This window comes from Stenella coeruleoalba (assembly GCF_951394435.1).
Source record: "Stenella coeruleoalba genome assembly, chromosome: 13".
In the NCBI taxonomy this organism is placed as follows: Eukaryota; Metazoa; Chordata; class Mammalia; order Artiodactyla; family Delphinidae; genus Stenella; species Stenella coeruleoalba.
The window spans coordinates 2,472,506-2,758,763 of record NC_137159.1 but is presented as its reverse complement, the minus strand read 5'-3'; the positions used below and the strand labels follow the sequence as shown (position 1 = coordinate 2,758,763).

The 286,258-nt window shown below is 49.3% G+C and overlaps 2 protein-coding genes across 6 annotated transcripts; both read left to right on the top strand.

Moving 5' to 3' along the window:
- The first annotated feature begins 52,493 nt into the window (after positions 1–52,493).
- NCK2 (NCK adaptor protein 2) lies at positions 52,494–184,246 on the top strand. 5 transcript variants are annotated; one of them, XM_079941029.1, is made up of 5 exons: positions 52,494–52,973; positions 115,447–115,747; positions 145,746–145,987; positions 164,793–165,502; positions 183,005–184,246. In XM_079941029.1, exons 3-5 carry the CDS (start codon positions 145,762–145,764, stop codon positions 183,197–183,199), a joined length of 1,131 nt encoding a protein of 376 aa, XP_079797155.1. In that variant the 5' UTR covers positions 52,494–52,973; positions 115,447–115,747; positions 145,746–145,761; the 3' UTR covers positions 183,200–184,246. The 5 variants fall into 5 exon arrangements, with proteins under 5 accessions (XP_079797155.1, XP_079797154.1, XP_079797157.1 ...); XM_079941028.1 differs by having other exon boundaries at positions 52,495–52,973; positions 115,447–115,628; XM_079941031.1 differs by lacking the exon at positions 52,494–52,973 and adding an exon at positions 53,774–53,943 and having other exon boundaries at positions 115,447–115,628.
- Positions 184,247–269,946: 85,700 nt separating this feature from the next.
- ECRG4 (ECRG4 augurin precursor) lies at positions 269,947–277,668 on the top strand. The gene is made up of 4 exons (XM_079940469.1): positions 269,947–271,004; positions 272,870–272,917; positions 274,911–275,068; positions 277,146–277,668. Exons 1-4 carry the CDS (start codon positions 270,815–270,817, stop codon positions 277,302–277,304), a joined length of 555 nt encoding a protein of 184 aa, XP_079796595.1. The 5' UTR covers positions 269,947–270,814; the 3' UTR covers positions 277,305–277,668.
- Positions 277,669–286,258: the final 8,590 nt, after the last annotated feature.

Here is a 286,258-nt window from a genome sequence, read left to right as displayed (position 1 = left end):
GAGGGGTCTTTCTCAGCCTTTGCTCCCACAGCCCACCCTGGACCGACCCTAATACGAGAGTAAGAGCTCATCTTTCACGTGTGATCGAACATATTAGCTCATTAGCCCTCAAGAGAGCCTGTGTCCGTTATCCTAACTTCGAGATAAGGAAATGGAGACACAGAGAGGCTGGGCGACACGTCCACGTCCAAAGGGGCAGGAGCAGGCCTGGCTCCAGAGCCCCTGCTGTCGGGCTGGACCCTGTCCTTCCAGGTGGGCCACCGGGAGCAGGTCACCAGGGCTGGCCGTGGCAGCAGAGAAGAGAGAAATGCCCGTGGCCGCCGACGTCTCTCCTCCCTCTTGGCGCTTAGCGGTAAGGCAGCCCCTTGTCAGGGGCCTGTGATGAATTCGAGTGTATACAGCTTTCCTCGATGTTTATCCCCGTATTTACATGCCTTTTTTCACGCATGCCAGAGGGGAACCAGGAGGGTAGTCAGCTGGGAAGCAGGAGTGGAGAGGGGGTGGGCAGCTTATGAAAAAGTAAAGAAATCACTATCTTTATTTAAGCACCTGCCTGCACTGGGCACTTTATCCAGCAAATTACAGAGGCTTTGTCAATCACCAGCCAGGAGAGGCCCTCAGCCTTCCCAGCCCCGTTGCCCCCTACTGTGAACCTTCACAGGCAGGGAGGCCGGAGCCCCCAGGAGAGGCCCTCAGCCTTCCTGGCCTCGTTCCCCCTACTGTGAACCTTCACAGGCAGGGAGGCCGGAGCCCCCAGGAGAGGCCCTCAGCCTTCCTGGCCTCGTTCCCCGCTACTGTGAACCTTCACAGGCAGGGAGGCCGGAGCCCCCAGGAGAAGCAGTGACAGCAGGGGGGCCGGGGAGTGCAGGCCCACGGAGTGAGGGCTCCAGCACTTAGCCCTCAGCCTGCAAATATGCCCCAGAATCACCCCTCCGTGTGGGGTTTCATAATCAGCCTGCCCTGCTCCCCGGAAGGACCGGGGAGGTGGGGTGTATCTATATGTGGTATCTCTCTATCTATCATCTATTTCTATCCAGCTAGTTAGCTATCTAATCTAGTTAGCATAATGTAATCAATCATCTATCATCATCTCTATCATGTATCTATCATCTATCTACCATCTACCTCCCCATCTTCTATCTATCATCTATCTGCAGTGGGGACACAGATTTGTCCTAATTTGTTACAACCTATTCTACCTCAAAGAGTCTAAAACTAAATCCTATTAATCATTTTTTCTAAAGGGTTCATGCAGCCCTTCAGCCCCGGCCCCTTCTTAGTATTCTGGGTCACACGTTTTCCACCTCCTCAGGCCTCAGGGTCCTTCCATTCCCCACCTGCCTCCTCAAGGCCAGTGGTCTGTCCACTGTGCGTGGCCCGGGCACTGCTGAGGCCTCTCTCGTCTCCTAAGCTCCTCTCACATGGCCTGTACTCGCCCTGCACTCAGTCGGCTGCCCGGCCCGTCTTGGTTACACACCTTGACCCCTATGTCCGGGCCACTTTCTATCCACCTAATCACCCAGGACCAGCGTCCCTGGGAAGAGGCTTTTCTTGGTGATACCAGCCGATGCCACCTCCCCTCCTTAGGATTTGTCTCCGGGGCACACCATTCGCTCCGTGTTAAATGTCCCGTTGTCTCTGCCCAGCTCTGCACACTAGCTGATTATATGCACACTTACATCCAGGCGGATGGAGAGTTTGCCATATTGGTCCACGGTGATTGCATGTGTGTGTAAGTCTTACTTAACCCACTGATTTGTGAGTTCCTCTAGGGCTATACTTTCTAACAGCTGGCACAAATGTGAGAAATCATCATCATAAAATCATACAATAGCTGGATAGAAAAACTGTGGTCCATTCAGATAATGGAGTATTATTCAGCACTAAAAAGAAATGAGTTATCAAGCCATGGAAAGACATGGAGAACCTTACATGCATGTTACTAAGTGAAAGAGGCCAATCTGAAAAGGTTACAGACCACGCGATTCCAAGTAAGTGACATTCTGGAAAAGGCGAAACTACGGAGACAGTGGAAGGCTCGTTGGTGGCCCGCGGCAGGGGAGGGGGAGGGATGAGTACGCACAGCACAGGGGATTTTTAGGGCAGTGAAACTGCTCTGTTTGATATAATACCGGTGGATATATGTCATTGGACATTTATGAAAACACGTAGAATGTACCGAGTGAATCCTTGTGGAGACTGTGGACTTGGGTGACGATGTATCCATGCAGTCATAGTAACAAATGTGCCATCGGGGGGGGAGGTGGGGGGCAGGGGAGACTGCACGTGTGGATTATATGGGAAATTGCTGTACCTTCCTCTCAATTTGCTGTGAACCTAAAAGTACTCTAAAAACTAAAGTCTGTTCAGAAACTTATTTAATAGCTAACATGCATTGAGGACTGTTCTATGTCCTCACACAGAGCACTCTGCATATATTGTCTCATTTAATCACAGCAATGACTCTGCAAGCTGGATACCATTATCGGTCCTATTTTACAAATATGGACACTGGGCTCAGAGAGGTTTAGAAACTTGTTCAAGGTCACACAGTAAGTACTGGCTCCATAGGCTAGGAAAAGTAGCCTTCTTTTCAAAAAAAGCCATTTGGGCCAGGGTTGAGACGGTAGGAGATTCTGGGAGGCTTTGCCATTGCTCTGCGTGGGACACGTGGCCGACTGCGCTGTCTCTGTGGGACGCAGATGAGGTTCATTACAGAAAACAGAGAGTGTCTGCCCCTTGCCATCCGTAAACAGTGAGTCAGTGGCTGGAGTGGGAGGAAGTGAGATCACCAGGCACCTCTCCGTACACAAGAGTGTCTCCTTCGCCTGGGAGGAAGATTCTGCAGGGGCAGGGGGCGAGGATGTCTCCTCCCCGCAGACCTAAGCTGCATTTTCTCGTGCCGTCTGTCCGCCTCTCCCTGGTGGTTTAGGGTAAACAGCTTCGTAGGCGGTTCAGCCAACTCCTGATTATCTCTGAGAGGCGTGTTCTCCTGCACATTTTGGCCCTTGGATGTTCTCAAGTTGTTCTGGAAAGTTCTTGCCATTTTTTTAGCTAACAGAACGTGCTCAGTAACGTTTAGCATCCTGTTGACTCTCCAGCTTCCACTGACTGCAGGCTCGTGGTCGGAGGGAGGCCGGACAGAGGACGATGTGCCCGCGGTGCGGAGGGGGGTTCAGACGCCCCAGGTCGGGTCGGCCCTCACAGGCCCCGATGCGAGAGCTTCTCGCTCCTCAGGAGGTACCAGCCCGGCGACTGTCGAGCCCCCAGTGGAGAAAGGGCTGAGACTAGAGCCCAGAGCTCCCACCTCCTGTCTGAGCTCCTCCCCAAGTACCCTCCACACCTGTGCCGCCGCCTCGCTCTCTCCCAGGTGGGCTCACACTCTCAGCTGTGGCTACACCTGGGCACCTGCCCCGAAGCTCAGCTCGGGCTGGACGGGGGGGGGGGGCGGAGCGGGCCGCGTGCATCGCAGGCAAAGGAAACCAAGCAGCAGCGGCCAGAGGACGCCGTCCAGAGTGTTTGCTCCCGGCCGTGCTCCCTTCACAGACCCGCGGAAAGGGGGCGCTTTATCCTACTTAGGGGAGAAATAAACCTCCTGCCGAGTGTCAGCACAAAAATACCTCACACGTCTTAAAGTGGCATCCGCGTGATCGAAAATCACTTCTTCGTCTGAGAATTAAAGCAACAGGAGGGAGCTGGGACCAAGGCTGCAGGCTGAGCCGTCTGCAGCCCCAGAGCCACAGAAGGGCTGGTGGACACGGCTCTCTGAAGGGAAGTGTCCACGGATGTCGCCTGGGTGGGCCGGCTGTTCGGGACCCTAGTTCCCAGGACGGTTTGGACTTAGAAGAAGCTGGAGGAACTTTCTCTGCTCAAGGAGCCTGACGCTCCTTAGAAGAGGCTGGAAGAGGCCGCCCGCCCCGCGAGGACTGTCCCAGCATCACAAGGTGGGCCCCCGCTAGCCCCGCTCGGTTTGGATCCCCATGGCAGAAACACAAATCCCTGACAGGCCCCTCTACCCATGACCCTGTTCTTTTGTCACCATCTGACAGCTGCCATGGCCACCACCTTCCATCACCATGGATGGACCCCTGGGGTCTCCCGCCTCCTGCTGGACCAGTGGTGCCTTCTCTCTTTTGCTGCCAGGTTTCAACGTTTTGGAGATGCGTGTCCTAGAACTAAATATTGTCGGAGCCTCGGGGCCCATCAGACAAGGCACCACAAGTTCATGCTTCAGATTTACTCAGAGTTGCCTTCAAACACTATTTTAATGTAAAAGGGTCGGGGGAGGGGGTGGCGGGAGATTCCCAATGACATTCCGAGAGCGACTTGAAGATTTACTACTGGAATCATGGCATGTAGAACTCGTGTTCTACAAATGGGTCTCGGTTTTATATAGTGTGTGTACAGGGTGTACGTGTGTGTTATATAGTTTATATAATGTGTGTACGTGTGCGTTATATAGTTCACATAGTGTATAGATGTGTGTGTTATTCAGTTTGTATAGCGTGTGTACGTGTGTTATACAGTTGATATAGTGTGTGTGTATATATAATGTGTGTACGTGTGTGTACAGGGTGTACGTGTGTGTTATATAGTTTATATAATGTGTGTACGTGTGCGTTATATAGTTCACATAGTGTAGAGATGTGTGTGTTATTCAGTTTGTATAGTGTGTGTACCTGTGTTATACAGTTGATATAGTGTGTGAATGTGTATATATAGTGTGTGTACACGGGTGTAATGTGTACATGTGTGTTATAGTTGATATAGTGTGTGTATGGTTTGCAGGGTGTGTGTATGTGTATGCATGTATATGGTGTGTTATATACAGTTTACATAGTGTGTGTACGTGTGTTAGAGAGTTTATACAGTGTGTGGATGTGTGCGTTGTACAATTGAAACAGTGTATCAGCTTATATACTGTGTGTGTGTGTGTGTGTGTGTGTGTGTGTGTATGGGCGGCTGGGCAGCGGGTACGTCTGTAAGGCACCTGAGATTGGGCCGTAGCCCCTGGGACATGGGTTTCTGTGGCTGAGAGCAGGTCTCCTGCTGGAACCCGAGACGGCGTCTAGCAGAAGGATGCCGCGGCCCGAGGCCTGGAGAGATGAAGTATCGAGTGGATATGCTCTGGGGCAGGCGGCCGCAGGGAAGCAGACGTGCTTTCTGAGGAAGGAGGAGACCAGACCCTGACGAGATGACCTCCAGGAGACGGTCTACAGGGGGCACAATGAGTGCTCTGAAAAGCCGAAAAGGGCAAAGATGCCCTGAGTGAGCAACCGCTTCCCACTCCTGCCAAACAACGGGAAAAGCCTGAACCTGACTTTTTATTAAGGCGAGTTTTCAGTGGTATTCTCATCATCCCAAAATAAAACGTTATCAGAAACAAGACTCCACCGTTAAATTGCAAGACTACACCTGCAGCGATGGAAAGTCACGTGGTGGCTGAGAGGGTATTTTGTTTACGACTGTTTACTTTTTTTTTTTTTTTTTGGTAACGTCTATTTGTAGAGATTCCTCTTGATTTCCAAATGGAAGGTCTACAAATGCCAAATCTGTTCTTGGTGACTAATGTCAGAAACATCTGGCCACTGAAACTCACCTCCTGGTTGGGGAGTGACGAGACCAGCCTCGAGGAAGACTTCAGTAAAACCCAGCTTTTTCACACAAATCCAATTGGCCTATGAGACAGTCACGTGACATCATGACCAGAGGCTGCAAACTAGATTTTTAAGAGGTATCCTTCTGCACACACCTTAATATTTACAGAAAGTCTTTGTGATTATATGATCAAAGAAGAGAGTTCCTTTGCTTCCATTATGGCTTTGGGAATTTTGACCTAAAAATTTCCATTGCGGTTCCCTGGTGGCCTAGTGGTTAGGATTCCAGGCTCTCACTGCTGTGGCCTGGGGTCAATCCCTGGTCGGGGAACTGAGATAAAAAAAAAAAAATTTCCACTGCCCTTTATCACGGTTCTATGTTGGGGTAAAAAAGTCTCATCTTAGTCTGACTTCAATCTTCTCTGACTTAAAAAAACTTAGCCTTTGTTCTAAAGTTGTACTGTATTTGATAAATGTTTCCTATAGCATATCTCGTTTATTTTCTGAAAATTCTAGTCTGTGCTTTAAAATATCAATTAAATAGGAGGGGTTTTGTGTAAGCATATAATTACATATTTGGAAATATGTATAACTCTTAAAAGTAACCAATATAATTATTTTCATAAATTTCCTGCCACATTTTTCTTAAAGGGCACTTTAAAAAGGAGTGTCATGTTTTAATTCAATAAGGAAATAACCGTAGAATGCATTTTAATAAAATAAATCTCTGATATCCATAATAATGTATTTTTTAAAAGCAACTTCTCAAATCTCCTTTACATGAATTTTATGCTAGTAAAATGTCATAATGACATAGATAGTCTACTCTTTTTTCTTTCTCATTTAAAAAATATTTTTATGTTAACATTATCATTAAAACCCCCAGAAAGCAAAAATCATATAATTACAGAAAAGTATTGCCACACAAAGAATGACTAACATTTTTAAGGACAAAAATAATTGAATGTCCCTGTGGATTATATGAAAATTGTTTTCGCAACGGACTAAATGTTTCTGTCCCCCTAAAATTCATATGCTGAAACCAAATCCCCAAAGTGATAGTGTTCGGAGGTGGGGCCTTCGGGAGGGGATTATGTCATGAGGGTGGAGCCTCATGAAGGGGATTAGTGCCCCCATAAGGGACCCCAGGGAGCTCCCCTGCCCCTTCTGCCATGTGAGGACACAGAGAGAAGTGCTGACTATGAACTAGGAAGTGGGCTCTCACCAGACACTGAATCTGCTGGCACCTTGACCTTGAACTTCCATCCTCCAGCACCTTGAGAAAGAAACGTCTGCTGTTCATAAGCCACACAGTTGATCGTGTTTTGTTTGACAGCCCGAGTGGACCAAGACAGTACTCGAATTTCACATTTTCCCATAATATCGAGCAAATAGAAGTGGATGGTTGGTGAGCACCAGTGTATGTGTTACATTCTCTGGAATCACTTGTTTGAAAGACCTTTGCCTTTTCTAGAAAGGTTGGAGGGTGGTCTTGTATAGGATGGCCTCTGCCGGCCTCATCCCCAATCTCTCCTTCCCCAGACACGGATGTGGAAGTTTTCTCCAATGAGTTGATGGAGGTGCTACCCGTGTGTGTAAGGGGAATACAACAACTTTTTCTGCCTTCTTTGGGTTAATTGAATACTTTTTTTATCTTCAATTTAAATTCCTCTGTTGGCTTTTTAATTATATCACTTTCTATAATCTTTCTAGTAGTTTCCCTAGAGAACACAATACCCATCCTTAGTTTAGCACAGTCTGCATAGAGGCAATGTTGTGCCACTTGTCATAAATTGTGAGAAATTTTGAACAATGTAATTCCACTTGCCCCCTTCCTTTGTGCTATTGTGGTCACATTTTCTGCATAAACCTCAATGCTGTGCTATAGTTTTGTAGTAAGCCGTTTGTTCTCTATTTTAAAAATCGAGGGAAAATAGTCTTTTTTTAAAAAAAATTGCCAACATATTTACTATTTCCAGGGTTCTCCACTCTTTCCTATAGATCTGAGTTCCATGTGGTATCCTATCTCATTAGCCTGAAGGAATTTTTTTGGCATTTCTTACAGTACAAGTCTACTGGCAACAAATTCTCTCAGCTTTTGTTTATCTGGAGATGTTTTTTTATTTCATTCTATTTTGTAAAAGAGTTTTTTGCTAGATGTAGAATGTTGAGTTTGGAGTTACCTTTTTTTTTTTCTCTTGGCACTTAAAAGATGCTGTTGCATTGTTGTGGTCTTTACTGTTTCTGATGAAAAGCCATCTACATGTAATAATAGAATCCCCTTAATTAGCCGCTTCCAAGATTTTCTCTTGATCTTTAGTTTTCAGCAGTTTGACTATAATGTGTCTAAATGTGGTTTTTTGAGTGTGTTTATCTTGCTTAGGTTTCCGTGACATTGTTGGAACTCTAAACTGATGTTTTTTTAATCAAATTCGAGATATATTCAGCCATTATTTCTTCGAGCATTTTTTTTCCTGCTGCATTTTCTCTCTCCTCTCCTTTGAAGGTCCCAATTCCTCTCATGTCAGGTTGCTTGATTATGTTCCAAAAGTTACCAAGACTCTGTTCATTTCTTCCCATCTTTTATCTTTCTCTTGTTTAGATTGGGTAATTATTATTTATCTGGCAAAAATCTGCTGCTAAGAGCATTCATTGAATTTTTTCATTTTAGATATTTTAGTTTTCAGTTCTAGAATTTTTGTTTTGTCTTTTTTTTTTGAATTTTATTTTTTATACAGCAAGCTCTTATTAGTTATCCATTTTATACATATTAGTGTGTATATGTCAATCCCAGTCTCCCAATTCATCCCACCACCACCATCCCCCCGCCACTTTCCCCCCTTGGTGTCTATACGTTTGTTCTCTACCTCTGTGTCTCTATTTCTGACCTGCAAACTGGTTCATCTGTATCATTTTTCTAGGTTCCACATATATGTGTTAATATATGATATTTGTTTTTCTCTTTCTGATTTACTTCACTCTGTATGACAGTCTCTAGATCCATCCATATCTCTACAAATGACCCAATTTCATTCCTTTTTATGGCTGAGCAGAATTCCATTGTATATACTACATACCACATCTTCTTTATCCATTCATCTGTCAATGGGCATTTAGGTTGCTTCCATGACCTGGCTATTGTAAATAGTGCTGCAAGGAACATTGGGGTGAGTGTGTCTTTTTGAATTATGGTTTTCTCTGGGTGTATGCCCAGTAGTGGGATTGCTGGGTCATATGGTAATTCTATTTTTAATTTTTTAAGAAAACTCCACACTGTTCTCCATAGTGGCTGTATCAATTTACATTCCCACCACCATTGCAAGAGGATTCCCTTTTCTCCACACCCTCTCCAGCATTTATTGTTTGTAGATTTTTTGATGATGGCCATTCTGACTGGTGTGAGGTGGTACCTCATTGTAGTTTTGATTTGTATGTCTCTGATGATTAGTGATGTTGAGCATCCTTTCATGTGTTTGTTGGCAATCTGTATATCTTCTTTGGAGAAATGTCTATTTAGGTCTTCTGCCCACTTTTGGATTGGGTTGTTTGTTTCTTTAACATTGAGCTGCATGAGCTGTTTATATATTTTGGAGATTAATTCTCTGGCTGTTCATTCATTTGCAAATATTTTCTCCCATTCTGAGGGTGGTCTTTTTGTCTTGTTTGTACTTTCTGTTGCTTTGCAAAAGCTTTTAAGTTTCATTAGATCCCATTTGCTTATTTTTGTTTTTATTTCCATTACTCTAGGAGGTGGATCAAAAAAGATCTTGCTGTGATTTATGTCAAAGAGTGTTCTTCCTATGTTTTCCTCTAAGAGTTTTATAGTGTCCAGTCTTACATTTAGGTTTCTAATCCATTTTGAGGTTATTTTTATGTATGGTGTTAGGAAGTGTTCTAATTTCATTCTTTTACATGTAGCTGTCCAGTTTTCCCAGCACCACTTATTGAAGAGACTGTCTTTTCTCCATTGTATATCTTTGCCTCCTTTGTCATAGATTAGTTGACCATAGGTGTGTGGGTTTATCTCTGGGCTTTCTATCCTGTTCCATTGATCTATATTTCTGTTTTTGTGCCACTACCATATTGTCCTGATTACTGTAGCTTTGCAGTATAGTCTGAAGTCAGGGAGTCTGATTCCTCCAGCTCCATTTTTTTCCCTCAAGACTGTTTTGGCTGTTTGGGGTCTTTTTTGTCTCCATACAAATTTTAAGATTTTTTATTCTAGTTTCATAAAAAATGCCATTGGTAATTTGATAGGGATTGCATTGAATCTGTAGATTGCTTTGGGTAGTATAGTCATTTTCACAATATTGATTCTTCCAATCCAAGAACATGGTAGATCTCTCCATCTGTTGGTATCATCTTTAATTTCTTTCATCAGTGTCTTATAGTTTTCTGCATACAGGTCTTTTGTCTCCCTAGGTAGGTTTATTGCTAGGTATTTTATTCTTTTTGGTGCAATGGTAAATCGGAATGTTTCCTTAATTTTTCTTTCAGACTTTTCATCATTAGTGTATAGGAATGCAAGAGATTTCTGTGCATTAATTTTGTATCCTGCAACTTTACCAAATTCATTGATTAGCTCTAGTAGTTTTCTGGTGGCATCTTTAGGATTCTCTATGTATAGTATCACGTCATCTGCAAACAGTGACAGTTTTACTTCTTCTTTTCCAGTTTGCATTCTTTTTATTTCTTTTTCTTCTCTGATTGCCGTGGCTAGGACTTCCAAAACTATTTTGAATAATAGTGGTGACAGTGGACATCCTTGTCTTGTTCCTGATCTTAGAGGAAATGCTTTCAATTTTTCACCATGAGAATGATGTTTGCTGTGGGTTTGTCGTATATGGCCTTTATTATGTTGAGGTAGGTTCCCTCTATGCCCACTTTCTGGAGAGTTTTTATCATAAATTGGTGTTAAATTTTGTCAAAAGCTTTTTCTGCATCTATTGAGATGATCATATGGTTTTATTCTTCAATTTGTTAATATGGTGTATCACATTAATTGATTTGCATATATTGAAGAATCCTTGCATCCCTGAGATAAATCCCACTTGATCATGGTGTATGATCCTTTTAATGTGCTGTTGGATTCTGTTTGCTAGTATTTTGTTGAGGATATTTGCGTCTATATTCATCAGTGATATTGGTCTGTCATTTTCTTTTTTTGTAGTATCTTTGTCTGGTTTTGGTATCAGGGTGATGGTGGCCTCATAGAACGAGTTTGGTGGTGTTCCTTCCTCTGCAATTTTTTGGAAGAGTTTGAGAAGGATGGGTGTTAGCTCTTCTCTAAATGTTTGATAGAATTCACCTGTGAAGCCATCTGGTCCTGGACTTTTGTTTGTTGGAAGATTTTTAATCACAGTTTCAGTTTCATTACTTGTGATTGGTCTGTTCATATTTTCTATTTCTTCCTGGTTCAGCCTTGGAAGGTTATACCTTTCTAAGGGTTTGCCCATTTCTTCCAGGTTGTCCATTTTATTGGCATAGAGTTGCTTGCAGTAGTCTCTTAGGATGCTTTGTATTTCTGCAGTGTCTCTTGTAACTTCTTTTTCATTTCTAATTTTATTGATTTGAGTCCTCTCCCTCTTTTTCTTGATGAGTCTGGCTAACGGTTTATCAATTTTGTTCATCTTCTTAAAGAGTCAGCTTTTAGTTTTATTGATCTTTGCTATTGTTTTCTTTGTTTCTATTTCATTTATTTCTGCTCTGATCTTTATGATTTCTTTCCTTCTACTAACTTTGGGTTTTGTTTGTTCTTCTTTCTCTAGTTCCTTTAGGTGTAATGTTAGATTGTTTATTTGAGATTTTTCTTGTTTCTTGAGGTCGGCTTGTATTGCTGTAAACTTCCCTCTTAGAACTACTTTTGCTGCATCCCACAGGTTTTGGATCATCCTGTTTTCATTGTCATTTTTCTCTAGGTATTTTTTGATTTCCTCTTTGATTTCTTCAGTGATCTCTTGGTTATTTAGTAATGTATTGTTTAGCCTCCATGTGTTTGTGCTTTTTTACCTTTTGTCCCCTGTAATTGATTTCTAATCTCATAGCGTTGTGGTCAGAAAAGACACTTGATATGATTTCACTTGATATGATTTCAATTTTCTGAAATTTACTGAGGCTTGATTTGTGACCCAAGATGTGATCTATCCTGGAGAATGTTCCATGTGCACTTGAGAAGAAAGTGTAGTCTGCTGTTTTTGGATGGAGGGTCCTATAAATATCAATTAAATCTATCTGGTCTATTGTGTCATTTAAAGCTTGTGTTTCCTTATTAATTTTCTGTTTGGATGATCTGTCCATTGGTGTAAGTCAGGTGTTAAAGTCCCCCACTATTATTGTGTTACTGGTGATTTCCTCTTTTATAGCTGTTAGCAGTTGCCTTATGTCTTGAGGTGCTCCTATGTTGGGTGCATATATATTTATAATTGTTATATCTTCTTCTTGGATTGATCCCTTGATCATTATGTAGTGTCCTTCCTTGTCTCTGGTAACATTCTTTATTTTAAAGTCTATTTTATCTGATATGAGTATTGCTACTCCAGGTTTCTTTTGATTTCCATTTGCATGGAATATCTTTTTCCATCCCCTCACTTTCAGTCTGTATGTGTCCCTAGGTCTAAAGTGGGTCTCTTGTAGACAGCATACATGTGGGTCTTGTTTTTGTATCCATTCAGCAAGCCTGTGTATTTTAGTTGGAGCATTTAATCCATTCACGTTTAAGGTAATTATCAATATGTATCTTCCTATTACCATTTTCTTAATTGTTTTGGGTTTGTTTTTGTAGGTCCTTTTCTTCTCTTGTGTTTCCCACTTAGAGAAGTTCCTTTAGCATTTGTTGTAGAGCTGGTTTGGTGGTGCTGAATCCTCTTAGCTTTTGCTTGTCTGTAAAGCTTTTGATTTCTCCATGGAATCTGAATGAGATCCTTGCTGGGTAGAGTAATCTTGGTTGTATGTTCTTCCCTTGAATCACTTTAAATATATCATGCCACTCCCTTCTGGCTTGTAGAGTTTTTGCTGAGAAATCAGCTGTTAACCTTATGGGAGTTCCCTTGTATGTTATTTGTCGTTTTTCCCTTGTTGCTTTCAATAATTTTTCTTTGTCTTTAGTTTTTGCCAGTTTGATTACTATGTGTCTCGGCATGGTTCTCCTTCGGTTTATGCTGTGTGGGATTCTCTGCACTTCCTGGACTTGGGTGGCTATTTCCTTTCCCATGTTAGGGAAGTTTTCGACTATAATCGCTTCAAATATTTTCTCAGGTCCTTTCTCACTCTCTTCTCCTCCTGGGACCCCTACAATGCAAATGTTGTTGCATTTAATGTTGTCCCAGAGGTCTCTTAGGCTGTCTTCATTTCTTTTCATTCTTTTTTCTTTATTCTGTTCTGCAGCAGTGAATTCCACCATTCTGTCTTCCAGGTCACTTATCCGTTCTTCTGCCTCAGTTATTCTGCTATTGATTCCTTCTAGTGTAGTTTTCATTTCAGTTATTGTATTGTTCATCTCTGTTTATTGGCTCTTTAATTCTTTTAGGTGTTTGTTCTTTAATTCTTCTAGGTCTTTGTTAAACATTTCTTGCTTCTTCTCGATCTTTGTCTCCATTCTTTTTCCGAGGTCCTGAATCATCTTCACTATCATTATTCTGAATTCTTTTTCTGGAAGGTTGCCTATCTTCATTTCACTGAGTTGCTTTTCTGGGCTTTTATCTTGTTCCTTCATCTGGTACATAGCCCTCTGCCTTTTCATCTTGTCTGTCTTTCTGTGAATGTGGTATTCATTCTACAGGCTGCAGGATTGTAGTTCTTCTTGCTTCTGCTGTCTGCCCTTTGGTGGATGAGGCTACCTAAGAGGCTTGTGCAAGATTCCTGATGGGAGAGACTGGTGATGGGTAGAGCGGGGTGTTGCTCTGGTGGGCGGAGCTCAATGAAACTTTAATCCGCTTGCCTGCTGATGGGTGGGGCTGGGTTCCCTCCCTGTTGGTGGTTTGGCCTGAGGCGATCCAACACTGGAGCCTACCCGGCCTCTTTTGTGGTGCTGATGACGGACTCTGGGAGGGCTCACACTAAGGAGTACTTCCCAATACTTCTGCTGCCAGTGTCCTTGTCCTCATGGTGAGCCACAGCCACCCCCCGCCTCTGCAGGAGACCCTCCAACACTAGCAGGTAGGTGTGGTTCAGTCTCCTATGGGGTCACTGCTCCTCCCCCTGGGTCCCGATGTGCACACTATTTTGTGTGTGCCCTCCAAGAGCAGAGTCTCTGTTTCCCCCAGTCCTGTCAAAGTCCTGCAATCAAATCCCACTAGCCTTCAAAGTCTGATTCTCTAGGAATTCCTCCTCCCGTTGCTGGACCCCCAGGTTGGGAAGCCTGACATGGGGCTCAGAACCTTCACTCCCGTGGGTGGACTTCTGTGGTATAAGTGTTCTCCATTTTGTGAGTCACCCACTCAGCGGTTATGGGATTTGATTTTATTGTGATTGTGCCCCTCCTACCATCTCATTGTGGCTTCTCCTTTGTCTTTGGATGTGGGGTATCTTTTCTGGTGAGTTCCAGTGTCTTCTTCTCCATGATTGTTCAACAGTTAGTTGTGATTCTGGTGCTGTCACAAGAGGGAGTGAGAGCACATCCTTCTACTCCACGATCTTGAACCAATCTCCTGTTTTGTCTTTTTTAATTCACATTTTTCTACTGAGATTCTCCATCATTCACTCATTAAGACCATCTTCTCCTTTGAGTTCCCGGAACATCTTTAGATGAACAGTTTTAAAGTTCAACTCCAGTGTCTGAGCCATCTCAGTTTCTCTTTCTGTTGACTACTTTTGTTCTTGATTATGGTTCACATCTTTCTATTTCTTCATATGTTGAGTAATAAAGAAACTTTTTGCACTAAACCTTTGTGGAGGATACGTTGTAGTGATTCCGTATGCTCTTGCTCTAAAGAGTGTTGGTTTTGTTCTAACAGGAAATAAATTAATGGCTGACCTCCTTGCATTGTTAAGACTTGGTTTTGTGCTCTATTGGGGGAAATCTATTCTGGTTTTTCCTTTGTACTAGGGTGAATCCTCCAGCCCTGAGACACAGAACTTACTCCTAAGGCATGGCCTTCCTGGTGTTTCAATGGAAAGACACCTGAAACTAACACAACATTGTAAATCAGCTATATTTCCATTAAAAATTTTTTTTTTTATAAAAGAAGCATTTGGAGTCAAATGGTTCTCATTCCTGCCAGAGAAGAGAGGCGTTTTTAAACCATTTAAAACCATTTATTCTAGAATAGGAATAAACGGTAATAGTCTGTTCAGTCCTAGGATTTTCCCCTCGCTGCTCTGAGGCATTTTCAAAAACACATTTCCATTTAACTTTAGCTCCCTCTTGAATATTCAACTAATCATGTTCTAAATGCCAGGAAGAGAAGTATAAATCAGTCTTGCTTCTCATCACTGACATCAATAAATTTAGAACCCAGCTAACCGTTTCTATCCTGCCCACTTTTCCTTTCAGAGGCTGTAAGGAGACAGTGAACTCCAGGTACTGCCCAAGGGGGCTCCTGGGAGCATCCTGGGGACGTTACAACCCCCTGATGATCTGCCTTTGTTTTATAGGGTAGCGTCCAGCATGCTGACCTGGGCCTTCAGCGTGAGGTGCTGACCCCGCAGTGCAGCCCCAGTGCCACTGCAGTGAATCAGTGCTTTGTGGGCACAGATGCCAACGTTCCCCTTTCTTTTTATGAAGAATGCTGTCTTTCAGGGATTGTACCTACATGCTGTAGTCAGGGGAATCTTCCACCCATCTCCAATAATTGAAGGATAAATATGCAGCAGTGTTGCAGCACTGTTGCTTCTTTTGTTTGTTATAAACCAAAATACAGCGGGCTAGTTTTCCAGCCGGTGGAAAAATGCCTGTGTCTTAATAGAAGTAGGCTTCGGTTTCATACGAAGGAAATTTGAGTGAGGACAGGGCGCCTTCTCTGTAGATGCTCTTTCCACGGTGCTGTGATCACTCTATCAGGCATGACCCCGGGGGCTCTGAACACAGGATCCTGCAGTTTCTTGAATCAGAAATTGGGAAAACGGACTGGGGCTTCTGTACGCTGACACCGGAAGCGGTTCCTGAGCCCGACGTGCCCTCTGGGCGGTTTTAGGGGGCATGTGGCTGCCATGGATGGGCAGGTCCTCAGCACCCCAGGGGCCAGCCTGGCCTCATGGCTTCGCCACTCTGCACCCTCAGATGCACAACTGGTCCAGCTGTGCAGACTTCACCTTGAACAGAAAATTCAAACAACTCTTGAGCACTTTCCTTTGTAAAGGTTCTCCACTAACTACCCTGCAAACTTGATTTGTAGGCAATTGGCCATACGCCATTCATTTTTGCAAATCTTGCTTTATCACTATTGAAGAGGAAAGCATCTAACTAAAACATGGCCTTTCACATTTGAACATTAGAGTCCTTGATCTCGGAGAATGGAACCCTAGACGTCATTTGTGCCACACTGTCTTCTTGGGGTTTTTCCGGAGCAGATTCAGAGAAGGAGTCTAGGACAAGTAGTTTACCCGCAAGATGGTCCCAGGGCAATGAAGGGAGGCAGCAGAGGGCAGAGCTGTGGGCTGAACCTGTGTCCCCCAAGGTCACCTGTGGAAGCCCTGACCCCCTGTGTGATGGTGTGAGAAGGTGTGACCTGTGGGAGGTAGTCGGGGCACCAGGGTGGACCCCTCATGCACGGGACTAGTGCCCTAGAAGAAGCATCGCAAGATGACCTCTCTCCAACATGCAGCAAGAAGGCATCCACACGGGAGCCTCGAAGAAGTTTCTCCCCAGGACGAGCCGCACTGGCTGGCGCCTTGATCTTGGACGTTCAGCCTCCAGAGCTGTGGGAGATAAACGCCTGTCCTTTAAGCCCCAAGTCTTTTTTGTCACAAGAGCCGGAGCTGATGGAGACAGTAGGTTGTTTTTAAGCAAGCCACCAATGAGGGCAACTCGTTGACTACCTGATGACTCCATCCATCTGGGGACCCTGAGCTGCATCCTGGAACTCCAGCCTCACCTGGGCGAGAGGGAGCTGGGGTATTTGTCCACTGATTCGGTCAGTGGGTGAAAGCACGGGGTGCTGCGTGCTCCTTCTCTGGCTCTCCCAGTTTCTGGGGCTCTGAGCTCGGAGAGGGTCCTCAGGCTGAGAGACACGGGTGGTGAGGTTGGCATTCAAGGCCCCCCACTGCGGGACCTGAGGGGAGGGGTCTGCCCCTCCCTCTCGTCGGGGGCGGGCGAGAGGGACAAGAGAGCTGGGCGGCTCAGGGACAAGAAGGCCATCAGTGCAGGTGGGGGCTGGTGACAAGACTGAGAGCCCTGGAAAGTGAGGTTGAGTGGGGTCATGCAGGGCGCAGAGGGGACGCGGGCTCTGACCTCTGAGTGAGGAGAAGGCCGCTCTGAGCCCAGCAGGGACGCGCTCAGACACATGGTATAAAGGCACCACCTGCGCTGAGGCTTCGGGCGGGAGCGTAGAAGCGAGGAGGCTGCTTAGACAGCTGTGGAAATAAGTCCCCCGCAAACGAGGACAGGGTTTGCACCCGAGCATGGCTGGAAAGGCCATTAAGAGTGACCTATTGTGGTTATATTTTGAACACACCAGGAAAGGCATCACAGGACACACAATATCCTCCCAGGCAAACAAGCATTGTTGTCGCCGGTGGGGAGGGGCAGGGCGGGCCTGGAGCGTATTACACCTGACCTTTAGGAGACGTGGCGTCCAGCCCAGGTCAGCTCTTACCAAGGTTTTGCGGTTACAAGACGTGGGTCAAATCAGTGCCTTCCGCTGAACTTCAGTTTTCTCATCTGCAGGAGCGAGCGGTCACTTGTGCTTCAGAAACCACGCTGCTCTGTCTCCTTAGCAGCGTCACCCGTAAGGTGAAACACAGCTTCTGCGTCCGTCACTGCCACTGGGGTCACCTCCGGGGGCCGAGCACCCCGTCCCCCAGCCCTTCTTCATGTTTCCTGGTTCTTCCACGGGCATCCCAGCCTCAGTGTGACACAGGTACAGTTAAAATTAAATTCATACGGCTAGGTTGAGAGCAAAACATCAGGTAGTCATACGAAGCCCACCTTTAGCCTTTAAAGACCCCCCCACTTTGGGGAAGTTGAACAACTGGAGAAGAGATGCAGGGTCTCTGATTCCAGAGCTGACATGGTAGACGAGGCAGTGTTTGTGGTGGATGCGATGAGAAACACACCAGCAGAGGAAAGGAAACAGGGAGGGAGCTCTCCTAGGGAGGGGAGGGGGACAGATGCGTCACCAGTAGTGAAGGCTCAAGGTGGGGGGGAAGTGAATAAAGAAATCCAGGCCACGATGCGAGGTGCCTTGGTGCCCACGTGAATAACAAACTAGACCAGTTAAAGCGGGGAGTGGGGCTGAGGGGAGAAGGGCTGGGTTCGGGCTCAGGGCTCTTAGGGGCATACGGGGTGCTCTGGGACCTGGAAAGAACGATGAGAGAGGCCATCAAGGGTGCCGTCCACGAGCACTCGCGGTGCACCAGGCTGGGCGCTCATCACCCGCCATCTGGTTCACCTCCCGCCAGCCCTGCAGGGGGCGCTGCAGGCCCACGACCCCCCACCGAAAACGCCCTGGAGAGACGTTTCAGAATTCAGAGTTTTTCTGATTGCAGAACAGAAACAGGGTGCCTATATCATATATCACCCAAGCCCCCCCCCCCGCAGAATCCAACACGCAGCACGTACGGTCACCGGCATGAACACAGAGCGTACAGAGCCTCACGCTGACTCAGGCCAGATTTTGCCTGAAAACTCTCAGTTTTCGAACTCTCTGGATTTCAAAATCATAGATGAGGGATTAAAGGAGCCCATTTTACAAATTATATAATAGAGGGACAGGAAGGGGATATAAAGAGCGCGGGTCACAGTCTCAGGAAGAATTGGAGGGGGAGGAAACCAGACTCTCAGACCCCAAGCTATGCTTTCAAACAAAACAAAGCAAAACTCAGAAAGAAAGCAGCTAAATTAACACTTACAAAGGACTCCCTAAATGTCTACGAAACATACCATGTATCAACTTTGCTAATTATTAAACTCAATATACATGGACATGTTAATGCACTTGAAAACAGTGTGTAGATTTTTCTTTCATTTTGCAAAAATCCTCCAGCATTTTCCACGGTTGCTGAGTCACTTGAAGATAAGTAATTTCAAAAGTAGAATGATAAAAATTCTTTTAATTTTCAGAGCCAAAAATTACATTTAATAGGGCAGTGGATGCATTTTAATATTTAAAAAATTTTTATTAGGGTATAATTGACATTTAACAATATATTAGTTTCAAGTGTACAACGTAATGGTGCGATATTTGTGTATTTGCAGAATGATCACCACAAGAAGTCTAGTCGCCACACACAGTTACAGGTTTTTTCCTTGTGATGAGAGTCTTTAAGATCTATTCTCTTAGTAACTTTCAAGTATACAATACAGAATTGTCGATTATAGTCACCATGCTGTACATTACATCCTCAGGAATTGTTTTATTCATATTTTTATATATATTAGGAATTCCAAAAACAGTTGTACCTAAAATCTATAAAGGTCTTAAAACTTCTTTTGGAAGAAATGGGGTAGGAAGACATTACCTTTTATTATAAGCTCATTATTCTATTTTATTTTGAAAGCATGTACTATATTGAGGTTTTTTTTTTTTTTTTTTTTGCAGTACGCAGGCCTCCCACTGCCGTGGCCTCTCTCGCTGCGGAGCACAGGCTCCGGACGCGCAGGCTCAGCGGCCATGGCTCACGGGCCCAGCCACTCCGCGGCACGTGGGATCCTCCTGGACCGGGGCACGAACCCGCGTCCCCTGCATCGGCAGGTGGACTCTCAACCACTGCGCCCCCAGGGAAGCCCGAGGGGTTTTTTTAAATGAAAAAAACTGTAACCTTCATATATATTCCATGATGACTCAAAGATACAACTGTGTAGTTGGTATAAATATTTTATGATATATTTTGATAAAATATGCCTTAACTGCCTTATTGAATAATTCACTTTGAATCTGAACGAAGTCACATGGCAGTTGATCTGTTTTTGTCTGCAGAGAAAGGATTTCTGGATTTTTTCTCCAGAGACATCCTGGGATTCGCAGTCACTTTACATCACTGGCTGCTCAGGCCGGAGCCCACAGGGCCACCTTCTGGACCACGTCCTGCCCTGAGGAGAGGGCAGCAATCTGCCGCCGGAGGCCCTGCCTCTGCCTGTGGCCACGCAGCTCCGAGGACCAGCTCCCCTGGGCCGAGATGCCACGTGCACTTGAAACCAGGCTCATCTCTGGAGGCTTGGAGTTGCAGGATTGCCCACAGCATCTTCTTTCCTTGCTGGCCAAAACAGAACATCAAACGCTGCCGCGGCGTGAGTAGGAGAAGGAGAAAGAGAAACTAATACCTACCCACTCATCAGGTCACCCTCTAAATAAGCTCACGACCTCCTGGCATTTTTCTTGTCCTTCCAGATCCTGGGAGAGCACGTCTGTGGGTGCTGTGTTTCCATCACTAGAGTTCCTACAAGCCGTCTCCCTAAAAGTGCTGCAGGCCCTGCCCCAGGTGAGAAAGAGTTACTTGCAATTATTTCATGTTGTTATTATACAATCAACCATCCTTTAAAACCATCCTTTAAAATCAACCATGACATCTTTTAATGACTCGACGTAGCCTTGGTCTTAGCTGTTCACTTGAAATAACGAAAAGAGGCCACTTTGCTGGACTTGAAAAGCCTTCACACTCCCTTCACGCCATTAACGCACGTCACCCGGCTGGGTGAGTCCTGGGTTGTGGCGTGTGCGGGTTCATGATGTGTTTTTCCCTTCCAGGCTGATGAGACATCACTCCTGCCGGAGGGGTGTTTGTCTTCACATGACCAGGACAAGAGACGGGGCCAGAGAGGATCTAACTTCCATGGAATTTTTTTCTAACCAGACACTGCGATTTGGTGGGGCGGGCCATTTTTATTCTTATTTCAAATTCTCTGAGCCATGGATTTCTCACAATTTAAGAATCTTCTTAGGGACGTCCCTGGAGGTCCAGTGGTTAAGACTTCGCCTTCCAATGCAGGGGGTGCAGGTTCGATCCCTGGTCGGGGAGCTAAGATCCCACATGCCTCACAGCCAAAAAACCAAAACATCAGGCAGAAGCAATATTGTAACAAATTCAATAAAGACGTTAAAAATGGTCCACAGCAAAAAAAAGAAAAAAAAATCAGAAAAGAAAAAAAACAATCTGCTTAGTATTTTAACAGCCGTTTTAGGAGAAACTTTTGAATTTTCTAGCCTCTAGTTTGGATACTGAAATTCTAATCTCAAGAGCTGTGTACCTCTTTACCATGTTCAATTGCCTCTCACCTTTTGGCTTCTGATCCTGGAAAACAGAAGATGTAAGTTTGTGGGTCAGCATATCAGCTCCTGGGATGACACTCGTTTTCCCAGGAAAGATTCCTGAGAGAAAGAAGATGAAATGGTCTTTATCTTTTTGACAATCCCACCTGGTATGTGGGGTTTTTTTTAACCTTCAAAGAGAACATCCAGACTTGAGGATTCTGAGGGTTTTTTTTTTTTTTTTTTGCGGTTCGCGGGCCTTTCACTGTTGCGGCCTCTCCTGTTGCGGAGCACAGGCTCTGGACGCGCAGGCTCAGCGGCCATGGCTCACGGGCCCAGCCGCTCCGCGGCATGTGGGATCTTCCCGGACCGGGGCACGAACCCGCGTCCTCTGCATCGGCAGGCGGACTCTCAACCACTGCGCCACCAGGGAAACCCGGATTCTGAGTTTTGACCTTCACGGTTTTAGATCCGATCTGCCCGACACAGAATTGGGACTTTTCCATTGTCCATGGAACTGCCAACGCATGGAAGGTAATCTTTTTCACTTATCTCGGCTAAAAACCACCAATTAAAAAGTTGCTTCTAATATAAAAAGCAACTCAAAACTACACAATAGGTTTTGTTAGAAAACATTTAAATTTTTTTTAAGTTTTAGAGTTTGTTTATGAAAACCGGTCATGTGTCTCAATTTTTTATTTTACGAAATAAAAGTAAGGGAAAGATTTCTGAGTATGTGAAGAACTCTATTAATTTTTTCTGGGCAATTAGTTCAGAGAGAAGAATTGGTGTTTGCTGGATGAACAGATATAAAATCATAGAGCATTAGGGATAGAAGGAATGCCAGAATCGTTTAGATCAAGTCCTCTTGGGTAGAGGGAGGGAAGCCCAGTGAGGCGCAGCGGGTCACGCCCCCGCCATCCCACGGCCCCTCCCCTGTGGACCCAGCCAGCCAGCCACGCTCCGATCCATCTTGGAATCCAGCCCAGGAGGATCACACTTGTGAAGGCCTCACTCTGCTGCCTCTGGCTCAATTTGCTTGCAAACTAAGCTTTCCGCAGATCAAAGACCCCTCCCCCCTGGGGCCCCGCCCCTCCAAACCACGTGGATTCTGCTGGAGCGATTGTGCTTTTAGTGTTGCCCCCAGGGCAGGTGGCACCCAGTGGGACTTGCGCCCAGCTCTTCTGAGGCCCAATCAATGTTCTTTCCGAACCACCTTCTGCTGGGAAAAAAGTAGTGTCCAGACACGACAGCCTGGGATGAGCGGGACTTTTTACTGAAGAGCCGCTCTGGGGTCCCCAGCCCGGAAGCTGCGCGGAGAACTCAGTGTCTGTTGCGGCGGCCCTTCGGACGCGCCTCCTTCCACCCCGTGGTCTGGTGCTTTGCAAACCGGAAACATTTCTTTTTTCTAGAAGTCAGAAATATCCTTTTGAACCAAACAGTTCCAAATGCTCCACGATTCTTGACATGGCCCTGAAATGACTGGCCCTCTGCCTTTCCAGTTCGTTTTTGCTTCTGTTCTGGGGGTCTTCGTTGAGTGCGGGTGTTTCTGACGCCCTGCTGACAGCCCACTGCCCTGGGAGGGAGACCGCGGTCCCCCAGACGTCTGGAGTGCGGTGCTGGCCCTGTCTCTTCCCGAGGGGGCCTGGTTCGTCCTGATGCTCACGTTTTATGCAGAGCCGTCTTTATAACGAGTATTTGCTGCCGTCTCTTGCCGCTCTGAGAGGAGCAGGCTTTCTCTCCCAGGGCATCTATATGAGGCATCCTCCCATCTCAGCCCTAAGAAGTGGTGATTTGGCAAGGATCCAACTGATTTGATTAATATAGACAGGCTACCTGAAAAATTTAGACTGCAAAGTGGATTTTTTTAGACACTGAGCCACTCCACCTTGCCAGTCGTGTGCGTTAATCAAATTAGATGGAAAAATGCCAAGACTCCATTTGCTGTCGTCCTGCGGAGTTACAGCCCAGGCAACGGACGAGATCCTGGGTTGCCTGAGGTCTGTGACAAGGGTTGGACAAAGAACTTGGCTTCTCCATCCATCCTTTAAATTCAGGCATTGTTTTCTTTTCCCCAGAGGTTTTCAAACTGTGTCTCTGTTGTGAAATCCTTTATATGCGTAAAATTTTAGGGAGAAGCCCAAGAGGTAAACGGAAGACCTGGTTGGCCACACGCAAAACACCGTCCCCCCCAGCGTTGAAGTGCATGTGGAAATACACAAAAAAGTTATCCTCGACCAAATTCAGCTATGCAATTTGTGTGGGTCAGGGAAAAGAAGAAAGAAAATAGACGGCGCACTCAGATTAGGATAATTCGAGGAGGTTTGCTTAAAAAAGTGTGGCCCAGTGCAGGGAACCTAAGTGCGGGAACTCAGGCCAGGAGCGGAGAAGCTGCGGCCGTCCTGAGACCCAGAGGGAGACGGGCAGGGAGAGGGCATCGGAGCCTGGAGGCAGGGAGCGGGCCATACAGAGCAGGCTCCACGTCCAGCTCTTCACTCCGCTGGCAGGGCCTCCACAGCCTCTCAGAACTGAACGATTCCAAAGGCTTCCTAACAGGCTTTTGCACTGTGGAGCTAACTGTCCTGAAACCTGGTGGGAGGTCAAGGCTGGGAAGCTCCCACGATGCTCTAGTCTAGCTCACTTGTGGTTCTTGAGCCCTGCTAGATCATCCGTGCCTGCGATGATAAAGCCAATGTTTTTATCCCCTTTCCTCCCCCTGGAAACCCATCTCCGCTCCATGGAACTTTGGGAGTTTGCTAGGTCTTCTAATGATGCAGGAAAGTCTACTTCTCAGAAACGTCCGCTGTTTGCTTTTAGTTGGAGGAGTGCAGAGAAAGCCAATTCTCTCCTTCATACAAGAGCCATTCGTTCCTACATTCTAATACCCAGCTACCCAGTGTCCACCTACCTGGATGCCTTCCACCTGCCCAACTGCTGGCGAGCCCTGCTTGCCTCCTGCCAACCGGGCCAGCTGATCGCTTGGCACACAGAGAGCCCTCAACAGATATTCACCGATGAGTGAATACATCCTGCGTGTGATTTCTCCTCTGTGATACTCTCCCGTTTCAATTATTTAAGGGAAGTGATGTGTGACTGCGGCCTGAGGCTCCTGCTGGTTTAGTAACTGCCAAGGCTCCTTATCCTGAGTGTTATTCTAACTCCAGTGAATGTTTTTTTTAAATTTTCAAATCAAATAGTAGAATCTTATAAAGATTAAGGATGTGTTAGTCTTCTAGGGCTGCCATAACCCACTACCACAGACTGAGTGGCTTAAACAACAGAAATCTATTCTTTCACAGGCCTGGAGGCTGGAAGGCCAAGATCAAGGTTCAGCGGGGCTGGTGTCTCCTGAGGCCTCTCTCCTTGGCTTGTAGACGGCCACCTTCTCCCTGTGTCCTCATGTGTCCTTTTCCCTCTATGCATGCCTGTCTGCGTCCAAGGCGCCTCTTCTTATAAGGACTCCACTCATTTTGCCTTAGGACCCACCCTAAAGGCCTCATCTTAACTTGATCACCTCTTGAAAGACCTTCTCTCCCAATACAGTCACATCCTGAGGTACTTGGGGTTAGGACCTCAACATGTGAATTTTGGGAGCCCACAATTCTGCCCATGACAGAAGGTCACCCAATTCAACCTTCATTCTGGTCGCTTTGCAGAAACGACTTCCAAAACATCAGTCATACGTGTCCCTGCCAGGCACCTGCTGGGGTCCCTGTGAGGATGGACAGCTCACGTTTCACAAGCCAGAATATTCCTTTTTTTTTTTTTTAATGTTTATTGGAGTAGAGTTGATTTACAATGTTGTGTTAGTTTCAGGTGTACAGCAACGTGAGTCTGTGGTACATACATACATACCCACTCTTTTTTAGCTTCTTTTCCCATAGAGGTCATTACAGAGTACTGAGCGGAGTTCCCTGTGCTGGACAGTAGCTCCTTGTGAGTTACCTGTTTTATACATAGTAGTGCGTATGTGTCAGTTTGAGTGCTCGAGTTTCTGCACACATTGGACCTCAGTGGTCATCCCTGAACATTCTCCTTTGTCCTCCTGCTTTAGAAACGGCCAGGGGGAGGGGACCATTCCTTCTGCCACGGGGGAGCTGCACTTACAGACAGACTCAGCTTCACCGCTGACCCACAGCAAAGGAGGTACCTCGACTGGGCCCCAGCTGAGAGCGCTCGGTTCAGAACCACGGGAGAGTGACAGCCTCAGAGGTCCTTTTCCCACGCGAATGTGGAACCGGCTCCCTTGGCCAGGATTTTCCCAGGGCGGCTGCAGCTGGAAAGCCCTCCCCCCTCCCTCTCACACCTCTTCACGGAAGTATCCGTTCCTGAGTCCCACGCAGGAGCTCAGAATCTACATGCTCCTGTGTGTCCCAGCATTTCCATAGTTCCTTAGTGTTGACACGGGATGAAGCCATCCCATAAATGTGGGTTAATAACAGACAGGCCTTTGTTCTTCAGAAGGGAGTCTTGCAGCAAGAGAAAGTCGTGCAGGCAGGCCAAGGTCAGGGCAGCTGCCGCGGGTCACCCACTGCTCTTGGCGACGTCTCCGGCCCCGGGAGGCCCTCTGACCCGCAGGGCAGCGTGCAGGCCGGAAATCGCCGGCTTCCTTCCGGCCTCGATCAAGCTACATGTCCATATTTCCCACTCACATTCATGTTTAATAGCACGGAGCCAAAACATTTAAAGGCATGCTTCTAATCACGACTCCAAGTTCAGGCAAATCTTCCACGGATGCCTTTCACGCTGTGCGATTACACTCCATCTGCCACCTCCCTCCCCGCCACCCCCCCTAAGCCCTGTTGGGCTCTGCCTTTGGGAGGCCAGCCCAGGGGCTTCTGGTTGGGTTTGGACAGTGGGGAGAAGCTGCAGGAAACTGCAAGACGGGAAGAGAGGGGTTGCATTCCCCCCAGGCGCCCCCGTCCTGCTCAGGGCCATGCCAGGACGCCAGCCTCCTCCTCCAGGAAGCCTCCTCCTTCCCCACGTCTAGGCGTGATGGGCTGCTGCCTGTGCCACCGTCTGGATGCCCTCGTGTCTCTCCTTGAGGCCCCTCCCCCTGCCCACAGCCTCTTGACCCGGCTGACTTGGATTCCATTTCCTGCCAGGACCGTCACGATACAAACCCTCTGGAGAAGATCCCAAAGGAAAGAGAAGAATCTAGTTCTCATCTCCTCTGACCGTCCCAACTCATACCCTGAATGTCAGTGAAACTCTTCTACCTGGGGCACCAAAAATCAGAGGACTTTAACCCAACTGCGCATCAGAATTACTCAAAAAAAATTTTTTTTCTTTTTTTTAAAGCATCAGTATCTGGGCTCCACCCTCAGAGAGTCTGGCTCCTTTGACCTGGGGGACAGGGGGGGTCCACCCAGCCCTATGCAGGCGGATCAGACCGTAAACATCAGGCTGGGTGGGGCAGCACCGGGCCCAGGCATCGCCTGTTTAAAGCTTTCCAGGTGATGTTGACACGCGGGCAGGCCGAGAGCCGCCATCCTGAACACGGCTCTTCCTGCCATGATGCTTAGCAGGTGCTTTCCCTTCTCTATGGAACAGGCCCACCTGCCCCCTTCTCATCACAGAATCATCATGGAACCCCCCCTTGGGAGCCCATCTCGCGTGGGCTTTTCCATGAAGCCATTTCTCTCCTCCATCCCAAGAAGGACTTGGTCATTCGAACACTCATGGCATTTATCCCCCCTTGTGTCACTCCTCTTCCCAGGCCTCATGTGACAGCAGCTGGCAGTGGCCTCGTCTCACGATGACCGTGTGTGTTTGGAAAGGACCTCACGGATATCTCCCCCAACTTCCTGCTCAGTGAGGGAGCAAGGCTCAGGCAGTACTGGGTCTGGGGTCTCTGGGGTCATGGCTTGGTGTCCTGTTAGCACTTTTCCAAATTAAAAAGGCTGGAATTGATTCCAGTTCAAATTCTAAGGCTCCTCCCCTTACACCTCCCTAGCCGTGTTAACTCCACATTGCTTTAAAATGTTTTGTAGAAAATCAATTCTATAATCACGTTTTAGAACAGAAGTGTTTTGTTTAGATGTTACATCTGAGTATTAATTAATTGTTACAATCCACAGTTACAAACACTGTGTTCAAAACAATCCAATACTTTCAATAAAAACCCTGATTCACTTGGATTTCAGTCTCAAATGCTACTATATGAAATGCACTTAAAAAAAATAATAAACTGCTTACTTGCTTCTGGGAGATGAAGTCATGTGGCGGTTTCCCAGGCTGGGCTCAGGCTGTGGTCTTCGTTGAACAGTGAACGAGCAGTCCCAGCATCCTTTCTCACCTTCCGCTCCTCCTCAAGTGCTTCAGTACCCTTTAGCCTTGCTCTGAAGTCTTGTGTGCCGGCCCCCGATACTGTAATTACACTTAACTGATAACTGTGGGTGTGAGTGATGGCCACCTGCTCCTTTCAAATGTTCCCCACTCCTTGCTCGTCTGTACGTCAGTATTTCTGCTTCCACGATTTTAGGGTGCCAGTGGTTGGAAGATGCACGATTATCCTCTATTCCACTAAGGACAAAAAATCTGAGACAAATAAACAGGCGAGCTGTCCATTGTAAGATGCCGTTGACCTGCCACATGTGCCAATGTCAGAGGTGTTAACGTATGAAAAGATGTGTGCCCTGGAATCTCTGAGATACGGGCTCCAGGCCATCCTTGCTTCCTTTCTGAGAGCTGCACGTTGACCCCATTTCTGCCCCCCGGGATTGTCCAGAGTGGACTCTGGATTCCAAATCCGTGATCCTTCACTGAGGCCACGTCACCTTCTTCCTCCTTTTATGTAACTATCATCTCTCATTAGGTTACTTTGCACCCAAAGAGGCATTTCCATCCCTTAAGAGGGGAGTTTTCAAATTGGCACAAGGAGCTTATATTTTGTGTAGTTATGACAGAGTCAAGGATCTGGAAGACAGGATCTTCCGAAGGGTCAAGTTCAGTGGTGTCTTCCCTCAGCTCGTCTGGGAGCCTTTTCTGAAACACTCGGTTACTTCCATGGCAGTAGCTGAAGTTATTTCCTGTCACAGAAAAGTTCATTACATTATCCCGTTTTGAAATGGGATCGTTTCTCAGTGGAAAAAGAGTAATAAGTGTTACGTACATTCTCGTGTTGCTCACAAGCTGAAATCACTTTTTAGGTTCAATTGCTTTCGTCTAAACTTTTCTTTACTGTGCAGAATAAAATAGAAAATCTATTATTTTCAATGCCTGCAAAATTTTTCTTAGATTTCTCACCAGTTCTAGAATACTCAGAGACATTAAAAAATAATACTGAGGGGCTTCCCTGGTGGCGCAGTGGTTAAGAATCCGCCTGCCAATGCAGGGGACACGGGTTCGAGGCCCGGTCCGGGAAGATCCCACATGCCGCGGAGCAACTACGCCTGTGCGCCACAAGTACTGAGCCTGCGCTCTAGAGCCCGCGAGCCACAACTACTGAAGCCCGCGCGCCTAGAGCCTGTGCTCCGCAACAAGAGAAGCCACTGCAACGAGAAGCTCGCGCGCCACAATGAAGAGTAGCCCCCCCTCGCTGCAGCTAGAGAAAGTCGGCACGCAGCAACAAAAACCCAGTGCAGCCAAAAATAAATAAATTAATTTATAAAATAATAATAATACTGAGGACGTAGGAATGTGTTTTCTGTGATTTGACATGAAGGGCTGTCCCTTGTGAGGATAGAACCAGATGTCTGTTCTCAGCAACGTCAGGCATTCGATGCTGGAGGAGGCCACAGCGCTGAGACCATCACGTGGCAGACAATTTAGATTCCCCTTTCCTAACTGAGGTCATGTTCTCTTTTGATGTTTAAAATAAACTGTTTCATTTGGTCTCTATGATCCTAATTTCTGGTAGATGAAACGTTTGAGAACTTGAAAATCGGGTCCTTTTTTTCCCCCTTGTAGAATGAACCAGAGACAGTGCATACAGGGGTGAGAGGCAGAGGCCTGGCCTCCAACCCGGGCTCTTCAGTTTCTAGCTGGGTGCCTCTGAGCAGGTTGCCACCAGAGCCTCAATCATAATAACAATCTCAGAGGGTTGCTGTGCCCATCAAAAGAGCTGGGTAATTAGGAACAGCCAGCATTGTTTTATTTTATGTTTATCTTATTTTATTTTGCTATCAACATTTTAAATGCACCTCCTGGGCTTCCCTGGTGGTGCAGTGGTTAAGAATCTGCCTGCCAATGCAGGGGACACGGGTTTGAGCCCTGGTCTGTGAAGATCCCACAAGCTGCGGAGCAACTAAGCCTGTGCGCCACAACTACTGAGCCTGCGCTCTAGAGCCCGCGAGCCACAACTACTGAGCCTGTGTGCTACAACTACTGAAGCCCATGAACCTAGAGCCTGTGCTCCACAACGAAGAGTAGCCCGCGCTTGCCACGACTAGAGAAAGCCCACGTGCAGCAACAAAGACCAAATGCAGCCAAAAATAAATAAATTTGTAATGAATAAATAAATGCACATACTCTTCAACCCAGTAATTCCATTTGCGTTTATATTATAGGAATTTACATTACAGATATACTGACACAATTGCACCAATATGTGTATGTATACACACCTACTAATATGGAAATATTCATGTACTTGTGTATGTAAAAAAGAAAAAAACACCAGAAAGAAAAGTAAAAGGCCAACTGTAATGTGCTGCAAAGAACGAATATTCTTAATACATGAGAGGCCCTCAAACTTCATCAAGAAAAGAACACCATATTATAAAAGTGGGCAAAGAAGTAAGTATTCAATTAGTGAAAGAAGAAAGTTAAGTAACTGCTAAACATGTGAGTATATGTCAACATTCACCGGAAATAAAACACACACTATAAAATAAAATAAGTATATCCTATGTGTCCATTATAAAATTGGCAAACTTTTTAGAGATAGTAATAGTTATCATCAGAATCTGAAAGTGAGTTTCCCATGCCCTGTTGACAGGGGTGTAAAAGGTACACACTTTCTGGAGCATATTTTAACAACATGGATCAAACATCCGAACCTTTTCATCCCCTCTGACAGAAGAGTTCCTCTTCTAGAAGTTTATCCTGAGGAAATAAATATATTTGTACTCAGAGATTCGCCTACCTTGGAACAGTGTTGATAGTAGGCGAGGGAAAAGACATGATTTAAATTTGCAACAATAAGAAATTGCTTCAATAAATTATAGAGAAATACTCTTCAGTCACTTAAAATCATGCGACAGAAAGTATTCGTTGACCAGAAATTCGTTCCTTGCCCTTCTCTCCATCCTAACTCCGATTCTTCTCTGAGATCTGGGTTCAACCCCCAAACGTCCAGAAACAAGATCCAGAAAGTCTGGGAAAGCCTCCTCCCCGCAGTGTCACACACTTGCTGCGTCCCGTAAGTCTTCTCCGAAGCACGTTTCATAATCCTCATTAAAGAATTATTTCATTCGTTGGCTTTTGGTCTGTGGGTCCCACTGGAACGTAAGTTCCAGAAAGACAGGCAGAGAAGCTGGGTCTGGTTCGTGCCCCTCAGGCAGCCCGGTGCTAGAACCGTGTAGGCAGGAGGAGATAAACTTTAACGTGATTCATTCGGGGGAGAAAAAAATATCTTGCTATGTGTGTAGGAAGATAACACTTCAGAATATTAATATTTGGGGTGTCTTTCTTAAATACGCACATTTCTCCAAGTGTCATTTAGAGGTATTCAGATTGCCAAGAGGAAAGTTAGAATTGAAGATGGCTGTAGCAGGAATGGAAAGAGAAACAGCCAGTGTGATTTCTTGATCTCTAAAATAGGCTCTGGAAGCTGGCATCAGAAGCAATGGTTTTGAAAGCCCGCGCTTTTGATTTGCAAGTATTGGCTTTTGTTTGAGAAAAGATTCTTGAGACTCAAAAGGGAAGGCCCAGGAACATTAAGGCCTTGAGTTTGCCTCAATAAACTGGATGGAAAAAAGGAGGGCCCGGATAAGGGTCACCCGCAGAGGCATGGGGGCTGGAGGAAGCCAGCCCGTGTAGCCGCGTGGAGGAAAGGCCAGGCCACACTGGGAGGCGGCCGGAGCTTCCGGTCACCTGCATTGGGGCCCCTGTGGGCGATGAGCCCACACATCACGACATCTATGTCGAGGGACCCTGAGAACTGACATTTCTTTGAGGTCTGCTAGGTGTGACTGTGTCAAGTCTTAGTTTTCTAATATATAAAATGTAGTAAAAATGCCTAACTTCTGAGGCCAATGTGAAGAGTCAATCTGTGATAGTATTTGACAAAATAGATGGTTGATACAATGAATGTTATGATAGCCTGTATCCGTTTGACATTTAGTTTTTATTAGTTTTGTATTCTACATGTAGCTTTCTGATTCAGTGGATTTGCTTTGCAATGATGTTTGAGCACAAGCTCCCTGAGAGCTAGAATCTTTTTCCTCTCAACAATCACTAGGTCTTAAGGGCCTTTAAACTGAATAAACTAAGGCAATTGACCTTTAGACGTTTCTCTTGTAGGAAAACACTAAAAGACCTCAAGTATGGTAGTTTCAAATCCTTACTCTTGTTATTTTTCTTATTGCATTGACTGGGACTTAGAAAAAGTGTTAGTAAACATTCTTGATTCTTCCTGATTTTAAAGGAATATTTATATCAGAGATTATAAAGGGAAACAGAAAATCAGTGGTTTGTTTTTTCATCAGTGGGAATAAAAACGCAAACGATCTGATGGCAAGTTTTACTTTGTCTACTCAGTACCTGTGGGATCTGATTTAGATTTTTAAAACTTTTCTGAGCCTTCGTTTACTCAGCTGTAAAATAAGGGTAACACCAATACAGGGTGTTGTGAGGAACACAAGAGAAAAGCCCAGGAACGGCACCGGGCACCTACATACTCATAACGGTTCCCCCTCCTGTGGCGTGTCCCACCTCTGCAATTCTCTAAGGGCTTAAGGCCATCCTTGAAGGAGCTATGGAGTTAGGCGTCTCCATGTGCTTTCACTTGTGCCTAGATTTGTATGTTAGAAATGGCACTCATGAGAGGAGGAGAGCCTCGCCGACAGGGCTGTGCCCAAGGGGAAGTGTGGCTGAGAGATACGGGAGGGGTTCTGAGGTTCCCCTGTCCCTCTGCCCTAAAGCTCCTTCTGCCTTTCAAAGGAGCACAGGACAAAGCTGCGGGTGGACCCTTCGTCCATTGCTTTTGCAAAATGAATTTGTCAGTAAAAGTCATTTTCTAGAATGTCCAGAGGCTCCCCCAGAGATTCAATTACAGGGAATAGAATCGGCTGGTGGATGTGAGAAAAGTGTAGCCGGGGGAAATAAATGATTTAATCCCCACTGCCTTGCAATGGTTTTCTTCTCTTTCAGTGAACTGGAGGAAATGCTGGGCCCTTATTTGACATAAGGCTTTGTTATAAGCCTATTGGTTTCATCAGAACTTTACTGTTTCCTCGTGTGAGTTATTTCCTTCTGCTCTTTGCTGGTGGGATGGATTTAAAGTGGGTCTAGGGAGCCTCCAGACACCACGTGGATTAACCCTCATGTTGGAGGAGTAACTTAGAAGCCAGAGGACCCAGATTTTATTCATTCTCCACATTTATCTAGTGACAGCCCTGGCCCTGAGCTGAGCTCATGGAGTTTTGTTGCTGTTGTTTAATTTTTTTTTATTGTGATAAATACACATAATGTGAAATTTACCATTTTAACCATTTTTGAGTGTACGGTTTAGTGTCGATAAGCACATTCACTTTTTTTTTTTTTTCTGCACCGCACAGCACGTGGGATCTTAGTTCCCCGACCAGGGATCGAACCTGCACCCCCTGAATTGGGAGTACGGAGTCTTAACCACTGGACCGCCAGGGAAGTCCCAGCACATTCACGTTGGTGTTGTGTAGCCATCCCCACCTTCCATCTCCAGAACTTGCTCATTTTCCCAACCTGAAACTCTGTCCATTAAACACTCACTCCCCGCCTCCTTCGCAGCCCCTGGCCCCCACCATCTACTTTCTGTCTCTATGAACTGGACTTCTCTAAGTACCTAGTATAAGGAGAATCATAGAGCATTTGTCTTTTTGTGATTGGCCTCAGTCACTGAGCACAGGTTCATCCGTGTTGCACTGTGTGACAGAATGTCCTTCCTTTTTAAGGCAAAGAACATTTTGTTTATCCATTCACCTGTTGTGGGACGGTGGCTTTTGTGAATAATGTTGCTATGAACGTGTCACCTGAGTTTTCAGTGAAGATAGGTAAGAATTTGAATAATATTTTTTAAAAATCTCATTTGAGTGATTAGTGTTTAACCAAATGGGACACGGAGCGACTGAGGTCACAGGGCCACTGGGAGGGGCTTAGTCACCTTCCTGAGCCTCTGTTCTTGGTCACGGTAGTTGAATCATCACTGGCCTGGTCCCCATTCTCTCCTGGGAATTATCATGGGCGGGAATTGTCTGGGGGAGACTTCATCCAAGGTCTGCTCACCAGGCTCACGTGTAGCTTTGTGCAACCCCAGCAAATACCAGAGTCAACTGGACACACTGTAGAGATGTGGTTACACTTGCCAGCCACGAGCTACTAAGAACTGCAGGCCAAACTTTTAACAGGTGACATTTTGATGCAAAATTCTCCATGTGTCTATGCTGTGATCCTGGGACACGTACCAGTCAGTTTGGATAGATAGTCTCTCTCTCTCTCTCTCTCTCTCTCTCTCTCTCTCTCTCGACAAAATCAGTAGAGAGCTGTAGCTGCCCATGTAGTCAGATGAAATAGGAACCAAAACAAAAAGGCATATTAATACAAATAAGAGGCCAAAATGTCCCAGAAACAGATTCGTGTTTGTTGGGTGTGGGTTAAGGCTTAGGAGTGAGCATGTTGGAAGGCTCTGTTACCCGCAGTCAAGGCTTATGTGGAGACAAAGGTCTGGGGTGGAGCAAGCCTCTGAGCGGATGTCTGCGGGCCCCTGCAGCCTGTGAGTCCTCACAGCCACTCTGCAGGGAGCTTTACTGTCCATGTCCTGCAGGTAAGGACGCTGGACCTCCTGGAGGTTAAGGGATTTCTCCAGGTTCACGCAGCTGGTAATTGGCAGTGCTGGGACTCTGTTTAATCCCAGACCATTTCCTTTCCCATCCTTAATCCAGCTCCACGGGACGTACAGAAATTAGGAAAGATTCATAGTCCGTGTTACGTACAATAGTGGTTCTCAAAGTTTGGTCCGCGGACCAGCAGCTTCACATCAGTATCACCTGGAAATGTTAGAGATGTTGGTCCCCAGGCCCACCCTCGAGGTTTGACTCCAGTGCTCCGAGGGTGGGCTGGACAGTCTGTGCTTTATGAAGCATCCCACCCCCCCCCCCCGGGATTCCCCTGTTCCTCACGTGTGGGAGCGCTGAGTGATGAGACCCCGTCGGGGGAGCTGTGGAAGGTTGGTCCTTTCACGCCATTCAGGTAAGAGAGGCGGTGGGACGGGAAACGGCTAGGAATGGGGACGGGTAGTGAAATTCAAATGCAGCCCAGACAGTACTGTGATCCCAACTTAAGATCACGCTGTGAGGTTCACACATGGGACTGTGTTAACTCTGACCTAAATTTTAATTTAGCCAATTACCCTCCTCCTCCTTCCACAGCTCAGCTGTCACTTCCTGCAATGACTGACCTCAGGTGTCTGGCATGTATTGAATAGACAGTACCTCCTGTCTCTGAGGAATGTCGATTTCATCATCAACAAACACCTCCCCCAACCCCCAACCCCTGCCCTCCACCTTTTCCTGTGCTCACACACAGTAGAATTTTTGGACAAAGATTTTCGTTCTCTCGATGCGTGGAGCCTGAGGCGGATTCCTAGCAAAGGACAGGACAGACGCTCAGGAATCTGCCATCCAGTCATCGGATTTGCGCAGTTTCCTGAGGGTCTCTTGGGGACCAGGAACAATGAGATGCAGGTTTCAAATGTTTGAACAAAAGTCAAAGGCAATTTTCAGTCAGTCAGTTGTCAACGGAAGTAAACTAGATGAATACAGGGACTTGACATTGCAAAGCCCTGAAGATCTGATGGTGGTCCTTCCAGGACGGCACAGAGATGGCACGACCTCCCGCGTGAAGTAACCCACTGTGACATCCTGACATCCCCCCGTCCCGTGGAAGGACTCAGTGAGTGAGTGGCAGGGGCGGGACGTGAACTGGAGAGATGGCTGGCAGAGAGTGTCAGGGTGGAAATTTGTAGGAGGGTGTTTTCTGGCCTCCATCCCTTGGGCGGGGGGCTTCCGGGGGGTGAGATGAGAGGAAGCTGGCAGACAGTGACAGCCCTGCTGAAATCCAGCTTCCAGGAATGCTTTGTTTCATTCCACATCACATGTTTGCCAATGTCATCGTAGCCTTGTAACCACACAGGAAAGGTGAAAATAGCTGTGCTGGAGTCACAGTGAACGGGGGTCTCTGAACCAGATCAACAAGACTGACTCAGCAGGAGCTGCCTGTGCGCTTAGGATGCAGGAGCCCTTGATAAGGATGTTCACGCCCTGCGCGGACCAGTTAAACCTGCAGAGCCGCGGAGGCTGGGGTGGGGCTTGGTGGGGGAGGTTAGAACCTGGTGGCTGTCAGCACCTGCCTCTTCTGTTACTGACCAGACCTGGGGGGGCGTGGCTTCCCGCTCCTGAGGCTTGTATCTCCTCTGAAAGGCGGCTTTGTAAATACAGGTCAAAAGCCTGCAGCCCTGGCTGGTGCTTTAAAACTGTCAGCCTCAGCTATTGTTATATAAGTACGCAGCCTGATTATCTGAGAACCAGGGTCAGTGTTAAGGCATCTCAGATATCCGCAAAATCGTTAGCAGCCATCTCAGCGTGTGGATTTATTAGATCAATAACACTTCGGATGTTATAATATCCCAGCAAAAAGAAGGGAAATTAACATCTACTGAGCACACAGCCCTGCAGGCACGTGTGTGTCCCAAACTTTCACAGTCCTTACACACACACTGAACCTTATGACACAGTTTTATTGTCCTTGGTTATAAATAAAGAAACAGAGATGTTGAGAGGTAGGTCTGGGTTCACAGAGGCAAGAAATTGAGCCGGGATGCCTGCCCTCCCTGCCTCACGCTGGACTCCTCGAAGTTCTGTCCATTTCCTTCTCACGCTCACCTTGCCCCAGACCCTGCCCTGCCAGCCACCTGAGCTCAGGGCTGCTCTTTTCACCACGTGCCCAGAACCCAGCGCGGCCGTGCCCTCCGGAGCTCGGCTGGGAGCCTAGTTTCCTGTCTCAGACGGAGTTCTTGTCTGGGAGAAAAGGCACGGCTGTCATTTTGGATTAATTTGTGAACTGGCTCATTTCAAAAGTCATAAGAAATTAAATCACAAGCATGGAAGTAAAGGTAGAGAGACAATCACAGCTGGACTTGTATGACAAAGCATCACTAGCAGTTGCGTGTAAACGGAAAAGCCAACATCCGTGGGATACTTTTATAGTCAATGTTTCCACAGTTCATTCTGAAAAAAAAATAATGGACTTTCAAAATTTTTGAGTTTTTCCAACAGTATGACTACAGAATTCTCAAAAATGCAGAGAAAATGATCAGAAGCTCCTATCATTTGGGGATATTTGTCTTCTTAGGACTTAAGTACTTCTGTCAACAAACATGAGAAGAGGGAGGAGGGACTCTGCATTAGGGGCAGCGTGATCAAAAGTACAAGGTGTGGGACTTCCCTGGTGGCGCAGTGGTTACGAATCCGCCTGCCAATGCAGGGGACACGGGTTCGAGCCCTGGTCCGGGAAGATCCCACATGCCGCAGAGCAGCTAAGTCCGTGCACCACAACTACAGAGCCTGCACTCTAGAGCCCGTGAGCCACAACTACTGAGCCTGCGTGCCACGACTACTGAAGCCCGCGCACCCTAGAGCCCGTGCTCCGCAGCAAGAGCAGCCAATGAGAAGCCCGCGCGCCACAACGAAGAGTGGCCCCCGCTCGCCGCAGCTAGAGAAAGCCTGCGTGCAGCAACAAAGACCCAACGCAGCCAAAAATAAAATAAATACATTAAAAGAAAATAAACTTAAACAAAAAGGTATAAGGTGTGAGGCTGTGTAGAGGGGACACAGGGCGATGGGTGTTGATGAGCTGCAGAAGGTTTGATGGCAGAAACTGGGCCAGGAGGTTAGCTCGGGGCTCATGGCCAAGGGGCACCGTCCACTCTGCCAGCCCACTTAATGCATCAGGGTCACAGACCCAGTGCCCAAGGCCTGCAGACTTTACAGGGCCTTTGAGGACTGAGAGAAAATGATTAGCCCTACACTAGGGGTAGACTCTGCAGTGGAAGTGGGTAACATGACACCCTGCTAACCAGGCAATGGGAACTCCACCCAAGCCTTCAGCAGGTCAATGTCAGAATTACTGTACCTGAAACGCAGTCTGATGTCTCTTCATGCTGCAGACCCCCCATCCCCGGCTACTCAACAGCAGCACCTGGAGGCCTGGAGCCCTCACAAACCCCCGCGTCCACCGCGCTAGCGGCAATGACATCCCCCTGGTTCCTGCAGCCAGAAGGCTTGGAATCCTCCCTGGTTTTCTCTTCCACTCGCATGTCTCACCAGGAAACTCTGTAGCTCTGGCTCCAAATGATATTTGGAATCTGATCAACTCTCACCCTCTCATCTTTCCCCCATGCCTGGAAGTGTCCCTGTCGCCCCCTCATTCTATCCTCAGCCCAGGGGAGGAACTCTTCCTCCACAACCACCAGAGCTGCCCTTCCCTGCTCAGCGCTGCTGTGCCGATCCACCTCCCTCGGGGTCGGAGCTACAATCCTCACAGGGGCTCCATCTCTCACACGCTCCCCTCCCCCCCGCCGCTGAGAGCCTCCCACCTGGGAGCTCTGGCTGCACTCCTCCCTCTGCCTGACGGGCTGCTGCCCTACATACCCACGGGCTAACTCCCCTCCTTTCCTGCATATCCCTTCTGACTGGGTTCCTATGCTGAGTGCTCTGTTTAATTCTGCACCCCTTCCCCCCTCACAGCCACCCGCACTCAGCGCTCCAGTCTCTCCCCGGCACTAACCACCTTCTAACACACGGAGTAGTTTATTGACCTACGTTTACGGTGTGTCTCCCCGGCCAGAGCGCAAGCTCTGGGCGATCAGAGCCCTTTGTTGGGTTGACCGGAGCATCCTTGCTTCTGCAATTCTTCCTGGCCAGAGACTAGCCCTCAACAAATATTTGTTGAATAAACGGTGGATGAATTAACTTGGCAGAAGCGCGGAAGATTTCTTGGAGGAGGACAAGGCGTGTGCCGGTAGAAATATCCACCTGAAATTCAGAATTCTGCTGAAACGACAGATCCGGGCTGAAGATACAGAGTCTGACGGTGTAGGCCTAGAAGGCGAAACAGCAAAATGAATGTGTATAAGTTGTGAATCTTCCTTTTCCCGTTTAAAGAAGCACATCAGTCTTTGTGGCGTTGGCTGCAGCTTTCATAGTAGTACCTTAAAGGACTGTGCGATTCCAGTGGGGGGTTACACAATAACCGTGTCATATTTGGGGGCATCTTGAGTCTAATTTTTGGCTGTTACGAATGACTGCTATGAATATCTTTATGTTTATAGCCTTTGCTGCATTTTGAATCATTTCATTAGAAGAGATTGTCAAAGGCTAACAGAAAACCAATTTGACGGTTCTCCATAAGGGCTGCACCCGTTTCACCATCTCAACACTGTTGGAACGTCCACGATTCACCCTGTTACTGGCGACGCTGCCAATTAATATATGGAAATGTTGGCTTGTTTTCAATATGTATTTCGTTTTCTGTATGGTTTTTATTTGCATCCTTTCCTTGATTATTTACTTGAAGCGCACTTTTTGTTTTATCAATTTGTATTAATCATTTGCCAATCTGAGAGGTTAAAAGTGCTATTTTAATTGGCTTTGTCGTATCAGGAGTAAAGTGGACATTCTTTCTCGTGTTCAGGAGCGATCATATTTCCTCTCCCATGAACTTCTTCTATCTTTTGTCTTTGGCCTCCATTTTTAATATTCAGTTAGTCATTCAATTTTTCATTCAGTAATTATTTAGGAAGATATATGGTGGCCAAGGTTGTTGAGGGCGCAGAACAGATGAGGATAGGAGGCTCTGCTCCACAAGGCCACCCAGGGACCCAGGCTCCTTCCTTGTGTTCACACTCCAGGCTGTTGTCCTCTCCACATGGCCACTCTGTTTGCCATCAGCAAGGCTGAGTTCTGGTCTGAGGGCAGGAGAGAGAATAAAGAGCTTGCAGTTCTCTTTGTAAAGGCACCTGGAAGGTGCACGGTTCACCCACCTGCCAGGGAGATGGGAGCACAGCTGGGCATCACCTGAGCTGTTCTGCTATAGCTCAGAGGTTTTATTTAAGAGACAGGGGAGAATGGACCTAGAGGAAAGAAAAGTGGGCTGGGTGTGTCCAAAGCACTGGCAAAGTTTAAAAGTCAAAACTAATGCATGTTTGAAGAGCTGCTTGGAGAAGAATTCTAATACCTCTGATGCTTCACCTTGAGAATGCGATGAGGATCTGCTGGGGAGGGAAGGAACCGCCAACTGGCTCTCATCATCCCTCTTGGGTTTCGGGTAATAAACATTTATAAATTTGGACTAAAAACACATTCGCCTCTTTAGTTAATGTACAAGCCTTAAAATAGCTGCTGGCCTAACGCCTGCGCCCCTCACCCTCACCCTGCACTCTGCACTGGCAGGTGGAGCAGCTGAACCCTCAGGGAATCCAGTTGCTCTGGCCACTGCGATCGCCAGCGCTCCTGCAGAATCCCAGCACCCCGGCAGTCAGGTTCAGACAAGCTGGTAAACACTGCAATTTTTTTTTTTTTTTGGCCGTGCCTCACAGCATGAGGGATCTTAGTTCCCTGACCAGGGATCGAACCCACGCTCCCTGCGGCGGAAGCGTGGAGTCTTCACCACTGGGCTGCCAGGGAAGTCCTCAAGACTGCAATTGTAACGTAACTTTGAGCAAAAACCGATCTGCACTTGGACTGTCTGGAAGCATATATGCTGTGAGGTTTACTGCGAACTGACGAAAGCCAGAACTTTCCTTGCCCATTTTGACGTCACCTTCCGTGGGTGTTCCAGGGAGCGATATTCCACTTCATCCCCAAATTGACACTATCACCTCCTCTTGTCTACTCTGCATTTCAGGATATAAATTAACTCATCATACAGGTTTTTCCATGTACATCCACGTTTCCCACACCTATATCCAGCGCTTTCTTTTTTTTTTTTTTTAATTTTTAATTTTTAATTTTTAATTTTTTTTTCAGCGCTTTCTTTAATCGCATCATGCAGATGTTATTTTTATTAGCAGTGGCAGCTGACAGGTAACCAAGCTTCACCCAGGTGGCTCTCAATGCGGCTACTGCTGACGGGGGAGCAGGGGCTGGGCCACACAGAGATCTTGGCACATCAGCTGCTGCTTTCCGTAGGTGCTGAAGCAAGCACAGTGCTGAAACCTGGGCGCACACCAATTAGCAAGCCCCGGAAACCGCCAGTCAGAGCAGCGAAGACGGCTGCAGCGGACCTGCTGTATGTCAACCCCGATTAGGGGCAGGAATTATTTTAACCTTAAAAAGTCACTTTGTATACAGTGAGGCATGGTAACAGTCTGACAGGTAGGGACAAGGTCTGATTACAGAGCAGGAGAGGCCCTCTGGTGTGATGTGCCCTGCCGTTTGCAAGGGGCAGAGTCGGGCTTGCCATCTCCAGCTCTGGGGGGGGGTCCCCACTGAAAGGCTCTCAGTGTCTGTGATGAGGGCAGAGGCTGTCCACCACCATTCCTTCTGCTCTGACTCGGATGGCTACAAAATGCTGGCATGATATGGACAGGGAAGCCTTTGCTTCCTTCCCATTCCTGAAGAGTGATGCCAGCCACACAGACGACCTATGGTGTGATGTGGGCTCGCTCAGGCTCCATCCGCACTTAGGAGCTGGGCTTGCTGGGAGGGTGGGGACCGCGGATTCTGCATCACACCCTGTGGTGGGCAGTCTCTGATGGACTTCTCTGATCTGTACTTCCTGGTGTTAAAGCCCTTGTGTAATTCCCTCCCCTTGAGTGGGCACTGGACCTAGTTTCTTGCTCCTAATAAAGAGATTATGGAAAAACCGATCGGATGTCAAGTTCAAGATTAGGTTACAAAAAGCCTGCAGCCTCTGACTTGGGCACCGGCTCATGGGAGGCCCTTCTCCTGTTCATGCTGAGGGGAGTCAGCTGCCGTGTTATGAGCTGACCGAAGAGAGGTCCATGTGGGAAGGCATGGAAGGAGGCCTCCAGCCAATAGCAGTGAGGAACTTGGGCTCTCAACCCAACAGCCTGTGTGACTGAATCCCGCCAACAGCCACGCGGGTCAACCTGGAAACTCGGAGGCAGAGCCTCATCCCCAGAAGAGCCTTCGGATGAGACCACAGCCCTGGACAACAGCATGACAGTAACCTCACGGGAGACCTTGACTCAGACGTGCCCAGGAAACTGCGCCAGGTTCTGACCCACAGAAACTGTGAGATCACGTGTGCATATGGCTCTAAGTGTTACGTTTTGGGGTAATCTGTTACACAATAAGAGAGAGCTAATACGTAGCCTGGGACACAACACCCTGACCAGAGATCCAGAACATTTCAATTGTGTGATATGAGGTTTCCCCAGAATCTTTCATCCTACAGATATTTTCATAGGGCAGCATGAAACAGTAAACTAGTGTCCCAGTTAATAATTCTAACTCTTTACTCCACTAAAAGCTTTGTATTAGAGTTAACAAACTACCCCCAAATGACCTGCTTTCCTTTGTTATTGTTATTCATAAATTATTCCATCCACCCCTCAGCGGAAGTATAGATGATCAGAGAACTAGAGCACAAGCAGCTTGAGGGAAGAGAAACACGGACTTACAAACTGAATAATCAGCAAAGTCAGCAGGTCTGATTTAGAGAGTGACTAACAAATGCAACTAGATCACATTGGAGAAGGCAAAGCTGGGACAGAACGGCAAGAATGTGCATGTGTGTGTGTATCTTCTGGTTATATGTCCATTTGGGTCATATTTCAGTCTTCTGGTTCAATAATTTTGGAAAATTGGGAAGTTTAAGTTCAAATTAGAGGAACAGATTCTTCAGAAATAAAAAAACAAAAACAACTTAAAAATCAATTTGTCTAGGGATTTTCAAAATATCTTCCCCCCAGAAGTTTCTTACAAAAGTAAAATCTTAGGTAGAACTGTAACATGTAAAACAAAGAAGATGGTATTTTGTTAGCATATATTTATTTACATATTCAAATCTATAACATTGACTCATAAAATAAATCACTGAGAACTATAGTATGAATACAGAGTTTAAGAATCAGGACTTACGGGTCTCAGATGCAGTCTTATGCCCCCTTCAGTGTAGCTGAACGGAGTCAAAACAATTATAATTCACAAAGACAGGTAGCTCCGAATTGTAAAAGTTTTATAAACAGCTTTTTAGCAGCCTAGGATACACATCAACTAAGCTAATTCAGAAGCTTGACAGAGAAAGTGTAAGGCAATTTTTATCTAGCAATATCAAAGAAGCGCTGTTAGCTCTTAATCATTAGTCGTTAAATTTGGTGATGGTTGATCAAATACCTCAGCCCGTGTTCATTATCACTGGGAAGGAAATACTTTTTCCATGTAATCTTGAACAATATGCAACTATATTAATTTTTTAAAAATCAGATACAGTGGTGCAGAATTCTTTGTCAGATAGTAATTTGAAGTTTCTAAATGTCTAATCTACTTTGTTTTTCTTCCTGAGTCCAAACTTTAGTTCTCAGTTTCAATCCTGACACTGTAACTGTAATTTAAGACATGCCAACGTAGGGGCCCGACGTTGCCAGGTGGAAAACCTAAATATACATTTCACCAAGGAAGACATACAGATGGCCAAGAGGCACATGAAAAGATGCTCAACAGCACTAATTATTAGAGAAATGCAAATCAAAACTACAATGAGGTATCACCCATGCTGGTCAGAATGTCCGTTATCAAAAAATCTACAAACAATAAATGCTGGAGAGGGTGTGGAGAAAAGGGAACCCTCTTGCACCGTTGGTGGGAATGTAAATTGATACAGCCACTGTGGAGAACAGTACGGAGCTTCCTTAAAAAACTGAAAATAGAACTACCATACAACCCAGCAATCTCACTACTGGGCATATACCCTGAGAAAACCATAATTGAAAAAGAGACATGCACCACAATGTTCATTGCAGCTCTATTTACAATAGCCAGGACATGGAAGCAACCTAAGTGTCCACTGACAGATGAATGGAGAAAGAAGATGTGCCACATATATATGATGGAATATTATTCAACCATAAAAGGAAACGAAATTGAGTTATTTGTAGTGAGGTGGATGGACCTAGAGTCTGTCATACAGAGTGAAGTAAGTCAGAAAGAGAAAAACAAATACCGTATGCTAACACATATATATGGAATCTAAAAAAAAAAAAGGTACTGATGAACATAGTTGCAGGGCAGGATTAAAGAGGTAGACATAGAGAATGGACTTGAGGACACAGGGAGGAGAGGGCAAAGCTGGGGCGAAGTGAGAGTAGCATCAACATATATACACTACCAAATGTCAAATAGCTAGTGGGAAGCAGCCGCATCGCACAGGGACATCAGCTCGGTGCTTTGTGACCACCTAGAGGGGTGGGATAGGGAGGGTGGGAGGGAGACGCAAGAGGGAGGGGATATGGGGATACATGTATGCATATGGCTGATTCACTTTGGTGTGCAACAGAAACTAACACGGTATTGTGAAGCAATTATACTCCAATAAAGATCTATTAAAAAAAGAAAAGTTAGTTTGCATAGCCTCATGAACGCCGCCAGAAGACACGAGATGCTTGGGTCAGAGACAAAGGGCTGAGTGTTCCCAGACAGCAAGTAGCATGAGCTTCGCGTCTGCCTTGGTTCCCCCAGCCTCCAGCCGCAAGGGGGTGCCACAGAGCGGCCCAGTAGGTGCTGTGCATGTGGTGGGTTTACATCAGTGCTGAAAAACCTGGAGCTCAGGGCACTTGAGCTTCTTATAATGGGCAGCAAGCAATCACATTTGCTCAGCTGGACAGTAAAGAAACCTGTCCCGTCCCATTGGAAGATACTCCCTGTATTTCCCAAGGCTCTTTGCTGTGCAACATCTTTGAAAGGCTGGTCTGGAATAAAGATTGTTCGTGCCTCTGTTGGCAGGATGAGAACAAACATGAAAGACCTATAATCACTTCCTCATACCCAATAGCACGTTCTTCCCCTTGCCCCGAAATGTTGCAATTTAATTCGAAGGACTCCATGGGAGCCGTTCATTTTCAGCTTTTACTGTTGTCTGGAGCTCTGGAGAATCTTTAAAATCCTTCAGGGGAATTCCACACTTTGAAAATCACTTCTCCGGTTGAGACCCTTATTCTACCGTATGGAAACCGAGGCATGAAGAAGTTAAGTGGCTTATCTGGGTCCCAACTATTTAAGTGCCCATCCAGGTAATGGAATTATAAATCCAAGCAGTACTAGAGCACCGCCAAATACCCTTTTCTTTAATCTAGAAATAGGTCTTTCCAAAGGTATCAGGCCGAAGAACTTCCCAGGGCATCTTAATCTGGAGTTCCCCGTAAGCAATCTCTGAGACTAGGGCTACAGCACGAGGTTATTTGTGAAGGGAGCCCAGGAAACATCGCTGGGGGGAGCAGGAGAAGGAAGGAGGGTGACATAAGGTTTTTTACGAAGCAAGTTACTCCTGCAGACACCTGGACGGTCATCGCACGGGGAACTCTGCTAGCCAGTGGGGCGCGCACCCCAGCAATCCCATCCGAGGGAGGAGGGAGCTGGCATGTTTGCCAAGCAGTCCTCAACAGTCACTGGCTGGGAGGACTCTGGGAGGTGTTCCTGCCCTCACACCTCTGCCCTGCGCTTGAAGGGAACAGACACGGAGCCAGAGAGAGCCTGCAGCACTGTGTCCCTGGCGGCGGAAGCCGGGCCCACGGGCAGGGAGAACGTGGGTTCCAGGGACGTGGCTGGACACCAGCTGTGTCCGCTACACTGGGTGCAGCCGACCTTCAAGGACGGATACAAACCCGAGTGCACCTTCTCTAGTCTAATTCTCCAGCTCTGCATTTGGGCGAGCTCTTCAAACCTGACAGGGATACTTGTAGATGGTGATTCAAAGAAGGGATTGAAGAAGATAGAAAGCACTGATCCAGGTGAGGAGGGAAGGCCTACCTGAAGAGAATTAAAAATATAGGGAGCAGAAGAGAGCAAGAGACAGGAAGCAGAGGACGAGGATGGCTAGAGCAAAGGATCGTGGGCCTGGCAATCCAGGAGGAAACTATTCAGGGGATGAGGGGCTCTGGACAGGAAGCAGATTACAGACTCTGTCCTTAGACCCTGTCCACGGAGGTCCGGCTGAGTCAGAAATGTCTCTCTGTTACAGATTAGAACAGTGACTCCAAAATTTTGAACAGGAGGATCCCTTTTTACATAAACACATGTTCTTTCAGATATCTTCTTGTGTTAGTGATAGTAGTTTAAATATCCTTCGATTAGACGGCCACAGGACTAAAAGCTACAGTGAATTCGGTAATATCACAAAACGAATTTGTGTTTTATTCCTCACCATGGCATCTGCATGGACTTGAAAAATAGCAGTTAATGCACATACGTGCACGAGGTGAGGTTTGCTCAGACCGCAGGTGGGGAGAGCACACTGGTCAGGGACCCACCGCAGTGACTCTCAGCTGAAGGTAGGCCTTGGTCTCAAAGGGGATCATGTCAGGAGGACCCTGAAAGGTCTCCCATGGGACTGCTTTAGACGTGTGTTCCTGTGCCCAGAAAACACATCACATGACACCTTCCTGGGATGGAACTCCCCTGGGAAATCTGTCTCCTGAGTCTCCTCTCACCCATCAGGGTAGCTGCGCGTCCAACCTGCCTTTGTGCAGAACGATGGTAAATGGAAAGTAACTAGTGCAGAAAAGGCAAAATCCTGTGAATCCAGAGGCTCATCTTTTAAGGAGAACCACCCACCCCAACTTTTATGCTTGGATTATGCAATCCAAGCCTGCCAGGAAACTGCTTGTGACGGTCAGTGCGTTCTCTGATGTCAAGAACCCCCGCTTTGTCAAACCAGGTGTGTGTGTGTGTGTCCTTTATAACAGCTTTATTCAAGGTCTAAGGCAAGTTGGTATATGGCTGTTTTAATTTGGGGTCACATCCTCAGATAATGATTTGAGTGCAAGTGATTTATTTGGTAGGTGTTCTAGACTAAATTGCACGCCCCCTCAATTTATATGTTGACATCCTAAGCCCCAATGTGCCTATATTTGGAGATAGGGTCTTTAAAGTAATAATTAGGGTTAAATGAGGTTGTGAGAGTGGAGTCCTAATCCTACATGACTGGTGTTCTTAATAGAAGAGGAAGACACAACAGGGACGCACACAGAGAAAAGACCGGGTGAGGACACAGCGGAAAAGTGGTTATCCGCAAGCCAAGGACAGAAGACTTGGATGTAAGACCTGAAACCATAAAACTCCTAGAAGAAAACATAGGCCATAAGCTCCTTGACATAGGTCTTGAAGACTTTTTTTTTTCTTTTTTTTTTTTTGCGGTACGCGGGCCTCTCACTGTTGTGGCCTCTCCCGTTGCAGAGCACAGGCTCCGGACGCGCAGGCTCAGCGGCCATGGCTCACGGGCCCAGCCGCTCCGCGGCATGTGGGATCTTCCCGGACCGGGGCACGAACCCGCGCCCCCTGCATCGGCAGGCGGACTCTCAACCACTGCGCCACGAGGGAAGCCCGGTTTTGAAGGTTTTCAAGCCTCATCTCTAGAATGGGGATCACGGGGCTTCCCTCGGGGGGCTGTGAGGCTCAGACAAAGCGCTTGGCAAGCGGTAAGAGCACCGTGAACGAGTAACTATAGCATTAATAATAACTTACAATATAAATAGCCGAACATATATTGCATTTAAAAAACACTATGTCCAAAGAGTTTAATTTAATCCCACAGCATCCCTTCAAAAAACCATTATTAACTCCCAGCTTGGTATGAGGTACTCTGGAGAATTCAAAGAAATCACTCCTGCTTTCAGTCAGCTTGTGGTCTTTCAGCATCACTTAGATGTAAATGACTAAATCGAGGTCTCCCAGCAGAAGTGTGGGGAGTGAGAGGGATTCCAAGGAGGGAGAGGGTTTACTGACTAATGAGCGGAAGACACTGTTTGGAAGGGAGGGTGTCCCAGACCACCAGGTGTAAACCGCTCAGGATTATTCCTCACACACAGCCAGTTTCCAGTTTAAAATTTCCCACCAAATCCACTGACTAGAGAGAGCTGTTCCGAGAAGCACACCGCAAACAGCGAAGGGAAAAAGGTATCAGATCACGGTGTTTCTAGAACGTACTTTTGCATTAACTTGTGCTTTAGCGAAGAGCGTGATTAATGAAAGCAACATTCTATCCACCAGTCCTCTACTTGAGAATTGCTTTATATTCTAGAAATCTTCCCTTTTAAAATATGCCTGTAAGACATTGAATAACTAGACTTTTACATAACGGGAACCTTCACTAATTGTACGTCTTCCTGCTCAGTACTCCACTTTCAGGGAAAAAACAAGTAGTAAATTCAGAAAAACAAATATGCTTTATTAACGTTTTATTTATTTATTTATTAAAAAAATTGTTTTTTGGCTGCGTTGTGTCTTCGTTGCTGTGCGTGGGCTTTCTCTAGCTGTGGTGAGTGGGGGCTACTCTTCACTCTGGTGCGCCGGCTTCTCATTGCGGTGGCTTCTCTTGTTGCGGAGCACAGGCTCTAGGCGCGCGGGCTTCAGTAGTTGTGGCACGCGGGCTCAGTAGTTGTGGCTCACGGGCTCTAGAGCGCAGGCTCAGTAGTTGTGGTACGTGGGCTTAGCTGCTCTGCGGCATGTGGGATCTTCCCGGACCAGGGCTCGAACCCATTTCCCCGGCATTGGCAGGTGGATTCTCAACCACTGCGCCACCAGGGAAGTCCTATTAACTTTTTAAAAAGCAATTTTAGCGCATGGCCTTGACTTGGTGCACACTCCACCCAATCTTATACACACTTAGCACCATAAAATGAGGATCTGTGTTCAGAATGGTGACTCTGAGGCATTATGGGTACCCCAACATCAAAAAGGTTCATTTCACTTACTATACTACATTTTTTAAGGTGAGATAGCAATTTGCAATATATATTTTTAAGATTTCAACTTATGTTCCAGCTAAAGGGGCTTTCTGGTTAATCCTTACCCCAAATGAAAATTTAATTTAGCAGAATAGCCCATTCCTGAGGCAGCCTGATTACCTGAGGGTTTATTGTATCTCACAGAAATGTTTCATACGTGATGTTCACCTAAAGGCAGATTTCAAAATGGAAACGTGAGTAAGATCCTCTTAGCTTTTCTAAAGTTATGGAGCTCCTCTTAAGACTTTTCCTATCTAAAATTAACTCCAATTCCATCCTGCTGCTAATAATCAAAAACAATTTAAAGTTTGATCATGTTTCTATTTCAGAGCAAGCAGGCTTCAAGTTTTAAAGTTCTGACATGTGTATCTATAACCACAGGAAGTATTCTTTGACAAAACACATACTAAAGATTGTATAGCATGCTAACTTTCCTCCCATTTTCCTTTTATGCTAAATAGCACTTGACTTTATGGTGTTACCTCATCTGTTTTTCTTTAAACAATTAGGTAACGCATAGCTGTTTCCTGAAATCCAGATCGTTATTCAGAGCTAGAAGCAGGAGAATTGTATTGATCAGACGTGGGCAGTATGTTACTTTTTTTGGTTTGTATGAACTTTACTCTTTGTATGTGTGGCTTTAAAACAGCAAAATCCTGTCAGTCCCTGAAAGATGGATGAAGAGGTAATGGGGAGGTACTTTGGAGTTTTGGTAAGAAATTATCCTGCCATCTTTCTCTCCCTTCTCCCTGTAGACAGAATGTGGATAAGATGAAACGCTGAAATCTGCAAGTCCACCAGCATTTGTTTTGAAATTCTTAGAGCGAGTTCATAAAGGCCTCCTTGCTAACAGTCCTCTGTTCTCTTTGGCAAACTCATAAAGGTTTGGCGTTTCCGTCCATCATTAAAGATGTATTAAGTGTCTGCTGTGTCCCGGGGACACAGGAAAAGGCGCTGGAGTCACAGAGGAAAATCAGACATGGTCCTGCCCTCAGGCTGTTTACATCCGAGCTGAGAGGATGACACAAAGAGCAATAAAGCTCATTACGTCAGTGGAATGCGTACAGCACTAATGACTAGTTTTCTAGCAAAAAGTCACTTGAGGGCAGGAACCGTGCTCATTTCTGGCTCCCTGTAGAGCGCTCTCTGTGTAGTACCTCAGCAATAAAGATTCATTCAATGGAACTGAACTTACAAAAACAGAACCGTTTATCTCTCACAAACCAATTTACCCAACTTTTCTATTTCTGATATGGGCACCATCTTCTTTGCCGCTACCCATATCCAAACCTGTAGGTGACACTGGAGGCCCGTTCTCCTCCGCCCCCACATCCAGGAATGCCCATTCCTTTTGGGCTTTTCCCCTCAACTTGTCCTAGACTGGTTCACTCCACCCCAGTTTGAGTTATTACCATTCTAAGTGTCGCAAACTTTTTTTTTTAATTTTTATTTTATATTGGAGTATAGTTGATTTACAGCGTTGTGTTAGTTTCAGGTGTACAGCAAAGTGATACAGTCATACAAATACCTATATCCATTCCTTTTCAGATTCTTTTCCCATATAGGTCATTACAGAATAGTGAGTAGAGTGTCCTGTGCTCTACAGTAGGTCCTTGTCGGTTATCTATTTTATATATAGTGGTGTGTATATGTTAATCCCAATCTCCCAGTTTATCCCTCCTCCGTCTAGTCACTCCACCCCAGTTTGAGTTATTACCTTTCTAAGTGTTGCAGACTTCTTTTTTTAAATTTATTTTTACATTTTTATCTTTTATTTTTGTAAGTGTCGCAAACGTCTGACCGCTCTTTTTTTCTTACCTTTCGGCGTTCTTTGGTACAGGCACCAAATGAGTCATCCCGCCACCATGATGATGTCCACACTTAATTCCTGTATCTCCTGGTCTTATCTCCTCAGGATCCTCTGCAGGCATCCTTTGCTCCTTCTAAATGGAGTATCTTCTGTCCTCCTGGAGTCCTCCCACTTTCCCTCTCTCTGTCCTCAGGGTTCTAAGCTCCCTCCCCATCTGTTTCCAGCTTTCAAAATCCTAGTGTTTGCATCATTTGGGGGTTTTGGTTGCAAGAAGGGAGAGTACCTCTGGCTATCTTAAGCAGAACAGGGACTTACTGAAGGATATCAGGTAGTTCGCAGAGGGCGGGGCTGGAGGAGCTGGGAGAGGGGGGAGACCAGGAGGGTTCATGGCCTTTGTAGGGAAGTTCTGGGATCCTTCCGGCAAAAGCAAATGTCATCTCTTCCTCCCTGGCCTTTGGTACCCTCTCCAGTTTCAGTCCTGAGTGGGAGGGGTTTATTGGCCCATTCCAGGCCATTTGTTCTCACGGGGTGTCTGGGAGTAGAAAGGCTGAGGAGGCCACTCTGCTTCCTGCCAAGGCCAAGGCTGGAGAGAAGGAAGGAAGAAGTCGAATTGCAATGACTTTCTCCCAGGAGCTGAGATGCCTGGTGGCCTCTTGGCTAAGCCTGAGGTCACTGGAGGAGGAGCTCCCTCGGGAAGGAGATAAGTTTCCTTCTGAACCTGGTGATGTTGAAAAGCTGAGGAGCTGCCCAGAGGGGCTGCAGATGAGCAGGAAGCTGTCTAAGCCTGCCGATCTGGGAGTTAATCACTAAACGTCAGGCTGGAAACGTACAAAACATGACCAACTCTCTTTAAAAAAAAGGCACGTATCAGAAGAAAAACAAAGGGCCAAAGTGTGCTTTGGGAATATGACTTTTAGAGTTTGGGAGGACAGCATGCCCGACAAGGACAGACGTGGGCAGGTCAGAAAGGTAGCTGTGTTACATAATCGAACAGACAACCGCATTTCAGGAAATAGCACAAATGCCACGTGCTTCGGAAAACTGCATGGGATAAAGACCGAGAAAGAGACATTGGGTTTTAGATAATGTCCTTGGTGACTTTACAAAGAATCAGAGAAGGGGCTTCCCTGGTGGCGCAGCGGTTGAGAGTCCGCCTGCCGATGCAGGGGACGCAGGTTCGTGCCCCGGTCCGGGAAGATCCCACATGCGGCGGAGTGGCTGGGCCCCTGAGCCACGGCCGCTGAGCCTGCGCGTCCGGAGCCTGTGCTCCGCAACGGGAGAGGCCACAGCAGTGAGAGGCCCGCGTACCACAAAAAAAAAAAAAAAAAAAAAAAAAGAATCAGAGAAGGATGAGGACTTCAACTCCTGATTCAGCGAAGGTTACAAAGCAGACAAGCAGTAAAAAATTGGGTCAATGTTGTTATACCCATTTTGAGTAAACTAATTTAAAATTGGGCCAGACCACTTACTATAATTCTGCTTTCCTTATTAGGAAGACAAGGTTTTCACAAAACAATAGACTGAGGAAGCTTCTTTCTCAACACCATGGAGCAGATGGCTGTCCAACTCCCTGACTTTGGACCCATCCTGGCTCAGTGCACTGTATCCCCTCCAGCCACTGACCACTGACTGCTTCCTACTGCCAGGAAGCGTGCCGGGGACTTACAGGGGAGCGAGGTAAATATTATCTCCCCATTTGATAGATTTTAGATAGGTTCAGAAACACTTGTTCCGGAGTTGAAGAAGCAGAGAGTCAACCACTCAACTGCGACTTCAAAGTTATACGGGCTCCAAGGACCCTCCTTGGGTACTTCTGTTGGGGAACAAGGAAGGGGATGAGCCGTTCGTTCAGTGACAACGCCTTGTCACCTTGGGTAAACTATTATTGCTTTAATATAATGAGAAACCAGGAGCCTAAGAAGGAATCTCATTAACATGGATCGGGGCTATTCCACCAGGAAATCAGAATTATTTGAATACTAGGATTTCCTTTTGGGAAGCCATATGGGGAGGGGATTGATGACAGACATCTGGATACCTGTGCCTGTTTAAGGAACCTTGCGTCTTTCCCCCTCCTCTGGGGTTACAGGTAAGCATGTGGCCAGGTGACGGGAGGGTCCCACTACCAGTGACAACTCCTTCTGGGGCCCACATTCCTACAGCTCCTTCCAGGATTCTGCCCGGTGGGCGGGCTCGAGCTGGACACGAGGGAACTCAGGCACACACTTTGGGTTTCCTCCCCTGCTTTTAAGAAGTGCTTCCGACGATAATAGAGAGTCAAAAAGTGTCTGGTTGGGAAAGTAAATAGATACAAGGCAAATAAATAAAAATGCCCAGAAGCAGTTACAGAGAGGAAGTGACATTTTTCTGTAAGTCACTTTTCTGATGGACCGCAGGCCTGCCTCGCCGAGGGTGCCAGGCGAAGGCTTCCGGGAGGGGGGCGGTGGCCGAGCCCCAGGGCGTCCCGATAAGAAAATCAAACAAAAAGACGATGGAAAGACCACCCGCCGGTCCTTCGATACCGAAGTTGCTGCCTCGCTCGCCTCTCCCGTCCTCCTATTCGCTCCGCCAGCGCGCAGGGTCGGAGCGGGGCCTCCCCTCCCCTCCCCTCCGCGCCCCGCTCGGCTCCGCGCAGGGTCCCCCGGGCCGGGCTGCGTCCCCGGCCGAGCCGCGAGCCGCGAACCCCGCGCCGGTCCCAGCGCCGCCCGAGCCCGGCCGCCGTGCGCGCCCAGGTGGGTCCCGGGCGGCGGACGCGCGGGCCTGGGCGGCCCCGGCGGCGTCACGGGGCGGAGCGGAGGAGGCGGAGGAGGAAGGGCGCGCGGCGGGCGCTGCCGGCAGGGGCGGGGGCGCCGCGGCGGGAGCGGAGGCCGGAGCAGAGCGGGCCGGCGGGCGCGGGGCTCGGCGGCGGGGGTCGGCCGGGCCCGCGGGGTCCGCCCGGGCCTGAGCGTCCGCCGAGCGGCGGGAGGAGCGAGGGGCGCAGACAAAGAGCGGCGCCTGGGCGGGCGCAGCGCGGCCGCCGCCCGGGACCCGCGCCGCTGCCCCGGCCTCGGCGGGCGGCGCGCGAGGTAAGCGGGGCCGGGGCGGGGACCGGGACCGGGGCCGGGGCCGGGGCCGGGGCCGGGGCCGGGGCGGGGGCCGCCAACTTGGGCCGCTCTCGGAGTTGCGGCGCCGCGGGGCTGGCGGGGCGGGGCGCGCCGGGGCCGGGGGCCGGGTGCCCTCGCGGCCTGGCCCCGCGGCCGCCGGCATCTCCGGCTCGTCCCCTCCCTGGGCCGGGCGGGCTGGGCGGGCCTGCGCGGCGGTCCCGGGACTGGGCCCGCGCGGGGGCGCGGCGCGGGGGCCGGGCGCGCCCCCGGGGAGGACCGCGCGGATCGCAGGCTCCGCTCAGGACGCGGGAGGCGAGCGCGGCCCCCGGAACTTCTGTGGGTCGCGACTGTTTGCGAACCCTTGCGGAGCTGCTGTCACTTGGCGTACGGGAGGCTCTCCGGGCCGGGGCGCTTTGTGCCGGGGCCGGGCTCCGCATCTTGCCCGAGATCACCGGCCCCGGAAACAAAGTTTCTCACGATCGCGCTGCCCTGGGCTTATTCTGGGCGATCGAACCACCCAGAGGTTCTGGAAGAATTCGGTGTGTGACTTGAGGGCGTAGACGGTAACTCCCCTGGTGAGCGCAGTCGGCGTGGAGTGTGCGGGGGGTGTGATCGCAAAACGCTTTCGTTTGTGGACCGTGGAGATCGCCCTGGAAGGGCTGCGCGGGTGCCCGGGGGTTCCGGACTCACTGGCGTCTCTACAGCGCTGGGGACAAAGCAGGAGCGGGCGCGGGTCGGCCTCTGGCACCCAGGACAGGTCAGGTCGGCAGTGTCCCCCGTATTTGGCTTTGTTTATTTTGCCAACAGGTTTAAGGCTGAACCTGGCAAGTTTGCGTCTGCACAACGGGATGAGCAGGCCGCAGCGCTGGGCCCGCGCAGGCCCACCCCTTCCTTTGACCCCAAAGAAACCGCACCCCGAGAGGCCACCGGGTGTGGCTTGCGGGACCCACAGGTAGGGGGGTCTTTACCTGGTCCCGACCCAGTGTGGCTTTCTCCTGGGCTTCGCCAAAGGGATTTTGGTAGGAATGAGAGTTATTCAGGGTGTGTTTCATCCCACTGCATTTGATATCGTAAGCAACAGGACTTAAAACGACTGAAAATGAAATTAATCTGGGCTGAAATTAACTTATCAAAGCAGACCTAAACTTTTCTTCTGAACACTCCCTTAATTCACTTACCCAGGGGCCCTAGATGAACGGGTAAATGAATGACAGGATTCAGGCATGGGTGGTGGGGTCGTATAAAGAGGGTAGCAGCCAGTGAACACGAGCAGGTCGAGTGGGCCTAACCAGGAGACTCAGCTGTCGGTGTAGGCTTTTAGGTGTTTGGAACAGGGGTTTCCCCAGATGTGGGTGTTAACCGTGTTTCTGAATTAGTGACCAGGAGGGAAAATCCTACTGTGATGTTTCTCTCCTCCAGGTTGGTTAGATGTAGTTTGGAAGAAAGTGGCCGGATCTTAGTGGTCCTCTGGCTGCAGCTAGTTGAGGCTGAAATTGGGAACTTAAAGCAGCTGTGAGCTGGTAGTAACCTAGAGGCCTCACCTGGGCCCCGAGCGTCTCAGCTGCTACCTAAGTACTCAGCAGGATTGATTCTGGGCCACGGGATGACATTGCCATCTGGAGGATAGGCTGACCCGTCCCCTTCGCTCCGCATTTAAGGTGGGGCCCGATGAAGGGGATCGCAACTAGCTGTGCTCATTTGTCAGGCTTTGAGGTTTTCTTTATTACGTGCCCTGTACTTCAGTTCTCTTCATCCCTCATCTCTTTGAAGCTGCCACATTTCCCAGCCTCTGTTAAAATATTTGCACTGGGCGATTATTGAGGTTTTCCAACAAACAGATCACATGTACACAGTATTTGAGACGTGCTGTCATCCACTGTAAACATACTTGAAGTCTTCCTTGTGTGTATACAAACTGGATAACCTTTTAAAATACCCTGAAGTCGTCTCCATTGCCCAGAATGACCTGGAGCTTTCTCCTCGGTCACTTCATTAGCATTGGCTGGATGAGGCTGTGTTACACATGTTTCTCCGGGATATGCATGCTTCTCACTGCCCAGAATGGCCTCCCGTGAACCAGGGGAGAGGGCCGGTGAGTTGCTTCTCCTATATGAAAAATCAAGCAGAAGATTGCTCGCTAGAACTGCAGGGTAGGGTGGTGGACCATGTTTGGAAATCTAGTAAGCTGACTTTCTTCACAGATGAACTGGAAACTCCCCACGACTCAAATCCGAGGCTTGCAAGATGAGTTTTCCCATCCAGATGAGTTGCAAATGGCCCTTCCAAAATGTTTCTCTTTCCTAAAATGAGTGATGGAAACCCTTTGTGGCCTGTTTTCAAAGGCTAAAAATGACATCGTGCTGATACTGTTAAATGCTTGAGTTAAGACAGTTTAGTAGGAGGTCAGGAGAGCCATTTAACGGTTTCAAAGTATGGAGCTAAAGTAAAGATAGTTTCTTGTTTCTTTAGGCCATTTTAGTAACACAGTTTTAAAAATGAGACTGTTTTTTTCTTTTCCTGCGTTTCACTTTGAATGGATCCCAAAGTGTGTCAATTTCTGAAGGTATAATTAACATTAACCAGTTATAACTCCCTCCCCCAACGCACACACATGCATTTGCCACAGTTGGCCCCGTGGCTTGTGTTCATTCCTTGTACACACGGATGCCCAGAAAATACTGATTGAACACGTGAATATCGAGTTCTGAGCCTGTCAGTCATTAAGGCTCTAGGTTCATAAGGTTTTGCTTCCAGAACGTCCAGGTCCAGACAATGGGAGGATTTGGTCTGGTGGCCTCTCTATTTGGTAAATTCTCTGTCAAACGAGTCATTTATAGTCCTGAAGCTAAAATTAATTTAAAAAAAAAAAAAAAAGCAAGATGGAAAGCAAACCAGCTACATCACCCCCTGGTGGGATGCCTAAATATTTTACTTTTCAATAGGTTGTCTGTCCAGGTTAACCTGAACTGGAAACTCTGGACAGAGCATTTGTTATCCCGGCCTGGTAAGCTAGCCATGTAGTGTCCTCTTACCTCTTTTTATACCATTTTTTAATGTTTTTAAGAAAAGAAGCTTCAAGTGCACTCAGAATCGAAATACTGCAATTTCCCCTTTTGAGAGTTTTGGAAAGTGGGATCGTTTTGCTGGTTGGTAGTTAAAGGAAGATCTGAAACGCCCAAGTCAGATAAAAATAACAGGTACTAGTGTTCAGATGGAAGATTATGGCTTACCAATTAGCTTTCCCATCCACCACCATACTTAGTATCGAAATAACATGGTGACGTGGGCTCTGGCCCTGATGTCTGTGTGAGGACCCCGGAGCCCAGAGACAGTGGCGGGGTGACAGAGCCCCCTGGCTGCTCAGCAGGAGGAGACGACCCCCAGAGGTGCTGGGCGTGGTAGTCCCTGGGAGGCTGCGGGTCTGCCGCAGGTCCTGATGGGCGGAGCGTGTGGGCCCCTGCCCGGCTGCAGGTGGGAGCAGGGCGGGCAGGTGAGTTCACTCTGGAGGTGACCTCCTGTCCTGATTTTGGTGTCTGAGCCCGTTGGCCTGGACATTCTCTGCGAGTTGAAGGGCGCTTGTCCCCATTCAGTGTGTGCACGCCTGCTCAGGCTGCCCTCACAGATCCCACAGGCTGAGCGTGAAAAAGAAGCTTATTTCTCGCCCTTCTGGAGGCTGTAAAGTGAGGATCCAGGTGCTGGCAGACTCAGTTCTCGGTGAGCCTCTCTTCCTGCTGTGTCCTCACACGCCCTGCATGTGGGGCGTTCTGGCGTCTGTTCCTCTTCCTAGGAGGACACCAGTCCTGTTGGGTTAGGGCCCCACCCCTCTGACCTCATTGAACTTTAGTTGCTGCCAGGGCTGTTTCTGCAGATGCAGGCACGTCGGGGGTGAGGGCTTCAGCATGTGAATTCGGGGGGCAGTTCAGTTCATAACAGTGCGTCACTCTGTTCAAAACCAGGCTGATGATTTTAGGGCTTCCTGTGGCTTCTGTCACCCCGATCTGGAATCTAGTGCTTGAGGACATCTGTGGCGGGGAGGGGAGGGGCTGGCAGCTCAGCGTTCATCACGCAGCCTCCACACGCGGGGAAGGCGGCCGCTGGGATCCAGATGCTTCAGGCTTTGAGGAGAACCATTAGGAGAGAGAACTAGCCCTGACCGATTCCGTTTGTGGACGCTTCCCCTCAGCCGGTGTTGGCTCAGCTGCAGCAGGGTTTTTGGATCAGGATCATGGTCAAATACAAGATGTACGGAAAGTGCTGGATTTGGTATGGAAACGAGAGCGTTTCCTGGCCACGGATGGAACCTGGGGCCAGGAGCATCGCTGGGGCTGCTGCTAAGACTGTGGATCTGCTGGGAGCCAGCGTCCCCTTGGCGGGTGCGGGAGGGTTCGGTGACGTCCACGCTGATCGCTGCCTGTGTTGCTGGCCTGGGCCGGTGGGAGCTGTTCTAGGTGATCCCCTGTGTGACCGCAGCTCTCCAGCTGCAAACCTGTTCACTCCTGACTCAGTCGGTCATTCCAGTGAATCATCCGACCTCCCTCCGGTCATTTCCACTGAAAACTCTGAACATCACAGCTGTTGGCACCGCCTCCTGACCTGCCTGCCTTCTCGTTAATGTCCCCAGCATTGACTCACTGCGTCATCCTGGACTCTCCCTTGCCTCCCAAATCCCAATCTTATTAATTTTACCTCCAAAAGATCTCTTACACTTGAGCCCTGCGGTGCTTCCCCTCTCACTTGCACTGGCGGAACACCTCTTTCACCACGCCTACCACCCTGCTCATTGCGCCCGGGTACCCGAGCCTGGCCGTGGTCCCATCGCTGGCTCCCCACTGCCCTCGGGTCAGCGTCCCCCGTCCTCAATGTGGCTACTGTGGGCCTGCGCCACGGGCTCCTCACTGCTTTCTCAGCCTCTAAATATGCTTCCCCGCCCCCAGTACACACTGGATGGCAGCCTGCTAGTTGTGATAACGTTTATTGTGAGTTTATTTTTAAAGACTTCTGTACTTTGGGGCCGATTCAGTGTTACCCTTGTAATAACAGCATCACGGCGCAAGTGCCCCGGAACTATACCTGACCCTTAAGGAAGGAGGAGAGGCTGGCGCCGAAAACGCTGCCTGTGTCTGTTTTCATGTGGGGTGTTTCCTGAAAACGCCCCTTGAAGATTGTCAAGAGCCGTGCTGTCCCATTGAAATATAACGCGAGCCACAGGGGGGCTTTTAACTGTCTAGTAGCCACGTTAAAGATGTAAAAGGAAACAAGTGAGACTAATTTTCACAGTCTGTTCTTTTACCTGGTAGAGCCAAAGTATCTTTATTTCCACGTGTTCAACATAAAACGTTATTAATGTGATGATTCACATTCTTCTATTTGTGTGAAGTCTTTGAAAGCCGGCACGTGTTCTCCGTTCATGGCGTACCTCTCCCCTCGCAACATTGGGGTGTTCAGCGGCCCCACGAGGCTGGTGGCTGCGTGCTGGAGGGCACAGGTCTGTACACTTTAATGATGCAAGCTTCATTTAGCCTGTGTTTTCCTGAGTTGAGATAGCTGAAAAGACATAGAGGAAGCAGCCTGGGATCATAATAATGGTAATTATTATTCTGTAGTGGGAAAGGTGTAATCTGTAGTTCTAAGGAATACTGTGGTATTTCAGGTACTCAAGCAGTTTTAGAGTGCTCAAACCAGATGTGGTTACCTATAATCAGGATACTTGTATATTTTACAAATGTTTTAAAATGTGTGTAGAATTCTAGAGGTTACGTTACCAATGCAAAATAACTTTTTGGGAATGTTAGTGTTCAGTGTATTTCCGATATATTTAAGTACTTAATTTCTAAGTATAGAACCTAAAAGTCATATTTCTTTAGTGATCACGGGCTTCTTCCCTAACGCACACACACCACACATTGTAGTGACTGTGCTGACCACGTTACACAAAATACTAGCCCATTGAATGCCTTCAAAAATTGAGTGTGGGGCTTTCCTGGTGGCGCAGTGGTTGGGAGTCCGCCTGCCGGTGCGGGGGACGCGGGTTCGTGCCCCGGTCTGGGTGGATCCCACGTGCCGCAGAGCAACTAAGCCCATGCGCCACAACTACTGAGCCTGTGCTCTGGAGCCCACGTGCCACAACTACTGAAGCCCACGCACCTAGAGCCCGTGTCCCGCAACAAGAGAAGCCACCGCAATGAGAAGCCTGCACACAGCAACGAAGACCCGACACAGCCAAAAATAATAAATAAAAATAAATAAATTTATATAAAAAAAAGCCTGAGTGTGATTTCTTGCTGTGTTTCTCTTTATAGTCGAGGATATGGAGACATAGCAGGTCAGGCTGCTGAAGGTTCCAGAGCTGGTCAGTGGCAGATCTGGAATTCACACTGAGACTTCTGAGGCTCTGCTCTTAGCCACTAAGCTAGGCCACCATCTCTTCATTAAGGTGTATCTGAAAATGCGTAAACAGAGCTGTAAACTTTTATGTGGTGTAAGATTGGAGGAACATAATGGAAAACCATTGATAGGGAGCAGAGCTTGGAGGTCGTTCATTCTGGGAACCTCTTACCAGCCAAGTTATGCTGGAGCCCCTGGACTTTGGAAGGACATCGTGAATAAGCACCGGCTGCTCCAGTGGTCCTGGCGGGTGTGCCGCGGAGAGTCACAGAGGCGCACCCGTGAGCGTCCCCGGCCTTGCGGCTCGTGCCCGCCAGCCCTCCTTTCTGAGTACCGCGGGCCAGGGGACCCCCAGACAGGCATACTCTCCAGCCCAGAGCAGGGCCTCAGCAACCCCTGGAGGGTTCCTTCAAACTCACATGGCTGGACACACACCAGAGTGTGTCTGCAGGGGGGCCTGAGAATTTGCTTTTCTGATGAATTCTCAGGTGATTTGGAATTTTGCAAGGCTGCTGATCTAACTTTGTGGGAACTTCGACATCGGCTGCCGTCCTAAGCGAGGCTCGTAGTGCCGGACCATCCTGAACTCGCCCTTCCGTTGTTGGAGGGCCCTGGAAGCACTGGGTAGCCTCCCCTCAGGGCAGATGGAACTGACGTACAATCGAGAGTGTGGTGCTGTGGGGGGGACTTCTGTGTGTTTCCAGGTCGGGAAGGCGGTCTCCGATGGGCTGTCACGCGGGCAGGCTCTCTGAATTCACAGGCTTAGATTTGCAGTCCAGCTGCTTCTCTCCATGCAGCCTGTCCCAGGGGGAGCAGCAAAGATTTATTTACTTAAACAAGCTTAATAATTCTCCCAGCCGCGGTGAGGGCGGCCAGCTCAGGAGGAATCTTAGAAGAGGGAGAGATGGGCGTGAGACGCGTAGAGAAGGCGCCAGCGGCTGTCTCATTGGATGAAGCCCATCAGTGTCGGCATCGATCTTCCTTGAAGGATGTGCCTCAGTTTCGTATCCTGTGAGTTTTGGCTGAGCGTTTAAGGATGTCTGCAAGTCAACAGATATTTTAATTACGTCACTTGCAAGCCTGGCTACAGAAGAGCGGTTCTGTCTCTCTTTCCCCCTTTCCAGCTGTGTTCGTTTTAAGGGCAGTACCTTTAAAAGCTTGTGTCCCTGTTTTCAAGTCCGTGTGTGTTGGGGGCAGGGGTGGTGGGGAGATGTCGAGATTGGGGATAAACAGCTCTCTTGTTGCTCTGAGTGATGGGAACCAGCCTGGGGACATGGACGTAAAAACTGCAAGCTGCTGGAGTATTTTTAAGAGACCACGAAATAACGAAGGATTCAGGGAGTTACTTTAGAATCAGTTTCAGGACATTTGATATAGGTGAATAGTGAATTTTCACCAAACTGCTTTCGTTCTTTCTTTTTTTTGCGGTACACGGGCCTCTCACTGCTGTGGCCTCTCCCGTTGCGGAGCACAGGCTCCGGACGCGCAGGCTCTGGACGCGCAGGCTCAGCGGCCATGGCTCACGGGCCCAGCCGCTCCGCGGCATGTGGGATCTTCCCAGACCGGGGCACGAACCCGTGTCCACTGCATCGGAAGGTGGACTCTCAACCACTGCGCCACCAGGGAAGCCCTGCTTTCTTTTTTAAGGAACATACTTGGAGCAGAATCTGGCAAGACGGCTATAAAAACAGATTTTTCCTTTCTTTTGGTTCTTCCCTGTATTTCACATTCGTGTGTGATTCCCCGACCCTGGCCATGCAGCTTAAGTCATCTGCCTTCCTTACCTGCACTCGGGTGGTTTTCCTTTATGTGTTCACTTACTGCCTTCTTCGGACTGGCCTGGCTTGTGTGTACAAGCTCCCCTCCCTTTATTAAGACGTCTGTGCTGCGTCATTTCCCTTCTTAGGGTCTCCGTCGTAGGTCTCTTTCATATGGTTCAGGAGATAAGACCCGGTGGTGACGATAAAGAAACTGTCCTCTTAAAACTGGGGGAAGGACAACAGACCCTCTGCTGTTGTCATTTTCACTTTGAAGGGTGCCTGGGTGGAACTGAGGCTCCGTCGAGGGTCGTAGATGACGGCTCCGCTGCTTGAACTTGACTGTGCCTTGTGCCAGGCGAGCTCAGCCCCGGGAGGGAAGGCTGCCCTGCTTTCTGGAAGAAGGAGATCCTCTTTTCCTTAATGTCTCAGGTCGGAGAGGGTTGTTACAGTCAAAGGCAGAAAATGTTTTCAACATACTGCATACCTGAAAATTCCCATTCGTTTTTGAATTTTCCTAGCTGGTAGATTTGGGTTAAGAAATAAAAGCAATTCACTTTGGCAAATACAAGAGGACACCTTTTCAGGTGTTAATATTAAAAAAAGAAACTTGATGGGACTTCCCTGGCAGTCCAGTGGTTAAGACTCTGCGCTCCCAATGCAGGGGGCATGGGTTCAATCCCTGGTTGGGGAACTAAGAACCCGCATGCCGCAGAGCGCGGCCAAAATAAGTAAGTAAACAAATACTTAAAAAAAAAAAAAAAAAAGGAACTTGAGACGTGACCTTCTACTCTTGTATGTAAATTAGTGGTTCTCGACCAGGGGTGGTTCTGCCCCTCTGGACAATTGGTGGTGTCTGAGGACATTTTCCAGTTGTCAGGACTGGAGAGTGGTCCTGGTATCCAGTGGGCAAAGACAAGGGATGCTACCCAGCTTCACACAATGCGGCAGACTGTCCCCACATCAGAGGCTTAACTGGCCTGAAAAGTCAGTGTTTCAGCAGCCTTGTTACGAGCGACTGCTCATGTACTTTGCTTAAACCTTTCAATTAATGGCCCATGTATTCCTTCACACAGTTGCCCTCTTGGAGATCATTTTTTCCCTGCAGTTTTTTTTTTTTAAATAAATTATTTTATTTATTTATTTTTGGCTGTGTTGGGTCTTTGTTGCTGCACATGGGCTTTCTCTAGTTGCAGTGGCTTCTCTCATTGCGGAGCACGGGCTCTAGGCGCGGGGGCCCCAGCAGTTGTGGCGTGCGGGCTCAGCAGCTGTGGCTCGCAGGCTCAGTAGTTGTGGCACACGGGCCCAGCTGCTCCGCGGCATGTGGGATCTTCCCGGACCGGGGCCCGAACCCGTGTCCCCGGCACTGGCAGATGGACTCCTAACCACTGCGCCACCAGGGAAGCCCTCCCTGCAGTTTTATAAACATCAAAAATAATACCTATTTAGAAAGCTAAACAGTATTTATACACCTCTACAGTTAAGTGTATAAAGGAGAAAGTTTAATATAACTGAGTTAACCGTGGTTTATCTATAATATTGTTGGTGGTAAAGTATGGCATGCATTGTTTTTTAAATTTTCTACTTCTCCCTCTTTGGACCAGATAAATATGAAATGCTGATTTTGTAGGAAGCATTATGAAATCTGGCTGAACCGTGGTGACAGCACATTCCCTTTAGAATGTCCACAAACAGGGAAGTGATGGGGTCCCTTATCAGTTGCTTTTAATAGGTAGTTGATTTCCAGAGTTTGGTTTAATCAAAGACCTCTGTTTACTTAGCTCAGAATCCTTACAATTGGTGATTGTTTATAGGAAAAAAACCCCTGTTTTTGTTGTTACTAGTTTTTAAGATCCTAGGTTCAGCCTGCTAATCTTTGAGCTGGTCACATCTGTCAGCTTTTGAATGTTTTATTTCCTTTTTTTTATATAGTTCTAAAATAAACTCTTCAGGGGAGAGAGAACCAAAATATCACAAATTAGACCTTATCCAGGGAGGAGGAAAGGGAAGATGATAATTGGGTTGTTCGTCTCTCTCAGCGTCTGGCTCAGTGGCAGAGCTGCCTGTGCGGTGGCCTGGATCGTCATGTTCTCTCTGCCCTTCTTTTTCTTGATCAAGTCAGAGAAGCCTAGAAATCGAGAGGGCTGCCAATTAGAAGCTTCCTCGGCTTGATCTAGATCTGTTTTCTGTAAATCATTTCCTGTTGTATTGCTCTCCCCTTTGACTTGGTCACTTCTTGTATCTGCTCTCTTCCTGTTCTGTTGCTAGGATAAACACAGAATGAGCACGCTGGAAATTTTTGAACTTTTCTCGGTGGAGATGGTTACAAGTACAGGCAGTCTTTTTCTTTCCTTAACCTCCCATCCTCGTGTGCACTGAGAAGGACCTAGGAAAGATTAATAGTCACTCTCTGGACAGACTTGGAGACTCTGCAGTTGTGTGCTGCATAACATTGTGTGTGTCTAATTGTTCTGTGTGTGTCACTGTATCATTTGATCCTGACTCATCGGTGGAGGAGCAAGTACTGTGACTTGGCCACTGTGGAGAGAAGGAACGTGAGGGTCACAGGGACGGGGGCTGGCCGCAGGGGTCCTGCTGTCAGGTCATGCCCCGGATCTGGAGCTGTGGACACAGGGCTTCCTTAGGGCTTTGTCTTTACGGTATTGAAATCCCCTCCTCCCTCAAAATAAAACGTTTGCCGGCATGCAGTAACTTCCTGACTTTTCATTATGATAGGGGCTGGCTTAAAACAGCCTCATCCTGAACTTCAATAATAGCTTGTCTAAATGTGAACTCGGAGACGTCTGGTTTCCTGTGAGCAGTGAGGGTGCGCGTGTCCACCTGCTGCTAGTTTGGCCCAAGCTGCCCGGCTCGCGTCTAACACCTCTCTATCTCCGTCTCATCTTCTGCGAAGCAGGGGCTTAACGCTGATGTTTTCAAAGACCTTTTGTGGCTCTGCTTCCCTGTTTAGAAATTGCAGCTGTGCAGTTCCTTATTCGAGGAGGGTCTTCAAAACAGAGTGGGCTGAACCGGCCTGCGCGTGGTAAACTGAGGCTGCTGGTCCCTTTTTGTGAACCTGGCTGGAGGACCGAAGGGCACGTGTGCGGGGACAAAGCACAGGCTGCCTTCTCCATCCCGATCTGACCCACAGATCAGACTGCCGGACTAGTTTGCTGTCCCTGAGTTGTCACCCAGTGAATACTTTTGAGTGCCGGCTGCAGCAGAAGCACCGTGCTAGGAGCTATGGACATACGAAGGTGGACCGCACAGAGCCCTGCCCTCAGGGAGCTTGTGAGCCAGCAGAGTGATTTTGCAGGTTCACGGTCGACTCTCGCCTCAGTGTACAGAATGAGTGCCCGTGCTTCTCTGTGGGGTCCTGTGGGTGGTGCAGGAGAGACCCATGGAAAGTCCTCAAGGCCAGGGAGAATTCGTTTCAGATATTCTTGGGAGAGTCAGGTAGCCCTGAGACCGTGGAGTGTCCGCTGAGCAGGGATGGTCCCGGTTGCCGCTGGTAAAGCTCTGTGGCCGCATTGCAGCTGGGGCTGGTACCCTGTCCTCCCCCGACACCAGCCTCCCTTCCCGGGACGGTGCTGTCTTCCAGGGCCTGCGTGAGGCCATGCTGTCAGTTTGCTTAGGATGAACATGTGGTTTTGGGGTCAACTACTCCGTAATTTTCAGATTATGTAAACTCTGTTTACATGTGATTTATCTGCCTACGACTTTTAGCTCTTAAAAAGAAAAAGGACAAAACTACTTATTGCTGCTTTTAATGGAATGCCGGTGTCAGGAAGCCCACTGATACTTCTAATTCTTTTTTTTTCCTAATTGATGACGGTGTAAGTGCATTATGCCGTTACATTTTAATCTAGAAAAGATTTATTTAGTCAGATGACTGCTTCGCCTGGATCGGTGATGAATATTGTAAATCCGTCCTGTTCAGGCATTTTGCAGATTTGTTTTTTATCCTGATTGTCGAGTTCGAGTGTTTCCTTTGAAATGTGAACTATTTGTTCGCTCCATTATAGATGTTAGTTTTTGTATTTTTTCAAATGCAGTGTTTCAGGTCGTTGACCTCGGCTTCATCTAGTTCCCAAATCATTGTGCCCTTTTAACAGCAAGTCGGTGGACCAGTTTCTGTGTTTCTGTTTAGCATCCGGAAATAATTTAATCCTGGCATTCAAAACAATGCAAATCATAATTAGTGATTTGTCCTCTGTTTCACACTGAACTGGTTCACAGTTCCTCCTTTAACTTTTGATGACATGGGTTAGTGTAAAATAGTCTTTGTGATGCATTGGAATTAATTTGTGATTCACTTAGTGTTTAAGTGAAGCTTCATTTGAGAATAACGAGAATTTAATTTGAACTATGAGTTTTGTGTTGGCCGTTTTAGAGATCGATTGGAATACACTGATTCCTGGCTCTCAGGGACCTTAACAGGAGAAAGTTTAATGCCTGCTCAATAAGTCTTTTTGGGTCTTGTTCAAGGAAGCGAGGTTTTTGTTGTCGTTTACAGACTTGTGTAGAGTATGATTTTATGTGTGTAAGTACAGGTCACGTGTTCTCTGAAGAACAGCAAAAGTTGTACAGTTTCAACCAAGTAAATAACCTTATACTGTCGTGTTGAGCTAATCAATAAATGTGTTTATCTCCTTTTGCCGAGTAGACTTTTTACTAATTTTTCCGAAGTGCGCTTTGTAATTGTCGAAAGGCCTTCATGTTATGCTCTGCATATATGGATTTATGTGTAGGATGTATAGCACATATATATTTTAAAATAAGCCTTTAATTTTAGAGAAGTCTTAGATTTATAGAAAAATCCCAAAGAGAGTACAGAGAGTTGCCATCCCCAGCATCCGGTTTCCACTGTTGTGAACATCGTCCGTTACTGTGGTGCCCTGGCCACAGCTCATGAAGCAAGACTGGTACTTTATTAACTAAAGTCCATACTTTTTTGGATCTTCTTACTTTTCCCCTAATGGTCTTTTCTGCCCCAGGATCCCGTGCTGGAAACCGCATTCCATTTGCTCATGGTGTCTCCTGAGGCTCCTCTTGGTGTGACAGTTCCTAGACTTTCCTCCTTCTGACGATATTTTCAGTGTCGAGGAGGACCAGTCAGGTGTTTTGTGGAATGTTCCTCTGTTGGGATCTGTCTTGTGTTTTTCTCGTGATTAGGCTGGATTACAGGTTTGGGGGAGAAGACCACAGAGGGTGAGCACCGTTTTCATCACATCCCGTCCAGGGTGCATGATATCAACGTGGCGTGTCCCCACTAACCTTGACTTTCTGGCCGAGGCCGGCTCTGCCAGGCTGTCCACTGCGGGCCCACTGGGAGTGACCCAGGGCTCCTCTGTTTGCGCTGCAGTCTTGGAAGGAAGCCCATTGCCCTCAGAGGTCTGATGGAGGGAAATGGAGTCACAGCCGTGAACCCTGCCCTGCAAAGGTCAGTCTGGGCCAGAGGAGGGCGGTCCTCAGTGCCAGGCTTGTCTGAAATGGTTCTGTCATGTGTGTGTGTGAGTGAGAGCAGGTGAGTGTGTGCACGTGTGACGATGGCAGTGTCCATGGGCTTTGTCCAATTTGGGCAAATAAAAACCAGCAGCAGATCTTCCCGGTTTCGGCACAGGCCCGATGCTTCACGCTCTGAGATGGCCATCCTGTGCTCAGGCAGACCCGGCGAAGGGGGGCGGAGGCCTGAGATGGTTCCTGCAGGAGAGGAAGTGCTCAGTGGTGACGGAGGTCCTGCTGCGGCCCCAGCCCAGGGAAGGTGCACTGCATCTGTGGACACAGCCGCTCTGGCGGCCCTTACCAGCTGCCCAGGTGCCCTGACGCGGCTCCAGGTGTGCGTGCTAGCAGACTGGGGCTGCGGGGCGTGGGCTCAGCAGCTGGCCTGGGGAGGGGACGGCGTGGGGCTTTCCTCCAGTGGCTGATGAGGCGGAAGAGTGGTTGGCCTTTCTCTGGGGTGCAGAGAGGGTCAGGTTTAATAGGGCCGGTAGCCTCTATTCGCTTTCCTGTTTGTACCTCCCCTGCGCCCTGCCACGGACGGTATGCTTTGAGGGTGGAGGTGGAAGGCGCCCTGTGGGGATACTCCTTACCGTTCCGCCCTCCCCAGAGCTACGTACATTAGAGAGAATCAGTTATGTTCATTCGTGTTCATAGAACTTGTATTAGTGCATTTTGTTTATTAAAATTGACTGCATATAAACATCTGCAGTGGCTTTTTTGAACATTATTTTCTTTAAATCCATGTCTCCGTGTTAAAGTATAATTTATGATTTCTATTTTGACCTGTAGTTTCTGATAACTGTTAAAAAAAATCTTTCACTGAATTTTTTTTGTTTTGACTGGGGTTGTTGATGTGAGTTTTGGCGTCTATGTGTAGAAGAATCATGACATGAAAATGAGAACTCCCACTTTGCTGGGAAACGTTTAAGGACAGCATTTTTGGAATTGGCTGGGCTTGGGTTTTCTTTATAGCAAGTCTGCTGGAAGCAGCGTTCCATATGTAGAAGCAGGGCTGAACAAGGTGGTCTGTTCAGCTTCCTTCCAGCTTCAAGTTGGAAGAGGACTTGCTGGAGGAAACGGTAGTGAGTAGGCGGCAGAGCGTCAAACCAGGGGAGTGGGAAGGAGCGGGGGACTGGTCCAGCCTCGGGCTCCCGGGTCGGGCTCTCTCCTCACATCCGCACGCGTTCCTGGTACAACAGCACAGGAGCCTCTGCTCTGACGGGTCCTCCCTGGGGCCCCACCCGAGTCTGGAATCTAGGGATTTGTTGAATCGGCCCCGGTTCATGGCATCATGGGAAGTTCTGAGTGGTTCCCCAAAGGCGGTTCTTATTCCGGGGGCCCTGTGGGGAGAGGGTGGACTTCAGGGGGTCCGTGGCCGTGGGGTGAAGAACTTACATTTGTATCTTCGCTAGCTAATGAATTAGTGTTTCCTTCCATTGTGGAAGTAGGGAGCACAGCCCGTGACGTTCACGGCCGTCAGGGAAACGAGCGGGGCTTTTGCGTCACCACGTCGTGGTGGTTGCGGTGGTTGGGATTTGGGCTGCTCTCATCTTGCTTTGAAATTACGGGGGTTATTAGACCTGCCGTACCCTCTTGGTTAGCGTATTCATACCTGAAGAAGCACGTGTGCGTCTCAAATTCTTTTTCTAAGTCATACTTTAGTGCCTGTCTTCTCATACAATCGCATAAAATGAAAACCATTAAAAAGCATCCTGAGTGGGAGGCCCTGGGCCTCCCCTTCCGACGGGGGGAGGGCGTGCATGGCACAGGGCGGGGGCCTGGCAGGTCCGGTGCAGTCTTGTCTGATGACGGAGCTGCTGGGACCCAGGCCTCGGGCCAGAGCTGGTCCACATGGGCATCGTGGAAAGTAATTTAATTCTGTTGCCTCACAGAAGTCTCTCCAGTCATGCGGTGATGACGGAACATCCCCCAGGCGCATAACATAAAATCCTTTGTCTGTAAGAAAAACCTAAGAATAATTGTACTTAAATCAGATAGAAGGCCTAGTCATTGTTTTTGTAAATTTAATTATTTCAGTCGTCATAGTGGGAAAATACATATCCGTTTATTATCTGAAAAAAATGAATGTAAATAGTGTTCTGGGATTTGTGATGAGTTAATAGTCTAGTGATTGGGTTGGGTTGTGGATTCGGGACTTAGGGGTTTAGAGTAACTTCCAGCGTCAGGAAACTGTCAGGGGCTTTTAAAAATCTCTCGCATTAAAGAGTTTGACTTTTTGGTTCTCGGGTGTTAATGGCAGAAGGGTCCCTGGAGTTTCTGACCCCGTATTAAACAGAAATACGTTATAAAATAAGAAGTGGCTTGGAAGAAGAGTTGGTGCACGGAGCTGTGACTGCCAGCTGCGGGGCTGTGGAGGACGCTTCCTCAAGGACGAACACGTCAGTAATGACCGCGGGCCCTTACCAAACGTTCCGTCTGCCCTCCCCTAATATTGCTCTTGACTGTGCCCCCGCAGGCTGCCTCCGCCCCGCGTAAATAGGGAATTTATCCGAGTGCGGTCCTGGCGGCCTTTCTGGAGTGTTTTCACGTGGGTGTGTTGTATTTGCACACGTGTGCGGTGACCCTTGGTGGCGGCTGGCTGGGCGTCTTCACCAGGCAGGTGGGGGGGCGCAGCAGACACCCGCATCCCTAAGGCACCCGCATCCCTAGTGCACCCGCATCCCTAGTGCACCCGCACCCCCGCTGTGCCTGCCTCTCTCCCAGCTGCCCTTTCCTAGGGGCAGAATGGTCCCCGTCACTTGCTCTGGTCTCCGCAGGTACGTTTGCAGCACTGCAGGTGCGAATATGAATGTGCAGGCTGAACACGCGCCTCCCCGTGTGAGGCTTTTTGAGGCATCTTTTGTGGCACTGCTCTTTTTGTCTTCTTTCGGTGGAGTTTCTTTTAATGATAAAGGCAACCTACTAACTCTTAAAGACAGTATTTAAAAAGGAAAATGCTTCCTGTCACCTTAACATCCTAAAAGAGAGACTTTTCACGTTTGTCATCAGTCCTTGAAATTATGTGTGACCATTTGTACAGTTTCATACTCTTCTTAATATGAGCATTTTCCCACCTTATTAGTAATTTGGTGATGTTTTCTTGTTGCCCAATATCCCGTAGAGGGACAGCGCCCTCAGTAGTGTAAGCTGCTTCCCGCTGACTCGGTCATTTAAATTCCTGCTCCAGTAGATGAGGTGCCTGTGTGCTCCTTTATATTTCTTTTCTTCTACTGAGCTGTTCCTTGACATAAGTTCCTCGGCGAGGGGTTGCAGAGTTAAGTGGTATGGATGTCTTTATGGTTCTTGATATGTGTTTCCAAACCCCCCCCTTCTAAAGGGGCCGCGCCAATTCTCGGTCAGGTACAAGCATCAGTTTCCCCCAGGGTGTGAGGGCCCCTCTGGACAGGCACCTGGAGTCGACGGGTTCCAGAAGGCCTCACCTCGGAGTGACCGTGAAACAGGGCCAGAGCTCTCTGCTGTCAGAACTCCCTCCCGGTCACCCGAAGGCCGAGCTTGGAGCTTACTTCCAGGCTGGTGGCAGTTCTTTTTTTTTGCGGTACGCGGGCCTCTCACCGTTGTGGCCTGTCCCGTCGCAGAGCACAGACTCCGGACGCGCAGGCTCAGCGGCCATGGCTCACGGGCCCAGCTGCTCCGCGGCATGTGGGATCTTCCCGGACCGGGGCACGAACCCGTGTTCCCTGCCTCGGCAGGCAGACTCCCAACCACTGCGCCACCAGGGAAGCCCTGGTGGCTGTTCTTGAAAGGACTCTGTGACAGCATCTGGAGTCCCCAGCATGTCTTGTCCCTTTTGTTAGTAACAGGTCATTCTTTGGAGCCTTGTTTGGGGGCGTAAAGGGGGTGATGGAATAGGATTAGCTTGGTTTTGGTCACTGGCCAAGTGAGACAGAGGTAACGGGACCACTCTTGTTTAAACAGTAATCTGATCTCAAAGGACCATTTCAGAGAAAGCGTTGCAAGCCGTTTCCAGTACGTTTGCATGCCTAGAAGAGGTACGTGGGAAGAGTCTCTAGCCGGGTGTGAGCTGTCTGTTGTCCGGTAACAGGTGACGTGCCCAGGTGAGCCGTGCAAGCTCCAGAGGTGACACAGCCGCATGGTTTGGAGCCGCCGTGCGTGGTTCCCAGCGGAAGGTGACTGATGGCATCCGGGCCTGACGGTCCTCACTGCCCCGCAGCCGGCTGTGCTCCCTACCAGGCAGGACTCCCTGAAATGACAGCCCTGCTTTCTGTGTCGGGTTTCCGTGACCAACCCTAGTCGGCTCAAGGCAGAGTAGAGATCACTTTCTCGTGTACCCTTTAAAAAAATTTTCAAAGAAAGTGAAGGAATGAAGGGGGGGAGGGGAGCACGATGCGGGCAGAGATGGGCAGGGGCCCGGCCGTTCCAGCTGCGGGGTGCTGGGGGCCACAGGGAGGGGGCAGACTCCACGGCTTTCTGTCTCCCTCGCCTCCTGGTTTCGATGCTCTTTTGCGCTTGTGCTGCGTCCCCTGGGGTTTATCCACCAGGCCCCCTTCAGGGTGGTCCGTGCAGAGAAGCCAGGAGTCAGGGTCCCCAGGTGCACAGCCTGGCTGCCTCGCTCGGTCCCCACACCTCCTTTCCTCCGCCTTCCCTCCGCCTGGAGGGCGGGTGGGTTTTTCCCCCAAACCATTTCCATCTGTAGTGAGTCTTAGATTCATGAGCCAATATTTTTAAAAGTGTTCAAATTAGTTTGATAATTGACCGGAGCCTTCCTGCTGCATTTTCCTGCTGTGCTGCGAGTGTCGGTCAGAGTTGGGAGTGGAGAGAAGGCTGGCGTGGGGACCTCGTCCAAGAGGACCTCGAGCACGGTGGTGCTCACCCCCCCAGGTGCGTGGCATCTGTGCAGGAAGCCCCCCAGGTCACGACACACGTGGGCCCTGGTGTTCCCCTCCCTCTGCAGAGGCAGGACCTACGCTGACCAGGAGGCCTCCTTATTCCTCCATCTGTTCCCTGGGTGAACATTTTAATTTCATTTTTGTCACGTGCGTCGTCCACGTTGAAGCGAGTCATTTGCTGTGAACTTACTGCCTCTAGGAACGATACCTAAATGGCCTGCTGTGATGTCCAGTAAAAGTAACAGTAAGTGACCTTGCAGGCTTTCACTTCCCCGGGTCAGCCTTGTTTCAACAGTACCCTATTCTGTGAAAGGTATCCTTTATAAGTGTTGTATTTTGGCGTACCGATGTTAGATAGAATCACGTATTTAGGAACGTCTATTTCTGTTCATGGTGTTGTTAAAAAATAAAATCCAACTGAGTAAGTGTTAGAGATCTTACTGGCTTTGTTCAGCGCTCATGAATCGGCCAGTGTCCCATCTGCAGATGGAGAGGAGCCTCGAGGAGCTGGACGGATGAAGGACTTTCATCCTCAGAAGGGAGCAGGGACAAGGACGTGATGCTGGACAGAGTGGGTGGGTTATTACAGGGTCACTTTCCTGTAGGGGACGGGTGGCAGGAGTCTACCAGGCAGCTGACCAGTGCTGGTCAGGCGGTTCCTGACCCACTGGGTTAAGATTCTGTTTCTGGGAGAGCGGAAACTGTAATGAGGTCTCCATTTGGTGACGTAGGGTTACAACAGGTGACTCCACTTGGGGGCCATGGTCTTGCTTTTAGCAGCATAGAGCAGGGGGTGGCATACTCTGGCCTGGGGGCCAGACCCGCTCCCAGCCTGGTCTTGTGAGTAGTCTTATTAGAACGTGGCCTGTGTTTGTCTTCCCGGTACGGGGGCGGAGCTGAGTCATTGCAGCAGAAACTGGCTCGCAAAGCCTGAGATATTTATCTGGCCCTTTTCCAGGAGAAGTCCGCCCACCCTGGTGTGCAGGGTCACACGGGGGTGAAGTCGGAGGTCCTCGCTCTGTCACTTTGCTGGCGGGAGCTCGGCGCCTTTCTGTGCTAAGAGGCTGGGATGCTCGTCACTAAGGGGGCGTTAGGGTGAATCCAGCCCACGGACCCTGCACACCATACACCCTGAGTGCGTATCAGCTCTTTCTTCCCGTTGGTGTCACGCACACCCTCCCATCCTGGTAGCCGCTTGCTTTCTACACGTAAAAATCTGAGGTGCAAAGAGGGTTTCAGTCCCTGAATTTTCAGAAATGAAGGCATTTAAAACAGCGCTGCTCGCTAGAACTGTAATATAAGCCACAAATGTGAGCTAAATAGGGAACTTTAAATTTCCTCGTAATCTCATTAAGAAAGCAGGAAGAGAGATGAAATTAATTTCAGTAATGTGTGTATACAGCCCAATATCATTCCAACTTAGAAAAAAATGACCAGTGGGATATGTGATTTTTATTTTTATTTATTTTTTTAGTCCATTTTTTATTTATTTAATTTATTTATTTTTGGCTGCGTTGGGTCTTCGTTGCCGTGGACGGACTTTCTCTGGTTGCGGCGAGCGGGGGCTACTCTTTCATTGCGGTGCATGGGCTTCTCGTTGCAGTGGCTTCTCTTGCTGCGGAGCACGGGCTCTAGATGCGCGGGCTTCAGTAGTTGTGGCGCGTGGGCTCAGTAGTTGTGGCTCGTAGGCTCTAGAGCAGAGGCTCAGTAGTTGTGGCGCATGGGCTTAGCTGCTCCGTGGCATGTGGGATCTTCCTGGACCAGGGCTCGAACCCGTGTCCCCTGCACTGGCAGGTGGATTCTTAGCCACTGCGCCACCAGGGAAGTCCGGGATATGTGATTTTTAAACGTTTGTGCTTTTTTCTTCCATGCCCGTCTCTAGACCCGGTGTGTCCTTAGAGCGGGACACAGCCAGGCCGGCTGCATCTTGGGCGCTCAGTAGCCGTGGGACCAGAGACTTGTGAATCCAGGTCTTGGATCCTCTGACACCAGCTGTGTCTCCTGTACTTCCGTTGCATCCTGACCCCAGCTACTGAGAGTTGGTGCAGAACCCACAGGTGAAGAGCTCAGTCCCACAAGACCACCCCTTCAGATGCCAGGCATAAGTCCTGAGGCTCCTGTGCTTCTGACCCACTGGCCATGAACTGGGGGTTCCCGTGACTGCCCCCCGCCCCCTTTGGGTTTGATGATTTGCTGTAATGACTCAGAATCGGGAAAGCCCTTTACCATCAATGGCTTATTACAAAGGATACAGCTCGGGGACAGCCGGAGGGAGGAGAGGCATAGGGCCGGGGGGCCGGGGGGTGCAGAGTCTGAGTACCGTCTCCTCCCAGCACATCGGGGGGTTTAGCAGCCCGCAGGCTCCCTGCATCTTGTTCCTCCAGTCCCCTCCTCGCCCTGGTGGGGTTGACAGCTCTCACTCTCTGACCTTAAGGCTGGTCCTTCCTGGCCCCATCCCGAAGCCACGAGGGGAGGCCAGCTCTGGGCCACTTCATTAGCCTCAGCTTCGGCGTGGGGTAAGGGGCTGGTTACTAATAACCAGGGACGTTCCTGTCGCTCCGGACATTCCCAGGCCTTAGGAGCTCTGTACCGGGAACTGGAGAGCAGAACCACGCATATTTGAGCCGCATCGGGACGCCTGGCTGCACCCCCACCCTTCCTCCTCCCCAGCGGGCTGTGCCCCCTTGGAGAACATTCCTCCTCTGTGAAACAGCTGATGCGGTCTTGTTTCACATTCTTCTCTACCCTCTGGACTAATCACGGCTCTCCCTGTGCTGCTAACGCCCCCAGTTCCCGGTTCTCAGGAAAAATATAGTAACATTTCTAGGGAAGCTCAGAGATACAGACTGCGTAAGTGTGGCACAAAAATTGCGACTCTGCTTCTAATAACTTCAAGAAGAAAAATGAAACTGTGGAAGATAGGCATCTGTGGCTGCAGGTCTTCTGAGAAATGGGCTGTGTGGAGAAGCCGTCCTGCCGCCTGCTGCAGGTGGAACCGCAGGGTCAATTAGATCTGGGTCCTGGCAGCTCCTGCTGCTGGGAGCTGGCTGTCAGGCTCCCCCCCGGCGTGGACCGTGTGCACTGAGGATAGCCAGTAAGACTGGTTTAGGAGGAAAGCCAGGGAAAAACTGGGATTTTTATTCCTCACGTAGGCTTTGGTCTCCCTTCCTTGTGTGATGTTTCTGCATTCTTTTTTTTTTTTTAATTTTAGTTATTTTCTTTATTTTTGGCTGCGTTGGGTCTTCGTTGCTGCGCGCGGGCTTTTTCTAGTTGCCCCGAGCAGGGGCTGCTCTTCGTTGCGGTGCGCGGGCTTTTCATTGCAGTGGCTTCTCTTGTTGCGGAGCACGGGCTCTAGGCACACGGACTTCATCAGTTGTGGCATGCGGGCTCAGTAGTTGTGGATCGTGGGCTCTACAGCAAAGGCTCAGTAGTTGTGGCACATGGTCTCAGTAGTTGTGGCACGCAGGCTCTAGAGCTCAGGCTCATTAGTTGTGGCGCACGGGCTTAGTTGCTCCGCGGCATGTGGGATCGTCTTGGACCAGGGTTCGAACCCGTGTTCCCTGCATTGACAGGCAGATTCCCAACCACTGCGCCACCAGGGAAGCCCATCTGCATTCTTAGTGTTGACTTCTTGGCTTTTCTTTGCAGTTTGAAATCCAGGATTCTGGAAACAGTTCAGATCTTGGCCAACCAGGAGGACTCTGTCTCAGGCCTGTTGTCTCGCCTCTCGAGGCCTCAGTGGCCTTCACTGGAAAATGGGTTGTCGTGAAGACAAAAATGAGGAAAAATGAGTGAAAGCAGAGAGTCCGGGGGCTGTGGGAGTGGGGCATGGTTGCCAAAGAAATTTCTAAGAATCACAATTTTAAAAAATGCAAAAATGTAATCAGAATTTTAGACATGGCCTACGTGAAATTCTTCAAACCTTAAGGGCATGATTAAAGTTTCTGTTACTGTGACTTGAGTTAGAAGCAGACTTAGTGCTAAGCTCTGTCTAATGTTGAAGATCTTTAAAGGGTGGTGTTTGTACCTGGCTTTTATTCTTCTAAGAGTTATAGCTGCATCAGCTATAACTATAGTTATAGCTATAGTGATAAAATACAGTGTTTTTCTACAGCTAAGAAGTGCTGAAACTTACTGTAAAATGCATGTGTGTGATCAAAATGATCCCATTTAAAATAATTTTATTATTTTAAAATTATAAATAATACATTTATTTTAAAATTAGAAAATTAATAATAATTTTATGATTTTAAACCTATCATTTCCGAAGAGTGTGCTCCAGAAACATGGGCCTCTGATCTGTAAAATAAGGGCGTCCCACTTTAGAGTCTGAACCATGTGTTAAGTCTCACTGGGCTGCCTGCCTGTATGGCCGCTGAAACTCAGTGGTCTGAGTTAATTTTTGTTGTTTGACTTTCAGACACCTTGATTGTAACAGGTCAAGAAAAGTATGCTTGAAAAAGTATTTTTAGCCTTTTTATTCTTTCAGATATTCAAGAAAGTCATTTTAGGGAAGTAAGCTCTAGTGCGTTAGACAGATTTTTCGATCGCTTATGATTTCAGTTTTCCATGTTGACAGTCCTGCCGTTAACATCACTGTTTCTGTCCTCTTTCATAGTTTTCATTCTGACTGTATAGTGAGAAGCATGAAACTAAGTTCCGGTTTGGACAGTTATTTTAAGAGTATTTTCTTTCTCATCACATGGCTTAGGTGATGTATTTTAAATGTTATTTTCTTGTGACTAAAGGATAATTTTTTAAAAGCTAATGTTTCTTAAGTAGAGGCTGTCTTAGCTCGAGCTGCTGTAACAAAATACCACGGACCGGGGGGCTTAAACAGCAGACCTTTATTTCTCACCGTTCTGGAGGCTAGAAGCCTCAGGTCAAGGGAACAGCTGATTCAGTTTCTGCCGGGACCTACTTGCTGGCTTGTAGACGCTGCCTCCTTGCTGAGCCCTCACGGGGTGGAGAGAGGGCTCTGGCCTTTTCCGCTAAGAACATTTGTCCCGTCGGAGCCTCACGCTCTTGACCTCATCTGGACCTGTAATCACCTCCAAATACCATCGCCCTGGGGATTAGGCCTTCAGTGTATGAACCTGGGGGAGACACAGACGTTCAGTCATAACAGAAGCTACTGAGACGCGCTGTGACTTCGTGAACCTTTCTAGAAAAAGCACATGCCTTGCCGTCGCTCCTACCTGACTTTCTTCCGTCTGAAGTGGAAAACGCTTGTGGTGTCCGGGGCTCCCTTCCGTAACAAGCCGGCCCATCGCTCAGCTCTGTGCTTCTCCTGCAGCTGCTCCCAGGGCTTTGGCTGACTCGCTCCCTCCCAGGGCGGTAGGAGGGCCCGATTTTCCGTTCCCTCCCTGTCACCGTCTAGAAGTTTGCTGCTGCGGAAGCGTCCAGGACTTCAGCTTGAAGCCTCGGGGAGCTGGAGCAGGTGCGCTGTCCCCTGTCTGCGGCCGTGCCCCGGGGCCCTTCCCAGCCGCCTCTCGGAGCCTCTCGGGGATGCTTGACCTTTCTGGCCCCAAGCTGGAGAACCACGAGTTAGACTGTTGATTTTAACTTTCTCAAGGCCCAGCTCATACACTCCGCTTGCTTTCTTAGTCCCCAGAGAGAACCTTCCAGGTAGAACCGTGTCCCATCCACCTGCCCATGGCTAGTGAGGGTGATGCCTGGAGAAAGGAAAGTGCGTCCTGGTCCCTACTGCGAGTGTGGGGCGCGTCCTGTTCTCACTTGTATCCATCGTGCGGACGGCCCGTCCCACCTCAGACTCTCCGGAAGGGGCTGCTCTCCGGGCCTGGACCCCCTGCCCCCATGCAGGGCAGCCTTGCGTTTGGACGCCTGGCCGCACCGGGCCTGGATGTGTCACTGCGGGCTCAGCTCGGGGCCCTCCCTGCAGAGGGCGCGGCAGGAAACGGCACACCTTTGGGGGCTCTGAGTTTTGCTTCCTGAGCGCCTTCTGGAATTGGCTTCTCGGCCAGGGAGGGCATCTCGGAGGGCAGCCGCGTCTCCCGTGCCCTGCTTGTGACCCTCCGCGATGTGTGTATGTAGCCTGCAGAGCAGGGGGCTCTAGGCTCAGTGGAAAGGCTCCTGTGTCGTCTGCGCCCCTCACGCCTACCCCCCCAGTCCTGTGAGAGCGCGCGCACTATAGTGACTGGCTCGGTTCCTGCAGGCGGACGTCATGAAGTGCTGCAGACTGGGTGCTTATAGACACGGACGTTTATTTCTCTCAGTCCCGGGGGCTGCACGTGCGAGATCCAGGGTGGCGGTCAGTGAGGGCCTCGCCCTGTGTCCTTACTTGGTGGCAGGGGCCGGCAGCTCTGTGAGGTCCCATTCAGGGGACTTCGCCCTCACGACCTGATCCCCTCCCAAAGGCCCCACCTCCAGGCCCATGACTTCGGGGTTAAGATTTCAGCGTGTGAACTTGGGGGGGATACAGACACTCAGACCATAGCAGCGACCCCTCGGCCCATCATAGCGCGTTGCTTAAATGCCGTAGCTTCTCGATCTGTGGTCATCTTTTCCTTGAAAGGTTTCAAGCTTCAGTCTCCTGTCCAACAAGTATTTGAGTGTCTGCTCTGAATGCTGTGGGAGGCCCTGGCGTCCCTACAGGGGAGGGGGTGGCCCTGCTCCCCCAGCCTGCGACCCCAGCGGCTTCTCAGAGAGCGTGCGGCGGTGTGGACTCCTTTGGGTACTTTGAGGATCATTTGCTTACCTGATTTAGTTTGTTTTTTTAAAAAAACAAACCCTATTTGTATCATAGGAAAATGCCAGAGCCCCCAGGTGAACCACACGTCTAGGAATCCTAACAGGTGTCTCCGTGAAGGAGGTTTTAGGTACAGGGTCCTCTGCACAGCAGCCCTTCCTCTGCCCTGTGTGATGATGGTCTGATCGACGCTCAGTGTTTTCTATATGAGCAAAAATAAAGCTGACGCATTGGTCGGAATCTGGTGGCCTGTGTGGGGAGGGTAGAGGGGTGCCTTTGGTGCCGAGCCCCTGGAGTGGTGTATCCGGGCCCCAGAGCCCCTTCAATTGTCTGTTAGGGCAGCGGTCCACGGCTGGTCTGGTCAGCTGTGGCCAGAGGACTCACAGACCCCACCATGGGGGACACTGGCAGGGGTGGGTGGGTCTCAAGTCGTGTAGGGCCCCATCACAGAAATCTGTGTCCACAGGCAGATCCAGGTTTAACTCACGTTTATTTAGCAACTTGTATGCGGTATCTGTGGGACTCCCATTGAGTAATACCTAGTATATCATCGATAAAGCAACTTTTTCTTTGAGTTATGTGTTCATCTAATGAAATACAGGTACAAACTTTTATATGACATGTAATTGAAAAAAGACTTTCTAAAATGGGTACCAGGTTGAATCGTTTAGAAATTCAGCGATGTCCCATCGTCTGAATACCCTGATTTTGACTTAACTGTATTTCGTGAAAAACAATAAGTGATGTTCACGGGCGAGGGTGGTGTTTACGTGCCCGTTCCGCGCTAAGTAATGTGCGCTGTGTGTGGTGCAGGGGTACCTAGTTGATGAGAATTTGCTTGTTTTGATGTGGATTTTAAATTCTTGACGGTTTTGAAATATAGAGAGTGGTAACCCCAGCGAGCATGTCACACGGCCCCAGCGGTCAGCAGCTGGGGACCATTCTTGTCCCATCTTCGCCCCTCCCTCCACCCCCTGCCATGCTCCCACCGCTTTATTGTAAAGCAGATTCCAGGTATATATCATTTCTTGATATTATTTTTAACCAGAATGTAATTTTTAAATTTCACTTCAAATTGGTTTGTTTGAAATTAATTGTGTTTCCTCTCATTTGTTTATTTTTCTCACATGTCATGATAGCCCTTTGATATGCCCTTTATTGTCTCCTTTGGGCTTTAAACATTATTGATGAGTTTGCGGCTTAATTTAAATAGCTTCTGCTGTAGACAGAGGAGCTGTCTGTCTCAGGCTGCCTTTCAAGTGAAGAATCATCAGCTAATGATACCCTGTTGACAATTAGGTTTTTTCCCTTCTGACCGCCGTGCCCGGTGGCAGAAGTGAGTGCCCCACTTCCCTGTGTGTAAGCTTCCCAAGGGCTGCACTGATTCACTGGGATTCTTCTGATGTGAACTTTTTTCCTGTATGCACTAGTCATGTTCCTGATCTCCTCGTCTGTGAACAAGATGGACTAGCTGGTTGTTAAAGTTCCCTTTTGGTTTTGCGGTTGCAAAAAAAAAAAAAAAAACAAAACCAGTATGAGGCATGATTGCTGACCCCCGTTGCTCAGGGAGTTCATGACTCCCACCCAGGACAGGGCTTGAGGAAGTGAACGCGTGGCGTTTTGCTGTGGCGCAGCAGGCGGATGTCCCTAACTGCAGGCCACCGCCGGGAGAGGTGGGTGCGAAGAGGCCACGTGTGGCCCTCGGCCGTCCCCAGGAGTCCTGGCTGGGTCTGCGCTGCTGTCCTGTGTCACCGGCAGCTCTCGCTTCCCTTTCCTGTCCTGGGTGGGGTGGGAGGCCCCCAACTTTTGTCCCACTTATAGTGGTCACATCCTGGATTTCCTGTAACACACTCGGTTCCTATCGTTTTCCCTTATTTTCATAAAGCATTCCAAATGTCTTGAAATGTCAACGTCATCTGGAAGCAGCCAAAGAAAGTTTGGGGGCGGGGGCGGGACCCTCTGTCACCAGGCGTGTGACAGGTAGGCCATCTGGGGGCGGGTGCAGGGCCGCCCAGCTGTGGACGCCAGCTGCTCCCGGTGCCTCCCCTCCCCGCCCAAGGGGGGCTGTGTGCGAGCGTGCTGCTTGTCCCCTGGCCCAGAGAAGGATCTTTGACGTTTGGAACATGACTAGGGAAAGGAACTTGAGAATTTCCTCCTAGGTTTGGTTGCTGAGTGGCTGTTGAGGGCTGGCTGCCTCCATTCCTCCTGTGGCCTCCTTCCTTCAGGCTCCCTCCTGAGGCCTCCTCCTGTGGCCTCTTCCTGCAGGGTCTCTCCTGCGGCCTCCTCCTGAGGCCTCCTCCTGAGGCCTCCTCCTGTGGCCTCCCCCATGGCCTCCTCCTGTGGCCTCCCCCTGCGGCATCCCCCTGTGGCCTCCCCCTGTGGCCTCCCTCCTGTGGCCTCCTCCTGCGGCCTCCTTCCTTCAGGCTCCCTCCTGCGGCCTCCTCCTTCAGGCTCCCTCCTGCGGCCTCCCTCCTGCGGCCTCCCTCCTGTGGCCTCTTCCTGCAGGCTCTCTCCTGCGGCCTCCTCCTGAGGCCTCCTCCTGTGGCCTCCCCCTGTGGCCTCCTCCTGTGGCCTCCCCCTGTGGCCTCCCCCTGCGGCCTCCCCCTGTGGCCTCCCCCTGCGGCCTCCCCCTGTGGCCTCCCGCTGCGGCCTTCCCCTGCAGGCTGCCTGCCCAGCTGGTTCTAGTGCTGCTGTCCTGAAGGGCGATGTGGGCTCTGCCCAGGCTCCAGGGATCGTTAGCCATCAGACCTCAGCTGACAGGTGAGGAGCGACACAGCCCTCTGTGGTCTCCTTCTGTTTCGACTCGACTTGGAGTCACCACTGCCTCCGTTTCCAGGTGACTTCTGCTTTACCTGGGCCGCGGGTTCTTCCTTGCGGCCTCTCTCTTAGGAAATGGGAAGCTGTCAGGAATTTCGGCCAGGCCGGATCGGACAGGGGGTGCGTATGAAGTGTGAGAAGGGCTGCAGCAGCCACGGGAGAAGGTGAGTCGCCCAAAGACGGGAACTAAGAAGCTGCCGCTGTCCTCGGTCTGGGGAGCAGATACAGGACCCCTGCACTGCGCCCCGAGCAGGAAGTGGAGCTGTGGGCTCACGCAGGCCCCCAGCCCCGGGAAGCAGCTGGAGCCTCCCGGCAGGGACCGCAAGTCTCTGCCCTTCCGCCTGCCTTTTGATGTCGCACCAGGGCCGCCCTCTGGCTGGCTCGGGCCTGGGAAACAGAGCTTTCCAGTTTTCCTCCCCGGCGGCATGAGCGCGGTGCTGATGCCCGTACCAGCAGGCCACAGGTGGTGCGGGGGCGCTCGAGATGTGGGCGGAGCGAGTGGCCCAGTGCGCTGGCCCGTGGTGGGCAAGGGTGGTGGCTGCCGTGCGTATTCCCCGAGGGGTCACAGGTGGGCCAGCAAGGGCGGGGGGGGTCCGCTCGTCCCACAGACCTGCTCACCCGCTGGGTCTGACACGCGAACCAGAGCAGGGTTGGCACGGCCGGCCTGGGCTAACGGAGGTGGCCGGCGCTGCTGGACTTGGAGAACAGGTCCTGGGCCAACGGAGGTGACCGGCGCTGCTGGACTTGGAGAACAGGTCCTGGGCTAACGGAGGTGACCGGCGCTGCTGGACTTGGAGAACAGGTCCTGGGCGCCTGCGTGTGCGTTTCTCATCCGGGTGCTGAGTGTGAGGCCTCGGGGGCCTGCGGTTCCCCTGGCATGTCACGTGGTGGGTGGAGGGACAGGCCTCTCTTTGAAGCCCTGGTGCAGACGGTTCACCAGCGCCAAGCAGGAAACAGCCCCAGGCATCTAGAGGATGCTGCGCCCTCCTGGCTCTCACCGAAGAGAAGTTGTCGGGGTGGCGGCTCAGGAGGGTCGAGCCAGGGCACAGGGCTTTCCTTGTCCATCCGCCTAGCTTCCCTCTGACCGTGGGAGGCTGTCTCGTTTCAGGCTAGACTTTGCGTGGCTCCCAGCTTCTGTCACCACATGTGCCTCTGTCTTCTCCAGTGGGCCTGGGGAGGTGACACGCCCTCTCCAGCTCCCTGAGCAAGAGAGGAAGTTGTCACTAGGGCAGGTGTCTTGTCAAGGGATGTTGGCGGCGCTGGGTGGGGCATGTAGGGGGCCTGGGAAGCCCCTCCCTCTGTCCCCCTTCCAGTGTGCATGGTGGGAGGTGGCCTCCGCCGGCCGCGAGGGGAGGGTTGTGTGTCTGTCAGTGGCTCTGCTCTGAAGCCCACCTCCTGGGTGGGGTGCTCAGCCAGTCAGGGAACCATCCCCCGTGGGGTAGAGGGTGTGTCCTGCAGGACAGCCGCCCTCATAATAACCACGCGCTGGGCGTAGGGAAAAGGGCCCCAGGGCAGCCTCCCGTGGGGTTTGCTTGCCCAGCTGGCCTCCCCGTGCACTGCTCCTGGACGGGAGGAAAGGATGCCCCTGTCACCGTGCTGGTTGTGCACATAAATTGGGATAAAGATTATTTTAGAGCTTTACGAATGCTCTAACAATATATAGTTTTCTAAATGCAGAAATCTGGTTTTAAAAGACTTAAATTGAGAAATTACTGAGAGTAATTTTATGAACAATGATTAGTGTTTATCAGAATCACTGCGAAGGCCAGCATTCAGGGCTTTTCATCTCTTCGCATTAATTTAATTAAGCGGCTGCTTTAGGTCAATTGTCATCTAGTCATTATAGTGTCTTTTGCGTATCAGAGTGTGTCAGTGTCCCCCTCTACCGCCGGCCAGGGGGAGGGTGCAGCATCGCAGCTAACCTTGGTTTCCGGGGCCCGACTTTGGCCCCCAAGTCCGGACGCCGTGGAGGACCAGCTGGTGCGCCGTGTGCTGTGACTCGGCTTGCGGTGCAGAAGGGAGGGGGGAGCTTCCCCCCACTCTGGGGTGGGGGGAGGGGGTGCACAGGAGAAGGAAGGGGGACGGAACTCTGATTTTATTCCACGAATCAGCTTTGGCGTTGGACTTCTTGGTGAGTCCATGGTGTATAGCCCACCCCTGTGTACACACACACATCCCGGGCAGGATGTTTATTTTGGGGAGCTCCTGAATCTGTACGATGGGCTTAATTTTCTTAGCTGTAGAGAAGGAGGAACTGACGTGAGAAGAGCAGTTTGGGGGACCAGCGCCCACGGGAACCGGGTGTGATCAGACTCCCTTCTCCTTCCTGCTTACGTAACATCGCATACGCTTTACCTCTGAGAGTTCGCTGGCGTTTACACGTTTGCTGTCCCTCGATTGTCTAATTCAGCTCTCCTCTGATTTTCATAAGCCACTCCTGCTTCTGTTTGTTTACTGTTGCCTCTTCCTATGATATGGCGGTTTTTTGTTTGTTTGTTTGTTTTTTGCGGTACACGGGCCTCTCACTGTTGTGGCCTCTCCCGTTGCGGAGCACAGGCTCCGGGCGCGCAGGCTCAGCGGCCATGGCTCACGGGCCCAGCTGCTCCGCGGCATGTGGGATCTTCCCGGACCGGGGCACGAACCCGCGTCCCCTGCATCGGCAGGCGGACTCTCAACCACTGCGCCACCAGGGAAGCCCCGATATGACGTTATTTTAACCAAGTATATTTTGGATGCGTGAGAAACTAGACATATGTTTTTTAATTGAAAAAAATTTTCTAATTGCGTGATTAATCAAGAGTAATGAGTTTTATTGTAGAATATTTGAAAGGATTTAAACGTGATATTTTCAGTATTAAAACCTTTGCTTCTCAGCATCTGGGATAAGTTGGGGCCTGATAGTCATAAACACGTAGATGTCCATCACCAGGTTTTCATACTCTGGCTTCATATGTGTGAATTTACCTAAAGGACACACACGCGCACGCGCGCACACACACACACACACACACACACACACACACACGTATTTTTATTTGGTCTCTGGGTTAAAATTCTTATGTCCACCTGCACATTCTGCTTCTCCCTCGTGCCCTACAACCTGTCCAGATGGAATGGAGTAAGGTGATCGTAGTTTTGTCTACACCAGGACCCCTTTGCGAGTGGAAAGTGCTGCTGAGCCTGCAGCCACAGGGCTAGGGTAGCGTGTGGTCCCCGGAGCCGTGAGAACCCGGCCCCTCCCTTCTCACTGCCCACGCGGGACCTTTGTCTCTCGCTGGCTGTGGGCCTGTGTGTTCTGCTCCAGATTTTTCTCCCTCGCATCAGCCTCTTTATCGCATTCGACTTTGTAATACATACGCCTCACTGTTTCACTTCTCTCCTACGAGCCTCTGGGTCCCCACGTCCTGCTAAGGATCCGTGGAAATCATTTGGCCGGAGCTGTCCGTGGAGAAGCAGCAGCTGCGGGGGTTCGGGGTTCGGGTGGCAGTTATGCCTCTTTCCAGCACTGGCGGCACCGAGCACGTGTCCCCAGAACTGACCTCAGATCACGTGGGCTGACGCAGCGTCCCTGACGTTCCCGATCGTGAGGCTGGCCGTTTTTGGTGGGTGACGGGGCAGTGATTGCTGCCTGCTGCGACGTGCCCGTGGGTGAGATGCACGCCGCCCCTTTATTTCAGGTCGTTACCAGCACCACTTGCAGCTGATCTGTGGCGGGGCAGCTGTCCCGCCAGCGTACGGGCAGTGAGCTGCTCTGGGGCCAGGCCCTTTCCTGGGCACCTCGGACCGATGGACGGGAGCTGCCTTGCCGGAGCTTGTCGACCAATGAGGGTTAGGGGCGGGCAGAGCTCTGAGAGTCGGCTGTCCCCCTCCTGGGATCTGCTCTGCTTTCCCCTGCCGCGGGCCGGGAAGGAGCGAGCCTGGCTCTGGGCTGCCGCTGGACTTGCACCAAAGCGGCGGCAGTGAGCCTTCGCGTTGGGCTCTCTTTGAACTACGTAAGGATCTGGAAGGGACACGCAGTGGCAGTGAGAGTGTGCTGAGTGCTGTTTAGAAGTGTCCAGGGCCCTCCGTAAGCTGCCTGAGCCTGGCTGGCCCCCAGCCCCACTCCCCGGGGAGCCTGCACTTTGTCACTCACCGGAGGCAGCTCCCCTAACTCCCTTCTCGCGGGCGGGTTTGTTCGGAACGGCCGAGGCTGTGCCGAATCCAGGAGGACGGACGGCATCCCCCACAGCATCTGCAGCTCCTCGGGAGCCCCTGCCCCAGGTACGCTGTGCTCAGAAACGCCGATGGTCATGTCAGGGGTCAACCGCCCGGGCACGGTGGTAGATCTTTCGAAACTGAGAGCCTGGGCTTGTGCTTTACGGGAACATCTTATTACAATTTGATGAGCAGGCATGTGCAGGTACTTTTCTATCTACCGAGGATGGTGGAGGGCAGATGGTAAAATAAGATACGCATCGTCCTGGGACATCCCCCTCCCCACGGGGGTCTCTTCCGCCTCAGGTGGGTGGAGATTGCTCGGGTGGGAAGGGGCAGAACACAGGGTCCCGTGTGATGCTGGTGGCTGATGACAGTTCAGGACCGATGGTGGGCACGGAGTTGGCCTCAACCCCTGATCACTTCTGAAGAGCGCTTGGCAACTTGTGAACTGTTCCGCGTGTTACGTGCCTTATGTCTGGTGTGTATGAGATGATGTAGGTTAGTAATTGCTGGTGCTGATAACATTACTGATTTGTCAGTGTTGATATTTGATTTTCAATACGTATCCCCTGGAGGTGACTTTCTTGACCCTCCCCTATTAAAGCTTTTATTTTGTGTAAATGATTAAGTCACTTCTTTTGGTATTTCTTCAGAGCATTATAAATTTCAAAGAGCATTGTTTTGTGGTCAGTGAGTTGAGTGATTATCGCAGTGTATTTCTTTCCCCAGAGATGTGAGAGCACGTGTCTGATCCCAGGTGTTTTTAATTTCTTTGATCCAGCTCTAAAAGAGAATCCTTCGTGTTTTGTGTATGGCTTTACAGCCGTTTTTAAAAGCCCCCCAGTTATTAAAGTCGAAGAGGAAGTCATTTGCTTCTTTATCAGGTCTGGCTCCTTGGTGCTACATAGATTTCGCTGAACTGTAGGGCGTCGGCTGTCGAGGCTGGAGCCTTTCCGAAGAACGGCCACCGTCTGGCCTTGGGGGCCTCCCCGAGTTCCCAGAAACTCACTGTATCGGTTTCCTAGGGCTGTGGCAACAAACTGGGTGTCTTAAGACAACAGAAACCTGTTGTCTCACAGTTCTGGAGGCTGCAAGTCGGAAGTCAGGGCGCTGACACTCCCTCTGTAACCTGCACGGGAGTCGGTCCCTCCCGGCCCCTTCCAGCTTCAGGTTCCCAGGTCGTGGGCGCCCATCCTTGCCTCCCGAATCCCTCACGTGGCAGCCCCTGTGTGTCTGCGTCTTCTTACCAGGACACCAGTTGCATAGGGCCAGGCGCCCTTTGCTGTGCTCCGGCTGTGATGGGTGCAGTTGGGAGGGGAAAAAAGAACGTCCGTCCAACCTTCCTCCATGGCCATCTCGGCCCGACCCCGGCTCAGCTGTTGGGTGCTGGCCTGTCCCTCGAATGGGCTTGTACAGTTGCCGTGTCACAGGTAAATTCAGAGACGTCACTGCTCTGAGCACGGCAGGTGGAAGACCAGCCTCGTATCTGTTAGAAGAGGACACGCTTAGCAATTCGCAACCCTAGCGCCAAGTTGCTGTGGATAAATCACTTTTCTGTAAATAAAAATACTGCAGCACGGAACAGCTGACATGGGTCCTGGAGCGGCGGGAAGCAGGCCCTGCCACTCCCTCCCTCAGCCGCTGTGACCCCTGCAGGTCCCCCGTCGGGCACTGGGGGGCCGTGGAGGGACGCATGCATGTTTGCAGGTGCTCCCGGCACAGGTCGGCCCACAGGGCAGGCGCCTGGCCTCTCGGGGCTCCTCCGAGGCTCAGCCCTGGCAGCAGGCAGTGTATGAGGGTTCCTGGGTTTGCCTGGGCTCAGCCAGTCCGGCCCCTCCCTGGGAGGCATCAGGGCACCCCTTTAGCTCTTGAGGCGGAAATGCATGGGTGTGGCTGCCATCTCAGCTGGACCCTCCCATCGCGGTGGATGCAGCCTCGCTGGCCTCGCTGTGCTCTGTGTTTCCTTCTCCTCCCCCTTTCCCCTGACAGCCCCGCCGGCAGCGAGCCCTGAAATGGTAGGTGCTCTTCTTGTTCTTGGAGGTATGGGCTCAGCTGCTGTGAGATATTTGTCGACAAGGTTGACACCAGGGATGAGGGAAGAGGGCAAGTCACCCAAAGATATTTTGAAAGAAGAACCCAATAAGCTAATGAGGAAGTAAATAGGTGGGCTGAGGGAGGAGAAAAAAAGTCTTAAACGACTTAGAGCCTAGCGCAGAAGATGGGAAGGATGGAGGCCCGGTTAGCGGTCTCTGCATTAATTTGTTCCCGATTAGATGTTACTGAGATGTGAACTGGTCTACAGCTGGATAGGAGTTGCCTCCGATAGAATTTTCGGTCAAAGGCAGAGCTAGTGAGTGATTCCGGGCGCCCATGTGCTGGGACTCTGCATGGAGCTCACGTGTAACATGCTTTCTCTTTAGGGTAGAATAGCTTGATGCAGACGTGACTCCGAGCCGGCCCATCTTGCTGGCCGTCAGCTTTGCACCTGAATTGGCGTGTGCTCACCTGTGGTAGTTCCCGCAGTGGGCGGGTTCCTAGGGAGGCAGCCCTCACTTAGAAGAAGGGTGTAGTTTTTCCACTTTGCTGCCTTGGGGATTGTAAACCAGGTTGGCATGAGGAAACCCAATGAACATTCCAAGGAGTAGTCCTGTATAAATATGTCCAGGTTACGTTCTTCTCTGGTAAGAGATTAAAAATAGAAAACTTCAGCTCTTCGAGAGTGAAAACAGCAAGGCAGCCCGTTCCCTGAGTGTGTGGTGGGGATTCACGCAGAGGCCCCGGGGACGGGTGACAAGGACTTTCCTTCCGCAAAGTAGGAGTCATTTCTGTTCTTTCTTTATGTTATTGCTTGGGACAGTCAGAAATCTGAATGAGTTTGGGATTTGCAGGACAAAATGAAATGCCCTTCAGGGTCACCGTGTAATTGTCTGGGCCCGCTTCCGCTAAGGGGCAGGTCCCTTCTGTCGGATGCCGCCTCCATGCCGCAGTCCAGTGTATGGCGTTTGGCAGTGATGTCATCCGTTTTTATTCAGGAAAGTGTTTACTACGTTATTTTGAACAGAAATTTGCCATCTTTCTTCCCACTCCAGTGGTGTGCCCAGGGAGAAGCATTGCCACCTGCTGGTTGAGCTGGGGGGTGGGGGAAGGGGGAGGAGGGGTTGGGGTTAATTCTGTCCCGTAGCAAGGTGTTGAAAACAGCCTGTTCAGGCCCGTAAGTGTTGGTGCTGCTTTAACGGAGGCGAAGGGACACGTTAAATCCAAGAAACACTTGGTGTTTCTACTGTGAACCGGACACTGTGCTGAGAGCGCAGAGGAATATATGTCGTTCTCCCCGCGTCCCAGTGGGGAAGGGTCCAGGGCTGTGCAGTGTGAAGAGGTTTGTGGGTGTTTACAACATAGGTGAGCATAATAATAATAATAATAATCACTCCCATTTCAATTGAGCACATCTGTGGGTCAGGCTGTAATACACACTTGCTTTTTTAATTTATTTTTTATTGAAGTAGATCTACAGTGCTGTGTTCATTTCTGCTGTACAGCAAAGTGATTCACTTATACACATGTATTCTTTTTTCATATCCTTTTCCATTATGATTTATCCCAGGAAATTGAAGAGAGTTCCCTGTGCTCTACAGAGGACCTTGTTGTTTATCCGTCCTGTATGTGATAGTTTGCACCTACTAACCACAAGCTCCCACTCCATCCCTCCACACCCCTCCTCCCCCTTGGCAGCCACGAGTCTGTTCTCTATGTCTGTGAGTCTGTTTCTGTAACTTTCCATTGAAAGGTTCTCGCTTCACCTCGTGGAAACCGTAGCGCCATCACAATTGGGAACAAAGGCATGAAAGGCTTGGCCTGGGGAGGGCACGTCTGCTCCCTGCTCCGGGCCTGAGGTCCAGCCACCGGTCCGTGCCCCGAGGAGCCAGCAGGGGAGTGACCTCAGGCCACTAGCGTTTCTGACATTTCCCATTTCAGCGCTCCTAGGATACACACAAGTCGTTCGTCCTGTGATGCTGGTTGCGTGGAGATGTGGGTGAAGTTAGGAAACCGTGGGTGCACTTGGGCAGCTGGAGCCCGAGGTGGCCGTAGTGTTTATAGACAGATGGGAAAAGAACTGGGACCGTCCTTTTCCCCCTCCACTGAGGGGCCTGGTGGGAAGGTTCCTTCCCTTGAGATGTCCTAGGAGAGAGTAGTCGAGGTATGGTCATGGGGGTGTAATTCCTATTATCCAAAAAGATAAAAGGGACTCAATCAAAAGACAGCTGGTGGAAAGCCGGACTGTGGTTATTCTCACACTCTGCATGGACCCAGTGGGTTTTTCTGCCCTGGGCATACGGGAAATGCCAGATTTACAACAGCTCCGGGGGCCTGGAAGCCGCCTGAGCTCCTCTGACTGGCTGGTGTCATTCCAGTGTCCCCAGCCTGGAACCCTCCCCTCCCCTGCCCCGAGGTGCCGTTTGCCTTGGGGCTTGGCGGGAGGTCGGGGCAGGGGGCTTACTTCCCGGGACCTGCTGTGCCTGTCTGTTCTCGCTGGCGTGCTCCTGCGAACCCCTGCTCGTAGCTGCTGGTGGTGAGCTAGGTCCGTTCCCGAAAGATACCCGAGGGAGAGGCCAACGATCCAACCCAGACCGCCTTCCTCGGCACTGAGCATCTTTCACCTCTTTTTTCTTCGCGTCTTTTCATCTACGTACGTGTGGCTGTCGCATTTCTCCTTTACCTCCTGCCTCACCAGCCTTATTCTCATGTCCCTTCCGCCGTCCGTTTCTCTACCAGTTAATTCATCCACTCATCCGGCCTTTGATGGGTCCACTCTCCTGTGGAGGGCAGCGTGACTAGAGTGCTGGACGGACACAGTCACCGCCACCTGAGCGCGAGCTGGGTGCAGGGCCTGGTGCCCGGCACCCCCCTCGTCCCGGCCGCCCCAGCGCCCCTGGGCTGGCCCCGGAAGGCCTGTGACTGGGGGCCTGGCCTCCCCACCTTGGGGTTGGCCTTTGCCTCCCCTCGGCGCTGTGCCCGCCCCTCTCTGGGCACAAGATGCCTGGGGGTTCCCTCCACTCAGGGCCGTGAAAGTTAACCCTGTAAAGGACCTGGCACCTGCCGGCCCCCGGCAGCCCCATGGGTGCTGTCTGTCTCCCCAGATTAACTGTTCTTCTTAACAGGGATAGACGTTCTGCAACTACTGTTGCTTTTGTCCTCATCTCTTGCCAGATATTGGGCTGGCCAAAAAGTTCGTTCAGTTAGCGAATACATTGTTCGATAAAATTCTCGCTGAAAATGAAAAATGTGTCTTTTGGTCACTCCAAACCAAACAAACTTTTTGGCCAGCCCAATCATAGGAATACCGTATCTTTAGACATTTACGTATGTATGTAGCTGTACCACCTGTCACAGTTTGTGTAGGGCATGTAAGACTCTTCTGTTTCCGATTGTAGAACTGACCGACCTTCCCCCAGCGTCCCTTCTCCTAGGGCTTCCTGGTGTTTGTTTTCTTCCAGTGTTCTATATCCATGAAAGGCATATTTCCCCCCCTTGTCTTCTTCTTTCCTTTTCTTCATTCTAGAAGCGCTTAAGTCAGTTACAAACCATTGCCATTCAGTTCCCTGTGCCTTAAGACAAAAGCCGTCTGTACTGATTCTGTGTGTTTTTGACACGGGAGGACTAGAGAGGACCACAGAGCTCTCGTTTACTGGTTTCAGTTCTTAAAAATGTATCGGAGTTGCATTTCATCTTCCCAGAATTCTAAATGGCTAGGGACAAATTCCTATTGAAACTGTACGATGACCGTGGTCTCTTTAATGCACATTCTCCGCCAGTCTCCCCTCCCCCAGGCCTCCAGTCTCCAGTGCTTGGGCCAGTCCAGGGCCTGAACTTGTCCTCCTTCCTCAGCTGATTGACCGGGACCCTCCCGTGGGGTGATGACCAGGCCGAGGGTGAACTTGAACCCGGGTGTTTAGTAACTTCTTTCAAGGAGAAAAAAATTAACCGACTTCTTTTGATCCACATAAGAGAGTTCTTTCCCAGTGAAGAAGTTTCTCTGAGTCTTTCTGATGAAGTTGATTCTCTTGCCAGGTACCATCCTAATAATATTGCCAATATAAAGGTCTGAAAAACACCCAGTAAAACATTATTGCCCGTCACGGTCTCTTGTGAGGATCCGGCCCTGTGTTTCCTGGTTCTCAAACTTGAACTTGTTCCAGATGAACCAGATGGCTTTTTAAGACACAGAATGCTACCCCCACCCCACCCGTGCCCAGTTCCTGCCTCAGGAGTCTGGAGTGGGCCCCAGTAATTTGCATTTCTAAGAAGCTCCCAGGCGATGCTGCCGCTGGCCCGCTGGTCCGGGCGCAGGTGGAGCCGCGAGGTAAGGAAGAACAGCCCGGGTGTTGGTAGCTTAGCTGACCTTGTACACGTGGATGTCGGCTCTGCCTTCTCCCTGCTTTGATGGGGGGTGTCTGCCTTGGAGTCTAACATCCTGGTGTCCTCAGGCATGCACTGAACGCAAAAGAACAGAAGTGGGCCATCTTCAAACACCTCAGTGTTCGTTGCTTTTGCCGTGTGAAATGTTATCCCCTGCTTGTGTGATGGGAGGGATTAAGAGTTGATTTGTGAGCTAAATACGCGGTACCCCATGTCTCCTTCCTCGGAGCCCCCAGGAGGGCCTGCACGCGTCTTACATGTGAAAGTAGCCATTAGGAAGCGGCGCTTTTGATGCGATTATGATTGCAGACTCTCGTCTCCTCCCTTCCTGCAGCCTGTGTAATCGCTTATCTCCTATTTTTAGTGGCTCTCGCACAGTTGACTCAAGGTGGTAATCAATGCTGGGCTCTGCCTCTCAGGCGCCTTGGCTGGCAGGGGGTGAGGCTCTGGGCCTGGCGCGGGTGACGTGGCCCGCTGGAAAGTGGATCCCTGGGCAGGGGGCCTGGGAGCCCCCGTGAACCTCCACCGGCCCCTCCTCGCGAGCCACCCCCCCCATCCCAGGGGAGCCCGGTAGAGACTCCGGTTCCCGGCGAGGCTGCATGGAGTGTCTCACCACCCATGGGAGGGTCTTGCTGCCCCCAGCCTGTCCTCACTTTCAGGTGAACAGCTGGGCGCCGGGTGGGCTGAAGGTGCCCCTGTTCTCTGAGCACCTGGGGGAGGGAGTCCCCTGTCCAGGTGGGCCTCTCACCGCCAGCTGGTGTGCACGGTCAGGACGTGGGTGGAGTGTTCGCCTCTTCAGCTCTGGCCTCTGAGTTGTGGCCCAGGAGGGGTCTGGCTGGCTAGTCCACTCCCGTGTGGCCGGCGAGGAGAGCTGTCGCCCCCAGGGGTTCATAAAGAATCAGCCAGAACCCGACGACCCCCCTTTGACATCAGCACACAAACCCCGAGGACAGTTGTCTTGTCATTGGAACTTGACAGGAGTTGGAGGACACTGCGGGGGTGCTGCCCTTCCAGCTCAGGATGCTTTGGGGCTCTGGAAATACCCTGGACTAGCGTAACCGAAGGCGCCTGATACTGTGAGCCACCCCGAAACCCTGTGGCCTGGGGCTCACCCGTCCTGCACCTGCCTTTTCTCCTTTGTTAAATGAAGTGCTTAGAGCAGAAGAGCTTTACTCCTTCCCTTTAGGGTTTAATTTCTAGTAATTTGTAAGAGAATGTGGATTTCACCTGGAGGAGCCTGGGTAGGGATGTCAATTACAGCCGCACTGTAAGGACTTGGTCATGTTTCCTCTGCCCCCCTTTAACCTCCTGTGCTCTCATCTCTGCCTCTTCACCCCAGAAGACTAGTGAGCTGTGCGGATTTCAGGATGACTGTCCTTTGGGGCCGGCAGGGGCCGAGGGTGTGTGGGGTGCGTGTTCAGGGAATGCACGTTCTCCCTCTCACCGTCCTCACCAGCCGGCGCTTCCAGCCGTGATTCGATTCACCGTCCCTGGGATGTCCTTACTCCTGTATGTTTATGTGTGTAGTTTATGTTTATACAGCATTCCGATGTGTTCCTTTGTTTTATGTGGTCACCTTTTCTGGAGGAAGGAGCATTTCTAATTGGCTCGCTTTATACTAGAACTGGTCACCGTGACCTCTGTAAGGAAGGACGTGATGCAGGTTTTCATTTCTATTATTTTATAATTCAGACGTATCAGGGCCTCACACCCTTCCTGTCGCCCATGAGCCGGGAGGAGTGTGCAGAGTCTGATCGGTGTGAAAGAGACACAGCTGCTGTTAGTCACTGTGTTTTCGTAGGACACTACATTTTTTTTTTTTTTTTTTTGGCTGCATTGGGTCTTCGTTGCTGCACGCGGGCTTTCTCTAGTTGCGGCCAGTGGAGGCTACTCTTGGTTGCCGTGCGCGGGCTTCTCATTGCGGTGGCTTCTCTTATTGCGGAACACGGGCTCTAGGTGCGTGGGCTTCAGTAGTTGTGGCACGCGGGCTCAGTAGTTGTGTCACGCAGGCTTTGTTGCTCCGCGGCCTGTGGGATCTCCCTGGACCAGAGCTCGAACCCGTGTCCCCTGCATTGGCAGGTGGATTCTTAACCACTGCGCCACCAGGGAAGCCCAACACTACATGTTTTAATATCTGTTGCATATGCAGCCTTTGCATAGGTGAGACTATCGAATGAACGGATTTCATTTTGGGCGGGTGGCAGGGGGGAGTTCAACCTGCTCAAAACCTTTTCAAATTTTTTTTTGGAAGTATGTTCAGAAGCAACAGGAACGGCCTTAGTGTCTGAGCAGTTGATTGTAAACCGCAGGCTCGTGTGGTGTGCACGAGGCTCTGTAGCGATTCCTCTGTGGCCTCCCCCACCTCCTCTACCCGGTCAGGCCTTGCTAACTGGAGAGACAGGAGGTGCCCGTCGTGGCCTCGCGGGTAACAGCTCTCTGCCCTGGAGCTGCTTCGCTGGCCTTCGTGTGTAGAAAGCAGTCTGGAGCCTAGAGTTTTCTAAAGGCCCTTCAAGCTCTCATATCTTCTGATGCAGTCCTGTTGTAAGATGGGACTTCTTAGTTCACAGCGTAGTTTTCATAAGGTGGAATCAAAGAATGACTCATGCATATGTCAGCTTCAGGACTTACCACTTAATGGCCAGTCTTGTTTATCTAAACTGCCACCCTCTCCAACAATTTATTTTTAAAGCAAATCCCAGATATCCTTTCATCTGAAAATATCATAGGAAATATTCCAGTAACAAAAATTCCTTATTCATTTTTGTTAATTACTAAACTGAACCGAATAGGCAGGCAGTGTTCAAATTTCTCAGCTCTCTCAAACATTTTATTGAAAAATTGCTTGTTCAAAGCAAGATCCAAACAAGGTCCATACACTGCAGTGGAATCATGTTTTCCCTGCTGTGGATTGACGGGGTGCAGGAACCGGGTCTTTTGTCCCCAGTTTGGGTTTCCCAGTGCTGCGATTTGCTAACTAGACCCCCGTTAAGCATTCGTCTGTGTCCTCGTGTGTCCTGTAAACCGCTGGCCAGATGGAAAGGTGATTCTGGTCTGGTTTTCTGGCAAGATGACTCCAGGGTACCATGCATGCTTCTGTCAGGGTGAAGCCGAATCCGACCTCTGGATCCTGACACCGAATTAAATCTCGGAGACGGTTTTGAGTGAAGTAGAAAAGAAGAGCTTTATTGCTTTGCCAGGCAAAGGGGGCCACAGCGGGCTAATGCCCTCAAGACTGTGTGTCCCAACCCGGAGGGGGTAATGAGGAGTTTCATAGTAATGGTTCAAAGAGGGCGTGGTCAGCTCGTGGACACTCTTCTGATTGGCTGGTGGTGAGGTCATCGGGAGTCGGCATCATCAACCTTCTGGTTCCAACCGGTCTGGGGTCTCCGTGCTTGTGAGCAGCAGACAGTGAACTTCTCTCACCTGGAGGGGGTTTCAGTACCTGCAAAACAGCTCAAAGATATTGTCGTGTGCATCCCTTGAGGGGAACCAGGACCCTGCCCCAAGGCTGCGCTATTGTTTCTCTCGACTGTTTGTTTCTCCCTGGTCTCTGCATCCCCTCCCTTCCCTATTTACCAACTGCTTGAATCTGCCCATTGGAACTCAGGGAAGGTTCTGGAGGCTGAATGAAGCCTATTTCCTGTAATCAAGAAGTGGGGAAGGCAGAAAGGTTTCTGTGCCCAGGAGCCCCACAGGGTCCTGCTTGGTATCGGGGACACGGGAGGCGTGGAGGTTGTGGCCATGGTCGGTGATTTCATCAATATAGAGGGATGCTGGCCCTCGGACCCGGCTGCCCTTCCACACGTACCAGCCCAGCGAGGAGAGCGAGCAGCTGTGTCCAAGGCCCAGTTATGCTGGGAGATCAGTGCTTTACTTGGCAGTTTTCAGAAGAAATAGTGCTGCTTCCCCCGCATCCTCATAAGCCACTAGTGAGACTTTTGTCTGGTTTTAGAGAAATCAGGAGCTGGTGATTTCCGGCGTTTCTCGAGTGTTTCCGTCGCTTGCAGCTGAATCCTTGCTGCTGTGGGGAGGCCCAGCTGCGTCCAGTGCCGGCTGCCTGGGGGTGGTTGGTGGGGCTTCAGGCTTCTTAGGCCAGTGTCTGCCCCAGACCGGGCTCCCTTCAGTAGGAGATGGAATTCGGGGACCACAGTTTGGGATTCAGGGACGCTCAGTGCTCCCTGGTTGGCCATTGTGTTTGGGGCTTTTCAGTGGACAAAGGTGGTATTGTTTTGATCTATTTTTTTTAACATAATCTATTGTAAATTTACACGATTTTTAATTCAAAATTAGAATTACAAGGTATTTTACTTCTTTGATTTTATATTTGTATCTCTTTTCTCTTAGGCCGAAAATTTTTGTCCCTAAGAACATGAACGTAATCACTTATTCGCTTGATTATCCTACTTTATTTATACACAAACCATAGAAAGGTTTAGGATACCTCCACCAATACTTTTGCCAACACCGTGAGTACTGAAAACAGCTGAAGATGTTTTGTCCTCACCATTTATCCCACTAGGAAAATGTAGTCAAATGATTGAGCTTCAAAGTCTTTCAGAGTATTTTCCCTCTGTGTTAATGCCACCACCTCAATATATAATTTGGTTAATTTGTTTCCATTCTGCTTTTGAGTTTTAGGACTTAAAAAATTAATATTGGTTTATAATTATGTAAACTGTTTACATGGTCCAGAGCCAAAAGAGTGTCCTCAGAGAGGTTCGCTTTGTGTTTCTCTCTTCTCTCCTTCCATCGCTATTTTTAAACGGATGAATTTTCTCTTCCCCCTTGTATTTATTGCTTTCTAATGCAAGCACATACATGTCTTCATAAGTTAGATTTTTTTTTTTTTTGCGGTACGCGGGCCTCTCACTGCTGTGGCCTCTCCCGCTGCGGAGCACAGGCTCTGGACGCGCAGGCTCAGCGGCCATGGCTCACGGGCCCAGCCGCTCCGCGGCACGTGGGATCCTCCCGGACCGGGGCACGAACCCGGGTCCCCTGCATCGGCAGGTGGACTCTCAACCACTGTGCCACCAGGGAAGCCCTAGATATTTGTTTTTAATACTTGATGTTTTCTTAAATAAACAATAGCACAGGCTATACACTTACCCCAAACTAGAGTTTGAAGGGTTGCCTTCTAATGATGGGGCAAGTTGTATCTTAATCGTGACATTGAGTTAAACCGTGTGTGCCTACTTACTCGGTTATTTTGGAAGGGATAATTAAGGCGACTGCCGCCTAAATATTCTAATCCTATTCCAAAATAGTTAGAAAATGCGTGAATATTTCTGTCTTATTTTTGCTGTTTTAAAAAAAACCCAAACCTGGCCTGTTTAATTTACATGTATTCTAGTTCAGCGGTTCTCAGCCCGGTGATTTCATCCCCAGGGGACAGGTGGCATCGCCTCAGATGTCTGGGGATGTTTTCGATCATCACAGCTCGAGGGAGGGTTGGGGAGCCGCTCAGCTTCTGCAGCGCGTGGGGCAGCCCTCCAGCCAAGAAGCATCAGGCCCCGTGTCCGTGTCCGTGCGTCTGGCCAGAAACCCTGCCTGGTTCCAAGGGGCCTTGAGAGCTTGGGTTGCCTCCTTCCCTCCCTCCTTCCCTCCCTCCCTGCCTCCCTCCCTCTCTTCTTTTTCCTCCCTTTTCTCCCTTCTTTTCCAGTAAAACTAGCTTTTTACCTCTAAGGCTTTAGGAAAACGTAAACCATTTACAATGAAAAGACAGGAGAACATCAATGACTTGTGCTTTGCCGGCTTGTGTGGAGGGAGAGCCCAGCACCAGAAAGCACCATTTCCTTCACTCTGGCGTAAAAACCCTGTGTGTGACCGAGTATTTTGGAGGAAGCAGATCCTGCTTTATGACGTGTCTCGGGAATACGGGATTTCTTGTTCGGTGCAGGCACGTGGAACACCCACCAGCAGGACGGTTTAAAGTGCTTGAAGGTGAAATTGTGATTCTGGTGACACTGCAACTTCACAGCGGATCCTGACGTGCTACCCGCTTATGAAAGACGTTCATTCAAAGGCACATGTGAGTGTAGGTGCCCAGTGGGCGGTGGGCAGCTCTGCTGCTCTTAGGAAGTTCTCTTGTCATTGACGACATTCCCCCTTCCTCTGGGGGAACTTTTCCCATCTCTGTACTTTCCGTGCCGCCCTTCAGTGTCGTATGAGATACTCAGTTTCAACTAAGAAGAGGGGTGAGTGATTCCATCCCGTTGTGGTTTAAGGTGACATGGATGTGGAGCTCGCTCCTTTTCTCATGTCAGGACACCTGAGGGGTGTCGGCGAGGGCCCTGGTTGCCCTCGAGCATTAGCAGAGGGGGGCCCGGAGTGTGATCGCGGGGCGTCGGAAGCAGGTGTTGGAGGTGGTCGTGTCTGGTGCTGTGATGGACTTGCTGGCCTTGGATCTCAGCATCCCTCCTGCCTGTGGTGATGCAGGAGACAGGTGACGTGGTGTCCTTCCGTAAGGTCCTGCGTCACCGCTCTTCCCCTCCCCAGTACCGCCCAGCCCCCACCAGGTCAGTTCAGCCATCTGGACACACACTGATCATGTCTCTGTGACACAAGTGAGCGCGGTACGGGTTGATCCCGTGGAAAGGAAGAGGTGTCATGGGCAAGTCAGACACTAAGGTGACGGCTCACAGGTCGTCAGCCCTGGAGAGCTGGGTTAATAGGATCATTTTGTTCAACGTTTTCCTGTGAACTTTGACTCTTGGGGCTGCTCGGATGGCGCTCATGGGGGCGAAAGTGTCCTGTGATGGTTACAAGGGTGGTCCTGCAGGAATAGATCAAGTCACCAAAACCCCTTTTGATTTTAGATTCCCTGCCCCAAGACATAACATTTATTATCCTTTTTAGGCCTTTGACTGGCATCTTATGCCACCAACCTTTTTTGTTCAGTGTTTCCCCTGCCTCCCCCCATCCCCTCTCAGGAAGAGTTGACATTGACTTACAGGCCTCTTCCCTTGGACACTGAGAACCTTTGGAAGGACTCACCCCTATTTCAGCGTTTATACTAGCTTTGGGGGCAGCCCCTAAATGTTGACAGGGGTCTGAAGCCTTGGTTGATTTTTTAATTTATTCAGCACAGAAATAAACGGTGTGTGTTGTTTTTGGGTGGTGGGTGTTGAACGCAGGGTCTAGGGCAGGGAGTAGTGCCCTGTGAGGGCCAAGTGGTTTCCACGTCTTTCCAAGGAGGAGAAGAGGGCACCCCTAGCGGCAGGTGGCCTTCTGATGGGGGCAGGTGGGATGAAGTTCTTAAGCACTCCTGCGCAGGTATGGGGGGACCACGTTCCAGACAGCCCCTCAGGCTTCAGGATTGATGGGGGTCACGGTCCTGGCCTTGTGGGATCCCTGCCCAGCGGTGGACAAAGCTCCTCGTAACAGTAAAGGAAGACGTCATGGATTCATTGCGAGTCTCCCGCGGTCGGGCTTAGGGGTGGGTACCAAGCCTTTGGTAACCGTAATCAGTTAAAACAAAGCAAAAGGCCTTAAACTGGGAAATCCTATTGGTGTCTGCCTTCCCATAGAAACTGGATGCTTCTAGAAAAGAAAACCAGCTCAGAAATCTGGCACTGAAGGACTCTGTCAGCGATGTAGCGTGGACTCATCGGTTTATGGTTTCATAACTTGTTAAAGGTTCTGACACTGACTGCAGATTCCCGAGCAGTTTCATCGCCTTCAGTCAGGTCTGACTGCAGATGACCAGCTGTATTAATCGATTCAAGTCATTTCCTAGGAGAACCAAATTACAACTCCATTTTCATTAATTTACCGTCGTGATCCATCTATTTCAGAGCCAGGATTAAATTATCTCCTACTTCCCGAAGATGCGTGTTTGAACATAACTATCTGTGGGATTTTGATATTCTGTGAAAGGCGTAGGAGTTAAAGTTAACTTGTTGTTAAGTTTTGTTTTCTTCTATTATCATTTTGTCGAAAAAAATTTTTTAAAAATTTCAATGCATGTTTTTTTTTTTTTTAAAAGGCAGCTGAAACCTAACATCAAGGGAAGCCTCCCTTCTGTCTCAGGCATCCAGATGGTGCCTCAGCAGGGCCAAGGCCACGGTTTCTTGTGTGTACATCCAGAATGTTCTGGAAATAGCTAAGTACTAGGTTACTCAAGCCATTTGTTTTCATCTGGCTTTCTGCCTCTTTCTTCTTATAATATGAAGACACCTCTCCTTTACTTATTTTTAAAGATAAGTAAAACCACTGAATCGTACACTTTAGTTGGTGAATTTTTATGGTCTGTGAATTGCATTTCGATTTAATAAAAAGTAGCCTTAGAGTTTGGGGACTGATTTGGAGAGAAGAAATGGATGAAGCGTGGAATGCTTTCATCTTCATGTCGTCACAAGGGACTAGTGAGGTTCCCCAAGGATCTGCGTAGCTTGGGTTAAAACCATGTTTTTATGTATTATTTAGGTGGAGAAGCCTGTGGTGAACCCACCAAGGTTCCTGGTACACAGTTAAGTTCACTCGGGTGATGTATCTCAGCAGGAGGGTAAACTGCGGGTCTGTAATTACAGGCAGCTTAACTGGGCAGCAAAGTGGTAGTTAAGATTCTTCGTGGGTAAATACATTTGCGGAGAAGAACCCAACATGTCCTTACCTTACTTTTCTGAGTGAAGTATGTATGTTGGAAGTCTTGCCTACTTAGAACTTAGAGACATGCATCCTGTTGTGCAGGTGGATGACGCTTCAGTACGGTGCTACTTATTAAACGGTTTGCCTGCTGATGGCATTCCGGCCCTGTCCTTTCGGTCCATTTTGATACGTCCTACCCGCATTCCCCGTGGAGCCGTGTGGCTCTGTACTTTCCTCACCAGCCTGTGAGCACCTGCGCCCACTGCCACCCATTGCAGTATGCTATTTCATCACACTTAAAATTAATTTGTTTTACTTCTACTTTTGAAATACATTTTGGCTTACAAAATGTTGCAAAAATAGTACAAAGAATTCCTGTATACCCTTCATCCAGCTCCCTCACATCTTAACCAAATTGCACAAAGTAGGAAGTTGACCCAGATGCCTTGCTACTATTATCCTATTGGATGGGCCAAAAAGTGCCTCCGGTTTTATAGGTAAAAATAAAAGACACATTTTTCATTTTCACCAAGAACTTTATTGAACAAAGTATTCCCCCTTTTGTCGTTCCACTACCTTCTGCCATTTTTCAGGCAACATCGTAATTCCATCTTCCCCAAACTTTTTATCTTTTTGAGCAAAGAACTGTTCCAGGTGCCTTTTACAGTCTTCCAGGGAATTGAATTTTTTTCCATTAAGAGAATTTTGTTAAGACTTAAATAAATGGAAATCCGAAGGTGCAATGTCTGGTGAATACGGTGGATGAATCAGAACTTCCCAGCCAAGCTGTAGTGGTTTGGGCCCGGTCATCAAAGAAACATGTGATCTTGCGTTATCCCGATGGAAGATTATGCATCTTCTGTTGACTAATTCTGGACGCTTTTCGTCGAGTGCTGCTTTCAGTTGGTCTAATTGGGAGCAGTCCTTGTTGGAATGAATCGTTTGGCTTTCTGGAAGGAGCTCATAATAGAGGACTCCCTTCCAGCGCCACCACAGACACAACACCACCTTCTTTGGAGGAAGACCGGCTTTTGCTGTGGTTGGTGGTTCATTTCGCTTGCCCCACGATCTCTTCCGTTCCACATTATTGTACAGTATCCAATTTTCATCGCCTGTCGCAATTTGTTCTAAAAACAGAACGTTTAAGTAGAGAATCGCATGCGGAAATACGGTCAAGGAGGATTTTTTCCGCTTAGCTTACGTGGAACCCAAACATTAAAGTGACTCACAACCAAACCTGGCGCAAATGATTTTCAGCGCTTGATCAGGATATGTTGAGTATGTCGGCTGTCTCCCGCGTGGTATAACATCGATTGTTCTCAATTAATGTCTCGATTTGATAGCTATCAACCTCAGTTGGTCTACCCGACCGTGGAGCATCGTCCAGCAAGGAATCTCCAGTACGAAACTTCGCAAACCACCTTCGACACGTTCGATCAGTTACAGCACCTTCTCCATACACCGCACCAATCTTTCTGTGCATTTCGGTTGTGTTTTTACCTTTCTTGAAATACTAAAGCACAATAGGCTGAAAATGTTGCATTTTTCTTCCACCTTCGATAGTAAAACGGCTACACAAAAATTCACCAATTATGATAAGTCTTTTTTTTAAATGCACACTGACATGACAGTTGTCACATGCAATCTAACAAAAATTGTTCCGAATGAAGTTAAAGACAACTAAGTGCTACTAGAGCCGTCCTACGGAAGAAAACCAGATGAACCTTTTGGCCACCCAGTACTTTCTGATCTCACAACCTGATGGGTGAGAGGTGATATCTTGGTGTGATTTTAGTTTACGTTTATTTTATCATGAGTGAAGTGCAGTACCTTTTCTTATGTTTGAGAGCCAGGTATTTTCTTTCCTGGTTTTCCTGTGTCCATTGTTCTTTTGATTTGTTTTTCTTCTTTCAAATTAACCAATTTTTCTTTTCCTCTAATCATTTTTTTTAACACCTTTATTAGAGTATAATTGCTTTACAATGGTGTGTCCGTTTCTGCTTTATAACAAAGTGAATCAGTTATACATATGTCCCCATATCTCCTCCTTCTTGCATCTCCCTCCCTCCCTCCCACCATCCTCTAATCAATTTTAAGGAGCGCTCGCTGCGTCAGGACAAGTAGCCCTTTGTGTCATGAATTGCAAATATTATTTTCCCTAACTCTTTGCGTTTTGAGTTTGCCTGGAGTATATTTTGACATGTACAGAAGTTTTTATATTTATATATATTGAATTCATCTTTTGTGGTTTCTGGATTTTTAATCTTAGATTTAAAAGAAGTTCTTCCTTCAAGGTCATAAAGTATTTCTTCCATATGTCCTCCTGTGCTTCTGTTTTTCACTGTAAATCTTCAGTGCATTTGGAGTTCGTCCTGTCGTAGGATGTGAAGTTTCCGGACGGTTACCAAGGCATCCTGTGGCCTTGTTTTGAGAAGTCTTACCTTTTCCCCAGTGCTTGAGCCGGTACCCTGTGTCCTGCACCAAATTCCCAGACGCTGTGGGTCTGTGTTCCTCTTTCCTCATCTGTCGTTAGTCTGTCCCTTATAGCCCACACCAAACATGAACAGGTGAGTTCTTTGAAATCTTCCCATTACTTTAAATAAACAAAACAAAATGGCATTATATCAAAGTCTAAGAAAAGCTCATTCCTGTGCTTACATGTAGGTAAACGAGACAGCACAGGCCTGAAGGTCCCTGAGTGTTTGGCAGGGGGTAGAAGGCGGATGGCCCCCTCCATCGCGCACCCAAAAGTGGGTAAAAAATGAACATCCATTCAAGGAGTCATTACGGTGGCCTCGCCTGCACCGCCCTCCGCATCCTGCCAGCCGTGTTCTTGGGTGCAGGAGGGTAAGGATGCCTGGTGGGAAATTTGAATGAAAATAGTGACATTTTTTTTTTTTAAGATTTTTTTGATGGGGACCATTTTAAAAGTCTTTACTGCATTTGTTACAATATTGCTTCTGTTTTATGTTTTGGTTTTTTTGGCCAAGAGGCATGTGAGATCTCAGCTCCCTGACCAGGGAGCGAACCCACACCCCCTGCATTGGAAGGCAAAGTCTTAAGCACTGGACCGCCAGGGAAGTCCCAGTGACAACATTTTTTTAATGGGGGCGGGGGGGGGGAACATTTTGGAAAGTATGTAAGAGTTTCCTGAAGAACTTTCTTTAGTAAGTTTAGCTTCTGGTCTTTAGGAAATCTGTATCATTTAGAAATCTTGTCTGTGTTCACATGACACAGTGAAACCTCAATGGTTGACAGAGATCGTTACTGGTTTCCCCCTAAGCACTTGCTCCTCTGGAAGAAAGGGTCAGTGCCGCGTCTGGCTCGGTCACCCTGCGCCGTCTGGCTCTCCTTGGTCTCCGCACGAGGGGCAGTACGCACAGGGTCAAGGCTAGGGACTCCCAGGTCAGCGGGCTTGCAGTTCTCACTGCACCTGTGCACCGGGCACACCTGTGCGCATCCCCTGACTTCTCTGGTGTGATGGGGACAGTGAAGTGGCATCGTGGTGTCAGGACGGAAGGTGACAACGCAGGAGGAGCCTCAGCCTCTTCTGTATCCCCAGTAAGTGCTGAGGAAGTGACAGCCAGTTCCTTGGTCTGTTTCCTTTCCTCGGTGTGTGTAGCTCCGCGGCACGGAATTCTTGGACTCGTGGGCTGAAGGTGAAGGTAGGCGGGGCAGGGCTTAGGGTAGATAAGAGAGGGGCAGGTGCGTGTGAGGAGAACGCAGGAAGCTGGTCCCGGTGAGGGAGGTTCGCCCACGCGTTCCAGGGTCTGACTTTGGTCTCTCTGAAAGGACGGCGGGGCGTCTGGGCTCGGCGCTCATCAAGATGCCACCAGGTGCAGGATCCCGCGGGGTCACGTGTCACGTGTGTCTGGGTGTTTTGGTCGCTGTCTTTTGTCCACAAGAATGATCTCGAAGACAGAGTGTATTGAGCACACACCATTGAGAAGGACTTGCACCGAGACGGGAAGCAGCCAGTGGGAGAGCACGTCGCTGCTGCACGCGCAGAGCTCGAGTTGGGGTGATGATGTGCGTTCATGGCTGGTTGGCGTAAGTCCTGCCGGGATTCTCCGGTGGCCTTGAAGGAGAGGAGGGCTGGAAGATTGGAGCTGGCAGGTGTTCTGATTTTCTAAATGGAGGGAAGAGCAGGATCAGGAGAGAGACTGCTGCACAGATTACAGAGTGGGCGTCTCTGCCAGCCCCCGATGCCCTGGGGCTTGATTCCGCAGGCGACTGGGTCAGCTCGGACCCCCTTGTGAACGCAGCCCTCAGGTCTAGATGTCACCTTACCTTCTCGCCTTGGACCCTCCCTGCTGCCCTGGGCCGCCGGCTCCTTGGGGACGGCCGGTGGTCATCCGCCCTCGCTGTGCTCTGTGGGGCCCCGGCCCCATCCGCTGACCAGCTCCCTTGCCTCCCTGCATGGTCTTGTGACCCAGTGCATGGTTGAGGGACAGTTGCGTTTTTACTTTCACAGTCTGGTTACACACACAAAGGGTGTAGGACGTTCGCAGAAAGAAAAGGAGAAGGTCCGAGGGACAGTGGTGAGAGGCCCTAGTCCAGGGCTGGCTCCAGGGCGCAAAGGAAACATGGCGAGTGCCTCTCCTCCCCCCACGTCCTCTCACCACCCCCCCAGTGGCTTCTCTCTTTTTTTGTCTTTTCTCCTTCTCATTTTTCTAAACCGTTGCATTGCACACCTTTAAAAACACTTCTTAATTTTTTATTTTCTTTTTGCCTGCACCACATGGCTCATGGAGCTTCCCCGACCAGGGCTCGAACCTGAGCCCCCCACAGTGGAAGTGCGGAATTCTAGCTACTGGACCGCCAGGGAAGCCCCCCCCCAGCGGCTTCTTATCTCCCCAGCGATGGCCGGGGTTGTTCGGGTCGTCTCCGGAGGCCCAGTTCAGAGGTGGGGTTTTGGGGACAGGGTGGTCCTCTGTTCGCCCCCGCCCCCCCACCGGCCCTTTATATTAAGATGCTAGTACAGGAGACAAAGTAGCCTTTTCTTTGAGCACCTACGAGGGGCCTGGAACTTTGCCAGGTGCTTTGTGTAGTATTTACAGCAGGTATGCCAGGTAATGCTTTTCTCCTTATCCTGCATCTTACAGGTGAGGAAGCTGAGCTGTAGAGACAGGCATTTTGTCGAAAGACGGGCCAGTCGGGGTTGGAGCTGGCATCTCACGTGCCCAGGTGACACGCCCGTCTCCCTACGCGGGAGGACTGTCGCGTGGAGTGGTAGCTGATAGGATGGCCGTCCCCGGACTGTGGTCTGCTAGTTTGCTCCCTCCCAGGGAAGGTCTCAGGTGTGTCCTGCCCTTGACCTCGATCTGAGCAGCAATGTGGACAGAGCCCTGGAAAACGGCGTGTGGGGTTTGCAGGTGAGGCATTGATGGAGGGATGGGGTCATCCAGGGCTGAAGCAGAAAGAAAACTCTCGAGAAGCTGGAGCACTGGACTGAAAGTGGAGTGGAGAAGTGGACCAGGAGGGTCAGGGAAATGCACGTGTGCCCTGCTTCCTCTCAGAAAACACCTGCCAGGTGCAGCGTGAGAGGCCGTGCAGCTGTGATGCTGCCTACGCGGTGCGTCTCGGGCAGCACTGACGTGCATTTCGCATCGTCAGCGTCTCCACTCTCTGCAGGGATGTCCCCACCGAGGCCACGTGTCCCATACAGAGGTGATGGAGGGTGACCCACAGGGGCCTGAGCTCCCCCGTTTGGGCTCTTACCTTCCACTCGTCCGTGTGTCTGCTTTGTGGAGGCAAAGCCTGCGTCTGTGTCGCCTGTTGTGTGGCCAGCACCCAGCACAGTGCTCGGAGGGCTTCAGAAATACTTATGGGGTGACTTATCTTGAAGTGCGTCCAGAAAGGAGAACATTTAGGAAACCTGTCATTTTTCAACTTAGGAAGGTTTTGCTTGCAGAAGAGGCCCGAACGGACACCGCAGTTCCTCTCACTGTTGGAAGGTTAGTCTCGGGAAGGAGAGATCAGACCTGCTTTCTGGTCCATCGTAAGTTACTTCTTATGTAAAACTATTATGTTCATGTCTCCACTGTTTTCTTTTTTAATTCTAAGGCAGGTATTAGCAGGTGCTTTGGATAGCACACATCTGCTTTAGAAGTTACCTAGAAAAGTTTAACTGAATTTTTTTATAGGTGGGTTTTCTCGCAGCAGATACAATAAAGAAGCACCACTGCGTCATCCCACGTTTGCCTTTAGCCGCTCGCTGGCCCGAGTCCCGTAAGGAGGGCGGCATCTGTGCTGTGCCTCATTTGCATACAGTGTTTGCGCGGAGCAGATGTGCGTCACATTTCCATTGAATCAGTGTGACTTTATTTTTATCAACGAGGGGACTGATACTGTCTCCAAGGAAACCCAGCGTCGAAGGCCAAGTGGCAGCCTCCACTGCGCGCAGCTGGTGAGATGCAGACTGGGCTGTGCAGCCACTGGAAGAGGTTCCTTGTGTCCTTTGTCACATGCGGAGGCGTGGCTGGCCTCGTCATCTGGGTGACTCTTCTTTCAGACAAGCCTGGTGTTCGATACGGAGGGTTTGGAGATAAATCTTTTCGACTGGACCCTTCTCACTTGCTCTCCTTTTCTCTGCACCAGTGGTTCTTACCTGGGGCTGGTGTCATGACCAACTCCAGATGGTCCGGTACAGCAGGTCTCAGTGGGATCTGCGTGCAGTGAACAGGCAGGGGGGACCCTTTCGGTCTCTGGAATGTGTGGTTAGAACACGCCGGTTTCAGCTCTTGCACGTCACCTGAAGACACCTTGTGTTTTGCTGAATCGTAGATCTGAGTCATGGATCGCAAGGTACAGGGGAGATTCATCTTATCCCCTTACTGTCCTGTCTCTGCTTGCACATTTTCACAGAACAAGTTACACGCGTGGAGACGGTGGTGAATTTCAGGGTTTACTGATTTCAGGGTGTCCTGCATAAGGGGTTGGTCAGGGAAATGAATTCAGAGAAGGCTTGAAATCTCGTCTTGATGCTGTTTCCTCTGTGCACAGAATGGCACGGTGGAGCCCAAGTTTGTCATTCCACTGCGCGCGTAAATGAATGGATCGCAGCTTTTCTTTGACACGTGCGGGGGACGAGGATTACCTAAGGAGACTTGGCTGCACCAGGACGTGGGCTTTCTTTCTGCCCAATGATCGTTGAAGTGTTTCCTTTGTGCCCAGTTGAAAAGTTGGGCATGGAGATTTTCATGCTCTTGCTGGGTTTCGGCTCTGGAAGTGCTTACACAGCTAATCTGGCATTTGCAATTATTTCCACTTCAAACTCAGCAGGAGGCTCTTTGGGGATATTCAGACAGAAATGACTTAATTGGATTTCAGCCCAGACACAGTATTTAAATGGCTCTTATGGACGACATCCATTGGGCAGCTGCCATGGGAAGTCATCTATACATTTTCGAGCTTTAGAGTTTAGCAGTCCTCTTTGGTTCATTCAGTCTCTCTTGTCGGCTTCTTGCTAATTTATATAGTAAATGAAATACTCAAGAAAAATAAATTGATGGCAGTAAAATGAAGACATACGGCTCGTAAGCAGGACCATCGTTTGGTTTTGACACAGATGTGCTGCTTTCTGTGTTGAAGGCTCCGTGTCGATACCGAAGGGCTGGTTCGGGTAGTTGTGTAAGGGATTTGGGGTCTCTCGGTTTGAAGTTTGGGAGAAGAGGCTTCTGGACTCTGGGGCGCTGAGTGGGCCAGGCATTGCAACCGTAGTTGCATCAGATCTTACAGATATCACTGAGGAAGTGGAAGCTTATTGGATGATGAATGTCTGATAAGAGTCATGTTGCCGAGAGCCATATGGACACCAGCCTGTGGACATCCCTCCCTAGAGGCACTTCTGTCTGCACAGCCTTTAAAAGGGGAGTTTGGTTATAAAAGAGCGATGGCTGCAGGAATGGAGGACATTCCTTTAGAACGTTCCAGAAGATGGGGCGGTTGAGTTCATTCCTGGGCGATGAGTTGGATTTGGCTGGACGGTGGTTTTGGGAGACTGGAGGTGGGAAGCTGTTCCCCAGGTGGCGGAAGAAATAGCGGACATAAAGGCACAGGATTGTGAAAGCAGCTGGCGTTTGGGGAAAATGTGGGTGAGTACACTTTGACCGTTTTCAGAATATTCAGAAGCCCCTAATTATACTTTAAAAACACAGTGACATTAACATTTCTATTCAGTTGGAATAATCATAAATTTGTTCTCTGAAAGTTACATTTTTATAACTATTAGCCTTTTTTTTTTAATGGGAAAATTTAGTTTATTCAACTCCCTTTTCATTCTATACGTTGTGGAATTTTTATGGAATACATTTATGGGATACTGTAATCTACACGAGCATCAACCGTACACAGAAATGGGGGAAACACATCACGTTGACTCATGACCCATCAGAAGTGAAGGAGGGCAACGTGAAGGGAGGTTTTCTCACAGTTTCTTAGAACCAAATCCATTCTGCAGGAGGCTTCTCAGTTACCAGTAATTTATAAAAATTAACAAAAAAGCCAACCTTCCCACGAAACCTTTCCCGACCTTTTGCTGCAGAGCTTAATAGTTCTGCCCTCCCAGGGGCTGCTCAGGTGCCAAAGGTCATGCGTGGGCTGTTCCCGGTCTCTTTTTCCCATCACCTTCATCTAATTGCTGTCAAAACCCTATCCTCCACACTCACGGTGAGAGGCCTGTTCTGCCTCTTAAAAGGCCGGCGATGTGATGTGATCTAGGACACAGGTGGGTGTGTGACACGCCGGATCCCTGGAGCCCTATAATCCGTTTTGTCCACGCAGCCCGCTCAGCGATGGGAGGGTGGAGGCGCAGGCTCCCCGTGTCCGGCCGGGCTTCTGGCAGAAGATGGAGCAGAGGAGGGAAGTGAAGGGAGGACAGAGTTGATCTCACAGCTTCCATCTTAATTACCCGAGAGAGACATAGTGTGAACGTGTCACAGCAAAGAATCCAGTTAAAAGTAAAGTAATACCTCCCCCCTGATTCCGCCCCACAAGTTTATTAGTTGTAACCCCTCTTAACACAACCTGGTCTGGGCTTCTTGCCTGCTTTCCAAGATTCTATTTTTAAAAAGTGTGTGTGTGTGTGTGTGTGTGTGTGTGTGTGTGTGTGGCCTTTCTTGCGGTTTCCCTCATTCTTTCAGTCCTTCATCCCCAAAAGGTTAAGGGACGTGAACTTCAGCAAAATAATCAAAATAGTGCTTCCACAGACTCACAGTTAGACGGGCCCTTTGGATCACCTGGTGTCTAAGTTATCTCAGATAAGAATTCAGTGTCTGTGTGTGTGTCTTTCTTCCTTTCTGTCTGTCTTTCCTTCTGTCTGTCGTTTTCAACCAAAGGGGTTTTATTCTAGTGTGTTTTTGTGTTGAAGGTTTATTTGGTCAGCGTGCTTTTTATTAGTGGTGTAATTACCTGGACAACAATGAAATCCTGCAGACACTTCATAAAGAACGCGGGTGACCCTTTTAAAATGTTTTATGTAATTAGACTGTCTAGTTACGGCGTTGAGATGTATACACACACACACACACACACACACACACACGTATGTATATATGCTGATTCTGAAAACTACGGTTTGGGTTAGTGGAAAGAGCTCAAGGCAAACACCGATCAGGACTTTTGGAGGATGGAGGACTATTGTATTTAAGAGGCTAACATCAACTATATACACAAAAGCTTCCAAACCATCAGAATTGGTGTTCCTGATGTAATTCCCATCTGCTAGAATTCTGAGGCGGCGACTATAAAATCGAAGTCCACATTAAGGTTTGCATTATGACTCCTTGTCATGGTATTTTAGATAAGCTTTAATACATTTCTGGTACCACATCATCAATTTTGGATAATTCTCACGTCCACTCCCATGTGCTGATCTCACAGCTACAGGTTGGAGCAGAGGGACCCTCGTCACGGAAGATGACACAGAGGCACAGGACCGCCGGGACGTGTGGTGGCCGAGCCGGGCCTGGGACCCGTGGCCTTGGGCCACTTTGGTCCCGGTGTGCGTGGTTGACCCGCTGCTGGCAGATTTGTTCTCAGTCCTGGAAGACTTGTCTCCCTCAGGCTGTTCACAGAGTTAGAAACTCGTACTTCTTCTGCCCTGTTTTCATTAATCAGCTTCTGATGCACAGACACAATCAACTGATAACCAGTGTTAGCGTTTAAAATCGATTCCAGCCCATTGCGGAGAAATGTGATGGCTCCCTTTTCAGGACAGCTTTATCTTGAGTAAGAGTCCTGATTTCGGCGGGACCTCCTAACCCGTGGAACCCCGCATCTGGCCGTCAGCACTGAGGCCTGGCGGGGCCGCTGCGTGAGGGGTGATGAGAGGTGGGTGGATCCTCTCCCTGGAAGCCCGGGTGTCAGATCCAGAAGCGCTTTCTCAGCGGCCCAGTGTCCGTCCACACGAGGCAGGAACCAGGGTTCATCTTCAGCCAGGTCATTCAAGGAGACTTTTGTGTACCTCTGTTCCGTGTCTGAAACCAGCATTCTCCCACTCAAATCAAGTTTTCCACCAAGTCGTTGAGTAGATGTGAAATACCGCTAGTTCTGCGGGAGGTCAGCGAGGCCACGCTGGCCCAGGTGGGCCTGGTCAGGGGGCAATCCTGGTGTTCATTCTGAGCTGGGCGACCACCTGGGCCACCGAGGGGTCTGGTCTGGAGAGTGGTGTCCCATTGGGACGGGGAAGAGGCTGAAGAAAGGGCCTATAATAATCATGGCTTGTTTTTTCTTTTTTTTTTTTTAAACTGCAGGTCTCGGTGACTTGTTTTTATTAATTAATTAATTTATTTTTGCTGTGTCGGGTCTTCGTTTCTGTGCGAGGGCTTTCTCTAGTTGTGGCAAGCGGGGGCCACTCTCCATCGCGGTGCGCGGGCCTCTCACTGTCGCGGCCTTTCTTGTCGCGGAGCACAGGCTCCGGACGCGCAGGCTCAGTAGTTGTGGCTCGCGGGCCGAGTTGCTCCGTGGCATGTGGGATCCTCCCAGACCAGGGCTCGAACCCGTGTCCCCTGCATTAGCAGGCAGATTCTCAACCACTGCGCCACCAGGGAAGCCCTGTTTTTTCTTTGTTAATAAAAGAAAAAAGACATTTGCCTTTAGCTCTGTCTGCAGATCAGGGGTCTGGGTGGTTCCCTGGGTGTGTTTTGCATAAAGTATGAGGTTCAGTCATGAAGCTCACCTGCTGTAACCTGGGAGTCTTCTGCTTGTGTGCAGTGTTCAATAGTCAGATAACGTTGCTCAGTAATTTTTTTTTCTGCATTGACATCTAAGGGAAACAGTACCTTTGTTTGGTTTTTTTAAATATTTTTTATTTATATTTTTTTTCCGGTACGCGGGCCTCTCACTGTTGTGGCCTCTCCCGTTGCGGAGCACAGGCTCCATACGCGCAGGCTCAGCGGCCATGGCTCACGGGCCCAGCCGCTCCGCGGCATGTGGGATCTTCCCGGACCAGGGCACAAACCCGTGTCCCCTGCATCGGCAGGCGGACTCTCAACCACTGCGCCACCAGGGAAGCCCCAGTACCTTTGTTTTATTTATTTATATAATTTATTAAAAAAACTTTTTGTTGAGGTATAGTTGATTTACGATGTGTTAATCTCTGCTGTACAGCAGAGTGACCCAGTTACACACATAGAGGCATGCTTTTTTTATATTCTTTTCCGTTATGGTTGACCCCAGGGCACTGAATAGAGTTCCCGGCGCTCTGCAGTAGCACCTTCTTGTTTATCCATCCCATATAGAATAGTTTGCATCTAGTAACCCCAGCCTCCCAACCATCCCTCCCCCACCCCCCTCCCCCTTTCTCAAATTAAGGTGGTGTGTGTGGTCGAGGGCTTGAGTCCTGGAAGCTGTGTGATGCTGTCCCTCCCTGGTGTGAGGGGCTGAAGCAGGGCCCCCCAGCGTGGCAGACACTCCAGAGAGATGGTGGCGACAGATGACCTTTGCCCGCACCTCGAGGTTCTGGCCCTTTAGTGGTGATCTTTGTGGGGAGGAAGAGGGCTTTGCAGGCAGACAGGCCTGGGCCTGAATCCTGGCTGCGGCCTGAGGGTGTGGTGGTTTCGTTCCTGAGCTGATAGTCAGGTGTGTGTCCCAGGGTTGCCGTGGAGGTGGATGACGCCTTGGCGAAGGTGGAGCCGCCGGGACTGTGTCTCCTGGGGCCTGTCCGAGCGCTTCTCCCCAGCCTGCTCCTCTGTTTCTGCGGGTCAGGAGGAGGGAGGCTGGTCTCTGCCGGGAGCCTTTTGGGGATTCTAGTCCTCTGGGCAGTTCGGCCAGTTGGCAAGTAGGCAGGGCAGCGTGTCCAGTGACCTTGGGCCTCAGCAGAAGGGCGCGGGCCTCTCATGAACCCTGAAGACTCCACTGCAGGGAAGCCCGTTAGTGATGGACGCCGACGCTGGACGGCCACACGCACGGAGGTTCGGGGGAAACTGCCCCGACTCCCCAGGAGGCCGGCTGGGTCAGGCACCCCGGGCACCCTTGGTGGTGTGGGCACTCAGCCAAATGCCCCCCGAGGCTGTGGAGACCCCCAGGTTGGGCCTGGGCTTTACAAACACAGTTGGGAAAAAGAAAACCTCATTGTTGCAGGGAATTCAGATATCGCGTGGACTTTGCATTGGTAAAGTGATTCGGATCCAGATCCATGTGGAGAAAGAGGTGCATTTGGTATTCGTGTCCATTCCTTTCCACTCCTTCCTCCTCCTCCTCTCTATTTCTGTGGGGGAGATGCAGGTGATGCTAGTGGAGAAATAGCTTTAAAGACGAGCGTGCACCGTCCCACGTGTCCCCTCCCGCCTGAGCGGGCTGTGCGGAGTCCTTGAGTGACCTCTTGGGTGAGGGCCTCCACGGTCCCAGTGACCTTGAACCTGGCAGTGTTTGCAGTTGGAGGTGGTTTTCTGCACAGAAGTGTACGCGTTCCTGATGGATTTGATCACAGGTTGTAATGAAGACCTGATCTGAAATGCTCACCCTTAGCAGAGGTTTTGAATAAGCCCATAACCCACGTTAAGCATGGTGGTGGGCAGACTGCATGTAGACCCAGCAGGAGAGCGGTTTTGGTCTCTGTGTTCATTTCTGTCTAAGGTGTGTGCTTCGTTCATTGACGCTTCGTCAGTGAAATGCTTTTCTCAAGGAAGACGCTGCCCCTCCCTCTCTCACAGTCGGTCCCCAGGCGGCCAGGGCATCTGTACGTGAACTTGAAGCAGAGCCTCCGGTTGGGGCTTCTCCGTTAGCTCAGATCCCGCACCTTTGTCTGGCTTTTCCGCCGCACCGAGTGTCGGAGGACGGGGCTTCCAGAGCCAGGCCGTCGTGCCTTTGCCCTGGGCAGGTAAACTCTCCGGCACTAAGTTTGCTGCCGGTGCGGTGGGTTTAGAGCTTTGGAGGCCTGCATTCCTCACGCTAGAGCCGACTAAGGAGAGCCTTTCACCTCTCTGAGACCGAGAGGTTATCCCCGTGCAATAAAGATATCGAGAGATTATCCCCATGTAATAGAGCTTAGAGAGATTATCCCCGTGTAATAAAGATATCGAGAGATTATCCCCATGTAATAAAAGTGGGTGTTAATATCTAACCCAGGTGGTTATTGGGAGGGTTAAATAACACCCCCTGTGAGAGCGTTGTACACGCGGAGGGCAACCCAGACAGGCCTCCAGAGGCCCACGGGCATTGGTTTGGGGAGATCTGACTCAGGCATGTTCACTTTTCAATGGAAAATTTAAAACTACAACTTAAGTCCAGAAGGACCCATGAAAATACTAATACGGCGCTGGTGCTTGCGGGCACAGCTGTGTTTAGCTGGTGGCTTTCTCCAGTAAATGGCACGTCACGGTAAGTCCCACAGTGAGAAACCAGAATCCTTGGTCGGGATCCCCAAGTCCAGATACCAGAACGTCTGTTTCTGCAGAACCTGTCGTGTTACTGTAAACACTTGGCAGAGAGAAGGGCGCCGTCCTCCTGTTGCATGTCTAACATCTTGTCCCAATCTTGTATCCCTGCTGTGTTTGCCCAGTGCCTTGTCCTGTGTTAAATCATACGTTTAAAAAGAATCATGCAAGCCCTTAAAATAATACCAGAGAATGCCTAGAGAGGAATTCATTTTTTAATCAAAATTTATGAACTTGCCTTATAACATTTTTATGAAAGCCCTACTTGAATTATCCTTTTCTATTTGACTAAAATAGAATTCGACTTTTCTGTGGGATGTTTAACGTTTTGGGTCATCCTCATGCTGGGGGTGAATTAATAGATCTTGTCGGAGTGAGCTGTCAGGACGGATCCCTTCGGGGTCTGAAGCATAATTAAAGATGACAGTGAACCCCCTCGGAGGTCCACAGAGCCTCAGGGTCCCCTGCAATGATAGGTTGGGACTGAAAATGGTTACCCAGGTGTGGTGGCCATGAGGTGACGGCAGGCTCCGCGGCCAGGAGGGGGGGGACTGCGGGTCCCCTCCGTCAGCTCCTCGGTTTGACTTCCTTGTAGTTTCGGGGTGCTGCCCTCAGATTCCTGCAGGGATTTTTTTTTTTTTTTTTAATTTTTATTGGAGTAGAGTTGATGTACAATGTTGTGTTAGTTTCAGGTGTACGGCAAAATGAATCAGTTATACACACATATATCTCTTCTTTTTCAGATTCTTTCCCCATAGAGGTCATAACAGAGTGTTGAGCAGAGTTCCCTGTTCTGTACAGTAGGTCCTTGTTAGGTATCTGTTTTATACAGAGTGGTGTGTGTATGCTCACCCCAATAAGCACAAGCTGTGGGTTGGGGGGAAGGGGTGCACCCCTCTCAGTGCACGGCCAGTGCAGGAGATGGAGTGTCTGAGTGATAGCCACGCTCTGTGGTTCTTCTCCCTAATTAGGCTCCCAGACAGGCTTTTGGAATTTCCTCTGGGCAACCGCGCCTTTCTTTTCGGCAGTCTTCGAGGCCATGGGCACTGGGGCTTTGGGGCGAGGGGGCTGGAGACACCTGGGAGCTCAGGTCCCTCGGCTATGGCCAGGGGCCCCCAGCCCTCCCAGCCTCTGCCTCCGAGCCGGCCCGGGGCCTGGAAGGTGGAGCAGGGTGAGGGCGTTTCGGTTTGGGTTGAGGTCAGTAAATATAAGCACCTTTTTTCTGGGGTCAATTAAAAATAATGGTTTCAGGCAAATAAATCATCAGTTATTTCTCAACCAGTGACTTAAAACCAACCCAGCAAGCGGTCCTAATAGACGGTTCTTTCTGTTCCTTTTTAGATTTCCCATGTTCCTTTTCTACAAGTGATTTCCCAGATCATAACCCTCCGCTGAGGTTTGAGTTGGATTTGAGAATTTGGAGAATTCCTGCAGCTTGGTGACTTCGCGGGTGCTGTCAGTTGAAGAATTCACTGGCGGAGGAGCTCCGTGTGTGCGTCCTGTCTCATAACTGAGTGCCGAAGGTGAGTGCGGCCTCCTGCCCAAAGCAGACGGGAGCACTTGCCGCTTTTGCCTCAGATGCTCGCTCTGCATCAGTAGAATGACAGTAAACGCAGCTCTGATTCGTTGAGCCTCGTAAAACGTAAGTTTCCAACGGATCTGGTTCAGAAATTAGACTCACCGTTCCTGCTTTGGCACGTGGTGGCGTCAGCTAGGAAGCAGGGCAGTGGGCACATCCAACCTGTGAGCCGCCCTAGTGCCTCTGCTCCTGGGCCGGACAGGTAGTCTTGTGTCTGGAGGAGCTGAGCCCCCTGCGTGCCGCCTGGGCCGGCGGGGGGTGGTCCAGGATATATAGGAGCTGACTTCAGGGTGAGCTCCATCTAGTGAAGGCGTCATTCCAGTTTGGATGCTGGGAAGATGAGTCTCCATCAAAACATGCAAACAGACAAGGATTCTGAGGAAGGGTTTGCATGAGAATCTGCTCGTGCGTTAAAATCGTGCCTGTGATCCAGCACGTGGACTGAGGTCATGACAGACCCTGGACAAAAGCATGTGTCGTAACAGGCATTTCTTAGCCCTGACGAATGGTTTGGGACATTTGATTTAGATCATAAGAGATGCTGTCTAATGGTTCAGTTCATCTGGGGTCCCAGCTCTGGCTGGGCAGTAGAAGTGCTTTCTGAGAAGGTCCAATTTCACCTTCAGAGCGTTGCCCCAAAGTGTAGGGGTAACACCCAGTTTATGACCTTTCCCTCAAAACCTTATTCTGCTTCTAGGATTCACAAATTGCTTTGAACGATTCTATTTCTTTTTTTTAATTTTTATTTTACATTGGAGTGTAATAGATGAACAGTGTTCTGTTGGTCTCATGTGTACAGCAAAGTGATCCAGTCATATATATGTGACTGAATATATACACACACACACGCATACCCACCTTTCCCCTTTGGTAACTATAAGTTTGGCTTTAAGCTATTCTTGAACGTATAACTTTGGACTATAAACTCTCTTGGTTTTATTGCTATAGATTTATTAGTTTAATATAAGTTAGAATTGTCCTTCATTTGGTCTAAAGCTACTACTATAAGTCAGGTTTTTCTCCTCAACCACTTTTTTTTTTTTTTTTTGGAATCACCTTGATTTCAGTTACATTCCCCGTTGGTGTGTGGTGAGCAGAAGGGCATGGAATCAATATGTAGTGTTTCATAGGGTAAGATGATGAATTCTCCTTTATGATTTCTTTGGAGCAAACGACAGTCTCCCACCCGTTTAAAGTGGGGGAGGCGTCCATTATGATTTCCAGTTCTGGATCCTGGTTTGGAACTGAGAGACTAGAGCTCATCTCAGCAGCTGATCCAAGCCCTCCCCCTTACTGTGTCCCTGTAAGTGACCCTGAGGTCCCCCTCCCCCCAGGACATTGCTGGTTTTCACTGTTTTTACATCCCCGCAGGCGCTGGTCAGACCCTCCAAGGTTTCTCTTCCAGACCTTATATGGGTGGACCGCCTTTGGGTGTTTCATGTCTAATCCTGGGAGGTTTCCATTTACATAAAAAAGTCTTGGCTATGACCATTCAATTTTTTCAATAGTCATTGAAGTGGAACCTTTTAAAACTTGGTCGTTTATAAATGCAGTCACGTATTAATCAGTTTGTCAGATTTCATGGGAATATAAACTAGGAATTAGCGCAAATCCTGGAATCTGGTCATCAGAATTCTCTAGTGATTCATCAGTCACGGAGTCTGACAGGACTTCTTTAGAAGGTCTTGGTCATGGGTGACATTAATAGACTCTCAGTGACTGTCAGGGTCCTCTTCCAGAAAGTGGTGAGTCGGGGAAGTCACACGCTTAATTGGGGCAGTATATTCTGCACAGGTGCCCAGGAGAAGTCTGTTACCATCACACAAACAAGAGTCGACGCCTGGGTACCACTAGATGGACAGTCATACATAGATTATCACGCGGATATACTTACAAAAATATTTATATGCATGTAATTTAAAATAATTACTCCTATACGTTTATGAGAGCCACACCAAAGCCCTGATTTGCTTATTAAAAATTACTTTCATGGTTTTGAAAACTGTCCAGTGGGAAAACCACTAGGGCTGTCCATTCGTGTAATAAATATTGACTGTGAGCACAGCTGGATTCTGGGCTGTTTTTCCTGCAGTGACTGTTTTAGCAGCTACAAAAATAGATGAAATACAGTTCCGGACTCTCTTTCTCGTGGCCTTGTGGGATGGGGCGCGACCCTGACAGCTCTGGGGCTCTGGTGACAGCTGCAGTCAGGCTCTCAAAGCAAGTTTCAGGTGCCCGAGGCAGGGTAAACTGAGTGAATTTTAAAGAAGCGGGGAGTGGGGCTGAGGCGTCATGGGTCCCGTGGCACAGGGCAGGCTGGGTGCCTTAGCGGGTAATGGGTCTCCACGTCGGTTAAGCAGTAATGGGTGGGAACCCGCACGTGCTGCTGGGTCAGGGGTCTTTGATGTGCCCGCAGGAAAAGTGACGGCTTGGCCATCCTGTCACTTGCCCTGTCCTGGAAAGAAAGGAAAGCAGTGGCGACCTGGTAAAGTGCTACGTGAGGGGTCAGGCTCGGAAGCGCCTCCCCGCTGCCGGGCAGCCCAAGCTGGGGCCATCTCAGCCCGCCTACCCCTGGGGCTGGGCCGAGGGGAGAGGTCTTGGGGAGGGATGTCTGAGCTGCATCTCACGGTGACATGAGGGGGTCCCTGAGCCCGCTGTGTCCAGGGACTGCATTTCCCTGCCCTGTATTCTTGTACACACACAGTCACACACACACACACACACACACAGACACACACACACACACACACACACATTGAAATTACGGACTTCAGAACTCCCTGGCTTGACTTTGCCTGATACAGGGGGAGTGGAGCTCATGGGAGGAGCACGGCCGCAAGCCCCTTCCTTTTCCACTGGAATGAACTTGACAGTGTGTAGTCTGCGCTTAATTCTTCCCTGGATAACTGAACCCTGACTGTGATTCACTGTTGTGGGAAGCTGGCTGGTGTTTCCTGGGGATGGAGGATGGGAACAGCGTCATATGCTGTACGGAAGATTGTTTATCTTTTGAAAATCTACTTGGAGACTTTTTCAGGAGAGAAGCCTGGTGAGTGGAAGGACGTGGGCGTTAAGCGGGGGAAGATGGTGCGTAGGGCACAAGACTTATGGGTAGAGGAGAGTAATCGAGACCTGGATTGCAGACTGTGTCAGTTGCTGATGTGAATATACCCAAAACGTAAATGTGGGCACAGGCATGATTTTCTTTTTTTTTTTTTGAGCTTTGTTGAGGGATAATTGACAAATAAAACTATAAGATATTTAAAGCGTACATGGTGCTGATTTGATACACGTATGCATTGTGAAAGGATCCCCCCATCTAGTTAATTAGCACACCCATCACTTCACATGTTTATCCTTTTTTAAAAATGAGAACAGTTAGGTTCTCCTCTCTTAGCAACTTTGAATTATATAATAGTGTTGTCAACTGTAGTCACCATGTTTTACATTAGATCCTCAGACCTTATTCATCTTAGAGCTGAAATCTCTTTACCAGCCTCTCCCTGTTTCCTCCACGCCCCCAGCCCGTAGCAGCCACATTTGTACTCCCTGTTTCTATGACTTGGACTTTTAAAAAAAATTCCAGGTGTAAATGCTACCATGCATTGTCTGTCTTTCTCTGTCTGGCTTATTTCACTTAGCCTAATGTCCTCAAGGTCTGTCCATGTTGTCACAAATGGCAGAATTTCCTTCCTTCTTGTGGTTGAACAGTATTCCTGTGCGTATGTATGTGTGTTTACACGCATATACATACCTACGTATCACATCTTCTTTATCCATCCATCCATTGATGGACACTTAGGTTGTTTCCATATCTTGGCGTTCGTGGCTAATGCTGTAGTGAACATGCGGGGTACAGATATCTCTTCCAGATCCTGTTTTCATTTCCTTTTTATAGATACCCAGAAGTAGGATTATTGGATCACATGATAGTTCTGTTTTTAATTTTTTTGAGGAACCTCCATACTGTTCTCCATAGTGGCTGCACCAATTTACATTCCCACCAACAGTGCATGAGGGTTCCCTTTTCTCCACACCCTCATCAGACGCTTGTTATCTCCTGTCCCTTTGATGATAGCCACTCTGACAGGTGTGAGGTGATATATGATGGTGGTTTTGATTTGCATTTCCCTGATGATTAGTGATGTTGAGCACCTTTTCATGTGCCTGTTGGCCATCTGCACATCTCTGCAAAAATGTCCTCTGCATATTTTTTAATCTGATTGTCTTTTTGCTGTTGAGTTATATGAGTTCTTTATATATTTTGGATATTAACCTCTTATCAAGTATATGATTTACAAATACTTTCTCCCAATTCATTGGTTGCCTTTTCACTCTGTTGATGGTCTCCTTTGCTGTGCAGATGCTTGTTACTTATTTTTGGTTTTGTTGCCTTTGCTTTTGGTGTCAAATCCAAAACATCATCACAAGAGAGATGTCAAGGAGCTTACCCCCTATGTTTTCTTTTTAGGAGTTTTATGCTTTCAGGTCTTATGTTCAAGTCTTTAATCCATTTTGAGTTGATTTTTGTGTATGGTGTAAGATAGTGGTCCAGTTTCATTCTTTTGCATGTGGCTGTCCAGTTTTTCCAACACCATTTATTGAACAGACTGACCTTCCCCATTGTATGTTCTTGGCACCTATGTGGTAAACTAAGTGCCCATATAAGGCCAATTAAGTGACCTTATTTCTGTGTTCTCTATTCTATTCTATTGATCTCAAGGTCTGTTTTTATGTCAATACCATACTGTTTTGATTACTGTAGTTTTGACTATACAGTTGACCCTTGAACAACTTGGGTTTGAACGGTGGGGGTCCACTTTTACTCGAATTTTTTTCAATAGTAAATACGACAGTGCTGCACTTATGGATGTGGAACCGCAGATACAGCAGAACTGTGGATCCAGAGGGCCAACTATAAGCCCTAAGTGGATTTTTAATTGCCCCTAACCCCTGCATTGTTCAAGGGTCAACGGCAGTTTGAAATCAGAGAGCGTGATGTCTCCAGCTTTGTTCTTCTTTCTCAAGATTGCTTTGACTATTCAGTCTTTTGTGGTTCCATACGAATTTTGAGATAGTTTTTTCTATTTCCGAGACAAATGCCATTGAAATTTTGACAGGGATTGCATTGAGTATGTAGATTTCTTTCGATAGAATGGACATTTTAATGATGTTAATTCTTCCAGTCCACGAGCATGGAGAAATCTTTCCATTTATTTCTGTTTTCTTCAGCTTCTTTTTATCAGTGTCTTATCGTTTTCAGTATACAAGTCTTTCACCCTCTTGGTTAAATTTATTTCTAGGTATTTTATTCTTTTTGATACAGTTGTAAATGGGATTGTTTTCTTAGTTTCTCTTTCTGATAGTTCATTGCTAGTGTATAGACACAACTGATTTTTGTATCATTCAACTTTACTTAATTCATTTGTTCTCACAGTTTTTTGGTGGCGTCTTTAGGGTTTCCTTTAGGGTTTTTGATATTATGATGCATAATATCATGTCATCTGCAAATATAGACTGTTTTACTTCTTCCTTTTTGATTTGGGTCCCTGTTATTTCTTTTTCTTGTCTGATTGCTGTGGCTAGAACTTCTAATACTATGTTCAATAAGTGACAAGAGTGGGGATCCTTGTCTTGTTCCTGCTCTTAGAAGAAATGCTTTCAGCTTTTCACTGTTGAATGTGTTGTTTTCTGTGGGCTTGTCATATATGACCTTTATTATGGTGAGGTATGTTCCCTCTATACCCACTTTGTTGAGTTTTTATCATAAATGAATATTTTGTCAAATGCTTTTTATGCATCTACTGAGATAATCAGATGATTTTTGTCCTTCATTGTGTTAATGTGCTGTATCATGTAGGTTGACCTGCAGGTATTGAACTGTCCTTGCGTCCCTGGGGTAAATCCCACTTGATCATGGTATATGATCTTTTAATGTGCTGTTGAATTCAGATTCCTAGTATTTTGTTCAGAACTTTTTGCATCTATGTTCATCAGGGGTATTGGGCTGTAGTTTTCTTTTCTTGTAGTGTTCTTGGTTTTGGTTTCAGGGTGATGCTGACCTCATTTTTTTAAAAAAAATATATTTATTTATTTATGGCTGCACTGGGTCTTCGTTGCTGTGCATGGGCTTTCTCTAGTTGTGGTGAGTGAGGGCTACTCTTCGTTGCAGTGCGTGGGCTTCTCATTTTGGTAGCTTCTCTTTGTGGTGGAGCATGGGCTCTAGGCATGCGGCTTCAGTAGTTGTGGCACGCGGGCTCAGTAGTTGTGGCTCGTGGGCTGTAGAACACAGGCTCAGTAGTTGTGGCACACGGGCGTGGTTGCTCTGCGGCATGTGGGATCTTCCTGGACCAGGGCTCGAACCCATGTCCCCTGCATTGGCAGGCGGATCCTTAACCACCGTGCCACCAGGGAAGCCGACGCTGGCCTCTTAACATGAGTTTGGAAGTGTTCTCTCCTCGTTTTTTGGGAATAGTTTGAGAAACATTGGTATTAATTCTTCAATTGTTTGATAGAATTCACCAGTGAAGCCATCTGGTCCTGGACTTTTGTTTGCTGGGAGGTTTTTGATTATTGAGTCAACCTCCTAATAACTGGTATGTTCAGATTTTTTATTTCTTCACTATTCAATATTGATAGGTCTGATGTTTCTAGGAATTTATCCACTTCTGGGATGTCCAATTTGTTGGCGTATATTGTTCATAGTAATCTCTCACGATCCTTTTTATGTCTGTGATATCAGACGTAATGTCTCCTCTTTTTTTTTTTTTCTGATTTTGTTCGTTTGGGTCCTCTCTTTTTTCCTAGGTGAGTCTAGCTAAAAGTTTGTCTATTTTCTTTGTCTTTTGGAAAAAAACAGCTCATAGTTTTACCGATCTTTTCTATGATCTTTTTAGACTCTATTTCATTTATTTCTGCTCTGATTTTTGTACTTCCTTCTACTAACTTTGGGCTTCATTTGTTTTTTCTAGTTCCTTGAGGTGTAAAGTTGGTTGTTTATTTGGGATCTTTGTTTTTTCTTAATGTGGGTTTTTATCACTCTGAACTTCTCTCTTAGAACTGCTCTTAATGCATCCCATGAGGTTTGGTCTATTGTATTTCCATTTTCACTTGTCTCAAGGTTCTTTTTTTTAATTGAAGTGTAGTTGATTTACAATATTATATTAGTTTCAGGTATACAACGTAGTGATTCAATATTTTTATACATTATACTCCATTTAAATTTATTACAGATTAATGGCTGTGTTTTCCTGTGCTGTACAGTATATCCTTGTTGCTTATACATAGTTGTTTGTACCTCTTAACGTCTCAAGATGTTTTTTGATTTCTTCTTTGACCCATTGGTTGTTCAGTAACATGCTATTTAACTTCCACATATTTGTGAATTTTCCAGTTTTCTTCTTGTAACTGATTTCTAGTTTTACACCATTGTGATGGGAAAAGATGCTTGATGTGATTTCAGTCTTCTTAAATTTATTAATACTGGTTTGTGGCCTAACGTGATATCCTGGAGAATGTTCCATGTGTGCCTTAGAAGAAATATGTATTCCGCTGCTGTTGGATGGACTGTTTTGTCAATGTCTGTTAAGTCCATCTGGTCAATTTCCTCATTGATTTTCTGTCCAGATGATCTGTCCATTGTTGGAAGTGGTATACTGAAGTGCCCTACTGTTATTGTATCGCTATCTATTTCTCCCTTTAGGTCTGTTGATATTTGCTTTATATATTTAGGTGCTCCTATATTGGGTGCATAAATATTTACAAATATTATTTCCTCTTTTTGGGTCAACTCCTTTATCATTATATGATTCCCTCCTTTGTCTCTTAGTACAGTCTTTGGCTTAAAGTCTATTTTGTCTGACATAAGAATGAGCTACCCTGGGTTTCTTTTGGTTTCCATTGGCATGGACTGTCTTTCCATCCCCTCGCTTTCAGTCTGTGTGTGTCCTTAAAGGTGAAGTGACTCTCTTGTAGGCAGCATATAGATGGGGCTTGTTTTTTATTCATTCAGCCACTCCGTGTATTTTGATTGAAGAATTTAGTCTATTTACATTTAAAGTAATTATTGTTAGGTATGTACTTCCCTTTTTAAAATTGTTTTCGTAGTGTTTTTTTAATTCTTTTGTTTCTTTTTTCACCTCTTTGTCTCTTTTCTTTGTGATTTTTTTGGAGTGGTATGCTTCAATATCTTTCTCTTTCTCTTTTGTGTCTCTGTTATAGGTTTCTACTTTGTGGTTACCATGAGGCTTACATGAAACATCTTATAATAGTCTGTTTTAAGCTGATAACAGTTTTAAGTCTGTACGCATCGTTTTCTATTCTACTATAGAAGCAGCAGTGATTTGTTGAATTGTGAATCCAGCAGGAGAGAATAAGTTAAGCATGTCTGTCACTTTCATGTTTGTAAAAATGCATCCCGTCATATTTCTTTTAGTAAAGGAAATTTTTATTACTTGTCTTCATATCAGCCTCAATTTTTATAACAACAGTTTCCCACGGTTCATATACTAAGTAAAGTTGACTTAAATTTACCATATTCCAGCTTTTTGGTATTTTGGAGACTGCTGGTCACTCACTTTGCACCCACAGAGATTCTTTAGAAAGACTTTTCACATGCAAGACCCGTTTCTCTGTCATTACGTTTTTAGGGTCACAGCTGTTGCTGGGAGGCTAGATACCTGAAAGTAACTTGTTGAGTTTCTGCCAAAATAGAAGGGACCATCCTGTCCCCTTACCACCACTCCCCCTTCACTGGGACCCCGGAGGCACCTGGGGTAGGGCCTCTGCAGCTGGACTCGTTGGGTCTTTCCAGGGGCTACTGAATGTCTAGGGATGGCCGTAGCCTTTGACGTTCCAGTCGACATAGTGGTTAGATCTGTAATAATTGGTTAAATAGTTGACCAGTAGGTATTGAGCGTTGCTAAAAAAAATATTGCTGTGTTGATTCTACCACAGTTAACGTGCTGGTGAGTCAGTGGGAGCAGCTGTAACGTACCGGGCACTTGCCAGGTGCTTGCCCCCCCGCCCGCCCCGTCTCCTGCAGGATATTATCTGTGGCTGGAATGCAGATCTTTTTACCCCCATTTCATAGGCAGAGACACTGAGCCTCAGGGGAGCGAAGAGGGTTGCCCAGGGTCACAGAGTGGAGCCCACAAGCAGTGTTCTGTTCTGGCCACGAGCTGCTGCTTCCAAGCCCGTGTTGCTTCTCCCAGGCTCTGACCTTCTGCGGCAGTGACACGGCAGCGACCTGTTATCTGAGTGCTTACCTTGAACCTGGGACCCCTTGACGCTCTGAGAGATGAAACAACTTGGCCAAAACCGTGTGCTCGTAGGGCAGAGTGGGCTGTGAACCCACATCTTCCTGACCCAAAGCCTTTCATTCTTACTTGACCGTGAATTTTATTTATTTATTTTCCCTAGCAAAACCTCGAGCCACCAATGAGCGTTTGGAAGCGAGTCCCTTTTGGAAACCTAAAGAAGGGAGGAGGGAGGAAGGCTTTGGGAGGGGTTGGGGTGTAGGAGACAGGACCTGAATCTTCCAAAGGCCTCGGTACCTCCTGAAGACCCCAGGGCCAGCTCAGCAGGCCTCGGACCTGCACCTGTGCTCTTCCCAGATGTTGCCGTGTATTTGTGACTCCCCGCTGACCAGCTGACCTCTGAGAGGGAAGTCATCTGTGGAGGCTGAAGGACCTCCTACACTTGCTGTGTGTGGGGTCATCCCTGGGGTCCCCTGCTCTTCCCAGGGCACCTGTGTCCAGAGCGAAGCTGCATAGAGTCGAGATTTACCGTTTCTTTACGTAGCAGTGAAATCATCCTTTTCTGATGGTTGAGGTGACGGTCAAAGTTTAGCCAAGCATTTCTCTTTTCTGTCACAGCCGACACGCCCCAGCAGTGTGGCTTCCTCGAAGGCTGGACACAAATTAAAAACACAAAAAGGGAATCCTTTCCCACCCCCACCCCCCCAGTTCTTTTCCTTAGGACAGATTGTAGAACTGAATTAGTAACTTTGCAGTCATTTCTCCACTATTCTCTGAATTGTACCTTACAGTTTACAAAGGCATTTTCATATAAATTCTTTCAAAGATCAGGTGATGTGGCTATATGTCTCCCCCACCCCCGTTTTATAAAAGATGGAAAAGAGCCAGGAGAGGTTGCTTTACTTGCCAAGACGGCCCGGCAGACGGTGACCCATGACTCGCGGCTGCACCGGGGCTGCTGGGTGCTGACCGCACACGCGCTGTTTGCTCTCAGAGTCCCTGGACCAGGCGTGTAGACGATGCAGATGTGAGAGAGCGATTCTAAAAAACAGGCCACGCCGGCCACACGGAGCTTTAAATAAAGCACTGCTGCTCTTGAGGTTCCAAAAGTAGGAGAGGTGAAGTGTTTTCCTTGGCCTCCTTCCTCCAGAAAAGCAAAACGTATCCATGCTGTGCGTTTGTGTGTATTGCCGGGTAGGGGGGTGTAGGCTTTTGAAAAGCAAACTAGACCTCGAACGGGTACGTCTCTTGGAGGTGATGGGTGTGTTTATTACCTTGTTTGTGGTGATGGGACCAAGTGCGTTTGCATATGTCCAAACTCACCCAATTGTACACATTTAATACGTGCAGCTCCTTGCATAGCTAAGTGTACCTCAGTAAAGCTGAAAAGCACTGAACTGCCACGGCAGGATGGGAATCCCTCTACGGCCCACCTGCAGCGCGCGCTGATCTGAAGCGGGTGTGTGGAAAAGCGCAGTGAGCAGCCTGGTGGCCCCAGGGACCCCACGTTCCCCCGTCACTGGCGTGTCTCAGTGCAGAGAGCAGAAGAGCACCTTGGGCTTCAGATCTCTGCTGGTCAGGATCGACCTTCCTGTTGGCCTTTAGTATAGCACCACAAGTGCGTTCTTTGGAAACCGTACGGCTGCAAGATGGTGATAAAACAGTATGAATAACTCAGACCGTGGAAGATCACAGTTTAAGGAGAGCGACTTTTGGTGCTGTGTTAATGAACAGGATAGTAACAGAAACAGGTTCTGAATGGAGGCCAGTACCCCTCAGTGCTTGTTGAGTGGGGTAACCGTGCCACCTTTCTGTGTGCAGACCTCCCTGGGCACACAGGGCCAAGCCGCGGTCAAGGGCAGCCCACGGCAGCCCCCAGCCCACCGGGGGAGCAGAATGCTTCATCCACAGATGGGGTGTTTCCACAGAACGCTGCTTTCTGCTTGGGAATGAGTGGGAAATGGAGGGGGTACGAGACCCCCTCCCCCAGTCAGACTGGCTTTGGTTGGAGGCGTCGGGCGTTTGTAGCCTATGCTCTGAACCTGAGTTCTTGAGGTAGATTTTGTGGCACCTACAGAGGCTAAGAGGGACATTCCGTGCCCAGATGGCAAGAACGAGGAAAGCCGTCGACCCCAGGAGCGGCAGGAACATCTTCCCTGTCGGTAGCCTGGGTCTGTGGAGGCCTGTTTTGTGGGAGGAGCTGAACGCTTACAGGCCGTCTTCAAATGACCGCATGTTATCACCCGGAAGCTCATAGTGAAGACAGTTTTGCAGAACGTTGGTCATGTTTTCCCAGTGGGTAGATCCCAACTTGCGCTCGGAACAGAAGTTCCTGGCGGGAGCGTCAGGTGCGCGGTGGAGGGGCTGAGCGTCCCATCGTGTGTGTTGCCCTCTGGGCCTTAGTTTCCCGGACAGTGACGCGGAGGGACTGGGTGAGTGCTGGGTCTGTGATCCGGGCATCTAGGGACAGGGCCGCAGCCAACCCCACAGATTCTGGGCAAAGGTCAGGGTGTGCCACAGCTTAGACCCCTCCCCAGGCGCAGCAACCTCGTGGCGCCCGTCCGCCACCTGAGTCCCACCTCCAGGACAGGGCTCCGGGGCCTCCCTGAGCGTCAGCGGCTGAGGCTGCTGGCCTTCGTTCTCCCATTGGCCACGTGGGGCGGGCGCAGGGGGACACGGACGCTGGATTAGGGGCTGGGGGCGGTGTGGAGAGGGACACACCACGGCCCACCTCCCTCCTCTTTCCAGAAGAGGCACACAGGCCTCGGGCGCCTCGTGCCTGCCGGCTGCACTCCAGGCTGGGCAGGCAGGTCCGGGTCTCCGGGGCTGGAAGCTCCCCGGGATTCCAAGGAGCTGGCGGAGGAGAGAACCGAGGTGTCAGTGCTTCATCAGAGACATCCCCATACCTGCTTCCTTCTGAGGGTCGTGGAGGGACCTCTGAAAACACGCACTCCGGGCCCCAGCTCCAGGGGCTCGAGTTCGGGGAAGCCTGGACGTTTGTGCTTCTTCTGTGGAGCGTCCAAGCCCTTCTGATCACCAGTTTGGAAACTGCTGACCTGGACCCCGGGTTTTGCATCCCCTGCCAGTGGGGGCGCCGCAGGGCTCGTTTGGGGCTGAGGCCTAGTGAGGTCAGGGGGAGGCGGGGGGTCGGCCTCCTGGACCTGCCGGCTCCCCTTGTGCACAGTCGCCCCCACTGTGCCCTGGGCCACCTTGAAATGCGCACTGTCCTTGAGGGGCCGCCTGGGATGCTCGGACCCCACTCCAGACCCACCTGGAGCGGCCCGAAGGGGCCCGAGCATCTTATGTTCACACCCGTCTCCCCTAAAGGGACCTTCTGAGGTCCTGCACTTGAGGATTTTCATATGTTCACACGTTAGATAATTCACGAACCTTTAAACAATTCCATTCCGTGCGTGTTGGCACTTGTGGTTTCTGATCTTTGCAGGGAGCTAGCCCTCGAGGGAGACTGCTCTTAGGCCCAGAAATCGAACAAACATGACGGAGAAACAGGCAGCAGCGCCGGGCACCGTGGTGCTCGGATCCCAGCAGGCCCGGGAGCCGATACCCGCCCTCTACGCGTTGTGTTCTGTGCTTGGAGATTCCAGCCGGGGGGCGGAGGTTCTTGGTGGAGAAATCACATTGCAGCGTCCATATTATTTGTGTGAAAGGGAGATGATCATTTCTCTTCTTTTAGGGATTTCTTGCCCAGTGGGGCCAGTATCTGGGTCACCTGCAGAGGAGGGATGGGAACTGGTTCCACTTTCATAGAAGGCAGTGCACGTGGTCAGTCCCGCTCTGTCACTTGTGTCATACCCTGCAAACCCTGAAGATCTTCGCGATGCCTTCCCTTCCAGAACTGGACCCTCCCGCCCTCAGGGTCTGAGTCCCTCCCGTCTACGCGTCCTGACCATCCGGATCGGAGGTCCTGGCCCTGGAGGATCCCAGCGGATCTTCCGATATAACCAGAACATGATTGCACTCTGTCCTTCCTGACTCAAGGGCTGGGCCTCGGGTGTTCCCTGTCCCTGGGAGGCTGACCCCGGGAGACCCAGTTCTGTCCCCACAGGTGTTTTGCTTGCAGTGTGGATGACATTTGTGGGGGGCTGGGGAGGCTGTCACTTTGACTGTCTCAGGGATGGAAAACTTGAGGGGGCCAGTGTTCAGAGCACCTGGTCACTCAGGGCTTGTCCTGCAAAAATATAACTAACATGCCGGACAATTCTTATTCCCAGATGAGAGCCAGGTTCCAGATGGGTTCCCGGGTAAAGGGCCCTGAGCTCCTTTGACCGGCGCCAGCCCCGGGGCGGGGGCCGTTCCTGACTGGTCCCCCACGGCACCCCTCCCTGTCAGCGTGGAATACCAGCCGAGTGGGTGTCCTTTACTCTCCTGGCATGCTTTGTAGACGTTTTAGATGTGTGTGTATGTGTTGACAATAAAAGGATGGAAAAAGACAGACCATGGAAACGTTCATCACAATGGAAAGAAAGCAGGAATGGATGTGTTAACATCAGATAAAGTGTCTTTCAGAGTGAGGACGACCGCGGGTGTGGACGGTCCCGCCAGGACCCGCATCACGCACGGCACAGGTAGTTGCCACGTGTCCTCGGGCTGTGGGTTCCTCAGGCTCGCCCTGTTTTTATGAGCTGACTGCGGCAGTTTTGAGGAGGACGTGTTGGGTGCCCCTCGGGTGGCATTTGTCTGCTCTTTTTCTCCTCGTTGGACTAGGATAGCGTGTCTTTGGCGGGAGGGCCGCGGAGGTGAAGTTCCGTCTTCACCGCAGGGCATCTGACCTGTCGGTGAGTTGGCGTGGCTGTCAGCTGTCCCCTGTCCGCTCCTAGCTTGTCCTCTCTGGGAGGGCGTCTGCGGGCGCAGCCCGCCCTGAGGGTGGGTGTGACGCCCATGTCACTTCCTGGAATTCTCCTGGGGAAGCCGGTCTTCTCCCCCATTGGTTGACTTATTCGGCCACCCATTGCCTTTTTGCTCCTTTCTCCTTTCTTCTCATTTACGGCCCCTCTTTAGCCGACGTAAGCAGGGCTGCTCTGCATGCAGCTTGCAGGCCCCCCGACCCAGTGCAGAGTTTCTCTGCGTGGAGATGCTTCCCGTGTGCTGTGTCAGCGCCCAGCTTTACCAGATGACCCCACGTTGTCTTCCCGGGCAGGGCTGCCGTGTTCCTGTCTTGGCAGAAAACGAGGACTCCCACTGCCCCCCCCCCCCGCCTCCCTGACACTCACGCCATCACCTGGTGCATTTCTGTCCATCTAGCATAAAAAGGCATCTCGCTGTCAGATCAGATCATGGACGAGGTGCAGCTTTTTCTGTGTTGATTCATCATCTGTGCTGTCCTTCTGGGCAATGACTTGGTGTTCACTTGCTTTCAGTTGAGTTGTGGGTCTGTTTCTTCATGAATTGCAGGACTCTTTATATATTCTAGGTACCAGTCCTTTGTTATTATAGGTACTGGTTTCGTTACAAGTATATTTCGTCATATTTTGATCTATGAAGATTGATAATTCTCACTTGAGAAGCCACACTTTCTTTGAACAGAGTCTTCTACTGTGCCAGCCGTGGCACAAATGGCATACCGCTATTTATAGACGTTAATGCTTTCTTATAAAAGGGAGTCTTGTATTCTTATAATTCTGCTGGAGGGGTTTTATATATATTTTGTGTTGTTTCAGTGTTCAACAACCTATTTTAAAATTGGGGGGCTGATAAAGAGAAAGGCAAGGTTTTGAAATGCCGGAATTTTATTGACAGGACTTCACTGATGTTTGCCAGGTGTATCATGGAGTCTGAGACGGTGCCTTCTCAGTAGCCTAATGAGCTGCGCTAAACTTTCATCTTTGCTTTTCTGCTGCTGCTCTCACCAGCTGTCAGAAAACGTTGGAAGATTCACCCTTCCTTATTGATCTGTATTTCATGAATATTTATGTATATTCCATGTACTTCCCCCGTATTTTGGGGGGGGTTCTTTTTTTTTTTTCTTCCCCCGTTTTATTCAAAGTAGCTGCACGACATAAAATTTAAATTTTCAACTGGAATTCTTCCATGGCTTCCCTCATGAGTGAAGAGCCCGCATTACACAGAGTAACAAATGACGGTATCCAGAGGTGAGACTGTTCTAAACGAAGTTTCTTAAATTTGAATCCAACCGCAAACCAGGGCTTCAGCGTCGGAGGCAGCATCTCCATGTCCTGTGTCCACCGGGGGGTCTGGGGGTGGAGCTCGCACAGCTGCAGAGCGTCCACGCACGCCTTCAAGCGCTGGCTGGGTGCACGGGCTCAGGCACTTCTAAGCGCTCGGTTTGCGCGGAGACAGAATCCTTGTGCAAGGAGTCCCACTCAGCGAGAAAACAGCCAAAAATATGTGTGAAGTCCCCCGTCAGTGCCAGGAAGAGAGAAAGCAGAGCAGGGAAATTGTCAGGCGGGGGCGGCAGGGGGGATGCAGCAGCTCTTCTAGATGAGCTGGGGCCGTGGGGCTGGGCGGAGGCTTGGGTGTCATCAGGGGTGGGATGTGGACGTGAGGGGGAGGGAGATGCCAGGGAGCAGGGCGGGCGGGCCTGGGGGAAGAGCTGGCGTTGGCAGTGGTTTCGGGTTGTGTTCTGGTGTGACGGGAAGGGATGGCGGGGCTTCAACGGAGGAGGCCCAGACCACTGTCTGTTTGCAGGTACCACAGGCTGCTGCTGGGGAGTCAGACCAGAGGGTGGGGACGGACCGGGGAGGAGAAGGCTGCCTTGTCCGGGCCCTGCTGCTGCTGGCTTGGAGCTGGGCGGTGGCAGGGCCAGCGCTGGTCGCATCTGAGACGGATTTTGAAGGCGAGCCTCTGGGGTTTGCTGATGAAATGGATGGGGACACCACATTCTGTGGGATGTGCTAGGATTCTTGCCCCGATGGGCACCAGGGTGAATGGTCGTCTCACGTTCGTATACTCAGAGGGGACCTGGGGAGACGGGGGGCGGGATTTTGTGGTTGCTGTTCATGTGATTGGTTTTCTTTTGGTTTTGGTTCGGTGTGGATGGTGACGAGCTCTGTCTGGATGAGTCTGGAGGGCAGTGGGGCGTCCACGTGGAGGTGTCGCTGAGATGGGGTAGCAGGCGGCATCTGGAGGGGAGCCGGGCTGGGAGTAGCTCGGGTAGAGACAGGGGTGAGAGGATCGAGGCCTGGCTGCTGCATCTCTGGGTCAGAAACACGAGGAGGGGCCAGTAAGAGACAAGGCAGGAGGCAAAGCAGGGCTGCGTGACCCCAGGCAGCCGAGTGAAGGGCGGCTCCCCGCGACGGGCTCATGGGCCGTGTCCGCCGTCAGCGGGCAGGAAAGATGACCCAGAAGAGAGAGGAGTACTCATGCCACGGTGGAGAGAAGGGGCAATGACCATAGGAGCCGATCCTTCGGGAAGAGGGGGTGGGTGGGGTCCAACATGGAGGAGGTGGCCCCCGACGGTCACCCGGGGACCGGAGGGACAGAGGCGCCTGCAGCCCTGGGACCCCCGATGGCTTCTGCCTCCTCAGCGAAGGAAGAGGCAAGGTCATTCACCAGCTCCACAGCGGGAGTGGGAGGCGGTGCTCAAGGGCGGAGAAGGAAGGTCTGGAACGGCCCTCACTGGGGAGGGCGTTCACGGAGGACGTGGGCGTGGCTTGCCAGGCAGCCCCAGGCTCCCTCGAGTCAGACACAGGACGACAGGACGTGGGCCGGGGGGCGGGTGCGTCTCTTGCACGATCGATCGGTTGCCCTGGGGCTGGCGGGGAGTGGGTGCCACCAGAGTTTCCTGCACGTGCGCACGGACATCGCTGCAAATGCTCCTGACGTGTTACCGCGTCCTGGCTCCGCTAAGTCGAGGGTAAAGGATTATGCTTGGAGGAGCTGAAGTACGTACAGCAAAGACCGCAGGTGGAACCAGGGCAGCCTGGCCGGTGCGGGGCAGGTTAGCGAGGGGCTGATGGCGCCAAACCTGGAGAAGCAGACGCTGTGAAGAGCAGGGTGGGGACCCAGCTGAAAGTGTCACTTAAAAGCATCGTGTGGTGGGAGGGAAGGCGCGTGGAAAACAAGTCAGATCCCATCACTCACAAGAGCTTCTTTCCTTTCACCAACACCCAGGAGCTGGACTGGAGTCAGCGCAGGAGAGCTCTGTGTGTAACACACACAAGAAGTGGGATGTAGGTCCTGCTGGTTCCAGTAAAATCCGCCGTATTGGTCCCGAGACCGGGGCGGCAGGTACACAAGGTGAGCTGGAGTAGCTCGCGGTGCCAGAAAGTCAGGATGTGCTCAGAGCACACGCACATGTGCACGCACAGACACAGACACACACAGACATACATACAAAAACACACACACACAAACAGACACACACAAAAACACACACACAAACTCACATACACACACACACAAAAACACACAAACTCACACACGTACACATACACACATACAAAAACAGACACACAAACTCACATACACATAAAAACACAGACACACAAACTCACACATACACACATACAAAAACAGACACACACACACAGACACACAAACTCACATACAAACACATACAAAAACACACGCACAAATACACATACAGACACACATACACACACACACAAACTCACACAAATTCACCACACAGACATACAAACACACACACAAATTCACACAAACACACAGACTCACACAAACTCACGCACACAGACACACACTTGCAATGACAGGGTGTGTCACGGGGACACAGGAGCCAACGAAAAGAGCTCCCAGTAGCCAAAGTTAGCACAATTTGAGCAACAAAATAAATAAGAAGTATTGGTTGTAGCTCAAAGTATAAAATAAATACGTTTATACTAATATGAATAAATGATGGAATAAATCTAAACATGGGGAGGAAGAGGCAGATCTCCCAGGCAAAATCCCAGATAATTTCTGCAGATCCTGGCCATCAAGGAGGTGGAGCTGACGTCACCCCCACGGCAACCGTGGGCTGTGCTCAGAGCCTCCTTCCCCAAAGCACGGGGTGGGGGGAAGAGGAGAAGAAGGACTTTGCAGGGGGAAACCGGACAGTCAGGACTCAGCCAGGTGACGGGGTCAGCCCAGGGGGCAGTCACAGTGACAGCAGGCACCCCGAGACAACGCAGGGACTGTGGGCTTTCACCTCTGTGGTCTCCTCCCCAAAGCCCAGAGCCCAGCCCTTGTGGGGAGAAAGACATCAGACAGATTCCACAGGAGGGACATCGTGCAGAACACCTGCCTGGCCCTCCTCAAAAACGGAGGGTCATCAGAACAAGGGAAGTCTGCAAAACTGTCACGCAGAGAGGAGGCTTCGGGAGACGTGAGGAGTCAAGGCAAGGTGGTGTCCCGGATGGGATCCTGGGACAGAAAAAGACATTAGGGAAACACCTTAGGAGGCCTGAGTAAACTGTGGACTCCAGTTAGTGTATCGATATTGGTTTATTAATTGTAACAAATGTATCGTAGTAATGGAAGGTGTTAATAATAGGGGAAACTAAACAGTTCTAAAAAATAAAATTTATTTTAAAAAATCGCGTACAGATGCTAGAAATCTTTATTTCCTCATTGTTTTCTTGAACGATAGGGAAGATTTCCTTAAAAGAAGCGTACATTTGGGATAAAGGTTAGCGTTTATCTCTCTAGAATTTGTAGAGGTGTCTGTTTAGTAATTAAACCCGAGTAGCTCAGGTCCCTTCTCAGGAACTGGGTCCCTGCCCTGCTGAGCATGATGGGTGCGGGTCCTTGTCCCCAGAGTGAGGAACAGAGGGGCTTTCTGTAATTACCTTTCCCGTTAAATAGGAAAATCTAAGCCGGAATGTGTGGGAATGTGGGCGTAAACCACATACATCTGAAGAACTACAATGACTGTGACAGCTTAGTCGTATTTGAGCGCTAGGAGACCCAGATCACAGGGAGTGTGTTTTGTAAGTCACTCTGCTTCTTTTACCCTTGTATGTTTCATAATTAGGCAGAGAATCCTGAATAATAAGGTAGCCAGGAAAGGTCAGGTATCCAATAGTGTTGCTGAATTCATTAGCGTGATTCAAGGAAGCGCATGACATTTATACTTCGATGTTTATGAACCAGGTGTTTATGTTATAGAAGTTACAACTACTTTCATGGTTGTGGAAAAAAATGGCAAACCCCTAAATACAGTGACAGCGGGCTGTCTGTTTACTTCGGGAGCAGTGGTATGCATTGTCTGAAAATACTTCATGCTCTCTTGACATTTTAGAGGAAAGTCAGGTTTCACCAAAGATATCAATGTCCATTTTCAAAAATGGGTATTTTTCCTTTTTTTTCTTTTTAAAATTTCAGCCTTATCAAGGTATAATTGACAAAATTATAAGATATTTAAAGTGTACATGGTGGTGATTTGATATAGGTATACATCGGGAAAGTATTCTCCCCATCTAGTTAATTAGCACATCTGTCACCTCACATGTTTATCTTTTTTTGGTGAGAACATTGAAGTTCTACTCTCTCAGCAAGTTTCTATCATACAGTACAGCGTCATCAACTGTAGTCACCATGTTTTACGTTAGGTCCTCAGAGCTTATTCATTTATAGCTGAAAGCTTCTACTGTACCCTTTTACCAACCTCTCCCTGTTTCCCCCTCCCCCCAGCCCCTGGCAGCCACTCTTCTGCTCTGTCTCTGTGACTCTGACTTTTGGGGACATCTTCCCACTGCTGGTGTTTTCCCCATCACTCCATTAACTGTGATGTCTTCCAGGTTGGTGTAAGGCAGTGTTGATTCCAAGTGCAGTGCAGTTTTATGGACTTTCATTTGTTTTACAATTAATACCATATAATAAAATTGGCTTATTAAATTGACTGTGATTCTCCAAAATGATGGTGCTTGGCTGTTACCTAATGTTCGTGACCTTCTTCCCAGTGTGATGAATGTCTAAGACACCCAGGAGGAAATTGAGAGAGGTTAGCAAAAGTTAGCAGAATAGGAACTCCATGGCTTGAGCAGTAAATTATGTGGAAAAATAGTATTTCCCAGATTCTAGCTGAAACAACAGAGTCCCCAGTCCTATTTCTTCTGTAAAATTTCCTAGGTGCTAGTGAGTTGTATTGACTTACAGGCTAGTCTCTGGAATACTGGTTTTGTCCAGGCATTTCACATAGTAAAATGAGTTGCTGGGTGATTGTCTCTTGAACACTGACTCACGTTTTAAGGTATTTTTCTAACGTGATTTAATTTGGGGCGGGAGGGAAGCGCTGATCCTGGCAGTAAGGATGAATTAACGGTAGAAATTCACTTTATAAAAGATGGGGAGAGGGTGCAGCAGAAACCCTAGATTTATAATAAAAGTATAAAATTTGGTCTTGATTGAGAATTGCCATCCACTAACAAATGCTGTTCAAGAAAGTTCATTTAGGAAATTTTGTGTACCTCATCACACCCAGTAGAATGTCTGCTACCAAAAAGCAGAACGACAAGTGTTGGTGAGGGTGTGGAGAAACTGGAACCCTGTGCACTGCTGGTGGGAGTGCAAACTGGTGCAGGTGATATGGTGCTTCCTCAAAAAATCATAAATACAATTATGGTCCAGTGAGACCTGCCACTGGGCGTCACACAGACACAGGTAGAGCGGGGATGTCTAACATTTATCCAGCACTGACCAGGTATCGGGTACTTCCTGTGATTGTCTCATTTCATCCTGATGTCTGCAGACAAAAACGGAGGTCGGAGGTTAAGCAGCTTCCCCCCAGGGTCGCTCACTGGTAGGTGCTGAGCCTGGATCTCCCATTCCTGGCCTCCTCCGACCAGAGAGGAACATTCCCAGGAATGGCTCCCATCGGTGCCCACAGAGGAGACCTTTCCAGACTCAAAGACCGAGACTGTACAGGCCACAGCCTTTGACTGTGATCCAACAGAGTTAGAAAAATCATAAAAAGACCTTCTCCAGAATAAACCACAGAGCAAAGGTCGCTGGGGTCTTAGAGACTCAGAAGCCTCTGCCCTGTACTGGTCAGCCACGCCCAGCAGGAGCGGCTGCAGGAAGAAGGCCTGTGCTCAGGGTGGCAGCAAGACAGGTGACAGCAGGAGAGATGGGCTTCCCCGCCCCCCCGCACACCCCCAGAGGGAAGGGCGTGAGGAATGGAGCTCTTTGACCCTGTGTTTTTTGTTTGTTTGTTTTATTTTGTTTGCGGGTACACGGGCCTCTCACTGTTGCGGCCTCTTCCGTTGTGGAGCACAGTCTCCGGACGCGCAGGCTCAGTGGCCATGGCTCACGGGCCCAGCCGCTCCGCGGCATGTGGGATCTTCCCGGACCGGGGCACGAACCCGTGTCCCCTGCATCGGCAGGCGGACTCTCAACCACTGCGCCACCAGGGAAGCCCTGACCCTGTGTTTTGAAATCGGGAAAGTTTACCCTTCAACTTGGGCTGGGCTTGCTTGGCCTCTCCTCAAGTAAAACGTTACAACACCAGCGAGGCTCTTCCCAGATTAGACCTGGAAGATCAGGAACTACTGCTCTTTCCCGCAGGTGTTTTCACTGATGAAATTTATCAAAATGAAATTGAAACTCAGTTTTTGTTTATTGGCACCCGCCTTACCCTTGGGATTTCTTTTTTTGGGCCATGCTGCAAAATTCTGCTACCCAGGACTCTAACAGCTGCAAGAGGAAGGAAGCTCAGGCTTTGGGATGAGACAGTTCTCATGGGTTTGAATCCCAGCACAGGCACTTTCTAGCCTGTGGATTTGGACGAGTTATTTGATATCTCGAAGCCCCAGTTTCATCAGTCATTCAGTATGTGTATAGATCCTCTCTGTTTCAGAGGGTGTCTGTAGACCTCGGATGAGCTCACACTTAGGAAGCAGCCCAGCGGGCACGAGGGGAGTTGGCGGCTCCTCCTATGATGGAGTGCCAAGCCTGCTCTGTTGTTTATTTTCTCTTTTATACGTGGTGTATTCTTGTGCCTCAGGGAAGTGGTAAGACCTTGACCCCTGTCACAGGTTAATTAACTTGCCGAGAGTTGAAACAGCCGTGAGATTCCACATTGTGTCCTACTTAAAGTTGAAGCGTATCAGCTGTAATCAGTGATACTGCTTGTACAAAGCCACCAACTGACCTTTCTGTCCCCCCCAGGACACCACAGGTTCCTGCCAACTCCTGTCAAATTCGTTGGCCTCTGTAAAGTCTTTTATCTACAACACGACCTGAAACTTTAATCATGAATTTATAAGGTCTTTTAAAGCTGCTTCTGAGACTGTTTCTTTGAGTGGGTCTCCTTAATGCAAGTGTACTACCTTGAAGTGTTTGCAAATAGGGAGGAAAACACGGTGAGAAATGAGGGAAAACATAGAAAGTGTTCCTTGTTTGGACTGACCTTGGCACAGTTGCTCACTGCGTTGGTTTTCTGCGGCTGCTGTATTCTCTCCCGGTTCTGGAGGTCACAAGTCCCACCCAGGTCTCACAGGGCTAAGTAAAGGTTGCACAGGGCCTCGTACTTCCTGGAGGCGCCAGGGAAGGGCCTGTTCCTTGCTTCTTCCAGCTGCTAGGGGCTGCCCTCGTCCTGGCAGGTTCCTCCTTGACTCTTCTGTCTCCTTTCCGACTCATGGGGGCTCTGTGGTCACTCCGGGCCCCCCGGGATACTCCCTCAAGATGAGCTGACCTTAATTCCCCTATGCCGTGTAGCCTGACATATTCACAGGTTCCAGGTAGGAGGATGTGGACCTCTTTGGGGGGCTGGGCTATTACTCTTCCAACTGCATCTACAGAAAACCTCTGTTTGAGTGAGTTTCCATAATAATTGGTTGACTGCCTCGAAGGCATGAGACGGTACAAAGAAAAATCCTCGACTCATCTTGAAGTAGATTGTATTATTGGAGTAATTCAGACTGTATGTTGAAAATCACGGCAAGTTTGACTTTTTTTTTCCCCATGTAGTCAGTCTCTTTTCTTACCTGGTTCTTCTCTAAACCAGTTATTTGCTCATAGCTCTATATTTTGATATGTCTGTATCCATGTGTACACACAGGTATTTTTCTGAAATTCCGAGTTAACATCCTAGAGGTAAAATGTTACACCTGTTCTCTCTGTCTCTGTTTTGAATTGAATTCAATAAATCGTATTCCATCCATGTAAGGTTTCTCTTACACAGTGGGATTGGCAGTTTTTTGAAGCCGTATGACCCTGGTCTTCTCTGAGGGCAGCTAGATTGGTCAGTCCGTAGAAGGATGAATGAGGCAGATGTTTTGAATACATTCGCTTTGAGTCATCAGTCTCCCTTTCCTTCACCTCCCCATTAAACCGGGCGGCTGAAGCCTCAGCAGCCACTGTCAGCACATAACAGGGTGTCCCACACAGTGAACAGGTAACCTCAGGTGATGCAAGTGCTCTCGGGGAAGGACAGCCGTAGGTCGTACACTGATGACCTCTGAGGAGGAGACCCTGGACAGTGGCACTTAGATGGGGAGGGAAGGGGAGGGGTCTCTGGAGAGGTGCTTCTGTGCCTGGGGCTTGAATCACAAGAGAGTAGACCCTGGGTCTGTACACTCTCCAGGGAACCCTGGGGCCCTGGAAGCATATCTGCTGCTCAGGAGAGCCTGACGGAAGGAAGGAAGGAAGGGAGGGAGGGGCCACTAGGACTGGACCAACCCCCCCCCGCCCCGCCCCCTACACTGACCACGTGTGCTGCAGTGCACACAGCACTTTCTTTCTGACTATGGTTCCCGTTCTGAGTCTCTCTGTGTGGACAGGGGGCTCGGAGCTGTCTTCACAAGCTCCCAGGTGAGGTGCTGTTCTTAGAACCTCATGTGACACAAGGGCAGCTGGGCTAAGGTGCACAGAGGACTCTAACCCCGGCCCATATGACACAAAACCCCGACCCCTTAAACACGACATTCTCAGGCTGCTTCCGAGCAGCCAAAGTATCTTCCGAGGCGAGGCAAATATTGCTGTTCCCATTTTACAGAATAAGCTGAAGGCCGAGGAGGACGCACAAATGGCTCAGCTAAGCGTCGAATCCCAGATTCTTGACTAATGTTTTCTGTTTGCAGTTATGACCGAGTGGTTCGACTTGGTCCCCGTGACCCCTTGGGAAGTACCTGTGAGCATTTTGGGGTGTTGGCTATTAGGAGGATTATGTAACCCAGTCATAAACCGGCAAGACGCAGTTACGGGGATCCTTTTTAGAAAGAGAGTCCCAGAATAGGATTGATATTATTTTAGGAGTTAAGTGACAACTACTGGGCCGAGAAAGTTTTTATAGCTATTCTAGTCTGTTTGGGTTTTTTAAAAAAATCTACTTCCATCTAAGACTTGGAAAAGCAGCTTATCATATTCGGTTTTCTGAGAATTTCTTTTATTAGGTATAACATGGGGTTCTTGCTAAGCTCTATTGCAAACTGGTCACATGACATGAGACATGATCTGGCTATAAAATATTAAATTCGTGGCTCTTCTTTCTGTAGTCTTTAGGTGGGTGATAACTAGCTTAGTTAATGAAGGCAAAAATTAGATGTTCTTGAACTGCCCAAGCTGGAGGGTTAAACGTACATTATGCTTTGCATGTGACCTCTGTGATTCTTAGACTAAATCAGAATCCCATTTCTGACTTAAAGTTTCAGTAGTCAGAATGTACTTTTTCAGACTTTCCTTGTTACAGCTTTTCCATATTAGGAATTTAAGTCAGTTGTACTCTCCTTTCTGTTGTGGAATAATCTGGTTTCAGCTCCAGCCTTTTCCTATTGCAGTCCGTCCTACGCTCATAGCAAAGTGCTCGTGACTGAAAGGAACCGCTCCGGCTGGGCTCCTGGAGCAGTTTCCCGGGGCCTCGTGTGGAGCCCCCAACTCTCGCCTCCCGCACGGCTCCCTCCAGGATGGGCGTCCGAGGGGAGGCCGTGGGGTCTGGGGCCCGGGTGCTGCGGGGCGGGGCGGGGCGGGGGTCTTGCTGCACCTGCTCCTGTGCGCTGACTGGCCACAAGCAGGAGAGAAAGCATGCGCGGTTTTATTCTAAGGCACTTCCGGAGTCACTTACTCCTCCTCCTTAGCCCTGGGTTCCTGCCCCGTCCTGAGCACGGCCCTCACATCCTGTCCCTCCCTCAACCACCGGGTCGTGCAGTCCCCAGCCCGTGTCCCCGTCCACGCGGCTCTCCTCTCCTGGTCCACAGCGGGGCCCTAAGGGATGCTGACCGCATCCGCCTTCACGCAGGACGCTGGCTGCCCGCTCGGCCCCCACCCAGCCCGGCTCAGGAAGCCTTGCGGACCACCAGGTCGGTATCTGCTGAGTATCTGAGGCGGAAGTTCTCAAGGATTGGTTGCCCCTTAACTGCGGGTGCTGCTTAGGACAACGGGACAGCTGTTGATTGGCTGATATGCGAAGCATTGACGTGAGCAGGTTGTTGATTGGTGGACTGTACTCGAGTAAGGCGTCCTCATTGGCTGGCCTTCAGAGGTGCTGGGATAGAGCTTGGTGGTTGGCAGCCTTCGCTGGGGTGACATGGTTATTGATGGGAGACTGTGGTCCCTGGGGGAGGTGGTTGTTGACGGGAGACTGTGATCCCTGGGTGGGGTGGTTGTTGACGTGGGGCTGTGATCCCTCGGTGGGGTGGTTGTTGATGGGGGCTGTGATCCCTGGGTGGGGTGGTGGTTGATGGGGGCTGTGATCCCTGGGTGGGGTGGTTGTTGATGGGGGCTGTGATCCCTGCGTGGGGTGGTTGTTGACGGGAGGCTGTGATCCCTGGGTGGGGTGGTTGTTGACGGGGGCTGTGATCCCTGGGGGAGGTGGTTGTTGATGGGAGACTGTGATCCCTGGGTGTGGTGGTTGTTGATGGGAGGCTGTGATCCCTGGGTGGGGTGGTTGTTGATGGGGGGCTGTGATCCCTGGGTGGGGTGGTTGTTGACGGGGGGCTGTGATCCCTGGGTGGGGTGGTGGTTGATGGGAGACTGTGATCCCTGGGTTGGGGTGGTTGTTGATGGAAGGCTGTGATCCCTGGGGTGGGGTGGTTGTTGACCGGGGTCTGTGATCCCTGGGGGAGGTGGTTGTTGACGGGGGGCTGTGGTCCCTGGGGGAGGTGGTTGTTGATGGGAGACTGTGATCCCTGGGTGGGGTGGTTGTTGACGGGTGGCTGTGATCCCTGGGTGGGGTGGTTGTTGATGGAAGGCTTTGATCCCTGGGGTGGGGTGGTTGTTGGTGGGGGGCTGTGATCCCTGGGTGAGGTGGTTGTTGGTGGGGGGCTGTGATCCCTGGGGGTGGTGGTTGTTGATGGGGGGTTGTGATCCCTGGGTGGGGTGGTTGTTGACGGGGGGCTGTGGTCTCTGGGGGAGGTGGTTGTTGATGGGAGACTGTGATCCCTGGGTGGGGTGGTTGTTGACGGGGGGCTGTGATCCCTGGGTGGGGTGGTTGTTGATGGGGGGCTGTGATCCCTGGGTGGGGTGGTTGTTGACAGGGGGCTGTGATCCCTGGGGGTGGTGGTTGTTGACGGGGGGTTGTGATCCCTGGGTGGGGTGGTTGTTGACGGGGGGCTGTGGTCTCTGGGGGAGGTGGTTGTTGATCTGGTAGACTCCTGAAGCCTTTATACTGATGGGAAGCTTTCATAAGTCAATTACAACAGGTTTAAAGCCCTTTGTTATGTCCAAGGAACAGCTGCTCAGTTTTTAGGTGCTTGGAAATTTATTTTTCTTCTGTCTCAGAGTCATAGATTTCCTGGGTGGGTTAAGCCTGTCCAAGACCCCACACTAGTTCTCACCTCCTCCCCAGCTCACCCCAGAAGTGAGCACAGGAGCACAGCCCTGCGCTCAAACCGTGGCTCTGTTGTTCAGCAAGGCACTGAATCTCTGATCCTCTGTCTCCCGAAAGCTCACACTTCCCTGAAAGGCGGGTGTTTGCAGAGTGAATGAGTGCCCCCATGTACTCCAGTGCCCTCCCCCAGACGGAGCAGTGCGCTGAGTTCACGCCCCGGACCCAGGAAGAGCACCTGTGAGGGGGGCTGTCAGAGTGACCTGGGGCCTGTGACACACTGTGCATGCTCGGGCCCCGCTCCTCGAGGGTCCCGTGGGGGTGAAGCTGGGCACAGCATTTTCTAGGTTCCCTCCCATGTGCTGTTCGATGTGAACTGAGACGTACCAGGCCCAGCCAGTGCCTTACTTACCTGCTTTTCATGTAGTTAAGTCGTGCAGAAAATTTATAAATTGTTTTGACTGGTCTTAAGTGATGGGCTGTTCTTGTTCAAATCTCTTTTTGAAACTGTAATTAAGACAAACCCGGTATTCAAATAAAATATTCTCTGAAGCCCATTCCTATTACTGCTCTGGCCCCTCGCATTATTATTGAAAAAAGAGAAACGACCTTCATGACCTTCAGAAATCTAACCTGACAGTGAGTTCAGTATATAGGGAGGTACGGCATGGACTTGAGATTTTCTGAAAGTAGATAACAATATTGTCTACAATTTGGAAATGAGATTTGTGTAAACACCCTTCTCAGATATTGTGTACATTATGCCTAAGGTTTATGACACACCTCCTCCTTCCCCAAAGGTCTGTTAGCTCTAAATTTGGAAGTTAATTCATGAAAGAGGAGAACATGTATTATTTATAAGTGTCTTTAGCATCTAGCAGCAAGGGTCATGTTATTTTAAAATGGGATTCATGCTTTTGTGGAGTCAGTGCGCTAGGTCCCCTCTGTCTTCCTGAAGCCATCCCTATAAATAATGAGAACTCCTCTCTGTCAGAAAAGAAGGGGATCTGAGTCAATAGTCTTTGCATTATTCATCTCTTCCTAGTTTTGAGTAAACTTCTAGTCACTTAAAGGACTGAACGTTGAATTTTTCTGCTGCAAAAATGCCCATCTTCTACCCGAGAGGTTACGAAATAGCTCATAACTATACTCATTACAGTCATTCAGGTATACCTTTGCTCTTTATTACTTCCAGGATTGACTTAACTAGGTATGCAATGTACTGTATTTTTTTGTTTGTTTTAATAAACTTTTAATTTTGGAAGAATTTTGTATCACGGTTCACTCTCGGTATTGAATGTTTTATGGGTCTGGACAAATGTGTCATGACACGTGTCCACTACTATAGTATTATGCAGAATTGTCTCACTGCCCTAAAAATCCCTGTGCTGCACCTCATCACCCCTCTTTCCCCTGTGCCCTTGGCCACTACTGCTCTTTGTAATGTCTCTGAAGTTTTCCCATTTCCAGAATGTTATATTCTTGGAATTATTAAAGAAAAACTGACACTTGTTAAAGAACGGTTAAGCAGACTTTACTCAGGGGGGGACTCCGAGGGATTTTTGCCATAGGGGAGAGACATTGGGCTCAACCCCGCATACAAGAAGGAAGAGTGGGGATCTATAGCCCAGGAGCTGGGTGGGGAGTAGACGGATGGAAAACTACTAAGAGGAAACATCAGAGGTGAGGGGGGATTCTGGCTGCACTGACCTAACAGGGTCCTTCCTGAAAACAGGCCAGGACGGTCAGACATCACCTGGGTGAGGGTGGAGGATTCCGGCTGAACCAACTCAGCAATGGACATGGAAGTACAGACACAGAAATACAATAGTCAAGGTCTAGTCTGGGAAGAGGATTCAGAGGAACCTGACGAAAGTTTGGTCAAGGAGAGAGTCTTTGTGAGAATCATACAGTCTCACCCTTTTCAGACGGGCTTCTTCCACTTAGTCGCGTGCATTTGAAGTTCCTTCATGTCTTTTCGTGGCTTCACAGCTCATTTGTTGTTTTCTTTTTAATTTTTTTTTAATTTTAGGCTGCATTGGGTCTTTGTCGCTGCGCACGGGCTTTCTCTAGTTGCGGCGAGCGGGGGCTACTCTCTTGCAGTGCACAGGCTTCTCATTGCAGTGGCTTCTCTTGTTGCGGAGCACAGGCTCTAGGCGCGCAGGCTTCAGTAGCTGTGGCACGCGGGCTCAGTAGTTGTGGCTCGTGGGATCTAGGGCACAGGCTCAGTAGCTGTGGCGCACGGGCTTAGTTGCTCCGCGGAATGTGGGACCTTCCCAGACCAGGGCTCAAACCCGTGTCCCCTGCATTGGCAGGTGGATTCTTATCCACTGCGCCACCAGGGAAGCCCAGTTTTATCACTGAGTAATACTCCCTTATCTGGATGGACCACAGTTTATTTGTCTATCACCAACTGAAGGACATCTTGGTGGCTTCCAAATTTTGGCAATTATGAATGAAGCTGCTCTAAACATCTGTGCTTCAAGTTCCAGGAATAATTTTATATTTATGAAGAAGCTGCAAAGATAGTGCAAAGCATTCCTGACACCCCGCACTCAGTTTCCCTTAGTGCTAACGTCTTACCTGACCAGGGACGTTTGTCAAAAGTGAGAGATTAACGTTGCTTAGTGGTAGACAATTGACTGGCTTCACTTGGATTTCACTAATTTTCATGTTCTAGGATCCAATCCAGGATACCACGTTGCGGTTTGGGTGTGTCATGGTCATTAAATATGGTCATAAAAGTCAGCTTATCCTGAGAAAATGGATGTAAAGATATGAGCTATAAGGATCTGGTGTTCCTTACTCTAGTGAACACGTTTAATTGTGATATGGTTATTTAGAATTTTTTGGCAAGTTTTCTGTTGTTGTTGTTTGTTTTTAGCAGAGAAGCAGAATTCCCCATGTGCGACATTAAGGTTCGCTTTATAAGGTCACCGTTTCTAAACAGCGTGCTAAAGCTTGTTGAAAGGAGGTCATCTTAAGGTTGAGTATTTGAGACCCTGGAGACAGCTGGTTGCCGAGCCGTAATAAAAGCTGTCCGGGTGTCGTTTTCCGAGTGGATGCAGCAGCCGTGGCCCTCGGCCGGGTGTCTAACGAGCCTCTCCAAATGTTTTGCTGGCAGAAGGACTCCATGAAAGATGACAGAGGAGGTCATCGTCATAGCCAAGTGGGACTACACGGCGCAGCAGGACCAGGAGCTGGACATCAAGAAGAACGAGCGCCTGTGGCTGCTGGACGACTCCAAGACCTGGTGGCGGGTGCGCAACGCGGCCAACAGGACGGGCTACGTGCCGTCCAACTACGTGGAGAGGAAGAACAGCCTGAAGAAGGGCTCCCTCGTGAAGAACCTCAAGGACACGCTCGGTGAGTGGCGGGTGCGGCAGGACCCCGGCCCGGCCTGGAGGGCGGGGCCCTGGTGCTTTCTCAGCGGGACTCGGGGTGGAGGTCATCGCTTTCATTTGCATTTGAGGAAAAAAAAAAAAGGGTATGTTTTAAATATTGACATCTTTCTATTTGTCTTTTTAAAAAATCTCTGGACATTGAGAGATCCAATGCAGAAATACCCGGCTGGTCATTTCCTAGAGGTTCTCGAGTTTGGAGGTTCATGTGAGCTGGCCTTTCTGTGTGTTTCGGACCCCCCTGCGTGTCTCTGTCTCCTGGCATCAACTTTCTGGAGGGTCCTGAAATGGAATGACCACCTCCGGGCATGTCCCCAGGTCCGCCCAGGTCATCCCATCAAAGCTTTTTCTCTCTTGAAATCCTGTGTGTGTGTGGTGTTTGCACATAGAGGAGGAGATGGCAAAAAAGTACTTTGCACCCGGGGAATTTTTTCCCTCTGTTAAACTGGTGGCATTTCACGGCGCAGTCCTGGACGGTGGCAGCTAAGGTGGGGACTCGAGCGGCGGTGTGATGCGAGGCCACCAGGGTGACCCGCAGGGGGCCTGCTGGGCGCCCAGCTTTCTTCCCACCTGCCTGTTCCCTTCCCTGGTGTCCGGACGTGAGAAAGAGCCCGAGTCCCCTGAAGTTGATGGTGTCCGATCTCACCTTTTCGTGGACGTCCTGCAGAGGATGCGAGAGGGTGACTTCCTGAAGGTCAGCAGTGCCTCCTTCCGTGAGCACCATGTGGGTGGCCCCCGGGACCGCTGGTTATCACGGAAGAGTTTGCTCTTGAAACAGGTCAATGTTATCATTTCCTTGAGGCTTTCCTTTTTATTTCTAACAAGAGAATTAGTTTCACTTGAGGGAGGGGAACAGGCAGGAAACCTGAAAAGAAAATTAAACTCTGAATGTGATGAGTGTTGCAAAATATTCACCTTTCATTTTCTGAAGTCTTGAAGGGTCCACTGACTCTTCAAAACCAAGTAAAGGGCTTCCCTGGTGGCGCAGTGGTTGAGAGTCCGCCTGCCGATGCAGGGGACGCGGGTTCGTGCCCCGGTCCGGAAAGATCCCACATGCCGCGGAGCGGCTGGGCCCGTGAGCCATGGCCGCTGAGCCTGCGCATCCAGAGCCTGTGCTCCGCAACGGGAGAGGCCACAGCGGTGAGAGGCCCGCGTACCGCAAAAAACAAAATACAAACAAACAAAAAAAAACAAGTAAAGCCTTCATTCATTGGGTAGTAATTTTGTGTTGTGGGTTAGGTTATTTTCACGACTTGGAGAGAGAAATGAGACACTGGCCTGCGTGAGAATCACACCAGCTACCGTAGATTCTGCATGATGGAGAAATTACGTTTTTTATGAGCAATCTGATTCTTTTTCACAAAAGTGACCCTCTTCATTGTTTTTTCCAAGCAAGTCACTTGAAAGAAACGTTGTTGTCCTGTGCTTATAACTCTCTATTAACTGTGGCTAAGAAATGCGGGAAGCGTGAGTAGGTAAATACTTTAGGAGTGCCCTGCGCTTAATTTTATTTATTTTTTCCAATTTCAGCTTCTCACCCACTAAAGTACCTTTTTTTGGAGATGCTCAACATTGTTGACTTGTTTTGTCTTCTTATCCTTTTTCAAAACTACATTCTCAAGATTCTAGTAAAGAAGGAAACGCCCAGAAATGGAACGGAATGCTGGGGCGTGAAACAAGGCGAAGCAAAAGCCCTCTGACTTACCTGCGATTCCCTGGAGCAGCTCGTCATCCCTCCCTTCAGTCTTTAGAACGAGAAGACAGCTGAGCTCTGCGGCACATCTGGCGCTGGGGTTCGGTTTTTCACGAGTGGCAGTCAGTCCCCAGGGCTCCTCTCAGAACTCGGGGGGCCTGGCTCAGCCAGCCTGTCCTCGTGTGGGTGCCAGGCTGGCTCCCCCGCCCCGACAGATGGCCCCCCAGCTCTGCGGGCACACGTCTCCTTCCACAGAGCCAGCCAAGTTCCATTTTGGGAGAACACAGATTGTTAGAAAGCTCTTCCTGAAATAGAATCAAAGTTGGCTTCTCTTTAACCCTCTCCCCTCGGCTCTCCTTGGCCCTCGAGAGCCGTGCTGGGGAGACCTGCTGCTCTTCTGTGGACCGACCACCCTTTTCCAGGCCTCCTCCCCCGTCAGGCACACTACTGCCTTGGAAACGTTTGTACCTAGCGTTATTTAATGTAAAAACACCAACAAAGCTATGTTCTGAACGTCCATATCTATCCGTGGTAGTTAGTATTTGTAGTCTAGAGACTGTTGGAGGTCAGTATGCCCATTGCCGAGGAGAAATACCCCCATTCATTGTCTGTCTTTTTTGCTTCCATGTGTTTGTCGTGGTCACCCAGAGCCTTGCTTTTGTTGGACAAAGAGAGACCTTGTTGTCTCGGCATGAGTTTTCCATTGCCCCCCTTGAACGGGGTCACAGAGAAGGGAGGTACCCAGACAAGAACCACCGTGGCGGTGTGACTTACTATTTCTTCATCGTCAGACCTGACAAGGCACCAGCGTCGAGAAGGAAGGTGGGAAAACTTTCCGCAGCCTCTCCTGCCGCCCACTGGTCTCCGTTACAGAGAAGAGTGGAGCTAAAGCATCCGTGGCTTCCTGTGTAAATTACCGTGACGGGTGTGCTGTTGGAATTATAGCGTGATCATAGACTGATTACGCACCCCGCGGAAGTTCTCTCTCCTGTGTATTAGAAGGAGTGAAAACAACGTCAAAGACACCACCACACATGTGGACCTTCTAATAGCGACTCGTGACATCATCCGCATTTGTAATTCTACTGCCATGGAAATCCACCCGGTTTCTAAAGCCACGGTTAAGATTTCCCCGGCAGGCACCTGGTTTGAAACACAATAGCACTGGACTCCCCGTCCAAGTCCCTGTGTTCTCCTTGTGTGTTGGCATCTCTAACTGCCGGGGACCGTGACTTGGCAGAACTCTCTCCTGCCTTTCTGTATCCCTGTGCTGTGCTGAGGTCGGTCGCCAATTTAATTTAATCGCATGTAATAGTTTGTTACAGTAACCTCCAGAAAGCGGTACCTTTCCCAAAAAGTTCTCTCCGTTAGGAAAGGACTAACGCTCTTCCTTTTCCCTTAATAATTTATAATTAAATAAAACAATATGACCTCGTGTTTGTAGACGGGTAGCATGTCGATACACTAGGTCTCCTCTCACGTTCAGCTTATGATCATGATGAGTCAAAGAGAGCTTTTCCACGGATATCAAGGAGCCGTCCTCAGAACCGTTCCTGCTGGCAGAGCCCAGGCGATGTTTTGAAAGGCTCGCTGCATTCCTGGGCTCCGGCCTGGCCTTGGTGTTTTCCACGACCCGACTCATCAAACCACGCAGGTTAGGTGTTGGAAGGTGTTGTGCTAAGTCCTGCAAGATGGGGAAGCTGCTCCCGGGGAGGGATTTTACTGAAGAGCGGTTTTTGTCACCACTTGACAACGGCAGCTGGAACCCGCCGAAGCCCTGAAGGTTAACTGTCTTCGCGATGGTTGCCTGAGGCCCAGGTGCTGACTTGGGCTACCCAGGAAGCTACGGTGCCGTTTATAATCTGTTAGCATCCGCCCGTGGAGGGCTTGTTCCAAGGCACGCACATCCTTTGCTGACCACCCTCCTGCGGCATGTGGAACCAGAAGTGAGCTGGCCCCAGTGTGACCCTGCCTGAGGCCAGGTAGTCACCTGCCAGCGATGAGCTCCGGAGCAGTGCCCACCTCTGCGACTCCAAGCCAGCCCTGGGAGCAGAGAGCGGCCACGGTGGGGGGACCAGTGCTCACTAACTGCAGGAGCCCTTGCGCGGTCTGGGTTGATGCTTTTGGCCGGGGAGGGGCGGTTCCTGGGGGAGAAGTTCCCAGGGCTCCTCGAGGCATGTCCATGTACGGCTGACTGAGCGTCTTCCCCAAGAGAAGGCCTGTGACAGAGACGGGTCACATGCCTTTAGCATGAACTGGGGTTTTTTTCACCAAGTTGACTGTCAGGGCTTACTGGGTGGGCGTTTGACAGGGCTACGTCACAGAGATAAGCAGCTAGGATGTTAGAGGGAATCCTAGTGATGCTGGGTTCCCTGTTTTAGAGATGAAAGCCAGGGCCTTACTAGCAAAACCAGAGTGGGGTCTGAGTATGACAGTGATTGCGTATCGGTGTTAACGTCCCGGTTTTGTGTCGAGGATGCCCTTGTGTGTTGAGGTGATGGGACAGGGCGCTGGCAGCCTATTCTCAGAGAGTTCAGGGAAAATAACGTCTTTGTGCTCTTCTTACAACTTATCTGTACATCGAACAAACGGGCAGACGTAGAGTGCCTTAGGGACTACCCCAGGCCGTGACGCTGGATCATAGCAGGGGAGAGGTTGTACCTCGGGCTTCCTGTTCTCTCCGGGCATCTGCGGTGCCGCAGGGCCTTACAATCGTCGTCAGTCTTTCAGAGATCAGAGGATCGCCGAGGACCTGCTGAGATTGGACCTAACACACGAGGTTGCCGCCGGGTGTGAACGTGCCGGCCGCTTCTTCCTCAGAACGGTTCCCCAGGACTTGGTTCCGAACTTTCCGTAATCATCCAGCAGGTGCCCTCCGTATCACTGGCAGGCAGGTGAGGGAACCCCGCCTCCTGCCGGAGCGGCCCAGGCTGCTCTGTGCCAGTTCAATGTAGGCATTTTTGTTACAACAGAGATGGGGCGAGAGATGGGCCCCAGCCTCCGTGATGGGGAGGCCGTGGGGGGATTTTCTTTCCGGCACTGCGGGACTGTGGTCTTTGCTGTGATCAGAAGCGTTCTCAGTAGGGCTGAAGCGGGGCAGGCTCTGTCCAGATGAGCCACAGGTGACGGATGCTGTAGTCGCTGGTTGTCACAGGCTGAGCTGGAGTCGTCCCTCCCTCGCTCTGTCCCTTGGAAATGCTTCTAAGCCACCTGGTTCCCCGCTGAGTGACCTTCGGGAACAATTACCAAAGGCTTTGAAGCAGGGATGCAGACGTGGTGTCGGGATCGGCTCTGTGTCACAGGGTGTGTGTGGATCAGACGGGGGAGGCCGGCTGGACGTTCTTTCACCTGGTGGGTAGAGTTCAGCCCCTGACTCTCTGCAGCCTGTGATGTAACTGGAAGAGTGACAGTGGCCCGGATGCGCGGGAGCCATTAGGACAGTGGCGCTGCCCCTCCTGGCCCACCAGAAACGGCTGGATGAGGCCACTCGGGCCTCTCTTATCCTTGCGGAAGCAGCATACCTAGGAGGGTGAGGCTGGGGTCTTTTCAGATCCAGGCTCGACACACGCCCACACGCCAGTTGAGCGATTTGGGGCGAGCCGTGGAAGCCGCAGAGCCTCAGCTGCAGCATCTGTCGGGCGGGATGAGGGACCACTTGTCCCATCAGATGGTTGAGACTGAACTCCGTCACGTGAAGGATGCTCGGGGCTGGTCTTCGGTGGAGGGAGAGGCAGAGGCTGGGAGCAGGGGGCGTGTGGGAGGACAGTGAGTGAGCCGGCGGCACTGAGGGCCCTGGGTGACCCACACTGGGGAGGCCCCCATCATTAGGCCTGATGCTTTTGCAAAGGAGAGCCCCAGCGGTTGTCCTGTGGTGGACGGGGTGGTGGCCGTCGGGGTGTATGGCAGGCGTCTTGATTCTGGTCCTCGGGGTGGGAGCGGCAGTGCCAGTGTGTCAGCAGGAGGCTGGGGACGAGATCTCAGGGTGGCCCGGGGGGATGTCACCAGCCCTGGGCTTCGAGGGAAGGCCCAGAACTCTGTGCCAACCGGGTGTGAAGCAGCAGGTTAGTCACAGGTGACTCAAGGGTCTGCAGCCTGAATGAACAACCGGCAGAAGGACCAGAGGGTTAGGGAAGTAGGAGGAGAACCTGGGCCGTGATGACGAGACGCGCTGGAGTTGATGGCGGGCCCTTCGGTGGGCATGTCTCGCGCTTCAGGCATGCGTCTCAACTTCAGGAGCCAAAGTTCAGATTTTGCTGTCACGCACTGTGTGACGGGAAACTTAGTTTTTGACCAGTGTAAACAGTTCTATCTCGGCCTGCAGGGGAGCCCTGGCGTTGGAGGCATTTCGCGAGGTTCCTCCACCAAGCTTCCGCTCCGCCGTGGTCTCGGGGGCCTCCGTCTACTTTCTACAGCTGCCCCCAAGCCCTCCCCCGGGAGGGAGGCCCTGTGACAGCCGGTGCCTGGGACCCGCGGGCTCCATAACCACCATCCCCGCGCTCCCGACACCCATGTCACGCCCGAAGCCAAAAGGAAAGCTTAATGCAGCAGCAGATTCAACCCGAGACCCGGAACGGATGTCGTGTGCGTTTTCCAGCGTGTAGGCAGTGATAACGATTTCTGTGTGCCCCTCTGGTGCTACCTACCTGTAGACCTTTTTGTTTAATCTTCCCAGTAACCCTCAGAGGAATATACTAACATCCTTATATTTCACGTGAAAAAAATGAGACTCGGAGGTTAAGGGATGTGTGTGCCCAAGAACACACAGTAAGTGATGGGTTGAAATTCAGAGCAGGTCTGCCCGACTCCTCAAGCTCTGCTCTTGTTGGTCAGCCTCGGGGGTTGGGGATTCAGATTGCGGGGAGCCCTGGGGGGTGAGGGGAATGCCGCCTGCTTGGCATCGGTATTGGTGTATCCAGTCGCTCCCTGGTCCCGCCTGCACGGCTGGGTTGGTTTTCTCCCACCCTTGCTGCAGCCCCTGGGACTCCAGGGGACCAGCTATACTTCATAAGCATCGTTTCCTCCCGGCCCTGGGGGTTCACTTATCCATAACCGCCTGGTTCCGTCACACTGAGGGGAGCAGGAGCCTTTAATTAAAATGATTCGGAAGCCGAGTGTCCCAGGAACTCACCTGCTTTTCCCCAGATCGATTCTTATTTCGGCAGTAGCTGTGTCGGCAGCAGGCATGTTCCGGGGGGTCTGCGCGCGTGAGAGTTCAGCCGTCTTTGCCATTCACAGGCTCTTTGTGTGACACGGGTTTCTGCACTCAGGTAGTCCTCAGAATTATCCTCTCTGAAATGCCTGTCTTTTATAAAACTGTTCACTGAAGACTGGCATACTTATTAAAAAAAAGAAAATTGGAAAATAGAAAAAAACGAAAATCACCTGTGATCTTATCACCCAGAAATAATCACTGTTGGCGTTTGCATCTGTTTGCTAAGTATCTCTACACACGTAGAATCAAAATCAGGTTGCAAAGGTGACTTCTTCGCATCAAAACCACTGTCACCAGGCAGTCAGTCCTGAAACGTCTACCCGATCGCGGAAGCCTGATCGCGACACGTGCTGGAAAGGACCTTTGCCGCGTGAGTTTGGTCCATGCCTCCCGGCTCCTTAGTGGTCAGGATGCTCTGTATAAAACCAAAGAGGGGAAGCTGATTCTTTATAGTGCATTTGTCTTAGAAGTAGCTTGATTTCCTAGGATCAATGTCCATAAAGAATAAGAAAATTACCGTTAGTCTTTTTACATGTCGCTTAAACATACTTCCTAAACTCAGTCACCTTCTAAGGAATCAGTACAAAAAAGTACAAAGTACATTTTTCTCACTTAAAGTGCAGAGCCAGACCACGCCCCATGAAAAGTTTGTATGTAACATGCGAAGAAGATTGACCGATCTCAGTTTGATTTTAAAGGTCCAGCTTCTCCAACCTATCACCTCTTCCCCGTATTAAAGCAGGGACTCTGGGTTTTCAGAGCTGCATTTAACACTTGAGGTTGACCTTTTCGGTCTCTGTTGTATAATCTACCGTTGTACGAACCCGAATTAGGTATTATGTGGCATAACTTAGAACTCTTTAGAATTCTGTCCTGCGAGATCGTTCGCGGTACGAATGACCCGCCAAATGTAATGCCCACAGACTGTGGAAACGTCGACAGCGTTTGTGGTGCTGGAGCCCAAAATACACTTGGGTTTGTTTGCATATATCGTAAGTGTCCAAGTATTTAGAACAAGAAACGTAAAACAACTCACAACGGATTAGTGGGAGGATAATTAGAAAATAGAGACAGATTGTTCAAAAAAATGCTAAGGAGAGAAGAGCCAGGAGAGGGGATGGGGAAGGAGGAGGAGTCTACGCTTGGGAGATAGAGGAGAAGCAGGTGTGCGGTGACACGGGGTCTTGAAGCCAGACGCGTCGGCCCCCGGGCCCCTCGAGCCCTGAGGAAGGACAAGGACACCATGTAAAGCATTTCCCAGTTTGTTTCCCAGCGACCGGCACCTGGGTTGCTTCTTATTAAAATGATCGTTTTTCTAAAGAACATCGATACCAGCCTTTCTTGACTCAAAGTTACTCAAGTGGGAGCCTTCGGTTTTAGAATAGAGAAAACGTGGACTACAGATGCTGAGAATTAAGTAAAATCTTCTCTCCGTGTTTCCAACTGCGCTTCCCCATATGGCCCGCACTCAGTTTCAGATCTCGTCCATATGTCTCGAACGTTCCTCTTGCCTATTACACGCTCGTGTCTGTCGCCGGGGCCGGTGTGGGGTGCAGGGGGGTTTGTTCAGGACGGGTGCTGTGGTGCTGACTGCAGAGCCTCTGGGGCTGCTGGAAGGCCAACCAGGCGCCTCCTGCCCTGAGCCCCGCGCCCTGCAGCCACCGCTGCTCTCTGCACGGGCGGGCACCTGCTCACATCACTTTGTCCACAAGCTGCTCCCCGATCAGCCCCTGCAGCCTGCCGTCCCTCTCTCTCAACTCTTAACTTCCTTTCTCTGCTTCCAAACTCACGGATTCTGTGAGCGTCCAGATCGTCCCCCGTGGTTCTCACGGCTGGGAAGCCACCTGGAGGGCAGCTCTTGGTGAGTTTTCGGGCTGGGGGTCTCCTGGAAGCCAGCCATCCTAGGGTGGCTGTTTGCAGGGAACCTCCATTGATTTTATAGTTTTGGCTTTTTTCACGGAGCAAAGCAGTTGAGAGTCTAACTTGGAAAATTTACAAGTGGGTGTTCATCGTGGAGCGTGGATTGGTAGTGAAATGGCTGGGGTCCTTAGGCGCTGATCTAAAGTGACCGGTCCTGTAGTGTTTAGCCCAACATGCCCAGCCAGACACTGGCGACAGGAGTTGGCTGTAGGATCCAAAAGGGCCACTGACGGTTCTCCTGTGGTTATTTTTGTGTAGCCTAGTATGTACAGTTAAGTTTAAAAAGTGAAGTTCATTCGACACTTTGGGCTCTCTGTGTAGAATCCTTGAATCCTGGAAAGGGCTCTGGAGATAACCTGGTCCACAGCTTTCCTATGAAAATGAGGCACGTTGAGTTACTTGTCCAGGGTAACAAGGTGCTTCACAGCAGAGCCAGGAGCAGGCCTTGGGCCCAGGCAGGGCGCTGCCACAAAAGCCAGCCGGGAACGAGGGCCTGGAGGCCGAGCCCAGCTACATCAGGACCCCTCCCTGGAGCCGGCAGGGGCCTGGCCTCTTAGTAACCAGAGTTCACCTTGTCCAGAGCAGCGTGTGGTCCCGGAAGCCCTTCTGTCCAGCCTTGGAAGATGGCGTGTCCCTTGCACTTCCTAACTGAAGGCCAGCTTTGCACCGAGGAACGTCCTCTCCTGAGATGCATCAGAGGGGCCCTCGTGTCTTAGCTGCTCCTGAACCAGAGAGCAGGACTGAGGCCAGGCTGTCCCGCAGGAGCATTTGAGGGAGAAAACAGACACGTGCACACCTCCGTGGAGAAAGCATCACCTGTTCTTTTCTCCACCAGACCTTGGCCCTCAACCAGAGAGGAGCGATAATAGCAGTAAAGCACCACGCCCGCAGTCGCGCGGCTCCTGCTGTGTACGGGACGCTACATTCGGTCCCCTCCTCAGGCTTTGGAGCCTCACAGCCGCCCCACCAGTGCCACTGACATCCCCGTGTCACGGCTGCAGAAACGGGAGAAGAGAGGGCAGAATTGCCAAGGCCACAAGCCGGTGGGGCAGGAGCCGGGCCTGGAGCGGGGTCAGAACTGGGGTCCGATTGTCTGCCAGCCGCTCGCCCCCACCAGCGTGTCGTCCCTTTACTCGCTCGCTCTCTTTTTTGTTACCATATTTCATCTTGCTGAGCAGGCGTGGGCTCAAAAAGTTGCGCTTGTGAGCTTCTGCCCGGGGCTGACACCGCGTGGTGCTTCAGAAGGTCACGTTGAATCCGTGCACGTGCGTGGCCCACTCCCACCCCTGTTCTGCACACTCAGAGATGCTTGTGCTGATGCAGCAGGTATGTGTGTTGGGAAGTACTGAATATGTATTTTTAATTACAATCTATAATTACAATTTCTTTAAAAATTCTTTTGACTCGCATCCGTGCTACCGTTTGGCTTTCGCATTTGGTTGACCATATCCTGTGCTTCTAAACCACTTTTCTTCAGACTTACACATTCAGTCATGTTCTATGCCTGCCTGCTCACGAGGGAACGGGCTCTCTCGGGGGCAGGGATGGAAATTCCGGTTCTGGGCCCTGGGCCTGTGCGATGGTAGCCTTTGCCCCGACACATCTCCGTCTTGTGCCGGCTGCTGGTACATCCACCCGCTGGAAAGGGGACCATCCGGGCACGTGGATGGTGAATGGCTCCCTTGTCCCTCGGCCAGCTGGCGGCCCGACGCGGGCCGTGTGGATCTGCCACAGGGGTGGCAGCTCCCATCCATCTCATGAAGGCTCCTTCCTCCCCCTGCCCCGTCCTGGACCAGCCCTCCCTGAACTTGGGGGTTCCATACGGCGCGTAAGGGCACGTTTCATCGTAGGGTGAGGGGTACACACCTAAGGTGCGCGTGCCTAGGAATAAAGAAGTAAACCCCCTGGGTTCGTGGCAGTTTCGGGGGGGGAGCATGGAGCCCCCGGTGTTTCCCACAGGCCGCACAGCAGACTGACTCCGCTTTAGGAAAGGACAGTGTTTTTCACCTTCGAAAGCTTGATTTAAGCTGCTAGTGGGAGAAAGGCTCCTGGCCCGACTTTATCCTCAGCCCTTCGCCTCCCTGGGGCCTGGCACATCCCGCCCGTCAGGAGAATGTGTTCCCCGCTCTTGCTGTCAGGACCTTACAGGGCAAGCGTCTGCTTTTCTGGTGCGGACGTGGCAGCAGCAGCCGCAGGGCTGCGGTTTCCTGCGGGTGAAATGGGTCCCCGGGGCCAGCTGGACAATACCAGGCATCTCAGACCTGGGCATGAGAGCCATCACCCGGCTGCTCCAGGTGACGCCTGCCCTCCTGTCACTCACTCAGAGGCGTGACCGCGGTGTGACCCACTGGACGTGCAAGCCCAGGGAGGACGAAGCTGACCCCTAGGGCTGCATTTAGTCCTCCGTCCTGGACGCGGCTGGGAAGTAGGGTGTCCTCCTCTTCGAGTGGACCCGGTCCCTGTCAGTGAGGCAGGCGCGGTGCCAGGCGCAGTATCTTCCACCAGTGACGCGGGGACGAGGGTGAGATGGACCAGCTCTGTGCCCTGCCCGCCACAGTCATGCTGCCTCCGCCGGGCGCGTCTCTGCCCCTCCCTCCCCTCCCCGTCCCCTCCCCAGACCCCTGCCCAGTCCCCCCACCCCCGTTCTCCACACACTCTACATCCTCCCCAGGCTCGCACGTCCAGCAGGTAGCAGCGGTTGCGCCTCTGAGTGACAGGAGGGGCAGGTGCCACCTGGGGCAGCCACGCCCCAGTCTGCTTGGCCTGAGCCCCGGCCGGCTCTCAGATGCTCTGCACTGACCAGCCCGTCCGTCGCTCTCCGGGCTGCCCTGGGGGGTTCCTCCGAGACCCACCTCGGTTGGGGCCGGTGGCCCTGGGTCCCCGTGCAGAGCAGAGCAGAAGTCGAGGTCAGGGGGCTTCGGTCGGTTAGGCCTAACGTCCATGCCACCCAGAATCACAGACCTCGAGTGCGGGCTCTTGGGGTAAATATTCAACCCCAGGCTGCTCTGGGATTAGGAAGCACGGCCTGTGTCTGCTCACCCCTGCGCACAAGCCTAGGGGCTCCCCAACTTTTGCTCTGTTTTCTGCGGCATACTCACCCACGCGTACCTGTTTTCTCAGGGGGGCTCACCAGTTTGGCGTATTTCAGGAGGTGAGGTGGAAGCAGGGGAACGAGAGTGGGGAAGGGTCATTTTATTTTTTCCAGAGCCCTTAATCAAAGTGACAGAAATCCAGAAATCAACTCAAAAGTAGCTAAAGAAAAACAACAGGAAGAAGAGGAGAATTTAGAGAGATTAGCTCACATCATTGGGAAGTGTGGTTGGATTCCCGGGCTCAGCTCATGTCATCCAGGTTCTGTCTCTGGGCCTCTTCTTCACACAGGCGCCTACAGGTGTGGCTGACTCTTGACAGCTGGTTTCCCCCACCCCAGGCTGCAGGGGGAGTTCTGATCCGAGCCCTGGGGCTGGGCCCTGCTGAGACCTCGAGAAGAGAGAAACTGCTGAATAGAGATGACGTAGCGGGTGTGGAACAGATTAAAGCAAGAGAGAACTACTGCATTAATCCTAAATGGTGGTCCTTCAGAAAATGTGAGGTTTTTCCTTTATTCAGATACTCGACTGTGAATCCTGGCACTAGACATTCTCTGAGTAGGGGAAGCTAGTCTGAAAAACTAGATACAAACTAAATGAACATATAGGACCACGAATAGCTATTAGGAGCCAAACATTAAATATATCCTCTTATATGAAAAGTTATTTCAGCTACTTTGTCCCTGAACCAATCTTGTCAGACCTCCTTAGCGTTTAGTGATAAAAAGCTTCTGTATTAATAATTTCAGTTGACGTTCCTAACCCTGATGGGGAAAAAGCCCCACAAATTAATAACCTCTATGCTTAACTTAGTATACATGACATTTTAAGTGCAAGGAAATTTTCTACTTGCATCTGGTTTATGTCACACATCTGATTCGTAGCAAAAATAAAATGGCTTTGCCGTAGAGCTCCTGAAACTCAGATGCGCTGTCTAAATGTATGGGCTGGAGTACTTGTATGAACTGTCCAATTTGTTTGGCATTTTATCTTAAATCTGCAGAGTTCCAGCTGGAAGATGACAGAACATATTTTAAAGTTGTCTGCTATAACATCCCTTTATCTTTTTTTGGGGGGGGGGGCGGGTACGCGGGCCTCTCACTGCTGTGGCCTCTCCCATTGCGGAGCACAGGCTCCGGACGCGCAGGCTCAGCGGCCATGGCTCACGGGCCCAGCCGCTCCACGGCATGTGGGATCTTCCCGGACCGGGACACGAACCCGCGTCCCCTGCATCGGCAGGCGGACTCCCAACCGCTGCGCCACCAGGGAAGCCCTTGCTTTTTTTTTAAGTAGTGATTTCCATTCCTTCTTCGTTCTTTCCTCGTGGAAGGTATGGCATTTTATACATTACTGAACGAGCTTAGAGAAAGTCATAACTTTGCGGGAAGAAAGTTACTCAACATCGCCGAACGCAGCGTGCTGGCAGTAGGAAAGGTTTCCTAGTGGCCGCGTTCTACATATTCTCATCCATGATGTGATGGGTCCAGTGCGGGTCACATCAACACCTGCAACAAAACGTCCAAACACCACATTCTGTACGGTGGAGGATTTTACGGTGAACTTGAGAACTAAAAGAGACGCACACCATTTGAATTCGTCCTAGATCTTGTGAAACCATGTTAGTGCTCTCCGGGCCTCGGTCCGTCCATCGTGGCCTGGCCGGAGCTGCCTGGGTGTCCCACACCACGTGGTCGGTACCCGAGGCCAGGGTGTGGTGAGGAATGTGGCCAGCTGCTCTGGGAGGTGCTTCTGTCTGCGGCCCAGGCTGCCCCGGAATCCGTGCTCTGGCCCTGGGGAACAGGCCTTGGAAAGGGCCAGGAAGCGCGTTCTCCCAAATGCAGCCCAGAGAGGGGGCGAGCGGAAGCCCTGGTTAGCGAGGGCATCTGGTGGGCCAGGTCCTGGTTAGTTACTGTTCAGTAGGTGAAGATGGGCTGGGACTTGGCAGACGGGGTGTGAGGCTCTTGCCTCTCCAGTCGGGAAAAACGTGAAATCAGAAGGAAATTAATCACATTATCCTTGTTAAAATCACAACACACATTGGAGTCAGGTTGTGTTTTTGATACAACTGGAAGAAGGAGGTGGTCTGACTTGAATGAACGAAGAAAAAGAAAGCAGAAGATGTGGGGAAATACACAGGCAGAGAAAGTGGGGAGCAGGGGAGTTCCCACACTGCCTCCTTCCCTAAAAGATAACGGATTTGCCTTTGAATTAGAGCCTGGACGCCAAGGCCGTTCAGAGCTTGGGGCTCATACACGGGTCTCTGTCCCCTCCGACCTGGCAGCTCATAGCTGGCACGCGGCGGCAGTCACGTGGCCTCGGGGGAGGTCCAGGCAGGGGGAGATGACGGGGTCCTGAACCTCCAGAGCCTGTTCATTCGACGTCCTTGTGATCCCGGCCGCGTGACTCTCCGGAGCCATTCACCTGGTTGTCCTCATTCAGAAAGGCCGCCCTGGCTGCTGGTGGGTGGGTCCCCTTCCCTCTGACGCCTTTCTCCTCCTGCCTGCTGTTCCCCGGGGCTCCCCAGGGCTCCCAGCCCTTCGGCCCCATCCACCCGGGCTCTGGCCTCGGGCAGAATCAGGGTCAGGGAAGAACTGGGGAAGAAGAGGAAGCTGAGAGCCTTTGTCAACAACCCAGGACTTTGTTCTGTTTACACATTTCCACCCGACGCCCCCTCCAGCCTGCCCCAGCTGTCCCCAGACTTGTCCTGGGGCCCCGGCCTGTTGCTCCTGATGCAGTTCTTATCCCAAACCTTCTTTCCCTAACCTCAGCCCCACTTCCACCTGGACACACAGGGCCCATTTCATTCCCTAGAATCAGAGGAAGTGTTCATCACAGTTTGGGAGGGTGCGTGAGGGGATCTGGAAACCCCATTTCAGAGCCCTGAATGCATTTGCCCATGGAAATCATGACACGAGTAACGAGCATCTGCCGTCACGCTTCACGCTAGCCTCTGACGGAACTGTGCTTCTTGGTTACTCTGGATTAAATAGGCTTTCATTGGATCACGGTCTGTCTGTGCCACTCCACTGGCTGCATGTGTTGGGCCAGTTCCCTGGTCTCGTTCAGCCTCGGTTTCCCATCTGCAGAAATGGGGGGAGCCGGGTCTGTCACAGGACCGTCGTGAGGTTCAGATCATGTAGATGTCAGTGTGGCCGGGCTCCTCCCTACCCGCCCCTGACACACACCTGCCTCCTGCATTTCACGGCGCCAGCCGCCATGTATCTCTGCTCCCATAAGATAATGTTTCCCAGGTGCCAAACGCCTGACGGGCAACGTTTCTGTTTGGGTGGCCGTCTGGCACGTAGGGTCACGGCCAAGAGTGTTCAGAGAGGACTTAGACCCTCTCCTGGTAAAATATCTGAGAAAAAAGAAATTCAACACCCAGCTCAGCACCAGTTAGGAAGAGTCATAATTATTCGTAAAGCACGTTCTGTGCTTTATATGCATAATCTGAACTTAGGTACCTGTTTTAGGCTGATTTGTCCACCCTCAAAATTCATATGTTGATGTCCCATTCCCCAGAATCTCAAAGTGCGGCTGTATTTGTATAGGGCCTTTAAACAGGTAATTAAGTTTGAATGAGGTTTCTTAGGCTGGCCCTAATTCAGCATGACTGGTGTCCTGTAAGGAGAGGAAATGAGGACACAGAATGCAGACGCAGTGAGAAGGCAGCCGTCTGTAAGCCAGGGAGAGAGGCCTCTGAAGGAACCAGCCCTGTTGACCCTTCACCTGTGACTTCCAGCCCCCAGAGCCATGAGAAAACACGCTTCTGTTGTCGAAGCCCCCCAGTCTGTTACGGCCCCCCTCGCAGACTGATCCGGTGCCATCGTCCACATCTTAGGGTAAGAAAACTAAGACCCAGAGAGACTAAGTAACTTGCCCAAGAGCACACAGCTAATTAGTGGCTGACGCGGGATTCCTGCTGGGGCTGTGCTCTCAGTCATTCTGCTGTGCTACCCCCAAGACCCCAGCCCAGAGTTGCCTCAAGGACTGTTTAGGTCATGTTAGAGCAAAACACGTTAATTTTCCAGGGCTGTTTGTACGTAGAAAGTTCCAGTCTTGATAGAGACATACAAGCTTCTCTTATGGGCAGGGAGTGTGCCTGTCTTACCTCACTCTCCCCAGAGTCTAGGAAGGTTCCTGGAAGGAGCTCAAGGCTGAAGTAATTAAATTATTTTGTGTTTGAAAAAAAGCAGACAAAGCAGTATGTTCATTCAGCGGTATGACTGACTTACGTAAGTGTCTTCCACAACGCATTATGAGGCATAAGGTCTTCCATGGCGTATTACGAGGCGTAAGGTCTGCCGTTGTCTTTTCTGTTGATCTTGACACCTTTCCGCCTTTTTTTATATATATTTTAATTTTATTGGATTATAGTTGACTTACAATGTTGTGTTAGTTTCAGGTGTACAGCAAAGTGATTCAGTCATACATATACATATGTTTCATTCTTAGATTCTTTTCTCATATAGCTTATTCCAGAGTATTGGGTAGAATTCCCTGTGCTCTGCAGTAGGTCCCTGTTGGTTATCTATCTTACGTATAGTAGTGTGCAGTGACACCTTTACGTCTTGATGAATATTCTAAAAGCTGCTCTTCCCTGGCTCTTCAGGTAGGCTTCCTCACTCACAAATTTGGAAAGGTCTCCTAGAGAGTTATTTTTACATGTTATTTCTTGAAATCGTTACCCATAAAGATTGCACTCTGCCTGGCCATTCCCGCTCCGCATGCTGACGGCCCCGGGAGGTCTGAAGGCCTTCGTGCCCGAGCTTTCTGGGTGGAAGTTTACTTCCATGAACTGTCCCGTGTGCCTCTGGATTAGGATGCCATTGAATCATCACAATGCCGTGTCATTGCAGAGTTGAACTCACCTAGCTTTGAAATCAGAGGTTGAGAGGTTCATGTTTTCAGGTGTAAAGTAAATGAACTCTTACATGGAAATCGAAATGTTTAACTTGGTCCAGTGTCCCGGCTTACTCTTTATTTCCCGTGCACTTGAGTAAGACGCTGAAGAACAAAAAGAAACAGCAGAAGCCATTAGCTTAAAGAATTGGTGTCTCGGAGCCTCCCTGGTGGCGCAGTGGTTAAGAATCCGCCTGCCAGTGCAGGGGAGGCGGGTTCGAGCCTTGGTCTGGGAAGATCCCACATGCCGCGGAGCAGCTAAACCCGTGCGCCACAATTACTGAGCCTGTGCCCTAGAGCCCGCGAGCCACAACTACTGAGCCCACATGCTACAACTACTGAAGCCCAGGCACTCTAGGGCCTGTGTTCCGCAACAAGAGAAGCCCGCACACCCCAACGAAGAGTAGCCCCCGCTCGCCACAACTAGAGAAAGCCCGCGCACAGCAACGAAGACTCAACGCAGCCTAAAATAAATAAATAAAATAAATATATAAAAAAAAAAAAGAATTGGTGTGTCCACTTGAAGATCCAAGCGAGTGAGCACTTATCACGGGTGTGCTGTCACCTCACACTCCTTGCCCTGCGTGTGGCACTGAGCGGAGCACGTGTCCCGGGGCAGAGAACGCAGCCAGGCGGGTCTGCTCTGGAAGCCAGCGCCCAACTCTCCGTGGTCGGAGACGATCATGACGCCTCCTTTCATTCCTCTGACCACCCCAGCTGGCAGGGGAGTAGAAGCAAAGGTAATTCTCAGGACCAAGCTGTCTTTACTGCAGGGAATTAAGGGAGAAGGAGGTACAAGCTACCCATAAAAGCGCTGTGGTGTCCTTTCAGGAGAAAACAAACGTTTGCCAGTGGCCACAGTTTCCATGCCACGAAAACCTCCTCCCTGACTTAGCTGGGAGACGTGGCGGGTGAGCGGCATGGCGGGCCCCCCGTCCAGGTCCACGTCCGCATCTCTGGGGCCGACGTGCCCTCCTCCCCTCGGCTCACTTTCTACAAGGTTCCGGAATTCCGTGCATTTTAACCAGGTTAAAGCATTTTTACCTTAGGGCTTTTCCAGCTGTGTTCCTCAGGCACAGGAAGGGATAATTTTCACATTATAGCTCAGCACTGACTCACATATGTGACTGAAGCAGCAATTCTATGTTTGATGCACTCTGAGATTTTCTATTTTGTTCCCTTTTAAAAAGAAGACAGCACGTACACACAGGCTGGTCACACCCCGTTAAACTGATTTTCTGATCCATTAGTGGTTTTTCAATCAATGTGAAATTTTCTGCCTTAGATTTAATGTATCGGCTATTTTTTTTTCCTTCTAATTCACTCATCACAACTTGTGGGAAGTCTCTGCAGTGTTGAAAGAAAAGAACAGAAGGAAGGAGGGGTATGGGTTTCTGCCCAGTGGGGCCGCTCCACTGCCAGGTGGCCCCGGGAGGGCACTGAGTGTCCTCGGATGGAGGAGAGGGTGCCGACCTGAGCACAGGCCAGCCCTGAGGGGTGCCGAGAGCTGGGGCGGCTCTGCGAGCTCATTTTGTCCAACTTCCCATCCAAAACGCATGAGACGTTTTCTGTCTTTTTTTTTATTTTATTTTTTTAGGTCTTTTGTAGTAGTGGCACAGGGATGCTCTCATCATTTTCAGACTTTACACTGTTTTATCCTCTTGGTTTGCTGGTGCTCTAGCAGGTTTTTGAGGAAAGCAGAGAGATCGGTTTTGGTAATAACCAGCTTTTAGGCTTTTAGCCACTGTCACCTTCTCTGCTGGTGAGTGGCTGGTCACCAGCCACGGGACCCAGTCCGTCCTATATCAGGTGCAGGTGCTGCCTCTTGGACGAGGCCCCGCCCTGAGCCCTTGTCGGGTCGCCGGACGCTGAGCCCCGTGCCCGCGTGGAGCCCATGCCGGGTCCCCACGCGCTGAGCCCTGTCCCCGCACTGAGCTTTGCCGTGTCTCCGCAGGCCTCGGCAGGACCCGCAGGAAGACAAGCGCCCGAGATGCATCGCCCACACCCAGCATGGACGCGGAGTTCCCCGCCAACGGAGGCGGCGCCGACCGCATCTACGACCTCAGCATCCCGGCCGTGGTCAAGTTCGCTTACGCGGCCGAGCGCGAGGACGAGCTGTCGCTGGTGAAGGGCTCGCGCGTCACCGTCATGGAGAAGTGCAGCGACGGCTGGTGGCGGGGCAGCTACAACGGGCAGGTGGGCTGGTTCCCATCCAACTACGTGCTGGAGGAGCTGGACGAGGCGGCCGCCGACGCGCCCGGGGGCCCGAGCCTGCGGCCCAGCGCCGCGCTCAGCAACGGCCAGGGCGCGCGGGTCCTGCACGTGGTGCAGACGCTGTATCCCTTCAGCTCGGTCACCGAGGAGGAGCTCAACTTCGACAAGGGCGAGACCATGGAGGTGATCGAGAAGCCCGAGAACGACCCCGAGTGGTGGCGCTGCCGCAACGCGCGCGGCCAGGTCGGCCTGGTGCCCAAGAACTACGTGGTGGTGCTGAGCGAGGGCCCGGCCCTGCACGCCGGCTCTGGCCCCGCGGGGCCTGCGCGCGCCGGCCGGTTCGCGGGCCGCGAGTGGTACTACGGGAACGTGACGCGCCACCAGGCCGAGTGTGCGCTCAACGCGCGGGGCGTGCAGGGCGACTTCCTCGTCCGCGACAGCGAGTCCTCGGTGAGTGCGGGGTTGGGGGGGCAGAGGGGTGTGCCCGTGTGTGTGCACGTGTGTGCGGGTCTGTGTGTGTGATGTGTATGCGTGTGCGTGTGTGCACGGGGCGCGCAGGGTGGCTTGCTCATCAGGGACAGAGTCCTCGGTGAGTGGAACGCTCGAAGGAAGCGGAGAGTATGTATGTGTGTGTATTCGTGTGCCATTCCCTTCTCAGGTGTGTGAATGGCCTCAAACAGCCAGGGTATTTGGGGCTCATGTTAAGAGGGATGAACACAGTTGGTCTGTGTTCTGAGACCCCCCGCTCTGCCGTGGGCTGAAATCCGCCTGGACTGCCCGGCCTTAGCTGCACCTCTCCTCCGGGAGGTGCGTTCTTGCAGGTGGCACGGTAAGTACAGTGTGTTGTTAGCTTCTGAAGGTTTGCTGCCTCTTGACTGAGATCACCCCTGTTCTGTCGTGCAGACTCAAATGTCATTCTCTCCCCTGGTTTCCCCGTTAATGACCCCGTCTCAGCCCTGGCGGCTGACCTTGTTTCCTCTCTGGATCTGAGACACATCAGATGTTCTCAGCAAGGCGGGCACCCGGGTTCTGACACAGCCTTTTGTTGGTTGGTTGGTTTTGCTTTTTAAGCCGTGTAATCCTCAGTACATCTCTGCCTCAGGCACCACTGAGTTTATTTCTGAAAAGCTTTTAAAGCACTTAGGAAGAGAACAGAAACGGAAAAGACCGTTGTCGAGAGAGAGGAGTTTGTGTGTGAGAGCGGAGTCGGCGGCGTGAGGCCTCTCGACCTGGAGCAGATTGGTTTCCAGCACAGATTCGGAGGTCTGTGTTTCAGGTGTATGGCCGAGCCCGTCTGGGGGAACTGGGCTGTGTCACGCGGATTAGCCTTTTTGTGTTTTCATTGTGGAGGTACTACTAAACCGATTTTGTCGATCCCTGCAAATACACCTTCCAGAGTGAGTCCCCCCGAAAGGAGAGTTTTGAAGATCGAGTCCAGTGTAATTTCCTTTGTACTGGTTCCTGCAGACTTCAGCTTAATTTTTAATTCTTTTTTCTTTTTTGGCTACCTTGGGTCTTCGTTGCTGCACGTGGGCTTTCCTTAGCTGCGGCGAGCGGGGGCTACTCTTCGTTGCAGTGCGTGGGCTTCTCATTGCGGTGGCTTCTCTTGTTGCAGAGCACGGGCTCTAGGCGTGCAGGCTTCAGTAGTTGTGGCACGCGGGCTCAGTAGTTGTGGCACACGGGCTTAGTTGCTCTATGGCATGTGGGACCTTCCTGGATCAGGGAACGAACCCGTGTTCCCTGCATTGGCAGGCGGATTCTTAACCACTGTGCCACCAGGTAAGTCCCAGTTTAATTTTTTAAACGCAACCTGTAAGACTGGTAAGCTCGTGCTACGTACTGTAATTGTTGTCTTCTGAGAAGGTTGATACCACAATAAGTAAGTGCATAGTCAAGGTTCCTGTTGACTGATCTGGGAGGAGCTCGAGGCCCCAGAAGTGATTTTCCCCTTCAGAGAGGGGGGCAGATGTGGTGGTGGTGGAAACGGGCCCCCCTGATGGCGGCAGCAGGTCGTGGAGTCGGCGGCGCCTGCCCTGTGCTTGGGCAAAGCGCTCAGGGCCTGAACGCTAACTGCATCTGAAGTCTGAATACTGAGCTCTTCTTTGCTTTCTTTTTTTTCTTAAATTTTAATTGAAGTATAGTTGATTTACAATGTTGTGTTAATTTCAGGTCTACAGCAAAGTGAATCAGCTATACATATACATATATCCCCTCTGTTTTAGATTCTTTTCCCATATAGGCCATTACAGAGTATTGAGTAGAGTTCCCTGTGCTATCCAGTAAGTAGGTCCGTGATTATCTATTTTATATATAGTAGTGTGTGTATGTCAACCCCATTCTCTCCATTTATCCCTCCCCCCTTTATCCCCTGGTGACCATAAGTTTGTTTTCTACCTCCGTGACTCTCCTTCTCTTTGGTAAATAAGGTCATTTGTACCTTTTTTTTTTAGATTCCACATATAAGCGATACCATAAAGACAAATATCATATGATATCGCTGAGGTTTTCTTATCCAGAGTTGGTGGTTTCTGGCAGGACATCACGTTAAGTTGTTCTAACGTGAGGTCAGCTCCGTGCACAGATCAGGGCGGAGGCTTCAGAGAATCGGGTCCGGAGCACTTCCAGCCCTCCTGAGAGAACCTCAGAGGAAGCACCGGTTACCCGATCAGAGTAGGAGGTGATCAAGGGACAGGTTCGATCCGAGTCGAGGAGTATTGTCTTGATTTTGGAATGTTGGGTTTGAAGAGACGTCTTAGAAGGAGAGGGCTGAAAGCAGCCCCCCAGTGTGGAGACAGGGCCCCATGTCCTTCTGTCCGGGTCTGGGCTAGGGGACAGTCCTTGGCAGAAGGTAGAGGGACATCGCTGGCTTAGGGAGGACCTGTCACTTTTCCATGGGACACACATGCAGGCAGTGGTCACTGTCTGATCTCGGGACTGAGTCCTTTTGGAGGTGGAGGGGTACTTTATCTGGCCTCCATCCCAGAACTTGAAGAAGCTCCAGTGTCACATTTGTCTCACATTATTAGAGAAAAAGCTAACTTTTTCTAAATCATTGAAACATTAATTGTTTATATTTTATTTTAACCATTTTTTAGGGGAGCCTTTCCAAATTTTTTTCCTTCCGTTTTAATTTAGAAAACCAAGCTCACGACAGCTCATCGTGTGCTGGGACCATTGATTCCCGGGGCAGAGGAAGGGGTTTGTTTGCTGGGACCTGGTCAACTCTGCACCCGCAGTGGCACTGGCTTGGGCTGAAGGCCGCCAGGTGGCCCGAGGGTGCGCAGGGCCGCTTGTGTCCTGACGGAACTCGCCGTGACGTGGCACCTTCTGCTGTCCGCGTGCCTGCCTTGTGCCAACGGCATGCTCAGCGGACTCTCAGGCGTGTCGCTGCTCTCACCCTGAAGAGCCATGACAGAGAGGCCGGCTGCGCTGTCTTCCTGCTTGTAGCCAGTCCGTGCTCAGCTCGTCTGCAGCGGCGAGGAGCCGTCCGGATGTACAGATGGACAAGTCCCTTGCCTATTCCTTTTCCGCCGTCCACTGCATCTGCCTTCCTGCCACTGTCTCCCCATCTCCTTCCTCCCCTCCTTTGTCTTTTTCTCTGTGCATTTTGGCATGTCTAAGGTGAGAGCCTGGGCTCCAAAGCCACCGCCAGGCCGGTGTGAGCCCTTAGCTTCATAATCTTGCAGGTTCTGGGTCAGCGTTCCTGCCGGACTCAGAGGCATCCCCATTTAATTTCCTTTCCTTCCTTGTGGTCTGTGGGGCCAGGGCTCGCCTTGGGTTGAGGGAACTGCAGGACCTCCTCTGTAAGCACAGCTCTTTTAGAGTGCATCTTCAAGATGCGTTTCATTTTTTAAATATCCTGAGGGATTCCAAGGTAAATAAGCTCGACTCTTGCTTGCTATTTTGCATTTAAAAATATTTCATATTTTTCTGTTTTGAAAAGTAAAAATATACCCAGCTCTGAGTCCTGGGAAATCTGTGCTTGCGGGGGATGGATACGGGGGGGAGGGGGAGGGAGGGATGTGCATATTTCAGAAAAAGAAGCAAAACTTTGGCATAGCCTGCAATATCCCGGGTCAGTGATATGCTGGGTGTTTCAGAGGTATCTGTTAGACATGTTTTATCGGTCAATGAATGAACCAGACCACCCTGCTTTGGCTGTCCTTCCTGTCCTGAATCTTAATATCGACTGTTCTTTCTTCATCTTCTCTCTCCCCCTCCCTTGCTCTCCTCCCTCACCTGCAATTGTCATTTATCCTCAGCAGCTAAAGATGAAACGGTATGGCTTCTTCTTCTCCATATTTAACCATCATACCCCCACCTGCTAATCCAAACCTCATTAAATCTAGCAAATTCAAAATTCCTACCTGCCTTCTGATGCTCAGCGTAAATCCTTATATATTTGTTCAGTCTTATCCTGTGGATATGGTTAGGAAGCTCTGCTTACGATGGAGAATAACCAGTAACTAGATTTCTGTGTGCTCTGTAAGTGGTCAGTGTTTTATTTCTTCCATTACTATAGAAAGTGACAGGTTACAACTAGGATGAGGTCTGCGAAGCATCAGCCTGTGGTATAGGAAGGCATTTTTCTCTGTACGACATTAGGGATCCCAAAGAGAGCATCTGTTTCACCTTATTTATTGTGTCCAACAGTAGTATTTAGATACTAATTTTTTGTCATACAGCACATTCACGTGTGAAAAGACTTGCTAAAGATAACTTACTGTATATATTGGCCACACTAACAGTCTATTTGGGTTTCATCTCTTACTCTTAAAAAAAAAATCTATTAAAATTATTTGGCCAGGAAGAAACAGAATAGAAGGATTAGCATAGTTCCTTGCTATATTTTTCAAATTGCATTTCTTATAGTAATTGGAACTTTTTTTTTTTTTTTTTTTTGGTGGTACATGGGCCTCTCACTGCTGTGGCCTATCCCGTTGTGGAGCACAGGCTCCGGACACGCAGGCTCAGCGGCCATGGCTCACGGGCCCAGCCGCTCCGCGGCATGTGGCATCTTCCCGGACCGGGGCACGAACCCGTGTCCCCTGCATCGGCAGGCGGACTCCCAATCACTGAGCCACCAGGGAAGCCCTGTACCTGTAGTTTTTAACAGCACACACCCACAGGCAGACCCGGAGTGAGGGACGGGGGGCTACCGCCCCAGCAGGTGCACGTGGGCCCTTCCGGCCCGTGTTTTCTGCCCTGGTTGTGGTTTCTTCCCCTGGTGAAGGGGAAGCACCTTGTGGGGCGAGGTGAGAAGCCTGGACAGAGGGAGGAACGTTTGCATTCGGCTCTGGTCGGTGCTTGCTGAACATTTCCTTCTTGGAGGCAGGCGGGCCCACCTCTTCTCTCCCCGCTGCCAGGGGTCTTCACCGCGTGTCCTTTGGAAACAGTTCCTTGGCGACTTGCAGAAGAAATTCTACAAGAAGCATTTACGTTTTGGTCTGGAGATGCGGGCAGGGAACGTACTTGCCCAGCAGAGATGGTATCCGAGGCAGCTAACAGTCCCGATATTCAGATACTCAGGAGGCCCGGTGCGTGTACCAGCCAGAGCCGGGCAGAGTCCCTGTTGCATTTCAAGGAGGTTGAGATAGAAAAACGTCAGGTTCGGGGACGATTGTTGCCTGACCCCAGGCCAGAGGGGGGCAACCCTTTTTGGTTCAGGAGCCGGGTCTGAGCCGTGTCGAGGGTGATCTGAACGAAATGATGGGTTCCTTTGTACCCCCGCCGAGGCCCCTCCTCTCAGCATCCCTTCTGCCAGGGCCCCCCTGCCGATTCCTGCAGTAACTTCCAAGGCAGGAGAGCTCGTGTCCTCACCCATCCTGCTACTTCGGTTTCCTCTGTCCAGATTATAAGGTTTCCACCGGAATTACACCAGTTTTTAGCACATAAACTTTTTTAAAAAATGTTTTTTATTGTGGTGGCAAAATATATGTAACATAAAAGTTGAACATTTTAATCATTGTCAAGTGCAAGTTCAGCGACATTAAGCGTATTCACATTGTTGTGCAAGCGTTACCACCATCCTTGCCCAGGGCTCTTCCGTTTCCCTCACTGGAGCTCTGTCCCCATTGAATGCTAACTCCCCATGCCCTCCCCCAGCCGCAGGCTGTTTTCTACTCTCTGTCTCTAGGAATTTGACTAAGTACCTCCTCGTATAAGTGCAATCATGCAGTGTCTGTGCTTTTCTGTCTGGCTTACTTCACTCAGCATAATGTCCTCAAGGTTCATCCGTGCTGTAGCCTGGGTCAGAACGCCCTTCCTTTTTTAAAGCTGAATGATACTCCGTTGTATGGGTGGACCACACTTTGTTTATCCATCATTTGTCAAAGGACAGGTGGGTTGCTTCCACCTTTTGGCTACCGTGAATAATGCCACTGTGAACATGGGTGTGTAAGTGTCTGTGCAAGTCCCTCTTTCAGTTCTTGAAGGTCTATACCCAGCAGAGTTTTTGGAGCAAACGGTGATTCGTTGGTGAATTTTTTGAGGAACCGCAGTCTGTTTTCCACTGCGGCTGCACCACTCTACCTTTCACCAGCTGTGCGTAGGGGTTCCGGTTTTTACACATCCTTGCCAACAGTTGTTGTTTTGGTGTTTTTGTTTTTTCATAATAACCAGCCTCATAGGTGCAAAGTGGTGTCTCACTGTGGTTCCGATTTGCATCAGCCCAGAGCCTTTCAGTCTCAGCTGCACTCTTGGCCTATTTGTGGGTGTTTCTCATGGTGTTGTACCAAGCAGTTCCTAAACGTGGCCTCAGTAGCGCTGCAAGAGCAGCACAGAGAAATAAAAGAGTCGCCCCACGGAGCTCATAACACAGAAAGCTGTTTTATCATTCTGTTAGATCACCCTCCCTAGTCGTCCAATAGAGCCGTCTTTTATTTTTATTTTATTTTCTTATTTTTTGGCCATGCCACGCAGCACGTGGGATCTTAGTTCCCTGACCAGGGATCGAACTTGTGCCCCCTGCAGTGGAAGCGTGGAGTCTTAACCACTGGACCACCAAGGAAATCCCAATATAGCCTTCTTTTAATCAAAATTGATTCCCTGTCTGTACTTACACCACAGGCTGTAAATTGATATGTGTATATATATATATAATATCATTTATTATTGATAAGTCACTCCAGGCATGGCATGGCCAAAAGACAGAGAATGACAAGGGCAGTATTCTAAAAGTCTGTCCTCCGAGGTGTTCCCATTAGCTTTAGGAAATGCATCTGGGGACGCGGGGAGGGATAATCACACACGCACATACTAACTTACAAACGGACCATAAACACTTCCGTTGAAAGATTAGGTAGATGGACTTTGAGGGCCGTACTGTGTTTGCTGGTCGATTTCTCTTCACTTGCGTAAACAAGTTTATTTCAGAAGCTAATGAGAGCCATCATATTTGATCATGTCACCTGTGGGATTGGCTTTAGGCCTATAGAGTAAATATTTCAGAGACACGTTTATAGGAGAATAGAAAATGCCAGTCAGAAGGTAAACTGATGTAAACACAAAGAGGAGAGCTCCTGTATAGAGGGAGTCAATTTTGATGAAAAAAGCCTCTGCCGGACGGCTGGGGGTGGCGGTGATCTAATGGGTGATGGACCTGGAAGGCCACTTTTCTGAGATTAGAACCGGGAGAGTATCGATCAGCGGAGAACAATCTGCCTTCAGCCCACTGGCTCTCAGGTTTCTTTGGCAAAGGAGCTACTTCTCTGGACAAAAGAGTACCTTCCTTAAAGAAGCAAAAAAGAGAGAAAAATTTCCATGTACCAGACAAGGGGGAAAGAATGATACAGCTTTTGATAAGAAATCGACAAGGTGACCCCTCTTTGGGGGCAGAGAGAGCCTTAAATATTCGTATCAATTGTTGGTGCTTGAAGACCAGCATGACCAGAAATCCACCCAGCGCCCACCTGGGAGGCTCAGTAGGCCACACGAGGGGCACTTCTATTCTCATCTTGCCCTAAAATCTGAAGTGAAAGATATGTGGACGTTTTAAGGTTATTAAAGACTCAGGAGGGCCTGGGAGCAAAGTCCCTGCTTCCTCTATTATTTCTTCACAGCCACGTGCTTAGAAAAAAATCATGTGAATACCTAGGCTATTGGGGATGGAGAATGAATCAAAGGATATTGTGGACTCTTCTCAGTGCTCCTTTTTTTTTTTTTAATACTGGTGTTGAGAAAATCGTGATTCAATCTTGAGTAAAGGAGAGAAATATTTGACCAGGGAGTCTACTTTATAAAAATATAAAGGTGCTTTTCAGCAAGTGTTTGAAACAATGGATCGAGTTGGTGAAGCTGTAGAAATAGTATCAAAGATGGTATAATTGGTTTTCCTTTCTAAAAGTTGTCGTGAGCAGAAATTGCAAAGAGGTAAGACGGAAGAATTACCTGAAGGAACGAATAGAGGAAGAGATGCTCAAAATTGGAGATTCACCTGTCAGTGCATTTATTGAGTACCTACTGTGATCCGGTGTGGAGATGTGGAGTGCAATCAGGGTCTAGTACTCAGAGGGATTCATATTCAAATAGGGACCTAAAATCTAAAAACAAAAATAGTGATGATAAAAGCCCTGAGAGAGGGTGGTTTTTTGTCAGTCTATCAGCTGTCCTCACACTCCCCTTGGAAAATGACTTCCGAAAATGTCAGGTGAGTGAATGACTTAAACGAACAGATAATTCTTCAGAACCCCAGGTTCAAAACCTGTGAGAATAGAAAAGTCAATTCTTCGAAGAATAGTCCGAGGGAAGGAGAGAACAAGAAGTGATGTGATGTTTGAATTCAATTTGAAAAGTTAGCACAGTATTCTGCAAAGAGAAATTATACCAAATAAGGAGAAAGGGAACCATGGGGAAGTTTGGACAGTGGGAAGAAGCAGGAAGATAGGATTGAAGGGAGGACGGAAGCTAGGTGTTCCAAAATTGGAAACAGGTACAGGACCCAGTCTAGGTTTTAGTCCAGCCCAAGACAACTTTAACAACTTGCGGTCCCGTGGTGGCTTAAAAAGATGTCCACAAATCATCTGATACCCGTCCTTTCAAAGGGTGGAGGCGACGGCGTCCCCGTCAGCAGGGTGTCACTTGCTAACTCACATCTGATGAATAGAATGTGGTAGGAGAGGTGCTGGGCGACTCCCGGGACTGGGTCGTACGTGCATGTGGCTCTGCTGCATCTGGGACCGCTTGATTTGTGGGGGGCCGGCCGCCACGTTGTGGAGGTGCTGAGGCAGGACCATGGGGATGCTGCAAGACCGGAGACGGAGGCCTCCGAGCGGCTCATGTGAGCGGACCACCTTGTATGTGGACCTGCCTCCCCAGCTGGGCCTTCGGATGACCGCAGCCTCAGCCCATGTCTTCCCTACAGCCTGATGGAGCTTGGCGGCCCCAGGTCAGTCAAGGTTTAAGGCACTCCCAGATTCCCAATTAGAAATTGTTATTTAAGCCACTGGATTTGGGAGAGATTTGTTACACAGCGGTAGACACATAGTACGAGTGGCCCAGGTAGAAAACAGGACCATAATAAGATAGGAGACAACTGGAACTGAACATTAAAGTTCAGGAGGTTGTGCTTTGCCCTTTGTGTTTAAAGAGAGAACAGACAGGTGGCTTTCATGTCAGCGATGTTCCTTTCCTTCTGCTGAAACCCAGGAGGAGACTTCAGAGGTACCAGGTGGCAGACGTAGGGGTCTGTACAGCCTCGGTCACTCCCGGGCCAGTTCGCTCAGCGACCATCTGTTGAGTGCTTATTATGTATGAGGCCCAGTTTTTTCTCCCAAATATATAAAAATAAGAAAGAAGGAGCCTCTCCCTCAGAACGCTTAGAGCCTCGTAGGAGAGCCATGTAGACAAGCACTGATGACAGTGGTCAGGGTGCAGTGCGGTGTAGTGCTTCTGTGATAGGACGTAGGCCTCTCGTAGGTGATGTGGAAAGTATGTTCTCTGGAGACTTTAATTGAAAGCCGTTTTAAAAAATCGACGAGATGCTGATGGCTGTCTTTATAAAGCTTCATAGAAGGAGCTTAAAGAAGGGACACTAGGTGACAGTTTTGCTTTAAACGTCCCCAAAGATGCTGTGCTTCTGACATTACTGTAGTTTATTCAACTGCCCCAGTCTCTTCCCAGTTTCAGGAGTTATCTCTGTTCCATAGTTGCAAAAACTGAAGAACTGTTGGGAAACTTGCCCAAGGTCTCAAAGCCAGTAAGTAAAGGAGCCAAAATAGGAGAGCAGGCAGCCTGGTAGTGGAGCCAGTGACTCAGCTTTCCTGCTTCTCAGCAGCACGACTGTGGTGGAGAACTGGGGCCTGGATGGGTCACCGCCTGCCCGTGTCACGTGACCATCTGCTCATGGTGGACTGGTTCCTTACAGACTGGTGCTTCTTCTGAAAACAGCTAGAATAGCTGGACAAAACATTGAGACAAACACAGAGCAGCAGAGAAGTAGACCTTCAGTAGTCTATGGTGCTGGGGGGCAGAAATGGGAGGTCAGGGCCCCCAAAAATCTATACACTGGGATCAAAGGCAAACTGGGAATAACACCAGACTGTAATCAGTTACATCCCTCATTGAACTAAGGTGCCCTGCCCACCCTGGGTGCAGAAGCAAAGCAGACCCTCTCGGAGGACAGTAATACCATTGAGAACCTCAAAGTGTCTCTTTGATTTTTTTTTATACACAATATGCAGCATTCAAAGAAAAATTACCAGGAGACAAAACTAGATGACCAAAATCAAAGGGGTGGGGGAAGACATTAGAACAGACCCACAGATTTCGAGTTTTTATTTTATTTATTCATAAGTTATTTATTTATTTCTATTTTTGGCTGCATTGGGTCTTCGTTGCTGCGCACAGGCTTTCTCTAGTTGTGTTGAGCGGGGACTACTCTTCGTTGCAGTGTGCGGGCTTCTCATTGCAGCGGCTTCTCTTGTTGCAGAGCACAGGCTCTAGATGCGCAGGCTTCAGTAGTTGCAGCATGGGGGCTCAGTAGTTGAGGCACGTGGGCTTAGTTGCTCTGTGGCATGTGGGATCTTCCCGGACTAGGGTTCGAACCCGTGTCCCCTGCATTGGCAGGCAGATTCTTAACCACTGCGCCACCAGGGAAGTCCAGATTTTGAGTTTTGAAATGCAGTCTTTAAGATATATGGATAAATAGGTTCGAGAAACTCAGCAAGATGAATGTGAGCAGAGAATTAGAAGTAATAAGGGAGAATCAAGTGAGAATCCTAGGACTAAAAAATACAGTAACTGAAATTAAGGACTTGGTGGGTTTACAGCAGATTAAACACAGCTGAAGAAAGGATTAGTAAATAGGAAGATAGCTCAGAGGAAGAGAGATTTTAGGATACACGTGCAAAAAAATAAAAGGACAGAAAATACAGAAAAGAGCATAGAGATTTTGCTACAGACCGAATGTTTGCATGTTGTCCTTCCCCCCCAACTTCCCACCTTGTTAAATTCATAGGCTGAAGCCTGATCCCCAATATGATGGGATTGGGAGGGAGCCCTCTTGAATGGGATTAGTGCCCTTATAAAAGAGACCCCAGAGAGCTCCCCAGCCCCTCTGCCACATGAGGACACAGTGAGAGGGTGGCTGGCTGTGAACCAGGAAGCAGGTCTTCACCAGACACTGAATCTCCTGGCTACTTCACCTTGGACTTCCAGCCTCCCGAACTGTGAGGAATACACTTCTGTCATTTTTAAACCACCCAGTTTACGGTATTCTGTTGTCGTAAACAGAACTAAGATTTACAGGACCAAGTGAGAGGTTTAACATACATGTAATTGGTGTCCCCAAAGAGGGGACGTCGGGGTGGGGGTGGACAGGAGGGTGGAGCCGTGTTTGAAGAGGGATGTGCCCCCGCCCCATGACTCACTAGTGGCCAAGCCCAGTCTTCCAGTTTCAAGTTCAGCACCTTTAGAACATCTTTCATTGTGACACGTAATACACAAAAAAATTTCATTTAAAAAGTACTTGTTGAACCCAGGTCAGGAAGGTCAAAAAATAGGACCCAGGTCAAGGTCAAGAGATAGGACGTTGGCGGCCCTCTGGAAGCTACTCACATACCTGTATGTGCCTCCTGATTGCACTGCACCTCCTGCTAGAGATCACTGCTCCCTTTCACTGGGAGCTGGTCGTTTTCTTTACCGTTTTAGACGTATGTTTGTGTGTTTGGGTTCTGCCTGCTTCTGGTTTGTACAGTTGATATCGCACTGTGGCTGTTCTTACTTTCTTCTTTTGTCCACACTTCGTGAGATCGTTCAGTCCGTGTGGACGCATTCATTTTGTTGTGTGATGAAGCGTCCCCTCCTGTGTTTATTGACTCCCGCGGTGGACGTGAGGCATGTCGGCACCTGGGGCCAGCGTGAGTAGTCCTGCTGCACCTGTACACGCTCCTCTGAACCCGAGCACGCCCTGGGGTGAGACAGCCGGGTCCTGGAGAAAGCGCGTCTTCAGCTTCTCGATGGTGCAGAGACCCTGTGTCCAGGCCCGCAGCAGTTCCGGCTCGTGCTCCCACCACCGGGAGGGGTTCCCGGTACAGCTCTCTCCCTGCCTCGGAAATGACCGTGGCTTGCTGGCTCTGGATGAGGGACTCACTCTGTACCCAGCGTGGGAGGCGCACAGCACTCCCTCGTGTGGGCCTGTGTCTCCAGGTCATTCGCGCCCCAGCTGCTGGGCTGGTGGGTTTCGGTCCTCTTTCTCAATGCAGACAGGCCAGCAGACACCTGTCACGGTTCTGTGACAAGCTTAGGGTTAGAGCATCGCTGAGTCCTCCCGCCAGCACCCCCCGCCCGTGCAGGTGAGTGTGGCTCCGGCCTTCCTCACTCGACTCCCCGGAGGCTGGGAGCTGAGCCTGGAAGGATCGCAGCCCTCGTGTACCAGGCCGATGGGGCCGACTTCTCAGGGATCGTGCGGGGCAAGTTCGTTCCGGGCCTGGAGCAGCCGCGTCTCCGTCAGATCCAGGGGACCGGCTCGGTGTGAAGGGAAGAGAGTCCCTGCTGTCTCTTCTGGGGGCTTCCCCACAGGGACTGTCCAGAGCAGGGCCTGACTTCTCAGGACAGAGTCAGAAGGGCATCGCCGCCTGGGGGTGAGCTTGGCCCGGCGGGGCCGCCTCCTTCGAGAGGCTCCTTAGCCCGCAAAGCTCATTCCTGTCTTGTCCTCGTGGCTCTGAGCATTTGAAAACCCTGCTGGTGGTTGGCTCAGAGCCCATTTCTCAAACTGCATCCGCGTCCCCGGGAGGGCTCCTGAAACACAGATGTCTGGGCCCCGCCCCAGAGCTGCTGGTTCAGGGGTTCCGTGCTCAGGGGCCTGAGAGCTCGACTTTTCACCTGACAGATCCCAGGAGACGCTTATGCTGCGGTCTTGGGAGCTCAGTTTGAGAACCACTGATCCATTTCATCTTCAGGCTTCGTTTAGGATTTAGTGGTAACACGTAACAGTGCATTTTAGTACGTAGATTGGAAAATGTACCCTGCTGAACTGTGATTGCCCGAAAGGTTCAGCAGCCCTGCTTGACGTAAATTTAGTTCATTCTATGTCCTTAACGTCAAGGTTTCTACTCAGGAGCCCACGAAATTAAAAAGTACTTTCTCTGCTGCATTGGTTTTACTGCTGTAAGGCACATACGCACATGACACACCATGATGTTAAATGAAGGAGCTTAAATTAAAAACAAATTCAGAATCGTCTGTGGATCATGGGGCTTAATTAAAATTGAGCCTATCACACGCCGACTCTGACTGACTCCCTACTCCCTCCGTACGATGCCACTTTGTGAATTGATTAAAGTATCTCTAAAAGGAGCCCAGTGCCTGGCTTGTGCTAAACTATGAAACTGAAGTCGCCTTCTGTCCTTATCTGAAGGCACAGACTCATGGCACAGAATGTATGTGCTTATAAAAATTAACAGATGCTCGAAACTAAACGTCCCTTCACAAAAACCTGAAGCCCCGGGAGAGAGCTGAGCGGTCCCTAGTGTGTATGTGCTGCTGGACCCAGGGGCGTGGTGACTGCCCACGGAGCTTCTCCTTCACCCACCAGGACTGATCACCGTGTGACAGTGGCCCCAGGGCCGGTGCTCCGGGCCATCCTGTGCAGAGCACCTGTCCGGCGGTTCCTGTTTTAGTTTGTTCTATTTTCAAAACCGTATACAACATGCACCTTGGGCGGGAATACTGAAAACACCGAGGCCAGCTCGCATCCATCGTGTTCAGTTTCCGGAAGATGGTAGTGATTTGAGAATTGTGCGGGACGATTACTTAGAATGTCCTGTGCTGTTTAGCTGGTTGACAGGGTCATCGTGACATCAGCGTTCGTGATGATTCCTTTTTTTTTTGAGGGGCCGTCCAAGGTCCCTGCGCCCCATCTGCAGTCGCCCTCCTGGGCTGGCTCAGAAGATCTTCACCCCATGGTGATTCATTTCTAAGAGATCAAGCTGGGGAAATAATTTTCAAGTTCTGTGTCTCCTTCCCCACCTGCTCTGGGCCCCTAATCCTCTAATGGCCATGATTCTGAAACTAATACGTAGCCCAAGGCCGAATCAGAGATAAAACTTCCTGTCTCTTCCTGGGTTTCCTCCAAGTCGTCAAGCCCTGGGTTTAGTATGGAGATAAGGTGAGGTTTTTCCCTTAAAGATTTGTTTTTATTTGTTTGGTTTGGGGCAAAGGGACACACAAATACAAACTATAAATCCATGTGTCTCTGAGATGCGTTTCTGCCTACAGCTGTGACAGGTGGCAGCCCGCCCCAGAGCTGGATTTTCTCAGACCCCCATTTCCCTGAGTTGTCATTCATTCATATGGAATGATCTCTTGTTTTGCAAGATTTGTACACCTTAAATCGAATGTTTGCAGAGTCGGCGTAAAAGCCGGTGGATGGGGGCGGGGTGCTTGCTGGTGTTGTCCTGATGGGAGGGATGCGAAGCAGGGGCCGGGCTGGTGGGTGCTCACCAGCAGTAAGTTCCTGGGTTTGGAGAAAGGAGGCAGCCTGCTCTAGGAATTCAGTTTAGACCTGGATTATCCGGCTGCCACCATTCGTAGGGCTCCCTGCGGAACACAGCCGTGGATTGGACGCGGCCCTACCCGGCCTGATGCGTCAGGACGCCTTCTGCTGGACAGTAGCCAAGGGCGGCCGAGCTTATCGGCTTCTCCAGGGCGGTCAGCTTGTGAGCTGAGACCTACGGGAATGGTCGACCAAGGAGGGGGACAAAGGCTGGCTCGAACCACATGAACAGGAGTGAAAGTGGGACTGGGGTTGGGAGGGGCATCCTTCTGTCTCCTCGGTCGGATCTGGGGAAGCGGGGACAGGTGACAGCCCTGGTGGGCCGCGGTGGGCGGCTGGGTTTTATTCTGAGGCCGCTGAGGGAAGCCAGTGTCCGTCCTCCTCTCCCTCAGCCGCGCCGGCCACTTAGTGCCTCCGGAGAGGCAGGACCCTCTCCCTTTCTTCACCGACGTCCCCCCTCCCCTCTTCAGCGCTCACCCACCAGCGCGCGTCTCGGGCCCAGGTCCGGTTTCTGTGGAGGCCTTTCCTGACCTCCCGCCCCAAGTTTAAATGCCCTGTGCCACCTCAGTACTCCCTCCTTTCTCTCTGCAGAACTCAGCACAGTTTGCGCCTATGTACCAGCTCCTTCTTTATCCGTTTCCCCCACTGGATGGTCACTTCCAAGAGAGCAGAAGCCCATGCAGAGCATACACGCTGTGCTCTCATGCACACGCAGCCAGGGCATGGCCTGTTTGGTGTGAGTCCGTGTTCAGTAAATAATTGTTTATCGAATTCAGCAATACTTTTTTCGCAAAGAATATTCCTCATTCAGTGTCTTACCCTACATATTTTTCAATAAATGAGATGAAAGACTAATTTTAATAAAAGTAATAATATCTTTCTAAGATATAATATATTCACATATACCTAGGGCACTGACATAATCACAAATTTAAACATTTCTCAATAAAATCTGTACATGAACCATAGTATAGCCACCTCTGGGATACTATGAACCATGTTAAAATGCAACCAGAATTTTCCACTGCTCTTAAAATATTTATTTTTAAATAGCTGAGAATTAGAAAAATTTTTAATTTTTAAATTGACATATAGTTGATGTAAGATATTCTGTAAGTTACAGGTGTACAGTGTAGTCGTTCACCATTTTTAAAGGTTATACTCCATTTACAGTTATTGTAAAATACTGGCTATATTCCCCTTGTTGTACAGTATATCCTTGTAGCTTATTTTATACCTAAAGTTTATACCTCTTAATCCCCTACTGCTATATTGCCCCTCCCCGCTTCCCTCTCCCCACTGGTAACCACTAGTTTGTTCCCTATATCTGTGAGTCAGCTTCTTTTTTATGTTCGCTAGTTTGTTGTATTTCTTAGATTCCACGTGTAAGTGAGATCATACAGTGTTTGTCTTTCTCTGCCTGACTTCTTCACTTAGCATAATGCCCTCCGAGTCCATCCATGTTGCTGCAAATGACAAAATTTCATTCTTTTTTATGAATGAGTAGTATTCCATTGTATATCTGTACCACATCTTTTTTATACGTTCGTGTGTTGACGGACACTTGGGTTGCTTCTGCACCTTGGCAATTGTAAATAATGCTGCTAAGAAACGTTGGGCTGCATGTATCTTTTTGAATTAGCATTTGGGGTTGTTTTTGTTTTTTTTTTTTTTGGATATATACCCAGCAGTGGAATTGCTGGGTCATATGGCGGTTCTATTTTTAGTGTTTTGAGAAACCTCCCTACTGTTCTTCACAATGGCTGCACCAATTTACATTCCCACCAACAGTGCAAGAGGGTTTCCTTTTCTCCACGCTCTCTCCCAACATCTGTTATTTGTGTTCTTTTTGATGACAGTCATTCTGACAGGTGTGAGGTCGTATCTCCTTGTGGTTCTGATTTGCATTTCCCTGATGATTAAACGATGTTGAGCATCTTCTCATGTGCCTGTTGGCCACCTTCATTTCCTCTCTGGAAAATGTCTATGCCGTTCGTCTGCCCATTTTTTTAATTGGGTCGTTTGTTTTTTGATATTGAGTTGTATGAGCTGTTTATATATGTTGGATATATATAAATAACCCCTTATTGGTCACATCATTTGCAAATATTTTCTCACATTCAGTAGGTTGTCTTTTCATTTTGTCGATGGTTTCTTTTCCTTTGCTGTGCAAAAGCTTTTAAGTTTAATTAGGTCCCATTTGTTTATTTTTGCTTTTATTTCCTTTGCTTTAGGAGACAGATCCAAAAGAATATTGCTACGATTTACGTCAGAGTGTCTGCCTGTGTTTTCCTCTCGGAGTTTTATGGATTCCAATCTTACATTTAGGTCTTTAATCCATTTCGAGTTTATTTTTGTATATGATGTTAGAGAATGTTCTAATTTCATTCTTTACAAGTAGCTGTCCAACTTTCCCAGCACCGCTTACTGAAGAGACTGTCTTTTCTCTATTGTATATTCTTGCTTCCTTTGTCGTAGATTGATTGACCATAGGTGTGTGGGTTTATTTGGGGGCTCTCTTTTCTGTTCCATAGACCTACGTGTCTGTTTTTGTGCCAGCACCACGCTGTTGGGTGAACTTCTAATAGTGGTAGGAGTTAGAGAAAGTGAAACTTCTAGCTGCTGCCTGTATAGAAATGACTTTTTACAAATTCGAGAAATAGCTTGGGGAAATGAAGATTTAACAGCGGTTAACAATGGTGCTGTCCATTCCACAACGAGTCTCCAGTTTTCAAATAGTGAAATACATTTAGCACCGAAACCCTACTAAGCAAAGTGTCAGTTTTCTTCACTGCAGAACACGAGCATCTCAGCCGACCTCTGGGTCGTTGTAAAGACCAGGAGCCGCCCCGGGCATGGACGCAGAGCCCGGTGCCCCGCCCCCGGCCCTGCTCGTGGCTCGTGGCTCGTGGCTCGTGGCCCAGGGCCGGGTGGTAACTGGTGTCCTCTTTCCTCTGCAGCCCAGTGACTTCTCCGTGTCTCTCAAAGCATCAGGGAAGAACAAGCATTTCAAGGTGCAGCTGGTGGACAACGTCTACTGCATCGGGCAGCGGCGCTTCCACACCATGGACGAGCTGGTGGATCACTACAAGAAGGCCCCCATCTTCACCAGCGAGCACGGGGAGAAGCTCTACCTCGTCCGGGCGCTGCAGTGAGCCCAGTGGACGCGCCCCGGAAAGGCGCCCCGGCCCGGGCCCTCCCGCAGGCCCGCTCCCGGTGGCCGCCCCGTCCTTGCTCTCTCCAGCTGGTTTCCCTTTCTGTCCGGGTCGGTTCGTTTGCCATCCGCCCTCCTTTGCCGTCCCAGGCCCTCCTGGACGGTTTTGGTGACGGGGAGGTGAAAGGGGACGAGTCAGATCACTTTATTCCTTCTCTGTGGGAGCCAGCCTTAGTCTGTTCAAATCGCTCGTGCCAGCCAACCCCCCCTTTAAAGACATCGGGCGCGGTTTGGGTGCACCGGAGCCGCCCTTACTTCCGTGAGCCACAGCGCACGTGACAGCGGGGCCGGGCCCTGGGTGGCACCTGCCCAGGGACCACCTGTCCTGGTCCCGGCATCCCTGGATCTGTGTCATTTGCGTTCACACAGCTCCCAGACTCTCCGGGGGTGACCCCGGGCACTCGTAGCAATACTGGAACCACCGGGTGAGACGGGAGGGAAGAAGCTGTCCAGTGCCTTTGGGGCTGCACCTGCAATAAAGAAAAGAGGTCCTGGAAAGTCGGTCCGGAGACTTGGAAAGACAGAGGTTTCGGAAATGTTCCCCCAAGAGATGCCATCTGCATATAGTGCTTTTTCCTCTTGCCCTGCGGCTCGTTTCAATCTCACAATGATGTATTTAATTCTCAAAGTAATATGTATCTATAGCCATTTGTTGACACTAATACAGATGATTAAGGAAAACAGCTGATCTTTGGGAAAGGGGAGCGACCAACACTTCACACACACATACACTATATATATATAAAAAATTTGCTTTACAGGGAAATTTTTCAGGGTTTACAAAAGGATATGTGATTGGTAGTAGGAGACACAGAATGTTTATGAAGAAATTGCATTTTCTTTTTTCTTTACATTTGAACTCCTTTATAGTTTAAATATACACTCTTGAGATGGGCACATTCCTACAGCTGAGGAAGGGGTCTTGAGGCCTCCTAAACTTGCATACTCAGTTTTTTGGATATTGTAATAAAAAAGTATTATGACACGACTCTGTGTGTGTTCATCTGTGGCAAAGCTCGGACTCAGCGATGGGACAGGAGCCCCTGCAGCCTTTCCTGAAATTCTCAGTGCCCGAAGTGGGGAGCGTTTCTAGAGAGGTGTTCTAACAAATTTACTACTCGTGTGTTTTCTTTCTCTACCGCCGCATTTTTTTATCTTGAAATAATTTTAATGAGAGCGACTCCAAGAGAAACCGGAATCTCAAGCTTGCCTTTACTCTTACCTTTACTCTTTGGAAATTATGTCTTAAAAATATTTCACCAGACTGTTGTCAGCTAGCCCTCCCTCCCCCAGCTTTCCTCTCCCCCGTCCAGCTTTCCTCTCCCCTGTCCCGCCTGCCTTCCGTGCGCTCGGGAAAGCCTTTGTGGAGCCCCCAAGGGCACTGGGCACCGGGAATACAGAGCCACAGGGCGCGGCCTTGGCACCCCCATGGCTGATCACGGCTGACGTGTGCTCAGCGCCCCCTCTGGGCCGGCCATGGCATCCTCATCCCAGCTCCTCGAGGCCGTCCTGGGATCGTCCCCATCACACAGATGGAGAAGGTGAGGGGCAGGTGATCGCACGGGGCACGGCTGGTGCCTCGTGGGGCAGGTGACAAGCCCAGGACTCTGGCTTTGGGGCCACGCCCTCCCAACACCGGCCGGGGAGGCTTCCAGGAGATGTAAGGTATGTGGTGAGAGTTTGCACTGAATCTGCCATTCCTGCTCTCTGTGAGATCATTGTATCTTTAGTTGTTGCCCTTGAAATTAGACATCTGGTGTCTGGGACCTGAGGTTGGGGGCACCTAGTTACATAAGAACAGAGCTGTCCAGGTGAGTGAGGCGGACCGTCACCTTAGCCAGAACAGGCGGGTTCTGGACATTGTCATGGAAATCCCACTTCTTCCCGACTCTCTGATCTGCCTGCTGTGTGTACACGTCGACATCCTGCGGGAATCCCTCTACAGCGTGAGTGCCTGGACAGCAGAAACACTGATGTACACAGCAATTCAGGAGGAAACAGTTAAAGGACACACTACAGACACACGTTTTGGCTTCAGGAACTTCTTTAAGGCTTAGAGTTGCCATTGACAATTATTCTTCATCTCAAACGACCGTGTGGGGGTCTCCAGCTGCGTGGGGTCGATCAGGATTCGTATCTATGCACTCCGGGACATATGCACTCTGGGACGTCCTAGCACCAGGTGGGCCAGCGGAGCGTGAACTGCTAGTCCCAGTCTGAGCCTGTCGATAGAGTGGGTGCGGGGGAGGGGATGTCAGGCAGGGTCCCCGTGTGGTTTGGAGTGTGGACCGCCGACGCTCTGTCCAGGCCTGGCCAGAGATTTCCTGGTCAAATCTGGTTTTGCCGTTCCCTTGCCTCTTCGCACAGACAGCAGAGGACAGTAAGGTCGATTCTGCTCATTAGTTTGCGTTAAACGTGGCTTCATTTTCCATTAACGGCCTGTGCGTTACAGTCTGGAGCTACCAGGCTCTTCACGAGTGGCTTTTGCCAAATGCCATTAAATCCTGTTTCTAGGAGCTAAAACTGTCCATCTTCTCTTCCAAAGTGCCTCACACATTAAAGTCTTCAATTGTAAATTAGAATCTTTGTATCTCCTGAAACTCTGACATTTCCCAACAAAGCATTTCTGGTGCCTTACCGTTTTGTCTTTGGTTTCTGCATACTGACTGGTTTATAATCTACTCTTTTCGCCATTTCTACCGCCCAGCGCCAGAATAATTTCTCAAGACCAAAGTTCAGAACTGAGAGGATGAAAAAGCTTGAAAGGATTCTTTTAAAATGCTACTTTTCAATAGACACAGGTCTAGTTTTGGCCAGTTGCTCACTAGAATCCAGCATTGTTCATCCGTGAGTGTTTGGTTCACGTAATTAACATCATTTCCGCTCTGACACCTGGCCCGGGTGCCCTCTGCTGTCCCCAGAAACAGCCTCCCCTGTGCAGACGCGGCCGCTCCGGTGGGAGTGCTGGGTCGTCCTTCTTGGCCCCATGACTTCAAGCAAATTATCCAGCCTTTCTGAGCGTTTGCGCCCAAGTCAGTAGGGCTGCTTCCACCTCTGTAGTGCGGGTCGTGAGGGGTCAGCTGGGGTGGCGCCCTGGACAGGACCGTGTGCTGTGGCCACGACCACAGGGGACGCCAGCCAGGCCTCCGTGTGTCACGTGACCCGCGGGACCCTGCCCTCGCTCCCCGTGGGCTTCCTCAGGGGCCCCACCCAGAGCTCTGGCCCCAGGAGGCCCTCAGGGAGCGTGGTCCTCAGCCTGCGGTCTTAGAGCCAACCCGCCCCCCCCCCCCCCTTAGAGCTCAGCCTCGTCCAGCGTTTGAAGACGTGCTGCTCCCGCCAACTCCTCCTCCCGGAGCTGCAGCCCCAAAGCCATGCTCGACCGCATCCTCACGTGGGTAGCTGACAAGCCCGCATCCCTGGAAGTCACCTCTCTTGAGGGGGACACCCCTCGGTTTTCTCCACGTTACTGGGAGGAAGCCCTCACCTTTCTCGGCCCCAGCTGGCAGCGCCGTAGCCGTCGAGCGTCAGGCAAAAGCTGAACGCGCCAACGACCAAAGGTCCTGAAGACCTTTGCCCTGTCTCAGCTGCCGTCGCTGTGACAAGATACCGTAACCGAGTGGGGTGGAAACAGATTTACTCCTCACGGTTCTGGAGGCTGGAGGTCTGAGGTGGCGGCGTCAGCCTGGCAGGGCTCTGGCGAGGGCCTCCCAGTTTGCAGACCTCCGACTTGGACCCTCCAGTGGTGGAGAGCGAGCCAGCAGCCCTCCGGCTGCTCTGATGAGGGTGCTAACCCCTTCAGGATGCTCCACCCTCACGCCCTCATTGCCGCCGCCCGAAGGCCCGACTCCTGACACCTCCCGGGCCAGCGGGTGGCCTCTTCCGAGCACTTCGCTGGAGGGGCCGCATACCTAGTTAATATGCACACGTTACTGTAGGTTCCGAGGGTCGACAAACGTGTTTACGGTTCTCTGGCTGCTCTCGCTATGTGGTGATGCCGACGACTTGAATGGATTGTAAAAGAAAGTTTTGTTTTTTTAAGAGTCTACCTCTTTCATGGTAGAAAATGCGGTTTTCTACTGCATTACAAATATTACAAAAAACCATTGCAATACAAATATTTTTTAACTTAGAGGCAATGGAAAAAGTTGGACGTACTAAAAATATACACTTGTTCCGAGGAAGGTGACCAAGAAAATTAAAAGTATAATTCTTCAATCAAGACACTGCCATATTAGGGGAACGATGATAGTCTCCTAAGTTCTTAAGTAGGGTATCATCAGATGACAGGTTTGATGACAATCTTTTCCATGTACAGCAAACTACCCTAAAGGAAGAAACTGGAGAAGTGGGATCCCTCCACCACCAGATTCTGTTGGGGGGCCAGATGCAGACATGCAGCCCAGAGCACCCTCTTCTCAGCAGGTGGTACCCCACTGCCGGATACAGCGATTCAGACCTGGAGGGTAACAGCTCCATCCGCGAGAAAACACTCCTCCACGAGCTTCTCAACTGCGCTGATACCCGCTGGAGGGCAGGGGCTCCCGGGACCTCCTGTGGGGAGTGGGGCCGGCACGGCAGGTGCTATTGCCTCCCACTCTGTGTGCACACCTCCTGCAGCCTCACAGCCTGCCCTTTCTGTGCCGTGTCTGGAGAGAAACATCTGGTTGTCGATGACTAGAATGGGCTCTTTTAAAACACAAAACACCAAACCAATCCTCATTTGCCTCTACCTCCACTTGGATCTCTCCTAGCACAGCTCCCAGCCTCACAAGCTAACTGGAAAGACGGTGATGGTCCATCCTGGGGGGGAGGTCCTGTTACTTGACTGGAAGTCACTACTGAAGATGGATGGGCCCGACGGCTGGTATAAAAACCCACTGCATGGACATATATACACTACCAAATGTGAAATAGCTAGTGGGAAGCAGCCGCATCGCACAGGGAGATCAGCTCGGTGCTTTGTGACCACCTAGAGGGGTGGGATAGGGAGGGTGGGAGGGAGACGCAAGAGGGAGGGGATATGCGGATATATGTATACGTATAGCTGATTCACTTTGTTATACATCAGCAACTAACACACCGTTGTAAAGCAATTATACTCCAATAGAGATGTTTAAAAAAACCCAAAAAACGGTGACTGTGTCTAAATGCATGGCCTCCTCCCCAGGGGACGGGCATTTGACCAGCTCCTAAGCTCAGCTCGGGGACCAGGTTCTGCAGCCGAAGTCAGCAACCGAAGACCAGAGCCTTGTACTCGAGCTTGTACTTGAGGCTTGGAAGAGTAGGTCGCGGCCTGGGGAAACCCCAAGGCCACGGAGGCGGCGGTCCTCCCTTCCTGGTTGTTGAACTGCAACTTTGGCGTCCACCTTGGATCTAAGCCCGAGCCTGACCTGGGTCACTCCAGCAGCACGACCTCCGCCAAGTCCTGAAACCCCTGTGCCTTCATGGCCTTGGAAGCACGGGTGCAGACCTACTCTCTGCTCAGCCATTTAAGGGTGATACTATGACTGTTAGACGTTATCATACGTGTAGATGAGGTGAGCTGCTTTGCATAATAACGTAAAATGCTTAGAACCTTTGTACAGCCTGTTAAATGATCTTAATGAAAAGGGAAAAATAGATTAATGTGCTGAATTATTATCTAAATGAAGCCTTTGGTAATCCGAGTTTCCAGACCACATCTGCTGGTGGGACCACGGAGCCCTGGTTCAAACAATTTCAACCTGGAACATGGGTCTAGTCACAGATGGAATTCAGACGCAGAATTCCTTTCTACAAAGACCAGGCGCTCCCTTCCAAGGCCATGAATAGTAGAGAATAATAATAAGGCATGACCTTGAAGTAATGAAACCAATGAACATATTTGCCCAACCAGAATGCAGATGTCCAAATAGACGTTAATTCGTCACCGGTCACATTCGGTGTTGGAGGTTTAGGGGCAACATCTTTGCTGAAGTGCTTTGGCTCGTTCCTTGCAGAAAGCCCGTCTCTACTGTGGTGCAGCCTTTGACTCCCCGTGGTAGATCCTTAGGGCTGTTGTTTTGTATTTTGGGTTTTTTTTTTAGGTGTGAGTGGTGACCTTGGTTATAAAACTATCTAGAAATTATTTTAAGGTGACATTTTATTTTCTTCACACTTTCTAATATTTCCCAAATGTTCTACAGTGGATATGAATGATCGGACCGAAAAGTACATTTTTAAAAATTCTTTATTTTTTAAATGGCATGGACCAAAATTGGGTGAATAAAAATCAGTGTCCAATCGGTTGCACTGGTTGTAGAAAAATATTTAGGAGAGAGATTTCTGCTGCTGACTTTGCTTGGTTTCTGGTGGTATTAGAACATACTTTTATCTTTAGTCAATGTTTCCATCAAAAACGCCTGTTAGGAACCTGTTTGTCAATTTTTAGAATGTATCGAAGTCAGTTAACAGCACGGTGGGTGGTGCAGAATACTGAATTCGTAATCGAGGTCATCTGGAAAGATTCCTTGAGAGCCTTCTCGGTGAAGCCTCCCTGGCCATCCTGATCACCCTTATTCTGCTCTTATTCCCCCCCCCCCCAGTACTTACCAATTTCTGACATCCTGGATAATTCCCTGATTTTCTCTGGTTATTATTTACCGTCTGTACACACACACCTCGCAGGGCTGAAATGAAGTTCCACGTGGGTGGGGATCTTGTGTTGCCAACAGTGTTTGGTAGTAGGTACTCAATATTTGTCTACTAGCTCTGCTTGAATCAACCTGAGAGGAGAGTGGACTCAGCCCTTTCACCCCTGACGTGCCTTGAGGAGGCCCTTGAAAAAGATGCTTGCTTGACTGGGAACGGTTAGCGCATCCATACTTCTGCTTTCAAAAGTCTAGGTGGAGTTCCATCGTCTTTCCGGCTTTTGGTCAGCCCAGCTCTGTCTCCGTCTGTGTTCCCATCCCCCACCCACCTCATCACCTGCTCCTGCCTTTCTCGGGCAGCCCCGCACCACCTCTTCCTCCGGGAGGGGCTCACGGGCCCCCGGTTCACAGCGCCCTGCTGCGCCGAGTAGGAACTGCCAGCCACGCTGCCTTGCCTATTGCCTCCCCTCAACCATCCGTCCTTCCCGGACGTGGGCTTCCACCTCCTCACTTTGCTGCTAGGAAGGCCCATCCGCTCCTTCCTGCCCACAGACACGATGACGTCCAAACTCCAGAAGCCGGCGCGATCGATCCCGCTGCCCTTGGCCCCTCAGGTCCTCGGCGTCTCCTGATCAAAACTAGGTTCTCACAATCCCACAGACAGGCTCTGCCAGGCACTCCCACCTCCCTTCTGCGGCCGTTTTTGTAATAAGAGTGACTTTGCGCATCAGGCCCGCGTCCCAGCCTCCTCCCCACGCCCTCCCTAGTCACACTGCCCCTCCGGGAAGACCTCAGCGTGTATCTGTGCCCAGCTGCTGCTAGCCAGCCTCTCTGTGTGTCTGTGTCTCCTCTCTCCCGTCAGACTGTCAACAACTCTAGAGCAGGTTGAACCATACAAAATTGCCTTTTTTTTTTCCAGGTCAGAATGGTTGAATGTTGACAATTTCTTAAGGTTCAACCTAAAAACTTTTCTCAAAGTTCTTAACACTGTGCTCCCCGATATTGTAGGAACTTAGCAAATATTTGTTGGTTAACAAGAGAGAAAAAGGGAAGCTGTGAAATATGAAAATCACATCCTTCTCTCTGGCTTAATGAGAGTTAAACCAAACCCACCTTAAACACTCGGAAGGAGGCCCGGGCATATAATCGCACGTTGGTCGCAAAGTATATTCCAGGTCCCAGTGGTACTTTGATTTATATGGAAACCTTGTGGGAGGACAGACCACCGGCCCCTGGGTCTGCATCTCGGATTACGATCACGTGCCATCTGGAAAGGAGCCCAGGGGCTCGTTCAGTAGAGCTGTTATTTCTTATCTTTCTAATCCACCACAGCATTTCTGGAAAATCCTTTAAACTAGACACCACATGTGGCCTGTGACCTATTGTGAGTTTTCTAAAAATTGTGGTAAAATACACATGACAAACTTTACCAGCTTCATCTTTTTTTTTTTTTTTTTTTGCGGTACGCGGTCCTCTCACTGCTGTGGCCTCTCCCGTTGCGGAGCACAGGCTCCGGACGCGCAGGCTCAGCGGCCATGGCTCACAGGCCCAGCCGCTCCGCGGCATGTGGGATCTTCACGGACTGGGGCAGGAACCTGTGTCCCCTGCATCGGCAGGCGGACTCTCAACCACTGCGCCACCAGGGAAGCCCCGGCTTCATCATTTTTAAGTGCACAGTTCGGTGGCACTAAGTACATTCACGTTGCTGTGCAACCACCGCCCCCCATCTGTCTCTAGAACTTCTTTATCTTCCCAACCTGCAACTCTGTCCCCGTTAAAAACACTAACTACCCAGCTCCTCTCCCCAGTCCCAGGTACCCACCATTTACTTTCTGTCTCTGTGCGTTTGACTCCTCTGGGGACCTCATATGGGTGGAATCATATAGTATTCGTCCTTTTGTGAGCTTATCATAATGTCCTAAAAATTCATCCATCTTGTAGCATGTGTCAGAATAGAAAAGATCCGAAAGGAAGTTACATGAGTTAAAAAAAATATACAGTTGGAGCTTCCCTGGTGGCACAGTGGTTGAGAGTCCGCCTGCCGATGCAGGGGACACGGGTTCGTGATCCGGTCCGGGAGGGTCCCACATGCCGCGGAGCGGCTGGGCCCATGAGCCATGGCCGCTGAGCCTGCGCATCCGGAGCCTGTGCTCCGCAACGAGAGGCCGCAACAGTGAGAGGCCCGCGTACCGAAAAAAAAAAAAAATATATATATATATATATATATACACACACATACATACAGTTACCAAACCCTGGTTCTTCCTTAAATTTTAAAATCCAGCTTACAAATCTTCTTATTCTATTTACAAACCCAGCATTAGGCAATTCCTTTTAATTACTTTGATTAATGTCTGTTTTCATTTAAAAATGGAATTAAACTCCTTTAAGTATTTTAAATTCATTTATATGTCTATTAATTAAATTTCCTTTTTAAGTGCTTAAGTTATGTAATTAACAAACCTTTCCAAGTACTTAAGTAGTCTTTGGAAATCTAATAAATTAAACGTATAAATATGGTTAAGTCTTAACCTCTCTTAGATACTCCAGTGCTGTTTATACTTTTGCTAAGATTCCAACCTAAATTCAAAAGTCTAAATTCAGTTATACATTTTAAATTAACAAGCCAAATTCTCTTAAATTTTATAAATACATGAACTACCAAATATACAGTTTCTTATCTCAAAAATATTAATGCTATAATTTAATTCGTTTAAACATCTATATATTTAATTCAAAAATCTTCCTAGGATTGAGATATATTTATCTACCAAAAAAAAAAAAAAAAATCACTGTCATCCCCAACGATGTGGCTTAACTTTCCTAAAAGGAATCTGGGTTTGTCTTCTCGGCTACAGGGATATTTTATGATGGGGGAGGTCCCCGGCCCAGACATCCATCACTGGGTTCCTCTCTTGGACTTCAGACTTTCAAGCTCCTTTGTCTGCAAACCGGCTTAAAATGCACGGTCAATCCACACCACTTAGATAAGCTTTCCTTGTCACTTTCCCACACCCAGAGGCCAGTGGTCCAAGCTCGTCGGACCGGCTCCTTTTCCTCCTGGGCCAGCCCTGCTCTCCGTGACCCTGGCTCCTTCCTGAGGACAGATTTACACAAAGACCTCTCACAGCCGATTCCCTCTGTCCCTAGAGGTCCCTGGGCTGAGTCCCTGGGTAGCAACGGAAGCGGCAGCCAAAGGCAGTGACCCGATCGTGCTATTGTGTGAGCTGGAAGTCATCGGGAGGGCAGCGGGGCCCAGGGCTGACTCACCAGGCACACCTGCCCATCCCCTCCCTCAGGGCTGGGGCGGACGGAGCTCCCAGGATGCCCTGGGCCTCACTCCACACCCCTGGCCCCTGGCCTGACCACTGGGGGCCCCTGTCCTGCCTCATCCTGGCTTTGCCTTCTCTCTGCCAGTACAGAGGTGCTGAGCTCAGACCCTGGACACAGCAGCCCCCCAGCCCACCCCAGTTCCTGAGCCAGTCATGACCAGAACTGCCCGTACACGTAGGAGGCGCGCCCCACCCAGAGTTAGAGATTGGGCAGAAACTGGTCGCCTGCCGGCTCCAGGGCTCAGGATCTCAGGGATGAGCCCTGTCCGAGCTTTCCTGAAACCTTCAGGCTGCAGCCTTTCTAGCCGGGTTGAGAGGCTGATCGGCTGGGCAGTAGCCCAGGGTACAGAGGCTGGGACAGCAAAGCTGGGCTCATATGTGGAGCCCAAGGATGCCAGTCACAGAACCAGACCTGGTGGAGAGATGGACGGGGCAATCCCTGGGGAACCAGCACTTTCAAAGGGCTTAAACCCGGAGCAAATGCACCAATACGGGTGATGTCCAAGGCGGGGGCCGGTGAGGCCCGGCTGACGGGGATCTGGGAAGGAGCAATGGGCCGGGAGGGCGGCCAGAGCTGGGGGTCAGGTTCCAGAAAGACTGGAGGACATTCTTGGGGGAGCCAGGGCAGCTTTGAAATGAGCCTGCAGCTGACCTGAGCTGTCCAGCGCGTGCAGCTCTTGAAATGTGGCGAGTCCAGATGTGCTGAAGTGTAAATTACATACCCAGTTGCGAAGACGCACAAAAAAATGTGAAATAACTCATGGATACGTTTTTGTGTCAATAATATGTTGAAATAAAAATGTATTGGATCTATTGGGTTAAAGAAAATGCTTTCTTAAAATTCATTCCAACCTCTTTCTTTTTATTTTTTAAGCTGTGTCTATTAGAGAATTTAAAATGACATAATTGGGCCACATTATATTTTATGGGACAGAGTTGCTCTGGGCTGTTTGTCCACCTGAATTCCCCAGGTCCCCCAGCTGGACTCCTTTTTCTCCTTCCAGCCTGTACCTCTCACTGTTGAACAATTCTGTCCTTGGAGCGCAGCGTGGCCGTGAGAGGGAAAGGATGGTGCTACAGAGCAGGAAGAGGGAGAAAACAAAGAAGATCCTGGAAATTAAACATCAGATGCGCTTATTATAGATTTATCAGAGGGGTTGAGGAGTACTTTTGAGAAAAATCTTCTAAAATAGAGGAGGTAAGAACATTATAGGATATACAAGAACTAACCATCAACTATGAGGAATTCTCACCCCCAGAAAATGGGAGAAAATGACCAGAAGAAAGTGATCCCAGTACAGGGAGACAGACGGAGGAGGGGATGCAGAAGCTAAGTCCTCGTGTGTCCAGCAGGAACGTGATAGAAAGTGCCTAAGACTGAACGACTGGGAAAGGGCAGCTTTACCACATTATGCAGACATTTGGTCCAGACGTAGCTGTTAGGTGGTGGTCTCGAGAGAAGGGGGCAGGGCATCGCGAATCCGTGAGGAGGAGAGACCACCCAGCCCACCGTCGAGGACCCCTCACCTTCTTACTTACAACAGGAGACATGATCCCAGCCAAAATAAAGACATAAATGTGAAAAGCAAAGCTTTTAGAGGACGCCTTAAACAAGATTTTTGTGAATTTGAAATGGAAAAAAAATTTATAAAATGTGTAAACCTTGAGGGAAATAATAGACAAATGCAGCCCCATTAAAAGGAAGAATTTCCGTTTCTCCAAAGAAGCTTGTCAGCATTTTCTGAGCTGGATTTTGTAACAGCGTTTACGTAGGTTATATAGGTTATTCTCTGCCTGAGCGAGAACTACTCACGTATTAGTGACTCACGCATTCACGCATTCACTGAACAAATGTTTACTGAAAGCCCACTCTGTGCCAGGTCTCGACATGCATGGGGGAAAAACAGTAAACATCACCTTCATGAAGCTTATATTGGGGGGGGGCGGGGAGGGAAGACAAACAATAAATAGTTAACATAAAAATGGGTAAATTACCTTATCTCATTAGAAAGTGGTAAGTGCTATGGAAAAAGTAGAATAGGGAAAGGGGGCTGAACTTTGGGGGGGGTGCTGGTTGGACATGTGATTTTAATAATGTGGTCAGGGTGGGTGTCATTGAGAAGGTGACATTTTAGCAAAGGCTTAAAGGAAGGAGCTTGCCACAGAGATATCTGGGTAACAAATGCCTGATATCTTTGAACAGCTGTGTGAAGAGCACACGTGCTGCATCTGGAGCTGAGTGACTAAGGCAGAGAGGAGAGCAGACGGGCCGGGAGAAGCCGGAGGGTACGAGTCCCACCGGGCCAGTGGATGAGCCGGGCTTCCTGTCCCAGTGAAGTGGAGGGTCTGAGCAGAGGGCAGACTTAGTCTGTCCTAGTTGTTTCTTTAACAGCTTCGTTGAGTTATAACTGATATACCACAAACTGCACCTATTTAAGTGCACAATTTGATCATTTTGACCTAGGTATACACTTGCGAAACCATCGCCAAACCCAGATAATGAACAGACCCATCCTGCCCCTTTGTACCCCTTCCCCCAGCCCTCCGCCAGGTAGCCACTCACTGCTTTCTGTCAGCAACGATGAGCTGCATTTTCTAGATCACACGGTGTGTACACATTTCATCTGGCTCATTTGTGACTTATCCTCACTGTTTCATGTTTCCACAACCCATTCCTTTTCTTTGCAGAAGACTGTCCCATTGTAGGGATGGACCAGAATTTATCCCCCAACCTGCTAGTGGGCATTTGAGTTACTTCCAGTTTTGACTATTACAGATAAAGCTGCTGTGAACATCTGAGTCCCGGTCTGGGTATGTATTTGTGCCCTCTTTTCTCTTGGGTAAGTGCCTGCAGTGGGGAAGCTGGGGCACGTAGCAGGTGCAGGTTTACCTTCACAAGAATCGGCTCTTTTGCAGAGTAGTTTTGCAGCCCACCACCAGGGAGAGTTCCAGTTGGTCTACACCCTCGCCAGCACTTGTAGATTTTAGACAGTGCAACAGGTGTGTCGTGATGTCTCACTGTGGCTTTAATTTGCATTTCCCTAATGACACATGACGCTGAACATCTTTTCTTGTGCCTTTTTGCCATCCAGATATCGTCTTTGGTAAAATATCCGTTCAGACCTTTTGCCCATTTTTAAAACTGGTTGCTTGTTTGCTTATTATTGAGTTATCAACTCCATATTCTGATAAATCTGGCAAATATTTTCTCCCAGCCTATGGCTCATCTTTTTTTTTTTTTTTTTTTTTTTTTTGCGGTACGCGGGCCTCTCACCGTTGGAGCCCCTCTCGTTGCGGAGCACAGGCTCCCGACGCGCAGGCTCAGCGGCCATGGCTCACGGGCACAGCCACTCCGCGGCATGTGGGATCTTCCCGGACCGGGGCACGAACCCGTGTCCCCTGCATCGGCAGGCGGACTCCCAACCACTGCGCCACCAGGGAAGCCCTATGGCTCATCTATGTATCCTATTAACTGTGTCATTCAAAGAGCAAAGGTTAATTTTTTTCTCTTATGGATCATTCTTTTTGGTGGTGTAACTAAGAAATCATTGTCTAACCCAAAGTCACACAGATTTTCTTTTATGCTTTCTTCCAGAAGCTTTATTGTTATACATTTAAGACCTTGATCCATTTGGGGTTGATTTTTGTATATGGTGCAAGTTATGAATGCAAACTTAACTTCTTACATGAATGTAAATTATGAATGTTTGAAACTCTGAATATTCAATAGTTCCAGTGCCATTGGTTGAAATGATTATCCTTCCTTCACTGAATTGTCTTTGCCCCTTTGTCAAAATCAAGTTGTTTACATATGGGTGGGTCTACTTCTGAACTCTATTCTGTTTGCCAATGTCTATGCCAGTAACACTCTGTCTTGATTATCGTAGCTCTACAATAATTGTTAAAATCAGGGAGCATTAATCCTCCAACTCTGTTCTAAGTTGTTCCGCCTATTCTAGGTCCTTTGTATTTCCATATAGGTTTTAGAAGCAGCTGGTTAATTTCTACAAAAGGAAAAGGTCTGCTTGGATTTTGATTGGGTCTGTTTTGAATCTGTGGATCAATTTGGGTAGAATTGAATCTTCCAGCCTAAAAGTGAGGTCTATATCTCCATTAATTTAAATCTTCTTTCATTTCCATCAGGAAGGTTTTGCCGTTTTCAGCGCACGGATCTTTCCCACCTTTGGTCAGATTTATCCGTAAGAACTTAATACAGTTGACGTGATATTAAGTAAAACTGATTTTCATTTCAATTTCCAATTGCTTGTTCCTAGGATGTAGGTAAGTACTTGATTTTTGTATTTGGATTTTGTGAGCTGCAACCTCGCTAAACCCATTGATTCTAATAGCTTTTTGTGAATTCCGTTAGGTTTTCTACGGAGACAATAATGTTGCCCGGGAACAGAGAGGAGGAGGTGTAACAGACCACGGGGGGCTGGGCTCACCTGGCAGGCTTCCAGGAGGTGGTGACGAGAGGAAGTGAAGCTGCTGCCGCAGGCCCGAGGCTCCCTCCTCAGCCCCCCGCCCCTCGGTGCAGCCGGAAGCTGGCATCGCTTCGGGTCCACCCCCTGATGCAAACGGGGGAGATTTCATTTGGAGCCAGTCAGGTGGCCAGAAAGGCAGAGCCCGAGACACTTGCGTCGCTGCCTGAGGAGAGCAGAGGTGGGTGGCCCAGGAGCCAGCAGGTGCGGGCTGGGCGCTGGTGATGCGGCACCTGCCTGGTCATCATGGGCGCAGCTGGGTCTGCTGGGTGACTCCTCCTGGGGTCTGCTCCCGTTCTCCCAAGCATTCTGGAAGCCACCTAGCCGCCTGGGATAAACCCCTTTCTGCTGCAGCTCCCTCACGGTTCTAGGATCCGGGGCAAGTACTGGCCTGGGTGTGGCAGCCCAGCACCCCTAATAATTGGGCAGGAAGGGATGGATCGGGGCCCCTGTGGGCTGCATGGGAGGAATTCTAGGTTGTCAGGCCTGGCAGGAATCTAGCACCCCCACTTTGCAGCGGAAAAAAGTAGATGAAAGACGACATTTAGAATTACGGGAGCCACATCTTAAACCCCAGGACCAGCTTCTGGTGCATACGGGGCACTTGTGCCCAGAATGGTGTTGCAGAGGAACTGAGTGGAACCTTTTGATCCATCATTGGAGACTCCCCTTCAAGCCCATGTGCACTGGGCCATCCCCCGGCGTGAGAATCACCGCGAGGCCAGCAAGAAGAAGCAGCTGCTGGAACCCGGCGGGGAGCGGCCATCGAGAAAAGGCTCGTGACTGTTTTCCCCTGTGTCAAACTAATGGAAAAGCAGCCTTCCCAAGGACCCAATTTATGCTGATCGATAAAGTGCTTCGCCAATTACGGCAGCGAGAGGCTGTTTAATTGTAACAGGGCAGTGGTGTGCGTTACATCAAACGTTTGTTTTACATCTGAGAACCCTAGAAATGGAAATTAATAGCTTCACGCAGGAATGGACTTACTCGTGGGAGACCAGCGACGCTGAGCACACCCGCGATGACTCATTTTGCTTCAAATTCATTTCTGTGATGGAAACACAAAAAGTGATTTCAAGAAGGAAAAATCGGTTGCACGGAAATCTGGCAAGTTTTCGCAAGAACTGAATTGCTCTTTTGTTTCCTGACCTGTGGTATGAGGTTGTCAGCTGAAACTGGGTCTCTGCTGCGTCAGCACAGCGACAGGCCTGCTGAGAGGCGGAGAAGGCCGCGCTTCCGGTAGTGGCCCTGCCCTTGGGCTGCACACCAAGGAGAGGGGAAGGCAGGCCCCCCAAGGCCGGGGCGCTGCCAGCTCAGCGCGGTAGGGGAGATTCCACGGGGAGGGTTCTTAAGGCAGATGCGGTCCAGCACGAATCAGGACCAAACTTTCATTCAGTTGTCATCAAGATCAAAGAAACCAGGAGGAACAATGAGTTCAACCAATGAGGGCTTTTTAAAAAAAAACCCAACTCAACGGATTTCGTCCATTTGCATAGAGTCCAGAAGGAACTTGTCTTTGTGACCCACCCTTAGCCCCAGGCCTGGCACGTGTACCTGCTCTGTTTAATAAACGATTGTTGAGTGATGTGAAACCAAGGCAGAGCTAGGAGTAAGAAAATGCCTCGGGTGACAAGGCCAGCCTACGGCAGCATTCTGGTTTTTGAGAAAAATGGGCCAGATGTGGGACCCTAACGATCGATGATCGACGCGGACAGCAGGAGCTGTAAGCTTCTCTGTAGCCTGAGTGGAGTCTGGGAGGATCTCAGAGGGGTAGGGGGCAAGGAGGGTGGAGGGCCTGGGGTGGAATGTCATAGCAGCCACTGTGAGCAAAATGGATGGAAGAAAATGATCTTCTTGGCCCCCTTCCAGCCAGACAGCCCCAGCCTGCTGTTAGCTCCCTGCCACCAGCCACAGAGAGGCTTCATCCTCTGCCGCCCCACACGCTGGGAGGGTTAGAGCCCCTTTATGAAACAATACGGATGGTTACTGAGTAAGGTCCTTCAGCCAACACTCTGCAAATCTTAAAGCTGACTGTTGGAAACCAAATATATTTCCCCCCCCAGAGTTAAATGGATCAGACATTGCTAGAAGGCTCCCTCTCTTACCCCCAGTACAGAAATTACACATGTTTTTTTGAGCTCTCCTAGGATCATGTAAATCAGAGGGCACTTAAGTTGTTCCAAGGGCTAGAGGAGAGAATGTCAAAACCAGGAAGAGGAAAGTGGTTGAAAATGGTTGAAAATCGGCAAATTCCTCCTGTTGGTAAATCAGCTGCCCTTTTGCCAAATGCCGGTGAACAAAATATTCTAGAAGGAAGCAGCCCCAGCTCGCTCTCAGCTCCAGCCTCGGTGCCTCGTAGCTCTGGCCACTTCCCCCAGGGAGGGGGAGGGCCGTGAACAGAAGGGCCGATGTTATAGAGGGGGAGGGCCATGAACAGAAGGGCCGATGTTATAGGACACACAGCCTTGCCTCATGCTCAGCCAGTGTTCAAAAATTGCGGGAGGGATCTGTCCTCATCAGATCTGGGGAAAGTCATGGGAAGTGTTTGGCCGTCGGGGAGTCACAATACCTATTGACGTATAAAGGCTCTGAGGATTCCTGCACCAGGAAAAGCTCCCTTGGAGCTCGCTAACAGCGTTTTGCGGGTCACAGAGAAACAGGCACCGGGAGACAGGCTCGGGATGCTGTAGCGGCGTTGGGGGTGCTCTAGGCAGAGTCTCCAGGCTGTTGCAGGCCCTTTCCCAAGGCCCTTTCCCAAGGCCCTTTTAGGGGGAGGCATGTTTTTGACTGGAGGAGCATCTTCTTGGGTGTCTCTGACTCTGGAGACCCAGGAGGGCCTAAAGGTTCAGGTGGGGAGTTCAAAATAGACAATTCTGGAAGTCCCACAGAGCCCTTCCTCCCTGGGGTCCTGGAGTCAGAAAAAGTGCGAAAGGGAATCTTCGCTTTCCTTCTAGATCAGTGCAGGTTTAGTAGACAAAAGCGCAACCCGCAGGTGACATTTTAAATTTCCTAGTAGCCATGTACGTTTGAAATTAAGGTTAATAGTATATTGTATTTAAAACAATATATCGAAATAATCTTATTTCAACAAGTATTCAATAAAAATTATTAATATTTTCTTTTTGGGGATTTCTTAAAGTAAGTTTTCTAAATCCAGTGTCTGTTTGACGCTTAAATATATCCCAGCTCAGACCAGGCACACTCCAAGGGTCCAGTGGCTGCAGGTGCTGGTGCTTCCAGATGGGACAGCCCAGCCCTGGATTGGTACAGCTTCTGCACGAGACAGGAAACAGGTTCCAGGTTTACCCTGCCCTGGGGAAGTATTTGGGTTAAATTGTGGTTTCCCCTCTGAGATGGTAAATTTTGTGTCAACTTGACTGGGCTAGGGGAAGCTTCATTAGCTGGTCAAACATTATTTCTGGGTGTGTCTGTGAGGGTATTTCCAGACTATATTAAAATCTGAACCTGTGAAATCAAAACTGCAATGGGATGTCACGTCACACCGGTCAGAATGGCCACCGTCAAAAAGTCTACAAATAAGAAATACCGGAGAGGATGCGGAGAAAAGGGAACCCTCCTACGCTGTTGGTGGGAATGTAAATTGGTACAGCCACTATGGAGAACAGTATGGAGGGTCCTTAAAAAAATTAAAAATAGAGCTACCATATGACCCAGCAATCCTGGGTATGTATCTGGAAAAGACAAAAACTCTATAATTTAGAAAGATACATGCCCCCCTATGTTCATAGCAGCACTATTCCCAATAGCCAAGACATGGAAACAAGCTAAATGTCCATCAACAGAGGAATGGATAAAGAAGATGTGGTGTGTGCACACAATGGACTATTACTCAGCCGTAAGAATGAAATATCACTATTTGCAGCAACATGGACGGACCTAGAGATCATCATACTAAGTGAAGTAAGTCAGAGAAAGACCAATACCCTGTCACTTACATGTGGAATCTAAAAAATTGATACAGATGAATTTATTTACAAAACAGAAACAAATAGAAAAAATAGAAAACAAATTTATGATGACCAAAGGGGAAAGAGGGGAGGGATAATTAGGAGTTTGGGATTAACAGATACTCACTGCTATATATAAAACAGATAAACGACAAGGACCTACTGTATAGCACAGGGGACCATACTCAATATTTTGTAATAACCTATAAAAGAATCTGAAAAAGAATAGATATATGTATGTATGTATGTATAAGTGAATCAGTTTGCTGTACACCTGAAACATTGTAAATCAACTAGACTTCATAAAAATACATCTGAATTGGGGGACTGAGTGAAAGACCACCCTCTGCAGTGCAGGTGGGCGCTGTCCAATCCCCTGGGGCCTGGGTGGAGAGGGAAGGTGGGGGGAGGAGACCTTGCCGTCCAAGTGAGCTGGGTGTCCATCTCCTGCCCTCAGTCCTCCAGATTCCGTCCAGAACTTACACCTTCAGACTCGCCTGAGTTACACACCGGCCTCCTGGGTCTCCAGCTCGCAGACGGCAGACCGTGGGCCTTCCCAGCCCCGTCACTGTGTGAACCCATTCCTGTGATAAACCCCATCTGTATGTCTCTGTGTATCCTGTCGGTTCTGTGTCTCTGGAGAATCCCGGCCCACACCCTCTGTCCTGGGAAATCTCGAGGCCGAGAACCCTACCCATCACGGAGTCCTCCAGGAGGCCCCAGCATTTAATCACCGTGTGGTCACCAGACACATTGGTCCTTTGCTTTCCCAAAAGTCTCCTGTGACCTGAGTCCCCAGCATCGCTGCTTCTTCCTGGCACACGTGTGGTGAGCAGGCTCCCCTCTGACGAGCCGTGTCTGTCTGTCTATCTGTGCAACTGATCCCCACGCCCTTGGCTCTCTGACCTTTGACATCGATGGTCTGCATGGAACAGTCACTTTTTCTTCTGTTTGATCCAGGAAACAAAATGTGCTTCAAATTGGACAGACTTGGGTCTAAGTCCCATCAGGGGGTGAGTTTGGATGTGGCCAACTCCTCAGACATCCACTGAGTGGCCTCCACGTCCCAAGCCCCAACTCAGGTGTCCCCCTGGGGCAGAGCGAGGGCAGCCGGTTCTCCCCGGGACCCCTCCCTGCCCACCTCCGTGGAAGCACCTGGAACTCGCAGGCACTGCCCCCCGGTTGGGGGCTGTCAGAGGCAGGGCTCGGCTAAGCGGGTCTGGGGTGGGCTGCTCAGTACCTACCCCCATCCCCTGAATTTCTGCCTTGCTGTCTGCCTCCGGGGGATGCAGGCCTGCCAGCAGGACAAGGAGCCACCCAGCCACACTCCCCGTTCCCCACCCACCGGTTTCTGCCACGTTTACCGAGATGCGCCCTCCCCCAGGATCCTACAAGACCAAGTTGCTGATCAGTTTACGTTCTGGTTTTCCTTTTTGCAGCATGAGGCCCCAGCCTTCCAGGGCTGTCTGGAGAGAAACATGCTAACGCTGGGAAGAGGTCACTTCGGGGCAGTGCGGGGATGGCGGCGACCCAGCGATCCAGGACCTGGGCAGCAGAGGTCCTGGCCCCAGGACCTCCAACAAGCCCTTCCTGCTCTGCGGTTCCGGAATGAAGGTACCACGCGATGGACTTGAAGGCGTTCCCTTCACAAGGCCAGACGCCTGAGCAGCCAAAGAGGCCCAGCCGGGTGCCGGCCGTTCTGAGCTCCTGCAGGCCCGACCTCGACGTGCTGCGTGACCCGGGTCCCAACGGGGCGCCAGGATCTGCCACGCTGTCCAGGGGCTTTAAAGCGGCAAGAACGTTCGCAGCTCATGCAGCGGCTCCCCATTCCCCTCAGGAGTCCGGTCCAGCCCTGCCCCAGGACCCGCCAGCCCCCTCCAGCTCACATCCGGCCTCGTTGGCCACTTTTCTCTTACTTTTGTTGTTTTTTTCAAGTCTCTCCAAAGGAGGCTGCGGAAAGGGAGATACAGGGAAACCCAGTGACACGGCTACCTTCTGACAGGCTTAAAAAGATGGTTGGGTGAAAAGTCTAAAATGAAGGGCTGAAAACATTTTATCTCGGCGCAAGTGGTCTTCGATGAACCAAGTCGTGACTGGACCCTGGAAGGGGGCTCCGTGCCTTTTGGGGGCAGCCCCGCCTGGTGAGTGGTGACAGGAGGGGGGCTGGGGGGGGTGGCAGCCGAGGACCTCCACCCTCCCCCATCTGCCTTATCTGCTTATCAAACGCTCGTACTTTCTATATGAAAGGTAGTTATTTCCGTGCAGAGTCTGGTTTTTTAAACACAGTATCCAGCGTTTTGTGACTTCCTGTCTTCTGACAGTGTGGTTTTGGGGAGTTTCCCCCACTTTCGTGAGCGCTGACTCTGCCGGGTCAGGTCGAGGCCCGGATCCACGGGCTGAGTCCCGGGAAACCTCTGGGGGAGCAAGACTTCTTCAGGGCCTGCTCCCTGCTCCCACCTCAAGGAGTCACAGAGGCTCTTGTCTCTGAGGACAGCGCCTTGCTGGGTGGAGGGGAGGCGCCAACGAGAGACCCCGCCACCTGCTGTCTGCAGGGAGGGGAGGCCCGTGACTGCCCCACACGAGGGGGCTGGACCGGCGCGTGCATCCTCTAGACCTCATCCCAGAGCATCACCTCCCTTCTCTCCCCTGACTCTACATCCTTGGAGAGCATGTGGCCAAGAAAGCGGGTCTCGGCTCTTCCCCTTCGGAAGGAGCAGAAAGGAAACAGCACACGCCGCCAAGCAGGCCGCGTCCGCCCCCCGCCCTCCTTCCTGCTGCCCTGGAGCTGGCGCTGCCGTGCCGGCCGTGGCCCTGACGTTCCCGCAGACCCAGGCAGTCCGCTGATGTCACCAAGGCAGCGTGTGCTCTGAAAGCGTCCATCTCTCAAGTTCCATGGGAATGTCACTGGAAAGCAAGGCCAAGGTCACGGACCCTTAAAGAAACTGCACAAACGAGGCTGTGGGTTTTGGAAGACAGAATAGAAACACCCATAGCAGTCAGTACAAGATACCGTGGGTGACCAGCCCGCCTGCGGCCAGGGGCCAGTGCACAAGGCTGAAGAAGCTGCAGAAGAAGAGGAAGGGCTTCTCCGCACCCCGATTTGTTCAGAGGGAAATTAGGGAGCCCCGAGGTGCTGGCTCTGACTGGACCCAGCCTCAGGGAATCCGAGGGGCTCATATTCTGGAGCTTCCAGGGGTGTCTTGTCCTCACACTGAAGATGGAGGTGACACAGTCAGAAGCAGAAGGACAGACAGGATTACTTGGTGACCATGGAAATAACACCAAAGCCATTCTTTATCCCCCGGACTTGGAGACGTGCTAAGGAGATTAGGAAAGATGCCTGGAAGGAGCAGTAACGCTGGGAGGGATGGTCATTTGTTCATTATTCTAGAAGGTTAACTGATGACTGCCCTGGTCAGGCCAAGTGCTGCAACTCAGGGTGCACCGTGGGCAGTGCCAGCCCCTCTGGGGCTTACACTCCAGGAGGGGAGGTCAGGGGTCATACCTGCCTACAGGGATGTGGAGGGCACAGCCCAGCGACAGAAGCCACCAGCGCTTGTGACGCTCGTAGGACAGCTGGACTCTCCGTCACCCCAAGTGGTGGGCGATGCAGGACGTAGAGATTCCAGGCCGTGGCTCGTCCTTGGGTTTGGGCGCAGAGGCGGGGCGAGCGAGGGGCAGGGGGGTGGACACAGGGTAGCCCTGTCTCTCCATCCACACCCGCTGGGCCCATCTACAAGGTGAGATGTGCTCACGGATCCGTCCGCTTCAACAATTCTAGAGAAATTCAGGAGCGATGGACCCGTAAGAAGGAACTAAGGGAAAATGAGACATTCCAGGATCGTTTTCAAGTTGTTTCATTTGTTGTACAAAGTAATCAACACCCCGCTTAGGATGCCCACCAGGCGCCTGCTTCACCTTGGAGGCCCCCAGCTGGAAGCATGTCTCTGCCTTTCAGGAAAGTGGAGGTCCTGGGTGTCATCAGACTCGAGAACCTCCCTGGGTGCTGGCCGGGCATTGGGGCAGCCCGTCCCCGCCTCACGCGGACATCAGGGTGCAGGGCGCCCTGAGGCACAGGGTCGGAGCAGAGAGCCTGCGCGGGCATCTGGCCCTCCTGCTGCCCGGCTGTGTGAGTCTTGCATCTGGACACTGGGTCTCCACCATGCGCTGGCTTTCCAAGGCAAGCTTTCGGAAACCAGAGCGATTCCTCTGATGACCTTAGAGCAACGAAATCAGCCTGGAGGAAAATAATAAAGATCTTTTTAAGATGATGAGAAAGGACAGAATACCTTAAAAATAATAATATTTTACTTAAAATATGGCTGCGTCAGAAATGTGAGAAGCTACAAAAGCCACTCAAAAATGACAGGGCCGTCAGCAAGTTGTTTAAGTAGTTAGTGACGCAGGTGTGGTGTTTAAAATGCCCCTGGGTCTTGGAGTCATTGGAATCGACTTAGATTGAATCTAGCCTGGATCCGATTTTCCTCCTGAGGTCACTCTGCTACCTCTCTAACCCAAAAGCAGAGGCTTTAGGAGTTCCCAGGAAATGATGGCTAAGTGACTAAGTGCTGCTCTTGGTAACGCATCTGCTCCTCTCAACCAGTTTCTTGTACTTGAAAAAAGTTTTCTTTTCTCCCTCTGCCCAAAACATGCAGCCAACCTCTTGAGGATTTAATTTGCATTTGTCAAAGCTTTCAAAATTACACCTAAGGCTTCTCTTGCCTTTGTTGAGGGCTCCAGCCAGTATTTTGACCATCCGTTTCCCGTCTTTTCTGAAATGGCCTCACCAGCTCCCCTCCAGCCTATGCCTCACCCCACCTCGCCGTGTGCCCACCAGGACGACAGAGTCGAGGCAGAGACACGGCCCCACCGTCCTCGTGGCCTCAAAGCACGAGCCGTCTGGGGCACGAAGTGTGTGGCTGCGTGTGGGGTAAATCCCTGCGACAACAGCAGGTGCCGGGACTTCCTTTTTCTCGTAGCTCGGAAGGTCCAGCGTTCAGAGTAGGGGCCCGACCACAGGGCACATCTACCAAGGTAGCTTCACGGAAGGGACGTGCCTGCGATGTTCACTGCCGGATGCAACTGTGTACCGGCTGCTTGAAGTTGGTCTTCTGCTCAGACGCCCCATCCAACGTACACACGTGGACACACACACACTCACTCACACACTCCCACACCTCTACCCAGCACACACTCATGTGCACACACACACGTACACACACTCCCATACACTCATACACCTCTACCCAGCACACACTCACATGCACACACACACGTACACACACTCCCATACACCTCTACCCAGCACACACTCACATGCATACTCACACGTACACACACACAGACACACACACACTCCTTTCCACTTACAGCCCAACTTCATCCTCCTGTTACTGTATGTCACCCTCTTCTTTCCCTTGTTGGGTTACCCTTAGGAATAAGACCTGCCTAGATGTCTTCAAGCCTGGGTGGCCCAGCTAATGAGCAGCATGGCTGAGAAGAAGGTGATTCCCAGTTTTACGATCCTCAGACCCTGGGATCCAGGGTCCCCTCCCCCAATGTTACCATTATCTTCCAGGGACCGGACAGAAGCTTGGCGTTCTCCCGGGCCATCACCCTTTCCTATTAAAATAGAATCTTAGCTGGTCTCCCTGCCCCTGGCGTCTGTTCACAGAAATCCCCCTCCTCTGTGCCACCAGATGGGCTTCTAAGTTACCACGTCTCTGGTGGCTTCCTACCCAGCTATCCAGGGCTCCCCATTCCCCACAGGGGAGAGTCCCCTGGGGGCTCAGTCTGGCTATCGAGGCCTCTGCCATGCAGCCGTGTCTCCGCTGAGGCAGTGTGGTCAGGGAGTAAGAGCAAACTTTCTAGATCAAACTGAGCTGGGGTTTTTTTCCCAGTTCTGCCACCCACTGACTGGGAACTTTGGGCAAGTCTTTTAACTCTCCGAGCCCTGGATTTCTCACCTATAAAGTAGAAACAGCCACTATTATCGAGGGCCTCCTGAATGCGAGGGCCCAGGCTGAGCTCTTGTGAAGGGCTGCCCCCACCAGTGTGGCCACTGCCCAGGTCAGAGCGTGTTCTTATTGCTCCAGTGTGTTCAGTGGATGTGAGCAGACTCTGGTGGGAGTTTACAGGTCACCCCCTCTCACCCCTTCTGGGTGGGAAGTTACAGTGACAGCAAATGGCAGACTGACCTCTGAGCAGGCCCCCAGCAGGCCCGCCTCTTCCTGAGACGCACCAGGAAAGACAAGCGCCGCCCACGAGGAGTTCTTGCCAGAACTGGGTCTGAATCTGGTGGAGCCGACGGCCCCCACTACCCGATCCTGCAAACCTGGGAGAGAGTGTACGAAAGGATCCCAGGAGGATGCGGTCGGCAGGGCCCCAAATAGAGGGAATGTTGCATAAACTGAGCTGAGTCGTGCGTGGGTTTCCTCTCTGAGCAAAGAACACCTACGTCAAGTTGCCGTCACCACTACCTCCATCGCTAAAGTTGGGAGAGGCCGGAGAAGCGTCTAAGGCTGCCCCCACTAGGAGCTCCCGTCCTGCAGGCTTGTTCTGCCCTGGCTGTGTCACAAGGCTGTATCCATGCCAGGACGGTGCCTGAACACCCTCCACGCGCCAGACTCAAGTCAGAGCCCGGGACGCTCCAGCGAGAGCGGTGGCGGGGGGACACCTGCCCTCGAAGGGCTTATGGTCCACCTTGTTCCAGAAGGAAGGAAGCCCAGAGCCGATGGGGAGGGAAATACGGCCATGACGCGGGGGAGGGCTGTGAGGAAGTCCTTGGAGGGACACTTAGGGACAAACAGAAATGCTGTGGGTCTGGGTTAGCTTTTGTATTTTAAGAGTTGGCGGAGGGACTTCCCTGGTGGTGCAGTGGTTGAGAATCCGCCTGCCAACTCAGGGGACACGGGTTCGAGCCCTGGTCCGGGAAGATCCCACATGCCGCGGAACAACTAAGCCCGTGCGCCACAACTACTGAGCCTGCGCTCTAGAGCCCGCAAGCCACAACTGCTGAGCCCACATGCCACAACTACTGAAGCCCATGCACCTAGAGCCCATGCTCCGCAGCAAGAGAAGCGACCGCAATCAGAAGCCCGCGCACCGCAACCAAGAGTAGCCCCCGCTCGCCGCAACTAGAGAAAGTCCACGCGCAGCAACGAAGACCCAATGCAGCCAAAAATAAATTAATTAAATAAATAACTTAAAAAAAAGAGTTTGGTGGGCAGATTTGTCAACATCTGTCCGTCCTCAGTAATGCACTATAGTAAAATGGAAAAAAGTCTGTCATGTCCACCACGGACTAACAATACAAATACACTTAGTTTTATTGTCTCTCTAACCACGTCTAGACCCATCCACAGAGAGGTCTCTCTCCTGTTCTCCCTGATGTCCATTTTCATCATGTCACCTCCAACCTCGATCATCTTTTTTGCATAAACTCTGCTTCCCAGAGCCCTGCCTCCCCAAGACATGGTCTCAGTAAAAGGGGTCATTCAGATCCTTATGACTGAGGAAGAGCTCTGGGGAGAGCTTTCAGGATGGAGGAGTGCCCACGGCCGGGCCCTTCCAAAGTGAGCAGCTGTGCAGGGGAGCCCCCGGCGTCTCCTCCCTCCTGTGTCTCTGACACTCCCTGTTGTGACCAGACCCGGACAGCGGGGGACCTGGGGCCTCCCAGCCCTCCCATGGCTGCATCCCTGATGTGGACCACGATATGGCCGGAATGTTCATGAGAACTTGGCATCTGAAAGGAGCCCAGCCTGGCTGGGACTCTGTTCCCGTGTGTCCCGCCTGGCCACAGTGAGACGAGCCACAGGCACGTCGCTCTAATTACCTGGCCCTACACCTGGATCCCGAGCAGCAGCAGAAGGGGCTGAGCTGTTTGCTTTTGAGCTCATCCCAGGTGCTCACCTCCAGCTGCTGGAGAGCAAAGCCATCACAACAGCCTCTGATGCCAACGGTCCTTGCGTCCCGGAGGGATTGCGCGCAAGGTGGAAGGTAAACCTTTTCTTTTTTCTCTTGTAGGAAAGAGCAGGGTTTACTCTAGCAAAATAGTCAGAAGACTGTTTTTGCCATTTAATGAAATTCTGAGGTTGAGATTCTGTGAAGAGAATCTGAGGCAAAGGGACCATTTCCACCCGAGTGGGGAAGGCAAATGCCTCGTTCTCTCGGCTGTTGCCATGCTGGGGACCCAGGTAGCGCCCTGGGAGGGGCAGGTGTGTGGCTCTTTCTCTCCCACCCTCCCCCCCAGGTTCTGGCTGTGTCCTGCTGGGGTCCTCAGTCCAGTGCTGAAGGAGCACATCTGGATGCTGCCAGGTTGCCACTGCCTCTCCGGAGAGGATGGGTTGTTCTTGGTTATTTTCCCACAGCTGGATTTGGAGGGTGCATTACTGACCCCAGTTCTTCAGCAACCCCCGTACCTGCATCTTTGCTGTGTGAACTTATGGTTTTTCCCCAAGAGGAAGAACACATCTCCCTCCCTAAACTTTGGCCACGTGACTCGCTTTGGCCAGTGACTTGGAACAGAAGGGATGCGGTGCCGATTCTGAGCCCAGGCCTCAGGGTGCCTGGATGTTTCTGTTTGCTGTCTGGCACCTCTGCCTGAACTAGACACATAAAGTAATTAAAATGCTAAATTTCGTCTTCTGTATATTATGTATATCTTACCATAATTTTTTAAGTATCTAAAATTTCTAAATGTATAAGAAATAAGAAAAATGTTTTAAAATGAATTTTAAACATTTAAAAATAACACACGATGAAATCAAAAGTTATCTGTGTAGTGGTTAGAAAACCTTGATGTTCAACCAATTTTCTTTCAAACAATACAATTAGCTCCGAAATCAAAAATTTTAGACTCATGAAAACATTGCCAAATAAGCAACATAGGCATAATTGGCTAAAAATAGTTGTGAGGGAGGGGAACAAAAATGGAAGTCTGGGTGACAGAGGCTCTGTGTGATGTTAGGTGAGGCACTTGACCTCTCTGGTCCTCGGTGGCATCCTCCACAAAGCAAGGGGTCAGCCCCAAGAACCAGGACTCTGTCCTCATTGGTCAAGTGAGTCGGGTGTGGTCCTTCCAAGCTTTACTGCGAGGTCAGCAGCAGTCCTGCCCCGAAGGCAGCAGGACTCCTTTCCTGCAGCGTGAGGTCCCCTTGCAGATGGAGACATCAAGACCCATTTCCTTTCCTCTCGCGCCATCACATTGGGCTTCACAATTAACCTGCTCTTCGTCGTCTCCCCTCGACCCTGACCTGCCTGCCCCCATCAATAAATGATGACGCATTTTTGGAAAAGGAAGGGCAACACTAAAGGCATGCTGATCAGTACTTGCTTCACGGAGACGGACGATCGCTCAGGAATCTCTTTCTTGAGAAAAAGGAAGGAAGAATATCTGTTAGGTTCGGTGCCAAGATATCGAGCGAGCCTGGACTTTCTCGCCTGTTGGGAAAAAGATGTGAACGGTTGACTCTGAGCAGGAGGGCGCACCCACCTCCTCCTTCCGAGCTGCAGGCAGCGGCCTCTGTGCGGCTCTGTCAGGACCATCTCCGCTCCATGGACGGGCGAGCGCTGGGCGGCGGGGAGAGCCTCAGTTCCTGGATGGACAGCTTAACAGAGGGAGTGGGAACACTTGTGCTATCCTGCCCAAGCCTGTGCGGACGCTGAAATGATGCAAGGGCTTGGCATTCAGAAACCGAACACACAGTTACCCGGGCCCAGGGAAGGCTTTCAAGGGGAAACCAGGGACTTCCCTGGTGGCGCAGTGGTTAAGAATCTGCCCGCCAACGCAGGGGACACGGGTTCAAGCCCTGGCCCGGGGAGATCCCACATGCCGCAGAGCAACCAAGCCCATGCACCACAACTACTGAGCCTGAGCTCTAGAGCCCGTGAGCCACAACTGCGGAGCCCGCGTGCCACAACTACTGAGCCTGAGCTCTAGAGCCCGCGAGCCACAACTACGGAGCCCGCGTGCCACAACTACTGAGCCTGAGCTCTAGAGCCCGCCAGCCACGACTACGGAGCCCGCGTGCCACAACTACTGAGCCTGCGCTCTAGAGCCCACGAGCCACAACTACTGAAGCCCACGTGCCTGGAGCCTGTGCTCCGCAACAAGAGAAGCCACCACAATGAGAAGCCCGTGCACTGCAATGGAGAGTAGCCCTCACTCGCTGCAACTAGAGAAAGCCCGTGCGCAGCAATGAAGACCCAACGCAGCCAAACATAGATTAAAAAAAAAGGGGGGGAACCAAACGCTTGGGGTGCCGAGAGGATTTGCAAGGAGCAACCTGAAAACAGGTTCAGGATACACTATCGTCCCTCAGTATCTGCGGATGCTCCAGTCCCTTATACGAAACAGCGTGGTGTTTGCATACAACATAGGCACTTCTCAGTATGCAATCCTGCTAGTTGAACGGAAAGGCAGGCTCAACAAAGCATCAGGGGTGTGCTCCCTGCTGCTCACGTTTTAGAAAGGAGAGAAGGCTATGAGCAGCTGTCGCTAGAAACACGGGGATTGCTGTAGGCAGCAGATGGGAGGCGGGACGATTCTGGTCTGGAGGGAAGCACAGAACCCCAATACTGTTGTGATCCCGAGCCTTCTGACGTTCTAGTCTCATCAACAAAGAAACGATCTCAGGCCAGATAGGCAGCTGGTTTGCAGCCCAGAGGACCAGCCTTTGCCTCTGGCGGCCCGTCTTCTGATGTCTGATCCTGTTTGCAACCCAGCCCTCCGCTTCTGACCCCCTCTCCTGAAGTTTCTCCCTCCCTTTTTTGTTTCCTTGCTTTTTCTCTACAATTAGCCTCATTTTGAGTCTTCAACCATCCAAAGGCCTCTTCGACCGCCCCGTGGTTCCTTGGCAGTCTTTTTCTCAGACAAAAGACTGGGTCCCTTGCCCTGGGGTCAGTGACAGTGCAAGTCCCTCGCCTGCAGCATTGCCTGGTACTCCTATAATCCGTCCCTGATTCTACAAGACTCCACAGTTTCCACTGGTGCAGATTCCAAGTAGGTCAGGAGCCGGTGTTCGCTGATCAGAGGCTCCCAGGGATCTGCAAATCAGAGGCAGTCGGGTGTCTTGTAACCTTGGAGGTGACATCATTCGGAATCAACACAGGCTGATCTCGGTGATGCTGGAAGCGATTTGGAGATAATGAGCCTCTGTCAACTTGAGAGGAAGACGTTGTTTACATCACAGCCCCCTCTGCTGAGCCATTTTTGAACACAGTTGGGCTTTCAGTCTCTCTATGAAAAGAAATTTTAACAAAAGTCGTTTCCAAGTGGGAAAGTACCACTGTTTCTTCCACGGGAAAGTAGAGTTGTCTAGCGAAAGCCTCTTGTCCAGATCCGCACGTGGGGACCCAGGGGAGCCTGCAGCCTCTGTTCCGGGCCCAGGAGTTGCCGCGTGTGTGGAGTGTGAGCCGGGCTGAGGCTGGGGTCCTAGTTCCTGCGTTGCTGTCGTTTGTTTCTGGATCCACTCAGATAGCAAGATGGCTTGGGTCTGTAAGAGGAAAGTAATCATCTTCGCTCCTTCCTTTTGGCCCAGCTGAGACGGGATTGGATAAACCGCTGAGGAGAGCAGTCTCGGCCTCTGTGCCTCGACTGATGGATCGATCGGGATCCTGACTGACCGGAGGGATGAGGGAGGAGCCTGAATGGCTTGGCGGCCGGCGTCGGCAGGGGACCGCGCTCTCCTGGAGGGCTGCTGGGACCACTGAGCACAGCTCCTCTTTCCGGGCTGCCAACGGCCCCCCTCTTCCCTGGAAGAGTGATTTCAGCTCCAGGGAGAAATTTGCTCTGCTCCCCCGAAGGATCAGACCATCCTTAGTGCCTCAGGGTGGAGGGGGTGGCAGTATTAGTCCCAGCTGTACAAACTCCACATAAATGTCGATATTGTTTTAAATTGCCTATTAAAGGGAACAGCCAACTCCATGAAACTGTTTTATTTATTTATTTTGTTTTTGGCTGCGTTGGGTCTTCGTTGCTGCGCATGGGCTTTCTCTAGTTGCGATGAGCGGGGGCTACTCTTCATTGTGGTGCGCGGGCTTCTCGTTGCGGTGGCTTCTCTCATTGCGGAGCACGGGCTCTAGGCATGCGGGCTCCAGTAGTTGTGGCACGCGGGCTCAGTAGTCGTGGCTCGCAGGCTCTGGAGCGCAGGCTCAGTAGTTGTGGCGCACGGGCTTAGTTGCTCCGCGGCATGTGGGATCTTCCCGGACCAGGGCTTGAACCCATGTCCCTGCATTGGCAGGCGGATTCTTAACCACTGTGCCACCAGGGAAGTCCCCATGAAACCGTTTTAAATAAATGTAGATTGCCCAGTTCCGTGGCCTCTGTGTTCATCCTCTGTTACCTCAAGGCTTTTTGTCTTAAAATGAGCTCCAACCCACGGCACAAAACTGGCAATTTGTCTGAAAGCCGAGCTCAGCTCCGGGTCTATGGGAGGGAGGCATCACTGCCCGATTCCTCTAAGGATGGTTCTTCCAAAGGAAGGGGTTGGGGGCAAAGGGAGATGGGAGCAGAAGAGGAAAGGTGAGCATGAGGAAGGAGGAGAGGGTCTGGAGTTTTCAAAAGTGAAGGAAAGTAAAGACAAAGAGGTAAAAGTAAGAGGGAATGAAATTAAATTTCCCAAAGCACAGGGAGGTCATGGCCCACGCCTTACCCACTTCCAGGCTCTTGCAGACATCCCTGCTTTCTTAAAGACTTCCCTAACTTTCTGGCTCTAAATCATTACTCTTTGGATTTCCTGTGCTTCCCCTGTGGACAGGGCAGGAGTTGGCATTGATACTCCTGCATACCTTTCACAGCTCAGAGTATAACTTCCAACAAGTCAAAACTATGGTGTCATCCTAAGCTTGAATAAATATGTCAAACACCTATTAGATGATTAATAAGGGAACACATATAATAATAATGGTGATTCAGAAAGCAGATGAAGGAATGGGGTAGTTGTAGGCATCTTGAAAAACAGAATGAAGAATGAGATTGTCGATTCTGTCTGTAAACAGTGGTTTAATGTTCTACAGGACGAGAGAACCACAGCTTCTCCAGGGGGTAGAAATCGACCGGTGACTGCACAGCCTGGGCTCTAACCAGTGACCAGCAATGTGGAACAGGTATATTCTCCTAGAGATCTAAACACCCCTTGGGCAGGCCTGTTAATGCCACAGTGTGACACTGACAGAACAAGCTGTGCCCCACTCCTTATTTCCAAGTTTTAGATAATTTCTCTTAAGATAGGGGTTCACTATATTTAGGGAATGACCACAAGAACAACATATAAATCTCACCTTATGTCCTTTAAGTAAGCAAATCTTTTCTAATTCCCATGACCTGTTTAGTGTAGCTCTGGGACCCCTCACTGGACTGTGGAAATTTGAAGGATGCAGGCCTGTTGACTTGAGAATGCCCTTTCATACTGTGCGGTTAACATACTTTAATGAAGTCCTGGGTCACACGTGCACCCTGGAGACACAGCATTCGATGACGCCGTGTGTAACACGCCTGCTGCGCTAGTGAAAGCCGGTTTTTCATGTCACCTCAAGCAGGCCCAGGCTTTCCTCCCCGCCAGATCTCATATTTTATTGAAAAATTTTCATATAACTGAGATATTAAATGGTACTTAGAATATTAGCTTTTATTCAACTCTGAGTTGACTCTGAATCATTTCATACGGTTAACAGCTGACAGAAAGCAATGTACTTACGTCCAGGTCTCACATAAATAGTAAGGTCCAGTTTAATGGAAGCAAATGAGGAAAGTTTTAAAGACCATTGTTTGAAACATTTTGCTAAGTTCCAATGTTTCTCCTCTGCCCCAGCTCTACACTAAGAGGCCAGAGCTCAGCTCAGCTAAGGGCAGAGTGAAAAACCCCCCCTCATTCAGCCGTGCAGAATTCTGCGCACCTGCCTTCCTGGTGACACGTGTGCTGGTGGCGGCCCTACTGTGTCCCCGCTGCATCGCTCTCCACCCAGAAACCCGCCCGCTGGCTGCGGTCCAGAGGGACACGGAGCAAGCCTGTGGGACCTGCTGGCGCCTGGTCGCTTCTCCCAGACGTGGCTCTTCAGTCGCCTAGAACTGCTGTCAGGCTGGAGGGTTCAGCTAGTGTCGATAAACCAGATAAATCCTTTGGGGGCTAAGGATTCTGCACCCTGTTCCAACATGGGCTTTTTTCCCCACACCCAGCCGTTCTCTGTGACCGCAGCTGGGTGTCGTCCAATTCGACTCAATTCTGACCCTGTCTCCCTGGAGATGGCGTCAGATCCCACAGATCCCACAGGCTGTGCTTCCAGCCCGCTGGCTCTTCATCCCATTTCTAATCTGTGCACAGGGACTCTCCTTTCTGGGGGAGTCATTGGCTCGTGTGTGCATGTGTGTCTGTGCCTGTGTGTGTCTGTGCCTGTGTGTGTGCGCACGAGCTTCCCTTCCGGAGGTTGCTCTTGCTTTGCCCACTTAGTTTAACACAGTGGTTTCAGCACGGCCCCTCATGTATGAACTGATCCTCAGGCTGGGATGAAGAGAGCAGAGGCTCAGAACTCAGAGTCCCTCGTGTAGCAGGAGCGCAGGGCTGCCTGGGGTGTGACTGGGAGGTGAGTGTGGAAGGGTAGGAGGAGGGACTGTCAGGAAGGTTCTCAGATGCTGAGCTGAGGGGCACGGCTTTTGCTATGGAGGGAAAACAAAATGTCACGTGGAGAGCGAATCATCACCTCTCTTACCTGTTTTGTGTATCCCGAGTTTTATATATGACCCTCTGTAGAGGCAGACAGAAATAGCCGTTCTTCCCTTCTCTCAAAATAACAGAATCCACATTCCTGCCCAACCCAAAGGCATTCCAGCTTCTCCTGCAGCTACGGAGGTCACATACGGATGTTCTAGGTAACGAGATGCAATCAGACCCGCCCAAGGCGCTCGCAGGAAATCGCTTTCCTTGAAGTCAGAGTTCTCTCTTCCTAGATGTCGGCTGAAGTGGCTCAAGCTTCACTCCCTCCTGGACCAGGAGGATGGGACAGGCCTGGGCATGACAGAGCAGATCCTGACAGACTCATGGAGCCACCAATAGCCCTGCACCGGCTCTCTTGCACCTGACTTCTTCATGCTTCTGGCGTCCTTGGGACCTGCACTCACTCAGTGGTCTCAGTGCTCTGCAGCTTCTCTGCCTGTCAGCTCCTACTTACTTTGAACTCATCTCTTAAAACAATTCCTTAGGTTTTAGAATTGTCAACTCTACCTTTAAACATTTTCGGCTTCCTTTATTCACTTTTAATTTTTCCTCTACGTGGACAGTCCTCAGAGAACTGGATGAGGGAAGGATGGGTTGTCCTCTGGAACTTTTGGTCATATTTTCCCTTATTTAGAAACAGAGGCTACAAACAGGGGATGTTAGACTTGGAAGCCATGGCAGAGCTCCTGACTTCACTCTCCACCGCGCTGACAGACGCCTCCTGTCCCGTGAGGGCCCTGCCCTTTGCTTCCACTCGCAGCTCCAACAAATGCTTCTTTCACATCACCCGGAAAAATTTGCTCCAAACGACTTAAGCTGCATCCTCCCAAAGAGTGAAGACTCAGACAATCTGCCCTTAGGCTACAAAGCAGAGCAAGGCTCGTCTCTGCTGCCACCCCTTCCCAGCCGGGGGGACGCCTTCTGAATATGGCCGGTTATGCAAGGCCCCAGAGTGCACCAATGTTCCTCCAGATCAAGAAGCAAAATGTGCCACCCTGTATTCAGAGAGAGCTGCCACCTTCCCCAAGAGAAAAGCCCACAGAAAAGTGGATGGCCCATCTGAACATGTGAATTTCTAGCAACACGGGTGACGTGTTCGGGAGTCTTATAATACGTGCCCGTTAACCTGATAATGAGAAATATTGAAAAATCACATTTTAATGAAGAAATATTGTCTTTTTTCTCTCCCATATCACGAAACAATATTACTCAGAGTCTTTACGTTTCTCTTTGGTCTCAACGTCTTTTGTCAACTGATCTGAACAAAGGTACCAAGAATACACAATGGGGAAAAGATAGTCTCTTCAATAAATGGTGTTGGGAAAACTGCATGTCAACATAAAAAAGAATGAAATTGCAATCTTATCTTACAGCAGACACAAAAATTAACTCAAAATGGATTAACAACTTAAATGTAAGACCTGAAACCATAAAACTCTAAGAAGAAACGTAGGGGAAAAGTACCTCCACATCAGTCTTGGCAATGATTTCTTTGATACGACACCCAAAGCACAGGCAACAAAAGCAAAAATGGACAAGTGGGAAACAACAAACTGAAAAGCTGCTGCAAAGGGGAAAAAAATCAACAAAATGAAAGGCGACTGACAGGATGGGAGAAAATATTTGCACACCATATATTTGACAAAGGGTTAATATCCAACGTATACAGGGAACTCCCAAAACTCAACAACATAAAATCCTCAAATAACCAGAATTTTTTAAAGCTCAGGGTGTGGAACCGTGCCCTGGAGCAGACAGATGGCCAACAGGTGCATGAAGAGATGCTCGACGTCACTAATCACCAGGGAAACACAAATCAAAACCATAGAAACGTATCGCCTCACACCCGTCAGAATGGCGATGATCAAAAGGACAAGAATAGCAAGAGCTGCTGAGGGGGGACTTGCGGGGAAGGGAACCCTCGTGCACTACCGGTGGGAATATAAATTGGGGCAGACACTGTGGAAAACAGCATGGAGAGTCCTCAAAAAAGTTTAAAATAGAGCTACCGTACAGTCAGCAATCCCACTTCTAGGTATGTATCCAAAAAATCGAAATTAGGATCTCAGGTATCTCTGCTCCCATGTTTACGGCAGCGTTATTCACAATATCCAAGGCATGGAAGCAACCTAAGTGTCTACTGATGAATAAATGGATTAAGAAAAATATATGATCGCATATACATACATTTAGTTGAATGTTATTCAGCCTTAAAAAGGAAGAAGATCCTGCCATATGTGACAGCATGGGTGAACCTGGAGAACATGATACTAAGTGAAGTAAGTCGAACACAGGAGGACAGACACTGCGTGATCATGGAATCGAAAAAAGTCAGACTCACAGAAGCAGAGAGTAGAAGGGTGATTGCCAGGGGCCGGGGGGAGGGGAGGACGAGGAGGTATTATCACAGGGTACAAAGTTTCAGTTACACAAAATGAGTATATTCTAGAGATATATTGTCCAGCCCAGTGCCCCTAGTTTGTAATACTGTATCGTATAGTTAAACATTTGCTAAGAGGGTAGGTCTCATGTTAAGTGTTCTTATCATATATATACACACACAAAGAATAATAATAATTAAGAGGGCAGCAGGAACCTTTTGTAGGTGATCAAGGTGCTAGTTTCACAGGTGCATACTTATGTCCAAACTCACCAAGTTTTATATGTTAAATACAAATAGATTTTTGTACGTCAATCATAACTCAATGAAGTGTTTTTTTTAAAAGTCTGTTTATTACAGCAAAATAAGAAATAAATGTTACCCGTGCTCCCAGAATCCTATCTCCTGCCACTTCCAGTCACCACGCTCCCAGTGGGAACCCTCTCCTGACCTCTGACACCATGGATTCCTTTTGTCTGTGTCTGCACTTTATATAAATGTCACCATGCAGGGTGTATTCTTTTGTGCATAGCTTCTTTCACTGCATATTATGTTTACAGTTGCATTCATTCATACTGTTGCATGTGGTTGGAGAGCATTTGTTCTCCTTAGACTATAGAACTCCGCTGCGTACAAAGACCACAATCTGTTTATTAGAGGCTTGGTGTTAATACACTTCTGATTAGTGTCATTATCTAGGCTAGGTGTGTAATCAGGAAGAAACTTTGTATCCTATTACAAGTTAATCACTAAAGGGATGCTGCCCATAAACTTAAATTCTCCATAACGGCCCATCTCTGGGACCCCTGCCTCCCAGGTAATGAACATTCAGCTAAAATACCTGTGTTTAGCTCCCAGAAAACCTCCTGAGCAGGCCCACCTGTGAATGACAGCATGAGGGAGAAATTAACACCTCCCCTCCGGAGGCTGCCGGGAACCAGGAAGTGCTTGGCTTTAGTCCCGCCCCTTTAAATATTAGAATGGTAAATTTGAACTTTTTGGGGCAAAGTGCCTTAGATAATCAGGAGAAAGTTGGAAAAATTAGATGATGCATTTGGAATGAACCCTTCTCAATTGGTAGATGGGGCACTTAAAGTGTTTAACAGGAAACAACAACAGAAGAAAGAAGATGCAAAAAGGAAACGGCACTTTTTCGGTAAGCCCCCATTGGGGAAGGAACAATGTCAGGAGGAAGAACCTTGCAAGACAGGTTGCCCTGGGCTAAAATATAAGAAGGAAAATAATAAAAGATGAGAGCCTCCCACGTGATAGAAAGAGGGGAACACTCTGATGAATGAAGAGGCCCAGGGGCTCCCTTGGACCTGAGGTGCTTCATGTCCCACAGGAGCCCCGGGTGAAACTGACCCTGGGGAGTGAGCTGACGGGCTTTCTGATAGACCTCGCCCTTCACCAGAACAGCTTGACCTCAGGGTCCCACCAGAATGCGCGTTAAGCCTACGGATGGCGCTCATGAGAACCGCAGGAAAGGAGACAGAGCTCTTCCCCAAGGTCTACGAAAAGGTAAGACCAGAAGTGGGTGCGGATGGCACCCCGGGAAGGCCAAAAACACACGGCCAATATGAACCGCATTAAAAAGGGCCGCTGGGACACCTAATCTAAAACAATATCCTCTGAGGCAGGAGGGTCACTTCTCCCACAGACTGACTGGTCAGAATACCAGCCAGCGTAGTCACCAAGGACAAAGAGAAGGCCGAGGAGCAGGGATCACCGGATCACACCTCGCCTGCTTCGAAATGTAGCGCACAGTCGTCTGATTCCCGAGGTGCTCACGCACCCTGTCCTGCAGCACATTCGTAATAGCAGCCATTACGGGAGAGATGCCACCTTGCAATGGACTCAAGTATATGTGATGGGGCCTAACCTACAAAGTCCAGCAGAGGAGTCACCCAACCTGCATGATTTGTGCTAAAAATAACCCAGAGATGGCTATCAGACCTCCCCAGATGGGGACCCGAGCCACTGAGGACTGGACTCAAATGCCTTGCGCTGCAGGAAATTTCAGATAACCCGCTAGTGTTTGTGGACATTTTCAGGATGGGTGGAAGCGTATGCCACCGGACAGAAAGTCTCTGAAGTGGTTAAAGCCCTCCTCAAGGAAATTATCCCCTGATTTGGATTGAAGCGCTGGGACTACATTTATCCTGGAGACCACAAGCAACAGGAAAAAACGAGAAAATGAATCGCACGTTAAAAACGAACAGCTCTAAATTATGTCAAGAGACTAATTTAACCTGGGATAAGATCTTGCCAGTTGCCCTGCTACAGATCAATGGCTCCCAGAAGCAGCTTAAATTAAGCCCCTTTGAAATAGTGTATGGAAGGCCGCTCCTGGTGCCTGCCCGGTGGGAGAAGCTATAAATGCTCTAACAGACCTAGTGGTTGCCGATTGTGTTAAAACTTTGGGCTCTGTTCATGAGTTCACCTCCAACAGGTCTGCCCACCCAATCGAAGTAGATGGGGATTCCACTGTAGCGGAGAAGGGGCAGCGTATTTAATTTTGTACATGTAAATAGCACAAGGATTTAGTGTATATCTTTATTTAGTATATATATATATATATATATATAGGGAACCAAAACCCCAGGTTCCATTACAAATTAGACAACAAACTGCTAAGGGGTTTCATCAGGTTCAAGTAGTTGTAGATAGAAAAGGAAAGAGGATTTTTACCACCAACTAACGATTCTAAAGAATGTTCATCGCCCCCGTTCAGCAGGAAATAGGCAGAGCAGCGTTCATCCCTTTCCCCACAAGACTGTGGACTGGACATTAACAGTGGGAAATTGTAATAGGGAAGAACCTATTAATTAATCGAGTTAACTTGTATTCTATTACAAGTTAATCTCTGAAGGGATGTTGCCTATAAGCTTGAATTCTACACAATGGCCCATCTCTCCGATCCCTGCCTCCGAGAGATTAAGGTAATGAGCATTCAGCGAAAATACCTGTGTTTAGCTCCCAGGAAACCTCCTGAACAGGCCCACCTGTGAATAACTGCTTGAGGGAGAAATTAACACCGCCCCTCCGGAGGCTGACGGGAACCAGGAAGTGCTTGGCTTTAGTCCCGCCCCTTTTAGTATAAAAGGAGCCTGAATGCTGACTCAGCTAGATGGTTCTTTGGGCGTCCGGCCCGCCATCTTGCTCTGCTGGCTTCCCAGGTAAACTCACTCTTCTTTGCCCCAGCAGCTCGGCTCAGTTTATTAGCCTGTCGTGTGGCGAGCAGTACAAGCTTGGACTTGGTAACGAATTTTGATGAAGCCACCCAGGAGCCTTGCTGCTCGTGGCCTGCCAGCCCTGGCTGGGGAATTCTGGGGTAAGACCCTAGCAGCTGCCGGGACCCCTTGTCCTGGGGATCTGCCTTCAGAGTTCTCTGAAGCAGCACCGGCCGCCCCAGCACTGGGCAGTGGAAGGAAGGAATCGACGTTTGGGAGCCGACGGGCTGCGTACGGTAGGGTAAGTGGCTCCGGTGTGAACAGCCGGGAACTTGATTCCTCTCCGTTTGGGGCGTTTTGTTTTGTTTTGTTTTTGCGGCGTTTGGGGCTTTTTCTCTGGAACAAGCCAGTTTGTTTCGTATTGGAGTGGGGTGTACCCTGTTGGCGAGAGGAAAGAGTTGTTGGACTTTGACCCGATTCGTGAACTGGTTCGTTTGCTTCTCTGAAGGCTAGCACTTGTATGTGCTGTTTGTGTTTTATCTTGAATTTCTGTCTCGAAAAATGGGGAATGTTTACTACCAACTAAAGATTCTAAAGAACATCCATCGCCCCCGTTCAGTGGGAAATAGGCCGGGCAGCCTTTGTGCCTCTTCCCACAACTGTGGACTGGACGTTGACAGTGGGTAACGGTAATCGGGAAGAACCTCTGTATCCTGTTACCAGTTAATCACTAAGGCGAGGCTGCCTATAAGCTTAAATTCTCCATAATGGCCCATCTCTGGGACCCCTGCCTCCCAGGTAATGAGTATTCAGCTAAAATACCTGTGTTTAGCTCCCAGGAAACCTCCTTAGCAGGCCCACCTGTGAATGACAGCAGGCGGGAGAAATTAACACCTCCCCTCCGGAGGCTGCTGGGAACCAGGAAGTGCTTGGCTTTAGTCCCGCCCCTTTTAGTATAAAAGGAGCCTGAGTCTGACTCAGCAAGATGGTTCTTTGCGGAGACGAGCCCACCGTCTTGGTCTGCTGGCTTTCCGAATAAAGCCGCTATTCTTTGCTCCAGCAACTGGTCTCTCAGTTTATTGGCCTGTCGTGTGGTGAGCAGGACGAGCTTGGACTCAGTAACAGACGGAAACAGTCTAGTTCACTGCGTCCACCTCTTCCAAGGTGGCAGTACTCCATAAATTCCATTTCATCCAACTAATATTTAGGAGTAACTTTCCCTTTCTCCTAGTCTGTTTCATCGATATATTTGTGGAGCAGTTTAGGCTGTGAGTGGCCTTCAGGCAGTGTCCCCGTAGAGGTGCCAGACCAGGTCCTAGAAGGAGCAGTTTCGACAGCCCTGGGAACCATTGTGGAATAACCATTGCGGTGAGCCGATCCGGTGACCTGGAATTAGCAACATCTGCCCTGCTTCCTCCCACGGCTACTCTGAGGATGAAGTAACATAACACAGATATTACAAGATTGTTAATACAGTATGATAACAACTTCATAAAGAGATGTGCATGTTATATCCAGGCTAAACCAAAGCAAAGCAAAAAACACCCTCGTGTACGCTTAGGGAGTTTGTTTTCTGATTATAGTTTGTAAAGTCCATATATTCTGCACAGAACATGCATGTGTTTTAATAAGAATATGTCATAAAGGTCAAATCTATTCACAGAAGAGCCCTGGAATCTATGAATGACGAAATAAATAAAAGGCATCATATATTGCTTTATTGACTCCCAAGAAAGACTCCGCGGTGTTTTAAAAATAGAAAGTTTTGCACCGTAATCTAATTTGGCAACCAAAGAACAGAAACAGCCCCTGCTGAAAGATTAAAAGAAAAATAAAGTGCTTCATGGTTCAGGCCGCCGAGAGATAAGGGGCGTCTGGGTTCCTCAAGTTACTTTTCTTGAACAAGCAGGTGGTTGTCGGGTCCGAGAGCACTGCTCTCCTGCCTTCTGTGTGGTCCTAGGTTCTTAGGCATCATGATAAGGGGACAAAATAAGATCTCCCCAGGAGGCAGTGTGGCAGGAAAACTCAAGCCTTGGACTGAAGCAAGTACAGCTAAGAGTTTGTAGAAAACTATGCTCCCTCCTTCAGTAAAATCAGGGCACTCAGGGGGCTTCCCTGGCGGCCCATTAGTTAAGACTCCGCGTTTCCAATGCAGGGGGCGCCGGTTCGATCCCTGGTTGGGGAACTAAGATCCTGCATGCCGCGTGGTGTGGCCAAAAAAAATCAGGTAACTCAGAGCAAAGGAATAATCTCACCATCTAGTGCTGGACGAGGCCAGGTCTGCACTTCTGTTACTTGAAATCCAAGTGGAATGTGGAGATTTTGATGGGCTTTTTTTTGGTACGCTTTGGCATTTGGGGCCAGTTTTAAACATAAGAAGCACTTTATTTCTAAAAGGTCCGTTTTCTTATAATCCATTGTTTGCATAGGGTGGCTCATGGAGTAGCAGTATCGGTATCACCTGGGAGCTTGTTAGAAACGTATCTTAGGCCCCTACTTGCTACTTGGACCCCTGCCCACGAATCAGAATCTATTTGAATAAGGTCACCAGTGATGCACATTCAAATTTGAAAGTCCTGGGCTTCCCTGGAGGCGCAGTGGTTGGGGGTCCGCCTGCCGATGCAGGGGACGCGGGTTCGTGCCCCGGTCCTGGAGGATCCCACGTGCCGCGGAGCGGCTGGGCCCGTGAGCCGTGGCCGCTGGGCCTGCTCGTCCGGAGCCTGTGCTCCGCAACGGGAGGGGCCACGGCAGTGAGAGACCCGCGTACCGGGGAAAAAAAAAAAATTGAAAGTCCTTCTCAAGAAGGAAATTTTGGAAAATATAGGAAAAGTGGAGAAGAATGGTTTCAGTGTGTCTGCCTCCCGTTCCCCCACCGTGTGTGTCGGCCTCTTTGCACAGTCTTATCCGGTTGAGCAGTTCTGTAGCTTGTTTCCACTTAACCACATCATGACACCTGCCTGTTATCACATCCTTTTCCGTAAACAGTTCATACGGTTGCACAACATCCAGTAAGCGAATGTACTCCAGCTAATTCCATTCAATTACATCAAGTTGGACACTTAAGTGGTTTAAATTTGTTTATAAGTAATTTAACGAGAAATATTTTTGAGCCTAGCAATGTACATATTCAGAGTTTTTATTTTTTTTCTGGGACAGATTCCCACAAAAGAATTTAAATTAAAGCTTTTCTCTTTATAATAAGACAAGAACATTTGCATTATAAAAAGTTTTAAAAGCATGAGAACACAAATCTACATATGTGATAAATTTGCATGGAAACACACACACAAGGGCATGTAGAAACTGGTGAAATCTGAATAAGGTCTGTAGTCAGGCTAATAGTTAACTTTCTGGTTTTGGTGATTGTATTATAGTTATTATGTAAGATGTAAGCATTGGGGGAAGCTGGGTGAAGGATACACAGGATCTTTCTGTACTATTTTTCTAACTTTCTGTGAATCTAATTCAAAATAAAAAGTTAAAAATATGGGAGAAGAAAAACCATAAAACAATCCAGTCACTCGAACACAAATCCTGTTAACATTTTGGTATATTTCTTTTTTTTTTTTTTTTTTTTTTTTTTGCGGTACGCGGGCCTCTCACTGTTGTGGCCTCTCCCGTTGCGGAGCACAGGCTCCGGTCGCGCAGGCTCAGCAGCCATGGCTCACGGGCCCAGCCGCTCCACGGCATGTGCGATCTTCCCAGACCGGGGCACGAACCCGGTCCCCTGCATCGGCAGGCGGACTCTCAACCGCTGCGCCACCAGGGAAGCCCATTCTGGTATATTTCTTTTCAGTCTTCCTCTAAGCAGTGATTTAAAATAGTAATGCAAGATAGATCAAGGGCTTTTAAAACATTTCTATGCTGTACTTCGCTGGGCATAGCTTTGATGAGAAACCATAATAACTAGCCAACAGTAATGGGCTCAGAAAGGCTGGTTCGAGCTGTGTTGATTGCAGTGTTGAGAAGGACATCCCCACCAACGAATACATATATTGTCATCAACGTCTAAGCTTTACTTCCCCACAGCCCTTTCCTTCACTTTCTGGGCTCTATTTCCATCTCTGTCTTATCTATGCACCAATCCCAACTTTTAATCTGATGGCTATGAGGAAACTGTACGAATGCAGGTTTTGAGGACAATAGCTGTCACTTGCTTTCAGGGGGTGTACACAGAAGGCACACAGAATTCCTCCAGCTAAGCTCTCAGCTCTGCTGCTTGGCTACCTTTGCAAGAAAGGACGCCAAGAAAATGACTCAGGTGTTTGCAGTTAATTAATGCCCTGATTCCTAATGGGAAACACTTAAGTCAATGGCACTGGAGGACACTCGAACTCCCCTCCAATTCCAGCTTTGTGCCTTCTCAGCCCCCAAACTCATCTCCATGGCAACCCAAGAACCTTTGTTAAAACTCGGCTCAAATGGCATCTGTGAGATGCCAGGTCCAGTAAGCCTCTGGGCACAGTGATGGGCCCTGCTCTGTCCTGCCCCACACCTGGCCTGCAGCTCATGTGCTGCCCTTTGGGGCCTGCAGTGAAATGTGGAGGCTCCGGGCCCTCTCCATGACCTTGGCCCAGGCAGTTCCACAACGAGGCTGTTTCAGATCTAGAAACGAGATGGGTGTACGGGTCTTCTGTGTCTTCCACTCTAAGATTCAAGGCTGTCTTATCAGGCAGGCGAGCGTCAGAATCCCAGCGGCGTGATGATGATGGAGTTAGTGTTGCTTCGTCCTGCCAGAATTTCAGGCTGACCCTGGCTGGCTGTGGTCTGTTGGGACCAGAGGAAGGCGCCCTCTCTGGTCTCTCTTTCACCATCCGGCGAGTAGGCATTCCTTCCGGGATGGTTGGCGTGAGCGTCTACCTTGCCTTTTCCCTGGAATAGCAGGGGATGTTAGGAAAAACACTGAAGCCTTAGTTCCACCCAAAAAAGTCTGCTTTCGCCCTTCCTGGCAGGGCCAACTCACCCACCAGGCGCAGCTGGCATGGTGCCTGGGGCCCACAGAGTGTTTGTATTTTGTCTAAAATCAGAAGAAAAAGCTTTTAGATGAAACGTTTTAGTATGCAACATTAAGATATTTGTCTTTCTACCAACACAGTCGTAAAATACGATTTTCAGTACTTTCTACAGAGGAGGGGCCCACAAAGATCTTCACATGGCCCTGGCAGGGGTCCCCTACGGCGTCAGGATTTTAAAAGTCTTCCCAGGTGATTCTGTGCAGCCAGGGTGGAAAACCAACGGCTTTAAGGGAACCCGAGTGCCCTGTACCGTGAATATCCCCACCTGGCCTCCCCGACGCCTGGCCAGATAGTCCAGTTTTAGAGAAATTGAAATTGATAAAATGTTTTCAATTCAACAGAAAAATTGTTTCTAGAAGTCTTCATTCAAATACTTTGCAGTTACCGGAGACAGATAGGCCATGGAAAGGTACATTTTGGTGTGTGACAAGAGGAAGGAGAGCGGGGAGTGTCTCTGGGTACCTGGGTGTCTGGGTGGGCTGGGAAGGGGGTCTGCTGACAGGATGGATCCCAGGGGCCATCTGGACAGCCAGTGCCCCCCGTGGACTGTTTACCAGGTCATCACGACAGGTGCAGCTCCAGGAAACCGTCACCAATGCTGGGGCCGCCCACCGTGGCCCGCCGTGTCCTGCAGCCTTGGGAACTTTGATAATTTCCAGCCCTGAATTCCAGCCAAAAAGAAAGCTACTGTCAAGTTGTGTTTGGGGGAAAATGGAAGCGTTTTCTCAGTCTCCGCCAGCTTTCAGGGCTGCCTTTGAGAATTGCCATTATTTCCACAATCATACAGTGAAGCAGAGCGTCCTTACCTGACAAGCGCAGGTAGGTGAGAGGTGCCTTCTGTCCTCCCTTTGGGAACAAGCTTTCTGACTGCGTCCCAGGCTCCATCCGGAGCACAGGACCACAGCACCACCTGTTGGCTTCCTGAGGACAGCTCTGTGATTCCCACAGGTGTCTGGAGGTGTAGACACTGACCGCTGCCCCCAGTACAAGAGAAAGAGAAGACAGGGAGGTGCTCTCTAGCCTAGGCCAGCAATCTTGGTCCTCCGCCCTGGAAAGATGAGGTGGTTTGACTGCATTTGCCAGCATGGAAACTGTTACAGCAGAGTGGAGAGAAAAACAATTTTTTTTCAAATTTAGAGAACTAACATTGAACACTACGAGATCAGTACAAAGCGTGATATTATTCCCAAGGTCTGAGGGCCTCATTAAAACAAAACAAAACAAACATGTATTGGGGTAAATCTGTCAAGAGAGGGGAATACATCACGGTCTGTTAGAAGGAACCAAATGTAGGATTTTAGCCTGGAGAGACGTTACCTCCTCAGTCTCTAAAACATTGCTCTCCATCTGATTTAGGCCAATTCTTATCGTTAAAAATGTCTGAGCGTATCGCCCCATTATGTGTCTATGCATGGACTTCTACGCTAATGTCTTCTGCACACCGTAAAACTACCAAACAAATGAAAAATCAATATAGATGTAACTCGATGTTCTGATGTTCTTTTCCACGGTCCAGTGGGGTGTCTGGCATGTTCCCCAGGGTGTACCCCTCACATGGAAGCCACAGTCCAGACAAGGAGGCACTGAGTGTGGCCAGTTGTTTAATCAATTATCTACTTAATAAAATCAGAACAGAAACTCAGGACACAATCTCCATTAAGCTTCCTGATGGGTAACCATATATCGATGTGCCAGGAGGGTCGTGCACGTTAATCCTACGAGGCTCTGCAGTTGGAACCTTCCCAGACCTCACCCCCGGGCTCTCTTCTTTTGGCTGGTCCTGATTTATATCCCTTATAATAACTGGAATCATAGGTACAGTGTTTTCCTGTGAGTCGTTCCAGGGAATCATTGAACCTGAGAGGGTTGTGAGCGTCCTCTGGACTTGTAGCCTGGTGGTCAGCAGTGTGGGTGCCTTGGGAACCCTGGGACTTGTGGCTGGTGCCTGAAGTGAGGGGAGTCTTCTTTGGGACCAAGTCCGTAAATCGTGAAGTGTGTGCTAACTGCCTGGCTAGTGTCAGAGCTGCACCGTGGTATTGCACGCCTTCTGAACTTGGCTGTGTCCATCAGACTTCCCTTAGGGAGGTAGCTATTTAAAAAAAAAATACGCATGTGTAAGCTGTTTTTAAATATGTATATAAGCTATTTTTTAAATGGAATATTTGAAAGAAAAAGGTGCTAATAGTAAATTTATCAGTGAATCCCAGGTTTCCAAAATGAAGGGCTACAGAAATTCAGCCAGTGTAACATTATACCTAAAGATGTGGACAGACCGAAGTTAATAGTACATGATTATATATGCCTCCTGGGAGATTAAAAATCCTAGCTAATTTAGAAGTCTAGTAGGTTGGTCTGTGCTTAATTAAAGTTTCACAGTGTTGGAATCCCTGAGCCAAAATGATTTTTTTTTCCAGTTTATGTGCCTATTTATTTACTTGCTTTTATATCATTTCAACCTATTTAAATTAAAAAAAATTCAAGAAGTTATCAAGGTTAAATGAGGTTTAAAAATCACAGCAAAAAAAAAGGATGGATTAGTCATGATCTGTGATAAGATGTTATCCTTGGAGATCTGGAAATCCTTCAGTCTGTATTATTGGTGCTGTAGTCTTTTAGTGTTTGGTTTGATTTTCCCAGACTTGACAGGGCAGGGGACCCCTACGGGAAAAGCTGATCGAAGGACAGGGGCCTCCCCGTTAGCCAGGGAGCGCCTGGGCCCAGCAGGCAGCACGGCCTTCCCAAGGGTCTGTGGCTCCCAGTCGGTTGACCCTTCCTCCCTCGCAGGGAAGACGTAGGAGGAATTCAGTCTCAGGATACCTAGTTCCTTGTGATTTATGGTGTTGCCAGGCCCAATCCCAAGCGCATAATTCATCTGTCCCCGTTAGCCAAGATCAGTTTCGCATGGAAAGGGCCCAGATGACTGAATTACCGAGCACTGTCCGGCCCACACGGTATGCGGCAGTTATTCCTGAGTGTGGATTTGCTCTTGCTTTTGAGTCGTATGGCAGAGAACAAAAGAGACCTCTTCAAAGGACCAGCAGAAAGCCTTTCTAGCTTGGTAAATAATTTGTCAGTGAAACCACAGGTGGGAAAGATACATTTTGCCTTGCGAAATTGAGAATATGTGTGCATAGGGGCTTTGAACTCTCCGGGAGACTGAGGATTTAGGTGAAAACGCCTGCTTTCATAAATAGCTCTCTACCCACCCAAGGAGCCCATCGTGGCAAAGCCCTCGGGGAAGAATACTTTCTCGGAGAAATACTGATTCATGGCTGTACTTCTGTGAACCTAATACTGTAAACTGTTCACTTCATTTGTTAAGACAATTGTTTTTGTTATTACTTTTTTTTGAGGGTCTCCTCTCTGCTGGGCGCAGGAGCTGTAGAGATGAATAGCATCACTGTGTCTCCAGGCCTTTGTGGTCTAACATGGGGAGGGGTCACTGGTGAAGCACAAGCAGCCAGGGCGGCGGGGTCCTGAGAGAAACCGGGCGCCGGGGAGCCTCCTCTGCAGCCCGAGCGGGGAGTCAGGAAGTTCTGACATGTAAGTAGGGCCTGGTGGGGAGAAAGGGTTGGAAGGCTGGAGGACCCTTCAGGCCGAGTTCAAGGAACCTCTCACAGCTTAGAGAAGCAGCCTCCCAGAGCGACAGGGCCGCGGTGAGCTGGGATCAGACACCGCGCGACAGCTTTGCTGCCCCGCAGTGGCGCGTTCCACGGAGAGCGCAGAACTCCAGCGGCCCCAGGCAGCAGCGCGTGCGTTCTGGGGTGGGTGTGTCTCCCCCTCCCTTCCCGGCAGCCTCTGCCCCTTCTCCCGAGAGGCACCTCGTATCCTCCAACTGGGTGCCGGCACTGCCAGCTCACCTGCGGACTCTGCACCTACACCATCACTGCTCGGCTGGATCTGCCCACCCGCCTCCATAATAAACTTGGGGGCCGTGTCTTTGTATCTCTTTCAAAAACAAGTCCTCAGGAGTCGTGAGCTGTCACCTGAGAAACCAATCAACTAATTCACACTACAATAGTAAAAACCATGTGACTTGGATATATTACCTATCTTTCGAGAATTTACGTTTACACAGTAGGAAAAGTGTTGGAACTAAAAGATGAATCTCTAGGGATGACATTTCAAGCAAGTGTGGCAAGCATGCCCTCGACTCCAAATGAAACTGTGAAGGTAAAGATCACGTCTGTCTGTTTATCCTGGACGCATCCCAGAAGGTTTTTACAAAATCTTTTTGTTTTTTAAATTGCTAGCACAATCCTTTGGGTTTTACAATCTACTTTCTTTTACCAGAAATAGATGGCAGGAAAAATCTGTTTTAAGAGTCCCAGCTAGTCTCTGGCTAATAGTGGTAGCTGAACCGAAAGTTGCATTGCCTGTGCACACTTTATAGAAAGTGCTGTGTGAGTCTCAGTACAGGAACACACAAAGAAGGCTAAAGAGAGACAGCCCTTCCTAAAGAAGCTTGTGGTTGAATGAGGGGAAGGCATGTGTGCAGGAGTTTTTGTTGAAGACCTAGCTGGGGCTCCTGGAGATGATAAAGGAGGGGATCAGGTTACCAGGGAACAGATCAGAGGGAACCATCTTCCAGACTGAGATGGAAAGAGCAACTGGTGGAGACAAGACCTGTGGTTTGGTCCCAGCCTGTTGGCATGTCTGTGAGCGGATGTACTTTCAGTGGCCGGTGAGTGCGGGACAGGCTGGCCCGTTTATGGCATAGATCAGCGGCCTGCTGAGAAGAACGGGAACCCCTACAAGCGGATGGAAATTTATGGTCAATGCCATCAGGAAAATACATAAAGCAACCCAGCAACACCACGCCAAAATACTCCCTGGGGGCTTGAAACAAACCTCCTGCACCTGGACACAAAGGTCTAGCTTATTACAAGCTCCCTCTGGTATGTGCGTCCCAGCACCTGGAAACCTCGGTTTCACGCAGTTCGTACAGTTCATGTCTTCCCAGTCGGTGGACAGACGGAGACAGAATATAGCACAAGGAAAGCATGGAATTTGTTCTGTTTTAAATTCTCTATTTTGAGACTTGTCAGTGTTGAACTTGACTGCCTGACATGTGCTAAGCCGGGCTCCGGGCTCTGTGAAGGATAAGTGTGTCTGTCTTCGTCACCCAGCGCAGTGGTGGACACCCTGGAGGCTCAGTATTTAGACCCTACAACACCAGCTAGTTCACGTGTGAAATACATACTGCATCTGCACGCCCATTGGGCTTTTCTAACCATTCAGTGGGTTTTAGTATATTCGAAGAGTTGTACAACCATCATCGCAGTCAATTTTAGAATATTTTCATCACCCCCGAAAGAAACTGCAGCGGCACTAGGAATCACTCCCCATTTCGCGCCAGTTCCCCCGCCCCAGCCTGAGGCATTACTAGACGCTCTGTCTCTGGATTTGCCTGTTCTGGACATTTCATACAATGAAATAATGCCACATGTGGTCGTCTGTAACTGGCTTCTTGCACTGAGCATAATGTTTTCAGATTTCACTCACGCTGTAGTGTGTGTCAGTGCTTCGCTTCTTCTTATTGCTGAATAACATTCCACTTTGTGGATGTACTTAACGATTCATCAGTTTTGGTTGTTTCCACTGTTTGTTATTGATTAATGTTGCTATGAATATTCATGTACACGTTTTTATGTGGACGTATGTTTTCTTTTGGGTACATTTGAGGGTGGGAACAATTTGGGTGTAGAATTGCTGGGCCATGTAGTAATCCTATGTTTAATCTTCTGAGGAACTACCAGACTTTTCCAAAGTGGCTGCACCATTGTACATTCTCATCGACTGTGTATGAGGGTTCCTATCTCCCCACATCCTTCTCAACGCTTGTTATAATTGTCTCTTTCATTGTGCCATCCTAACAGGTGTGAAGTGGGGACTCCATATGATTTTGACTTGAGGTTCCCTGATGGCAAATGGTGTTGAGTGTCTTTTCTTGTGCTTATTGGCCATTTCTATATCTTCTTTGGAGAAACGTTTATTAAGATCTTGTGTCAATTTTTAAAGTTGGGTTAATTTTTTTCTATTTTCTATTTTTCTCCTATTTCTGTGTCTTGTCTTTTCACTTTTTTGATGGTATTCATTGAAGCAGAAATTTTTTTAAATTTGAGAAAGTCCAATTTATCTATTTTTTCTTTTGTCAACTCATTTTTTTGGTGTCTTATCTAAGAAAGCTTTGCCTAACACAAGATCGTGGATATCTGCTCCTGTATTTTCTTCTAAAAGATTTATAGTTTTAGCTTTTATATTTATATTAATGATTCATTCTGTGTCAGTTTTTGTGTATGAAATGAGGAAGGGGCGCGATTCCATTTGTTTGAGTGTCAATAACCAGTTGTCCCTGTATCATTTGTTGAAAATACTGTGCTTTCCCCATCAAATTATCTTGGCAACTTTGTTGAAAATCAACTGATGATAAGTTGATTATAACTGATTATAAAGGTACTGGCTTATTTTTGGACTCCAAATTCTATTCCATTGCTCTATATGTCTGCCAGTACCACACAGTATTGATTACTGTAGTTTTGTAGTGAGTTTCATAACTGTTAAGAATCTTCCAACTTCTTTCTTCTTTCTCAATATTATTTTACTTATATAGGGTCTCTCGAATTTTCATACGAATTTTAGGATAAGCTTGCCAATTTCTACAAATAAGACAGCTAGGACTTTGATAGAGACTGCACTGAATCTGTAAATCAGTATGGGGAGTATTGCTGTCTTAATATTATATCTCCTAATCCATGAACATGGGATCATTCCATTTACTTAGATCTTATTTTTTTCAATAATGTTTTGTAGTTTGCAGTGTATAAGTGTTGCCCCCTTTATCTAAATTTATTCCTATTCTTTGATGCTATTGAAGATGGAATTATTTTCTTGTACCCTTCAACCTTCCGAATTATTAGTTCTAATAGTTTATTAGTCATATACATCAACATTTCTGTATACAAGATCACATCATCTGAAAATAGAGATTGTTTTACTTCTTTCTTTCCAATCTGAGTAACTTTTATCTCTTCTTCTTGATAAATTGCCTTGGATTGAAATTCTAGTACAATGCTGACTAGAAGTGCTGAGAGTGGACATCCCTCGCCCGGTTCCCAGTCTTAGGGAACAAGTGTGCCTTTCACCTTTAAGTATGATGTTAGCTGTGGCTTTTTGTAGATACTCTGTATTAGGTCAAAGACATTCCTTTCTATTCTGATTTGGTGAGAGTTTTTAATCATAAATGAATGTAGGATTTTGTCAAATGTTTTCTCTTCTGCATCTATTATGTTTGTTCTTTATTCTATTAATATGGTGTCTTACATTAATTGATTTTCAAATGTTATACTAATCTTGCATTCCTGGGATAAATGCCACTTGGTCATAGTGTCTAATCTTGTTCATATGCTGCTGGATTCAGTTGGCTAAGTTTCTAGAAGAATTTTGCATCTATATCCGTAAGGAATAGGATCTTGTGGTTTGGCATATCATTGTCTGCCTTTGGTACCAAGTAATACTGGCATCGTAAAGTGAGTTGGGAAATGTTCCATTATTCTCCGTTGTTGAAAGAGTTTGTGTAGGGTTGGTGTGACTTGTTTCTTAAATGTTTGATAGAGTTCACTAGTGGAGCCATCTGGATCAGGGATTTTCTTTATGGGAAGATTTTAAATGACTAATTCAATTCATTTTACTTGATAGAAGTCTAATTCACTTTAAAACTTTTTTCTTTAGTCAGTTTTTGTAATTTGTATCCTTCAAGGAATTTTTCCTTTTCCTCAAAGTTGTCTAAAATGTTAGCATAAAATTGTTCATAATAATCTGTTATAAATTTTTTAATTACTGTGAAGTCTGTAATGATGTTTCCTCTATCATTCTTGATTTTGTCAGTTTGTGTCTTTTTTCCTGCTCAGTATAGCTCGGGGGTTAGCCTTGGCCCATGGGCCAAATCTGGCCTGTAGCCTGTTTTTGTATAACTCAGGAATAAAGAATGGTTTTTACATTTTTAAGGAGTTGTAAAACAACAAAAATGAAGAAGAAGAAGAATATGCAACAGAGACCATACATAATCTGCAGAGCTTTTTTTTTTTTTTTTTGCGGTACGCAGGCATCTCACTGTTGTGGCCTCTCCCGTTGCGGAGCACAGGCTCCGGACGCGCAGGCTCAGCGGCCATGGCTCACGGGCCCAGCCACTTCCGCGGCACGTGGGATCCTCCTGGACCGGGGCACGAACCCGTGTCCCCTGCATCGGCAGGCGGACTCTCAACCACTGCGCCACCAGGGAAGCCCTGCAGAGCTTTTAATATTTACTTATTGAACCTTTACTAAAACTCTTCTAACCTCTGGTTGATCGCATTTTTAATCTTTACAAAGAACTCACTTATAGTTTCATGGATTTTCTCTATTCTTTCTCTGCTTTCTATTTCATTGAATTCTGCTTTGATATTTCCTCCATTCTACTTATTTTATGATTGATTTTTCTCTTCTATCTTCTTGAGTTCAAAGCTTAGCTTATTGATTTTAGATTTTACTCCTTTGTGAGTATAGGCATTTAAGCATAAAACTTTAACCAATAAAAGTTGATACATTGTATTTTCATTTTTTTCAGTTCAAGAAATTTTCTAATATCCCTGGTAATTTACTCTGGCCCATGGATTATTTAAAATATGTTGTTTAGCTTTCTAATATTTGTGGGTTAGGTTACAGAAGTTCCCTTCTACTGCTGGTTTGGTGAGTTTTTTTCTATTATTGATCTCTAATTTAATTTTCTTTTAGTTGGAGAACATACTTTGTATGATTTCAGTCCTTTTTCCTTGAGACTTCTTTGTGATTTACCATATGGTCTATCCTATAGAATGTTTCATGTGCGTTTGAGAAGATGATGTATTCTTCTGTTGTTTAGTGGAGTATTATAGACATGCCAGTAGAGAATATATATAAATTAGGTCAGTTTGATATACAGGGTGGTCAAGTCTTCTATATCCTTATTGCTTTTCCCATTTAGCTGTTCTGTCAATCACTGAGAGAAGAATATTGGAATCTCCAACTATAAATGTTGAATTGATTTCTTTTTTCAATTCATTCAAATTTTGTTTCATATAACTTCAGACTCTTTTGTTAGGTGCACATACATTTATCATTGCTGTTTCTTCTTGATGTTTTGACTCTATCATTAGGAAATGTTCCTCTTTGTCTCTAGTAATATTACTTCTCTTGATTCAATTTTGTCTGATAATAATACAGCCTCCCCAGCTCTCTTATGGTTAATGTTTCCTTGTATACCTTTTTCTGTCCTTTTTTTTCAGTCAGATTGAGTGTTTAAGTATAAAATATGTCTCTTGAAGACAACCTGTCATTGAGTCTTCCATTTTTTATCCATTCTGATAATCTGTCTTTTGACTAGACTGTTTTGTCCATGCCCATTGAATGTTTTAATGATGAAGCTGGACTTATACCTACTGTTTTGTCATTTACCTTCTATATATCTCATGTTAGTTGTTCTCCTCTGCTTATCTTTTTTTTTAACATCTTTATTGGAGTATAATTGCTTCACAATGGTGTTAGTTTCTGCTTTATAACAAAGGGAATCAGTTATACATATACATATGTCCCCATATTTCTTCCCTCTTGCATCTCCCTCCCTCCCACCCTCCCTATCCCACCCCTCTAGGTGGTCACAAAGCACCGAGCTGATCTCCCTGTGCTATGCGGCTGCTTCCCACTACCTATTTTACGTTTGGTAGTGTATATATGTCCATGCCACTGTCTCACTTTGTCACAGCTTACCCTTCCCCCTCCCCGTATCCTCAAGTCCATTCTCTAGTAGGTCTGCATCTTTATTCCTGTCTTGCCCCTAGGTTCTTCTTTTTTTTTCCTTTCTTTTTAGATCCCATATATATGTGTTAGCATACGGTATTTGTTTTTCTCTTTCTGACTTACTTCACTCTGTATTACAGTCTCTAGGTCCATCCACCTCACTACAGATAACTCAGTTTCGTTCCTTTTTATGGCTGAGTAATACTCCATTGTATATATGTACCACATCTTCTTTATCCATTCGTCTGTTGATGGACACTTAGGTTGCTTCCATGTCCTGGCTATTGTAAATAGAGCTGCAATGAACATTTTGGTACATGACTCTTTTTGAATTATGGTTTTCTCAGGGTATATGCCCAGTAGTGGGATCGCTGGGTCATATGGTAGTTCTATTTTTAGTTTTTTAAGGAACCTCCATACTGTTCTCCATAGTGGCTGTATCAAATTACATTCCCACCAACAGTGCAAGAGGGTTCCCTTTTCTCCACACCCTCTCCAGCATTTATTGTTTGTAGTTTTTTTGATGAAGGCCACTCTGACTGGTGTGAGGTGTTACCTCATTGTAGGTTTGATTTGCATTTCTCTAATGATTAATGATGTTGAGCATTCTTTCATGTGTTTGTTGGCAATCTGTATATCTTCTTTGGAGAAATGTCTATTTAGGTCTTCTGCCCTCTGCTTATCTTTTGATATAAAAATTTTATGTTAGAATAGTTTCAGATTTACAGAAAAGTTACAAAGATAGTACAAAGCGTCTGTTCCCTTTTACTTTCTTCTTTTGTGTTAAACAAATATTTTTAGGTGTACCATTTTATTTTTAGCTATATTTTTGGTTATTTATTCTTAGTGGTTGTTCTTGGAATTGCAGTATGCATGTTCAAGGTATCGCAGTATTCTTCAGGTGACCACTGATTCAATTCCAGTGAAATACAGTAACTGCGCTCCAGAATAACTTCCTTCTCCCTGCCCCCACTTCTTTTCGGCTGTTATCATCATACATATTGTACGTATGTATGTTATAAACTCAACAATACAATGTTACAGTTGCTGCTTTAAACAATCTAACATTTATTAAAGAAATAAAGTCTTACATTTGCCCACATATTTACCATTACTGGTGTTCTCTGTGCATTCCTGTGAATCAATTTCCTTTTATCCTGAAGGACTTTTTAAAAATACTCTCGTAGATCAGGGCTCAGCTTCTGTTTATTTGCGAGTGTCTTAATCTCACCTTTATTTGTGAAGAGGAATTTCACTGCATGTAGAATTCTTGGTCTGCAGCTGACCTCTGGCACTTTGCATATGCAATTCCATGGCCTCTGGCTTGCACCGTTTCTGATGGGAAGACATGTTAATCTTGTCAGTGGCTCATTATATGTTGTCTTCTTTGGCCGCTTTCAACATGTCTCGTACTCTTGCATCTTTGTCATTCACCTTCTATGTATCTCACGTTAGTTGAGATACCGTTAGCGGTAACACTGTGCGTAGGTCTAGCTGCGGCTCTCTGTGGGCTTTTCCTATTGAGGGTTGCTGAGCATCTTGTCTACAGATCAGTGGTTTTGATTAAGCTGTGACGTTTGCAGCAATTATTTTTTCTCCCTCTTCTCTCCTAGTACACTTGATTTTGTCTTACATATTGCTAAGACTGTTCATTTATTTTTTCAGTCTTTTTTCTCTGTTCTTCAGATTGGATAGTTTCTATTGCTCAGTCTTTGAATTCACTAATTCACCTTTCTGCCATCTGCAACCTGCTGCTAAGGCCAGCTGGTGACTTTTTTTCATTTTTTAATTATTTACAACTTTATAATTAATTTTTAATTTTGTTAATAATTTCTGTTTCACTATTGAGATTGTCTATTTGTTGAGTCGTTATATTTTCTTTTATTTTTTTTTTATTTATTTTTTTTGCCGTACGCAGGCCTCTCACTGTTGTGGCCTCTCCCGTTGTGGAGCACAGGCTCTGGACGCGCAGGCTCAGCGGCCATGGCTCACGGGCCCAGCCGCTCCGTGGCGTGTGGGATTTTCCCGGACCGGGGCACGAACCCGTGTCCCCTGCATCGGCAGGCGGACTCTCAACCACTGCGCCACCAGGGAAGCCCTTTTCTTTTAATTTTTTGAACATATTTATAATAGGTGCTTTGAAGTCTTTGTCTACTAAATCCAAACTATGGGCCCGTTCAGTCTGTTTATATTGCCTTTTTTTTCCCCTGAGTATGAGTCATACTTTCCTATTTTCTTTTCAGTCTAGTAAAATTTTAAACAAACTGGACATTTTAGATCATGTATTATAGCAATTCTAGATTCTGTTCTATTTTTCTTTAGTTTGTGATTCTTGTTTATCATTGCCTGGACCTAAACCCTGGAATCTGTCACCCCTGTGGTGTACAGGAGATGTCTCTACTAACTATTTGTTCTTATATTTTTTTGCCTGCCTTTCCTAAGTGCTGCTTCTGTGTCTACATAGCTCTCTAGTCAGTGCTTCAGGCCTCGAGTCTGTAAGGCTCACACCCTCTGAGGGACCCATGTGTGGGTTGGAGAATGCGTTGTAAGTTGCAGCTCTTCCTCCGGTTTCGCTTTTTGTCAGGCTCCCTTGGGTCTTTTCCACGCTGAATAGTTTTCCAGTCACTCAGGGATGTGAAGAGGGCTCATTTCAGTCCTTCTATAGCTCTCTCATTTCTGCAATTTCTTTGTTAAATTTCTCATGGGTCTGCTGCTTGCCCTAATTGGGTCTCCAATCTCAGGCTATTAAAGCTGCAGGTTTTCCCTTGCTAAGAAACCAGAGCTGGAGAGTAGTCCAAGTGGTAAAAATAGATGTTATTCAGGAACTACCGCAACGGGGGAAAAGAGCCCTCAGTATAGAACTGGGCTCGATTCCAAGCACAGCAAGGACAGGAGGAGATTTATGACCAAGGGGCAGGTGACGCAGCTCGGTGGCTGGAAAATTACTAAGCGGAGACATCAAGGGTGGGGGAGGCTTTTGCTAAACTGCCTTAACACAGTTCTTTGAGGGCAGGCCAGCGTGGTCAGATATCCCCCGAGAGATGGCAGCAAATAGGAACTTGATCAGATGTTGAGGGGTATCAGAAATGGGAGGCGGGGGATTCGTGCTACCCTGACTTCGAAGGATTCTGGCTACAATAGGGCTGTGCAGGCTGAGGACAAGACCCAAGGAGGAGGCCTGGTCACGAGAGGAGCCTGGGGCAGCTGCCTGCAGTTCGGACACGGACGGTCTCCGCCGCCCTCCTTCATCCCCCACTGAGCCCAGCACTTTCCGCCAGCAGTCACGGGCTTTTCCCCCAGCTCCCCCAACCCCCAGGAGTGTACATTCTGACAACACAGCTGCTGTTCTGAGAGGCTGAGAGCAGCCCTGGGCAGCGAGGCCGCAGCCTCCTCCTCGGATGTCCAGCACTTCTTCCAAGAACGCTTCTAAGTTTGTTGCTGCCTTTGGTTTCCGGTGCCCTGGAATGGATACTTCAGACAATTCTGTCCAGTTTTACATGTGTTTTTCCAGAGAGGAGCTGTGGACCTCTCCGTGCCCCCATCAGAGTGTTCTGTGAATAACCGAGTGTGCAAGGCAGGGCCCAGTGCCCTTCAGCGTCTGTGGCAGTGGAACCCCCTCTTTTTCCAGAGCACCCTGAAATCTATATCTCATATCATATATTCTGTTGTTATAGATAATTATATATATATATAATTTGTCAAGGTCTCAGACCTTCTCAACAAAAGGCATTTACTTCTCCTCACAGTGGTTCAAGAGACTGACATGGAAGAGCTGCTACCCCAAGTCTGCTTCCGCATCCTTCCTGATGACAACACAGAAAAGCACGCCTCTCAGCATCTTGTGGTTGGGTGGCCACAGATTTATACACAGAGTGGATGGCGGTGCGTAACTCGCTTCCCAGCCCACGGCAGTGAAAAGCCCACGTGCTGCTCTTCAATCTCGTCTCCCTGTCGGTGGCACGACAGGCGGGGGGACCCTGTGTGAAGCTGGCAGGGCTGCGAGCCCGACGGAGTCTTGATGCCTAAGCCTCACCTGCCTTTGGACAGTACAAGACTTTGGATGAACAAGAAATTAGCTCTGAAGCGCTAAGCCACGGAGATGTAGCGCTGTCTGTTTCCACATCATGAACCTAGGCTAGGCTGACTTAGGGTTATAGGAAGGGCAACAGTGAAATTGTCTTCTGAAGCAGCTGAAAGGTCTGAGGAAAGAAAATGCTATTAGCAGTAAACCTACACTCTCGAAAATGAGTGACTGGCAAACCCGAGTGTCATTTGATCTAGCTCCTTGGACGGTGAGGTCATGTCCACAATCACGTGCCTTTCCTGCAGTTGTTAAGGTCTGATCTTGTAAGTGGAAAACAGTGTCGTGGACCTAATCTAAAGGACAGATATAATGTCAATTAACTAGACCCATCTATCCAGAACCTTCACGTGTAAAAATGTTTTCAACCCACAAGGTGAAAACAAGAGTCTTTGGGTTTTAATCTTCAGTTAACCAGAAGATTTAAACCGTGAGCCTTTTCATTGTTTGAGGTTTTACCTTATATGCAATTATTTTAACAATATGTAAACACTGTGGAGGAAGAGAATAGATGGTGTGCTTCATAATAGAAAAAGAACAAAATTAGTAAAATTGCTTTCAGTAGGGAAATACTTAAAGCTTCCATGTCTAGGGAAAACACTAGCTAAATTAAATATTGCAGGTTACGTTTTATCTTTAGACACTGACTCTCAGCCTTAAAGATCCAGTTTCCTCAGGCCTGTGTACCACCCCTCGCCTCGCCCACCCTCGCCTCCACTGCTCGCACCGGAAAGGAGATTGCGGTGCCTGTGTCCTCCATCACTGCCTTCATGATTGGACAGCCTGTTGGTTTCAGGTTGGAGGAAACGGAAAGGCAGCTGCAGCTCATGGAAAACAGTGTGGGCCCGTGTGGTGAGGATCACAGACATACCATGAAAGTGAAATTGTCACCCTCTCCTGCTTTCCCTTTATTAACTTTGACATGTGCATGAAAATTAAATCCTGGTTTCCTGGGGGTTCATCGGCTCCTGCAGCTTCTGCCTTACCTGCAGGCTTCATCCTCTGTTGGTGACGTGATAGTCAGGTCTCCAGCAAGCAATTATGATGTCACAAAGAGGCAGTTATCACTTCAGGTGAGAAAATAAATGGCCCACACAGAAGATCACTTGAAACCTTCAGTATTATCTTAATGCAATTTTTCCTCGTAAAGACTTAACTTCATAGGAGAAAAATGACTGTAAACCTAGAAAACGAACCCACGAGGCAATGGTAAAAGTGTGCATTCTAGGCTCTGAGCCAGATATTAGTGTGGGTCCCTTAAATCCTTCTTGAACAACCCTCGGGCTAACTTCCCTTCTCCTCTGATGTCTGCTGCAAGGGATGCTTTACTAACCCCGTGGAGATCCATCCGACCTTAATACTCCTCCTCTTTAAAGCAAAGTGAACACAAGTTCTCCAAAGGGGATAATGTCATGGAATGATACCATTAATTAGGAGGGAATTTCATGGCATAAAAATTAGACCATGCATATTAAGAAAAAGGAGGCAGTAAAAACCATCTAGGGTCCCACTGCCCAGTGAAAACGCCACTATTTTGCTTCCAGTCCTTTTGCCTTCAGTGGGGGAGGGCAGGGGGGCGGGCAGTGACTGCATGTGTGGTTTGTTTTGCAGGAATTAAATCGCAAAGTACACGCTGGCTTGCAATTGGCTCTTTCGTTTGAGCACGTGTGAGCGCCTTTGTAGTGCAGTCTTACATTTAAGCAAGGGAAACCGAGAGTCTGATTCTAGGAAGTCGACAAATCAGTGTCCAATGTGGCTAAAGAGACGACGTTTGATTCCGGCCAACCAGAGAGTTGCACGTACTCGGTGGTCACCTGGCTGATGACGGGGCCCTCGATCAAGACCGTGTCCAACAGTGACACCCATCACGTGAGACAGACCGACGTCACGAGAGCCGTGCAGGCCGAGGGCATCTAGAATGTGGTGTGGCTCAGACCACTGAGACCCAAGGAAGTCTGTTCACCACATCCCACGAGCCTGAGCCTTCAAGACGTGATCACGATGTTTTAATCGTCAACACAAACATGCGATGATTTTGAATTTTCCAATCACCCCCCGCCTCAAATATGTGATATCAAATCTCTTTCTCCATCTGGGTCACGCCTCTTGATGACATGTTAAGAAAAGTCACTTTCTGTTGTAAACATTTAGTGTAGTCTCCAGGGAACACTTCGCTCCTTTTTTTTATTGGAGTATAACTGCTTTACACCGCTGTGCTTGCTTCTGCCGTACAACGAAGTGACTCAGCCATCACATACCTATATCCCCTCCCGCTTGGACCTCGCTTCCCCCATCCCGCCCATCTAGGTCATCACGGAGCACCGAGCTGAGCTCCCTGTGCTTACAGCAGGTTCCCACTAGCTAGCTGTTTTACGCATGGTAGTGTATATATGTCAATCCTAATCTCCCGATTCATCCCACCCTCCCCTTCCCCACCATGTCCACATGTCCATTCTCTACGTCTGTGTCTCTATTCCTGCCCTGCAAATAGGTTCATATCTATCATTTTTCTAGATTCCACATATATGCGTTAATACACAATATTTGTTTTTCTCTTTCTGGCTTACTTCACTCTGTATGACAGACTCTGGGTCCATCCACATCTCTGCAAATGACCCAGTTTTGTTCCTTTTATGGCTGAGTAATATTCCATTGTATATATGTACCACATCTTCTTTATTCATTCATCTGTCATTGGACATTCAGGTTGTTTCCATGTCCTGCCCTATTGTAAATAGTGCTGCAGTGAACACTGGGGTGCGTGTGTCCTTTTGAACTATGGTTTTCTCTGGATATGTGTCCAGCAGCGGGATTGCTGGGTCACATGGTAGTTCTATTTTTTGTTTTTTGAGGAACCTCCATACTGTTCTCCATAGTGGCTGTATCAATTTACATTCCCACCAACAGTGCAAGAGGGTTCCCTTTTCTCCTCACCCTCTCAAGCATTTACTGTATGTAGATTTTTTGATGATGGCCATTCTGACTGGTGTGAGGTGATACCTCATTGTAGTTTTGATTTGCATTTCTCTGATTAGTGATGTTCAGCATCCTTTCATGTGCCTGTTGGCAATCTGTATGTCTTCCTTGGTGAAATGTCTATTTAGGTCTTCAGCCCATTTTTTAATTGGGTTGTTTGTTTTTTTTAGATGGAGCTCCATGAGCTCTTTGTGTATTTTGGAGGTTAATCCTTTGTCCGTTGCTTCGTTTGCAAGTATTTGTCCCATTCTGAGGGTTGTCTCTTCGTCTTATTTATGGTTTCCTTCGCTGTGCAAAAGCTTTTAAGTTGCATTAGGTCCCATTTGTTTATTGTTATTTTTATTTTCATTACTTTGGGAGGTGGGTCAAAAAAGATCTTGCTGTGGTTTATGTCAGTGTTTTTCCTATGTTTTCCTCTAAGAGTTTTATAGTGTCCAGTCTTATATTTAGGTCTTTAATCCATTTTGAGTTTATTTTTGTGTATAGTGTTAGGAAGTGTTCTAATTTCATTCTTTGATATGGAGCTCTCCAGTTTTCCCAGCGCCACTTATTGAGGAGGCTGTCTTTTCTCCATTGTATATTCTTGCCTCCTTTATCAAAGATAAGGTGACCATATGTGCATGGGTTTATCTCTGGGCTTTCTATCCTGTTCCATTGATCTATATTTCTGTTTTTGTGCCAGTACCATACTGTCTTGATTACTGTAGCTTTGGAGTATAGTCTGAAGTCGGGGAGCCTGGTTCCTCCAACTCCATTTTTCTTTCTCAGGATTGCTTTGTCTATTCGAGGTCTTTTGTGTTTCCACACCAATTTTGAAATTTTTTGTTCTAATTCTGTGAAGAATGCCATTGGTAATTTGATAGGGATCTCATTGAACCTGTAGATTGCTTTAGGTAGTGTAGTCATTTTCACAATATTGATTCTTCCAATCCAAGAATATGCTATATTTCTCCATCTTTTATATCTGATTCAAAATGCTCTTCCCCCAGGAATTCCCTGGTGGTCCAGTGGTTAGGACTCAGTGCTTTCACTGCTGGGGCCTGGGTTCGATCCCTGGTCAGGGACATAAGATCCCAAATGCCACGAGATGCAGCAGCCAAATAAAAAAAAAAAATTAAAAAACAAACAGAAAACAAGAAGAACTACAATCCTGCAGCCTGTGGAACAAAAACCACATTCACTGAAAGATAGACAAGATGAAAAGGCAGAGGGCTATGTACCAGATGAAGGAACAAGATAAAACCCCAGAAAAACAACTAAATGAAGTGGAGATAGGCAACCTTCCAGAAAAAGAATTCAGAATAATGATAGTGAAGATGATCCAGGACCTCAGGAAAAGAATAGAGGCAAAGATTGAGAAGATGCAAGAAATGTTTAACAGAGACCTAGAAGAATTAAAGAACAAACCAACAGAGATGAACAATACAATAACTGAAATGAAAACTACACTAGAAGGAATCAATAGCAGAATAACTGAGGCGACCTGGAAGACAGAATGGTGGAATTCACTGCTGCAGAACAGAATAAAGAAAAGAAGTGAAGACAGCCTAAGAGACCACTGGGACAACATTAAACGCAACAACATTCTCATTATAGGGGTCCCAGAAGGAGAAGAGAGAGGGAAAGGACCCGAGAAAATATTTCAAGAGATTATAGTTGAAAACTTCGCTAACATGGGAAAGGAAATAGCGACCCAAGTCCAGGAAGCACAGAGCGTCCCACACAGGATAAACCAGAGGAGAACCATGCCGAGACACATAGTAATCAAACTGGCAAAAATTAAAGACAAAGAAAAATTATTGAAAGCAGCAAGGGAAAAACGACAAATAACATACAAGGGAACTCCCATTAGGTTAACAGCTGATTTCTAAACAGAAACTCCAGAAGGGAGTGGTATGATATACTTAAAGTGATGAAAGGGAAGAACCTACAACCAAGATTACTCTACCCAGCAAGGATCTCATTCAGATTCCATGGAGAAATCAAAAGCTTTACAGACAAGCAAAAGCTAAGAGAATTCAGCACCACCAAACCAGTTCTACAACAAATGCTAAAGGAACTTTTCTAAGTGGGAAACACAAGAGAAGGAAAGGACCTACAAAAAGAAACCCAAAACAATTAAGAAAATGGTAATAGGAACATACATATCAATAATTACCTTAAATGTGAATGGATTAAATGCTCCAACCAAAAGACACAGGCTTCCTGAATGGATTCAAAAACAAGACCCATAAATATGCTGTCTACAAGAGACCCACTTCAGATCTAGGGACACATACAGACTGAAAGTGAGAGGATGGAAAAAGATATTCCATGCAAATGGAAATGAAAAGAAAGCTAGAGTAGCAATACTCATATCAGTTAAAATAGACTTTAAAATAAAGAATGTTACCAGAGACAAGGAAGGACACTACATAATGATCAAGGGATCAATCCAAGAATAAGATATAACAATTATATATGCACCCAACATAGGAGCACCTCAGTACATAAGGCAACTGCTAACAGCTATAAAAGAGGAAATCGCCAGTAACACAATGATAGTGAGGGACTTTAACACCTCATTTACACCAATGGACAGATCATCCAAAATGAAAATAAATAAGGAAACAGAAGCTTTAAATGACGCAATAGACCAGATTTAATTGATATTTATAGGATCCTCCATCCAAAAACAGCAGATTACACATCTTCTCAAGTGCGCATGGAACATTCTCCAGGATAGATCACATCTTGGGTCACAAATCAAGCCACAGTAAATTTACGAAAATTGAAATCATATCACATATCTTTTCTGACCACAATGCTATGAGATTAGAAATGAATTACAGGGAAAAAAACATAAAAAACATAAGCACATGGAGGCTAAACAATACATTACTTAATAACCAAGAGATCGCTGAAGAAATCAAAGAGGAAATCAAAAAATACCTAGAGATAAATGACAATGAAAACACGACAATCCAAAACCTATGGGATGCAGCAAAAGCAGTTCTAAGAGGGAAGTTTATAGCTATACAAGCCTACCTCAAGAAACAAGAAAAATCTCAAACAATCTAACCTTACAACTGAAGGAAGTAGAGAAAGAAGAACAAACAAAATCCAAAGTTAGCAGAAGGAAAGAAATCATAAAGATCACAGCAGAAATAAATGAAATAGAAACAAAGAAAACAATAGCAAAGATCAATAAAACTAAAAGCTGGTTCTTTGAGTTGATAAACCATTAGCCTGACTCTTCAAGAAAAAGAGGGAGAGGACTCAAATCAATAAAATTAGAAATAAAAAAGGAGAAGTTACAACAGACACGACAGAAATACAAAGCATCCTAAGAGACTACTACAAGCAACTCTATGCCAATAAAATGGACAACGTGGAAGAAATGGACAAATTCTTAGAAAGGTATAACCTTCCAAGGCTGAACCAGGAAGAAATAGAAAATATGAACAGACCAATGACAAGTAATGGAATTGAAACTGAGATTAAAAATCTTCCAACAAACAGAAGTCCAGGACCAGATGGCTTCACAGGTGAATTCTATCAAACATTTAGAGAAGAGCTAACACCCATCTTTCTCAAACTCTTCCAAAAAATTGCAGAGGAAGTAACACTCCCAAACTCATTCTATGAGGCCACCATCACTCTGATACCAAAACCAGACAAAGATACTACAAAAAGAAGAAAATTACAGGTGAATATCACTGATGAATATAGATGCAGAAATACTCAACAAAATACTAGCAAACAGAATCCAACAACACATTAAAAGGATCATACACCATGATCAAGTGGGATTTATCCCAGGGATGCAAGGATTCTTCAATATATGTAAATCAATCAATGTGATACACCATATTAACAAATTGAAGAATAAAAACCATATGATCATCTCAATAGATGCAGAAACAGCTTTTGACAAAATTCAACACCCATTTGATAAAAACTCTCCAGAAAGTGGGCATAGAGGGAACCTACCTCAACATAATAAAGGCCATATACGACAAACCCACAGTAAACATCATTCTCAATGGTGAAACACTGAAAGCATTTCCTCTAAGATCAGGAACAAGACAAGGATGTCCACTCTCACCACTATTATTCAACATAGTTTTGGAAGTTTTAGCCACGGCAATCAGAGAAGAAAAGGAAATAAAAGGAATACAAATTGGAAAAGAAGAAGTAAAACTGTCACTGTTTGCAGATGACATGTTACTATACATAGAGAATCCTAAAGATGCCACCAGAAAACTACTAGAGCTAATCAATGAATTTGGTAAAGTTGCAGGATACAAAATTAATGCACAGAAATCTCTTGCATTCCTATACACTAATGAAAAGTATGAATGAAAAATTAAGGAAACACTCCCATTTACCATTGCAACAAGAAGAATAAAATACCTAGGAATAAACCTATCTAGGGAGACAAAAGACTTGTATGCAGAAAACTATAAGACACTGATGAAAGAAATTAAAGATGATACCAACAGATGGAGAGATCTACCATGTTCTTGGATTGGAAGAATCAATATTGTGAAAATGACTATACTACCCAAAGCAATCTACAGATTCAATGCAATCCCTATCAAATTACCAATGGCGTTTTTTAGGAAACTAGAGCAAAAATTCTTAAAATTTGTATGGAGACACAAAAGACCCCAAATAGCCAAAGCAGTCTTTAGGGAAAAAAACGGAGCTGGAGGAATCAGACTCCCTGACTTCAGACTATACTACAAAGCTACAGTAATCAAGACAATATGGTACTGGCACAAAAACAGAAACATAGATCAATAGAACAGGATAGAAAGCCTGGAGATAAACCCACACACCTATGGTCAACTAATCTATCACAAAGGAGGCAAGGATATACAATTGAGAAAAGACAGTCTCATCAATAAGTGGTGTTGGGAAGACTGGACAGCTACATGTAAAAGAATGAAATTAGAACACTCCCTAACACCATACACAAAAATAAACTCAAAATGGATTAGAAACCTAAATGTAAGACTGTACACTATAAAATTCTTAGAAGAAAACATAAGAAGAACACTCTATGACATAAATCACAGCAAGATCTTTTTTGATCCGCCTAGAGTAATGGAAATAAAAACAAAAATAAACAAATGGGACCTAATGAAACTTAAAAGCTTTAGCACAGCAAAAGAAACTACAAACAAGGCGAAAATACAACCCTCAGAATAGGAGAAAATATCTGCAAACGAATCAACGGACAAAGGATTAATCTCCAAAATATGTAAACAGCTCATGCAGCTCAATATTAAAAAACAAACAACCCAATCCAAAAACGGGCAGAAAACCTAAATGACATTTCTCCAAATAAGACATACAGATGGCCAAGAGGCACATGAAAGGCTGCTCAACATCACTAATTACTAGAGAAATGCAAAGCAAAACTACAATGAGGTATCACCTCTCACCAGTCAGAATGGGCATCATCAGAAAATCTACAAACAACAAATGCTGGAGAGGGTGTGGAGAAAAGGGAACCCTCTTGCACCATTGGTGGGAATGTAAATTAATACAGCCACTGTGGAGAACAGTATGGAGGTTCCTTAAAAAACTAAAAATAGAATTGCCATATGACCCAGCAATCCCACTACTGGGCATATACCCTGAGAAAACCATAATTCAAAAAGACACATGCACCCCAGTGTTCATTGCAGGACGATTTACAATAGCTAGGTCATGGAAGCAACCTAAATGCCCATCGACAGATGAATGGATAAAGAAGATGTGGTACATATATACAATGGAATATTGGCCATAGAAAGGAACGAAATTGGGTCATCTGTAGAGACATGGGTGGATCTAGAGACTGTCATACAGAGTGAAGTAAGTCAAAGAGAAAAACAAATATTGTATATTAACGCATATATGTGGAATCTAGAAAAATGGTACAGGTGAACCGGTTTGCAGGTCAGAAATAGAGACACAGATGTAGAGAACAAACGTATGGACACCAAGTGGGGAAAGGGGTGGGGGGTGGGGATGGTGGTGTGACGAACTGGGAGATTGGGATGGACATGTATACACTGATGTGTATAAAATTGATGACTAATAAGGACCTGCTGTATAAAAAAAATAAAATTCAAAAAAAAAATTAACCCAACTTGAAACTTACATTAAAAAAAGAGAAAAACAAACAAACAGAAAACAAAATGCTCTTCTCCCAGCCCAGATCTGACCTGTGTCTACAGGACTCAGCAAGGGCAGGGGCTGGGCTTTGTCTTCTCACTTTCTGTTTTGGAAACGGGTGCAGGCAGCCTGGCTCTGCACTGGGTGGTCTGGTGTGGGTGACGTGCAGGTATCCCCAGGACACCCCAGGGCTCTCTTTGCCACCTTCCCTGGCTCTTTGGTCTCCGGCACCGCAGTGCATGTGGCTCGGCCTCCTGTGATGACTCCCATGGCCCTGGGGGAGCTTCGCCCCCCTCCCATCTCTGAGAAACCCAGAGGACCCTTCCAGACTCGGGATGGTTGGAGGATGGAAGAGCAGCTGGGCAGCAGGGGTTCAGTGAGACACTTTCACACCCAGAAGCTGGGCCGCGAGGCAGAGTGAGAAGTAAAAGTGTGAGCTGTTTCAACTCCCCAGGGAACAAGTCTAAAACTCAGGATGAGAGCCATCCCCCACCTGCCAGGGCTGCAGGGCGTCCTAACCTACACCAGTTGTGCAGACAGAACTCTTTTCCGTGCTCATTTGCAATGAAAGGACGTTGCCTGAGATGAAGTGTCAGTTTCTCTGCAGTGCTGTTCGAAGAGGAGCCTTTGAGCTGGGTTCTCAACCGTGCACGGTTTTCCGCCTTTAAGATGGCCTGTGCGTTTCTCACATTTGAGGAGCGCTGGCTGGAAGACTCAGCAGCCCGGCAGGCATGATTTCCACGGGTGTCTCAGGCCTCCAAGCCGCAGAGATGGGAAACTGCCTTTGGGGATCCCTGCCAGGCCCTCAGGGGACGGCAGCAGCCGTGCTCAGTGTCGATTTCGCTGCTGAGTGACCCGAGTACCCGGAAGACGCAGGGAGAAAGCCAGCAGCCTTCACTTCTAAGTCAGCATGTTGTTTGCACAGACTTGGTAAATGAGGAGCTACTGGCGAGACGCTTCTTGGCAGGCACTGAGCCCTGGTGGTCCTGAATCGCAGCTGACTGGAAATTAAAGCTGTTAGTGGTGTCGGGAAGCCCAGGGGGCTGTCGAGGACCCCCGAATGCTTACAGGACTTGACAACGCTTGTAGCGTGAAGATGGACAATGAAATGTGAATTAGGGACTTGTGGCGCAGTGGTTAAGAATCCGCCTGCCAATGCAGGGAACATGGGTTCGAGCCCTGGTCCGGGGAGATCCCACATACCGCGGAGCAGCTAAGCCCGTGCGCCACAACTGCTGAGCCCACACGCCCTAGAGCCCGTGAGCCAAAACAACTGAAACCCGCGTGCTCTAGGACCCGTGTGCTGCAACTACTGAGCCCGTGAGCCACAGCTACTGGGCCTGCGCTCTAGAGCCCGCGAGCCAACAACTACTGAAGTCCTCATGCCTAGAGCCCATGCTCCGCAACAAGAGAAGCCACCGCAGTGAGAAGCCCCTGCTCGCCGCAACTAGAGAGAGCCTGTGCAGCAGCAAAAGACCCAATGCAGCCAAAAAAAAAAAAAAAAGTGAATTAGATGGAGATGAACATGCCGTGGAGGCAGGAAGAACTCCTCGAGCAGATGCATGTGGAAATTAATGGTCTGGAGATAATTTTTGATGCCCACACAGCACCCATACTGAGGTGAAGGCCCCAATATCCCTTTATTTTACAGGGGAGGAGCCTCCTGAGAACATTCTGGAAAATGGGGGAAACGCTTTTGGATTCTGTGCACTTGATACATGTAAGTTGCCTTCAGCTCGTGTCAGGAGTGCAATTTAATTTGTGGTACCGAAAGCTTTTCTACCAAAAAGAAAAGAAAAGTTTCAATATTCATTGGAAAAAAGTGTATTTTCTATTTCTTCTGCTTTTGCCACTCTCACCCCTGCCCTCATTCCTCATCTGCTTCTTCCCAGGAGAAGAAGGAGGAAGTGACCACACAGGGCAGGAAGGACGGTCTGCAGGACGCATTTCCCCAAGTCATCTCTGGTCTGGACCTTCACGCAGGGTTTTTAACAGGGAAGCTTTGCAGACTTCACAACGTCAAAGAAGCTCAGAGCCGAAGCCTGGATCCTGGCAGGCTGGGACTGGCTTTGGAAAAGCCTAATTTATCGGGGAATTCCCTGGTGGTCCAGTGGTTAGAGCTTGGCGCTCTCACTGCCAGGGGCCCGGGTTTGATCCCTGGGCGGGGAACTAAGATTCCGCAAGCCACACGGCATGGCCAAAAAAAAAAAAAAAAGCCTTATTTGTTGCAAAGGAGGAGAAGACAAGGTGAGGGAGGTACTGCTCTGATGACTGGGACAAAACGCTAAAATTAAAAAGTGACACCAAGGTCCAGATTCTGTAGAGAGCAGATTTCACAGTGGAGAACACAGCCCAGGGACCCGGAGAGGACGGCTGGCTTCGGCGTTGGAGGAGCTGGGGTCGGTTCCTGGCTGGGCCCCGTGGTAGCTGAGAAGCTTCTGCAAGTCGCCACTGGCCTGGGAGCACTTCCAGGCTCGCCTCGTGCTTTCTCTGCTCCAGACCCATTTAGCCCAGGATCCCTGTTTTAGTGGCGAGGGATTCTAAGAAACTAAACTCTGGGGACTGCAGGTGCTTGTCACTCCCAGGGCATCATTACTCCTCGTCCCTTTCCGTGGGGAGAGAGAAGTAATACATTTTTCTAAATCATGGCTGCATCCTGGTACCTTCAATTCAAATAAATCCACCACCACAGAGTCACAGTAAAGCTGGTCTACTGACACCGGGTCGTGGTGAAGGGAAGTGCAGTGTTCACCGCAGGCGCCAAGCAAGGAGTCCGGGGCAGCTAGTGCTTAAAAGGCTGGGAAAGGGGCTTCCCTGGTGGCGCAGTGGTTGGGGGTCCGCCTGCCAATGCAGGGGACACGGGTTCGAGCCCTGGTCCGGGAAGATCCCACGTGCTGCAGAGCAACTAAGCCTGTGCGCCACGACTACTGAGCCTGCTCTCTAGAGCCCGCGAGCTGCAACTACTGAGCCCATGCGCCACAACTACTGAAGCCCTCATGCCTAGAGCCCGTGCTCTGCAACAAGAGAGGCCACCGCAATGAGAAGCCCACACGCGACAACGAAGAGTAGCTCCCGCTCGCCGCAGCTAGAGAAAGCCTGCGTGCAGCAACGAAGACCCAACGCAGCCAAAATAAATAAAATTTTTAAAAAAATGGCTGGGAAAGGTTTTTAAAGACAGGGTGGGGGGGAGTTGCAGGGGTGTGTGGTCGGCTCGTGGACACTCTTCTGATTGGCTGGTGGTGAGGTCATCGGGAGTCGGCATCATCAACCTTCTGGTTGTAACCGGTCTAGGGTCTCCGTGCTTGTGAGCAGCAGTTAACTTCTCCCACCTGGAGGGGGTTTCAGTATCTGCAAAACAGCTCAAAGGACGTGGCTCAGAATAGTTTCTATAGCCCTTGAGGAGGAACTAAAAGTCCTTGACTGTGTTTAATGGCTAAAGTATTATTTTGTCTTGCTTGACTGTTTTCCTTTCTTTTTGCATTTTCTCACTTCTCTGATTAGATTTATTCTTTGGCTAAAATTTTTCTATAGAGAAAATGCAGGCAGAGGACACGGGGTGCAGGGGTCTGCTCTGGGAAGGCCCCATAGGGTCCTGCTCGGTTACAACATGGTATTTTGAGAATTATCCAGATCATTTTTGGTGAACTTTAAAAACTGGATCATTTAGGAACAGAAAAATATTTTTGTTTTTTACAATAGATACGTGGTATGGACTAGAGAACAGGGAGATCGTCTAGGTCAGCAGAGGCTCCAGCGACGTCTCCTCAGGGATCTGCGATCTTGGTGTACGTAGCTGCGGGATGTGATGCCAGTGCGATCCCAGACCTCCAAAGATTCTATCAAGGATCAGAGTGAGGAAAGGAGGGGGGGGGGAGGAAAGGCTGAAGGAGCGCGGCAGGCCGGCTCGAGGCGGAAGTCTGATCTTCCTTCATTTTCTGGCGTGCGATGTTCCCTTCGAGACAAAGCACAGTTGCATAAACAGATCTGTGCTGGTTGTGAGACAGAGGCGGCCGGAAAACAGGAAGATCTTGCCTGAAACAGAAGAGCGCACGCCTCCAGTGGGGGGCTCCTGGAGAGCTCGTCGGGAGTAAGTGAGAGTCACACCCCGTGCAGAGGAAGGTGTGGCCAGGCTGCCTGCCGGTTGCACACCAGCTGGTCAGGGGCGCTTCTCCTGGTCCTGCGCGCAAACAGTTGTGAGCAGTGGGGACACTGAAAATTCCACCCTCCACCACCACCTCCTAAGGTAAAAAATGTTTGCCTCTTTGTAAATATTTTAATGAGGTATTTAAAGCTGTTCTTTTGCCGTGACCAAAGCTGCCTGTGTCCCACCCCACTCTCTAGTAACTTTATTTTCCCCTGCTCTCTATCCAGATCCCCCTTAACCAGGCCGATGCTTCTGTTTACACACTAACGAATTCCACCGGTTCAGGGGCAGCTGAAGAGCTGGGTGCTACTGCTTCCCATTAAGCCCTTTGGTCTTGATGAAATCGTATATTTAAAAAATAAAACACAGAATCCAGGGCCAGGGAAAATTTGTTCCATGCTCCAAACTGGCCACGCTCCAGCGTGGATTGGGAAAAAAAATGAAATGAACAATGAGATACCAGTACACACTTTTTTAAAGAATGGCTAAAATTCAGAACACTGACAATAGCAGCTTCTGGTGAGGACATGAGACAGCGGGGACTCTCCCTCCTGGCAGGTGGGAGCGCAAAGCGCTGCAGCCTCGTTGGAGGACAGTCTGACAGTTCCTACGGCTAAACGAACCCTTAGCCCTTGATCCAGCGATCACACTCCTCGGTGTTTACCCTACTGATCTGAAAACTTACGTGCACTCAAAACCTGCACACACATGTTTATAGCAGCTTTATTCGTAATTGCCCCAACCTGGAGACAAGCAAGATGTTCTTCCATAGGTGATGGGTAAGCTGGTCCATCCAGACAGTGGAACAGTATTCAGAGGTTAGAAGGGAATAGACATTCAAACCACACCACGTGCACGAATCTTAAATGCGTTACGCTCAGTGAAAGAAGCCAGTCTACAGAGGCTGTGTGCCCCCATGACTCCATTTATATGACGCTCTGGCAAAGGAACAACCACAGAGATGGGAGACAGATCAGTGATTGCCGGGAGCTTGGCTGGGGGAGGAAGGTTGAACGGGGGAGTACATAGGGCTAAGAATCTCTTTTGGATGAGACTGTAGTGGTGGAGACGTGACATTCTGCATTTGCCAAAACCCATGGACTCTTTTTTTTAAAATTTATTTATTTTAGGCTGCATTGGGTCTTCATTGCTGTGCGTGGGGGCTTCTCATTGCAGTAGCTTCTCTTGCTGCAGAGCACGGGCTTCAGTAGTTGTAGCTCAAGGGCTTAGTTGCTCCACAGCATGTGGGATCTTCCCGGACCGGGGCTCGAACCCATGTCCCCTGCATTGGCAGGCGGATTCTTAACCACTGCGCCACCAGGGAAGCCCCAAAACCCATGGGCTCTTACAGCACAAAGAGTAAACCTTAATGTGTGCAGATTATAAAAATCAGTTATGAGGTCAGGGATTGCAGGATGGAATGTAGACTGACAAGAGAGTCTAACTGTGTCACAAAGTATGACACAGCCTCACTAAAGATGGTAGGGCAGTGCTGTCCTGAGTACCTCTGGGCACAAGAGGAGCCTGGAAGGCTGAAGATAAGAGACACTGTCCTTGCACACTGTACTCAGGTGATAAAGTTGTTTCTTAGAGGTGTGTGCAGTGGGAGGTCACAGGTGACCAAGGGGAAAGCCTAGGATGAACAGTGTGGAATTCTGAGAGTCCATAAGACATCAGTATAGATTCATGTTTAGCTTAACCTAGACACAGATGGACAAATGCAGAAATAACAGTGAGTAGTACACACACAGGTGAATACACACTCCCGTATTTCCAAGTTCTCTGTGCTGAGAGGGTTTAGGAGCAATGACACCCCAGTGGCGATGAGCACAGCTGGTGCTCAGATCTTGGTTTCTAATACCGTTCTTCAATAAAAGGAACCAAGGCTCCTTGGAGAGATGGCTGAGTCTAGGGGTGCGGGAGGGTCTGTACCTGGAGATGAACCTGGAGCATCTTGTAGCGCCAGAAAGTGAAGAAGAGCTGGAAGACCAAAATGATGGGCTTATGTCAAAAGGACACAGGAGCCAACTGAAAGAATGGCCAAAGCTAGAACAATCTGAGGAAGAAAACTATGTAACATTGTTTTAATCCAAAGTGTGAATAATATCCATGTGTCTGTACTTGCAAAAATACATGAATGTAAATAAATAACTGGGGGCGGGGGGAGCGCTTAGTTCAGAATTCCAGATACCGTCTGTAGCCACTCCCTTCTCAAGGAGCTGGAGTGTAACTCCCACCTCAAGTGTGGGCTGTGCTGAGTGACTCCTTCCAAAGAGGACAATGTGGACAAAGGTGGGTTTGGGTGGGGAGAGTAACCTTACAGTGGGAAGGCCTGACCAACATGACCTCCACCAGTTGGCCAAGGTCAGTGTCATCAGTGACAACTCATTGATGACATGATGTGACACGAAGGACACGGCACCTCTGTCATCTTCCCAAATCTCATAAGCCCAGTGTAATCATGAGAAAAACACCAGAGAAACCTAGATTGAAGGACCTCCTACAGAGTACCTCAAAGTGGGAAAGGTCATTAAAAACAGGGCAAGTCTGAGAAACTGTCACTTTGCAGAGGAGCTTGGGGAAACACGCTCGACATGATGACCGGATGTGACATGGTGTCCTGGATGGGATCCTGGGACAGGAAAGGACTTTAGGGAAGAACTAAGGACATCTGAACACAGCATGGACATAGTAATAATAATGCGTCACTGTTGGTTCACTGATTGTGAAAACTATACCCCAGTAGCGTACGATGTTAACAGGGGATCGGGTGTGGGGCATACAGCAATTCTCCATGCTGGCGTCCCACTGACTTTACATCTGAAGCGATTCTAAAATGGAAAGTTTATTGCAGACGGAATGGATGAATAGAGCTAATATTCCTGCTAAAGCAGAGAACATTACTGTTCACCAGAATTCCTCAAAATGTGATCAGAAATCTAATGATTTGTTTGAAAGAGATGTTTTGATGACGGCTTTTGTAATCGAGGGCGGGTCTCTCTGCTCCAGAGGACCGCAGCTGAATCCTCAGGTGTGAGAGGGGAAGGGGGATGTGTTTGCACAAGGATGTATTCCGCTCATGAGACGATCAAGGCAAGAGGTGGGAGACAAGGCGGGTGAAGGGGCCCGGGGCAGGGGGCGCGGGGAATTGCGATGAGGCACCAGGCAGCTTCCTTGGCCCCTGAGTCTTCCACAGAAAGTCTTGGTGGGAGTGAATTTTAAAAGGTTTAATGGAACACTGGTGAAAGGGCTAAGTTTCCCGTTGGGATGAAAAAAGAAGAATGAAGGAAGTCAAAGGTTTTCAGCCCTTTTCAGCATCTACAATGACTCAAGTTCCCCAGAGACTAACAAGAATCTTCCGGAGGGGCCTGAACTAGCGAGGCCTGGAACTGAGGGTTTGGGGGTGATGGACTTAGATGTCAGGGGAGCAGGCAGGACCCCCAGATGGTGTCTGGACAGATACCGTCTTACGTTTTTGGCCCAAACTGAAAATTATCCCTTCATAGTTAGAAGTCGAGAGCTGTCTCTGAACATCGGAGGATTTATTCACCAAATCAGTGCTCTGGCACTGACACACAAACATACACAGACACACACACACACCGCCGTCAGGTGGTGGCCATTTGAAAAGCCGGTTAGGGTCATTTGGGGATTCTTCCTCCATCCCACCTGTTTTTTTTGGGTTTTTTTTTTTTTTTTTTTTTGCGGTACGCAGGCCTCTCACTGTTGTGGCCTCTCCCGTTGCGGAGCACAGGCTCTGGATGCGCAGGCTCAGCGGCCATGGCTCACGGGCCCAGCCGCTCCGCGGCACGTGGGATCTTCCCGGACCGGGGCACGAACCCGTGTCCCCTGCATCGGCAGGCGGAATCTCAACCACTGCGCCACCAGGGAAGCCCCCACCTGTTTTTAATGTCCTTCTCCCCTCACTTTCCCCTTAAACTCCATTTCCACCCTATTTTTTTCCCCTTCTTTAAGTCACAAACACCATAATTTTGATAGTTAAGTTCCAGTGCCGTCTGCCCTAAAGTAAAAACAGGGAAAAGTATCTCATCAATTAATTTCTAAGGCTTTTAGGCTCAGTGGTCTTAACTTGGTCTGGGACGTGTTTGGGGTGGGCTGCTGGTATTAAAGTTACACATTAGTGCATAGGTTCTCCACGTGAGGTCCTGGGCCAGCACGGTCGACATCACCTGGAAACTCGTCAGAAATGCACCATCTCGGGCCTCACCCAGACCTGCTGACTCCGCTCTCGGGGTGCAGAGGGGCGGGAATCTGAGTCTGAGCAAGCCCTCCAGTGATTCTGACCCCCCTCGAGTTTGAGAAGTGCTGACTTAGGAACCCCGACTTCTCCCCACAAGGCCAGGTTGTGCGGTAGGGCCCCTGCACTGGGCGGGGGGCACTTTAGCGTCACCTGGGAACTTAACCCACTGCCAGGGCCTCCCCCCTCAGGTTCTGATTCGAACGTTAGTTTTTTAAAGCTCTGCATGGTTTTGCTGAGCTGAGCACAGCACTGAGAAGCTGGCCTCACCCCCCTTCCGGGCCCTGCTCAGACCTGAGCCACCGCGAGCCAGCATCTGAATCCTGGGCAGGACTCTCAGCGCCTCAGAGTTTCTGTCTCGGGGGGTCCGGGGTGCGGTCAAAACTGTGCATTCCCAAGTTCCCGGATGCTAGTGCAGCTGGTCGGGGACCACACTCGGAGAACCGCCGGACCCGGGTTCAGACCTGAGCGTGACTCTCGCCCCCCCTCCATCCTTGCCGACCCCCCATGTAGACACAGCGGGACCTCGACCATCAAGCTGGATTTGCCTTGAGACGTGGCTGGCTCCCTCCCCATCCCAGCACCACCCCTCCTCCCCCGCCTGCATCCCACAGAGCACACGTGGTGCGGTCGGTGAATAATTGGTCCCCAAACGCGTCCTTGTCCTGAGCTCTGGATCCTGTGAATGTTCTCTTATCTGGCAAGAGACTTTGCGGTGTGATTAAGTCAGGGATCTTGAGATGGGAGATTGTCCTGGATCCCTGGGCTGGGCCCGGTGTGATTTCAAGGGTCCTTATAAGAGAGACGCAGAGGGAGGTTTGACACAGAAGAGCATAGATGCTATGTTGCTGGATTGGGTGATGGAAACCTGAGCCGGGAGCCAATGAGTTCAAGGAACGCAGCTCAAGATGCTGTGAAAGGCCAGGAAACGGGTCCTCCCCTGAGCCTCTGGAGGGAGCGCGGCCCTGCCCACACTTTGATTTGAACCAGTGAAATGAATTGCAGACTTCTGGCCTGCAGAACTGTAAAAGAATAAGTGTGTGTTGAATTAAGCCACCAGGTTTGCAGTAATTTGTTACAGCAGCACGAGGACACACACACACACACACACACACACACACACACACACACACACAGAGCAATGAGAGGATCAGAGATCACGGGTAGAGTTTTCCTATAACCCCCTTTCTCTCCACAGCCCTGGGAGTAAGCAGGCATGTGTTAGGAGGGTTCCCACTTTACAGATGAGCAAGGTTTTGGCCGCTCTCCCATTACGAGTAGGCAGGCGATCCAGCACTCAGACTTGGTCTCTGGGGACCTGTCTGTTTTAGCAATTGAGGTGTTCATGCATTTTCCTCTCAGGACAAAGTTGATACACTACTTTATACTGAAGGGTTAGGAATTTAATAATGTGTCCTTTCCAGGAGTACCTAAATTTTAAAAAACAGCCAAACCCTCCCCACCTCCATCTTATTTCTAGGTGTCTCTTTGGATGTGCCCTTAAATGTCGGTTTCCCTATAGGTTCCATCCTAGGCACTCACCTTTCCACTTTGGCCCATTTTCCTGGGTGAATCTCTCCACTTCTGTGGAATCAGAGACGCCCATACACTGACAGCTCCCAAACCATCTGCAGCCCGGCCTCTCACGTGAGCTCCAGACCTGTCGTGGATGTTCAGTTGCCCGCTGGGCACTCCCGCGGGGCGTGTCATGGGTCTTTCAAATTCAACAGATCTGCCAGGTTGCTGAGTCAGAAATGCAGAGACCCTAGTGTCCCTCTCGCCATCCCATCCTCCACAACCCATCACCCAGTCCTGTCCATTCTCCACCCCGAATGTCTTCTGAATTCTGCACACAGCTCTCTGCCCCTTCCAACACCACCTTCGTCCACCTCCATCATCTCTCACCTGGAACAGCTCAGGGCCTCCCGCCCGGCCTCCTGTGTCCTCGCCAGGTGATTCAAAACACGAAAGCCGCAGTGACTCTTAAAATTTACTTTCTATTTCCTCATCCCTTTGTACAGCAACGGATAAGTTGTGATGTGCACAACCAACTCAAAAACTGTGCAAACTGACATCTTTGCATGTGACAATAACTTCAAAGACTTATGGGAAGAGCATCTCTAACAGGCAGCGTCCACTTCCCAGCATGAGTCTGTGGTGTTTATTTTCATCCCGTAAAAAGTGTTCTTGTTAAGGTGGTTGTTGTGGGGTTTTTGGTGTGTGTGTGTGTGTGTGTGTGTGTGTGGTGGAGTTTTCACTGTGGCAGGCACTACAGTTCCTACACTAAGTCCCCGTAGTAACAAGAGTCGGGCTGAAGCCCACCCCTACCCCTGACCCTCACCACGTTTGGGCTTTGCCCGCAGCAGTGAAAGTCACCGTGTGTTTTGGTTCACACCCCAGCTGGGGTTTTGACGACGTGCATCCTGCCACCCAGTGTTTATTTATCGATTATATTCCTGTCCCCATTTTCCTCCCCTTGAGTCTCTGCTTTGGTTGTTTTTGTGGTTTTTTGTCTCTTGGCTCCAGATACTACCTTGTTGACAAGGTCTGAGTTTGGCTGGATTTATTTATCCACCGATCTTCATCACAGGTCCTCTGCGTCTGTCTTCCCTGAGCTGGTCCTGGACAAGAGTATGTGGGGCCACCCTACGCACGCATCCAAGCTGTCCTCCGCCCATGACACCCTTGCTTCTCGACCCTCCAGATACAGAATCAGCTCCCCAGTCCAGCCTGGGTAGGTTCAGCCCTCCCAGTGCAGCTCCTAACCGGGCCTGGGCAAGGTCCTTTCTGGGCAACCTTCCCCAGCCCCTGGCAGCCAAGGTGAGCTAGTCTCCAGCCGGTTATTCCAAGATCTGATCGCACCTTCGACAACCAGTGGTCTTAAAGGGGGATGACCTACAGTGACGGAGGCTGTGGTCCTCCAGCTACCCTGTCATGTGGGAGAGGAAGGGTCAGTGGGCAAGAAGCCTCGGGAAACGACCTCGGTGGGTGTTTCAACACCGGGAGGGGAAGGGTCATGGGGGGACCGCTGTTCCCTGGACCTTCTCCATCTTCTCCTGCATTTTTGCCTCTTTCGTCCTGATAGCGGATTCACAGGACAGTCAGACCCACAGCGTTTACCAGAACACAAGCAACTTCTGGGAATGAGCCTGGTCCCTCTGCCGGTACATTTGAGAGCTTGAGAGAGTCCTGGAAAGTGGCTGTTTTACATTCGAAAGATTCTGCCATTCTTGTTTGATCTGGCGTTGATTCTGTCAATGAACAAACTTTAAATTCTCCTCTCCCTACAGGCAGGGAGATGGGTTATCTAAAGCATGGCTGGCATGATTGTACTCATTGATGGTTAAATAATCTCCCAACTCTTTGAACATTAAATGCGCTTGGAGGAGGTGAAAGGCATTGTCTTGTCGGTAGTATAATTGGACCTACAGGTCAGATCATGAACAACTGAATCTTCTTTATCAAGCTTCTCACAGGTTTGCCATCATCAGGAATTTTGATGAAGAAACAGAAGCTGACCGAGAAAAAAAATAAGTGCATCTAAGCTTTGTCAAAATAGTTTCACTTGCACCCATAGTCAGTGGTACTTAATTGAAGTCCTTTTCACCAACATGTGTGACAATTAATCTTGGACCAACTAAATATTCAGTTAATCATGTATTAGACTTCCACGGCGTCGAAGCAGATTCTTTTAAACAGAGATGCCTTTAAATTCCACCAAAGGTATTTATTTGAAGTCTCCCTCCAACACCAGAGGCAGGCATGTCCCCCACCCTGAAGGATCTTCGAAACAGTGAGCTTGAAAAATTGTACCGATATATTCTTTGAGCCGCTTGGGATTGTGAGGAAACTTTTAACCTCTGGAATTTTATTTCCTGGCAGAGTATCTGAATACTTCTGGCCTTTTTTCGTGCTGTGCAAAATATGTCTTGATCAACTATTATAAGAAACCACAATGCTTGGTATAATCACCATGGGCTGCGTATACAGGGGGCCTTAGAGGAGTTGTAACTGCTAATTACATCCAAGTCCAATCTTGACAACCCGGGGCTGGGTGTACGCGAGGGGCAGGAGGACAGATGCTCGAAAGACGCCCCCCTCCCATGGGCACAAAGTGCTTTAATGTTAAATCACACGAATGCCCCAGCATTCAGGTGAGAGCCTCGTTGCTGCTGCTTCTTTCTTTTTCTTTTTTTAACATCTTTATTGGAGTGTAATTGCTTTACAATGGTGTGTTAGTTTCTGCTGTCTAACAAAGTGAGTCAGCTCTATGTATACATATATCCCCATATCCCCTCCCTCTCGCGTCTCCCTCCCACCCTCCCTATGCCACCCCTCTGGTGGTCACAGAGCACCGAACTTGTTGCTTCTTGTTAATGCTATGGGCTCCCTTCCCTGCCCGGCAGCTTCCAGCACTGCCTGCGAGTCGGGGCATCCGCACCCCGTCCGCTGCCAGCCTGGTGGGAGTAAGAGGGAAGTGCACAGCCGTTTTGGCGCAAGTGCAATGACATGAACCCTAACAGAGAACTCTCTGTGGGACAGGGACTGTCACTTTCACACCATTTCAGGGTCCGTGTTGAGTCAGGAGCCGCCTGTCTCTGGAAATTTCTGTGTATCAGGCGACTTTGGGTCTAAAGTGACAAAGTCCTACTGAGCTCACTAAAGCCAGGACTTGGATTCGTTGGGAAGATTGCGGCGCGTCACAGAGGCCTGGGAAGGTGGTGGACCCGGCGGAGCTCTGGGTGCCCGTGTCTCATCCCCGTGCTCTCTCCACGGCTGTGGACACGCTCTGCACGTGGTGAACACGGGCCCAGCTGTTGCTCCCCATATCCCCCAGCAGAGCCTGGGCCACACTGAGCCGTGCTGCCCCTGACACACGTCCAAGTGTCCCAGGGAAGAGACTGGAATCCACTGTCCACTCCTGGCGTCACCAACCGACACCTGGAGAGCAGGTCACCTCAGAGGAGGCACACGTGTTTGGAGCGGGGCAGGGAGTTGGTAGAGGCAGGTAGAAAGAGAAGCGTCAGTGTCAGACAGGGCAGCGCTTCCCTGCACGTGGCGAGATGAGGTTTCGTCCTGGTCTGGGCTGCAGAGCCAGTTCTGGTTGGTCCAGGCTTTCTGCGGTCTTTTATCCAATATGCCACTGACATGGTCATCATTTCATCAGTTGAAAACCAAAAACAGCAAGGAATATTCCAACCCACATATATATAAATCTCACAAATGAAAAGGAACACAGTCCTGATACACAAAACAACACGGACAAGTTAAAAACACGATGCTTCGTGAAGGGAGCCCGATGCCGTGTGTACTGCAGGCTTCCATTCGCGTGGATTCTAGAAAAGTCAGATGCACGTGTTTTGTGGTGGAAAGCAGGTCAGTGGTGGCCAGAGGGCAGGGGAGGGGGAGGCTGGGGGCGGCGCGGGGACCCCACTGGGTGAGGGGAACATGCTTTACCGGGACTGCGTCCTGCCTACACAGCTGTATACTTTCCTCAGAACTCTTTGAACTGCGCACTTGAACTATGGGCCGGTGCTTCTTCCTCAGCTGCACCCCTGTGCAGTCAGGAGGGAATGTAGGTGTTATTAGCCTCCGTTTTTAGGCTTGGGGTAGCTGGGGAAAGTTATATGTAAGTAACTCAGCAGATATTTGTCTCTGTCTGAGTTCACTTAGGATGAGATCATCTCTAGGTCCACGCGTGTTGCTGCAGCAGACACAAACTATAGGCTATGAAATAGATAAACAACAAGGACCCACTGTAGAGCACAGGGAACTCTACTCAGAATCCTGGAATAAACCATAATGAAAAAGAATATGAAAAAGAATATATATATATGTATGTGTGTATAACTGAATCACTTTGCTGTACACCAGAAACTAACACCACGTGGTAACTCAAGTGTACTTCAATACAAAAATTAAAATAAAGGTAATTCAGAGGTTGCATGGTAGAGAGCGGGGCTCCGATAAATTCCTTACTTCACTGACTGGTGCCTGGGGCTACCAGATGGAGGGAAGGTCACTGCGCTCACCCGCCGTGGTCTGGGATGGGGGTGGGTGTCGTCGTATGGCCACGCCTTGTGACCGCTGTCACCCCTGCCGGGTCAGAGCTCCCCTGCTCCCAGGACCTTTCAAGTAGAGACAAGACTAGTGGAAAAGGGCCACTGGGGCCCCCCTCTGCGACAAAACCCTCCCCCAGAGTCCTGGAGCTGCCCCAGCGCCCAGGGCCACCCCGCCCCTTTCCTGCACCCGCAGGCAGTCCTCCACGGATGAGGTCCTGAGGAGGCTGTAAACAGTGACTCAGGGGTACACATCCCGAGCTGGAGGCTCTGACCGACGCAACACGAAAAATGACTTAAAACTACCTCCCTCCCCGCGTAACACACACACGCACATGCACACACACACACACATGTGCGCGCACACACGCGGGAGAAAAAATAGAGCAAAGACGAAATGTCGCAAAGGAAATACCTAAAGGATTTGAAACTAGCATGCCAAGATGATCTAAACAAGCATTATACCCCTCGAAGATAAAAGGAAACTTCCTGCATAAATATCTCAGGTGAGACGAGATTCTCGAGCAGAATCTGAAGATGAAGAGACAGGTCTTTGGCAGAAGAGAATGACCTCCCTCTGACCCACGAGTTTGAAATAATGAACTGTATGTGAAGGTGTTTATAAACCATCAATAACTTATATAAAGCTGTATCATTCTTGTTTCTAATGATAGGAATCGTGACTGTTTGGGGCCCTTAAAATGCCAGTTCTGAGACAGCTTTCAAACAGCCCAGAATCGGACTTCACACTTCCCCACGGACGGCACCCAGCACGGCCTCTTGTCTCTGGGCCACCTGAGGATGCCAACAGACCAGAGGAACGGAAGTGCGCCGGGCTGAATCGGCAAACTGCTGACTGCCAAGTCACAACCTCTGACGCCCCAGGTTCCTAATCTGTAAAATGTGGGGGCGGGGGGGGCGCTCCTGCCCGCCTTGCGGGACCTGGGCAGGACTCGGAAATCTGAAAGCACCATTTAGTTGTAGGCTTTGCCTCCCTGGGCCACCCTTTGTACCTAACAGGTGCCTACGTCCTTGGAGTGGACAGAATGCGGGCCCGTGATGGTACCGTTGCAGCTCTCCGTCTCCGTGAAGGGAGGATCTTTCACTGTTATTACCCCCTCACATATTTGTACTTGAGTGCAGAGTCTTGGAAGTACACTGCCCTAGCAGAAGGAGTGAATCTTGGGTGCTCTCGTCGGGGCTGGAGGGAGCTAGTTTGAATCACACTTTCACTCCACCCATACCGCTGTCTTAAAATTCTGCACTCAGTAATTCACAACCTCAATGCATAATGAAACGCAACACCACCAGAAACAAAAGGCAATTACAACAGGCCCAGCGATCTGGGGGAGCTCCGTGGACCAAGTGGGTGCTGATGCTTTAATCGGGCAGCCCCGAAGAGACCCCAGCCGGGCTCCGTCACTGATGACCCATGACTGCAGGAACGAGGCCGCGGCAAGACCCCATCCCACCTCTTTGGGATTCACGGTATCTGTCAAAGCTGAAAGGACGACTTTGAGTCAATCATTAAGGAAGAATCACGGTGGTGCTTGTGGCCCTGTCGGTACTGTGGCCCCATCTGTGCCAGGCGACGGCAGGCCTCATCGGTTCCTGGCCACCCAGCGTGGAGCCAGGACCTGGCTCTGACAGCAGCCCTCTGGCCTTGGCCTTGGCGCCCGAGGCTGGGACCCCTCACGCCTGGAGCAGCACAGCCCCAACTATTACACCATCCTTTGCGTCCGGGTGGTGGAGCCGCTGCTCTGGGTTTTATGCTGAGAATCCGCGTGCTCCCTGCCCCACAGGGCAAAGGACTTCAGGCTTGTTCTGCTGCGGGCAGCTACGCTGCCTTCAACCGCGGCAGTCCACGCTGAGTCTCTGGGGTCTCCTCAGCTTTCAGGATAGTTTTGGTTAAAATGCTGGAAATTTTAAGGTGTGGAGAGACTGGAAACTGGCCCCATTGAACATGCGGGTCTGTTTTAGTAGCATCATCTCTTTTCACCAGACGCCCCTTAGGGATCCGAAGACCATTGCTTCGAGACATTGGCTGTCTGTACACCCTGGGCTAGGGATCTGTGCTCACCTGCACCGAGGACAACGTCTGCCTGCAGGACACCATCACCAAGGGCCATGTCTGCCTTCAGGGTCACATCCCTAAGACCTCGTTTGTCTGTGGGTCCCTGGCTTCTCCCAGAGCCCTGCTCACCGAGCCTTCCATGAGCAGAGCTATGCATAATAAGGACTTTGTGCCTCTCGTTATTTTTTTAGGTGGAACGGAAACTCCTGCTTTCCCTGTCTTTGGCTTCAGTTAGTTATTTGAAATGGCAGAAGTTATTAAAATTCCAACGTGGGACTTTGCTTAATAAACAGGAGAGGAGTTTTGAGAACCCACCGCTGAGCGTGAAGATTAACCCTGCAGTTGCCAGTCCTGCAATGTCAGCAGTTTCTACGCTGGCCTTCGGGGAGGGTCTCTACTCAGGGGTCCTTCCTTATTACTATTCTTGGGCTGCTGTGAGTTTTCGTTAGCTAAAACATGTACTTTTCTAATATCAAACTTAAAGACGTATGAAACGATCTCATTTGTACAAGGTCTGTGTAACTACAGATTCACTTTTAGATGGCAACATTTATTCATGCAATATTTATTGGGTGTCAGTTTTATGGGGTCGTAAAAAAGGGAACAAACAATTTGAGGAGCTCAAAGAAAAATAAGGTAGAATGGGGAAACCTTCATGGGGAACATAGGCTTGGAGGAATTCAGAGGAAACTATGCTCCTGGCCCAAAGGGGGAAGCAAGAAAGACTTCCTGGAGTAGGCAGCGTCTAAGCTTGACCTTGAAAGGTGGCTGCGTGTAGCGGACTAAAGACAGCCACACAACCTTTGACGTCCCCCCCACTGAGAAATGGGACCTTTGGCGTCGCCCTGAAGGCCCCCTGGATGGTGGGCTCTGTGACTGCTTCCATCAAGCGAATATGGTGGCGTTAACTCAGGTCAGCTTCCAGGCCAAGACCTTAAGGTGCTGGCAGCTTCGTCTTCTTGTCTGTTGGAACAGCTGATCTTGGGATACTCTTCTGGGAGCCCTGAGCCTCCCTGCAGGACCTACCCCGGGCCCCTCCTGCCAGACAGGCCACATGTAGGCGTGTCAGTGGACAACCTCGGCGGAGTGGAAGCCGAGGGCAGCAGGACGCAGAGCCCCGAGCTTCCCTCAAGATCAAGTGGGTCACAGTTCCAGGGAGTGTGGCCCAGGAACCTGCCTGAACAAGCGCCTTGGGATTTTGAGACCGAGTGTGAGAAACGGTGGAATAAGGAATAAGGACTAGACCAGCATTAGTAGAGGGAGAAAGGGAATGGCGAATTTAAGTAAATAGGAAGAAAAGGACTTTTCATGGTGCCTCATTTTATAAGTAAATACAGGTGAACAAGTAAACAAATGGAAAGGAAGCTGGACGTGGGGACCCGCACAGCATCTCCAGCCGCGCACCTGAGCCTGGCAGCCCCCGGGAAGGCACGGGGCTGCTCCTGCTACTGACCCCTGTTTTCCTGTGAATAAACATGGGGGGTTTCATCACACCTCGAACCTCTCACCGAAGCGGCAGTAATGGCCCTGGGCCCCATCACAGTCACCTTTCTCCCACGCCCTCCCTGCAAGTGAACCCTCCCATGTTTGTGCAGGAGAGAGAGAGACAGAGAAACCCCAGTGAGTAGGACCCAAGCAACCAGAGACGTGGCATGGATGGAAGCGGACAAAAGACTGGGACAGGCGGACACGATGCTCTGTGTGCCTTTTCCGCGGCAATAAATGTTACTGACAATGTGTAAGGCACACGAACACGGGAGCCAAAGACGTTTCACTCTGGAAGATTGTCTACAGGGATGTCCGCTGAGCATTTGAGAAACAGATATTGATACTGAATTAACTTGGATTCAATTGGTAGTCATGAATCTGACCCCTTTAATCCTTCTTTTTATCGTTAGTATCTTCCTACCGGTAATCGAAAGTCTTTGTATTTTGAGTTTTGTTCGTTTTAAGGAAATGAAAATAAAATACCAGTGAAGTGTTTTTAAAAGAGGATTGCCTCAAACTAAACTTATATGTGGGGTGAGGGGCGACTGGAAGGGACACAGGGGCTCCCGGAGGGCTGGTAACGTGGTCTCTCCATCATTATGTTGTATATTTGATCTCCGCACTTTTCTATATTATGTTACATTTCAATAAAAACTTGACACAAAGGGACTGTCTCTATTAATGGCAGAGATGGTGAATTCAGCCATTATTTAGGGTGTGTAATGTTCCCCTTCCCCGGGAACTGTGGAATCTCCTGGAAACCATTCTTGTTTTGTAAAGAGTGTAAACAGACAAGTGGACACCAAAGCCTATGTGATTACCAGATCGGTCCTTTACCTCAGATGGTCACCGGTTTTGTCTCCTTGGCTGGAGGTGTAAGCTTAGCTCAGGAAGAAGAGGCATCGTCGGTCTCCACTTCCGGCAACGTCACCAGTGCCCTGCTGGGGCCCAGGCTGCTTCTGCCCGGCCCCGAGGACGTCATTCGAGCAGTTCCGGGGATGCTGCTGAATGACGTCACCTCCACCCCTCCCTGTGGAGAGGAAGCAGGGCCTAGTTCTCAGGATGTGTTCTTCTCACCTTACTGACAATTCTTGTAAAATAATTTTCTGTGGGATCCTTGATTTTTCTAACCAATTCTACATTAAAACAGCAACTGAGGGTTTTTTTTAAAATATAGGCTAATAAAAAATGAGGATTCAATATTTACTTTGCCTTCAAATCCTACAACTGCATGAGCTGATTAAAGCAGACTTTTTTTCCCCTCTTGGAGTCTTGGAATTAACAAAAAATAAAATTGCCACGTTCCTTTTAACTGTCAGTGGGAGGGTGTGAAATGAAGGCCTGTTTCCACCAGAGGGAAAAAGAAAACTCAAGGAGATGGGCTGCTGTCCTTACGGGCAACACTACTGGGTTCAGATCAGACCCTGGTTAAGAGGAGAATTTCAGTGTTACAGGAGACGCAAATGCTGTTGGAGATTGGACTGCGCCGGGAGACCCCCGCAAGATAAGGGAGAGATTACGGTTAATATCTTCCACGCCTGTTCGAAGCCAGTCCTTTGCTTGGGTCTCCCTCCACCCTATAAACGTTCTTGTCCTTGGGCAGAGGGACAGGTACTGCTTTGCTTCTTCTCATCCTATCTCAGCTCCCCGGGGTTTATAAGCACTTCCCCGCCAGCACTGCAAGTATGAGGTTACCTTCCGGGTTCTCTCTGGCGCCTCTTGAAGCCCGTGCGCCCAAGGCTTGGGGTTCTCCCAGAGCCCCTCTCGCCTTCCCTTCGGTCCTTTCGTCTTTGCTGGCTCAGCGTAAACGCGCTTCTTTCTGCAGAGCGCCAGCCGCATCACGCGGAGAGCTGGGTCAGGGTGCAAAGGTTTAAAAAGGGAAGCGGCCGCGCTGCAGACAGGCCTAGAGAGGTTAGTTCTCAGCAGCCGCCCTGCCTGCGAGGAGTCCTCGTGTGCGAACAGGCCTGCGGCCCGGGAAGGCACTCTCGGTTCTCGCGGGGCCTCACGGCGGTGCCGCTTCAGTGTGCGTGGAGCCGGGGCGCACGAGGGCGAAATACGTCCTGAGAATACCAAACGGGCTCACCGGCTCCTGGTTACTAAAAGCCTCGTCTGGGCTTCTCTGGTGGCGCAGTGGTTGAGAGTCCGCTTGCCGATGCAGAGGACACGGGTTCGTGCCCCAGTCCGGGAAGATCCCACATGCCACGGAGCGGCTGGGCCCGGGAGCCATGGCCGCTGAGCCTGCGCGTCCGGAGCCTGTGCTCCGCCACGGGAGAGGCCGCAGCAGTGAGAGGCCCGTGTACCACAAAAAAAAAAAAAAATAACAATAAAAGCCTCGTCTATCGGGGTCGTCTGGAGTGAGATATTCTCCTGGAACGCAGCTCTGAACCCAGAGTGTGGAGACGTTCAAACCAGCACGAAGCACAGAACTGCCAAAGGCATCTGTAATCCAGGACATTCCAAAGGCCTGCGCGGGAGGGAGCGGGCTGGGGAGGCCGGGGCGCACGGTGCGGAGGGGCGTGGGACTGCGAACCGGAGGGGGCAGGTAGGCGCGAGACCCGGCGGCCTGAGCGGGGATCCGGCACAGCATCCTCAGCCCTTCCCGGGCGGAGGCCTCCCCTCTCTGGATGCCGCGGCCCCTCCCGGAGCGGCTGGACCTCGCTTGCCCCTCACCCGCGGTCCTTGGCGGCCCCCGCACCCGGACCTCCCGTGGGCTTGGAGGAGCCGCGGCCAGAGAGAGGGGCGCGGTGGCTTGGCACGGACGCTTGGCCCGGGACCTCAAGGCACAGCGCCCGCCCGGCGGGTCCCGCCCCGGCAGGGACGCAGGGACCGCCCGCCCAGTACCCCTATGCGCGGTCCTCCCGTGCGCAGTCCCCCACGCCTGGTGCCTCCGCGCCTGAGCCTCCCCGCGCAGCGGCAGCCGAGGCGCCCGCATCTCCCTCCAGCGCACTCTGCAGCCATGGCCGCCTCCTCCGCGCGGCCCGCCGCCCTGGTCATGCCAGCGCTGGCTCTGCTCCTGCTGCTGTGCGTGGGCCCAGGTAAGGGGGCGATGCCAGGGCGCCGTGGAGAGGCTCGGTGAGGGCGGGGGGGCTAGGCGCCCATCCTGAGCCCGGGCAAGGGCCAAGGTTTGACAGGGGGTCCTGGGTTCTGCCCTTGCGCGGTGGGAAGTGGCGTGCTTGGGTCAAGGGCAGGGGCTCGGATGTGCGCGGCAAGCTTGGAAAAGGAGGCGGAGAAGCCTCGGGCTGAACGCGAAGCGCCGGGCGCGGTGGGCGCTGTAGGCGGGTGGTGCGCCCGGGGCTGAGCGGAGCAGAAGGGCCATCCCCAGAGTGCCTACAAGGCGTTCCCTTCCCGGCGCTTTGGCTCGGTCAAGTTCCAGGTCTGCAGAGCTGCGAGCGGGCCTCACCTCCCAGCTGGGGAAAAGTTCTCAAGCGAGAAAGGCTTAACTTTCTCGGCTTCTTGGAGCCCTCCGTGAATGGGTTGAAAATCCCGGTTCCCTACAGAATGCGCGCATTCACACACACGCCGTAAATGCGGCGGGTTCGGGGTGTGGACTTTTGAACCCTGGGGAGCCCACATCCCCACCGCAGAAGGGCGACCTGAAATCAGAGGTTTTGCCCTGACAGTGCACCTCCCCTCCTACCGTCCTTCCCGGCTCATGCCGGCAAGGGCCGCCGCTGAGGCTCGGGGCTCTGAGAGGCAGGGGTCATGACCCCAGGTCTACGGCGAAGTTGCTGAGGCTGGAGGGCGGGAGGTGACTTGCCCAGCACCCTGAGGCTGGTGCATCTTCCACCGCAAAGCAGCCGCACGGTGGGGTGGAAAGGCAGGACCCCCTTGGTGCTCAGCTTCGGCGTTTTGGATGTTCAGCGCGGGCTGGGGGGGGGGCAGCAGGAGCCCTGGGAGGGGGGTGGGGGGAGGATGACGGCTGTTCTAATCTAGGACCACTGGGGGGCCAGTCCATCACTCCCCATCGCGTGCTTTATCACCTCCCTCTTTGTTCCTCCCATTTTAAGAAGCACATCTGAATACAGCAAGTGGGCATCGGCTATAAGCTAGTCCTTTTCAGAACTTGTATTTTATTTCGTTTATACCGAGAATGCAGCGATAGGAATCAGTTAAAATATTATCATCATTGAGCTGGAATGTGAAAGTTCTTAGGACACCAAATGAAAATCGTTTTGTAGAGTGCAGAAACGCTTTTAGATCTGAATCAAAACAACAATAAATGGTACAAATAATGCCTGATTTTAAGACAATCAGGGCAAGTTACAAAACGGGGCTGAGCTTTTAGAGCTCGAAGCCCCATGCCTTGACTTGTGGTGGAGAAGCTCCACTTCTGCCTCCGTCTTCCCACGACTGCCTTCCCTGTGGCCTCACCTCCTCTTATAAGGACACCACCGGTCACTGGATTTAGAGCCCACCCTAAACCCGGCATCATATCACCTCGAGGTCCTTAACTCATTACGTCTGCAAAGATGCTGTTTCCAGATAAGTTCACATTCGGAAATTCTGGGTGGGTATGAATTTGGGGGGACACTAGTTGATCGACTGCACCATGAAAAGTTAAGTCTGCAGGCAGGTGCATATGACAGGTGACTGCCCGAATATTATGACAGAAGTGCTCAAAGGACAACGTCACTTTTCCTGGAGAACAGCTCAGATGGTCTCCAGTAGCTCAAAGTGCCCTGCTCGGCCATGGTCCTTGTCACTAGTTTGAGCCACAGGCAGCCTGAATTGCTTTTTCTACACAACAGGAAATGCAACAAGCATTAAATAATGTAATGCTACCAAGTTGCTAAAGCAACATAGGGGTATGAAGTGATTGTTTTCCAATGTGGATTTTTGCATGTGAGAAATTTAAGGGCGCAGTGCAACCCTGAAATGATTTCCATTTTCATTCCTTTAGGTGGCGTAAGTGGAAACAAACTCAAGCTGATGCTTCAGAAAGGGGAAGGTAAGTATAGCCCACACAGATAAGGGTTGCGTTCTTAACCAGGCTGCAATGAAACAGCGATGTCGATGTCCTCACCTGAGGCTTGTGTTTGGAAAATCAAAAGTGTTTACTCCGTAGAAGGTTAGCAGATCTGAAGGGCTCGTCCTGTGGGGATGTGGGGCGGTATTTCATCAGGTAAATATTATTGCCAGTTAATGCTTTTCTGACAGCTGTCAGAGTGGACTCAGAAATAAAAGGAACAGAGCTGTAGTGTTAATTGAAGGCTGTTTGTTTTAGAATTGTGATACCCCTTAGAGCACATACCTGAATCGAGAGCACACACAGCCTCCGTTCTGGGGCAGCACAGAGCGGTATCCTGGGCGTCCTCCGTATCCAACTAGCTCTTGGGGGAGGGTTAAACAGAAAGACCGTTTTGTTACTGACACCTGTTGTGAAGAACCGGCCTCCGATAGATATGGTAACGCAGCAAAATGTCGTAGAAACAGAACTGTCTGGGAGCCACGCAGGTGAGTTCGGGCCCGCTGTAATCAGTTCGATCATTGTGTGGGCTTGTGAAAGCCATTCTCCCGCAGAACTCGTCTTCACCTGGAAATTAGCAAGTTATCTATCTATTAGAATGAAGACTACATTTTTTTTCACATCTTTATTGGAATATAATTTCTTTACAATGAGGTGTTAGTTTCTGCTGTATAACAAAGTGAATCAGCTCTGCATATGCATACATCCCCATATCTCCTCCCAAGACTACATTTCTGAGGTGAATTTCTAACTACTTATTCTTTCCCCTGGATTAACGGGGGCTCCAGGACGCTGAAGTCTGCTCCCCAATGGGGGGCGCCAGCGCTTATGCACCTGCTTCCCAGGTGGCCCCGCGGGGACACCCCCCCACACACACCTGTTGGGCACACACGGCCCCTCTCGGGGGAGGGGCTCCTGGGGGAGCCGCCAGCATCTTCCCCGGCTCTTCCAGCTGCTCCCAAGGCCCCGGTCCACCCCCGACCTCCCAGGCCCCTCAGATGGCCCCTCCCCTCCCTGTGCTGGACAGCCATCTCCCGGGGACACCAGGGGTGACGGGGGCCCTGGAGAGCAACGGCCGAGGTGATCACGACTCCTCCGTGTACATCCTCAGCTTTTGTTCAGCTCAAGCCAAGAAACACACATTGAGCACCTACTGTGTACAGAACAGTGTAACAGGCCCTGAGGGAGATGCACAGGTGAACAGGAGGTGAAGACACAAATGTGCTTGCCTGATCTTTATCCACGTGACCAAGGGACACAGGGCATTTGACTGCCTTTTCCTGCGCAGCCTCCATAAGGGGAAGCGGGCCCATCAGTCCCGTGTTGCAGATGAGGGCACAGAGGCTCGGAGCCGGGCAGCACTTCCCCGAGCACGCCTGCCGAAGCGGGGCCTTTTCTGCAGCTGAGTCCGCGATGGAAAGGCGTCCGGGGAAGCCGTGGGAAAGCGAGGGTCACCCCCATCAAGAGGCGGTCGAAGCGTTCATGGTCACCCTGCAGCCTGACTTGAGGACTCGCTGCTCCGCTGGGCTCGCTGGCCGGCCTGCTCAGACCCTTGCTCCAGCTCTTTCTCCCCTGGCCCCCTAAGCAATCCCAGCACGCTCGTGTTCGTGCAGACGAGGCTCGCGCAGCCAGCGGCACTGGACACCGGACGGTTTCCCCGCGGCAGAGCCCAGGGGGAGCACCAGGGCCTGGGGCCCGGGGTCTGGGCCTGGGGAGGGGCTGCAGAGGCGGAGCTGAGTTCGGTTTCCGCCCTGGGCCTGTTACGTGGCCGTGCCTGGACAGGAGGGCTCGCTACCCCGGAGGCCAGGACAGACGGCGGGAGCCCGCACAGTACCCGCGCCCTGCAGGGAGGATGCGCCAGTTAAGGCCGCCTCCTGCCAGGTGGGGGCGGGGAGGGCGATGGAGAAGAGCGATTCACCCCGAGGAGGAAAGGACTCATTCTCTGTACTTGCGGGTGGGGAACCCCTCGTTTCAGCTCCTGCTCCCCCTACGAGCCCGGTGGCCGTCCAGGAGAGCAGAGCCAAGGAGTTCCTGAGCAGCCCGGGGCGGCTCAAGCGGCAGCTGTGGGACCGCACGCGGCCCGAGGTGCAGCAGTGGTACCAGCACTTCCTGTACTTGGGCTTCGACGAAGCGGTGGGTGTTCTGGCTGGAGCCTGGCTTCCCGCCGGGCAGGATGGGGGTGGGGAGGCCTGCTTTGGGGAAACGGGCACAGAGAGTTAAGTTCTGTTATCTGCCCTGAAGTCAGAGCCCCCATTCTGTGTCAAGAGCTGCCAGGTATGGGACCACATGATCGTCAGGCACAAGGGTATCAGCTGGAATTTTCCATCCCACTATGCCCAAATGGGAACCTCTCCCATCAGGTTTTGGAAGCAGAGTTCCAGAGACATCCCCGCCCAAAGCAGCTGGGACTTAAATTCATCAAGAATCTGGTTTTCTTAGGGACTCTTTTAATGTATCTGGTCAGTTTTGCCTGGGTGTCCTTAATAATAACTCACCACCTCCTGAAACATTTTCAGCTTTGCCTCAAATAAACGTCAGAAACAGCAAGATCGATGCAAAGACCCATGAGGATAATGGAAAGAGATGCAAAGCGACTTTTAAAGAGAGACGGGTCTTTGCAGATGTTTTTGGGAAAATTTGTCAATGCATTTGCAGGAAGTACGGTTCAGTTCATGTGTCCAGGTAGCACGAGTGGACATATTCACCAGATTAAGGAAAAAGACTGCTTATCATCACCGACTCCCATCCGGGGACCAGGCACAGATCAGCCAGCGGCGGAGTTAAGGTGTGAGATTCTGCTGCCCCGGAGCGAGTCTGCAGGGTGATGGACAGGGCTGTGCTGAGTGAGTCCTGATGTGGAGACCACAGCTCACCGCCCCAGCCAGGGAGTGGATGGAGGGTGGCATCTCCCACGGAGGCAGCTGGAAGGGTTTTTCCAAACGGGCTCGTGGCTCATATTGTGAATGGAGGTGTATGCAAAATACTGCAAGAGGCGAACAAAATTGAACTCTTCAGAAACATCTTTTTTTTTTTTTTTGCGGTACGCGGGCCTCTCACTGTCGCGGCCTCTCCCGTTGCGGAGCACAGGCTCCGGACGCGCAGGCTCAGCAGCCATGGCTCACGGGCCCAGCCGCTCCGCGGCACGTGGGATCTTCCCGGACCGGGGCGTGAACCCGTGTCCCCTGCATCGGCAGGCGGACTCTCAGCCACTGCGCCACCAGGGAAGCCCTGCATTATTTCTGTTTTCATAAAATATTTTTAAAATTTTTTGGAAAAAAAATATGTTAAGCCGAAACCTCAAACAAGATTAAAAAATGAGAGAAACCAAGGAATGAGCCTGCTTCACTAGGGGAAAATCTGCAGTATTGTGAGACAAGCCAGCTGTTTCCTTTTCAGGGCAGGGCCTGGGGGAGGGTCAGAGGAGGCTGCAGCCCCAGGCCCAGTGAGTAGACGGGGATGAGGGTTGAATCGTGGCCACGTGGTAAGCGTTTGTGGCCTGAATCACTGCATCCAGGCCTGTCTGAGCAACACAACAGGGGTGAGAGTGTCACCACCAGACGTGTCCAAATTCCCTGCCTCGAGGCTGCAATGTGGTTTCATGCACCACGTTTACGAAGCCCGCAGCCTGCGCAGCAGCCCAGGTGGGACGCGGAGGGGGTCAGCGTCTGCCACATCAGATGCACAGTGCCTGGGGACAGGCCCGGCTGTTACTGTATTGGGCAGATGTCCATTTTCTTTACTGAAAAAGAGAAAAATGTTGAAGTCTGGGGTATATTTAGAACTCACAGACAGACGTGTTCAAGGGTAGGGGTTGTACTCCTTTGGGGGAAAAAGTTTTCAGCGGTGTTTTCCATCTGGTTAGTATCGACCTCTGGCCCAGGGATGCTGTAGCCAGAAGTTATTTTTTTTAAAAAAATGATTATTTATTGTTTTCTATTGAAGTAGAGTTGATTTACAATGTTGTGTTAGTTTCAGGTGTACAGCAAAGTGATTCAGTTATATTCTTTTCCAGATTCTTTTCCATTATAAGTTATTACAAGATATGGAATATAATTCCTCCCTGGGCTGTACAGTAGGTCCTTGTGGCAGGAGTTACTCTTAGGAGGGGTTGTTCATCGTTGAAGAAAAATCCCAGAGAAACAGCGTCCGTAAGATGTGCTCTGGGAAACGGTGTCCTTGAGTTCATCCCCTCTCATCCTCTTTCCTCCAGAAATTTGAGGATGACATCACCTATTGGCTAAACAGAGGTCGGAATGGGCACGACTACTACGATTACCACCAGCGCCACTACGATGAGGACGCTGCGATCGGTCCCCGGAGCCACCATGGCTTCAGGCACGGAGCCAGCGTCAACTACGACGACTACTGACGGTCCCTCAGGCGGGCTCGGGGCCGCGGGCTCCGCACCACGCCCGGCCTGTGTCTGCTGCGCCTGGTCTCGGCTCATCTTTCCTACCCGCTTTCTGTGGCCACAAAGGAAGTGTTAAAGCAAAGAACGTAAATGCCTTTCGAGATTTCATGCAAATAGCTAACAATGCATTTCATTAAAAAATAGAAATAAAAGCATTTTGTTAAAAGGTCTCAGTTCTTTTGGATGAAACTTGAGCTGGCGAGCGTTTTCCTTCCCTGCACGTTTCTGAGGTTGAAGCAACTTCTCAGAGGCACCTCCCCTCCAAGAATCCCCACCACCCCAGGCCATGGGACCGAGCAGGTGTATTCAATGTATTAGAATTCAGTCCACACTAAATGCCAAATTAAAAATAAAAATACAGCAAGAAAATTTAGCTGGAAATTATTTAAGGTCACAGGACACGTTTTGGAGGATTGAGGATCCACACGGGTTTGCAGATTGGCTGTGCACATCCCGAGCCGGAGGCGGACCTGTTTAATGTTGTGAGGCAGGAAAAAGGGGGTAACAGAAAAAACACTGAAGTTTGGTTGATTTCAGAGCCTCCCTTGTCTTAAAAAAATTAAACCTTGTCTAATGAGCTCAAGAAAGATTTAAGAATATACATTGCATCATGTTTAAACAATCTGAGTGAATGAAAGAGAAAAGTGTCCTGGGGGTGGGTAGGGGGAGGGGGGAAAGTGGGGAGGTGACACATGCAGAGGGGAGGGGCCCGCAGAATGGCTCTTGAACTCCTGTGGGTCACAGACCCTCTGACAGCCTGATGGAAGTTTTCTCAGAAAAATGATACGTGATTTTGCATATAGTCTCTGAAACACATCCTCATTCACAAGCTGCAGATGACAAACCCTTGGGTTTGGTGAGGAGTACCTACCAGCGTAAGGGGACCCGTGTTTGTGGACAATCCTTTGGAATCCTTACAGCTTTTAAAACTTTGTGGTAAAATATACACAACATGAAATCCATCATTTTAAGCATTTTTAGACGCATAGTTCAGTGGGTCTGTAAACATCTCTTCATGTCCCCACGTTCAATTCTTTTGGGGATACACCCAGAAGTGGAATTATTAGGTCATACGGTAACTCTGTTTAAGTTTTTGAGAAATCACCACACGTTTTCCACATCAGTTGTACTACTTTACATTTTAATGTAACATAGAGTTGTAATAGGGAAGAACACTTTGCATTCTCTTACAAGTTAATCACTAAAGGGACGTTGCCTATAAACTTAAATTGCACACAATGACCCATCTCGGACCCTTGCCTGCAAGAGATTAAGGTAAATGAGCACTCAGCGAAAACACCTGTGTTTAGCTCCCAGGAAACCTCCTGAACAGGCCCACCTGTGAATAACTGCTTGAGGGAGAAATTAACACCTCCCCTCCGGAGGCTGACGGGAACCAGGAAGTGCTTGGCTTTAGTCCCGCCCCTTTTAGTATAAAAGGAGCCTGAATGCTGACTCAGCTAGATGGTTCTTTGGGCGTCCGGCCCGCCATCTTGCTCTGCTGGCTTCCCAGGTAAAGTCGCTCTTCTTTGCCCCAGCAGCTCGGCTCAGTTTATTAGCCTGTCGTGCGGCGAGCAGTACAAGCTTGGACTTGGTAACGAATTTTGATGAAGCCACCCAGGAGCCTTGCTGCTCGTGGCCTGCCAGCCCTGGCTGGGGAATTCTGGGGTAAGACCCTAGCAGCTGCCGGGACCCCTTGTCCTGGGGATCTGCCTTCAGAGTTCTCTGAAGCAGCACCGGCCGCCCCAGCGCTGGGCCGTGGAAGGAAGGAATCGACGTTTGGGAGCCGACGGGCTGCGTACGGTGGGGTAAGTGGCTCCGGTGTGAACAGCCGGGAACTTGATTCCTCTCCGTTTGGGGCGTTTTGTTTTGTTTTGTTTTTGCGGCGTTTGGGGCTTTTTCTCTGGAACAAGCCAGTTTGTTTCGTATTGGAGTGGGGTGTACCCTGTTGGAGAGAGGAAAGAGTTGTTGGACTTTGACCCGATTCGTGAACTGGTTCGTTTGCTTCTCTGAAGGCTAGCACTTGTATGTGCTGTTTGTGTTTTATCTTGAATTTCTGTCTTCAAAACTGGGGAATGTTTACTACCAACTAAAGATTCTAAAGAACATCCATCGCCCCCGTTCAGTGGGAAATAGCCCGGGCAGCCTTTGTGCCTCTTCCCACAACTGTGGACTGGACGTTGACAGTGGGTAACGGTAATCGGGAAGAACCTCTGTATCCTGTTACCAGTTAATCTCTAAGGCGAGGCTGCCTATAAGCTTAAATTCTCCATAAGGCCCATCTCTGGGACCCCTGCCTCCCAGGTGTAATGGGTTTTCAGCGAAAATACCTGTGTTTAGCTCCCAGGAAACCTCCTGAGCAGGCCCACCTGTGAATGACTGCAGGAGGGAGAAATTAACACCTCCCCTCTGGAGGCTGCCGGGAACCAGGAAGTGCTTGGCTTTAGTCCCGCCCCTTTTAGTATAAAAGCCTGAATTCTGACTCAGCAAGAGGGTTCTTTGGGGCATGAGCCTGCCGTCTTCTGGGTTTGGGGTCTCGCTGAAGGAAGTCGTTATTCTTTGCCCAACAGCTCGTCTCTCGATTATTGGCCTGTCCCGTGGCGAGCAGTATGAGCTTGAGTAACAGAGTTACATTAAAACTTTTGTTTTGGGCCTCCCTGGTGGCGCAGTGGTTGAGAGTCCACCTGCCGATGCAGGGGACGCGGGTTCGTGCCCCGGTCCGGGAAGATCCCACATGTCGCGGAGCTGCTGGGCCCGTGAGCCATGGCCGCTGAGCCTGCGCATCCGGAGCCTGTGCTCCGCTACGGGAGAGGCCGCAGCAGTGGGAGGCCCGCGTACCGGGGGGAAAAAAAAAAAAAAAAAAAAAAACCCTTTTGTTTCTTTTCCTTAACTACTCTGGGGCTGGCGCAAAGCCCAGTGCAGTGTTGAGGGGGAGGCGGGGCGGGCGAGCTGGGAAGGACGTCTTCACTCTGTTCCTCATCTTAAATGTTGCCCTGCTTCTCCATAAAGTATGTTTGCTAGATGTTCTTGGTCGATGTCTTTTGTCAAGTTAAGGAAATTACTATTCTTTTAAAAATATGCTAAGAAAACTTTAAATGTCATATATGGATACTGAATTCTAGTTTCTTTATCTTTGAGATAACACATCCTTTTAAATCTGGTAATTAACAGTTCTAGTAATACATTTAATATTAATGTCTCATTCCTGGAATAAAAACTAACTTGATCATGATTTTTTTTTTCATTGTTGGATCTGGTTGGATAATATTCAGAATTTTTGCATCTGTTTTCGTGAGGAAGATTGGGCTGTAGTTTTCTTTCCCATTCCGTTTTGGGCAGTTTGGGTGTCCAGTTTATACTGTCTTCTTAAAATGAATTGTTTACCATTTCTTCATGTAAGAGTGGAATTATCTGTTTCCCGAATGTTTGGGAGCATTCTGATAAAGCCACTTGCATGTGGTGTTTTCTTCATGGTAAAATTTTTGACCGTTGAATGCATTTCTTTTTCTGGTAAATGATGATTCTGGCTTCGTTTCTCTCCTTGAATCTGTTTCGCTAAATTCTATCTTTCTCAATAGTCATCGATTATATGAAAATTTGAAGTGTGTTGAGAGTTGGTCTTAGTATCTTCTTTTCTCTGTAACATCTGTAGTTATTTTTTCACTCCATTTCATTTGTGCCTTTAAAAAAAAATGAACCTTGTCTTTTCAAACATGTAGTTTTTGCCTTGTTGATGTGCTTCTCTATTTCATAAATTTCTGTTCTCTTAATTTCCTTCCTTCTGCATCTGTGGGTCTTTGATTTAGGTTAGATCTTAGCTCAGTTTTGAGCCTTAGTTTTTTCAAAGGCAAATTCTTACCATTCTAAGTTTCCTTTCAAGAATTGTATCCCATGAGTTTGATGTGAAAAGTTAGATGATGAATTTGTCTAATTTCAATGATACTTTCTCCTTTGACCCATGAGTCGATTACAAGTGTTATTAAATTTCCAAGTGAATGAATTTTTCTAATTATCTTATTGGCTTTGTTTTCTAACTTAATTGCATTGCGGTTTTTAAACAATGTAGTCCGATCGTAATTCTTTGAAGTATACTGAGGCCAGCTTTACATCTGAGCATGTGCCAAACCAGCACGTGTTCACGTGTGCCTGAAAGAAATGTGTCTTTTCCAGGCATCAGATGCAGTCAGATGCATTAGCTCAAGCCCGATTGTGACAGTGTTCATATTCTATTTTCTTACTAATTTTCTTGGTTCATTTGATCTACCGATTATTGATAAGTGTGTTAAAATCCACTATGACAATGGATTTGACGAGTTTTTCCTTTAATGCTGTCAGTCTGGCTTCACTCGAGGCTATACACAAATTCACATGGGACACACATCTAGAATCGATACATTTTCCCAGTGAATGGAATCACTTACTGTTATGCAGCAAATTTCCTTATTTCTAATGATGCTTTTGCCTGACCTCCTTTGCTATTAATACGACTATATTTCGCCTCCTGTTGGTTACTAATTGCCTGCTCTGTCTTTTCCATAGTTGGGCCTTTTATCTTTCTGCGTGCTTTAGGTGTGTTTTTTGCAAAGAGTACATAGCTGAAATTTGTTTTGTTTTTAAAATAGGGTATAATTCTTAAGGTCTGAACAGGAGAATTTAGTCCACTTACACGTATTGTGATTTATGATTTCGTTTCTTTTTTAAAGATTTTGTTGCTGTTGTGGACCATTTTTAAAGTGTTTTTTGAATTTTCTACAATATTGCTTATGTTTTATGTTTTGGTTTTTTGGCCATGTGGCATGCGGGAATCTTAGTATCCTGGCCAGGGATTGAACCTGCACCCCCTGCATTGGAAGGCGACGTCTCAACCACTGGACCTCTAGGGAAGTCCCTTGTGATTTGGTTTTATCTCTAACATTGCATTTTGAATTTTGACTTGTCCCGTTTTACGTGTTCCTCTCCCCCTTTTCCTCTTCTCTTGCCTTCATTTGGACCATTTTCCTTCACTTATTCTTTTCCTTTCACCTCCTTTGAAGGTTACACTGGGTCTGTTCTTAGTGTTTGCCCATTTAATCCATATTTAACAAGTTACCAGTCATCAGTAGCCATAGTCTTCTCCTGGACAGTACAAGGACCCCAAAATACTTGATTCTGCAACCTTCCCTCCCAATTTATAACCCCAATAACTTGGCATTTAAAATCTAGTCTGCTTTATTTCCCCATAAGTTACCGTTGTTTCATTTATAGTTGCTGGTTTGATTAGATGTCACACATCCACTTGGTTCACTATTTCTCCTTCAGACTCAGCTCATTTTCCTTTGGCCTTAATTCCATCCTCCAGAATCCGTTTAGTGAGGGGCCCTTGATGGTAAACTCCCAAGTTTCACTTTGCCTTGTTTTACTCGGTATAGAATTCTTGGTTGAGCTAATCAGCACTTTGAAGATACTGTCATATAGCCTTGTGGTTTCCACTGTTGATGTGAAGGCTTTCGCTGTAACCTGTCTTTCTTGTGGGGAGGGGACACCGTCCTCTCCAGCTGTCTTTTATAACAGACCCACCTTTGTAACTTACACCTGTGTCTATATATTTATACTGCTTGGGGCTTGCTGGGCTTTGTAATCTGAGGGTTGGTGTCTTTCAACAAATTTGGAAAATTCTATTTCTTTGAGTGTTACCTCTTCCCCATCCTATTATTTCTTGAACTTTATTCAGGTGTATAAATTTCTCTATTTTCCCTTTTTCAAATGTGCTTAGTTATGTCTTGTTATCTGTTCAGATTTTCAAGTTTCCCTTTCATTTCCTTTAAGGTATTAAACTTTACTTCCACCATCTGAAGTCTTTGCGGCTCTATTTCTAGCTGCCACCCATTGCTTCTCACTCATGGTGTCTCACCTGCTTGATGTCATGTAATTTCTAACCATGATGTACTCATTTTCTTTGGAGCTGTTTTTTGGGTTTTTTAAATTTATATTTTTGGCTGTGTTGGGTCTTCGTTGCTGCGCGCAGCGTTAAGCCTGAGTTAAGTTGGATTCTTCCAGCCAGCACTTGGCTCTCCTGTTGCTAGTGGCTAAGGTTCAGGGGCCAGGGCTGGGGGGTGGGCGTCTACCAAACAGGGACCCCTCGTGGTCCCTGTTCTCCTGGTGCCCCCACCCACCCATCCACTCCCACCCGAAGCCTCCTAACTGCCCTTTTCACCGTGATGGGTTAGTTTGTCACTTACCCTCATCAAGGTGCAGCCTTTTGGGGGCTCAGTCTGATAGGGGGCATGTGACCCGGGCGTTGTCTCCTTTTCCGAGTGCCGGGCAGCCTTCAGAGAAGCACAGGCTCTACGGGATTCTGCAGAATCCTCCAGGCCATTTTTGCTTCATTCTGGGATTCTGCAGATTCCTTGCTTCATGGATCATCTAAGGGATGCAGTTTAAAAAGATTTTTAAAACTCATACTCAGCAGCTCATCTGCTCCCACCGGAGCATTGATGACTCAGGTTATCTACCTAATCTGCCGCCACTACTAGAGGGTCCCATTTGATCATTGATTTAAAATCATACGGTCTTCACCATTTCAGTGTGTTTAGGAAATCTCTTCTAAGAATAATGCTTTTTAATACATAAAATCCCCAAGATTACAAATGAAAGCAGCTATATTGAAAAAGGTATCAACACTTTAAAAGACAAATTTGTGACATGGTAATAAATGTTCTTCGTCATGGTACAAATAACGAGATCTGTGACAGGTATACTTGGTGACAAAGTCCCAGGTAAGACCTGACACTACTGCGGTTTCTTGTCGACATTTATAATGGAAGAAAAGGGTAAATTTGAGTTAAGGGTTATTAGAAACAAATAATGCAATATTTTCCCCCATTCATGAAACTCCCTGTGTGAAGGGCTTCCCAGTGCAATTCCTGTAATATATCCAGGGTGAAAACTTCCAGTTATTCTGAGGTTAAGGTGAAAATGCACGAGTCCTAGGAGGTCTGGCCTCTGCCTCCCTGGCCAGCTTCCTCCCTCCCCCACTCCCCTGGCTCAGACTCCACATGCCCCAGCCTCCCAACCCCTTCAGCCTGCCGTTGCCCTCCCTTCTTCTGGAAAGTTCTGTCTCTTAATTCCCAGACCTCCTTCACAGCTTCGTGTTGTCATTGTCACTTTTCCGCCCCAGCTCTTCCAGGGCACCTCCCTGTCAGGGTGCCTCTTCCAAGCCTCCTCCTTTGGGAAAATTATCAATCGCACAGGGGATTGTGGGACAGGTGTTTCTCCAGGTGGACAGTGAACCCAGGATGATGATCGCCACCGTCTGTGCCAGAAAGTCTTCAGAGCCTCGCACAGAGCCTGTCCGGGCAATCGCTCTAGAAAGTGTGCTGGGGGAGCCTGACTGCACCCGGAAAGAACAGGTGACCTACTCTCAGGTTTACACGTGATGACAATGGACAGAGGGTTAGAATGTCACCTCCAAGACACAACGGGAGTTACGAACAGAACACGAACTACAGCTCAGATTAGGCTGCGCATCCCACACCCCTTTATCTGTCCTCCCGTCCATGGCAAGATCCACCTCCTCCCTGCCCCCCTGACCCCCTCTAAGACAGGGTCCACCACCTCCCTGGCCCACTGACTCCCTCTATGACAGGGTTCAACTCCTCCCTGCCCACCTGATACCCCCTATGACAGGATCCACTACCGCCCTGCCCCCCTGAACCCCATTATGACAGGGTATGCCTCCTCCCTGAACCCCTGACCCCTCTATGACAGGGTCCACATAATACCTGCCCCCCTGGACCCCTCTATGACAGGATCCACTTCCACCTTGCCCCCTGAACCCCTCAATGAAAGGGTCCACCTCCTCCCTGCTTCCCTGACCCCCTCTATGACAGGGTCCACCTCCCCCCTGACCCCATCTATAACGGGATCCACCTCCTCCCTGCCCCCCTGACGCCCTCTATGACAGAGTCCACCACCTGCCTGCCCCCCAACCCCTCTATGACAGAGTCCACCTAATCTCTGCCTCCCTGACCCCCTCTATGACAGGGTCCACCTCCTCCCTGCCCCCCAGAACTCCTCTGTGACAGGGTCCTCCTAGTCCCTGCCCCGCCTCTATGACAGGGTCCACCTTTTCCCTGCCACCCTGACCCACTATATGACAGGGTCCACCTCCTCCCTGGCCCCCTGAACCCCTCAATGACCCGGTCCACCTACTCTCTGTCCCCCTGAACCCCTCTATGTCAGGGTCCACCTCCTCGCTGCCCCCCTGAGCCCCTCTATGACAGGGTCCACCTTCTCCCTGCCACCCTGATCCCCTCTATGACATGGTCTACTTCTTCCCTGCCCCCCGAACCACCTCTATGACAAGGTCCACCTCCTCCCGGCCAACCTGACCCCTTCTATGACAGTGTCCACCTCCTCCCTGCTCCCCTAACCACCTCTATGACAGGATCCACCTCCTCCCTGCCACCCTGACCCCCTCTATGCCAGGGTCCACCTCGTCCGAGCCCCCCTAAGACACCTCTTGACACGGTCCACCTCCTCCCGGCCCCCTGAACCCCTCTATGACAGTGTCCACCTAATCTCTGCTCCCCTGATCCCCTCTATGACAGGGTCCACGTCCTCCTTGCCCCATTGACCCTCTCTGTGACAAGGTCCACCTGCACCCTGCCCCCCTGACCACATCTATGACAAGATCGACCTCCTCCCTGCCCCCATGACCCCTGTATGACAGGTTCAACCTCCTCAATGCCCCCCGATCCGCTCCATGATTATCCGCTCCAGTCCAACTCCTCCCAGCCACCATGGCCCCCTCTATGACAGGGTCCAAATAATCCTTGCCCCCCTGACCCCTCTATGACATGGTCCACCTCCTCCCTGCACCCCAGACCCTCTCTATGACAGGTTACACCTCCTCCCTGCCCGCCCTCATCCCC

Bases quoted from the DNA above. Each gene is read 5' to 3' on its own strand.
- NCK2 (XM_079941029.1), top strand. From the start codon at position 145,762: ATGACAGAGGAGGTCATCGTCATAGCCAAGTGGGACTACACGGCGCAG. The intron at 145,988-164,792 runs GTGAGTGGCGGG...GTGTCTCCGCAG, and splicing joins GAACCTCAAGGACACGCTCG to GCCTCGGCAGGACCCGCAGG. The intron at 165,503-183,004 runs GTGAGTGCGGGG...TTTCCTCTGCAG, and splicing joins TCCGCGACAGCGAGTCCTCG to CCCAGTGACTTCTCCGTGTC.
- ECRG4 (XM_079940469.1), top strand. From the start codon at position 270,815: ATGCGCGGTCCTCCCGTGCGCAGTCCCCCACGCCTGGTGCCTCCGCGC. The intron at 272,918-274,910 runs GTAAGTATAGCC...CCCTCGTTTCAG, and splicing joins GATGCTTCAGAAAGGGGAAG to CTCCTGCTCCCCCTACGAGC. The intron at 275,069-277,145 runs GTGGGTGTTCTG...TCTTTCCTCCAG, and splicing joins ACTTGGGCTTCGACGAAGCG to AAATTTGAGGATGACATCAC.